Source organism: Gasterosteus aculeatus, chromosome 11 (genome assembly GCF_964276395.1).
Source record: "Gasterosteus aculeatus chromosome 11, fGasAcu3.hap1.1, whole genome shotgun sequence".
Classification (NCBI taxonomy): domain Eukaryota; kingdom Metazoa; phylum Chordata; class Actinopteri; order Perciformes; family Gasterosteidae; genus Gasterosteus; species Gasterosteus aculeatus.
This window is the reverse complement of record NC_135699.1, coordinates 11,862,501-12,129,556: the sequence shown is the minus strand read 5'-3', so window position 1 is coordinate 12,129,556 and position 267,056 is coordinate 11,862,501. Positions and strand designations below refer to the sequence as shown.

Genomic DNA, 267,056 nt, shown 5'->3' with positions numbered 1-267,056 from the left:
AATATTACACAAAAGGTGTGATAATCCAGATTCGGTTCATTGCGTGTACAAGGTGATGCAGCACCGGGGACCCAAACACTTGTTCTCACTTGGCTGTGAGAATAAGGCCACGTTTGTAGTGAGGATAAGAGAATAACAAAATAAAGTCATCCAGGATGTATCGAACTCACCTAGTTTAAGCAGCCAGCCCTCTCTGTCCGGGTTGAAGAACGTATGCGTCAGGTCATTCCCGTCATCCTCGGGGATCTTAAAGGGTTCGCTCTTGATGCTGTCGTATAGATTCTGGGTGGAGAAAGAAAACGAGAAAAAAAGAGGAACGTTTTAAAATCGAAAACACCTCCAGACACCTTTTCTCCCAAAGCATTCAACCCGGCTTTCACATTTCAGAACAGTGTGTTAAACAAGACATTGACAGACTTGGGAAAGTGAGAGACAGTGATTCAAACTTTGATTCTGAAGCTTGTATTTTTCTACCTAAAAGAAGCCAAGGGCGCTTTGGTAAAGCCGTCGGCCGAGGGTGAACTTGCTCTAATGCGTTTTTCTCTGAGAGAGCGTGAGCTGCAACATCTCAATTAGTGAGGCACGGCTCTGCTTTGCACGGCGGAGCGCTTCCGACGTGGGGTTTATTTTTCCGTCCACGCCACGCTGGATGCATCTGTCGTACCTAACGAGCTAATAAAGCCGAAGCTCTCACCCTGAGTAGGTCCTCCGGGAGGTCTCCTCCCTCATTGATCCCTCTGTTCATGGAGATGAAGCGCTCGACGGGGGCTTGTCTCTGACGTTGGGATTGTGCAGGCTTGTGTTCAGCATGATAATGGCGAATGATAGGACATAGCAGGTGTCTGTGGAGGGAATCATGCAGAGTTTGGTCACCGGGAGACACAAGATACAAGCCCACGACTGTGTGTGTGTGTGTGTGTGTGTGTGTTAGTGCACATTCTTCTGGCCTGGAGTTTATGGGTCAGTGTGATATTTAGCCACTCAGTCCATCTTAAATCATTGAGATCATATTATACAAACTGTATTGAGAAAATACAAAAAAACGTTCAATCGAATGTCTAGACATCAATCCATCAACAGGTTTCTTCTCGCCACAAAAATGTAGGTCTGTCTCATGAAAAGAAAAGTTTAATCAACAAAGAGCTCCATATTCCGGGGACAACAAACCCGTGGAGCCCTTTTTTTGAGGCCACATACGAATCCATTGGTCTTTGAGTCCACATCATAACTCCTGCAGACCTCCACCTCATCCATCTACACGCTAACGGCGCCTGTCAGCATGCGGTGCACTGTGATTTATGACCCCGAGCCCACCGGTCCTGAGAGATGACCAATAACCAAGTCTGGGTGTGTCCCCCACTGCACCACATCAATATTCATCACCTGAGCGGTCACCTGCGTCCTCAACACCCGCTCGGCCAACACGGGAGCAGCACACGCGTGTGGCTGGGGTGGGCGCTAATGGCCACTATCGACCCGTGATTGATTTTAATCATCGCCGCTGGAGACACAAATAGCGATGACTCGGTGGGGAAGTTGGAAACGGAGTAGTAAACAGACTGTTGCTCCTTTTATGATTCTCTAAAAGCAGATATATGTGTAGCCTGGTACTCATTTTTTCCAGTGCTTCAGAAAAAAACGTCTCCGGGGTTGTGGTCACATTTAAAAGATTTATAGAGCCCGAACAGGTCCAGATGTCCATTAGGGCAAGAAAGACAGTCTGAAGCATTGATCTGAGGCTGAGGTGGTCTGGCTGCCCCAAATGATCTATCCTGGACTGTCTAGCTGAGTCTGACTCATATGTCTGCTGCAGTGTGTGTGTGTGTGTGTGTGTGTGTGTGTGTGTGTGTGTGTGGTACCTGTGGACTGGAAGACGCCAGGGTTGCATTGACAGTACCTGGAGGCGAACGCCTCCATCATACGATCGATCTTCTGGGCTTCGCCAGGTAGTCTGAAGCTCCACAGAAACTGCCTACGACATCGGAACAGAGAGAGAAAATGTAATGACTCAGTGGCTTCATGTTAGAAAATATTTTGCAGACCGGTCTTGTAGTCGGATGATACGAAGTAGAAGTTGATTATTAACCAATTCAATAAAATACACACAGGCACATATTCCCACCTGTCAAATAACCATATTATTGAAAACCACAGTGCAATTTATCTTCAAACTAATGAATTCCTGGATACATTTTCCCCTGTAGGATCACTCCTACAAAACCTGCCACTGCAAAAACCTGTTTTCCTTTACCGCAGTGCCCCAACTCGGCCGTCTACTCACCTTAAGGCTTGTACGAGGTTGAGGTCTGCAAACTCATGAAGCTCCACAAACGCCTGAAGGACCTTGATGTTGAAGTCATCCCTGGAGGAGAGGAAGGTCACATGTCGCACATGCTGAACTGTTCAATTCCACTCAAACGGATGCCGGAAAAAGAAACAGGCAGACACCCGCTTTTAATGCGTTCTATCCGTATAATGCATTAGTCTTGTGGGGTCACGTCGAAAGGTGAATGCGTTCATGTCAAGCGTTTGGAAAGAGAGCGCAACCGTGTATGCGGGCAGCGTTAAAAAAAACCCTGTTTTGTTAGGACACTCCTGTCCCCATTGATTTGGGGATTTGGGCCGCTCTGCTCCGCCAGTCCAGACCGCTCATTTCCTGGGGCTTTATGCCGCGGCACATGCAGTGCAGACCTGACGGAGGCCCCCGGGAGATGAAAAAGAAAGGTGGAGGGGGAAACAGAGGGAAAAGTGGAGAGCTCACCGTTCCCCTAAGTAGTCCCCTATGGCTGTTTTGTTGAGCCCTTCGCCTTTGTAGAGGAACTGTGAGATGTCCTCTGGGGTGTGCTGGAGAAGATCGTTCTCCAGAAGAAACTGGATCCCCTGTTTTGGGGAGAAAAAAGAAAAACACGCTCACATGTCTGTTTGACCTGATGGATGGCTCCGAGAAATTTTAGGATTTAATCAACAGTGACAGTTTTATTGATTCTCACATACAATGATATATAAGTTAGGGCTGACCTTTTTAGGGTCCATGTTGAACTTCTTCCTGCCCATGGCGATCTGTTTGTTCCTTTGCGTGGTTTTGCTGAAAACACACAAGAAACATCCATCACGGGACGTTGAAGACAGGGATGTTGTCCCTGAAACCGCTTGGATTGGTTCGGCAAGTTTGTTTATTTACGTCTCTGTCAACTGAAGACCGGAGTGTTCAATTGATCAACCGTGAGGAACGGCTAATTGTGGCTGCGTGTGATTCGTCAGCAGTTCTGCACTTGTTGCGTGAACCGTTTCAACCGTCCGGCAGCCGTTTAGAAGTTTCTCTTCTCCAAAACACGTTCTGCACGCGCACCCCAGGGAACGCTCAACCTCTGGGTGTCCGTGCACGCTCCCTACACTCCCCGTGTGCCCGAAATACCCCGAGCTTTTCTTCCAGCCGCACCTGACACACACACACACACACACACACACACACACACACACACACACACACACACACACACACACACACACACACACACACACACACACACACACACACACACACACACACACACACACACACACACCCTCACTCCACCTCATCAACCAATCAAATGAAACCCTGCAACTAACTGGCTACTGTTTTGTCAGGGGACGGTTCCGCTTCACTCCTCAAACAAAAGGGGGATTAACATGCGCGCAAACACACACACGCACACAGACACAGACACACACACACACACACACACACACAACGACAGGTGTGAGGCTCACAGCGTAAGCCGCTGCATGGCTCAATGCTGCGGCAGATTTGCAAAAAGAAAGAATGAGTCACGTAACAGTTAGTCAATGAAGGAAGTCAACTGGGAAAAAAGAAAAAAAAAGACAGATCAGATGATTGATTAAACATTGAAGTGAAGCAAACATGCAAAACATGTTGTTTCCAGCTCATCAGATATGAGGAGGGGTTGTTTTTTTTCATTTTCTGTCCCGGTGTGGCAATCTGAGGACATCGCAGTTGACAACGCGAAGTGATGGTGGTTGTTCTTCACTCATTCTATTATTTCACAGACAAACAATTTAGGGCCGCGACAACTGGATGATTAGTCAAACCTGTCGAGAATGTTTGCGCGTTTTGCTTTATCTCAATTGTTACAGTTTTGACGTACTTGGGTGCTGCAGTAGGAGACAGGAGGAATGTGAACATTTTATCTCTGCGTTAAAACTGTGATCTTTCATTTTCCCACCTATCGTTCAATCGAGACACCAGTGGGCGGGTGTAATAATAAGCAAAACCTTCTTAGTGAGAAAATGCCTCACCTCTCCCCTACGCAGGTCAGCTGCTCAATCTCAGTCATCACCTCTGCGATCTCAAACTTCAGCCGCTGCAGAGAAGGAAACAAGGAAGCAACTCATATGTTTACTTATTGTTAGCAATGGGTTATCTAGTTAAAACCAATACTATGCAACCTTCACATGGTCATTTTGAGAGGGTATTTCTGCCTTTATTAGATAGTGGACAATAGCATGTAGTTGACAAAATCCCCGTAAAAATAATGTTCCATGTCCGTATTTGACTGGGTTTTTGAGCCTTCAGACGTGTAGAAAACTTCAATAACTCATTTTACAATAAGATCATATTGCACATCCCCACTAATACACACAATAAAGCACATCATTCTTCTTTCAATACTCACTTCAATATCATCCAGAAGCTCCTTTTTCCTGCGCCGTATATTCGACAGCTCATCTCTTTCCTCCACAGACAGGTCCTCAGGTACTGGAAAATACAGAGAGACGGGTAAATGAAAGCGCATGTGTGTGAGCGAGGGATGGAGGGAGGGACGGGGTTAAGGGAACGGATTAGATTAATTCACCTTCCCAGTCACACGGATTATTAAACCTGGCAGTGTTCAATGGATCCATCCCAAAGACATTATTTCAAGGATTTCAATTAATACACTGCACAACAGAGACGAGTCTAAACACTCAGACATTTGTTTATAAAAGGTTGAACATTCCTTCAACCCCCCCCCCACCCATTCTTTCTTGTAAGTCTTTGCTCAGTGTATATTTAGTGCCATGGAAAGTTGAATTACCTGCTCATCAAACCAGCAAATGTACCAGTAATTGACAAATATTATTTTTGGAGTTGCTACAAGTAGCTGAAATGCCCGGACGGGTATTTGTGACACGTCTATACAGTTTGTTAGTGTAGCCAACTGTCTGTATCTCATGTTTGTTCCCCGCCTTTAGACATTTTAGGAGCAGGTGTGAGAGGTAGAAGAACTTTCTCATGCGGACCATGTTAAAACCACAGAAACTCGCTGGAACCTGCTGGAAAGGAGATCACTCCCATAAAAAACATCCTGTGTGTTTGACACACACACACACACACACACACACACACACACACCCGTCCCTCCCACTGGGCATCTGGCGAGGCCGGACCACTCAAATATTGGCTTTGAGATACTCAACTGTCGTCGGGCCCTCATTTTGGGTAATAACACAGCAGAGAGAGAGAGAGAGAGAGAGAGACACACTTCATGCAACATGCATGCGTGACTGCACGAGCACACAAACACCGTGTGCACAGGTGTGAACACACAATACAAACGCCATGCATACGCATTTGTTCTATTCCCCCACTGTAGGTCCCCAGGTGCCACCGGCTTATCTTTCATTTAACTACGCCATGTAAACCAGCCCCCCACACGCCCGCCCACCCCCACCCTGCTCTCCTCCAACACATCAGAAAACAGGGATCCACTTGAGAGCGAGATGAAGTAGGTCACTTTCACATGGAGCTATGGCAGATTGTGCTTCTCCTATGCTGATTCCTTCACACATGCACACACTCCCCCTCTCACTCTCTCTGCCCCCCCACTCCCCGCACAGTGCTTGAAGTGGGGGTGTTAGCAGATTAAAATCCCCCAACTGAACCATACCGCTAAGCAGCTTTGCAATTCAGACGTTTTTTTCCCCCCAGTTGTTTCCCCACTGACTGTAAATAAGTAGTTATTTCCTCTCAACTTTATCTATCCGCGGCATCTCTATCCCTCGCTCATTAAATCCTCCCCTCAGTCTTGCTCGGTAAGACAAAGTGACGGAGGCAGCATGGGCTCTTAGCTTGGGCTTGGAGCTCCTGGTATCACAAAGCGGCAGCCAGTCAAGAGAGCAGGCATCCAGATGGCTGTGTGATCATTTCTCTTTCGCACGTGATGCTCACACAGTATTACGTTAACGTTTGCACTGTTGAAGCATTCCAGGAAGACAGATGAGAGAAAAACAGAGCTCATTTTAAAAAAGGATACTAATGGGATACGGATGCCATGTCTACCGGGCGCTGTGTAGTCGATTAAAGTGAAGGTTCTGCAGGGCTGACGAGGATTTAGAAAAGAAAAAAGTATGTGTGTGAAAAGGACCACAAACCGCAAAGAAAGGCGGAAAAACTCAATGAGATGGAAGATAAAACAGATAGAAGACATCTTCACACTCTGCGCTTCCTTTGCTCTCTCTCCTTCAGTTAAACAGCCTCATGTAGCAGTAATTGTGGAGCAAAGTGACCCTGAAGGCAACTCCTCCACCCCTCCAGGCCGAGAGGGCTCGTACGGACCGGAGAACAGATTGTACGGGACGGATTGCTGCATCTGTCGAATCTGTTTTCGTCCTGCCATCGCGGTAGCATGAGGAAAATGCAGAGTAATCTGATATCGCTGTGTGGACATCTACCGCTGTTCAGCTGAGAGTGGACGTCTAGTCAATTATGCATGAAAGTCTGCGACGGAGCGCATGTTTCCGTGAGTGGATTCCCGTGGAGAGCAGCGCCCCCCCCATTAAGAAAAAAGAAAATCCATATTAGGTCAAATACAAACCCTCCAACCTTAGCCTCATATATTATCGCTCATCGCTCATGAACATGCATTGTTCCAGCGATGATCAATACATAATCATAATCGTTGCACCTTGCACGCTTGGCCTTCAACGCCCCCCCCCCCCCCCCCCTCCCTCTTAAAGCATGCACCAATGAGTAGCTGCCACTGCGCTCTAGTTCTCTCTGACAGACAAGTGGTAAAGATGTCCTCAAAGGAAAGGTCAGCAGGTTTGAAACGTCCTCTTTTCGATGTAACATTGTCTTTTAGCTTTCTCCTCTCGGTCGGGCGTGAGACCAACGGGTCAACGCCTTCTCGGGGTGTTGGCAAATAAGGTCACCAAAAATAAGGGTCAACGCGCCGCCCCGGCAGCACGGACGCGGTGGCATTTAACGGCCGCACACTATCAACATTAAAATGTGCACAATATTCTTAATATTTCAAAATACTCCGTTCTTCAAGTATCGGGAAATTTCCATCTGTCCAGGTTTCAGTTGGTCCATCGTCAGGGGCGACGTCCCGTGACTGCATTAAAGCTGCAACCGCTGCTCTAGACGGTCACTGAGGTCGTAAAGAGGGAAAAACATACGATCACATGCAAATGATTCGATCCACTGATAACAGGAGCTTTGTTTCAGCTCAATGCAGTTCTTTGTTGGAGTCGGCGTTTGGTCAACTGTAAAACCACTCAGGGTCTTGAATGATGCGCCACTTCCCCGTTTAGGCCCCGGCACCGACAGGAAGACCTCAGTCCTGGTGGAGTCTAATCTCTCATGCTGCTGGAGAGACTTGGATCGGTTTCAAGCGTCCGAGGAGCCTTTTCCTTGGCAAGATCGCAGAGTCGGATGACCCGACGCGTATGGCGAGGGACGTCTCTCCGATACCCTTGGCTCCGAGGTCAGCGGAGAGCCGGGTTTGGCATGCTGATTATGTTCCCCCAGCGGTCAACTTGGTGAGATGTCTTTCAACCGTCACGCCAATCGAATTACAGTAAAACAAATGCAGCTCAACTTGGCTAAAAATACATTTTACAATCCGACCAAAAGTGAAACACTTCCGGATCTTCAGCACGCTCTAAATTGAACAATGGAGCAATGCGACGATGTCCACTGTGATTAGAGCCGCTCTTCCCGTAACGGCGTCCACGCGGGGAGGGCAGAGGTCGTCCCCGCCGCAGGCTAATTAGGGAGCAGGTATGTGTGCGTAGTGCACGTATGTAAGAAAAACAAACCTCAAAAAGGGCTCAGGTTCGTTTTATGAAATCTCTCCATGCAGGTAAAAAACAGTAACCCAACTCAATATGACCACTTTCGGCATTAAAAAGCTCACAATCCCTGAATAAAGTACGCACCACCTCGCCTTTTCCTCTCTCCAGTCCCCGTGACGACTGACATGCCATCGGCCGAAGCGCCTCGTGTCCTTGTGGAGGTCAGCGCTGCGGCTCAGCTTTTAGCAGCTTGTTTGCCGCTGATGTACCTGTGAGATGGCTCGTAGGTGCGGGGTAATTGTTTCCCCCCCTCGGCATTACTCCTACACAGCTCTCAAGCGTGCGGAGACACACACAGGGACACACACACACACACATGCACAGTTTGCCAGTCGTGGAATGAAAATAGGCCACATTCCTCCTACTGCAAACCTGCCAGTCTGCTCCATCCAGTTCGTCTACTCTCGTCCCTTCTTTTCCTCCAATTCATTCAGCATTTTAGTCAATTGTGCGGTTTAACCTTTGTGTTATCTGTCATCACACACACACACACACACACACACACACACACACACACACACACACACACACACACACACACACACACGGCTCCATTACCTGGAGAAGCCTCAGCTCTAATGTCAGCCCAAAGAAGGCAAGACAGGCTGTTTAGTCAGGTGACACGTACTGCTCCGTTGTAATAATTAATAGAGGAGATGACGGCTGGAGAGCATCAACAAACGAGTGGAGCTGCTCCGTGTTCACTGGTGGGATTGGGATCCTCAGTTATTTGGGTCAAAACTTTGGAGTGCCGGTGGCGTTAAATGGAACAGAGGGAGAACCAACACAGCCACTGCGCTTCGTCTTCTGCAATCAAAGGGTAACTCCACCGCATTTCAGAGCAATCTGGCCTGTAGTTAATGATATTTTTCAGTTTGGAGAATTTTGCATCGCTGGGGGTTGAAAAGCTCCGGCGTCATCTGCAGGAATAAAGACAACAACTTGTCTCTTAGAGGACTAAAGCTGCGGCTTACTTGCATCAAAGTGATTTTTATTTTTTGAAATACTGAATGATTCTTCCAGGTCTGCAGCAGTAGCTTGTTGTCGGGCCTCATCTTAGAAGAGACGTCACCAACGTTCCCTTTATGAATTTTTTTTTTTTTAAATCTGAGGTTACATCAAAAACGCAACACGGCCGTTTGAATTCTTCAAAGCCTCAAACGCGCTACGACACAATCCCTTGAAGTGAGACGGTCTCTTCACAGGACGCACTATTCCCAGTCACTCATTCATGAACGAGCACTGCGTTTGCCAAATTTCCTGCTGAAAGAAACGCCTCCTCGTCCCTTTGGATTTAAAAACCAGCTTTCCGATTGGTTTATTTGTGGGTCGTTATACATCAAGATGCTCAGACAAATTAGTTGAGTGCTTGGGACAGCGGGATATCTTGTTCTTTATCTTTGCTCAATTAAGAGCTCGACTGTGAGTCTCTCATTAGGATTGTTGATCTTTCCTCACATGCAATTTCCTCTACAGCAAAGCAGTGGATTATTTTTACTATGTTCATATTTGTTTCTTACACAGTTTGGCGTGTTTGTAGCGGATAAAAGTCTTTCAGCCATCCGTCGAATTCACGTTTCTCAATGACCATCTTTTACAAAATAATACACCTACACCGTCAAGCCAAAAAAAAAAAGAATATTCCATGAGATCTTTTGACTCTAATAGTAGCGACATTTTCTTTATAAGATCAAAACTCAACACAGAGTCATCTTTGCCTACCAGCATCCACAACAGATTGTTAACATTAGCAGCCGCTGCAAAACTAATCTGAAATGAGCCATTAAAAAAAAAGAAAAAGGGAACTTTTTTTGGTACTTTTACTCTCAAAGGAATGCAGGACTTTTAAAGGGAATTTCTACAGTGGTTTAGCAATTTTTACTGCAGTATCAGCAAAAAGACTGCAGTGCTTATTCCAACACTGCTCATTTTAGTTTTAGACTTTAGACTAGATTTTAAAAAAATGAAACGTGTGAGTGAACCACAATACTTAGTTGTGGGGTTGTATTCTCTGTGAGTACAGAGAATTCCTCAAGAAGCTCTCAGCAGGGCTTCAGTAAGCCCCCCCCCACACAGTCCTGTGACTCACTCAGGACGCGACTGTAGTGTGCAACCTGAAGACGGTCTGGTCCAGAGGCCCCAGGCAGACCGTCACGGCTCGCAGACACAGAGAGAGAAACTTGACGGAGGCTGTTTACGTTGCGTTCGGGCCTGTGGGAAACAGTACAGCGGAGATACGACACAGACGGAGAGAGAGAGAGAGAGAGAGGGGGGGGGAGACGGCGGAAAGTCGGAGAGACAATCCAGCTGCCAAATAGCATCCCCGTCTGCTTTTGTTATCCAAAGACAGCAGGAAGGAGAGGAGGCGGATGAGGAGGAGTGAGAGAGAGTTCATGATGGAGTGAAAACCTGAGCCAGGATTTCTCTACTACGCAAAAACATGTGGGCGATTCGGGTCAAGGCATCGCTCTTTGCCCGGTCTCTGGAAAGGGGTTTTCCAGATCAGGAGCCTCCGGAGTCAGTTCCCCCCCCCCCCCTTTAGCCTCTAAATCTCACGAGTTGAGCACAGCCCCGAAAATAAACATCATCTGTAATTCTTGCGTCACCTCACAGACATTAGATTTTTTCCCACAATAGCAAGAGGAAAGTTGGATGAAAACAGCAGGGATGAAGACTGTGTTGGCGAATGCTTTGTGGTATTAATAGTCAAATTGATTTAACCCTGTCATAACAAATACGTATTGCAGTTAGAAGGTGAATGGTGGGGATAAAAAAGCTCAAGGCTTTGACACCAAACATCAAGCTTTATGTTTTGCATCCCAAAATTGAGTTTGTGCATTGCATTAGAGAAATTGTTATATGTTATAATAATTAAGCGCACAGTGCAACAACGAACATAATCAAAAACAAAAAACAATATTTTCGAGCTCCCTTTGAATTCATTTTTTTTCAAAACCCATTAGCCTTTCTTATTATTTTATTTAATAATATGTTTTCTTTCTCGCTATCTTTCTCATGATCCCTCCTGTGGTTAGAACCTCTGGATTCATCTGATGAGAAAAGAGCAAATATCCACAAAATATGTAAAAAGTTTACTTCTTATCTCATCTGACCAAACAGTAGTAGAGTTGGTATTCCCCCGTCTTTTACGACTCAAGGCCGGGAAAGATGTGGGAAGCACAATGTTTCACCGTGAAACTAAGCACATGTGAGGCCTCCTGACCGCCTGCAGGCACGTATGACATCCAAGCAGCTTGCTGAGATCTGCTGATGTTTTCAACATCAGGATCCCGTCGCTCTGGCCACAAACCATTATCAAGTGAAAACAAAGCGGGTTTCATTGAGCTCTTGTGCACCTGCTTACTGCTGGACATCGGAGAGATTAAAAACACGTGCAAAGGAAGCGGCGTCCGAGAGCCACCGTAAATCTCTCGCCCTCTAAAACACACCCTCGGGCCGCTCTGTTACAGTGGTCCTGACCCACTCAAAGCCCCCCGTCGCAATCAATCGTACGCAATCTTCATCCGCGGGAGCGCTGACATTGATGCGTCGTGAGTTACGGGCCGAGGAGAGAAAGTGTGTGTGTGTGTGTGTGTGTGTTCATAGTAATCGGGGGCAGGACGACAACCCCTCAAGGAGCTGCCGCCGTCACTGGAGAAGGACCCGGTTAAAGATGCCCTGGGGGGGGGGCATCGAGGTCGCTCATTTTGTGCAACGCGGCCCTCGCTTACGGCAGCACGAGCTCTCCGTTACCTCGGAAATCAATTTCCCAAGTGAAGGGCCAGAGCAAAGGACAGGAGCCTAAAAACACTGGGGAAGTGACAGTGAGCGGCCTGAGCCCCTGACCTATAATCCACAAACTGCTATCCATATCCCTCCCCACTGGATCCCCTCCATCGCAGCCCACCCTAATCCTCTGTGTGCACACCGTATGAAGATATACACACTCACAATCATGCATGCCCATAAGCATACACACACACACACACACAGACGTGAAATAGTGGAAGCAGAGAAGCACGAGCGATGCACATCTGGGCTTGAGCCTCGCACCACTAACCTACTAACACTACTTTGAGAATCGGAAGGCAGCATCAGCCTCTCTTTGCATCCGTGCCACTGCTGCACGTCTTCATCCACACACCCACAGACATGCGCATGTGTAGATACACGCCGACAGGTTCCTCAAGTAGCCGCTGCCGTCGCTGCCACTCCGAGTGGCACGGAGGCGACGGCGGGGAAAGGGAAGGCCGCGACTGCAGCCACCTCGGCCCGTTTTGCAGCGGCGGCGGCGCAGTCACAGCTCATCCGCTCTCCCCACGAAAGAGCAATTAATTTTGCATGATGCAGCAGCATCTCGCAGCAGAGTGTGGGTAATGGGTGGAAACATGCCCATTTTGCACCAAAAAAAAAGCGAGACTGGCAAAGACTGTGTAGTAGTTCACTGACACGTTGACCCTCCAGAGTGTTAAAAATCCCCCCTCAAAAGCCGGCGTTGGAGCGGCAGTGCCACGAGCCCCAGGGGAGCCGACGGTGAGAGGCTGGACGTCGGCCAGAGGCGACCACACACACACACACTCACACACACACACACACATAAACAAGACTGGGACATGCAGAGCTTATTACGTGTTTTGTAGGATTAAATCAGTCTAAAAACAGTTTAAGTAAGACAAGTGAAAGCAATTTTCCAAAATTGATGCTTAAATTTGTCTTTATGACATGTAATGAAAGAAATGAAATCTGTATGTCTGTGTGCTGAGGCCACTAGATGGAGGGGAGGAACACACCTCTTTCCTGTATCATCAGCAGGTCAAACCAACTGACATTATTGTTCCAAACCTCCCGTTTCCTGTCCGCTCCGCTGTGCCTTCTCTTCCCCTTTCTGACACACACACACACACACACACACACTAATAGAAGCCATGAACTCTCACAAAAGGCCCAAGTGGAGCGGGAAGTTCTTTGCCTGAAATTCCTCTTGGCACATACTTGAACCTCCTGGGACCTTTCCGGACACTCCGATTCCTCGTTGCAAAGGGGAGCAAAAATGTCTTGATTTGCTTCAGGTCTCCACTTCAACGAGCCAAAGCCAACGTGACGAAGACGCGTCCCGGTCTGTGACTCTGTTGAGCAGCAGAGCTTTACTGCACAGCCCTGTGTGTTATAATGAAGAGGAAACTGGAAACTCGTGTACTTTTCCTTCTCTGTCCCAGACAAAAAAGAAGCCACACCAGCAGCGTCAAAGCCACTTATAAAAGTACTTGCAAAGAAAACAATCAAAGTCCAAGGGGATTTGCATACACGCCTCGTGTTCACTTTCAGCTTTACTTTTATTCATGGGAGTAAACCATGTCCCAATATGGGACGTTGACTTCCACGTGGGTCAGTCTGACTCAATGTCTGTCGAGTCCAACTCAAGCCCCCTGAAGGCGATGTCGTGGCTAAGTGAAACGGGCAATCGGATATCCGGGGAGGACAAACTCAACAAGGGCTCTCTGTGCTCGCTGACCTTTTTGTCACGCGCACTGACTTCAGTCCGTACAGTAACGTGGAGCCACGTACGGAGGCCACAGCTCCTTTTTTATCTCCCCATCAGCCTCTCAAAGCAGTTACTGAGCCGTGCGAGCCGGACCGCCGGTGCGTGACAGTCTGAGGGAGCAGCGAGAGTCAAAACATTAAAACACACACACTCTCTTTAAGAGGGACCAGCAAATCACCCAAACACACACGTTCACAAAAAAACAAATTAATATCGCTAAAAAAAGAAAAAAAAGTGTATCGACATAAGTTGTGTCTTAAAGGAATAGGTCAACATTTTGAATAAAAGGTTTCTTCGCTGTCTCGTCAAGAGTTCGATGAAAAGATTTATTATATATTTAGAATCGCTTAGCTTAGCACAAACTGGAAACAAAATCCCCTCATACCAGCACACGCTGCGTCTTGTTTGATTAATCTGTATGAAAAACCAAGAGTAAAAAAAATGACTCTTGTTCCGTGGATCTCCCACCACATGAGCTGCCACGCTTTTAGCGTGGAGGGAAACGGGACGGGGCCTCTGCTGCACCGGGCCCACTCGCGCTCCCCAACGTCCTGTGGGCCCCCTCGTGTCCTTGGCCGCCACACACGCAGAGGACACGTCCTCACCGCCTGCAAAAGTAAAACACCATTCTCTGGAGATATCCACGATACAGGTGACCCCTGTGAGAAGCCCACATATGGGGAGGGAAGATATTCAGTCCGGATCCGACTAAGAGGTGAAAGCATCATTTGTTTCTCATACTTTCCGGGCGTTTCTTTCTCGGGCAGCTGACGGCGTGCGGGGCTGTGGAGAAAAAGGGCGGCAGCTGCAAATCCAAGCCGAGAGGTAAATGGCTGGTTTTCTTTTCTCCGCATCCGAGTCATTCGTTTTCCCGGTCATCGATGAGAGTGATGGACAAACTAACGCTTGCACTCGATGTTGCAGCGGGACGACAGCCGCTGTTGAGATATTTCATCCTGGTACAAAGTGGTCGACCAACCCACCGACCGAACCCCCCCCCCCCCCCCCCCCCCAAAAAAAAAACAGGAGCAAAGTATTGGTACTCTCTCCGGGCAGGTGAAACTGGAAAAAGAAAAAAAACGCAGAGAAGATGGAAAAGGAACGTCGACAGAATCAGAAGTGTGACGTGGTCCTGATGCTGAGAGTGAGTTGATAGTGACGGACTTCCATTGAGAGAGAAACTACTGTAACTTCCAGGAGCCAATCGGGTTCACCACAGCTCTCCCTGTCCTTGTCTCTCACTGGCGGCGCTCTATACTTATTTGGCCATCTTCCAGCTGCTCAGGCCCACAAACCCCCACCCGCCGTCGCTGCCGCCGCCCGCCTTCTCCCATCCACACATGTCTCCTGTCTCGCTGCCTCGTTTCCTCCCAGACATCTCACCATCGCGGCTGCTGCGACTGGGTCTCACTCTCGGGCCTTCGCTGTCACGCCTCCGTTCCGTCCTTCGCGCCTTTTTCTCGCCGTCTGTTCTCCATCTGACACCTCGCTCTGTTCACCCCCCTGCGCTCCCGTCTCACTCGACCCGGGGCTTGTTAAAAGTGTGCGTGTCCCTTTAAAAACACAGATTTGAACTCAACCAACCTGCCAGCGCGCCTCGCCCCCCCCTCGCGCTAAGTACATCGATGTCAATGATCCTTTTTTTGGTTCGGCCACCACTCTGCCGAGGGCTCACGTGTGGCCGCTGAGTTGTTCTGATAAGAAGCAGCAATTTGTGGATGATGTTCCCAACTGTTCGACACAAAACTATCCACCGGAACCACAAAAAAAAGAAGGAGCCCCTGCAGTCTCTCGTCCTGCAGCATCCAGGACTTTATCGATTGCAGTTGAAAAAAATCACACGTTCACAATCTGCTCAGTTGTAGTAATTCTAGTAGATCTTCACTGCACACGAGGCCAAAAGGCAAAATGAATGATCTCTGCGAGTGTGCGAGTCTGTGTGCCTGTGTGTGTGTGTTTATGCTTCCGGCGGCTGTCAGCTATCCCGGGTCACCATCAGCCCGCACCATATGTCTGTCTGTGCGACCGCGCTGACGCGTCCCACCGCTGGAGGCCGGGGTGAGGGGGGGGGGGGGGGGGGGGGCCGCAAACAGCCCGGTGACAGCTTCATGCCTGCATGCCGTGCATAGCGGCGCTCCGGCAGTGAGCATGTGGGACCGACCGCAGCGGTGACTAACAGAGGTGAGACAACATGAGCAACGGTTTCTCACCTGCAAGATTGCAGTTTGGGATTATAGGTTTAGCAAGACCACCCCCCCCACACAAGAGTGACCACCAGCCCACAGCTGACTTAGAGAAACACCAGTCTAGTGGCCACAGCACCAATACCACGCTGATGATGCACTTGCTCATCATCTCTGTTGAAATTAGGTCAATCTTTCTACCTTCACACATACTCTTGAAAGCATCACAACACCAAATGAATGAGTGGGGGAGAGTGGGGGGGGGGGGGTTGCCCATTTTGGAGGCGACTGCATGTCAGATATCTTTGCAGGAAAATGCTGATGTGGGAAGGACGAGATTAACGTGGCTACTAATCGCAGAGAAATGACCGCCAACGTCCAAATCCATGTTATTAATATCGTCAATGTGTGACACACGTCTCCTCGCTGTTAGTACTGGAACAGCTACACTTTATCGGTCGGAATTGCATGGAATTAAATCCTACCTTGGTTGTCCTCGTCCATGTTTGCAGCCTAAAAATCAACGACCCCCCCAGCAAAAAAAAAACGGTCACAAAAACTTCCCTTGTGTGCGAGAAGAGGCTCCGATACAAGCGCTCCCTTAACGTCCAGGACGCTTTCTTCTTCTTCTTCTTGCTCGCTACACAGGTTGTCTCATTGGCAGCGTCTTCTCCTTTTTGCAAATGTTGTGGCCATTTACGCCGCTCGGTCGCGTAGCGGTGCCTCCGGTCCCCGTCGGTCCCCGTCGGTGGGCAGAGGCTGCGGCGGAGGCGTGTGTTCGTCACAGCGGCGGAGCGCGTTGCCCTCAGCGCCTCCACATACGCCTTCACTCCACTAGCGCCGGGAGAGTAGTCGACATTGCTGCGTCAAGCTGGCCGGGGCAACCGCCGGAACAATGCCGGAAGTGCTGCTGAGCACATTTTCAGAATAAGAGTCACAGTTTGGCGTGTCACGGAGTTTATTTTATTTTGAAGGTACTAACAGGAAGTCATTGCCCCGTCTCGGCGGCGCTACACTGCTCCTGCTGCGCGTCACCGTTCATCGCCGAGCGGAGCCCACGTGACTCCAGCCAATAATGACATTAGACCCATAGTGTTTTTTATTGATTATCCGACACGGTTCGAATATGCTGTCACATTCGGTACATCCCTTTACGAATTAAGTAATTTAACCTCACATGTAGCTGAATCGATTAGAAAATAGAATTAATTTAGTATTGATTATTTTGCATTACTTTCAGTTGTGGAGGAAGTATGTAGATCATTTAAATAATCTTGTATAGCTAAATAATACTCGATTAGAGTTCAGTGTCCTGCATAAAAATGCACATTAGGTCAATCAGATTATCAGATAAATGTACTTTCAACTACAACGTAGTAGCATAATGATGCAAATTGTTAACGTGCAGGAAATGTTATACCCATTTCTTTGACAAGCTTCATTTAGCTTTTGCGGATTGATGGCTTTATAAATTGCACGATTATAAAGTACATCAAAGAAGCAAATTCAGTTCATCTAAACACTGCAACAATGTGAGGGTTTGAATGTTCAGTTTGTCCTTTAGAGAGCAGGGAGAGTATTAAAAAGGCAACATATTCATAAAATTGAAAGGTTTGTGGTCTGTGTAAACAGCTGCTTACCTCTAACATATGTCAGAAAATAACATGGCTGATTGAAGAGCTCCACATAACTGCCCCAATTTCAATGAAATAACATCACCCTATTGTGCAGTAATACAAAGAGCTGTCAATGCAAAATACAAAAAAAGGGATTTCAGATCACTGTAAGGAATTATGGACGAGACTCTTACATAAGCCGGCTGAGCGACCAGGTTGAGGAAGAGTGGGATGAGGCACACACACACACACACAGACACACACACCGAAATGAAGAGAGAGAGAGCTTGTTTCTACAACACACGCGGTTTCAATTATAGCATTCCTGCCTCCGCAGAGAAGGAGGGGCTCTCACTTCCTGTATGCATTACTCCGATGGTCAAGCATGAACAGATGTTTTAACGTATTCATTCATTCATTTGTTTATTCGTAGGTGTCTCTTTTGGACAAATGTTTCGCTCTCCGAACCTAAACAAAGGGACATTCTCTAGACATAACACAAACAGTTATCTCCATCGCATATAGTCAGGCTAAGGCTACAACGTCACATATATTTGTTAAAGAAGAATAAAAAGCAAATTATTCTCTCTTTTCAGGTTCAATTCAATTTGTTTGTAAAACTGCATAAAATCTTTGCACTTTAAAAGTGCATGATCCCTTTTATGGGTAGACATACTCTCAGCACATTAGACAAAAATCCTAAGAATGCTTCACCATCTTCCAAAATGCTCCGAGTGATAGGGGACAAAGCGAGAGGATCAAATGAGTCATTTTCCAATTCACATTAGCAAGATTACACAATCCACTGAACCCCCGTCACTCTGGCAAAATCCAGCCTGTAGAACCTGAACTTACACCTAAACGCTCTGATCACACTAACGGTGACGGGTTGCTGTGAAGATCTCACACATTTGGGTACGTGCATCCACACAGTGTTTCTTCTCTTTGCACCTTGACACCAAACGTAGGTTTAGTTTTGAGGTTTTAAGCCGACAAAATTCCTTGAGATGCACACGACTTAGAGGAAAGGAAAACCTTAGCAAAGCGAAATCTGGGTGAAGCGACAGAAAACATCTTTCTTTCCTCTGGTTATGAGGTTTCACATGTTAGGTTGATGGATGCAAAGCAGTTATCACATAGATTTGAATGCCAGTTTGAATGTTTTCTTCGCTACAAGTGGAAAATAGGTCATATGCATAATTTTGGCACTAGCTTTGGGAATACGGTTGGACAAATAGGGTGTTACTGTCCGTTTGTGTCAGTGCAGAGTCCGGTCAAGCAGAGCATCCTCAGTGAAGTATCAAGTTCCATTAAGAGCAATTAGATTGCCGACTCCCAGTGCGCTCTATACCACATAAGCGTGTAATGCTAATGTGTTTATGAGTCACCGGAGAAACTTCTCGCTGTGGCCCAGATATTCTGTGATCATTTTAAAAATCAACAAAAATCGCAGTTAGGCTCAGGCCTTTTGGCCACGTCACGTCAACGCAAAGTCGTGTGATTAAGTCTGTGGAAGCCTGTGGCTGGAGGTGAACATGGGTGTGTGTGTGGTGGATGGGGGGGGGTTCGGCCTGTCTGTGTCTCGTGCCGCTGAGGTTGCGCACGTTCCCTCAGGGAGATCCTCGTCTGGCAGATTAGGCCGATCATCATGGGAAACGTCTGTGGTTCTCCTGACCGACTTCACGTGACCCTGATTGAGCAGTCGTACCGCTTCACATGCTCCAGTCGCCACGGCGATGCCCGCGGGGGGGGGGGGCTCGCCTCCTCCCTTTTTTCAACAACTGGCCCAACCCATAATTACAAACACACGCGGAGATGCACAAGCAACCCACGTTTCCCAACCTCCGAATCACTCCCATCACGATGTCAACATCTTCGCCGTAGAGACGGGGATCAGCGTAGCCTGTGTTTGGAGTGAGGGAGGAAACTGTGGTTCAGAATTCTGTTGATTGTAGGAGGTTATTTCGTTGAAGCATTGAAGATTTGACACAGGGGAGTTTGCCACAACGGGTACTTTCCTTAAGTCATTTTTAGTTTCCCTTTTGTGAGGTATATAATGCAAATGTCTAATTTCCCCGAAAATGGTCCTCCGGTCATCCTCCTGGGTGACTTCAACATCCAGACAGAGAAGTCATCTGACCTCGTACACCTACTTTCTTCCTTCGCTCTGTCACTCACTCCCTCTCCTCCTACTCACAAAGCCGGCAATCACCTTGACTACATCTTTACTAGAAACTGCTCTACCACTAACCTCTCTGTAACTCCACTTCATGTGTCTGATCACTTCTTCATCTCTTACTCCCTTCCACTCTCTATAACTAACAAACCTCCTTCATTGACTAACTCTATACCGGCTCGTCGCAATATTCGCTCCCTCTCTCCCTCCTCGCTGGCATCCTCTGTTCTATCAGCTCTCCCTTCAACTGACTCCTTCTCACTCTTGCATCCGAACGCTGCTGCAGAGACTCTCCTCTCATCTCTTTCCTCCTCTCTAGACTCTCTCTGCCCTCTTACGACACGACGGACTGGCAAATCCCCTCCGGCTCCGTGGCTGTCTCAACCGGTCCGTGCCATGAGAGCCACCATGCGAGCGTCGGAAAGGAGATGGCGTAAATATAAACGACCTGACGACCTGCTTGAATTTCAATCTCTCCTCTCCTCGTTCTCTGCCTCTATCTCTGCTGCCAAAAGCTCTTTCTACCAGTCCAAAATCGAATCCTCATTCTCTAACCCCAAAAAACTCTTCTCGATCTTCTCCAATCTCCTCGAACCCCCTACCCCTCCTCCCCCCTCCACCCTTCTTCCGGGAGACTTTGTCAACTACTTCACCAAGAAAATAGCTGACATACGCTCCTCCTTCTCAAACCCACCACCTACTTCTCGCGTCCCACCGACCTCACCTCTTTCGCCCTCACTTCCCTCTTTCACCGCCCTCTCTCCTAACCAAATTCTTACCCTAGTAACCTCTGCCCGTCCGACCACCTGCCCTCTTGACCCCATTCCATCACATCTTCTACAATCTATCGCACCTGACCTTCTTCCGTTCCTTACCTTTCTCATCAACAACGCTCTGTTATCTGGCTGTTTTCCCAATTCTCTGAAGGAGGCAAGAGTCAACCCTCTCCTGAAGAAACCCACCCTCAACCCTTCTGAAGAAAACAACTACAGACCGGTCTCTCTTCTTCCCTTCTTGTCCAAAACCCTTGAACGTGCTATCTTTAATCAACTCTCCTCTTATCTCCACTGTAACAACCTCCTTGACCCCCACCAGTCAGGTTTCAAGGCAGGCCACTCTACAGAGACTGCTCTCCTTGCTGTCTCTGAGCAACTCCACACTGCTAGAGCCGCCTCTCTCTCCTCTGTCCTCATCCTTCTGGACCTCTCTGCTGCATTTGACACGGTCAACCACCAGATCCTTATTTCCTCCCTTCAAGAACTTGGTGTCACAGGCTCTGCTCTCTCCCTTCTCTCGTCCTACCTCGATGGCCGCACCTACCGGGTAACCTGGCGAGGATCTGTGTCGGAACCGTGTCCTCTTACTACTGGAGTTCCTCAGGGTTCCGTGCTGGGTCCCCTCCTGTTTTCGCTTTACACCAACTCTCTTGGCGCTGTCATTCGCTCGCATGGCTTCTCCTACCACAGCTATGCCGATGACACCCAACTAATTCTCTCCTTCCCTCGCTCGGACACCCAGGTGGCGGCTCGGATCTCTGCCTGTCTAACTGACATCTCTCAGTGGATGTCCGCCCACCATCTGAAAATCAACCCCGACAAGACTGAACTACTTCTCTTTCCCGGAAATGATTCGCTTACCCAGGACCTGACAGTCAACTTTGGAAACTCTGTGCTAACGCCCACTTCGACTGCTAAGAACCTCGGCGTCACACTCGACAACCAACTCTCCCTGACTCCCAACATCACTGCGACAACGCGATCCTGTAGATACACGCTCTACAACATCAGGAGAATACGTCCCCTTCTCACTCAGAAGGCAGCGCAGGTACTGATTCAGGCTCTTGTCATCTCCCGCCTGGACTACTGCAACTCCCTCCTGGCAGGTCTCCCTGCCACCGCCATTCGACCTCTGCAGCTCATTCAGAATGCAGCAGCTCGACTGGTCTTCAACCTTCCGAAATTCTCCCACACTACTCCACTCCTCCGCTCTCTTCACTGGCTACCGGTGGCCGCCCGCATTTACATTACATTACATTACATTACATGTCATTTAGCTGACGCTTTTATCCAAAGCGACGTACAATAAGTGCATTCAACCATAGGGTACAAACTCAGGAGAACAAGAAACAAGAAAGTGCAATTTCCTCAAATAAGCGAATTTACAATTTGCTATAGATGAGTGACGTCACAAGTACAATTTAAGTGCTGCAATTTGTTAGTCTTTAGTCGAGGTAGAGTCTGAAGAGGTGTGTCTTTAGTTTGCGGCGGAAGATGTGAAGGCTCTCTGCGGTCCTGATGTCTTCAGAGAGCGCGTTCCACCATTTCGGCGCAAGGACAGCGAAGAGTCGAGACCTAGTCGAGTGTTTTGCTCTCAGTGAGGGAGGGACGAGTAGTTTTGCAGATGCAGAGCGGAGAGTGCGGGTTGGGATGTAGGGTTTGACCATGTCCTGGATGTAAGCTGGACCCGATCCATTCACAGCATGGTACGTGAGCACCAGTGTTTTGAACTGGATGCGGGCGGCCACCGGTAGCCAGTGAAGAGAGCGGAGGAGTGGAGTAGTGTGGGAGAATTTCGGAAGGTTGAAGACCAGTCGAGCTGCTGCATTCTGAATGAGCTGCAGAGGTCGAATGGCGGTGGCAGGGAGACCTGCCAGGAGGGAGTTGCAGTAGTCCAGGCGGGAGATGACAAGAGCCTGAATCAGTACCTGCGCTGCCTTCTGAGTGAGAAGGGGACGTATTCTCCTGATGTTGTAGAGCGTGTATCTACAGGATCGCGTTGTCGCAGTGATGTTGGGAGTCAGGGAGAGTTGGTTGTCGAGTGTGACGCCGAGGTTCTTAGCAGTCGAAGTGGGCGTTAGCACAGAGTTTCCAAAGTTGACTGTCAGGTCCTGGGTAAGCGAATCATTTCCGGGAAAGAGAAGTAGTTCAGTCTTGTCGGGGTTGATTTTCAGATGGTGGGCGGACATCCACTGAGAGATGTCAGTTAGACAGGCAGAGATCCGAGCCGCCACCTGGGTGTCCGAGCGAGGGAAGGAGAGAATTAGTTGGGTGTCATCGGCATAGCTGTGGTAGGAGAAGCCATGCGAGCGAATGACAGCGCCAAGAGAGTTGGTGTAAAGCGAAAACAGGAGGGGACCCAGCACGGAACCCTGAGGAACTCCAGTAGTAAGAGGACACGGTTCCGACACAGATCCTCGCCAGGTTACCCGGTAGGTGCGGCCATCGAGGTAGGACGAGAGAAGGGAGAGAGCAGAGCCTGTGACACCAAGTTCTTGAAGGGAGGAAATAAGGATCTGGTGGTTGACCGTGTCAAATGCAGCAGAGAGGTCCAGAAGGATGAGGACAGAGGAGAGAGAGGCGGCTCTAGCAGTGTGGAGTTGCTCAGAGACAGCAAGGAGAGCAGTCTCTGTAGAGTGGCCTGCCTTGAAACCTGACTGGTGGGGGTCAAGGAGGTTGTTACAGTGGAGATAAGAGGAGAGTTGATTAAAGATAGCACGTTCAAGGGTTTTGGACAAGAAGGGAAGAAGAGAGACCGGTCTGTAGTTGTTTTCTTCAGAAGGGTTGAGGGTGGGTTTCTTCAGGAGAGGGTTGACTCTTGCCTCCTTCAGAGAATTGGGAAAACAGCCAGATAACAGAGCGTTGTTGATGAGAAAGGTAAGGAACGGAAGAAGGTCAGGTGCGATAGATTGTAGAAGATGTGATGGAATGGGGTCAAGAGGGCAGGTGGTCGGACGGGCAGAGGTTACTAGGGTAAGAATTTGGTTAGGAGAGAGGGCGGTGAAAGAGGGAAGTGAGGGCGAAAGAGGTGAGGTCGGTGGGACGCGAGAAGTAGGTGGTGGGTTTGAGAAGGAGGAGCGTATGTCAGCTATTTTCTTGGTGAAGTAGTTGACAAAGTCTCCCGGAAGAAGGGTGGAGGGGGGAGGAGGGGTAGGGGGTTCGAGGAGATTGGAGAAGATCGAGAAGAGTTTTTTGGGGTTAGAGAATGAGGATTCGATTTTGGACTGGTAGAAAGAGCTTTTGGCAGCAGAGATAGAGGCAGAGAACGAGGAGAGGAGAGATTGAAATTCAAGCAGGTCGTCAGGTCGTTTATATTTACGCCATCTCCTTTCCGACGCTCGCATGGTGGCTCTCATGGCACGGACCGGTTGAGACAGCCACGGAGCCGGAGGGGATTTGCCAGTCCGTCGTGTCGTAAGAGGGCAGAGAGAGTCTAGAGAGGAGGAAAGAGATGAGAGGAGAGTCTCTGCAGCAGCGTTCGGATGCAAGAGTGAGAAGGAGTCAGTTGAAGGGAGAGCTGATAGAACAGAGGATGCCAGCGAGGAGGGAGAGAGGGAGCGAATATTGCGACGAGCCGGTATAGAGTTAGTCAATGAAGGAGGTTTGTTAGTTATAGAGAGTGGAAGGGAGTAAGAGATGAAGAAGTGATCAGACACATGAAGTGGAGTTACAGAGAGGTTAGTGGTAGAGCAGTTTCTAGTAAAGATGTAGTCAAGGTGATTGCCGGCTTTGTGAGTAGGAGGAGAGGGAGTGAGTGACAGAGCGAAGGAAGAAAGTAGGTGTACGAGGTCAGATGACTTCTCTGTCTGGATGTTGAAGTCACCCAGGAGGATGACCGGAGGACCATTTTCGGGGAAATTAGACAGGAGAATGTCCAATTCTTCCAAAAAATGACCTAAGGAGCCTGGCGGACGGTAGAGGACAATGATGGTTAATTGTACCGGGTGAGTGATTGTTACAGCATGGAATTCAAAGGACAATGGGGTGGATGGTGGTAGAGGGTAGAGAGAAAAGCTCCATTTGGGTGAAATGAGTAGACCTGTGCCACCACCCCTACCAGTGGGCCTGGGAGTGTGGCTGAAGGAGAAGGCGGAGGAGAGAGCGGCTGGGGTGGATGTGTTCTCGGGTGTGATCCAGGTCTCGGTCAGAGCGAGGAAGTCGAGTGACTGCTGGATAGCAAAGCCGGAGATGAAGTCAGCCTTGCGAGTCGCTGACTGGCAGTTCCAGAGACCTCCTGTGACGAGGTGCTGGACGTGTGAGGAGCGGGTGGGATAGGAGAGAGAGGAGAGGTTACGATAGAGAGCAGATCTAGCCCGAGGCCTGTAGTATCTGCGGGAAGAGATTCGAACAGGCACGGGTGAAGGGGTCAAACACATTATTAAAAATAGCAGAAGAAGGCGCCGCATTCAGCCGCCCCGAAGACTGCCACGAAAGACTCCTTTGTCTTTGTTCTGCTCGTCTTCGTCCTGCGAGGATAAGATAACGCTGAAGCTAACGCTTCCTACGATTTCTAGTTAAATACTCCCTCGTTAGTGGAAGTCGGCTGCGGCTGCGCTGGCCGCTCCCCCGTCGTTTAGGAGACAAAAGGTCGATTGGCCTCGACAGAAACTCCTCAAAATGCAAAGCACCAATAGCTTGACACCCTAATCAGTGAACAAACACCATGTGGTCTTTTGACAAAATGAGAGTTTAAGGATACAAGTCTTATTTGCTTCAGAAAACAAGGCAAAACAGACTTAGATCAGGTCAAAACCTAGCAGAGTTAGGAGGGCACACTGGCAGTTAACTTAATAGTAGAATCTAGAACACAAACTGGCACTAAAAGACTGAAAGAGCTTGAGCAAACTAGCAACCAAGATTACTTCAAACAAAGAGAACTGGTCGTGAGACGACAAAAAACTAAAGCAAATCAGCAATCACATTAACTTAAGACACTAGAATCAACAGCAAATTTAGCAGACTAGCTTGGTTTAAAGAAAGAGATACTTAGTCCGATTTCAGGTCGCCTGGATGTCTGGTGGCCTTGTAGAAGAGATGCACACTGGCTAGTTCAGGTCTGGGAAGGGGAATTTAACCTCTGAACGGCTGCGCTGGCCGCTCCCCCGTCGTTTAGGAGACAAAAGGTCGATTGGCCTCGACAGAAACTCCTCAAAATGCAAAGCACCAATAGCTTGACACCCTAATCAGTGAACAAACACCATGTGGTCTTTTGACAAAATGAGAGTTTAAGGATACAAGTCTTATTTGCTTCAGAAAACAAGGCAAAACAGACTTAGATCAGGTCAAAACCTAGCAGAGTTAGGAGGGCACACTGGCAGTTAACTTAATAGTAGAATCTAGAACACAAACTGGCACTAAAAGACTGAAAGAGCTTGAGCAAACTAGCAACCAAGATTACTTCAAACAAAGAGAACTGGTCGTGAGACGACAAAAAACTAAAGCAAATCAGCAATCACATTAACTTAAGACACTAGAATCAACAGCAAATTTAGCAGACTAGCTTGGTTTAAAGAAAGAGATACTTAGTCCGATTTCAGGTCGCCTGGATGTCTGGTGGCCTTGTAGAAGAGATGCACACTGGCTAGTTCAGGTCTGGGAAGGGGAATTTAACCTCTGAACGGCTGCGCTGGCCGCTCCCCCGTCGTTTAGGAGACAAAAGGTCGATTGGCCTCGACAGAAACTCCTCAAAATGCAAAGCACCAATAGCTTGACACCCTAATCAGTGAACAAACACCATGTGGTCTTTTGACAAAATGAGAGTTTAAGGATACAAGTCTTATTTGCTTCAGAAAACAAGGCAAAACAGACTTAGATCAGGTCAAAACCTAGCAGAGTTAGGAGGGCACACTGGCAGTTAACTTAATAGTAGAATCTAGAACACAAACTGGCACTAAAAGACTGAAAGAGCTTGAGCAAACTAGCAACCAAGATTACTTCAAACAAAGAGAACTGGTCGTGAGACGACAAAAAACTAAAGCAAATCAGCAATCACATTAACTTAAGACACTAGAATCAACAGCAAATTTAGCAGACTAGCTTGGTTTAAAGAAAGAGATACTTAGTCCGATTTCAGGTCGCCTGGATGTCTGGTGGCCTTGTAGAAGAGATGCCCGCATCCAGTTCAAAACACTGGTGCTCACGTACCATGCTGTGAATGGATCGGGTCCAGCTTACATCCAGGACATGGTCAAACCCTACATCCCAACCCGCACTCTCCGCTCTGCATCTGCAAAACTACTCGTCCCTCCCTCACTGAGAGCAAAACACTCGACTAGGTCTCGACTCTTCGCTGTCCTTGCGCCGAAATGGTGGAACGCGCTCTCTGAAGACATCAGGACCGCAGAGAGCCTTCACATCTTCCGCCGCAAACTAAAGACACACCTCTTCAGACTCTACCTCGACTAAAGACTAACAAATTGCAGCACTTAAATTGTACTTGTGACGTCACTCATCTATAGCAAATTGTAAATTCGCTTATTTGAGGAAATTGCACTTTCTTGTTTCTTGTTCTCCTGAGTTTGTACCCTATGGTTGAATGCACTTATTGTACGTCGCTTTGGATAAAAGCGTCAGCTAAATGACATGTAATGTAATGTAATGTAAAGAGAGAGTTGAATATGCATTTATCCCCCAAAACAAATGACTTTCACAACCCCGGTGGAAGTGACATGCTTTCACGGTGGAAGGGTTAATATTTGGGTGATGGCGCATGTGACGAAGGGTCACAGGAAGCAGAGTGCAGAAGGATTTCCTCTCCTCCTTCGCTTCCCTTTTACATCCAGCTCTGCATCTTGACCAGCGAAGCAGGGGTTTATTTTCTGTAGGACACATATGAGTAGAGTCTTTATTGGGATTCTGTCTAGTGGGCACAAAGAAAGCAGTATGTGCCCAAGAACTTGTAGCGGAAACTGTGTGTGTGCGTGTGTGTCTCTGTGTGCATGTTGGTGTGTGTGAGTTGCTCTATTTAAAGTACAATCCTCCTTGACCTGGTGTGGTTGGATTGGTTATTCCTCCATGGACTTTTATACATTTACATACTATTAGAGTGAGCGTGTGATCTGGATACAAGATAACAGCACAAAGGTGTGCAACATTCTGGATGGAATGATAGCATGAGATTGAATCATGGTCCACATTAAGCTGTCATGTCAAATGCAGCCGACCGTTTACACAAAAGCGTTTCACTTATCATCGTATTTAATATATTGATGCTGCTAGAAGAAAACGATGCGCTCGTGTCTTCAGTTTGTGTGACAGTCCAACGCAAAGCCGGTGGTTTCATTTACTAAGAGGCCTAAACTCAAATCAAATTAATCTTTTTGAGTGATGTTTGCTGCTATGCATATAACAAAAACTGCACTCCAACACGTAATGCAAGAAGGCAAGTCTTCAAAAATAAAAAATAAGTAGGGGAACAAAATAATTCTCCCAAACATCTCTAAAAATAGTTGGATATTTAAATGCTCTTTTGCCTGTATGACCTATTTTGTTCACATGATATGACTGCAGCAAATACACAAGTCTCCCTCCTGCACATTTCCCTCTCTGCTTCCTCTCCCTTTTCTCCTCCCCCACACACGCTCACTCCTTTGATTCAGTTTTGAGGTCAGCTTGCAGCTCATCTCAGCACCTGATCTCTTCCTTTTTAAACACTTTGCATTTACGCCTCTTGTCCCCCCTCCTCCCCCCTTTCACAGCCTTCAAATGAAAGGTCTATTGAAGGAAAGTGCAAAGAGGACGTTACACAAAGTAATGACAAAACCCCAAACTGAGGTTGAGGGGGTTGAGCATAAGTCCCTAAAAGCTTCAGAGATCAAATCATGTGGATTATTGTTTGATTACATTTAGCATTCGTAATCCATTCTTTATGCATGGACATAATGACTAAATGTTTATTATTTATAAACTGGCTGATGGACATCCAGATAGAAACGCTGTTTGTTTACCAAATTAAAAAAATCTAGATGTGACATTAAGCAGCAAATGTAACAGTCTGTCCTCATTTACACAGAGTTGTGATCTAAAGACTCAACTGTGTTCTGGAGTCTCTCTTGATTGGTTCGTACTTAAACTTCACTAACTAAAACTACACCTCTTCTAATTGATATCGGAGGTTTATGACGTTAGTGCAGGCTTTGTGACTATTGTGACCAAAAGGCCACTTCTGCCAGCTGTCACTCATTCTTTCCAAATACTGAATTACAAAAACTCACCCAAATGAATTGGTTAAAGTTCATGAATAATGTCTCTGGAATTAAATACGCTGCATTGCAGCTTTAATTGAATCCCTGCCTTTCGCTGCATCATCCCTCTTTCACACTCACTCAAATAAAACACGCGTGAGCTGCCGCAGACGCCAAAGGCTGAAACTCTTGTTTTTTCACCAAAAGACAAAAACAGAGTAGTGATGACCCGACTTATCTTTCATCTATAGATCTCTCCCCCCTCTTTTGCTGCCAGTCCTCTATGATAACCCCTAATGGAATATGTTTCCCCCTCGCAAATCCCACAGAAATAAATCCTCTTTTTTCAGAACAAGTGGGTGGGTAAGGGAGGGGGGGGGCAGTGGGGTTCGTCTGTCACACGGAGGAATACAGTTGCCTTGGCAACCCCCGATGGTTTTTCCTCCGCAGCCTGGCAGCAGAGTGACTGGTTGGGGTGAGTTTGCTGAGGATGTCTTACATGGAGCGAGGGTGTCAGCAATCTTCTCAAAAGTAGTGCACATTATAGTGAGGCGCCAAATGGGTCTGAGATGAATTTATTATCAGTGATGTTGCTTTAAATTCGGAGATGGGTCACATGTGAATTTTTAATTGATGTGCATCAGATGACGGAGATGGAAGGGGAGTTTACATTTTCTTTCCAGAAGTAGACTTATGGACGAACGACGTTGGGGAAGTGTTAAGGAAGAAAACAGATATTATAAATCATGACCAACGGTTGCACAGCAGTAGAACAAACCCTTTCACAGATGTCCTGACTGGATATATTTTTAACACATCAGTATAATTACTGCTTCATTATTCTCCCTTGTTCCTTTATGATGACATACAGGCAGGTGGATCCAGCAGTGGCAGGATGCTTCCCCCGTGTGAACAGATGTGGTACTGCAACCGCTCCTGCAGAAGGACGTCTCCAAATGCACGTCTCAGCTACGACCAAGAGGGGTCGGGGAGGTGACGCTAAACCCATACAGTCGAGGGTTCAATATTAGTAACTCTCAGGCAGCTATACAACTTAAAGAGACACCTTTTTTCTTTAATCTGGATGTAGGCTGAGAGACTTGAGAAGTTGAATTGTACAAGTTAATGTCTTTGTGAACTGTAGAGAATATCTGTGGGATGAAAATAGACCTTAGTGTTGACTGTAAGTATGGGATTAGGAGCAAGAAACACCGGATTTGAATACCCTCTCATAGATAACTGTAATGATTCATTGTTATATTTTATTCTCTTTGCTGGGTGTGCAGTGTGGATATTGATGACATTTTGTTCTACTTGAATTCCAACTACCCAAATAACAGGAGATAAGAAATTACAAGAGAAATTGAAGGTGAAGACATGTGATGCAAGAGGGGCTGGTTGTATAAACTGTAAGAAAAAGCTAAAAAAAGGTATTTCAAAATAGCCTTAACAAATGTGACAAAATATATTTTAATACATTATAAGGGCACTTTAGCAAACCTAGAAAACAAATGAAAGGTCATCAGAAGGACAGGAAAGGCTGAGAATTGTGATTTCATTCAATTATTACTACTCAGCCATCCTTACTCTCAGCTGTGACCCCCCCTACTCGCTCATCTCGCCACACACTCTTTTCAAGAAATAAAAACAGATAGATACATTTTTCACCCACGCTTTTTACCAGATATGCAGAACGACTAACAACGAGTGAAACAACACGTGTGTGTGTGTGTGTGTGTGTGTGTGTGTGTGACACACCGAAGAAATGCACTGATTCCCAATCAGACTGCACTTAATAACGGACTGTAAATGTTGCGTAGTGACAGCTGTACCGCTCGCCTGTAGACCTCCACACGCACCGCTTACACATCTCGCCCCTAATTAAGTGTCCGTGCCACAGACAAGAAAAAACATGCTTGCTCGTGCCACAGGGTAGATATTTACTTTTTTTAAATCAAAGAGAGATGTTGACACCGAGCACCTGATAAACGTGAAACAATGAACGGTGTCTACAAAGTACCACGGTAACATTTGTCCGTCTTCAAGTCGACGCCAAAAACCCTCGCCGTCCAGACAGAAGAGGCAGAGTGTAAAATCCACTGTCCACCCGGCAACGATCCCCTTCGGAACGGACGGGCGGCTCTTGGATCCCACGTGGCGAGTAAAGAGGGTTAACGCGAAGCATCGGTTCCCTCATCCGCCCTCATACATCACCGCTCCCGTTGGCTCATTTTGTCCGGTCTCCGCTGGCGGCATCGTCGTCGTCCTCCCACTGAGGAGGCACTGGGCGAGGGCCGATCGCGACAATCAGCGGTGTCACTTTGCGGCAACTCCTCCCTCGGCATCGTCGTGCAGCATCAGACGGTTACTTTTAGAGGGGGGGGGGACATCGATTCCAACTGCCGGCATTGAGGATTCAGTGGATTTCAATGTGGACCTGCGAAGTGATGAGGAAGCGGTCAGGCAACATCCGAAATGAATGGAACAGGTAGTTTCCAATTCAGACATTCATGGAAACGTTCAGGGTTCATGGAGCTCAAACTTTTCAATCAGCAAGGTTCATTTTGGAGGGGGGGGGGGGGGCACATCAATAACAGCAGATTCTCTGCTGCACAGCTGAAATTGGCCTATGTGTTAGATATTAGATTTTTATGGGATATTTAAACTTCAAATCAGTATAAAATATTAGTGTGAACGGATTTTAATTTAAACGGAACATTATTATGGTAGGACTGTATTACCTAAATGCATACGTTTAAATACAAAAATAGTTGCTGCTTGCTGCACAGGCAATCGCTTTTAAATGGAGGTCTAATCTCTACCTGAAGAGGACAAGTGGATTTAAAAAGAAAACAAACAAAAAACAAATGACACATTTTTGTATTGTGGGGACTTCAGACAGTTGGCAATTTATGGAGCGTTTGAATAATTACCTGTAACCTGACATTAAACATCATCGAAGCCACCAAGTAGATGTAAGGGAATCTGATTCGCAGTCGCCACGCGAGATCAAAAAATATCAACAAAGTCCTCGTCAAGCCTTTGGAAAACACTCCGTAAGTCCGACCAGCGGAGCTCGAGAACCGGAGCACTAAATAAGACAGACCCGCCATAAAGGCGAGGTTTGCCTCGGCCGGTTGCTAAGGTAACCGTGTGTCAGTTAGTGAAGCAAACGGACGATTACGATGTTGACTGATGAGTAAGAGTCCATATTTCTATCGTTGACTCACGCCGAGCTCCATTATTTTTGTTTTGCTTTTTTCGTGGCCGTGTCGCTAGAGCTGCTCCACCCCGACGGCTTCTCGGTCTGTTCCTGTTGTGGTCAACGGGGGACTGATAACGGTGTGACACAAGCGGAAGCTGTAGACGGGCATGGGTTTTATTTGCCCTGACTCAATTCTGAAGGCATGTTGTAATTATTGTCTACACAGTAACTACAGAGTAGACAAACAAACAAAGCAGGTCATGGCAGGGATATAACGTTTAAAGCATTAAAAGAATAGACGAATACAAATAATATGTTATGGGTTATAGGATTTAGTAGCATAATTGTTACACCCAATAGTTTTGCCATATTCAAATAAATGACAAACGGTGGTATACGTCTGGAGTCAGTCCATTTATTTTCATCGATGAGGGATTTCCTCATTAATAAATAATGGAACTTAAATGTTTTCAAGATAACAGGTTTAAAACGGGGTTTTGGTATCTATTTTCACTTATTAATTATCATTGTCTATTTTACTGCCTTGATCAGTCATCTATGCGCATAACCAGAGGCTTCTGTGCCAAATTATCCCCACAGTAGCAACTGTTTGTGTGCAATTTGACACGTATATAATATTATTTATATTTATATTTGAAAGGTGGTCATCCAAGGCAGCGACATGTAGGACATGTTGATACGCCAATGTGGGTGGGACTCAACTGTTACCTGCAACCATAAAGAAGGGGCATCTTTCTGAATTTCTCAACCTGCCACCCTTAGACTAAAATAAACACGAGTGCTGCTTTGTCTGAAGGATCTGGACCGGATCCGAATAAATCTAAAAGGTTTCTGATGCAACTGTTTCAACCTGATGTTCGAGACTTTATTGTGAAACGTGCCTGGAGAGCAGCGTTCAGGGAAAAAGTCCCTTCCTCACAACGTCACCTCCTACACCCGCGTCACACGCTAAGTAGTCCGTTTTATTCCTGCTCATTTGCTTTGATCTAATTTAACTTTCAAATAAAAAAAAGCCCGAGTGCATTATCTGATTAAGGCTCGCCCGCTGCTTGTTTTGAGGACGTTACGGCTCGTTAATCGGCCCGTGGGCGGATCTCCTCTGCGCACCGGATGCACCATCTGGTGGCGGTGTGTAACTTCATTTTTTGTCCTCCTCAGGGGTGGTGGCCGCCGCTGTGTTTTTTTTTTTTTTTTGCATCACAACCTTTTTCCAGATCGGCCCACCAAAGCGTGGGAATGTTGCGAGGGACTTTGTGACGAAAACTCGCGTTAAAGCGCCGTGACAAGTTACTCCCAAGTTCCCCACCCGTCCAGCTCGCCTCCACGTCACCGGAGCTCGCGCCCGCCACCGGAGACCCGCTCGCGAGACGCCGTCGGAAACGTTGCAAGCGGCGAGCGATTCCGGACAAAGGAAAGAAGAGACTCGCGAGCTAGCGTTAGCCGGCTCCCGGTGCTAGCGTAGCATTCCTCTAGCCGCGGCGCAATGCAGGCCATAAAGTGTGTCGTTGTTGGAGACGGGTGAGTTAAACGTGAGCGGTTCTGACCGCGAGTCGCTTTCCCGCTCGCATGTTGGATTTACATTCGGGAATAAACGAAGAGGGACGTTAGACCAAAAAGGTTGTTATCATCGGACCAGCTAACGTTAGTGTAAATATCGGTCTGATTCACATTCTCGTCTAACGGGTGAAGTTCGCTACCACGGCGAACTTTTAACTAACCTGTTTGCGCGTCACGGGTTTTTATTAAGTTAGCGGTTTCGGTACTTGTTTGTGGCGGTGGTTGTTGTTGTAAAAACAAACTTTTCATTAGTATTCAAGTGGGCTGCTAATCCTCGACTTAAATGAAGTTAACGTTACGTTGCTATCTGGTCAGACATCGCAACGACATTTAATCACAACACGTGAAGAGCTAAGCGTATATTATATTATATTATCATTTTGCTATAAGTACATTTTGTAGAACCTGTCTGCAACCGGCACGGATTTGTAAATGATTAAAGAACGAGCCGTGACTGATTTTCCTCTCTGTGTAACTATGAAGTCAACATGGTGATGAGGGTGTGGTGGAGACCTCCGAGTCATACACGTCCCTGTGACTGCGTTTCATTCACTGATTACGCGTTGGTAGTCTGCAGTAGAAAAAGGGTGCATCGCTTGAGTTTCACATCTGATGAGTTTCATTTACGGGGAATTCACAAGTCTCAAATAAAAGGGGAAATAATCCCAATCTTCTCTGGTCGCCCGTAGCAACAGTGTCTGTATTTGGAGTAGAGCTGAAACCATTTTTAAATGAATTAGGGAAAGACAAATAAAGATTCTTCTTAAATATATAGTTTAAAAACTGGTTTCTTTGGATTTTGGACCATTGTTTGGACACACAAACAATAATCTAAAAATCGGGAAAAGTCTCGACATAGGCATACTGCATACTTGAAAAACTAACAAACATTAACTAATAACTATTCCTCATTTCCCTCCCTTCTCCAGAGCTGTGGGTAAGACCTGCCTGCTCATCAGCTACACCACCAATGCCTTTCCAGGAGAGTACATCCCCACAGTGTGAGTATTGGAGGCCACCTTCTTTCATCAGCTGATCAGGCCTCACCTTTTATGTCCTACAGTCCATGTGCAATTAAGATCTAGCATCTTGCTCAAGTGTGGTTGCGTACAGAACGTTCCAATCCCTGCTCTGTACGGCAGCTCACTATTAAAGATTCAGAGTGATCTGAAAAAGCCGAAGGCAACCGTGCCGGTTTCCCCATTTCCTGTTATTGTTAATATATCAGTTTATATTCACGCTGATGTGTTTAACTCATTGATACTTATTTTCTGTCAGGTTCGACAACTATTCCGCCAATGTTATGGTGGACGGGAAGCCGGTGAACCTGGGTCTTTGGGATACAGCAGGACAAGAAGATTATGACCGACTCCGCCCACTTTCCTACCCACAAACGGTACAATGAAGCGCCAGGGGGTTCTGTATTATATTTGACTTATTGTGATTCTCATTGAAGTGGTGTGTTTGCCTTGAAGTTAATGGCACTGGTTCTCTTGCATAATACTTTTGGAAAGTACAAATAAGGAAGTAAGATGAGGAAAGAAAAGGCTCCAGACTGACCTTTTGTCCTGCATGCGCACAGGAGAAGTTATTGCTATTCTTTACAGGATATGGTCATTGATGGAATCTGATTGTACTCTTTCCTTTGTCTTGCCAGGATGTGTTTCTCATCTGCTTCTCGCTCGTGAGTCCGGCCTCCTTTGAAAACGTCCGTGCCAAGGTGAGTTGATACAGTGCTGGTCTGATAAAGGCGGTCGCGTCGTTGACGTGGATCGGTTTTATGACGAGATAAGAGGCATCCGGGGGCATTTTGATTGGCCCACGTTTTCATCTCCAGGGAGGACTCCTACATTTGTATAGATTTATTTTGACTCGTATACTGTGGAGAGCGGCACTGGGTTCATTTTAAAGTGGCCCATAATAAGACAGTTTACTAGTTTGTTTAATCTCGTTGCTCCTCCTGAGAACGATTTAATGCGACCTACGTATCTATTGCTACCCCATTTGATGAACTGGGTTGAATGGTCTTTTGAAGTAAACGCTGATTATATTCAACAAGGCATATAAAATAATACCCACACTTTGAGTTTGATTGAGAACAACCATCTATTGGGCAATACATATACATGCCTCTATGGGAATTGACTCAGCTCTAAGGTTCTTTGTTTTTGTCTCCCCATCACCGTCAAACTACTAATACTCCTTAGTCATTCTGGGCATTTTATGTTGAAGATAAAGTAGACCCGTTTACAAAGTTATCACTTGTCAACGTTGTGGTCTCTGTGCAGTGGTACCCTGAGGTGAGACACCATTGCCCCAACACTCCCATCATCCTGGTGGGTACCAAGCTGGATCTGAGAGATGACAAGGACACCACAGAGAAGCTGAAGGAGAAGAAACTCTCCCCCATTACATATCCACAAGGACTGGCGATGGCCAAAGAGATCGGTAACAGCAAACATCGCCTTTAGCGAGTTATCTCTGATTATGTGAATTGTTTTTTACCAAAGTACTAAAAGAAAACCTATTTGCCGTGTGGCTTCCTCAGGTTCAGTAAAGTACCTGGAGTGCTCAGCCTTGACTCAGCGTGGCCTTAAAACGGTGTTCGACGAGGCCATCCGGGCCGTCCTCTGCCCCCCACCCGTCAAGAAGAAGGGAAGGAAGTGCCATCTCTTCTAAGGCTTCCTCCGCTGGAACGGTTGCAGGGGAACATGGCCGCTAGTGGTGAGAGGTGGCCAAAGAAACACACCAGTATACACACACAAACATTGTACTTCAGATTCTTTCCTTCCATAAGTGTAGCTGCGGCAGATTTACCAACGGTTTCTATGAAAGATTTGACGTAGGGTCAGATAGAGGAGATGGAGTCGGCCGATGATTCCCACCAACACGTACTGTATAGACAACACTATGAAATTCTTGAGGCCTTCTGTGGATTGGATGTTTTGTAAAAGAAAATAAAAAATGGACCGTGGAATGTTTTTCGATTTGCTCCTCCACTGAGTGTCCACTTTTCTTTTTGGTTTTGTTTACAGTCTTAGTTGTTTTGTTTTTAGTGGAAGGAATATTGCCAAATGCATCTAGCAGACGTGCTGTATTTTTAATCAAAAATAAAATCCATGTTCTATTGTCTCAAACCTTTTTAAACCTACAAAATACTGTGGGACGTTTGCTGTTGTGTGCTACTGCTTGTTCAGCGCCTTGATCAATGGCGTTTTCTCTCTTCATCATCACTTAGTGGGGGCGGTCCCGCGTCATCGCACTGTCAACAGGGAACTTGAATCTAATCATATGTGAAGGTTTTTTTTTGCGTCAGATCGCTGTTTGTGCGCCGCAAGTCTCTCCACTAGTTCACTTCCAGTAATTCGTGGATTTAACGAAGCCTAAAACCTACTGACGGTTCTGACCGAGGGAAGTGGTCATCCGACCGTGCTGTTAAACCTAAATGATCCAGTATTCTACGCGTTTGGCTCCAGTGGGACCGGTCAGCTTCCTGGTATTTCTCAATATTTCCCTAGAAGTGTATCTCGACCGCATAGCTGCCCAGGAGTGCAACGCTGCAAACCATATTGGATTGGAACTGGTTTGGTGGAGGGGAAGAAGAGCAAGTTCTTTTTTTAATGCTCTGTGGGCATTTATAAAAAAAATAAAAACATTAGATTTTTAATAGCATCACTACTGGCTAAGCAATGTCACTGAGAAGAGCATTTACGGCCGCTAGCGACGGTAACAAAGCTGTTGTCGGTCAGCGTACTCATCTTTGTTTATAATCATATTATTTGACTGTTTTGTATCCTTTGCAGAAATTACACTTCACTCACTGTATTGTTATAAACTAACACTATGAATATCCTTTTGTTTGTTACCTCTTCAGTTAACGCTACCTTAATCTCCCTACAAGCCTAGCTTTTTGTAATTATTGCTGATCGCATGTACGTGCAACATATACTGAAAACGAAGATTTAGAATTGCAATGGTTATATTTTTTTGGCCTATTTACAAAATGTATTTGAACCACTAGATCAGGGGTTAAGTACATGTTGCTCATGTGTATTGTATTCAGACATCCAGCTGTGCTTTAATTGAGGCCAATGTTGTAACTCTTTAGACTGACTGATAAAAGCTATTGTCACTTTTTGAAAAAGCCAATAAATTCAAGTGAAACCAACTCTTCTGCCTATTTGTTGGACTGCGACGCCGCAGTTTTTCCCTTGATGCAACACTGGCTGCTCAAGCGTAAGAATTTCAAAGTGCTTAAACTGACCTGTCAACTTTTAGCAGTCTTCCAAAAGCTTGTATCTGTTCAGAAGTTTTATAATAAATGTAATGTTACATAATATTGCAACCATGGAGTTAAGGACACAAAACAGGCAGTTCTTCCATAAATATTTCAATGAGGGTGCCAGAGGAATTTAACAGCATTTAATGTTAGAGTCCACATGGAACAGTTACTGTTTACAAATTTACAAATGAAGATGGAAGAATATCAAAACATTAATATAAATGCAGTCGTGTGCAGCACTGCCTCAAAGAAAAAGTGCAAGTAATACCTGTTAAACATGGTAATCTTACTAAATGTAAAGTGGCCAGTTATTAAAAAAAATAAACTCCAACAATCTGCCTTCTCGTCAGTTGTGAGGCTTTGATCGGGCTGGTCGTTGAAAGTAAAGAGGCTCAAAGTTCAAACATCAAGGAGCAGTCGTATTAAAGTCGGGGGCAATAAAGTGGATTTGGATCAAAATGCTTGTATTGTGTGCAAATTAATTATATTGCATGAGATAAAGAAAGCATTTTTATTTTAAATCAAAACCTGACAAGGTCATGTGATCATAAGACTATTCATAAACCCACAAGGTTTCTTTTAATAAGGCATTTGTCCAACAATTGAACAGAAATCTCAATTAATTTACCATCAGTCATAATACTTAATAAAACCTTTTCCAAAAACTTTTTAAATCTCTCAGGCTTTGACCAAGCACTGATTTTCCGTCTTGCTGCAGAGATTCAGGAGTCAACAAATCGCAACAATGTCCCTGAAGTTGTAGGTATGCTGGGAAGAAAACAAAGTCATGATTTAGAAAACAAAGATGCAATAAACAGTTTCTCCAATAGTCTCCAACAGCTGCCTTCACTTTAGATTTGACGGAATCATTTCAGAACAACAGTGGCCCAGCTGGCTTGTTTTTTGAACGTTTTTGACAACCGCATACACCCGAGACCCAGCTTATGTCCCGAGGGTTGTTCAAGCAGGCAACAAATAAAACCCTCAATTACTGAGCAGCATAAATCATAAATGCAGGAGCAGCTTCATCAAGCACCCTTCCTTTCACCTACTGCAAAAAAGGCGAATAAAAACCAAAATCCAACCCTTTTCAGAACAATATCTTTTTTTTTTAACAAGCAAATGTCACCTTTCTACCAGCTCTGCGCCCACGATGTCATGGATGTGGTACTTCATGTGGAATTTCACATGCGAGGTTGTTCGCCGCTCCTCTAGCTCCGCCTTTAGGACCTCGCTGTATTTGGACTTCTTCACCATGCCCAGCACGGCTTTCCGACCTGACGAGAGGAGCGTTGGGGAAAGCAGTCCTCCAATTAGCCCTGACAGAAATGCCGTTTAGCCACAGTGTTACTGTGTTTCACCGCCTCGCCACACCTTGTATGAAGTACTTGGTGAATTTGCCAGAGTTGGGAATGGAGAGCCACCAGCTGCCTGCGTCCCTCACAGTCAGGACCCCCGACTTCACCAGCTGCCTGGAGTGAGAGAAAATACAGATGTGCGCTGATCTTTCAAAAAATGTATTTTCACAAACTAGAAGTAAACATGACACGAGATCGAGCGGAGTCTTTCATACGTGATCTCGGAGTCCGTGAAGAGAAACTCCTTGAGCATCTTGTCTTTGCTGAAGCTCAGTTCTGTGCAAGGAGACAGCAATTTCGCCAAGAACCTCTCCACGGTGGCCCGCGTAGCCCGGCCGTCCTCCCCCGCCAGCACTTTGGACTTGTAATCGGCGGCAAACACCAGCCCGAAAGCGTCCGCGTCGAAGCCGAGCTGAAACATCAGCAGCTCTCCTTGTTCTCGCAGTTTGTTCTGCGGGCCCAGAAGAAGAAGGGAAGTGGTTTTTTTTTTTCCACATTCAGAGGGAGGCGCACAGGACCTTCTGAACACTGAGAAGTTGTCTCACCAGCTCCTTGTCCACCAGCGTCTTGTCGTCGTGTATGCTGTAGAGTTGGTGCTTGAGGACAATTTGAGGCAAGCTGTCGTTGAAGAGCTTCCTGGGGAACAGCGTCGCAAGATACTCGAGGGTGGATCGGATGTCAGTCGGCCCTTTTAAAGTAAATCGATGAGTTTTAATCTGAAGTGAGAAATTGCGGAAACAAATATTAACTTTCAACGGCCACACCTACCGTCTCCATCGCTGACTGCTCCGAACTTCTGTGTCCCATTTCTTCTTTTCTTCACCTTGAAAGTGTCTGAAATCAAAGCCCGTTTCCTGTTCATACCTGAGGGGGGAAAGAACGTGTCAGAGAACCTGCAGAATAAACCGGTTTAGCCAGACAGCTGCTTTTCTGTCTCCACAGACCCGATGGAGGGAAGAGTCTTTAGTATTCAGGCCATCGGAAATACTGTAAATACAATAAATGACATCCCCCTCACGTTTGATGGAATAAACAGTTGCTTATAAACGCCAGTTGTCGATGGAATTAATACTTTGTTGAGATGCTTGCTTTTTCTCATCATCAGGTGTGTGTCCCATAGCTCAGTGAATTTAGTTAATGGTAACTAACGACTGTTAGACAGCGAGGTTAACCTTAGTTGTTGTTTTTTAAATCTAAACGATAATCTAGCTTTGTCAAATTCACACAGGAAGCAATTCAACTCGAGCCACCGATTAATTTATCTAGTCTTGCTTCTTTTGATAGCAAAGCTATTCCGACCGTTAGTTATATTTAACTTAACGTACCGTTACGTTAACCATCCACGTTTGCAGCTAACGTTAGCTGACTCGGCTAACACTACGTGTCGTGTACACATGGGTGTACACCGACGACGGGATTCGATGTTTGAACAAATAAACTAGCATTAGTTTAAAACGCTTACCTAATTGCTACTTATAGCAATCAATGTGTGTATTCACATCGCTTTGGACACATTTATTGCCACAGCTCCAGCGGAGAGTTTAAAAACTCTTTTTTGTGTTTTGCCCGGAAGTGTCGCGGCTTCCATCGCGCTGATTGGACGAAAGACAGGATGCGGAAGTAGCGTCGAGTTTGCTGTCGACAGGGAGCGTTGTAGTTAGCTTGTGATGCTATTAGCTATCCCGCCACCGAGACCGAAACACGTCTTGTTTTCTTTCTGTCCCTTTTGGGGTCTATTAGAAAAGAAGCTGCAACATGTGATGGTCGACAACAAAATCCCGTTTATTATTGTGTCTCACGGGGCATTGAAAGAAAAGGTAACATTATCTTAACGTAAGCTGATTTTGATGTGCATGCTGACCACGGTGCGTTAGGTTTTCAATTTAATAACAGCTGAGTTAACGTTAGTTGCAATAAAGTAGTTTTATTGAACATAAACGAGATATTTCTTTAACCCTTGATTTACCTAATATACAACAAGCATGCCCAGAAACACACGTCTTATTCGTCAATAAAGACACACTTCACACGCACACAACACTCGTTACAAGCATCTGCGTCTTTACGTTGTATGTCTGCATTAATATATAGTTATTTACACAGGTCACAGTGAGACGTGCAATTGAGGTGCAAACATCGATTACTCTTATAAACTTTGTTGATCCCGTAATAATACACACAATAAAAGTAACCGTGGGATCCAGTTAGCCATAAGCATCCATTATACTCAATATGAAGCATACATAATAAGTGATGCTCTATGAAACTCATAGTGGGTTGTCTTGTCATCTTTTATTCATACTTAGTTTATTTACATTTTGTGGATTTTCTGACAGTAGGGCAAGACAATCACTAGATTAAAAAAAAATCAGAATCTTCCATCTTTCATAAATCAATTCTCTTTTTTCCCCCACTCTGTAGCAATGGACCAGCACAGATCCCACAATCCCAACTCGAGCTACCAAAACCCCCAGTCAGCATACAGACGACACCGAGATGCCGGGGGAAGAAATCACTGTGAGAATAAACGCTCCAGACCGAACCAGCAGCAGCAGCATCATCATCATCATCAGTCTGGGCCAGCGCCAAATTTGAGCACCCGGAAGGAGCTGTATGAAAGAGACTTTCCCGTGTACAAACAGCCAGTCGAAATAGGATGTTTTTCCCTGGACTCTGAGCGTCGATTCTTCAATGACGGCAGGCAGATGAGATACTACGTGGAACCTGAAAGAAATCCTAATTTTGACCTGAGGGATGGATACAAGGACCGCTATATAAAGAGAGACGGAAACGTGAAGGAGAAGCTGGATCACATCCTACGATGGATCTTGGCTAATAAATCAAAGCTCTGCTCAAAGGGGGCTGCAGCCTCACCGTGGTAAGTGTCACTGTTAGTATTTACTCTGTCTTCTTCTTCTTCTTCTTCTTCTTCTTAATAATGGTAACAGCTGCAGGTCAGGTAAATAGTCCCCTGGGATCTGTAGTTGCTACTCCAACCACCTCTAACCAAAACTCTCCGGTTGGATCCTTATTCTGGGTTCTACCTCTGCTCTTCCTAGTGCTTTAGATTTCGACTTTGTGACGTGGCGCGGCCATCTGACCAAGCTGCTGACCACCCCCTACGAGACGCGCGAGGGCTGGTTGCTGGCGGTCACCAGGTTCAAGGGCACGCTGTACATCAGCGAAGTGGAAACGGAAGCGGCTCGACGGGAACAGGAGAACCGCACTGAGAGACACGAGGAGATGATGTACTGGGGATACAAGTTTGAGCAGTACACATGCGCAGGTAGGTGGGTGGGTTCTTGTGATATGGCTTCATATTAACTCGGTTTTCTTTTATAACCTTGATTGCGGTTTAATCAAATCAAATTGCATTACAAAAGATCACATCGGTGTTGTATTTTGACTGTGGGAACCCAATTCTGCCAGGAAAGGAAAAATCACTAAGACTAGTAATCCAAGTAATAAATTACATTTCTTTTTCACATTTAACCCTTGAAATGATGAAGGCACTTGCACAAGATAGTACTAAATGTTAACCCTATTTTTTGGTGATTGATCATTATATAGATTTTTTTTCATTGCACAAAATGAACTGAAGCCCTGGCAATTAAGAAGGTATTTGATATAATTAACATCTACCCTCTAAACCAAAAACATATTGGGTTTGAAATCACATCAAAGACTAACAAACATTCCAATCCCCCGTTTAATTTGATTCAACACACGAATCCTAATCAAATGAAAGCACTTGAGAGACACCGCTTCCCCTTTTGGCCGTCCCTGCAGACGACGTCCACAGTTTGCCTGACCCGGGCGGAGTGGTCAACACCAACGAGGCCTTCTGCACCGTGGTGCAGACCCGGCTGGCCGATCACAGACTCCTGTTCTCCGGTGAGGTGGACTGCCGGGACAAAGACCCCAAAGCTCCAGCTCCTCCTGCGTGCTACGTCGAGTTAAAGACCTCAGCGGAGATCTGCACCCCCAAACAGCGCAGCAACTTTCACAGGTAGATGACAAAGGCAGTGGAACATCACATAGTTCCTCCCCCCACCTTTTTAAAATATATATTTTTAACCGCACGCTGTCAGTTTGATTTTAGCCACTAAAAGCTGTTAAAATCTTCCCTTTGGTGGTCCTCAGGTTCAAACTGCTGAAGTGGTGGGCTCAGTCCTTTCTCCCGGGAGTTCCCCGCGTTGTGGCTGGTTTTAAGGATGACGAAGGCGTGGTCGTCAATGTGGACACTTTCCCCATCTCTAAGATTTCACAACTCATCAAGGTACAGCGATTATTTATAATCTGCCCGCGATAAACGAATAGTCATGAAAAGCTTGTTTAAACATTGAGAAACTAAAAAACCTTTTTCCGTCTTGTGTGTTCTTTCTGGACAGAACGAACACAACTGCTGGAAGCCAACGGTCTGTATGAATTTCTGCTGTGATTTCCTGTCATTTGTGAAGCAAATCGCCATCGAAGACCATCCGAGGTCAGTTGCAGTGAGAGACGATGCGGTTCAACCTTTTTTCTTCTGAAGCAAACGTCTTATCTTGAACCCCTATTGCCCTTCCAGCGTGGTGTACCTGTTCTCCTCGGAGCCCCGCAGAGATGTGACGTTCTCCGTCCACAGGGACTCCCAGTATTCCTTCCTGCCACACTGGTTTGTGGAGGAGATGAGCAGTAGGCCGGACGCACACCATCAGCCCTGACTCACAACCAAGAATGGTCCATTTTTAATGTCCCTTCACACCTCAGATGGAGGAATCTGATTTCATTATGAATTTTAAATGCCTGGAACAGTGGTTTATTGTTGGATTTTAATTGAGCAAAAGTTAGAGAACAATATATGTAATTAAAAAAAAATGTAAATAAATGATGACTTCAAGTTAGCATTGCATCCCCAGTTATAAGGTTTATTCATGTTATGTGTTGAGAGAAAACATTTTCATTAATCTGCATGGTGTATTTTGTAAGCGTTGCATCACTGGCGTTGTTTTAAAATGAATAGTGACACAAACACTAGCTTTGGCTTCTTTACTATTGAATAAATGAATGTCCTTCTGCCTTAGCGGAGATATTCTTTATTCAGAGCTGCCTCCTATTTAACAAACTTTCTATCCTCTGATTTAGCTATTTTCTGTCTAATGTTCTGCCCTGCCAGACTTGCAGACTTGCTGACTCACTAATTTACATATATATTTTTTTTTCATAAAGCCTTTGTTCTACGTCCCATTTTAAAATACAATTATTCAATATTAAACATAAAAAGGATCACCGTGTACTTATCATAATTCCTTATGCTGACGTTCACATACATGGTGCAACAACAACAGTAAATAACAACCTAATATCTGGCAACGTCCGTTCTGTTCTTTGGTAAATTGGACATTCTCTTCTTACTGTGTGCAACCAGGCTTCAGAACTGGACCTGATTAATACGAGGAACAGTCCCACACGTGACAAATGTTACCAATGTTACCAAGAAATATTGACAGAAACTCTCGCAATGATTAAAAACTCAGCTCAGCAAATTGAACCACCAATAGAAACAAACGCGTTAACCTTCTTTCCAAGTGGTCTCAAGGTGAAAGAACGCAGTGTCCAAGCAACTTAAGTAAATTACTGCCAACCTGTAAACACTGATAAAAGAACACAAACCAACAAAGGCAGACGAATACGGGACAAAATGGCCTAAGAGATCAATACAATCACCGACGGGTCAGTGCATCACGGACTTGTGTAAACCGTCAACAGTCATCACAGCATTTATACCAGTTAGTGTACATTTAGAGGCACTTAGCGCTAACTGGCACATTTCTACACATGTAAATGTTACTCAGTGTATTGTTAAGGACTCATTTCCATTCATGCTTAATTCATTTTGACGTAATATATTACAATTGTAGATTTTACACACAACTCTATAAAAATGAAAGGAAGCTATTCTCCGTCTCAACATTATTGTGACTACTGTTAATCTTTGTTTAATTTACAACATCATAACTCAACATGTTAAAAAAACAAACTTTCATTTGGCAAGAATTTCATGAAGATTCAAGTTAAAACATAAAAAGAGTGTTTGAAGAATGTTCCAGCAGCTTACATCAAGGCATTCCTCCATTTAACTGGCCCCTCTTTTTGGTCTCATCCTTTGCAGAAAGCATCTAATGTAGAAGGGAAAGGTTTTTTTTTTTCATTTTGGGAAAGAAGCTTTTAAGTGTCTGAAACACTGAAGCTGCAGCAGTTACTAAAGTTAGCGTAGCACAAACACCGGAAGCTGGTAAGCAGGTAGCCTGGCTTTGTCCAAAAGTAACGAAATGCATCTACCTTCACCCCCAAAGCTCGCATGTTACACGACATTTACTTGGTCCTGATCAGTAGTTTCCTGGAGTCCTTTCATATGAGCGGTATCCATTATCTCCTCCATCTCTCAGTAAGAAAGCCAATGGAGGTATTTCCCTTTACTGTATATTGTGATGAATATCTCAGTACGGTTGATTAAAACCATCTCAACAGAGATCAAATAAACACTATTTTATACAAATGCTACTAGTTAGAGGTTAAAAATGAGGGTAATAAAAGTATCTCGCCCAGTTCTGGAGCACCAATCTCCTCTCTGATGACATCATTTATGTGACTAAATCGGTTTTCTGGAATTAATCTACAATCACATTTTTAGGCGTCGATTAAATCTACTGGAGACGCAATGCACAAATGGTCCGCTGAATTCAAGCAGGCGTTGGTTCACTGCTTCACTTTCTTGTTCAGGCCCATGACTTTGAAGGTAGCAGTGGTGATCTTCTCGTACACCACAAACATGAGGGCAGCCGTCAGCACCGTCTGCAGCAGCTTGGCCTCCAGGCCTTTGTACAGGCCGAGAACGCCGTACCTCCTGTGGTCGAGGAAACAACCGATATCAACGGTGAGCCATTCAAAAAAACATCCCCGCCGACGGGCTCCTGTTCGTAGCTGCACTCACTTGATTCTGTCCATCAGCATGGAGAATATGTTTGTGAGGCTTCCGATCACACCGGCCTTCCCGTCACCCTTATACTGGCCAAACTGGAGAAAAATGCATTGAGCAGGTCCTCTTGGTTTTGATTTAATTAGATTGAGACATGAGATAGATGTCCTCAGCCATTATGCGCTAGTAAACCAACGGGTAACATTTTGCGTTACTTAATATTTACCCTGAGGATGGCCTGAATTGTCTGAAGAGGGAATGTTGCAGTGGTAGCAATGGCCTTGGCAATGGCTCCAATGAGAAAGATCTCCGCTGAGGAGATCTGTGGAAGGAGACAGAGAAGATTTAATCCACTCATATCCAGCGCTTTTTGCCTGAACACTTATGGACCCATTTGATCGATAGTAGAATGAGAACATAAAATGAACAGCGGCTCATTGCCACACAAATCGACAGACGAGCCATGAGGCTTTAGAGACAGCGACGTCAGTGATGGCACCTCTATGGTCCAACTGTTACTATTAAATGGATTTCCATTACATTCAAAGTGCCTAAATGAGGAATGGTACAAACACGGCTGATACCTTGACAAAAACTCTTTGTCTTGTTCGATTTCTGCCCTAAAGCATGACATAATATTGCAATTTCTACACAACGAAATGTGCAGCAACAGAACATTTTAATACGATTAAAGAAGAACATTTCTGTCATCAGAGGGCCGTTAAGCTGATTAGCTGCGGTAACGCAGTGTTCCACACAACAACGTCCATGCCCTCTCACCTTCTTCCCTCCTCTGCCCGCCTTCCTCTTCATGGCCTCATAAATCATGAACTGCACAGCCGGGTTGAGGACGAGGATAAGAGAGGGCAGGGTGCCGTTCCACAGAGTCGCCACACCCTCATTGGCTACGATCTGCGAGAAAGCATCTGAGGGGGGAAAAGCCCAAAACACAGCAGGGATTTACAACTGTGCAGCGAGAAGAAAACAAAACATGCCAGAACTTTACAACAGATGGATTTGTAAATGTCTCACACACCAAAGATGCCCTTGTACTGGGTCTGCTGGAGGTCTTCGTTCCTGAACTTGGCTCCCTGCAGCTTCAGCCGCGTGTTGACCACCCACATGGGAGTGGTCAGGATCACATTCACCATCCCTGTACAAACAACGGATCATTAGCTTTTTTGAATCTGCCCTGAAAAAACAAAAAAACGGTACTACATGGGAGTTTTTGACCTCCAGGAGCTCATACAATCACGCAATTTCATGGATCCACACGTCAGTCCATGAATCAATTAAAAGGGACTTATGGTTTAAGATATTTGAACTTGTTTGACCTAAGATATTTAACAAAAAGTGACTCTTATTGCATAACGGACATTTTATTTTGCAATTTTCACATTTCGACCTATTCAAAAAAATAAATCACCAGATGAAACAATGACAATGAGTGTTGGTTCCACCCCTGATGTTGAAGTTTCTACCTGATACGACCCCCATGAGCAGGTCTTTGCCTGGTCTGGACTTCCCCGGACCAGACGCCGCCAGCTTCTTCAGCGTGTTGAAGGTGTAGAAGTAGACAAAGTTGGAGCAGCAGAGGCTGGAGATGACTGGTAACCAGCCTCTGTACAGGGAGAGACTGGGAGAAGAGATGGAGGGTCAGAACTTGGTAAAACACCAACCAAGTGTTCTCCATGAGGAGGCTGGATCAAGAGAAAACTTTGGCGGTTCTCCATAAAAAAACCCTGACTGAATCAATCTATGAAGAAGACATTTAAGCCAGCACAGAAATTTCACTCACAGGCCTTCTTCCTTTGCTATCTCGGCCAGGATGACCGGTGTGGAGTTGGACTTCCTCATCTCATCCACTAAAAGACAAAACACAAATCAGCGGGTACCACTCCTCCTCTCTGCTCGTGTAACATTTTCTGTGGCTTTGGAGAAGCTTTCTCATTTTAAATAAGTAAATAACCCATCAGGGTTATCTTGACCTGAGTGTAAGACCTTAAATTCACAGCAGAAAACTACAATAAACAAACCAACCAGTTGTGGTGAATAACTCAGTTATGTAAATACGTGTATGTTGACAGCAGGCTCACCCTGCAGCCTGCTTTTAGCGGTGTCCAGGGGAAAGAAGACCGTCATCGCCGTCACACTCCCCTGAAAGACACCATCCGCTGTTATGAAACCAGCATTCACTCAAGTAACAAAACAACAACAGTGGTGGTTTTTCTTAAACGTCAATCAATCAATCATGCAAGTCACTCTCGTGTTCCGCTCACCATCGCTCCGGCCACGGCATGAACCAGCGTCTCGTAAGACAGAAGGCTGACGGCCGAGCCCCCGTTGTCGGACATCTCTGCGGTCAGACCGCCGCGCCGCGGACCCCGGAACACTTCAGCCGGGACGGAACCGCGGAGCCGGTGGTCGGTTGCTCTGTTTGTTTAAGAGCTGCGTTCAGGGGACGTTACGGAAACGTCCGCGGCGGCAACTCGGCGGTGTTTCAACAACAAGAAAGAAAGATGACAAAGAGAGGAAAGTTAGCGATCAGTGTTTTCTCGCAGTCGGTATTCATTGGCTGCGGGCGGACTGCTGAACCGGGTTGACAACTTCTCTTCTTCGTTGGTTCTTCTTCTTCTTCGTTCGTTTAGCTAGCCGTGGATATGCGTCACAGTCACGAAGTCGAAAGTGCAGTGGTGGATTACCAATCAATAACACAAAACATCCAGCAAATAAATTAAAAGCTGTGCTTTCGCTTCTTTTTTTAAATCGTTTTTAATAACCGCATATTTCAATAAAGCAACTGTTGGCTCAAGTAAAACTTCACATATCTAATTGTAATGCCATATTTAATAATTATTCAATAATAGAAAATTCGTTAAACAATAACTAATTAAAGATCGGTATTACCTGTGTCTTTAACATATTTACCAAATAATTTAATGGTGTTTTTTTTCACGAGCTATGGGACGGCGAATTAATATGTACTATTTAACTACTAAAACTATTTCATTTTACATTCACATTACTGCATATTTTTAGCGAAAGATCTGAACATCTTCACCATTGATATATTTTATATTTTATATATATATAACATTGTACTGATCCATCTTACTCTAAGCTTGTCGAGGTTACGATCATTTCAACCTTTACTTTATAGACTATATTATTAAATGAAGTGTTATAGCTTATAAAATTATTCTATTATTCTGAGAATCTTAATCTGTGAAGCAAGTGCACCTATATGGATGTGTATGTAGAGGTAAATGTGGTAGAATCAAAATAAATATTGTAAAGTAGAATTAAGTGTCACTCAAAAGTGTACTTTGAAAACCTGAAAATCTCACTTTGACCACACTTAATAATTAAGCTTTAAATAACTCCTGATGATGATCTCAAGTGTTAGAAGTTGAATTGTTCAGCTGACAGCAGGGACCTGGACTTTGCTTTTGTTTTATGGCTCTGAGCTGCTTATCCGTTGACGCCCATGACCACTCCTGTTTGCTCCTGTCTCCGCTTGAGTGATTCTGTGAATCTGTTCGGAGCGTGGGAGAAAAAAGTGAAAGAAAGTGGCAGATTTGTCTGGACCTTTTCTATTCTTGTGAAGAGATGTCTAGGTACCACAAAGCGGCAATTGATGGATACTTGGACCTCTTAAAAGAGGCCACGAGGAAGGACCTGAACACCGCGGATGAGGATGGCATGACTCCCACCTTACTGGCCGCTTTCCACGGACACGTCGACGCGCTTCAGCTCATATGCAGCAGAGAGTAAGCATGTTACACTCTTTACCTCCTCATTTCACATACAGAAAGCTTTATCGCCATGATTATCAACTCAGTTCTCTTTCATTTCTGGCTGTATTGTTATGGGAATATTTGTATAATACAGAGTCTACCATCATATTGTATCTATGATGCTCTAAAACTAAACTAAACTAACATTAAAAGACCATTGTGGCTGAAAAGAGATGTGCTTGATACCTTAACACGCAACAGTTATTTAGTACCTCATCTGGGTTTTTCACCATAATATAACGAGCCAAAGCTTGATTCTACTTTCCCCCTTGAGCTGAGCCAAATGTTTAATGAGCCAAAGAAAGGCTGCAACAAAAGAGCCCTTTATCCGTCCCCCCCACCCCAACGTCCTGCCTTCACTCACCACAACAAAGGACAGGCTGAAATCTAGAACAACATCCTCACTGAAAAATGACATTCAGAAAATATGTGTGTAGGATATTGAGTTGGGAGCAATGCACCTGTAAACTACGTGGCCATAAAATGATGGAAGCCTTTTCCGCTTTAGTCGGGTGAATTTATGACCGTGTGTTGCAGAAATACAGTTATGAGGACTTTTATGGTTGTGACAATGAGGCACGGCCAGGGAGGACTTTAAATCTTAATAAGTGACCAATTAGGCAGTTTGATATTATTTTGTGTAAAACTTCATGTCAAATGATTTCCTTACATTAATACTTTGTATTTCAGAAAATGTGTTTATTTGAACTTATATTTGTTGTATTGTGTATTCGTGTGACAAGTCTTGAGGAACATTTGATTGAAGATTATAGTTTATACCTGGGGATTTATGTCGGCATTCCTTGGGACCTTGTTTCGAATAAATATTCACACCTTTAAAGTGGATTTTCTTGATCCTCCGATGAATGAAATCATCATTAGAAACTTGTATTAACTTGAAGGAAGAAGAAAAATCATTATTATATCAATCAGGGATAACATGCAGCAAGAAATATACAAGTTCTGGATCAGTACTTGCAGTCAAATACAATCTTTTGTGTCATGCAGAGGTGACCCTGACCGGAGTGACATCTGGGGAAACACCCCATTGCACCACGCTGCGGCCAACGGCCACATGCACATCCTCAGTTTCCTGGTCAACTTCGGTGCCAACCTTTTCGCCCTGGACAATGAATCCCACACGGCCATGGACGTCGCTGCGTCCCGTGACCGCATGGACTGCGTGCGCTTCCTAGACGACGCCGCCTCGCAGCAGACCACCCAAAACCCCAAGAAGGTCGCCAATCTAAAGAAGGAGGCCGTCAAAGAAGCGGAGAAGCGTGTGAAGCTCTGTGAGAAGGTGAAGAAGAAACACCAGAGCAAGATGGATAAAATGCAGCGCGGCGCCGGCGGCGCCGGCTCCCTGTCGGAGGCCAGCATGGCGTCGGGTTTCTCAGATGGTGGCACCATGTCCGGTGTTAACGAGCAGTTCTCCAAAATTATTGCTGCGGATAAATCTGGCTCCCTTACAGCCAGGGTCAAAGGCACGCTGCAGAAGAGGCTCGGGAAGAAAGAGAAAGGCACACTGCAGAGGCCGGGAGGGGACGGGAACGTCATTTTCCTCAAACAGGACAGTGCAGCGTCTGAGGAGCCGGAGTTTATGGGTGTCTTCAATGAGCAGGACGAGAGCATGTTGGACGAGGTCGATCATGATCACGACAACGACGAGAACGGGCAAGTCAAGCAGTCCATCTTCAATCGGCCTGGGCTTGGAGGTCTGATCTTCATGAAGAAGATGGGGCTGGAGTCAGAGGACGCCCCGAGCGGGAACAACGAAAGTCTTGGCTACCTCGTCCAGAACGAGTTGTTTAATGTTGAGGAAGACAGCGCTGGTTTCGAGGGGAATGATGATGCTGATCAGGCCTGGGATCAGGAAGATCTTGGACTGGATGATGACGACGATGAGGAAACCTCGCCATTGGATGCGTTCTTGTCCACCATTTCCTTGCCAGAGTTTGCTCCCGCATTCAGGAGGGAACACCTAGACCTGGAGGCGCTGATGCTTTGCTCAGATGAAGACCTGAAAGGCATTCGCATCCAGCTGGGACCAAGGAAGAAGATCCTGGAAGCGGTTACTCGCAGAAAGAACACATTGAAGACTCCTGGCGTCATGAAGGACAGCAACTTGTGATCTAAAAGACATTTACAGGGATTTGCAATTGTGTTTGATGCCTAAAAAAGTCAGTACTTTTTGTAAATAGAGCCAAGACATTGATTTTCGCTATAAAACAAAGATGATTCAACAAAAATGTTTCTCAAAACAACAATTTCTAGCAGGAAAGTATCAAACTTGTATTGACATTTTCCAATCATCTGTTAATAGAGAATAATCTATGTTGAAGCCACAAAGACATCCAGCAACTTGATGTTGAATCCACAATAGCAAGAGATGTTTTGGTACAGAATGTATTATTCATTGATCTCGCTATATATGAAATAGTCAGTGGCGGATTTTCATTTCTAATTTTGGCAAATTTATTGTTGATTATTGCCAAATAAATTGAGCAAAAAAAGTTAATTTGATGTGTCTGTGTCTCCTATAGTTTTCATTACTTTTGTGGGGACATAAATCTGGTTAGATTACTACAAGCAAGTAAGACACAAGAAAATAAATAGAATTAAACAATTTAACAGCACATACACAGCATGAAGAATTCTGCCGATTTGTATATCTTACAGTTCAACACAGATGTTCACCAGAAACACCAGGCAGTTATTTTCAGACTATAAGCCTCATAAAACCATTGTATATTTTTGGTCCGACACCAAATTGCGGACAAAATTGGTGACCATAGTGGGGCTTTTAACATTTCAGAAGCTGATTAATATTCAGCCAAAGCCAAGACAATCCCTAATGGTAATGTAATGTAAAAAGAGATACTTCTGTTCGCCCTGTCAAACGCTCTTGGCCACAAACGTTAAATGATGTTTTAACAAAAACGAAGCATAACCAATAGGAAAAGTCAAGAAGCCACTATACATAAACACAACATTTATAAAACAAAATGCCATGTGTTTATCTAAATTGTATACAATTATTTTAAAACTATACCTTGGTTAACCTTAACAACAACTTCAACACGACCCATGAATTACGACCTGAGCGTTAATTAAGTGCACGCGCAGGACCTGAAGCGAAGCCGGAAGTACATCGAGGTGACCTCTCTTGGCCCGTGGGAGGGACTTCCGGTGAGAGGCTTTAAACCGTGCTGGTGTATCGTCTGTGGGTGGACGGAGTGGGCTCGCAGTCACGAGCGTGTCCAGCAGGTATGTCACAGCCGACGAGCCTTCAATTCGTAACCCCGGTGTTTGTTTTGGATCAAACGGAGGACCGCTAACGGCTAACTGCGCGTCGTACGTGAGCCCGTTTCTCCCCGCGACTTTTACAAATGGAACCTTGGAGCTCCCTCAGTGAGCAGCAGCGGTACCGAACCAACTAATTCCTCTCTCTCTCTCTCTCTCTCTCTCTCTCTCTCTCTCTCTCTCTCTCTCTCTCTCTCTCCTCCGCTTTAACCCTCCCAGGCTCGGCTAGCCAAGTGAGACATGGCCGAAACGGTGCGCGTCAGCGGCGGGTTGTCCTCGCCGTCCACAATGAACGTCACCTTCCTCTTCCAGGAAGATGCTGCCGCCGCTGCTTCTGCCGCCGCCGCCGCCTCCGCCGCTTCTTCTTCCGCCCCTCCGGCCTCCCTGAGCGGCGATGACTACCTGTTCGTGGAGGCCAGACACCCCAACACCGTCCTGCAGGGCCTGAACAGCCTGCGGCTCAACAACGCCTTCTGTGACGTGACCCTGTGCTGTGGAGGACAGGAGTTCCCGTGCCATCGCATCGTGCTGGCCTCCTTCAGCTCCTACTTCCAGGTAAAGGAAGGTTGTCTCTCTGTGTGTCTCCCCCCCCTCTCTTCCTCCCTCACACTCACACTCTCAGTCGTGTCTTTGCTCTCCCTTCCCCTCAGGCCATGTTTTCCACCGACCTGATCGAGTCCAAGCAGGAGCGCGTGGCCATCAATGGGGTCGAGCCTCAGATGATCGGCATGCTGGTGAGCTACGCTTACACGTCCCAGGTCTACATTTCCAAAGCAAATGTGCAGGTAAGGATTATTTATTTTCTTTTCTCCCCCCCCCCCCCCCCCACCCCTTCCCCGACGAGTAGCTCCTTTTGCTGAAGCTTGACCCATCCGGTCCAGGCGCTGCTGGCAGCGGCTAATCTGCTGGACGTGATGGACGTGCGAGAGGCCTGTTGTCAGTTTATGAAGCGTCAGATGGACGAGATGAACTGCGTGGGGATCCACTGCTTTGCCGAGGCCCATTCTTGTAAAGCTCTGGAGAAACACAGCATGGACTACATCCACGAGCACTTCGGCGGTGTTTCTCAGCAGGTGAGATGCTGATGGAGAGGACAGTTTTCTTCAAATATTGAATTAAGGGGTTAATTCATTGGTTCGTTAATCTACAAAGCATGATTCCTTCAGAGTCCTATCAGTAAAAACCATCAAACAAGGCGATCTTTCCGCCTGTCCCCTCATGGATGGTGCGTTGTTCTACAAAGCAGGATGTTTTTTCTTTCCTTTTCCTCTAGGAGGAGTTCCTGTCTCTGTGTGTGGACAAGCTGACCGAAATCATTGCCAGTGATTTTCTAAATGTGCCCAAAGAGGAGTTGGTGTTTGAGGCCGCCATGTCGTGGCTGAATAAATGCAGCTCTCGCAAGCAGAGCTTCGATAAGGTCAGTTCGCACGCGCTCTGTGCCCCAGCGTCTTCAGCGGGGGAAGTTCTGAGCCGTTAATTCGGTCAGCTGTTGGTCTCAAAGACGTTCAGAAATCGGGGATTACATTCCAACAACTTGTGTTCTTGTTTGAAACCATTTTTATCCACTCTGACTATCCAACAAGAATTGGATCATCAGCTCTCTTGTTCCTGTTTTTTTTTTTAAAGGTCCTTGAACACATCCGGCTGCCTCTCATCAGCCCCTACTACCTCCACGACGTGATCGAGTCTCTGGACGTGGTGCAGGAGAACCGGGGGTGCCAGAAGCTCATCTCTGAGGCGAAGGACTACATGCTGCTGAAGGACCGCCGAGGAGAGCTGTACTGCCAGAGAGCGAGGCCCCGCAGGTCCACAGGTGTTTTACCGACACGACCGGGCACATGACTGGTGGAGGCAGAGTCTTTGTCGTTGCTGTTAAATCTAGTGCGTTTGATACTTTCGCTACACTTGATAATAAAAAAATAATACTTTTCTAGCAATGCACCGAGGATGAAACCGTTGCGGTGGTGGTTTGGGAGGAATAGTGAACACATAGAATAGTGACCACGAGTGTAAATCTAATCGCTCCACATACAAAACTGCGTGGAAACAATCTGGATTTTGCTATAATGTGTAAAAGGGGTGGAGGTGACGGAGACATGTGTTTGACATATTTTATTGGCATATTTACCTCCCGTTCTATATAAAGAGGTACACATTCTAGTTTAATTTATGTTGATGCTAGAATTAGTGAGAATGCTCTTTCTGCATTTTATAGACTAAAACAAGAATCATTAGTTGCAGCCCTCCACGTGTGTCCTTTCTATCCCAGAGATACGGTTTATCTGTGCAACGCTTCAGCGTAGGGTCCGAAGGCGGCTCACTCCTCCGCCTGTTCCTCTGCTCCCGTTGCCGCGACAACAGGGACAGCTGAAGTGATCGTGACGGTCGGCGGGGAGGACGACAAGGTGGTGCTGCGCAGCGTCGAGAGCTTCGATCCCGTGACTCATCAGTGGAAGAACCTGGCCTGCCTCCCCTTCGCCGTGAGCAAACACGGGCTGGTGGTGTCCGGTGAGAAGATGCGACCTCCCCGATTCGCATTGAAACGCATTGGTGGCTTGAATGGATGGTGACCCCCCCCCCTGCCCTGTTTTTCCTAAACCCTCCCCAAATAAAGAGCAGCTCAGTGGACATGACAGTGACATGTTTCTTTCCACCTTCCTCTCCGGAGACTCCACCCTGTATTTGGCCGGGGGAGAGTTCCCCGACGGCTCGGCCAGCCGGGAGATGTGGCGCTACGACCCTTGCTTCGACTCCTGGATGGAGATGGCCCCCATGAATGTCGCTCGCTCAGAGTTGGGTAAGGCCGTCTCTGAGCTGCCTGCCTCCCCACGAAGTGCGAGTTCCTCATTGACGTCGACTCATTTGAAGTACCCCGTTAACCGATACACTGCTCTTGAATCTTTTCCAAGTGACTCATTTGATGCCCGTCGTCATGTTTAAGCGGTTTGTGTTTCCTCTCGCTCAGGCCTGGTGATGCTGGACGGCTTCGTGTACGCGGTGGGGGGCTGGGAGGGACGCTCGCGCCTGGACTCGGTGGAGTGCTACGACCCTCACACCAACTCCTGGCAGTTCAAAGAGTCCGTCAAGATGGCCGTCACGAGTCCTGCCGTGGTGGCCCTGGACGGACTGCTCTACGTCACTGGTAGCAAACACGGCTGTTGTTTTATTTTAGATTGGATTTCAATTTATTTTATATTTTTCTCAGCCGCTCCTCTGTCCCGCCAGGTGGAGCCGTCCTGGAGGACGGCGACGGCACAGACCTCGCTCAGGTGTACAACCCTCAGACCTCTGCTTGGGCCGAGGTCGCACCCATGCAGATCGCCCGCTCCGGTTCGGCCGCTTGCACGCTCAAGGGGAAGATCTATGTGATAGGTGTGATGCCGAAGCAGCAGCATCAACAACAAGCAGCCTGGGGGGAAAAAGCGTTCAACCTCTCGTTTGTGCTCCCAGGTGGATGGCACGCGTCGACTGAGAACACCGACAAGGTGGAGTGTTATAGTCCCAAGACCAATCAGTGGACCATGTGCGCCCCCATGAAAGAGCGGCGCTACCGGCCCGGTGCCGCCGTGGTAGACGGAAAGATCTACGTGTTGGGAGGAGAGGAAGGCTGGGACAGGTGAGGGCGAGGGGAGCAAATTACAGGAGCATCCGTTACTTTGTGGACCGGATGCTCGTCTGATCCCGGTGGGAAGTTGCGCCGGAGCCCAAGCACCGTTTGCTAACACTTTTTTTTTTTTTTCTACTCACAGATATCACGACACGATCGAGTGTTTCTGCGACGAAACAGACACGTGGGAGATGGTCGGGGAGATGCCCACCAGTCGCAGCTGGCTCAGCTGCGTGTCCCTGCAGCTGAGGAAGGACGTCCATACGAGCAGCTTCCCCGGGACGCCAAGCGACATCTGAGCGTTGGAGGGGGATTTTGAGGGGGGGTTCCAGGTGCGCTACGAAGCTCAGAGCCGAGATGATGCTGGGATTAGGCACGGCGCCGTTTGGGCGGTTACCGGCGGCCAGCGGTATTCCAGTTTAGCGTAACTAGAAAGGTCAAAAGGAAACTTTGCATCGTTCTCAAGTAGCCGGCTGACGACTCGGTGAGCAGTCTCCGCTCCCGCCGATGTGTGTTTATGGTGCTTTCTCAATGTCAGAGCTCCTCAAAGCTTTGAGGGTTTTCTCAGCCAACAAAGTGTATTTTTGTATTATTCCGTGGCGTATTTATTTGGGTGTCGCTACCTGTGAAATGTTTTGCGCTGTCAAAAGATGCTCTGTGAGCTAGAAAAAATGAATATTTTCATAGGTCACCTGTGAAAAGAGTCTCAATGTGTTTTTGTAATTAAACTTTATGTTCCGAATGATTTGTGTTAGCACCTCTAATATGTTGAGTATATTTTTGTAATGTCATACATTTGAGTGACTTTAAATGGTGTGGATTCTAATAAAGATTTGTAATTCAACGTGTTGCAGTCTATAACTACATACTAAAGAGTGACTTAAATACAAATAGCTTTTTGTGTTTTTAAATGATAGATCCATGCTTTGTTGAATTTTTCAACCTAGAAAAATTGTTTTCAACATTGAATATTAAAACCGCTAGTTAATCTCTGGAAAAAGCTTAACGTAAACAAATGTTTGCAAGAAAAGTAAATTTGTCATGGTTGTGACTTGGTCAAAGTTTTTATTCACAACGCAAAGACCATCAGTATGTACACTTCTGGCTTTGAAAAGTCTCGATTTAATTTGGTTTGGTATTCAGTTTTAGATCAAATTTGCTTAAGTCAACCTAAAAGTGATGCAGGAAAGCAATTTTAATGTTTGTTTTTTCAGCCGTCAAACTGTTTTCATTCGCTTGCCTCAACTATCTTGAGATCCTGCATCATCTTTGATAGGCTGCAGCGTTGGATTGTGGGTAACGCGTCAGCCATATCTGTCTTTCTGTGCCGGTTGAAGGATATCACTGGAGTCATGAGAGGAATCCGGTCTCTTAACAATCTCCCGGTGGGTCTCTTTGTTTTTCTCGCGTTAATCTGAACTCTGTAAACTACCGGAACTGAACCCCCCCCGCTGTAGATTCTCGGTCCCCTCATGTCGCGCGCCGTTAGCCCGCTGGCTAGCTTTAGCTCGCTAGGTGGCTAGTTGACAAGCTAACGTAAAGCTCTGCTTGTTCTGTTTTAGTAACACTTCCCCGAATCGTTCCCCGCTAACTACACGGAACCTCATGTGTACTGCGAGCTTCAAAGACCGCACAGCAGTCTACCGGCTCCGTTTAGCGTTGTCTCTCAGTGTGGTTCAGCGGGATGCTACCTGAAGGTCATCTCCGAAACTTGTCACATATTCTACGCTTACAGGCGATTTACACCTTTTACTTTTTGTCCTCGATTGGTGCCATCCAGATGTGTGAACCGATACACCGCCTCGAGCTTCGTTACGAGCTTGTTACTCAAGGTCTTGGTGTAGGTTGCGCGTGTTGTTGTGGGACACCCTTCTCTGACCCACACAACGCTTGTTTTAGTAGCGTGCAGATGTTACCCCTCTTTTCCATTTTGAAGATGTCTGTAGTGTATAGGCAGAGTCATTACTCATTGTGTCTTTAAACAAAACTAAAGGTAATCTGATCTAAAAGTCGCTGTTCAACATAATCGGTTTCATAGATCATTTTCTTTCTCAATTATTTTACTGACTAGACGCCTGAAAGTTTTTTTTTACTTTAGTCTCAAAACTCACAATGTCTACTCTGGACCCCTTTTGTTTGGTCAAAAACCTCCACCACAAGGGCTGGATTTATCAGGGATAAAAATAAGAAATAAACATAATGTACAATAAACCTTTTAAATGATTAAGTGTCCTGTTGGTCAATGCTGTGACCCCTCAGGGTTGTTCTGATTTCTTGGAGGAGGTGTTTGCAAAGGAAACACCGACAGGAATATTTCCAGCACTTGTGTACTTAAAACTCAGGTGTCAGGTGTGTGACAGCTGCTGTTATCGTGTTCCTCCACAGGCGTCCAACGTGGGCCTGCTTTAGGGGTGCGCTTGCAAAAAAGTGTATTTTTTTTTTCTCCACTCCGACCCCTCTCCAATTTAGTGTGACCTCTTCCCACAGAAACGTTGCTATGCCGCTGCCAGGAGGAGCCAAGCGTTGTCCGAACCCCTGGCGGGCCGCGCCTCATCCTCGCCCGCGCCTCTCCCCCCCCAGGATGTGCAGGTGGGCGCCGCCCTCGTCCATGCAGCCGTTGCAGGATACACAAAGAAACCGAACGCGTTCGTTTGCCTTACCGGTTTGATTTCAGGTGTCCAAGCTTCCGAGCGGTCTGGTGATCGCGTCGCTGGAGAACAACTCCCCGCTGTCCAGCGTCGGGGTGTTCGTGAAAGCCGCCAGTCGGTACGAGACTGTGGAAAACCAGGGCGTCTCCCACGTGCTGCGCCTGGCTGCAAACCTGGTAAAGTGTCTTCTCCCTCCACTGCGTTTTTTTTTTGCCGAGTGCATCGTAGAACACGGCATCCCACGATATGTTTCTAGTTCCTGCTGTGCACCAACTGTTTTAAAAAAATGTTATTAGACTACAAAGGGTGCGTCGGCCTTCAAGATATGTCGCGGTGTAGAAGCACTTGGGGGCAGCCTGAGGTCAGTGACACATGTGCACACGGCTATAAATACATACCAGCGTAACCCTAGCCCTCCGTGTTGAACCAACATGTCTGTTTACCTCCAGTGTGACGTCGTCAAGGGAGACCACGGTCTACACTGCAGACGTTTTGAGAGATCACCTGTAAGTGTCTGTAATGCTTTTTTAAATTCTTTGTCGATGCCTCAACAAAGCAGCCTCGGGTGTGCAATTTGTTGACGTCACTTTAATCTGTTTGTGTGTGCAGAGATTCGTTATTTGAGTTTTTGGTCAACGTGACCGCAGCTCAGGACTTCCGTCCATGGGAGGTGGACGATCTGACGTCCAGGGTGAAGATCGACAAGGCTCTGGCTGAGCAGAGTCCTCAGATAGGTCAGGAACAGTTGAGCTCCTAACAGCAGAGTGCCATCAGGTTTCATGAAGTCATGTCTCTGGTAGAAACAGCACAACGTCGGCCTCAATCTACTTAACAGTAACTTAGAATGTTGTGTTGGCATGTCTGCACAACTTTTTGTCCCGCTCTTTTAGTATTATTGGACCTGACAAACATGTGTCATACATTATTACTGGCAATTTCTTATTTTAGTCTCTTAATTACCGAGGACAAAATCATAGTGGGCTGTTGATATTATTGTTAATAATGCTTGTTTGGTAACAAATGTTCCAATATGAAACATTCCTAATTGTTCCTGCATCTGTTGCTTCATGTGTCAAAAATGAATTTAGTCATTTAGAGGTGAAGAGAAATGTTTGTCTCATTATAAAAAAACAGACCCTCCAATGGTTACTGTATGTAATTTGGGGCCTTTTTCTGTGTTCTTTCGCAGGTGTAATCGAGAAGCTGCATGAAGCGGCGTACAAAAACGCCCTGTCCAACTCTCTGTACTGCCCGGACTACATGGTCGGTCGCGTCTCCTCCACACAGGTATTGATCTCCGTTAGCAAGTGGTGTAAATAAACCTACGGCAGCCTTTTGAATTGTTGTCGGTGCGTACGCGGCTCACACACGCCTCTCCTCCTCTTCATCGCCTTCTTGTAGCTGCAGGCCTTCGTTGAGGATCATTTCACCACTGGCAGAATGGCTCTCGTAGGACTTGGTCAGTGTCTGTGTGTGTGTGTGTGTGTGTGTGTGTGTGTCTCGTCTGGTCTGTTTCGTCACCGCTGTTTGTGCGCAGCGGTCGGTTGATGCCACAATGTCCGCTTTCTTCGATCTCTGCTTTCAGGTGTGAAGCACTCCGTCCTGAGGCAGATGGGGGAGGGGCTCCTCAGTGTGCGCCGGGGGGCTGGAGCGCCTGTGGTGAAGGCCGTGTACCGCGGAGGTAAGACTTTGTTAGCACGCTCCGCCTCTTCTTGAAGTCCCGTCAACGCGTTTGTGGCATGACGCTGTTGTGTGTGTGTGTGTGTGTCCGTGTTTTTGCGGGTAGGTGAGCTGCGAGTGCAGAACAACGATGACCTGGTGCACTCACTGATTACCAGTGAGGGGGGTGTGGCGGGCAGCGCCGAGGCGAACGCCTTCAGCGTGCTGCAAAGGATCCTGGGAGCTGGGCCACATGTAAAGAGGGGCTCCAATGTCACCAGCAAACTGAGCCAGGGTATCGCCAAAGCTACCACACAGCCCTTTGACGTAAGTTGAAGTTAGGGTGATGTGTAAGGAATGCAGAGTTTGTCTCCTAATGTCCGGTGTCTTTTTTTAGGCCACAGCCTTCAACGCCTCGTACTCTGACTCCGGCTTGTTCGGCGTCTACACCATCGCACAAGCTGACTCTGCAGGAGAGGTGAATTCCTAAATTTGCTCGCCCTTTTTTTTGACGATAAATCAGAACAAATGAAAGCCGCGTCTACAACGTGTGCCTGGTTGCCGTCCTGTGTGTAGGTGATCAAAGCTGCCGTCGATCAGGTGAGAGGCGTGGCTGAGGGAAATGTGTCTGAGGCCGACATCGCCAGAGCAAAGTGAGTTCACCGAGTATTGCTGGACACCATCTTGGAGCATCTGTGTCGAATAGTAATGACCGCAAGTTGTTGACTCTGGAGTGTGTCTGTGTGTGTTTGTCCTCCCTGCTTAGGAACCACGTGAAATTTGACTACCTGATGTCAATAGAGAGCTCTGAAGGTCTGTTGGAAGAGATTGGAGCTCAGGCTCTGGCCACCGCGGCGTATCAGCTGCCGGATGCTGTTCTCCAGGCTATAGATGCTGTCACCCATGACGATGTAGTCAAGGTGAGTGCCTCTGCTACCGGCCGCACGCCCCTTACAACCTGTACACTTCCTGCCCGAGGCCGAATCACAGACGGGCGCATGGAGCGAATAGCAGGTGAACATAGTGGAGCATTAGGCGGCTGAAGGAACAGATATTTCCCTCAGTGGTTGGTAGAGACCAAAAGTGGCCTGAAAAAAAATAGGGAATGGACGTCCAATTATCAAATTGCCAAAATAATGAGTCACCAAGAGATTTAGCATGAGACTTATTATTGTGTTACACTTCTATGTGTTTTACAGTTTGTGTGTGTATAAAAGAAGAGCAATAATAATTACATGTAGCTACAGAAGTTTACTAATCTAAGAATGCAGGTATCAATCTTTTTGTTCAAAATGTTTTAAACACTCGCCTTCCCTTTTTAGGCTGCAAATTCATTTGTGAATGGCAAGAAGACCATGGCCGCTAGAGGACACCTGCTGAATACACCGTTTGTGGATGAAGTATGAAGATAAAATCAAAGAACGGTTGTCGTTAACTTGGGCACGCTGTGCCTGGCTGCTTCAAAAAGAAAGGACCTCAAATCCACGGCATCCAGCAGCAATTCATTTGATGTCACCAATCATCTGTAGTCTGTCCTGTAAGCGCCATCGGAGAGCCAGGGGATCATAATGCAATCTCACTTTTGTTTGTTTCTTTGGTCAATTTATTTGTGTATCTATGTAAATTAAAGACAGTAACAACCTGTGTGTTGCCCAGATTTGTAGTATGAATTCAGATTTACTGAAGCTCTCCATTGCTGTACAAGGAGGATGAGGGTCCTCTGTGGGTTTAAAAAGACCAGGCAGCAGCTATTTTTAGGAGATGTTGTTTCACGTGTTAACCAGTAGAGAGACCCAAAAACCCAAACATACAGGATTGAAAGTTGCCATTGTCGAGCATTCTGTTGTTGTGCAGAACAGTTGTATTGTTGTGTCACTTACTTACCAATACCAAAAACACGGATACAAATAATCTAAATAAAAAATGTCTATATATATATATATATATATATATATATATTTAAGAATGCTGCTGTAACTAATTGTGAAAAAGGTTTAAAACGTATAACATGTAATGAAAAGGTACTTCAGAATTGTACTTACACAGTACTTGGTTAATAATTTGCACTTGTACAAAACTTATTTAAGAACCTGGATCCAGTAATAGTTTGCTTGAGAAATGTATTGAAAGTGCAACTGATTATCAACATATTCTAGTTCACTAAAACATTAGAACATCATGTCAAATTAAGAAAAAAATCCTTACATTCAATTTTGACTAGTTGTTTATTTTCCTGTAGCGGTGGTTCTATTACCTCTTTCTAAATACAGTCCCAATAACGGGGTTCATGTTGTCCCAGTCAGGACCATAGATATATATATAAAGCCTAGATGTCTACAGCGGAGTCTAGAACGATGTTATTGGGTGAGCGGGCTCACTGTAGTAAGATGGCCGTCTTGTGCGGACGTTCGACTCCGTTGGCCGGCAACGTGGAGACATCTAGCCCTTAAATATATATATCTATGGTCAGGACAACATGAACCCCGTTATTTTGCGTAGTCTCGCGAGAGGAGAACATACCCCTCCCTCCCCTCAACGTTATGCTGCGCGTCGGGGTGTTCGCCTGATGTCATTTGGGCAGAAAGGGAGGCTGAGCTAACGGTGGTCACACGGTGGGAAGCACAACAATAACGTTACCACTTCACGGTCCACACCGGGACCCGTGACGTCTCTGTGGGATTTAAATACGTAGCCTCAAATACCCCCCCCCCCGCCGGGGTCCAAAGAAGAAGACGAGGGGGGACGAGGCGAAGCTAGCGGACCTAAAGTACCAGATGCTATTCCAGCGGAGAAGGAGAACGGGCTCCAGCAAGCAAGAGCGGGTGATGGGTTCTCGCTCCCCGGACGGCTAACGCGAGACGTCTCATCTAGAAACACGGACACCGCCGCAAGTGAAGAGGGAACCCGCTGCGGCTTCCTCTCCGACCTCCGTGTGCGTGACGTTGCCGTCGGAAATGCTAGCGCAGCCTCTGGGCCGCAGCTCGGCGCCGCGAACGCCCGAATCCGGGAGCTGAGCGCAGCTAGCTGCCCGCTAGCCGCGTCTGTCGCCCGATGCTGCTCCCGCTGCCGCTGCTGAACGGATCCGAAGGGCGACACCAGCGGGGTTCAGGGCCCGGGTGCTGATCGAGCCATCGATTCATCCTTCCTGGACCGCAGCGACGCGTTTGAGATGTGACGCTTGTGCGCGTCGTATTTGTCGTATTTTATTTTACGTTTATTTTTTTATTTTTTTTGTAGCCGGAGGCTCGCGCTGGCTTGACTGAAAAGGAGCTAACGTTGCTGCAGGATGCCCAGCAGAACCGCAACAGCGGGCTGTTGCTGTTGAAGGGGGCGAGGTTAGACTGATAGCAGCACCCCCCCCCCCCACACACACACACACACTCACACCCCTGCGTCTTTCCACGCTCGGGGGATCCCGTTTGGACACTACGACACTTCCCCACGTCGGTCAGCGCTTCCTCGGCCGGCGGCATGGATAAACTGACGATCATTTCAGGGTGCCTGTTTCTGGCTGCAGATATCTTTGCCATAGCCAGCATTGCAAACCCAGACTGGATCAACACTGGCGAATCAGCAGGTAAATGAAGCAGGCCACCACAGATCCGCCACACAGATCTACTGTTTGGTTTTGAGTGATCGGTCATATCTGATGAGTATATTTATTTCACACACACACACACACACACCCTGCAGGGGATATTGGAACATCAGATTATCTCCACTTCAAAGATGTTCTCTATTGTGTGGAGGGTTTCATCTGCAGCAGCAGCAGCAGCATCTTTTGTCCTCCCCAGCGGTTCTGTTAACATTGATGTGGCTTCTTGAAATGCAAGACCACTCATTTATATTTCGTCCCTGATCAATGATCATTATCGTCTGTTGCTCTGAGGGCAGCTGGTTATAGTTGGATGGACTCTTGATGAATGAATGCATCTTTTAGTTAGTAAAAAAATGTTAGAAAATGACCACCATGGATGTCCTAGATTGACGATTCTGATCACCGGCATAAAGAAAACTGAGATTCCATTTGCATCGGTTCTAAAATAAAAATCAGCTCAGTGTGAAGCTGAAACCAGGGAATTTCCCTGATGATAATAATAATAATAATCCAGTATCAGGGAATTGAGTTTCAACGCCTGATAGCTGCATGTTTTTATGTAGTATTCCTGGTTGGGAAACAAAATAGTCAATTTTGAGGATTCATCAATGCTCCAAAGAAATGTAGAAGAATAGTCGACGTATAGGGTTAATAAAATCAACCTACAGCTTACGCATAACATGCAGCTTTTTTTTTAGCATGGACTGACTAATCAATTATCTTATTAGCAACACCAGTGATCCCTGTGTTTCTCTGGTGACTCGACATTTGAAGCGACCTACATGTCATCGGTGTAATCAGCGCTCACTGGAGGAGCCGGGGCAGGTGCTCATTTGTGGCGTCCCCAGCCGATTCTGGACAAAAGCACGTGCTGCTTGGTCCTCGCTTCACTTGTGCCGGTGCTGAAAACACATTTGGGCTATTGATAGACAGCTGCTGCTCTTTGTTCCCTCGGCAGGATGACAGCTTAGTAACTGGGTCAGGGAGGGTCTGTCATCTACTAACACACACACATACACACACAATAAGCCATCTGTAACAACAACAACAGCAGCAACAACAATAATAGGATGCAAATGAGAGGAAGTCAACCGTCTAGATCTGATTGTATCGGAGAGTTCCCCGTTTGATTGTGGGTAATATCTCACTACCTGCATGCACAGAAAGTTGATGCTCTGCTACATTTAAACAGGTGTGTGTGTGTGTTATGGTTTCACGAGACGACGTACTGCTCTGTCACGGTTCCCGTTTTCTAATATTGAAAGTTAACAAATTTCATGTTTTTAATTCAGGCAGTATTATTTTGGGTTCTTTGTTCTCGAAAGACACTGCGTTTGCTTGTACGGGAGCTCGTATTGCTTATACAATAACTTTAGAATGGCACAACCTGTTTAGATGATCTAGTTAATGTGAGAATAAATGCATATTGTTATTATACAGCCACACACAAACTGGAAATTCAGCATCACATGTTCCTAAATTAGTAAATGCATATTTACTCATGACGGAGCTTTCGGTGTTTGAGATGATTATGTCTTCATTGGTTTCAACAACACACAGTTGTGGTTCTTTAACTTTATTTATTTAAATAAAACATCAAATGAATAGCAAATGAATAATTTATGATTCACTATCGCGTAGTTGTGTGAGGCAAGTACATTTCCATAGAACGTTTCAGCTAAGAGGTGATTCAAAGCCCTTTACGTAAAGCATCCTGACAAGGTGGTAAATACCAACACGTAGCCGACTTATTTCTCATTTCTTGTGTTGTCTTCTGCATATTACAAAATCATCTAGGTGTTTGTCGTTGGGGCTCTGTTGTGTGATTCCTCTGTTTCAGGGGGCACGGTGCTAAAGATTATTTATGAGTTGAACTATTCCTCAGGAGCTGTCTGCGCCGTTTAGTCCAGAATGTACATGAATACATGTATATTGTGTACAAGTAGGAGCCCCTGGGGACAGTGTGTCAGCTGACCTCTGCTTCCCCAGCTGTGTTGTTGTCTTGTCGGAGGGGCTCGGCGCTCAACAACGCGCCCTCGTCGGACCTCGTCGTGTTGTGTTTGTGTTCAGAGCGCGAAGAAACGCACACGCTCGTCGATAAAAGCTGACCTCCGGTTTGATCAAAGTAAACAAAACCGTAGTGGCGTTTGTGTTTGATCTCCCCACCTTACAGGGACAGTTAACATTGGTTGCATGGAAAATACTTGGAACATTAGTTAAGATTCCATTGGCAAAGACAAAAGGAGTTGGCTGATAATAAATTGTGGGATTTTTAGATCGAAGAAACACAACGTGCCGTCGCTGCAAAGCAGCGGAGGCCCGGCCCAGTCAATATTGTCTGGATGCACAGATGGCGAGTCAGCGGTTCAGAGCTGTAGCTCGGTCCACCAACGGGAAAGAAGAAACCCGCGCCGCCACTGGTTCACAACCGCAGATGTAAACATGACGACGTAACTTTGCCGTGTTGGTTGTGAGCTTAAAATAAGAGACATTATTGCCCGTTGCTGTGGAAGCATCCCAATCCCTACTTCATTTGTTTTGCATTCACAAAGGTGTTGGTGGTTGTAGACTCGATTCGCCGTGTTTTGTGTCCGAGTTGGGGGGGGGGTGCTCCAGTGGCCCTGCAATGCAAGTGGGCGCTGTGAAAGCCTCCGGCAGCAGCAGCCAGTACGCCACCCACCACAGTTCAGAGGCCTGTTTGACTCATCCCCCCCCCCACCCGACACAAACACACACATACTCCACTAATGACAGCATCGCCATGCTGAACAGACACAGATCTCATTTCCTCTCATTTGGTGAGGCGAGTATTTTGATCGTCATGAGAACAAAGCTGTGGTGAAAAAATAAGCCGGGGCCCCAAAATGGAGAATTGGCCCGTTTGTACTCGAACCAAAACACATTTGTTTGTGCACTAAAGAGAATCCTTTCTGCTGATCCCAATGGCGGCGTCCCATCCACTTCAATATAAATGACTGTAATCAGCCATAATGAATAGTGTGTTTTGGTGACTTTATTAAAGAAAAGCGACCAAAGTGCAACTCCACTCGCTTAGTAAGTCCTCTTCGCCGACACACATCTCACTGCTGCTGTTCGGCTCCCGGGGAGAAAGAGAGAGAGACGTCAGCGGGATCTCCCTCTATGTGCGCGCCTGCTTGTCGACCTGTTTACCTGTGGCCGTGCACCGCGGCGAGCCGGCCTCTTTATGGGGCGGGCATTCCACACACACCGCCTGTGAAGCAGCAGGAGGTCGTAGACCGCGCGCCATTAGCCGCAACCTTTCCTTAATGCTCCCCTTTTTCCCAGCGCCGGCCCCCGCCTTCTTTACCTCGCCGCCCCCCCTCACAGGACTGACTCTGCCGCTCCAGGTTGCTCTGCGCTGACTTCAAGGCTTCAGCCGTGAGCTCCCATCTCCCCCCCCTTTCACACTTTACTTCACTCTTTTTGTGCTGAGCTCTGCGGTAGTTGACTTGCCGTACGAGTGATTCAAGGCCGCGCGCTGAGTAACGTCCATTAGCGCGTGTGTTTACGATGAGGTGGATGTGAAGCCCTCTGTTCCGCTGCTGCGTGTCGCCTCCTTTAACGGCCTCAGAGCCCCACCGTGTTTCTTTTGAACTCTGAATTGTTCCTGTGTGCTGTGACTGTGGGAGCATAACTCTCACCGGGTGTTACAAAAGGGGGGCAGGATTTCCTCCGGACCGCCTGCTGATACCCCCTCCTGTCTCCCCGGGGCAAATAGAGCATTCTTGTCACACGCTCTGCTATCCCGCTTGTATTTAAATGTTGTAGACGCAACGTGGCTCTGAGTAGCATCGCGTGTTCAGTGTGTAAATGGAGAACGCGTTGCAGAAACATGCGTGACCTTCTTCCTCAGTTCCGGCCTGCATGCTTGTCTCACGCTCGCGTTCACCCCGTCCGCTGGGCCACTGTCCATCTTTACAAAGATAAAGTCCACATGTTACGCTGAGACGACATTGTGGCCTCCGTACTGAATTAGCTTAGCCTCATGGCGTCCATGTTTAGCAGCTTTGTCACGTTGTGCGTGTGCGTGTTGCTGTTCTCAGGCCGGGGTGCAGGGCGGCCCATCTGCCAGCCGAACAGCCCTGCAAACATCACCCAAGTGTACTAAAGCCCCTCTGAAGTTCCATGCCCACAGCCTGTCGCTTATGTCGCCGAGGCGGCCGGCGCTGCCTCCCCCGCACCCCCCACCCCCCCCTCCCGTACCTCCTGGCAAAGACGAGACCGACTCATGACTCATAATGGGGTGAAAATTATTACGGGGTTACCGAAAAAAGCAACAAGAGCTGCTGCGAATCTGTGTGATGATATCGGCTTCTTACAGGCGTCTTTTCTCCGCACCTGCGTGGGATGGATTCAGTAATTGGCAGGCTTGATTTAATCCTCACTTTCTCTTCCAGAGTGTGAGGGCGCAAAAAGAAATATTGGCGCCCCGCCGGCCTGATTGGGCCCACCAGCGTAGAAAGAGCGGCTCCTCGCCAGCAATCCATCGGCGACAAATTGGTGGAGCGTCTCCATCGTTTCTCCTCCTCCACTTATTCCTCGCTTTGACATCTGCGGATTTCTTTTTCTTTTTCATTTCTGTGTGCTAGTGTATCTTTTTCCTCTCGCCAGTTTTCTCCTTTTATTTTAAGACGTATTGCTGTCCTGAGACATGTAGGCCGGTCTTTGAAGCGGCCATTGGGTGCTCAGTGGTCGGCCCCCGCGTAAGAATGTCCTGACATCTGGACTTAGATAAGCGGATGCAGCGCAGACAAAGCTGCTTCCCTTGTGTTTACTGTTAATGAGGTGTTTATATGTTGTTGTTGTTGTGTGGCGGCTAACGACCAGCTCCTCAACGCTCCACTTCCCTCTGCAGGTGCCCTCACAGTCGGACTGGTTCGGCAGTGTCAGACCATCCACGGACGGGACCGGACCTGCATTCCACCTCGGCTGCCCCCAGAGTGGGTCACCACGCTCTTCTTCATCATCATGGGCATCATCTCCCTCACCGTCACCTGTGGACTACTCGTGGCGTCGCACTGGCGCCGAGAAGCCACCAAATACGCCCGCTGGATCGCCTTCACCGGCAGTAAGTGAACCAGACGGAGACGTTTTCGCTCTGAATGAGCTGTTTCAAAAAAAAATGTTACAGACCGGCCGTCAGCACATTTCCCTCCTTTCATGACATAACCTTGAGAAACATTCCTTTGCTCATGTACATCGAGTCTGTAGGGCAGGAAAGTCGTGAGGTTTAATGGATGTGACAGTTATGCACTGCTCATTTTTTTTTTTTTTTTTGGATAAGTGTGACGTCAGAGCCTTCCAGGACTTTCTGTTTTTCCGAGGGTGACGTGAGAATCTGCTTGTGGGTGTGTTTGGTTGGTTGCGTTTGCTCTTCCAGGAGTGTTTTTCTTGCATGCCTAGCAGCTCCTCTTTTAGTCATTAGTAGGTTGCTTGTGTGCCACGGCGTTTCTCAACTGTTTTTCTATACAAGATTCACTTCACTCAACAACAACAACAACAACAACCCGGATTTTGCCTGGTGCAGCGTTTCTGGGCTGCTTTCATAAGGCTGTGTGGGAGGGAGGAGCAGGTCGGTTACATCAGGGAGCAGACCCCCCTCAAGCACACTGGTACAGATGGAGCAGCAGTCACAATGCTCTGCATTATTTTTGAAAGCCGGGTGCATTTTTTAGGACAATGCCTTTTTTTTTTTGTTCTGCAGATTCTAACAAAACCCCTTTTTCTCAGTCTTTTATTTTTTTTAGTGCCTCTGGGCTAAATGCAGATTCCTAATTAGGTTTAAAAAAAACCTCCCATATCACACGATGAATCACTGCTTTCTCCACCGACTGGTCCGTCCGTACGGTCAGCACGAAACCGAATGCGATGGCGTTAAATCATTGTTTGTCCATCACGTTGAAGGGAGTGAGGCGGTTGCCATGGAAACAGTTAGCAATTGTCACAGTTGTCCCCTTGTTAAGCTTATGTTGGCCAATGTTTGACAATGGGTATATTGTTCTGGCTTCTAAGGGGATTGAAGCATGATCAGTGTTTCCCCTGGGTCTACAGTGGCGGTGGGTGTATGGGGGTGGGGGGGCGGGGTTAGTGGAGAGCAATGGAAAATTTAAAATGTAAAAAGAAAATGGTCGTTGGAAGACTGGAGTAAAGAAGGTGAGTTGAGTGAATAAACATGTTTGCGCAGGTCAAGAGCCAATGCTAAGACAGAAATGGACGCGGAGGAAAGTGAAGCTGGTTGTATGAAAGTGGAGGAGGGGGTCGGGGGGGGTCGGGGCGAGCGTTCGGGTCAACCAGGTGAAGGTGGAGAAGAGGTCAGTCTGTGGTGCAACTGCCTCCCGGCCTCCAGCACCTGAATGGGCAGCTTTGTACCAGCACAGAGCCACCTCTGTGCCACACACACACACACACACACACCGGCAGTACCCCCCCTCGGTGTACAAGTTCAGAGTGGGACTATAAATATCAGTCGTACAATCCATTAACGGTAACGTAGAGCAAGCAAATCTTCGTAATCAAGAAGATGCAACCGGTGGATGTTTTCAATCGATGGCCTAATGTTTCCCGGTCGTTTCTGTGCCACACATCAGTAACTATAAGTCACATCAGCTGAGAGGGAACCTTCTCCTGCGGAAGGCGAGCGGGGCGCCGCGTGTCATCAGCTCGGTCCACTTAAGACCACGAGCTGCACTTCAATTAACTCTCCGGTGAAGCGTGATGGAATAATGCTGAGCTGCACGTTTCTGGCTCCACGCATCCTCTTCAATCACACCGCACTCACGGGGAAAACACACCGGCGGGGCAATAAGCAGGCGAAGTGACTGCCGGAAACACACAAACATCGCACACACACATCGCTGTTGGCAGAAAGAGGTTTGACTGGTTGGTCAACACAACAGGAATTTGATCGGCTCAGGGGAAGATATTATATTCAGTATGTAATGGTTTGTAAGTCAGTTTTACCATAACGGACATCTGTTTAAAACCAGATTATTAGTCATGCAAGTTGCTTCATGAATGACACACTCAATTAATTGCATTTAGATAAAATAACAGTGGGCGATTTTATTATATAAATTCTGAGAAATTCCAGATTAATACCCAGCAGTCTCGCTTATGTTTCTGTTGTATTGTGAAATGTGTTGGAAATATTTTGTTAGGACTGATACTGACTTTTATTATTTGCAATTTAAAGCTTGAATAAAACATTGACATGCAATAGCCAAAAGATACCTTTCAGTTTATTCAAATCATATTGCCCACTCTAAATTAGATATTTTACATCTCTGGGGCAAATTCGAGATAACGATTTCCAGACTGAATGTCTTTTTAAATCCTCTAGCTGCTTTGCTTTACCGAAGTGCAACATGGGTGCGACCTCTGACCCCGTTCCGAACGCCTCTACTAGTTGAAAGGGGAGTGGAAGGGAAAAAACTGAAAATGGCTTCATGGTCCGTCAGGAAATGGATTCCACACCGACGAGGGAAAGAGATTCAACACTTGGGCCATAATTCTGCTGAACGTTAGAATAGTTTAACAAATGTCCCACTGTGCTCTGAGTGCAACATTACCGAGTTATTTAAAGCACATGGAGCTCTTCCACACATTCAGCACCACACATTGATGTGTGTTTCACAAGTGTCACACAGCTTGTGTTGCCGTTTTAACATTCAACGTTGCGCCTGCATGCACCAAAGATTTTGTAAAAAAACGTGACAACGTTCTTCCAGTAAACAACAGCTCTTATGTAACATCTAGTGACAGCCCATAGAAACTACTACAACAACAACAACAACAACATCAGCACGCGGTAGCGTCTCCTCGCTCGTTTTTGTCCAATATGCAGGAAAATCTCCGTTTCAGGACTTTACTGACTTGCAGGAATAAAAACTGGACTTGGCCGTTAAGAAAGCGTGAAATCCGTGTTAAACAGCCCGAGACGTTTTTTATTAAGAGCTTATTTATTGTTCATGGAGAAACATTTGCCGAAACTATTGCTGCATTCCTTTGGGGTTCGGAAAAAATCTCAATCTGGAATGAGCTCCGGGATATTTGGGATATTTGATTATGATGCAGTTTTAGCCACAAAAGGAAATTACGCAATTTCAAAGATTTACCAAAACATTTTCCTGTGGTGAAATGCTGCCTCTAGGTACTATCAGCAATATCGGACGTTAATGACAACAACTCAACAGGGCGCACACACGTTTGTTTACTTTTTCCTCTTTGAATTGTGTGTTTTGCATTATGTTGTTGTGTAATTAATACATGGGCTGTTGTTGTTGTTATCTCATGTAAGTGAACAGCAGTGCTGGCTGCATTTTAAATGCTTGTGCATCGACTCAGCGCGGCACATTGTCGAGGCTCGTCATTCTCACAGCCTCTGTGACTCAATGCATCTGCTCATTTCTGTTTCATTTATTGGTTTATGAGGAAATAAATATGTACTTTCTTTAATTCAAATCACCCAAGACAAAATGCATAAAGACCTACGGCCATAAATCGTAGGTCTTCATGTTGTTGTAATTTGGATTATTCCTTTTCATAAAGTTCACCGTCATAAACTCATTAAAAACCATCTGTAGAAAGTCCCAGCTTAAGCGCTGATAACGTGATCTCGGTGTGAAATATTTGGCTTTTCCCACGATCTCCCTGCGGTGATTAAGGACTCAATGTTATCCTCGATCCTTCTAATGGAGACGTCGTTGTGAAATGAGCAACGAGTCTGTCATTCCTGCAGTCTGGTAGGAGAAAAAAAAACAAAAAAACGTGCTGGCACTCAAACGTGTGTGTTGATTTTCTGTTGCAGCGAACCTGTCAGAATGATGTATAATCTATGACTTGGCAATCTTTGAAACATTAATTACGTAATTGACATTTAACAGAACACGGTTTATGTGACAGGGTGTTTGACTGAGTCTCACCTCCCCGAAGCACGTGCGGCAGCGTTGCTCTGACCGCGGTGCATTCTGGGAGTCGGCCTCTTGCGGAGGCCATCTGCAAGGTGCTGTTGGGACTTGAGCTTTTAATTGAATTTGAGCAGCCTGCGCTTCTCGCTCACGTCAGCCTTTTATCTTCTGCACCTTGTTGGTCGATTCAAGGTGACCGTGTCTCACACTTCAGAGACACGTTATAAAGTGGTCGTCTGTCCTCAATGCTGAGGTACTTCACACAAAAGTGTACGTTAAACTAACCGTTCCTCCTCCGCTCCTTCCCTTCCAGTGATCCTGTTCTGCATGGCGGCGCTCATCTTCCCCATAGGCTTCTATATCAACGAGGTGGGAGGGCAGCCGTACAAGCTGCCCAACAACACGGTGGTCGGCTCCTCGTACGTGCTCTTCGTGCTCTCCATCTTCTTCACCATAGTGGGACTTCTGTTCGCGGGCAAAGTCTGCCTCCCGGGCTGAAGGACTCGACCGCGCCCGCCTCCGGACTGACGCCAGAGGCCCTGGAAATGTTTGAGGATTTACAACAACAACAACAACAACAACAAAAACACTCGACAATGTCTGAAAATCCAACACAACAAACTTAACGGGAGGAAGTCTTTGATTTTGTGTCAGGGGACGATAAAAGTAAATAAACAAAACACTAAAAGAGAGACTGCGGGGAGGATGGAGGCGAGGCTGTCGCAGCATCCTTCCAGTGTCGCTGTCCATATATGGCCGCCTCCGTTGTTTCGGAAACGGGTGCTTTAACGTGCTGCTGCCATGGCAACTGCGGCCACAATGCCGGCGCACGTTGCTTGAGGACCTCTTTTAAAGCTGGCACCCGGCCGCGCCGCCCTCAGCACCCATCAGCGCCGTCACCACTGCTCTCGTTGCTATTTTTGGCTTCTATCAGCAATTTCAGTTGTGTGTGTGTGTGTGTGTTTTGTTCTACTTCTTTTTGTTGTTGTACATTTTGTGTTCTTTTTATTTTTGGTTTCGGCTCCTTCCTAGCGCCCGCTGCCTTTTTCGCTGAAGTAGACTGAGTGTGACGGCGGGTCACTGAACTGAACCGTCGAGGGTACCTGGGTGTCTTTAGAGAAGGATTTCCTCCGGCCGGTCACCCCTGTCTCCCCCAGCTGTGTGGCTTGGGTGAGCAGCTACGAGCACAGCTGTCTCGGGCCTGCTCGCGTGGCGCTGTGGACGAGAGGACGGTGCGGGTGTGACGCCTCTTGGTGTCCGTCCAGCTGCAGCTAAGCAACAGGCAGCAGAACCGGAGGCTGGGTACCAGAAAGGAGAATGCCACTCAATGCAAGACCTCGCATATGTCCTTTCTATGGATACCAGCCGACTTCTCGTGAGTATTATTTTGCTAAGCTAGACGCGTAACGCTGACGCACATCTTTTGCCAAGAAGCTAGAAGACTGAATTTATTAACAATGATCTGAACACAAACACACTTCATTTGTGGTATTAATCCTGCTACGTACAGCCACAAACCCAGTGGCTCTTCAGAGGTGTTACGTGTCCGAGGGGTCGAGATAAATCCGTAGCAGCGATTCTAGCTGACAGTATTGAGATTTTATAAATGGAAACTTAAGTTACATAAAGGTAATGCTCAAAATTGGCGGTATTCTCTTTTTAATGTTGAAGCAGGAGCTTTTTCTTTGTTTTAGTTTTAGTGCAACAGTGGCGGCGGAGGGACTGCGGGTCAGGTCCGTGCACGGGGCTGAGCCTCAGTGTGCTGCGCTTGAAGCCTGTTAATGAAGAACACACACACACACACACACACACACACTTAAAGCCACCACACCGTCCGTCTTCACCGTGTAGATATGTACCACGTATTGGGGTTGCAACCAGCAATTATTTTCCTTTTCAAGCTTTTAACTTAACTGCATTAAAGTGAAGATCAGGGTGACCCTCCAAAGTAAAGCGCGTCACGTTTCTCGTATGCCGCACTTCAGTCCGCGGCATCCAGATGGTGTCCAAGTTTACTGCTGGTTTGGGGCTCATGCTAAGCTTTTTAACTACTAGTCACATGATTTGAGGCTTTAAAGGGGTAAACAGCACGTATAACGTTGCCACGGAGACAGCGGGTTATGCTTTGTAACACAGTTTTTTCTTCTTTTTTTTTCCTAATTAACCGTGTGACAAATTGGCACCCATAGTCATGTCAAGTTAGTTATTATTTGATTTCTTTATAATGTACCCGTGCATACACAGAAAAACATTACTTAAAAAAATTATTTGAACATCTGTGGTGTCTTAAAAACCTAGACAAAGCGCAAAATTCTGTACGCGTTCACTTCACTTTTCAAATAATTATTCCAAATACTATCTGCAAATCTCTTCCATTGCTAAAACTAGTTTATTCTACAGTTGATCTTAACGGTCATCGCTGATCTCAATTATCACAAGACCAGTTGCTGCACAACCCGTTATCAGAACAGATGCACATTCTTTCCGTTTTGATGTGCAAAACCCCCTCCCACCTAAACCTGTTTTTTACACGTTTAAATTCATAGCAAAGTTAAGAGAAAAATACCTACTGGAACTCAGATCGATCGCCCCTGCGTGTGTGCGTCCGTGTGTGTGTGTGTGTGTGTGTGTGTGTGTGTCGGATCAATGGCGGAGCTCTGTTGCCAAATCTTAAAAGTAGTGTTGTTTTTTTGTTGTTTTTTTCTGTTTCCTTTCTTCCTCTTGGTCCGATGGATACCGCTGACTCAACGCTCTGCGGTGCACTCCCTCTGTTGGTTGGCTCAGTATTGTGCCATGACCTGTTTTTGTTTAATAATGTACAGACACACACACACACACACACAAGAGGCAGGCTGTATTAGGAAGCACTGTGCATTCAGCAGTAGAGGTAACACAAATGGAAGCACCACAAATGTATAAAAAAGAGAACTTCTTACCTCATCGTTTTTGTTTCTGCTATTATTTTCTAATGTTGGCAATGTGTGCCCTCTAATTTGTCTCTTGCCTCGATCGGATGTCTTCACATAAAGCCTATGATCATAGGAAATTATTTATCACTGAATAAAAATAGAAAAAAAATGTGTGTGTGAGTCTTTGATTTTTTTTTGGTGCTTATTTAAGAGATGGAAAGTGTGAATCTAATGAATAGATGAGATGATATGCAAACCATTGACCTTTAAATCAGAATGCTACTTCAGCAGCATGTGACTCCGTCTCTTGATTCATTAAATCCGAGAAAACGCAAATGTGCTTCAAGGGCAGCTACCCAGGATGCATCAGTGGAAGGGCTGTGATTGTTTCCTGAGTGCGTCTGTTTAAAGCGGTTTAGTGTCCTCAATCTATTTTTAGAATAATAGTGCTTGGGCCGAGTGGTCGTACTTAAGGCAATCGTGTTGAGTCCTTCGATTTGCACAATCAACGTTTTCTTTCACATCAGTTTCCTCAGACAGTTAAGAACACGCAAGATCGTCCTGAGGACATCAGAGGATTCGCATAAAAGCGTCTTTGACTTTGACTTTGAAGGCCGTCAACGTTTTCAGAGGACGTTTAAGTCGGCCTTGCCAGATTGCCTGAATTATTTGGTCCGTCTCTGAAGGAAATTGTTTCGTGGCTTCTGCCATCACTTTTGATTGCAAGTCAACCTTCAAAAGGACAGTTTTCCTACAGGAGGAGCGGGACATTTTGGAGATTGAGGTTATTTCCAAGAACGCCGCTCTACTCCTCAAATGAAACCTGCTCTAGACCCCTGGCTGCCATCGCAGCTCCGTTTCTCTCTCGTTCAGTCGGTTTGGTTCGTTGTCATTTCCCAGCTGTCAAAGCTGAAGATGCGACCAGGCGGCTCCTCTCACGACTCCGTCGGCCTCTCAGTGATGAGACGACCGCGAGCAGTGTTTCCATTTAGCGTTTCAGAAGGTCACAGGACTTCGGCTCGGCTGATCACATCAGTGCAAAGAGCGTGTCGCTCTCGGAGGAAACCTGCAGAACTACAGAAAAAAATGCCCCCCATGAATAATCAAAATTCACGCCAAGAAATGTTTCTTTTATTGTTTTTTTTTATTTAAATAATTTTTCATTTTTATCTGAATTTGTCTGCACGTTAAAATCTTCAATCCAAAACCGATGGAAAGAGATGCACAGTTAGTATTCTCTTTATTTTAATACTAAGAGGTACAGGCTACACACAGTCACTGTCAAATGACAAAAAGCTTCCCATCGCTGCCCAGTCATCCAAACGGAACATAAGCAACCTGCATGCTGCATGTATCATTAGTTCTACTTGATGCTCCTGCTGTATTTGCCTGGTTTGCTTTTATCCCGCATCCATTTTGTATTTCCTCCCCCATCGCTGTCTGTGCGTCCAGTATCACAACAAGTCACCGTGTAAAGGAGGCCTCAATGATGAGACCGCTACACTCGATTTGGTCGCCCCCCCCCCCCCCCCACCCCCCATCCCCACCTTCCTCCCTCCTCCCGGATGGGCGGCAGATGCTTAATAGGGAGTTATTGGAGAAATGATGAAATCTGACAGATCCCAGAACAGTTCTCTCCAGGACCAGATGGAGGTGAGATGGTCCAAAATAGTCCGTTATGGATCGGACTGTGTGCTCCCCAAACTTCAACGGCAATATGCTTTTTCTGATAATTCATTTAATTGAGTGTTGCAGCAATTTACTTGTAACTGGACAAATAAGTTGACCTCAATTGAGTTTAATTGGGGTCCTTCGAACTGCAGTGCATAATGAAGAATTATCACAACACGGTTCTAAGAGCTGTGCAAATGTTACACGTTACTGCCGGGAGGCCAATTTGTTTAATGAGACATCATCAAGCAATGCTCGCTTTCTAATCAAGTGGAAACGTCTGTCACTTAACACCAGTCTGCCATCTGCTGATCACCTAATGTGGAGCAAAGGATGAGCAGCACATTGTTTTCACATTCACAGAGACAAAACAAGAGAATCGTTGCCTCACTGAAGAGACAAATACTGGTTTTGTGCCTCCCCATTATCACTGTTATCAAGCATCTAAGACGGACAATATCAATCTGATCTAATAAATAACGTGACGTAGATTGAGAGGGCGGAAGGAGCGGTGAGGAAATTCTAAGCAGAAACGTTAAATCGGCACACATCCCTATATTTGGTAAAGAAAGTGGTGCACGCAGTGCTCCTTTCATGAAGGTTGTGTTCACGGTTTACAGTGTGAAATCCGGCCTGCTAGAATAGATTATTGTGTCAACGCGCTGCCAATCGCGCTTAGATGGAAATATGGCCGCCATCTGTTCTTGTGAGGAGCCGCTCCAGCCTTCTGCCGATGTAATCAGTCTATCCGTCTATCTGTCAATCAATCAATCAATCAATCAATCCAGCTATCCATCAATCTATCAATCTATCTATCCATGTATGTCGCGCAACAACTGTCAGCGTCCTAGACCATTTCACGAGGCACCAGACTCTTTTACTAAAAATGTCCCGAGAGTTCAAACCTCCCTGAAATGCGTTGATAAACAAAATGCACTTAAGTTGATGGAGGACTTTTAAAAGGTGATACAGGATACATACAATGACACGCAGTGATGAAAATATAAACTATAAAATATAGTGTTTTAATAGATGTTAGTCTAGATTTCCTGGTTGAAGTTGTCACTATGTTGTATCATTTTTAATACATCGATTTCAGACGCTCTCTTTTTAATCCCCCGGTTTTATCGGACAAAGCTTTTGCAGACACATATACTGCACATGTGCTGGGAAGAATATCTACGCAGCAGTGAAAATTGGGGTGTATTCAAAGACAGTGGGTGTGAAACATTCGTTGCTGCTGTTAACTTTAGCTGCTTTCGGCATCGACCGGTCAGCAGGTGGGAGAAAGATGCCCAGCAGAGCTCGCAAACCGCTGCTTCCTCCCAGACGGATGTCTGTCTGCAGCTCGTCAGCATCCGTCACACAGACGCAGTGTGTGTGTGCGTGTGTGTGCGTGGTCATCAGGGAAGAATACTAGTTATTTTAATCAAATTGAATTACAATTGAAACTAAACATCTTAATTTTAACAAAGTATGAGCTGGTTTTATTATTTCCTATGTAAAATGTTTTTAATTGTCTTCTAATGCTAAAATTAATATTCATGGTCATTTTCTGAAATGATGACAGAAATGAAGTCTCTACATATATAACACATATTTTAAACAAACAAATAAAATCTACTCCGGCTGCTTTGATTTCATTTTTTGAAGCATCTGGTGAGGAAATGATCAGTTATTTATGTTTCCTAGATGATGAATAAGTGCAATGTCAAAGTACACTAAGTCAGTTTATGAACATATCTCGCTGATTGCAAGTAACCCGTTGATCTTTAGGCTTTTAAGCATTTCAAATTACAGTTGTTCTTCCTCCATCTAGCATGCTGAACCTGTCAAACTGTTATGTACTTTTCTGAGTTCGTGGCTGTTCCAGGAAAACATGAAAAATAATCCTAGCGTATGATATTATATCAGCGACGGTAGCTTTAACTAACATATGATGCTGTACATGAGTCAGATTTTACAATTCATATACAATTTAATACTTTGACGTGGTTACGACATGTATTACATATTTAACATATTTTGTCTGCGACCTCTGCTGCCATGCTTAAACGTGTGTGCGCCAGAGAGTTTGCTCTCCAAACCTTCGATCTCCTGGAAGATGACCCATATAAATCCTCCTCATCCTACTTCCTGTAAAGCAGTTTACCCACTTGAGTGCAATCACAGAAATCGCCCCTGTCAGCCATCGTGCCCCAGATTATACTGCTGATATTAGATCACTTCAAATCGTTTTGCCCCGGTGAAAGTGTACATTATTCACAAGACGACCCCGTGGGAACCTTGACGAGCCGCCCGGTCACTTCAGCCCGGAGCTCCCCGAGGACGTGGACGCGTTCGGTATGTTGCTGCAACTGCAGCAGATGGAGGAGACGGAGGAGACGGAGGAGACGGCGGCGAGGCTGCAGGCTCCGCAGTCTCACGGCCCACAGGCCGAGCAGGCTGACCGCTGTTTGTTTGTGCTGGGCCCCGCCGCTTGTTTTCACAAGAGTGTCATGTCCATTTTGTCATGTCCATTTTTGTCCATTTTGAGCTGCCTCTTGTGTTCTTGCGGATCTGCCATTAGGGAACGAGTGGGTACATGTGAGTACAGCCTGTAACTGGCAAGGAATTGCATGTTCGATAATGTGGCCTTCTGTATCGCCTGAACGTTGCGCTGCATTTCAAGATGGTGAGCTTTGCAAACATTGCATGTCAGTTCAGTTCCAATGAAATAATATCCATGTATTATATAGACATCTTGTATTGTCTAGGTAGACATGAATAAACTGTACAGGAGGAGTCCTTGGGGGAGGAGTCTAACCTCTTTGAGGCCCGAGAGAGAAGCCTATAGGTGGCCTGCTGAGGCCCTGAAGACTCAAAAAGCTGGAAATAACTTTTATATTATCCTGCTTCCTGTGGTCGTGTCTTGGCAGCAAAGGACAAATAAACAAGGGACGTGCCATCGATTGTAGGTTACTGTAAGAAGCGCGTGCATCTTACCTGGTCTTTACTTTGGGATGTTGATTTTCTTTTTAAGGTCAGCCCTTTGCTGTCAGGCCCCTTGCTGGCCCTCCTGTCTGCTGCACAGACTATGGACGAATATCTTATACAACCCCACATAAGTACAAAGCTGCAGCCGGGCGGCGAATAGCTTAGCTTAGCATAAAACCTGAGTAGCAGCGAAAGCACTGAACGATCTTTTTCTTAATGTGGCACTGATATCAATGCATGTCAGAGTGACAAAGGCACCCAGCATCTCAAGCCCAACTCACAAGACCGTCGTTGTTTCCCCGTATGTGTGTGTGTTAGATGTCGGAGGGAGACCAGAGCCACACTGACGGCCTCCGCCGGGGGGGGGGGGGGGGGGGGCGACTGAAGGACGTTGCAGTCATTGCGATAATAAAAAGAGGGCACTGTTATCTTCCTGTCCTCTCCTTGTCTCTCGCTGCAATGATGATACATGGGCACATTCAGTCCTCATCACTTGTTAATTACACAATGCAGGGTTCACGTTTTGCCCCTCAAAGAACAAGTTCTTTGCTTTGAGCCTTCAGTTCCCGATGAGGCTGATTTGGCTCTGAAGCGGTGGAATAGTAACCGCCAAATATTGATTACTCGGATGTCTCTGAACCAAATAAGAGAGGGCTGAGGGTAAAGGCCGGTACTCCGATTCTGCTGCGATGATATCTGTGCTGCTGTTCAGCCTTCTCTATTCTTTTTTGCAAAACATTTATTCGGGTTTAAGAAAGCAAAGTACTACAGTAACACATCCCGCCGACAGCCACAAAGAAGCTGCGCTAAGGAATTGACAAAGGAGGAGATCTTTGTTGCCATCTTGCCCTTGAAGCAGCGGAGCCGCCGTCATCTTTGTCCCACGTTTCCAATCCGGTCCTCTGAGGAATTAGCTGGGGATTAGTAAAGGTAAACGGACAAAATAATAATATTTTATTCTTGATGTAAAATAACCACCTCATACGGGAACTGTAGCCAAATGTACTGTATTTATTGAGTTTTTTTTGAGTCAATCTCAGATCAAACTCAAATGAGATCAACTCTCATTTTAATGCAACTTCAGTTTTCTACTTTTACTAAGAATGCGATCAGAGTATTTTGAAAAAAGAGTGTCATTATTTCTGGCTGGCTCCCTGTCTCCCCCCCGGCCAGGACTTTGGCTGAAGAATGACGGTAATTTCCTCTGCTGTGTTTTAGGTTGACTGAAGGTCACCAAGGAACACTTTCTCTTCTGTCTCCTGCACATATGCTCTTTATATTTATTACGTTTCATCGGTCAGTAAGAAACCAGAACACTTTTAAAGTACATAATTAACCTTTATCAGTGAATCGGTGATATTGTATCAATGAATCACACCATAGCCCTCAATGACTTCCTCTTTTAGAAAAAAACAAGAGCTGCTGCCGACATTTGTACTGCAAATCAAAGCACCTTTTCATCTACCACCTTTTTAAACTTATCTCGTGTGCCTCTTTAGTGCTTTGCTTGATTTGTGTGTCTGTTTAAACAGTCAAAGAGCACAGTTTCTATCACTTCATATATCACATTCGTGTTTTTTTTAATTACCATTGGATGTGTTGCCTTTGTGCGCCCCTCATGATGAACTTTTGGTTTAACCAGTCATCAGTTCCAAATATTAATTTGGCCTATATTTTGGTTTGGATCAAATATCTGCTAAAATAATGTCATTCCCATCAGTGTCAGCCGTCATCAGTAAACGTTGCTAACATGCTAAATTGGGAAATGGTGAATAAGCTCCACATTGCACCTTCTTCACCTGAGTTCAGCTTCTTAACCATAAATATTCATCCAATGCCTTTCCTCTCATCCTCTTCTCGGCGTGCAGCTTCATTTCTCTCTGTGTCCCACTTTATCACACAAGGAGTTAGGGGGATGTTATGCACAAAGTTAAACTAATTGATTTAGCTTAAAAGCCTCGCAGTGCCTTTTTTTCAACAGTGTGACCTCAGAGCTTCCGTTTCTTAAAATTACCATGAAATGAGATGACTAATCCACCTACTAATTTCTACAAAAAAATAGACCTGCCAACGTCAAATCTATTTTGGAATAATGTTCACTGAAGGATATTAAAAGCAGGGATGTTGGGTAACAACTCCATTTGTAACATGACTAGTTTAACGGCACTTAACTTGATTATGTCGTATTTTTCATTTCCTGCGACAGCTAACTGAGGGTTAGATTATTTATTCGTTATGTGTAGTGGTATTTTGTAAAATTTAACAACATTTGTAAGATTCAGCATTTTACTGTTTTCCCAAAAGCACATTTTGTCTTTATTATCTTTTCTCTATTTATTTTGTTATTTCTTTTGTAAATTCACTTACATGCTTGAAAACTCTTTCAAGCATGTAATACGCTGTAGTACGGTTAAATACGTACTGTAGCTGTAGTACGGTTAAATAAGTCATCACCAGCCTTCGGTACATTGATTTATGAGAGAACATCATGACCTTCTGATCTATCTGTTTGGTTTGGATACTTCCAGAATCAGCGTATGAAAAACCTCTGTTCCACAAGAGGCCTGAAGGTGACCAGGAGCGTGACGCTGATCAAGCGTCACATTTCCAAACTCATCACGCTACGCTGATTCTAGACCAGCTCCCTGGGATTGAATGAGAGAGAAAAAACCCCTCTTTGACCTCCATGTTTTATATACGGTTGTCTGTTGCCCCCTGTTGTCCATTGCTCAGACCTGCTGGGTGTTTCTGTTGCTCTAGATTCCATAAATACCTAAATCCTGTTTCAGTCACAGAGCTGGCACAAGGCCTTTGGTAATATCCTTCCTTGTGTTTGCATGCAAAATAACAAGAACCACCGATTAGTTAAGAAAATTAAACATTCAAACTGTTTTTATGATGGTCGTTAGCTCTTTGCCAATTCATCTTCTCACATTCAGTAGAAGGACCCTCGGATTCTCTGTCTTACGCACCTCTCCTCTGATCACGGCAGCGGCAGCTCTCCACACACTCACGGGGAACTGGCGTCTAATCACAGCGATCCATCCTCCTCGCCGTCCTCAAGGCGATGTTCACATCGGGAGAGGCGGAGGTGAGGGTGGGGGTGTAGAGGGAGGGTCTTCCGTGCTACCGCGGCCCTCCATCCTCTTCCACGCTGCAGCAGGCCAGACGGGTGGGGTCAGACGAGGTGGTGGCTCCCCGCAGACGAGGATGCATGGGTGTCCTTTGCGGCATTTAATGAGAGAGTATCTGAATCCCTTCATCGCACCGAGTAGAGGAAATAACAAATAAGCAGCAGAGGGTGAGGACGGATTAGATTGGTGTTTTAAATCACTCGCAGGGAATAATAGCTAAGACTTGTTTATTTTAATGTACTATAGATTAACCAATTATTGTCATAAATAAATACAAAATATTCGAGAAGTCTGAGAAATATTTTTCAGATAGAATATTATGTTCTAGCCTTCTGCTTCCTGGTCGTGTTTGTTTTTAATTTCACAAACCCTGAGATTTATCTCTTGACCCCCTCGACTGAACCCCTGCTACAATATCAAAGTGATAATCTCACCATGTGTTATGGGGTTAGTTGGGGGGAGAGAGGCGTCTGTCTGGTGGCATATTCAAGATCAAATCAAGTTTAAATAGATAGAAGTCTATTACACAATGATCAAGTGTGCACATAAAGGTGCACTTATAGTTGAGACAAAAAACATTTAAACGGAAGATTCCTGTGGTGGAAATTTGTGGATTTATCCCTTGTGAGAAATCAAAAGTATCTTCAGCTTTCTTTGAGATTAAATATTTATTACTAACTAGAATATAGAAAAATGCTAAAGAATACAGAAATCATCCCCACAAGCCATAAGTACAGACAGAAGTCAAATGACTACAATTCAGCTGGAAAGGGGCAGATTGTTCCTTCCCCCCAAAGGAGCAGGAAGATCTGATCAAGTTGAAAAGGAGAACAGGAGGTTTTATACACTTCAGGGAGGTTTGTGCTGCCTTAGCACTCGAGAGCCCCCCCCTGAAAGAGGGGTGTTTGGAAAAGTACCAGACAACGTAGGGTTGACCTCCCTTAATGGGACCTAGTCAATCAACAACATTTGAAAGGTCAGTCAGGTTCCATCTGTGTCTTATCTCACCCTGGACGGCCGTAGGTCACAGGCTCACATACAAGGTCACATTCCGGAGAGCCTCACCCTACCAGGCTCATCAATTCCCCCCCAACAACTCCTACTTTGTTGGGGTTCTTTGTGCTTTGTTTTCATGGTGTGTGTGTGAGTGTGTTTCCACCGTTAGTGGAACAGGATCTGATAGTAAAATGCAGGTACATTATATTTATGGAGAGAGCAGTGCTAGAGCGGCCACTTAACCCAAATGGGCCTAAATGTAATATGAGCTTGGAACTAAATCAACACACTCATGTACCTTCTGTTTAGAAAAACCCTACAATTCAGCCTTTTATTATTGCATTTTCCCTCGAAATTGCTACAGTCATTTTACAGCTGCACAAGATTTTTTTTCCCCCTCTTTAATTTAATTCAGTGCTTTTATCTGTCAGCTGGGGTTTGGTAGTCTGTCTGCTAAATAAAACATGAAGAGTCTATTTCTGGCCTCACACTGTGATCAGGAAGAGACTGCTGATATCTCCCTGACTCGATACTGTACATTTGTTATAGACAGCTTTCATTAATGATCTTTTATTTTCTTCCACGATATACATGGAAGAAGAGACCTTCTCATCAGATGCGATGGTATTGTGAGGATAGAGGAGCTATGAATGATTTCTTTTCGGATATGGAGAGTCACACAGAAGGATGTCTGGCTGCGTTACTCCCACGCAGGAGGGGTGAGGGACCCGGGTCCAAGGGCCTGGTGTCTCATCTGTCCATGGAAGAGCAAATGGATCATTTGTCCATGTTGTTTTATATCAGACTATTTGAAGCTGTTTGTGTGGCATCAATTGATTTAGCGTAACAATCTAATTGTTAGAAAAGCGGGGTACAATTTGTCATTGCGACAATCCAGTTCTTTGAATTCATCTAACAAGTTTGGCACTAAAATCAATGGGCGTCTTGAGGCTCGTGGAAACGTGATCCTCCCTGCAGCCGGGCTGCCCGTTGCGTCCAGACATTACGGTAAGGAGAGTCCATATAGGCAAAGGGGCAGGTGGTTGAGAGGCGAGAAACAAAAGCAGGTACCCCGAGAGGGAAGGGAAGGTACAACCCGGGAGGTTTCATGAGTCCACCCCAACACGAATGGATGTGAGAGGTCGAAAGAAATATTAAGGTATGTTAATCCATGTTAGTAGTATTTGCAAAGTTTTAAAAGTACACGTTCTGGACATTTGATCCACGTGTGGTTTATTCATCACTTTGCATGCTGAATGTTACATCAGCTGACTGAATTTTTGCTTGATGTGACATTGACAGTTCAGAAGTTCCAGGATTTGTAGGGTTTCTCTTTTCTAAATGCACAATGGAGTGAAAAAAAACGACATTCTTGGCTTTCTTATTGAAAATGTCATGGCATCTCTGTTTAAATATTATTATGACATTAATTGAGTCAATTGTGGGTTTTAACAACTGTAAACTACTGATATTTATTTACATGGAATTCTGTTATTATTTCCACTTCAACGGTTTCTACAGTTTTCCTAATCTTACCATTCAGTCATCACCAACTGATGCCATTCGTTAAATCCACGGAAAACCCGACTAACAACCCCGAATGTGGCCCGGAGGCGTTACAGGTAAAACGTTCACGGAGTTAAAACGCTACTTTCCCTCCTCCACCCGGCAGGACACTCATGGAGCTGTGTGGCCCCAACATGAGGGAGCGCGGAGGGTCCCTCTGCCAGATGAAGCAGCTTCCCTGCCAAGGTGTCCCCCTTTGTCGCCTGCAGGCCAGTGGAGCCCACGTACGCAACCCCCCCCACCAGCCGTGGGTCAGCCAGCCCGCCCCGGCCGTCGCCTCCTGCCCGACGGTGGCCCCCAGCCACAGGGTAAGCAACCCGGAGTGTGCGGCGTCCAGACCGGGAGAGGAGGCGGCACTGACCCCGGGCGTCTCCACAGGCAAGGTGGTGGTGACGGGTGGAGGGGGATACTTTGGGTTCAGGCTGGGGAGAGAGCTGGCCAGCCAGGGGATGTCAGTGGTCCTCCTGGACATGAACAAGCTGCCCTGTGAGACGCCTGATGGAGCCGTCTTCTATCAGGTATGAGATGGGGAAGAAGGACCTGCTTATTTCTTCCATATTGCTCTGATTTTAACATTTTTGATTGCACAGCATTTCGTTCTTCAGCTTTGTTATTTGCTGTCTATTCCCAAAACAATATTGTTCACTGCTCTCTCTTTAAAATTTGAGACATTTAAGGCCTGTGCGTGGTCATTAATAAGACCTCACACGGTCTAAAAGATGCCAAAAGGTTTGATCGCTGAGTATGAGACTTGAAAACTTGGAACACATTATAAGACATTTAATGAAATAACCCGTGTAAATACACAGAACCAACTATAAATTCGTTCAAAGTCGGTGTGGCGTCTCGCAGTAAATAATGTGCTTTCCTGCTTAAACAATAAAAGATCCACAATGGGTTTTTTTCTTATAACGCTCCCACTTGACAAAATGGACTCAGTCAGTGTTAGTCAGCATTAGTCAGTGTCAGTTCGCCTCATGGGCCGGCCGGCAGGAAGCAAACACAGAGCAGCAGCTGCTGACCGGAGCAGAAAGGGAGACGTGACTCAGGTTTCACCTGCAGGCCTCACAGCACACTTCCCTTAATTACAACTGGCCTTTTTGTGGCAAGTGCTTTTTATACGATGCCCTTTTTTAAAATCAAAATCGAGTTAATTCACGCGCTGAATGGGCTTGTGCTGATAGCACAAAAAAGGGTTGACAAAACAGTAGATGTAATTAAGATAAGTGTCCACAAAGCGGGCATTGATCAATTGCTTTCTTGCAGAGGGACATCCGGGACTATGCCTCCCTCTACAAGGTGTGTGAAGGGGTCGACTGCGTATTCCACACAGCGTCTTATGGCATGTCCGGACCAGAACAGGTGACGTCTTCATCTCTTCTCAGGCTTCTCCTTTTGACTCAGTCAGAGATGCAAACACTGCACTTTATTCATTTTTCTTCAGGGGCAAAAAAATAAATAATAACAATTTGAATTCCTTGTACCTTTCGCTCAGAAATGAAAAGCCAGACACATTGGATGTAGCATCGGGCCGCATGCCTCAAGCAGAGATCCGAGTTCTCACTTGTTTCCTTGCTCCTCAACCCCAAATGTGCTACATCTTTGAGCTTAGATTCTTCCTCCCCAACTGACAAGTACATAAACATGTTACGTCACGAAAGCGGACCACACAGAATATAAATATATTGTTCTCTTTGTCTGCCAGCTGAGGAAGGAGCAGGTGGAGTCGATCAACGTCGGAGGGACAAATAACGTCATAAAAGGTGATGATAAGAATGATCCCATTCACCAACACACACTGCCATGGATACATCTAATGCACACAACTGGAAACATAACAACGACTTACACGTAATACAAGACTTTCATTGAAGTAAATGTTGGAGTAGGGAGAAATGTGTAATTGGTTTATGCCATTCATGTCTCCTTTAGCCAAATTTAATTTGACATTATCGGTGCAGACCAGACGTGTATAATTCACCTGGAAACGTCCACATAACATCCGCGTAGTCTTTGAAGCAGATACTCGTGTTTAAGGTTAAGGAATCTGCTTCCTTTCAGTGTGTAAGGAGAGAGGCATCCCCAGGCTGGTGTACACCAGTACAATCAATGTGGTGTTTGCCGGGAAACCAATTGTGGAGGGAGATGAGGCCTCAGTGCCGTTTGTGCCCCCCAACACAGTGAGTGAAAAAGGATTTAAAAAAACAACAGAAACTGTATCAAACTGACTGCTGCACAGATGTGACGCAATGTTCACGTACCGGCACACGTATTTTATGCTACCCAAAACATTGATGTGAATATTGATACAAAAGATAATAAAAAAAAAAATTATGGTATCATTCATTCATCATACACACCTTTTCCAGCTAGCACATTAATGGAATTATATTAAAGAATATGAATAGGAATGCATCATTATGTCATCCAATGATATAATGTGTACTATTCTGAATAATTTGAGATAATTACAGAGTACATTCTTATGCTGTACTTTCACAACTTTAACTTTTGAATGCATGAACCTGACTTTTTATATTGCACTATTGTGCCTGCTTTTTCCATATCAACCTTTAAATGTTTACCATAAATTCTCATAAATAAACTAGTGAATCACTTAAACTTAGAATAAAGAGTGCAACAAAAAAACACAGTGTTCATTGTCTAAAACTCTTTTTTTAACACATTCAACGTATTTCTGTTGCAGCACATCGACCACTACTCCAGAACTAAAGCGATTGCGGAGCAGATGGTCCTCTCTGCCAACGGATGCTTCCTGAAAGGTGCGAAATGACCAAGAACTTTTTGTCCCCGGTGGTTTGGAACATTAGCTTTTGGTTTTCTGTGTAAAAAGTTTGCTTTTTTAGATGTCTGTAAAGTTATCCATCACAAAATACCTGCAATTATTCAATACAGCAACAAGGAAAGCATTGCCAATGCATTTTAAAAAACCTTAACTTGGTGTTTGACATGCCTTCACTTCCACTCAAGTAGGGGTTTGTATGCAGGACATTGACTTGTATAAGAAAAACGTTGAGGTTTAACTCCTCTCACGTGAAGGTGGGGGTCTGCTTCGGACCTGCATCCTGCGGCCCTGTGGCATCTACGGACCAGAGGAGAGGAGACACCTCCACAGAGTGATGGTGAGAGGCCGACGACTTTTATGAAACACGTCGTCGCGTGTTAAAGATTCATTTCTTGCCGTGTTGGCGCTGGAGGTCCTGCAGCACGCGAAGCCTCGCCGGCAGAATGCGTGTTTCTGCCTGAAGAGTTTACATTATTAATGGAGCTCTCCGGGGCGTCCAGTTACAGAGGCGGCAGTATACGCTCCCCTGAAGGGCAGCGCGGAGTTCAGGTTCTGGGTTTGGTGACGGCCGAGTGGCTTCGACAGTCTGTGTCTAAGTCGTGCTCTTCATTCCTCACTCTCGCCTCAAATACCTCATTTCTCTCTCTGTCTCCGTCTCTCACCCAGGTGAACGTGGAGCGCCGGTTGTTCAGTTTCAGGTTCGGGGACCCCCAGGCCAGGATGAACTGGGTGCACGTAGACAACCTGGTGCAGGCCCACGCGCTGGCAGCCGAGGCGCTGGCTCTGCAGAGGAGCTGTGTCGCTGTGAGTCACGGCCAACTGACAACGGACAGACAGACAGACGTAACATGATTACTGGTTGTGTTTGAACATAATCAGTCCCCAGGGACAGAGAGCTGGTTTTGGCTCCAGCCCCCCCCCGACCCCGCAAAGGATAAGCTGTTACAAATAATGGATGAATAAATCCATTTACATAAAGATAATGACCCGTGATCTCATTGTCTTTGGTTCTTCTGCAGAGTGGACAGGCCTATTTCATCAATGACGGCGTTTCGGTCAATCTGTTTGAGTGGTTGACACCTTTGGTGAGTCAATTGATAACGTGGGTTGTACATATTCAATTGTTATTTAATTACTGAGCATCCACAAATCAGAATGAGTGGACTTGAGGCTGAGTGCAAAATACTGCGTAGGACAATTAGAAACGGTGTGGATGTGAACTGTGTGTGTTTCATGTGATCGTTGCAGTTTGAAACGCTCGGCCACAGCAGACCGTTGATGAACCTGCCTGTTTCGCTCGTCTACTCAGCAGGTAGCTCATTCTCTGAAAACCACTACAGCACAATTCGGCATGTTGTTGCACTAACTGTCTGCTGTTATTTTCAGCCATCCTGGTGGAGTATTTGCATGTAGTTCTGAGACCTGTGATAGGAGTGCCCCTGCTCTTTACCAGAAGTGAGGTAATGGCCTCCACCTCTTTTAAAGCATTTCTTTTCTCTCAGACTTCACTGAACTCTATTCTGAATGAAATAAGTGAGTAGTAGAGTGTTGAACACTTTGGAACTGTGGGTGAACGTTATGTTCTATTGGAGAAAACTTTAAATTAGTGAATGAAATCAAGTCATTTTCTCTTAGATGTTCAAGGCGCTTCCACTTTGGCGTCGTATTTCCGACCCGCAGCTGGCAGCCTCTTTTGAGATGCATTACTCGCCTCATCATTGTGTTATTCTTGTCTCGCCTGTAGCACTGACGACAGACTTCATTAGGGCGAGTATTTTCCTATCGGGGCCCCCTTGCACCTGCCCCTCCCTCCCCCGTCTGATGTTATCTCTGCTGCATAAATTATGAAAAAACACAGTGAATTTTGAATTCCAATATTGGCAAATAACAAAGTTCCGATCTTTACAGATTCACTAGAAAATATTTCCGTAGTATCCGCTGGTCTGTACTGCAGTGAAATACACAATAATTCGGATGTATCAGGATGAGGGATGTTTGCTGTAATCCTACCAGGGGACACCTTCACGATGCATCTTAAGGAGCCTCCTGCTCATGAATGTGTGATGAGACAGAAACCAAAGCCGAGCCCCGTGGGCCTGCACCTGGAGCTCGTTCGGCCAGACCGCTGCCGGCTCCGGTGAATCGATGATTGTCCTGTGAATAAAACATAAAGCCGCCGAGAGTCAGAAGAGGAAGTTTAAGATGCAGTCTGCAGGAAGTGACCTCCGGACAGTGGCGGTTGCTATGGTGCGCGGCGTCCGCCGGCCTCTCTCCTGGGCTCAAATGATCCTCCCAGCTCTCAGGTTGTGTGTGCGAGGTGTTTTTTCCACCATAAATGTCCCGGTTCAAATGTCAAATCAACTACAATTGAACCACGAAGGCCTGCGTCGAGGTTCAGCAGTCAACTGGCCTTTAGGTTTAATGGATGAATCAGGTGAATCTGGTCTGTCACCAACAAATCCAATGAAAAGAACAAAAACAACAAACAGTCAGCATCAATGAGCCACATTGTGGCACTAGGAGACGTGTAACATGACCACCATATCACGCATTGCCATCTTTATTCCCAAAATATGCCCCAGCAAATGCACCACTCAACCTGTTTAAGTCATGTGTGCTAAATGTTACAACGTGCAGCTGATTTAGGAAATGATTCAGCTTTGTTTCAAACTAAATCTTACCGTTTTTTAAAGATTTCTGTCGAATGACGGAGGTTGAATGTGTGTACCACCAACCGCTTTTACGACATGTGTGAAAAAAAAACTCCCTGGCAGGATGGAAAAAACGGGAAACATCTTCTTGGAAACTCCTATTGTCTCACTGACGTCTGCCTGAAGTCTTGTGTCACCTCACACGACGCAGACACCTTACCCCCCCGAGGGGTAAGAAGACGCAGTAACCAGAGGCCTCCATCAGTCCCATGCTATCAGAATGTAAAACCAAGTTGAGGCCAAATTGAGGTTAATGTGAACCATTAACTTGACTGTGCAAAATTCTACCAAGTATTTTCACCTGGACTTCTCCTCGGCAGCGTTGGACATTTTTGGTATTGATGACACATTAGTTCGTTTTACACAAACGTCTTCCCCTGCAGGTGAGGAGCATTGCTGTGAGCCACACCTTCAAGATTGACAAGGCCCGGCGAGAGCTGGGTTACTGCCCGAAGCCCTACAGCCTCCTGGACTCCGTTGAGCAATACCTGAAGTCCAGACGGCCCCGCTCCAGATCGGTTCTGTTCAGCATGTCCTGGACCTCCCAGCTGCCCCGGCACCTCCTCGCCGTGATGCTGCTAGGCCTCAGCCTGCTGATGCTGATGCTGTCCTGCATGGTCACTTCAAACTGAGGACATTTAATGGACAGCAAGGGCCATAAAATGTCTCAAGATAGTCAGGCAATTAAGTTTTCGCCACATGTTTAGAAATCCAAATGAAATGAAAATCCCCTACATAAACGTCATGTAATCATTTCTCCCATCTTTTTGATGTTGGTATATGTGTCTGATTCTAAATGATGAAACTACCTGTTGAGAAGCATAGTGTGAATATTATTGATTTATGTAGGTTACCATTCGGGTTAAATTGTTTGTGAACCAAATGTTGAAATGTAAATTGATTGTATTTATAGCATGTTTCCAGGTTATATAATATATATTTGTTTTGATTTACATATCTTGAGAGTTCATATTTAATAGTCATAGTCATTTTGTACAGTTTACGAAATAAAGCAGTAAGAATTAATTCCTACAATAAACCTCCTCTTTCCTCTGCTGAAGGCAAAAGTATTTTTTTCTTGAAAATCCAGTCCAGCTTGTCTTAGCTCATACATCGCCACAAGAGGGCACCATTGCACCTTCCAGCGACTTTCCCAGTGATGCGTAACGACCGAAAATCCATAACGCTATGCAGCAGCAACGTGACGTTTACGGTATTTATGTGACGTATCACGTCACAGAAAAACGTGTCGGTTGGCTAATTTTACGCATCCACTGTTTGTAACCAAGACAAAAAAAAAGGAAGACCTGGCAGCGGTGGGATTCGAACCCACGCCATCGAAATGACTGGAGCCTAAATCCAGCGCCTTAGACCACTCGGCCACGCTACCAATATGCATCGCTGATGTGCGTACACAAATATTAGACCTTAGTAAAGGCAAAGGAGGAAAAAAAGGGACATTTTGCCTAACAAACGAAAGCACTTCAATGTTATTTGATTATCTTTGTCTGTCAACATAATTAAAATAGTCTCATTGGCTAAATCCCAATGACCCCCCTGAAGGACTCAGATACTTTCAGGCCTGCTCCCCCTGAGGGTTTAACGTTAGTTCTGTCCAATTGTCAAATCGTTAAGTAATTGAAGGTTAACATTTGCTTATATGTACACAATAAACAGACTTGGGCTCAGTCTTAACTGCAGTCCTTCGTGAAGAGAAGTCTGCTTGAGGCTGCGAGGGCCACAAAGAGCCCTTTATGAACCCTTCAGGGTCACGGTTAGGAATATTGTGAATCCAAAATCGCTTGTAGCCTCACTTCTACAATAGATGTGTCCCTCTGGTGCCAGATCTTGTACTGATTGCTTTGCAGATTCCTTTGTAAGATGTCTGCTTGCGTGCACGGCCTTGCTGAGACCTGTCCCATTAAGGCATGCTGGTATGCAATCCCCTTGTTTGGAGGTTTATTGGATTTGAAAGCATGGTGGGGAAATCTCAGTAATGCAAAACCTAATTATGGACAGAGACAAAGGCCCATTAATCGTTTGCTGGACCATAGTGTGTGCTGGCGGATGGTGGATGTACTGATCCTGCCAGAGTTGTTTTAGAAATTGGACACAGTGAAAATTCAAATGTTTAGAAAAAAAGTTCCACAGCTACAAAACAGTGATTTGCCACATGCCATACTATATTTAGCTGTATTTTCATACATCAGCACTGTCAATTAAGCACAGACATTAAAAGAACATTACATCACATGGAAGGTGAGGGCAAGGTGTTTTCATCAGGAAATTGTTAATATACATACATATTAGTATTTTGCCACTGTATTGTTTTTCTATAACTTGCGGCAGACAGAATATTTACATCCACAAAATATGCAGCCCAGTGTATCACTCACCCAGCTGTTCTGCATATGTAACAATAAAGAAAATAAATATAATTTAATATCCTCTTCTCTAATAAATAAATAAAAATATCAAATTTGATTCAGTCATAAAAAGTGCTGTTGTATTCCAGTGTCCACTTACTGTAAGTCACTTGGGATAAAATCCTCAGCTAAATGAAATGTAAGGTAATGCAATACTTTTCTGGAGATTTATACAACCAATTCACGTTAGCTTCTAAGCTAATGATCGTAAAATCCTGAGTCTTTAGTTATTACAGTTTTTCATCCTATTAAAACATTCCTGATTATGTCATACATATCTTCATCTTACATCAACACACAAACAATGCACCGTGTGTACATTTCTTTCCCAAGAACCAAATAATAAACTGGTCACAGGGTTAACGTTACATGAACACAGAATACTGTACTTTTTATTAGCTTAGGATCTGATTGTATATCTTATTCTTCCTAAGAATGGCCCCCAAGACAATCATTATGTCGTAATTATCTTTTGCAAATTTGTTTATGAACCGTATAAAGTTATATTCCTTGAAATCACGGCAATAGCTAATATATTTTATAACAGTTTATCAATGTTTTTTTATAAGGACGGAAAGAAAAAAATACTCAGTGCTGACTAACAGAAGCAAACATATATCAAAGTGACAGGAGGTAAGCGGATTACAAATTGTCCAAGGTTTTGCATCTGCACCCTCTGGATATTTTCTTATTGCAAAGCAAACCTCCTCCCTCCCCTCCCCCAAAGTTCCCCCTTTATCAAAAAACACTGACAGACAAACTAGTGCAGTAATAATGCAACCATCAGGCAGAGCCACTGCCCTCGACTGGGCTTCTGTTGTCGCCGAGGTCGTCCCTGGTCTTTTGGATGCAGTTGAAAATCTCCTTGAAGAGCGCTTTGTACTCGGGCTGCTGGCCGTCAACGACCACCGTCAGGTCGGAGGGTGCAGCGGAGGACCGGCGCCGGCGGCTGCGGCTGCTTGCGGGGGAGCCGTTAGATGCCGGCGTGGCTCTATGGCTCGGCCCGTCCGTCTGCTGGCACCGCCGCAGCAGCTCATCATATTTCACCTAAACAACAGGCTTATTTTAGGGATGTGCATGCATGTTATTTAACCGCAACATCTACATTACCCTGTCAGAAACCGTTTTTAGTAACAAAAACTCACACAAACCCTCTAACTTTTCCTGAATATTTATCATGCAAAAAAAATGGAGTGGACATGCTATTAATACGCCACCTGCAGTGCGCTGTACTGTGCGTCCACCTCGTTTAGCAGAGAAATGCCCCTCTGTTTCACCGCCTCGGCTCGCCGCACACACAGCCGCTCGTGACCACGGCGAATCTCGTCCGCGCTCGCCCCTTTTAAAACGCCGTCACTGTTACACCTCTGCAGGATGAATTGTCTCGGCTCCTCCTCCTTTTCTACCGTCTCCTCGTTCTCCTCCTGCCTCGGTCCGTCTTCGGAGGCAAAGAATACTTCATCAGGCAACAGCCGCTCTGGTCTTCTGATACTGACGAGAGAAGAGAGGGAGGCACAAGTCTCAAGCATTATGACAATTTGACAATGTGAATGTAGTTCGTTAATAAGTCGGGGGCCTACCTGTTTGCACACTCGGCGCGCCACAGAAGCCGCAGCTGCTCCACTTCGGCCTCCAGCTCCTTCTTCCGAGCGCTGCAGCCGGCCAGCGAGACCAGCCGCTGCTCCAGGCCGCTGTTCTCCCTGGATGTCGCGTCTCTCTCCAGCTCTGCGGCCTCCCGGCGGCCCCGCTCCACAGCTATCTGGCTCTGGAGGGTCTGGACGGAGCGCTGGAGGGCCGCGTTCTCCTCCTCCGGGTCTTGCCGTTTGTCCTGGTCGTAGAAAGAGCCCTGCAGCGACCAGAGTCCCTCCACGCGCGGACCGCCGTGGCCTAGGCGCCTGAACGGGGACACGGAAGTGAGAACACTTCATGTCCTCCATGTGTGAAAAGTGCTGAGATTATTCATCATAAAGTGTCAGATCTCCATCAAGGAAATTGAATGTGACGTATGTGGCAATTTAAGCACAACTTTGGTAAATAATAAGAAAATATTTGGATTATGTCTGAAGGTGAAGTTCTGGCCTTGCTCTGAATGACCAGCCAGGAACACTTCTGCGAGTATAACACGCCAAAGCTGCTGAATATTTAGTTTGTCAAAACTATTAACTTTATATCACAATATTGTCTTGATCCACCTCACATTTTCCCTCTCTGAAAATAGTCCGTCTGTCTCATTCTGGCCGTTCTGCTATTAGCAGCGTCCTCCGGATTGTGTGCAATGACTCACACACACACACATGAAATACCTGTCATGGTGCAAGTCGTACAGCTCTTTGAGGCAGGACACACTCTGCGCTCCCAGGCTGCGTCGCTGCTCCGCCAGATCCCGTTTGTTTCGCTCTGCCTGGGCAGTCTTCAGCTCCTCCACCTGGGTCTGCAGGTCCTCCATGTAGGTCTGAAGCCCTTCAACAGTCTCTGTTAGACTGACAGGGGAAAGAAGAATGTGACTCTGAGGTTCCGCAATCAATCAAATCATCGCTGCATCTGATTACGTAGCATATCGTTTAAAAGACGCGATGGGGGACGGACCTGTGGATCTTCTGCTGGGCCAGGCGGCTGTCCTGCACCAGCCTCACGTTGCCTTGCTCCAGATCCCGGGCGGCCTCGTCGAGCTGCTCGTAGACTTTGGCGTGCTGGTCATTCATCTGACGCAGCAGGTCCACTTGCTTGTTCAGGTGCTGGAGAATAAAGGGACGGGAATGACAACTATTTGACTTGATTTCATTAAGAAATTAGGGATAAAACGAAATTGGACAGAATTGCAGAATGAGTATTTTTATGGCTTTGAGATTAAAAATATGTATTTGAAGATCGTGAAACTGAACTGAATTGGGCATTTATTCTATTTTATTTTAAAACCTCTGTAAAACTGGCACATCAATACACATCAATTGGTTTTATATTGCATGCAGATATAATTTATTACCAAACAAACAAAGGCTTCTTTCAAGAGCAAAGATTGGCCGTACGGGCCTTGAGAAGGATTCAAAATATTGTTGCGGGGAACTGTAGCATTAGTCTGCGAGCGATACAGATGGTAAACAGGAATGTACACATAAAGATATTTCTGCAATAGCTATGTGTTAAACTAAATTACTTTTTTGGGGTAGAGATCAGTGAAACCATCTATTCGGTGCAGCAGCACTGCATCCTTGAGGCGGCTATTGGTGCGGTCGGTAGGACCAGCGGCGGATCCTACGTGAGGAAGACGGTCAAACTAATGTACAGGGATTAGCATATCAACCTCAATACATCCTCAAGCGACAGGCCCTCTAACTGCCATAAACAAATTAAGGCTCTTATCTTTGTTAACCGGCTTATTGCCATGTGCTCAAACTCAAATAGATCATTCAGTATGTCTCAGCCCTGAGACAAAACACCCGATTGTGTTTATTGATGAGCTTTACCTGAAAACACGCAGATACATTTGAAATCCTTTGCTCTGCTGTATTAAGGTAGAATGACATAACGAAGTAAGTTGTACCGTGTATATATATTGTATTAAATATAAATAAAGAAAGGCTCTCTGTAGGTCAGGATTAGCTTTTACTCGAGCCTTTTTCAAAGGGAACAGAATGACAGCGAAGTCAAGTTTTTTCGGATCCCTCAACGTGGACTTCCCTAAATGAATCACCCATTGGAGTGTTTTTACCGCCGCCGGAGCCATAACAACATTAATCACCTCTATCTCCTGCAACTGCTCCTGGTTGGTGGAGTACATCTGCTGCAGGGCCTGCTCCAGCTCACGGTTCCTGTCCAGGAGGGTTTTCCCGAGCTCCGCTGCCAAGTGGAGATCTGTCAAAACAAAGCAAAACATGTAAACACGCGACACAACGCGGGTTCAATGCCCAAACACGGGCAACGAATAGAAAGAGAGGTGGAGATGGTTACACGCACACACGCACACACACACACACACACACACACACACACACACACACACACACACACACACCTACCTCTAGGTCTCATGCACAGAGAATGCTTCTTTGTCTCCCTTTAAATTCACTTAAACGTCTGGTTATTATCCAGCAGGTTTAGCTGAAGTGAAGCATGTCTAATGCTTGACTACTTTAATAACAACGCAATGAAACCAAACATTCTTCACGCAATAAGCAATGTATGTATGCCCCGGGGAATTTTTTTAATTTTTATTTAGACATGTCTCGTGGCAACCAAAGAACCACCTTGAGCACAACACCAAAGTTCTTAGTCTATAGCAGAAACCTTACGGTTAAACAGTTTTATGATGCTCTTCAGTAAAATGCTACAGGAAGTCGCTCCTTCCTGCTGCCATCCCGCTGTGGAACAAACTACTTCGGTTTCAGGACGGATACCCCCCCCCCACAACTTAGACGGACTGCTAAAGTGGTCATTTACTTATACACTCAATGTTTTATGATAGTGGTTAATAAGACATCCAACTAAAAATCTGACTATTCTTTTCTTGATGTCTCTCGTACTTTATAAAAAAAAAAAAGCAAAAAATAGAGAAAAAGTGATGAAATCAGCTAAGAAGCTATGCAATACACTCTTTTGCCGTTTTCAGATGTTCCAATAAAATTATGAAATATTTATTCCTCTGTTAACTCCTATTTTCTGAATGTCTTCATGAGCAGCATTGATACACACGAGATGCAAGTATTTCAGAAAACAATTCACACAGGAACAGCTGCAGGCCACCTCGGCCTCCGCCTGCAACCCATGACCAGTGTGATTAAGCGTGATTATGTATTACGAGTGTAGACACTCGACGTCAATCTCATTTCATCTCTGAGCCAATTAGAGCTTGTGTCACATCAATCAGTGCAGTGATGAATATATATATATATATATATATATATATATATATATATTCATCAACTTACAAGCCACCACAACAGCCCAATACCAGTTATTATCGATCACACGAGCAGCACAGCTGGTGTGATAACGCAGTGACTTAGTTACATTCATTTGTCGTGTGTATGCAGCGGTCTCTGGAGTAATAACGCACCACAACCACCCGGTCACACGGACTTCAGGGTGCCGATCAGCTCTTACCGTGTTCGAGATCCCGAGGATCGTACCACGCCTCTCCATTCTTGTCAAAATCTTCCTCCAAAATAACGTCGGTTAACATTTTACAGCCGCAGGGCGAGTCTCTGGACCCGGGCACACAGGTGCGTGTGTGTGTGTTTTAAGAGAAGCAGTCAGAAGTTGCGCGCCGTCCACCGCCGAGTGTGGAGGAGGAACGTGAACTCACATCCTCCCGGTGTGTGAGAGGCGTTGGGTTGAAGTCTCCACAGCAACGTGGCAAATACACTCCGGCATCCGGCAGGTGGCGGACATGACCGTGATAAAAGGGCTTTATTTTAAAACATCTTTTTTGTAACTGAATGTCAAAAAGTAGTATAATACGATACTAAGTTAACTTCTGAAGAAAAGCTTAAAAGTTTAATATATCCAACGTTAAATTGTGTTCCGTTGTCCTCATTTCCTGCTTCCGACAGACACTTTTGTCGACGAATCACGAGGCAGTAAATTGAACTGAAGAACTCTCCTGACCAATCAGATATTTGGTTGTCACGTGGGATCCCCCCAGCCTCTCCGCAGTTTGACAGTTGAAACCAGCAGTTTGTGTTGTATTCTAAACGCCTTCGTGCTCGGGAATATTGGCCGAATTCACTATTTTTACTATTAACATGCAAAACAACACCGTAACATAGTTTGGGGAAATGATAATATCTTGCTGCGACTCGACCGACCGAAAGGTAACTTCGTCGTTACCTGAGTTTACCTGAGCAGGCTTCCTCGCAGAGAAGACGCCTGGCTCCTGGAAAATGGACATCTTCAGACGCTCGATACATTTTGGCCTGAATCCTGCAGCTGTGGCTTACGCCATGACTACGCTGGGATCGGCCATGATAAACAACGTATTTAGCTTCTACTATGTCAAACTCTTTCTCAATAAGTACAAGATATCAGAGGGAGCATTCCATCAATCACAAGTGAGTATTTTATCTTGAACAAATGCCGTTCTTCTCATGCGAATGTATATCAAAATAGTAGAAAAATAGTGTGATAGAGGAAACTTTTCATTAAGCTGTTCCTGTACCTGTTTTCTATTGGTAACCAATCGTTTTAGTCACATGACCGCACACGTGTACACACCTGAGCGTAGATGGATGTCTTCATGTATTTTTGTTGTTGTTTTGTTGTTTTGTTTTGTTTTCGTTCTAGTAGAGGTTTAATTTCCTTAAGTCCACACTCCAGATTAGTGGGTGGCGGTAATGCACCCGAAAGTTGTTTGCCAACCGCCATAAAAAGCAAAAGAAGAAGAAGAAGGATGTCTTCATGTTGCGTATTTCATCTGTCCAAAACTCAAAGATTGTCAATTTACTATGATGTAAAAACAGAGTAAAGCAGCAAGAACAAGCTTTAATAACTTTCTGTTGATCAACTTTTCAGTTAATATTTTTGAGCACTACTTGAAACACTTGAATCAATATCCACAGGTGGTGTACATGGTTTGGAATGCAATCAATGACCCTCTTTTTGGATACCTGCAAGACAATTCCAGAGTGCCCTGCTGCTCTCAGAGACGTCTATCCATCCTTTATGGCGCTCCCCTCTACTCGCTGGCTTTTCTCCTGGCCTGGTTCCCGTGGAGGACCTACACCCCCGGCGACTGGTTGAGCGGGTTACACTTGACCGTGGCTCTGTGCGCTTTTGATGCCATGCTGACTTTTGTGCTGCTGGCACAATGTGCGTTGTTTGCAGAGATGTCTAGCCACCATCAGAGCAGGTTAAGACTTATAAACTACAACCAGGTAAGGACTTCGTTTCTCTGTAGGCTTCCAGAACCAACAAGGTAACTATTTATTTCTTTATTTATCTCATATTCCCCTGCCTTTTATTTCACAGGTGGCTTCTCTCCTCGGCTCTTCCAGTGTCCTCTTCTGTGGTATGCTGTCCAGGAACATGGAGGATTTTGCATCCTTCCAAGCCTTCGCAGTGCTGATTGCTGTCCTGAGCTGCGTCTGCATGCTTTACACGGGCCTGCACAGTGAGAGCCGCTTTGATAACAAAGCATCTGGATCCGATGCCCCAAGGTCTGCCGACGAGACTTCCCATCAATCAGGCTGTTCCGTCTCCATGTTGAAAACATTGACGTGGCAAATCCTGAGCAACAGGGACTTTCTGCATTTTGTGTGCATGAACTTCTTCCAGGTTTTCATGTTGGCATTCTTCAATAATTTTACCATGATATTTGCTGAGCACCTGATTCCTCCAGATGTGCTTCCATCCGTCGCCAAAAGCATCATGTACGGAGCGGGATTCATCTGTCCACAGGTATTGTTGCTCAGTGGCTTTTTTATGTGTCCTTTTGTCCTCTCACTAACTCAAAGGACCGTACTGACTCTGAAACACTGGTGTTTGTCATAATAGTTTATAAACTGCTACTTTATATTAACATGCTGATCCCGTAACCTTGTCTCCGTCCCAGCTGTTAGTATTGAGTTGTCGGAATGTGATCCAGGATCTTGGCTACTACCGGCTAATTCTCTTCACCTTCTACACGGAGGTGGGAATGGCAGCTCTCATGCTGGCACTCGGTCCTCAGCACTACTATTTTATGGCATTTTTCCTCACAGCTAACATGTGAGAGGCTCTTTGACTTTATCTTTTCCTTATGATTGCAGTTTATTTTGACTCTACTTTAATAAAGTTATGCATTCACTCTCTCTTATCATCTGCGCAGGGTCATAATCCAAGCCGCCTTCAGTCTTTTTGGCTTGCCTTTGGCTGACATCATCGACACAGACCTGCAGAAGTACAAGCGCAGGTGAAACAAATGATTACCACCATACTTCCATTCATTCCTCGCACCCAAATTTACAGCACGTTATCAGAACATACAAATGACCCAATAGCACCTTTTTGTTACTAGTGCCAGACGAGGTATCTAATGAAGCCAATCCGTCATGTTGTAATCTTTAGTGGTGATATACTGCATCATGTTGTGCTTCGTCTACAGTTCCCCTCTCTCCTCCATGGTGTTTGGAACAAATGCTTTGTTCACCAAGCCGTCTCAGTCTCTCGCCCCGATGATAGTCCTCACTGTCCTCAACCAGTTTGGATACGAACAGCTGAAGGACGCTGCAAGGGGTTCAAATGACAGGTACAGAGGGTTTGCTGCTTCTTCCCAGCGAACAAGGCATAAACATAATCTGAATTAATTAATATTATTAATGTTAATATTATAAAAGGGTGCTCTGTATACTTTATTACGGCCAACAGTTTCCCAAAGCATGCCTGAAGTTGTGTAATTGTGCCACCAATTAGGAAACTTGGGGGAATCTGGGGCTCACAGGTTCACTCTTTTTCAATTGGGTCTTAAGAAAAGCGTCAGCTGCCCACTTGTTTTGCTCGCTGTGATCCTTCCCCCTGTTCATACTGCATAGTAACAGATGCTTTCCTATTGCATTGTATTCTAATATATCCCCATAATAATATATATATATATATATATATATATATATACACACACACTTCAAATATACTTTGGAATCTATTTATTTAATTTCTTTACAGCCAGCATGAACCAAAGGATTTATTACTGCCAGTGAAAACAATTTCACTGTACATGTGCGCAGTTTGCGATTGTAATTTAAGACAATTGTATGAAAAAAAAATTATATGAACCCTTCAATTGAGTTTCAAAGGAATTAGGGAGCCAGTTTCTCCCTGAACGCGACAGTCAGAAGCCAATCTATTCTCTATTTTAAACGGGATCTGAATTTATGAAATTATATGAGGTAATATCCAATGACCTTTTGAAATTCACCTTTTATTATGCTTTGGAAATGAACATCCGTATTGTAAAGGTTACGTGTGGTCCTTATTAAAATCAGTGACCTTAATTGTTGGTGATCACAGCTGGTGGCTGTTATTCATAGAATGCATTTTTAACTTTTGGCTTGGAATAACTTCCACTAAAGCAAAGTTTAATGCGCTCACAGAAATCTTAAAACTTTCACACAGCTTTTGAAGCTCAGAAACTTTGAAGCACCAGCAGTTGTTTTTGTTGCCATCGAGTATTTGATAACCTGCGATTTTACAGGTTTTCCCACTTACAAAGCATGTAGGAGTCTGTAATTTGTATCATAAGTACTCTTCAACTGTGAGTGACGGCATCCAAAACAAAAATCCGAAACATCACATTGTATAATTTCAAAAAATATATTTAGCAGTTTATTGCATGACATAAGTATTCGATCATCTACCAACCAGTAAGAATTGCGGCTCTGATAGACCTGTTAGTTTGTCTTTAGGAAGCCCTCCTGTTGTCCACTCATTACCTGTATTAACTTCACCTGTTTGAACACGTTACCTGGATAAAAGACACCTGTCCACACATTCAATCAATCAATCAAACAGACTCCAACCTCACCACAATGGCCAAGACCAGAGAGCTGTGTAAGGACATCAGGAATAACAATGTAGACCTGCACAAGGCTGGGATGGACTACAGGACGACAGACAAGCAGCTTGGTGAGAAGGAAACAACTGTTGGCGCAATTATTAGAAAATGGGAGAAGTTCAAGATGATCACCTTGTGATCAACGATCATGAGGAAGGTGAGTAATCAGCCCAGAACTACACGCCAGGACCTGCTCATTGACCTGAAGAGAGCTGGGACCACAGTCTCAATTAAAACCATCAGTAACATACTACGCCGTCATGGATTAAAATCCTGCCAGCGCACGCAGGGTCCCTCCGCTAAAGCCAGCGCATGACCAAGCCTGTCTGAAGTTTGCCAATGAACATCCGGATGATCCAGAGGAGGTGTGGGAGAAGGTCATGTGGTCTGATGAGACAAAAATAGAGCTTTTTGGTCTAAACTCCACTCGCAGTGTTTGGAGGAAGAAGGATGAGTACAACCCCCAAGAACATCATCCCAACCTTGAAGCATGGAGGTGGAAACGTCATTCTTTGGGGATGCTTTTCTGCAAAGGGGACCGACTGCACCGTATTGAGGGGCGGATGGACGGGTCCATGTATCGCGAGATCTCTGCCAACAACCTCGTTCCCTCAGTAAGCGCATTGAAGATGGGTCGTGGCTCGGTCTTCCAACATGACAACGACCCGAAACACACAGCCAGGGCAACTAAGGAGTGGCTCCGTAAGAAGCCTCTCATGGTCCTGGAGTGGCCGAGCCCGTCTCCAGACCTGAACCCTGTAGAACATTTTTGGAGGGAGCTGTAGGTGACAGATCTGGAGATGGCCTGTATGGAGGACTGCCCCAAAATCCCTGCTGCAGTGTGTGAAAACCTAGACAAGAACTAAAGGAAACGTATGATGTCTGTAATTACAAACAAAGGTTTCAGTACCAAATATTAAGTTTGGCTTTTCTGATGTATCAAATACTTATGTCATGCAATAAACGGCAAACAGCATGTGATTTTCTGGATTTTTGTTTTCAGTATGAACTGAAAACAAAAGAAAAAAGATTAATCTGATAAAGAAACACAAGTCTATAAAAGGTTAAAGGATGCCTGGAATTAATTTTACTAACAACAATTAGATTCACATGATGATGATGATGATGTTGCGGTTGTTACATTTACATTTTTGCATTATTGTCATAACAGCGTGCAGCAAGTGAAATGGTGAGTTATTGATATTCACCGTTATAAAGAAATGTAAATAACTGAACAAATGTCTCCCTTGTTTGCAGAGCTGCAGAGAGTCTCCATAGTGTCATGTTCTACCTGGTGTGCCTGGTGCCCATGTGTGTCGCCGCTCTGCAAGCCCTCGCGTGGAGGCCGTTTTCCATACGCAACAGTCACACCGTCGACATAAAGTACCTTGACGGCTGACTTAAACATTTTAGTGTTCAAAGAAAGTTGTTGCTGTTTCCTCAGCTCCAATTTGAGGAAGTTCTTTGGTGCCAAATATGAGATTGTTCTCCTCCTTTCACTGTATATTCCAGGGTTGACTGCACTGATGTGTGTGGGTGTTTGTGCGTGAGTATTTTGTTTAGCTACAGTTAATTAACAGAAGCGTTCTGAATGGTTGCTATGCTCGGCAAATAAGGGCCGATACCTCACGACTGTTTTGACAGAGGAACTGCACTATATTATTAATGAATATAGAAATATTGAAACTTAAAGTAAATCAAGGCATTCTCAACAATTCCTTATTCATACTGTAATGAAAAATATCAATGGTAACAGCCAAATATAACTCAATGCTATGAATTATTTTTATTTATACAGACCTGTGTGGCACTGTATATTAAAACAGCTGAGGTGAGTGTAGATGTTTTAAGCCAAGAAGATGCTAACACCATTTACGCTTAATCACATAAGGCAGAAAGGGGAAAGACTGAAGAAATAATTTTGAGTCGAAAGTTGAAATATTGCCTCACTGTGAGTTTATTCTAAGTTGAAAAATCTTTTACACCAAAAGCCTCTCCAGCATCAGAAATACAATATTTTACTTTATAAAAATGAGTAATATGCCTCTAATGTCATTAATGTTGTTTGGTCAACTTATCAAATCAAAATACTTTTAAATTTAATGTTTTATTTCCAGTGCTTTTGCTTGAAAATGTTTTTTTTACACAAACCAGCGGTGGGTCAATAGTTTCGTATTCTTGATATTTTACTATCAAAATATTATGAATCCTCAGGGGAATTTGCATTGTCTTCTAACAGTCTTGTTTGCACTGTTGCACACATCTGATTTCCACTTCCAATACAAATATACAAAATTATCAGTTTACTTAAAATATATATTACACATGCTACTTTCTATTTCTAAAAATCTAAATGATTTTCTATCAAATGTGTAAAATTAAATCTTTTCTTCCCCATGTAAAACTCTGCCCCGGATTTTAAAAGGGTTGACGATGCGTTCACGTTAATTACAATCACCAAAATACATACATTTCCAATGCCTGAAGAGAGAGCTTTCTGTCCATTGTAACTGAAAAACTGGAGAGAAATGAAGTGTTTGTTGTGGTTGCAATGTGTCCCTTAATGAGAAAAGGTTAGCAGGTACGCATTCTACTTGCAGCATTTGATGATTTTCTAGCTTCCACTGTCACATAATGGCATTCTCTGCCAGGTGTTTCATGCCGTTATTTCCTCTCAGTCCGGATGACGGAGGTCTGAGACTGTCATTTGATATCCTTTTATGACTCTTAGACATTTTGATAGATGTCCTCATTTGGGTTGGCAAACTCGGTGTTTGCAGCCTGCAACCAGATCAAATGTCAAAAGGAGGTTAAGACTACACGCATGTTGTAACACAAGTTATGCAGAAGTGCCGAGCTTACTCCATCTCTCTTTTGACTAAATCGAACCACAACATACTGCAACAACATTTACCTCAGCCTGAGAACGGTTTCTGCTGCCGTCTTTTTTGCCTTTGTCCAAGTTCCTCCTGCTGTACATTTCTTGCAGCACGACACGAAACTGCGCCTTTTTAATTGAATTTTTCTGTTTGAAAAGTTTAGAACAAATGTTGTTTTATACCAGATCTATTCCAAGATTGTTTTCTACATGTGAAAAGCTGATGAACTGCTTTATCATCCAAGGTGTTGCAAGAGCCTCTTCTGGCCAGTGGTACAAACAGGGTTGGTTCCTGTTCCTCTTTCTGCTACTGTTTTCTTTTCCCCCCCATTTTGTAAACACATTAAACACTGATTACAGATAATTGGAAAGCTGTCACCAACCTTTTTTGTCTTGCTCACACTTCTGCTGACGTTTTTGCAGCCATACTGGAATCGAAAGGAATACACGTCACAAAAGTACGTCTTTAGGATTCAGTCTCGTTTTCCTAAACCATAAACCTAGATATTCACAACAACACAACATTTGAAGAGATTACATAAACGCCATTTACCTTCTTTATGATTAATGTCACCAGTATCAAGCTGTAGGTGGCCAGCAGCGCAAATGATGCCCACAGAAAGTACCTAATCATGGTAATTGGTTCTGTAAACAAAAGAAGATCGGTCTCCCAGTTCATCTTAAATCAACATCCACATATCTGGGCCCCGTGTGCCATTTTGGATTCTTACCCCGGACAACAAGAGTTGTACCCAGCGCTACGTGTTGGGCGCGGGGTGCCGGGTCTACACCCGACTCTACGGCACAGTGGTAGATCCCGCTGTCGTTCACTTGAACTGAGTTGATCTGTAAAGATGCTCCCTCCTGGGTGTACTTCTCTAGTCCAAAATCGCTCCTGAAGTCGAGATGAGCATGCATGTTTTCCTTGAAGACAAACCACCTATAGCGCAGATCTTTGAAACAATGTGATTCGATGGGACAGTTGAGAACGGCAATTCTTCCCGTTTGGCGCAGCAAAATCTTCTTTGGCGGTGGGAAGCAGCTTTCGTTTTTTGTCACGCTCTCTGGAATGAACAGGCGAGACATTTAGCGAATTAAAACGCCAATCTTCTAGCCCAAAATGTTTTTATGAGAAAAACTACAAAGCTACTGTAGAAAAGAAACCGTTACACTGAATTCTTATTGCTTATGTAGAGAAAAAAAGGATTTCCCTAGAAAAGATTTTTCCAACAGGACTAATGTAGATGATAATGAGAAAGACAACTTACCTGTGACTGTGACTGTTAATGGCAGGTAGCTGAGCAGGAGAGAGAACCAAACCAGCCGATCCATGTCTGAGGCTTGGCAGTTTGTGAATGATCTCATTGTTACTTGCTTGAGGCTGACAACATGGGAAGTGGGTATATTGCACTTCCTCTAGACTTTGTTCCTACTTATTTTTCCCTCTTTGGCAACCAAACGGCAATGGGGGAAACTGGGGATTTTCATAAACATCCTCTTATGGACAAATATTAACATTTCCTATAAGAAGTAGTAAAAAGTGAACCATCATTTTCCATCATCCTTTTTAGGCAATGGAGCACATATACACATATATATCTATATATAAATAAATTCCATTATAATATATGATTAAATAGAGGGCCGCCATAATCTAGGAGCCCACTTTTCCCAGTGGGAAAACAAAATATTTGATGGCTTGGCAGAAAAATTTTGGCTCTGATTTTTATAATATAAAGCTGTGGCACAAAAAATACAGGTCATTTAGAGTACTAAGAACTCCTGAAGCAGAAACTTTTACATTGTCAGTCCACCCATACATGTGTTTCCAGTTATTGCTTAGTAAGACCTCTTCTGAGGTTGTTGTTGCATGTCAAAGAACATTGATCATATGATGGAATGATAAAATGTACTTACTGTTTTGAAAAAAAAAAAGAACTTCTTGTCGACCCGCTTCAACATTAAATACCTGCCTACAAGTTAATACACTAGTAGTGACAACCCAATGATGTGTAATTGTATCATCTATTCTGTATTGTTCAAAATGAAGAAACGCCAGACTGACAAAGGACATCGCAGACCGAAAGGTTAAAATCAAATGCATTTAATAAAAGAAAGGGTGTTGTGGTAAAAATAACATCTCAGCTGAGGAGCTGCTGGTCTTTGCAACCAACAGGCCACAGGTCAGTCCTTTGACCCCCCCATAGTGACTGTCTGTTGCCTCCACCAGTGAACTAGAACAATGCTTGCCTACAGGTATTTATACCGATCAGTAGAGGTGTGAAACTAGTGTCCACACCTCTGGGAGTGGTCTTCTGGTGAGTTCAATGTAATTCGGATTTCGAATGACCCTAAATGACCCTGTCAGTATCAGTTGTGGCGTGGTCAAGTATTACATGCATGCATTCCAGTTTATTACATTACATTAAATACAATCATAACTGTACATTGATATTATTCTATTGATTACAGGTTCAATATTACAGTGGTTTTACAATATTGTCATTACAGTGATAACATTAACAATAAAGTGCTGCCTGTCCCACCCAACGTAGAGGATTCCTCCCCGTCTACACGGGCCTCGACGCTTCCGCTCCGCTTCCACTCAGCCTGTTGTAGGCGGATCTTCATGTGCTGTCAGTCAGATTTCTGTCCAATCAAAACGTCTCTTTTGGTTTTCTCACGCCCCCTTCCACGTCGACCTGTACACTCGCCATATTTCCACTCCTGTGAAGCCCGCCGGCCGGCTAGCTGCTGAGTTGAGGAGTAAAAACCTTCACACAAGACAGCAAATAGTTTCAAACGACCTCAAAGGATTAAAGGGACATCTGCGTTAAGTGACCAGCAAGTCGCTGTTATTTCACTCTGCAACAATGAACATCTTCAGGCTGACAGGAGACCTCTCTCATCTGGCTGCTATCATCATCCTGCTACTCAAAATATGGAAAAGCAGGTCATGTGCAGGTGACCCACAACTATAATTAACATTAAGCATGCTGCAGTATTATTTTCTCAACATTGTTTATTAACTTTTCCTTTCTTTGAATTGCTAAGATGCTCGTTTAAGCTTTCTCTCTTCTTAGCCAGCAGGCTCCATGCTAGCTAAAAATAGCTGCATGCTAACGCTTCCCCACTCATTCATTTCAGTCTAAGGCTAATAGCGTTAGCAGTCAAAGGGCTAACTGCTGATAACTACCAGAAATGTCTCTGTGCAGCTCAATCACCTCTAGCAGCGGTCTACTTGCAACTTTTGCTTGAAATATGCATATTTAATAGCAAATGTCAGCAAGTAATTCTAGCTTAGCATCAGCTAATCTTTTACGTTTGGGGATTGCTAGTATGAGTTAATTTACCATAAAGCTTAACTCTGACGTGGTCACCCAGCTTCATGCTGATGTGTAACGTCAGAGCAACGAGCACATTAATATAACGTTGTTTTTAGACGCGCATCTTCCATCCTTCCGTTTTCGCTGTTTGCTTCTGCTTTCTCTACACATCGACAGTCCGTCTACTGGGGATCGATTACTTTGGTCTGGGTTCTGACGTGGCGTTCTAGAAGGCGCTGTGGTTAGATATTTTCTCAAGCCTGCTCTCTATCCTTTTTGTAACATGTGTATTTATGATAAACTGCCCCTTGGAGCAAACCGGTTGGGATAGTTTGTGGTATGCGGTCAACAGGACACACTTTGGTTATTTAAAGTGCGTTGATTCGCCCGCAGAGCTGGTCAATTGACTGTGGGTTCAAAGATAACAGAGATTATATTGGGTCGTGTGTGTTTATCTATATTTTAGTCTAACCTGGATAGGTTTTACGTAGCTTTATTTTTCATCCAAGTTTGAACTTCATTTTAAACTGTTGAAAATCTATAGATCAATCACATTTTTGTGTCCTAAAATTTTAACTCACACATTTACCTTTAGTGGATTATAGGTGGGAAAACAACCAAAAGCTCCAAGACGTCATCTGTACCATAAAGACCTGAAAAGAAGCGCTGACTAAACTTCCACGAAACTTCCTTTTGCATAGGCAAAAGAGGGAGGGGGGGTTATAAGCAAAGATGCATAAAACCTTAGATCCATGGGGGGGGGGGGGCTCTGTTTTTCTTCCTACTCGGGGCTTTGAAGCCCTATTTCATGCAAGAAATAGGCTGCAAATGAGCAAGATACAAAAGGTGGGGTTTAAGCACAGTTACGGTCAGGAAAAAGATATTTGAGGGACGTCAATCTCTGCCTGTAAAACATAAATCAATGCACTTCAGCGGCTGTTCAGGTCGCAAATCTGTCAATTTGGTTTCTCGTAATATTTTTAGTTGGTAAAGTAAGTATCCACAGATTCTCCATATAACTGTTCATCATCTTTCCAGTAGATGTCAGCGTTCAACAAGGAAACTCTCTTATGATCCGAACTGCTCATGAAGCCGTTTTGAAGTTCATGGTTCAACAGCAACGTTAACTCTGCATCTCTGTTAAAGGTATCTCTGGAAAGAGCCAAATCCTGTTTGCTATCGTGTTCACCACACGCTACTTGGATCTGCTCACGTCCTTCATCTCCCTCTATAACACAAGCATGAAGGTAAAACCCGAGTCACGCCACAGCCTTTCATACAGATCCTTTACTTCTCGCCAGCACCCTTTTTTTTAATGATAAGCTGCTGTGCTTTGTTTACCAGGTGATCTACATCGGTTGTGCGTACGCCACAGTCTACCTGATCTACGCAAAGTTCAGGGCCACCTACGACGGCAACCACGACAGTTTCAGAGTGGAGTTCCTGGTTGTTCCCGTCGGTGGCCTTTCCGTTCTCATCAACCACGACTTCTCTCTCCTGGAGGTGGGTTTGTCTTCTCGTGTCACCAGCGACTCTGACCTAAGAGCTGACCGCACTGCAACGAGTTTTCCTTGAACCTCTGCGCAACACATCTGTCATCAGATCCTGTGGACGTTCTCCATCTATCTGGAGTCGGTGGCGATCCTGCCGCAGCTCTTCATGATCAGCAAGACGGGCGAGGCAGAGACCATCACTACCCACTACCTGTTCTGCCTGGGCATGTATCGGGCCCTCTACCTCTTCAACTGGATCTGGCGTTTCTACTTCGAAGGCTTCTTTGACATGATCGCCATTGTGGCCGGTTTGGTGCAGACCGTCCTCTACTGTGACTTCTTCTACCTTTATGTCACTAAAGGTGGGTTTCTTGCTTACATCATCCATTATGGCATTATGTAAATACAATTAAGGAAGTAAGAGAGAATTTATGTGACACTATACAGAGGGCAAAATGATGAATTCATATTTATGTTATTGTTTATGGACTTTTGTTAAACACATAAGATACCAATTATAAATTATAATGCTTCCTTATTTTGCAACATTAGAATATTTTAAAGGAGTTTTTGTTTGTTTTAACAAAACACAACTATTTGTTTGACAGCGTGATCTGATGATTTAATAATTTCTCCACTTTCCACCGGCCCTGGACCAATGTCTCCATAGAGTAGCTTCAATGAAGGATTTATACAGTACTTGTTCCCTGCAAAAGTTCAGCTGTGACAAATATGTGGCTTTAACCGTTTGAGTTGCTTCAGTCAAGTGGTCTTTTTAGTAAAAAGTTTCCCTTTTGTCCTACTATCCGTCTGCAGAAGCGAAAAAGGAAATACCATTCCAGGAAACCCACAATGGGGAATTTGTGCTCATGTACAGTTTGGAAGTACGCACTTGATTTGGCAAATTTAGATTACTAAAGCCGGAAATTAGCATTGGTTGAACTTAAAAATCAATGTTTATCGCAAAATATGACTGGATTTTCTACTCTATTGCTTTGAGTTGCATTACAAATAGGTTTGCGTGCGACTAAAGTCAAGACAGTCCAACACTGTTAGAGAAGTTGCCATGTGTTTAATGGGGAAAAGCTGAATGGATACGCATAATACACTTAGCATGATGACAGACCTTTTTCACATCAGTGTCAAGTTTATATTCACTCAAAACTGTCCATAAAAGACACAACCACATCTCTTTTATATCTTCTGCATGAGAAATGCGTCGCAAGCGTTTTTTACAATTCAAATTCATCATCGGCCCAAATCGCTGCGGCAGTTTTCAGAAAAACCAAAATGTGCAACATCCTTGAGAATGTTCCGTGACCTTCGCTGACCCTCTTATCTTTCCTTCCCTCTCCTCAGTGTTGAAAGGCAAGAAGCTGAGCCTGCCGGCGTAGAAGACGGAGACGCAGACTCCCAGCAGACTCAGGGGGGTGTGGAGATGACCGTGCGTAATCTCGTGACCTGCAGCAGAAGATGCCTGAGACAGAGAGCCAACTATTGGGGGGGGAAACACAAGTCTTCTTGATGATTGCTGATGGAGCTGGTAAAAGGCCAACAAACACCAGAGCTGAACTAAAATCATAGATGGTCAACCTTTGGATTTCTGCGTTCCCCATCTTGCCTTAAACTTGTTTTCATTGCTGTTCAAAATAGAAGAAAAGGCTTTTTTTTTCTACATCTGAGGTGTATACGCTTGTTTTTCTGTTTTTTTTTTTTTCCTCATCTTTTTTATAATGTCACAATAGGGGTTGCAGTACCTTGTTTGACTCGATAATGAAATGCACAAATGTACAGTCTTATTAAAGAGTGCGCTAAAGAGGTAACGCATCTGAGTGCCTGATGAGGATTGTGTCTACTTTCTCACATTATTTCCTTTTTGGATAATTGTTTTAGTCTGTTGTACATGTATGTTCTCATGGAATATTTTAAAGATGCCAACAATTACATGCCAACACACGCTTCCATTTTGTAAAAGCGTTGCTTTCTAAAATTGTTCAAAACAATATTTTAGCTCTAAATCTTAAACTTTTTATAAACAATACTCATTAGATAGTTTGTAGTTTTATCTCACGATTTGATGTCAACAATCAGATGGCCGTGTATATCAGTATTTTCAAATGGTTGATATCTCATTGGGAATTAAACGTTTCACGTCTTTATTCATCTTTTCCTACGCTTACTGTATTGAAGCAAATAAAATGCATCCACAGCTTTAAATGTAAATAATGTTACATCACATTTTTCATGTAAATGGTGCACAAACTTTGTTTCTGCCAGCATCCCAGTCCATGAACCGACGTATAAAATCATGAAGTCAAGTGAACAGGGTTCGTTTAATGATATTTTGCATTCAAATCCTTTCACTGGTTGTAACATTTCAAGTGTGAACTGTATGTCTAATTGAACTGGTTGGGTGTGTTGCTGGTCTATAATCAAGGGTGCATTTCTATTACATTTAAAGGCCTCTCTTCTTCTTCAAATTAGTCATTCCTAAAGGATTATTTCAAGTTTGTATGTATTTCTTTGCATGGTATCACCTCCATTAAAGATTTTATGAGGATCTCCTTCGGTTGACGTTTGATTATTGAAGTCATGCGAGAAAAGAAGCAAAACCTTTTTTTTTTACCACCAGCAGTACAATGGACCGATAGTGGAAGTATTTCCTTAACTAAAATAAAAAATACAACACCAAAGGATACTCTGTCCCAAATGTCACTTAGTAAAAGTTAGCAAATATCTTCAGGAAAATGTCCTCTGTAACTGTTCTATTAAATAAATACAGAACATAATGAGATGTAAATTGTGTTTATTCCAATAAATATCATTGCAACCAAAATGTATACTAAGGATGGATTTCTTGCCCAAACTCCACTCAAGTTCCTTGTGATTCGGGAGGATCTTCCTCCAATGCCGTTTAGAAGAAACACCGTCAAAGGTTGATCTCAGTTGTCATTTATTCAAAGCCACAATACAAACATACAACATTTAAACATGTAACATGTTATTTTTAAGGGCTTATATTAGTTGACTAATAAGTACTTTTGGTCGTACAGAGATTTCTTGGTCCACTCGCCAATATTTCTCATACTGGATGACAAATTTTCTAGAGAATTATAAGCACGTCTCCAGTGAGCGCATTATTTGAAGGGGTGTCCATGTGGAGTAGCTCAGTTTTACAGATCCGCCGATTAAATGATCGAATCAGTTAATTGCCAAAATCACGAGTGGCCGTTGACAAAGAATCTCTTTGGTTTAGGACGGAGCGGGTTCTTTTTGCCTGTAACGGGCATGCACATCAGATATCTGCACATCAGCATTAACAACATACAAAAGCATTTTAGACAACAAAAGCCCTGAGTCAACATATTCTGCCCTAAACTCAATTACTTGAAATGAGACGACATTTCAGGATTAATCAATAATGCATTTATAGAATAGATTACATGGATTAGATTTATATAAATCTTTCTGTTTAAGGCAGTTAAAGGTTAGTTAGTCCATGTTCTGTAGACATTGTATATGTCTACATGAACAGAGATGAGGACACTTTGGCATTTAAAAAACAAATGTATTGTTACAATGTTTAGGCTTCAGACATACAGTAACCATCAGACAGTATTTGTGCTTGTAAGTAGCTGCACACGGTACATTCAAGGGTCTGAATCCCACTCACAGGGCTTCAGCTGTACAGACTTAACGTCGAGGCTTTTCCGCATTGAAAGTTGACATTTGAGAGAGAAGAATAAAACTAAATTTACTTCAGTTTTTAATTGTCGAATTCACTCTCCTTCGATTCGTCCAGATCATCCAGGACGTCACCTTGCTGGAGGAATAAAGGACAACAGAGAACAAAAATAAATACAATGTGGAAACAATGTCACAGATTTAAATACTGTAATAGCACTGTATTGCTTCCCTTTTGCATGTCTATAAATTAGTTAATTTACTACTCTTTTTCTAATCGTACCTGTGTCTTTTTAAGACTTCTTCATCTCAGAAAAGTAAAATGAAAAAATCATGTGAGGTTACATTATAATTACCTTTGTTAGATGCGGGAAATATCGGCTGAGGATGTTGTAGGTGGTGACGTAGAGCGCGTTGAAGATGACTGAAGCGATGACGGAGAAGAGGGCGATGCCGGGCAGCACGGACAGCAGAGTCAACCCGCCTGCGAACAACAGGAACACTGACGGACACACACACACAAACAAACACAGTTTGGGTTCATCCGAAGCCCGGTGCTGCTGCCGAACAAAGTGCATTTCACATACGTAGAAAGGGTTAGAACATTGTTTTGGGCATGAGTACGCGTACCTTCAAAGCAAAGGAAACCTACTGCCGACATAACGAGGGTCACAAGAGCAAAAGAGAGGAAGAGTCCGACGGGCAGAGCGGCCGCGGCGCCAAACAGCAGCACGTTGAGAGCTAAGAAAGGGTGGCTGCTCAGGTACTGCCCGGCCCGCGTGTCCATCAGCTGTTCCACCTGTAGAAGAGATTCCCATACTATGATGGAAAGGAACACACACACACACGTACACAAAGAAGGGGAAGATTTTCTGATTGACAGATGAAGTTCCTCGTTACCCTGGAGTCACCATAGATAGGCTTGAACAGGCCGGCCCATCTTCCCCAAAGCCGCTGAAAGTCAGGCCCACTCTTCTGGCTGACTTGCTGCATCCTCGGCTGAACGTGAGCGGACTGCAATGAGGGGAAACTTGAGTCAGCCTCACAGATAGTCGGAGCATTTCTACATTGCAAAGTCAGCGACCCAAGAATTCAAGAGAGCAGCAGTGACTGTAAACAGAACACAAGGCTTTAGTTGGCTAACAGCTGTGGGCTTCTGTATCACACCATAAAGAACCGGAGAACACTGACAACACAGAGCAAAGTTAACAAGTACAAACCTGAACTCACTGCGGTGGATCTGGGTTCATTCACAGCTCTCCAGATATGAAACTGTGTCTTATAGCTGCCACAGTCACTCCCTTTTAAAATAACACACCTCTTCTTCTTCCCCCTCCTTCTTCTTCCTCTCTAGATTCCTGGTAGAGCGACTCTAAAAGGCGTGTAGCTATTGTTGCTGCCATCTGCTGTTCACCAGATATGTATCGTCACAAGACTGTGGGCTTTGCTTTTATGGGAATGGCTCCAGGGGTTATTATGTATCGTATTCATGTGACATATTTTCTGAAATACTGGAAACGTATGATCAACCGTACGTGAAATGCACAATTAGAATTGGTGATCTCAGTATTGCAGCTGAAAGTTATACTAAACATCATACCGCATGAGAAATAAATGAATAGTATAATTGCATTCATTTTTAGAATAGAACATAATTCAATATGTTAACATCATAATGAATCTACAGCTGTTGGGCTGTGCGGTCCAGACAACCTACCTAAGAGTAAAGTGTTTTTTTAAACTTGTATTTAACTTTACTTTACTGACACTTTTGTGGAACAACTCTTTCATGGCATTGGCTCCGCTTGGGACTCAAAGTGTTGAGTGCCAACTTGTCTGTAGGAGCGTTTTTTGAGAAAGCTGCAAGCAGCAAACACCACAGACACGAATCACTCGCCCCGCTATGCTTTAAACTGGCACTGCGCTAGTTGAGTTCATGGCAACCACAACGCTAACAACATTAATAGCGTTATTTATTTATACGTTTAACTCATTATACATTTATAATAAAGATTAACAGCACCATCAGTTATGAAAATATCAGCAACTAGAAAGAGCTGTTTTCTGATTTGCTACAGATCCAATTAGGGACATATAGAAAAACAATACATAAATAATTTAACGTATTGATACTTATTATTATTTTTGATATCATTACTATTATTGTTACTAAAACACTTGTGTAAGATTTCGTCTGTTCTTTGTACTAAAAGGCAGTTTCACTGTAATCACATTCCTTCTGTTCCTCCTCTGTCATATTACTCACTGTCATTAAAGGACCAATTGCAATAATTATGATGAATGTCATGTTCAGCCTTCTCTGCTTTCCCCTAATTGTGCCGCAAACCACCAATCATCTTTATTGGACAGGTGATGAATTATCTATTAATTTCGCTCCTTCTTAGCGTCTCTCAGGTGACCACAATCGCAGGCGACTTTAGCCGCACATTTAACGAATACATTGAGAAGTCTTTTCTCAATTTATGTACCAAAATAAGAAGCCATTGGTATTTCTCCAGGGACCCAATAGACGTGTTCCAAAGCCTGCTTCCCAGCTGTCGAACTGAAACTGCTCCTTCAAAATAATTACCACACTTTTCCCCGTTCTGCTCCGCGCCGCCATCAGACGACCACCGCCAGATTTCTCTGTGAGGCTGATCAGAATGTTAAATAGCTGAACCTCACTACCACTGGTGATTACTTCCTAAATCATATATATGAGTTCCCATGGACACCCATAAATGAAGTTCAGCCCCCAGATTTTTAGATAGCATTAAATATATGTGGGCACGCAATTGCGAAGGGAAACAGCAGTGTGCTCTGATTTGAACTACTACACCAAGAGGGACCGCGGGTGACAACTTACTTGTAGTTAGTTGCTTTATAGCTCCAGGCCGTAGTAATTAATCACTCTCTTATTGTATTGAGGGGAAAGCAATGATTTGGTGAGAGAGAGGCCGCCTCTACCTCTCTGGACTGCTAAACACAATGAACTCAGTGAACTCAGGCCTGCGACGTTGTGTGTGTGCAGCGTTCGCATTCATGCACACAGAGCAAGGACGGCCCCTATTTATCCCTCATCAGATTAGGTTGCTTTCTTGATTAACCACACATCGGCATCGCGTCACGTGACGCCATGGCCTCGGTGTTAAACCGTGTACATTTTTTTGCTGAAAGGTTTTGATCTTCTGTCACAGTTGTAAAATATCTGCTCGAGCAATCAGCCTGTGGCAAATCAATAGTTGTACAGATCTTCATCATTGGTTACACGAGGCCCTGATCAGACAGAGGGTGTTCCATCAGCTATTTGTAATTGTTTTTAACGAGTGTGAAGTGCTTTGAGCATGTTTTGGAGTTGCTGTGAACCTCGAAGTTTACCTCCCAATGTGCCTTGTGTTTATTGGCTTATTGGTAACTCATAGTGAAGAAGTGTCCGACGTCATGATAGTTTTTCCTCACTGTGGGGCCTTCTGTTGGATACTCTGAGCTCTATTTGTCATAGAAATCGTGGTATGAACAGTAAACCGCGGGGCTGGAGGCAAATTGGTGCCACCCTTTAAACTTCCAGTGTGTAGGATTATATTCACGTTTTCATATAATCACTTCATCAGCACATCACTTGAAACTAAGAATTGTTGTGTCTACCTTAGAATCGGACATTTCTATGTACAAAAGGAAGCAAGTCCTCTTCCTAGAATTGGTACTGACAAACCGAACTCTGGCTATAGAACGGGTCTTTTGTATTTTCAGCTAAAGGCCACAGTGGTGATCTGACTCGCTTGCAGAGAGAGGGGTGAGTGAGCATAGTTCAGTGGATGCAATCTGCAACCTCACCACTAGATGCCGCTAAATCATCCATTCAAATATCAGCTAGAATTCAGTTGTTGGTTTGTGTCAAGCTAATTGTAGTCTTGAAATATATATATATATATATATACTTCACAGTTGGTACCAACAAACAATTACATGTCATGTTTTCCCAGCTTCCTAGCTGTCTTTTGTCACAAACAAATAAAAGATTAATATATTACATATATTTCTTAAATATATGATGAACACGTTACTAGATCAAATCATAATCAAAGCAAGATGGAATTCATCCCAAAGAGATCATGACAATTCATGAGATTCAACAATTCATAAAAAACTGGGCTGAACTAGATATTATCAATCACTCTCTGAAATAATCAATGTCATGCCGTGTGTACTGTGAATCATGCCACCAAATCTATAAACATATTACTTGTTTTAACAGCACAAACCCACATGTAGCTCTTACTATAATTATTCTTTTTAAAATTACTTTTTGGCCTCACGAGTTCTGGGATTGCAGCTTACCAATCATGTTTCAAACATGCCACATTCCCTGCTGAGCAAAATAAGACAGGTGACAGTAACAGAGTAGTTGCTATTGCTCCTGAGATAAATTGCTCTTGTGACAAAGCAGCACACTCCTCTACTATATGAAAATGGAATGTTGTTAATGTGTCCCATAGACCAGTTGTGCAGAGATATATATGAGTGTATGAGAGCAGATCGACTCTGCGATATGTCCAGTGGCACGTGCCGAGAGTCGTGCAACATATTGCGGCGAGGATGAGATTGATGGGCTGTCAGTAAATTCCAATTTACATTCGCTGATTGTAAAAACTAATCACTGAGAGAGGAGGAGCATGAAGTAATCTCCTGCGGCTTCATGCTAACTGATGCATGTGTACCTATCGGTTTCTGTCCTCTGACAGAGGAGGAGACAGAGGCTCAAACAGAGCTCCCTGGTCGGTGGTAAAGGGAGCTGCAGAGGACGGAAGTCTCGTAAACCTGCAGCATCGCTGCAGAAATGAAAGTACCGTACACGTGCATTGTTGAAAGTAAAAGTGCTGAGAGATGCTGTGTTTTTTAGAGGGAAAATGAGATGATTACTACTGTGTGTCTAGGAAGTAAAGCATCAAGATATGCAAGAGGTGGTCCATGTCAAGATGTAGTCCAAATAATTGCATAAATAACAATATATGTTTGCCTTCAGATGTGCTCATAGACTTACAAACAATCATGATTCAGGAGCACATGTTTTTTTTTTTATCTCAAGCCAACTAACTTGTGTTCTGCATCATCCACTTCATTACAACTATGATATAATTTGTAATGTTTAACTACCGGTGTCGCCCCACATTCAATTGTAATGATTCAACATTCCTGCCGCAACGTATCAGAGAACAAACTTTTAATCACAACGTAGTATTGAGATTTTCAAAAGTTGGGTCAGTGGGTTCATGGTTTGAAAAAATCAGAAGCTGAAAGAAAAATGGACCTGATGAGAAAATGCTGTTGCACTGTGTTGTTTATACTGTAGTCCTCATCAGATATGCATGCAGCGCCAATGTTTTGATGGATTGCTTTTGCTGCCGTCCATTCTTCCATTTTGATACGACGTTTGATTAAAGAGGGAGATAGCGAAAAGATGAAGAAGGATTGGCGATAAAAAGAGAAAGAGTGGTGCATCATTAATACACCCTCATCCATTATTTGCTTCACCTTTGTGGGGGTCTGACCTGGAGGAGACCTTTTGACAAGAGAAAGAGGAGGAGAGCAAAGAGAGGATGAATGGCGCTGGCAACATGGGGCCGCGAGAGGAGTTCCTCCATTAAATCTGTGACCATCATTTTGTATTTTTCATCCGTTCACAATGCGTCCCCGAGGGCGACGGTGAGCGAGCCTCCTCTGTGCATGTGCCGCAGCTTCAATGTCAGCTGCGGGACTCGCTCATTAAACCTCGCTTGATTATTTTGGACCCGAGTGAGGAATTCCCCCGGTCGCGTGTGTTTCGCGCACAAATACACAGTGTTGGATCGATTCTTTTTCATGTGGTTTCGAGGGTTGCTGCTCTGCACCACATGGTAGAAAACCCTCTGATCCAACTGCTTCCCACCCTTTCTCCAAACAAATCTTTCACGATGCAAAATGTGCATAATTGCTCACTCGTACAATGCTGCCGGCGTCAACGTCACAGGTGACCTTTTGTATGTGGAGGTTGTTTGAGGCTCCGACCGCCCTGAATTAAGCACTACTCCATCAGTGGTCAGCTGGATGAAAGCAGAGGGGGCTGCACGGCGGGTCTTTCATTAAACAGGCAGGTATTCAGAGACACAGGAGAGGCAGCTGGGGGGAAGTACAAGGTGGGATGAAGGTGGGATTAGCACGGATTCATCATCTCGCTCTATCACAGAACAGTCGTGAGGGCTACATTGACTACAAGCGTCGGGAGAAAAGCTCAGCGGGGTTTGTTTGTAGCGATGAACTTTTTATAATTTACGCCCCAATAATACCATACAATATGTCCTATATTGAAGTCCTGTTTTGGGAGATCCAAAATGGAAAAATGGAGAGTGTGTAACTGTAAAAGGCGTCATCAGAATAAGGGGACCAGCTATAGGAGATGAAATACAGAGCATGTAGCACCTCGTGAAATGCGTCCTGCCACAGAAAGTCAAGCGAAGTGTGTTGAATTGTTTAAGGTGCTCCTGTATTTATATATATATATATATATATATATATATATATATATTTGGATTGATTGTCTGGGAAATCCGGCCCTGCTGTTAACTCTTACTTGAGTGATCATTTCGGATATCTGATGTTTAAAACGAGTCAAATATTGAAAATACACCAATATTTGGGAATTGTGTGTGACCCAAAAATGAAAATAGTGTTAGACTGTGTAGCAAAAGAGGTTTAATAATGACTTTTATATCTGGCACAACACTACGCCATGTCCCTGAATACAAATCCAGTTAAAGAACCGCTTTCATTCGCCAACACACCACAGTTTAATTCTCCGCCAGCTGCTGTGCCAGTTAGAAAGAGGCTCAGGTGTTAAACACTTGTAACCTTAATTCTGCCAATCCAAATCATTACTGATTTCTCTTAGCTTGCAGGGTTTATTTTCCCACCCTTTCCTGCATAAACGACTCATCAGTTGAGTCCCAAGTCAGATTGCTGCCGTCTCTTCACCCGGCTGTTTCTGTTTAACTTATTCTGTTTTATTTTTTTACAATCTCAAACACTCGGTCTGACCAGACAAAAGATGATACCGTTTATTGCTCAGTGAAGAAGATGAGTTGAGCATTTTAGAGAGAGCCTGAGGCGGTCAGAGACACGGAGCGGAAGCAATAGCAATATAATGCAATCCAATAAAACATCTCTGCAAGAATTAATTCAACTTTTGTGAGAAAAACATACCGGCAACACAAGGGCTGCCCTTTCTTAGAGGATAAGTAGACTAATCAGAAACATATGAGCACATGTGTAAGAAAAATACAATCTAAATGTGTGCTTTTATTTGACAGTGTGGAGAAAGATTTCTTTCTTCGAGGGACATCCCTTTTGCAAGGAAATATAATGCAGTCCAGTAAAAGTCCACAGATGTGAACATCATCATACCGCCAGTACTCTTTGTTGCAGGGGTAATTTTTATTGGATAGCTGTTTCTGGTCCACTTCACTAATACATTTTACATTAGCAGTTTATGATTTAAACCCTTAAAAAGCTCCTCAAAGTGCGTCTTCGGGGTTAAGTGGATGTGTATGCAACCTTAAAAGGGGAGCTCGAGTGCTAAAAGCACAAATTATGTCATCTTGAACTGAAGGGCCTTGTGACTGAAGAAAAGAAAAGAAAAAATAGTTTGTGTGCATAATAATGACGATTGTAATAATCCTATAACTTTATTTGAAGGCATAACTCGTATTAGAAACCCGCTGCATTGTGCTTAGACTGAGCTTTAAAAGTTCTGTGTTAAAGCTCCATAAAGCAAATTAATGGAATTACAGTATAGCATCAAATCTAATGACTCACTGCAGTATAAGAGGGTTGACTTTTTCTGTGATCAAACTAAGAACCAACACCCGACTCTCGAGGTATTTATGGGCTCGATTTGCAGCTTCATGAGGGCAAACTACAAACCACAGAGGTATCAAGCAGACAAAGGCTCTTTCTTAAAGCACGGTCCAGACATCTTTCAGATTTTACGTCTCTGCAGCTGTCTCGAAGCTACTGGGCATCACTCCAATCCGGTCCCCCCGGATCTCATTGCAGCTTGTGAAACCATCGACCGGCTCTCATTTAAAATCTGAAAGATTCACACACACAAGCATAATTTTTTGTCAACAATGAAAACTCTTACTTTAGAAATTGCTATGAGACCACATCATCATTTATTTTTGAAGAAAATGCTCTTATTCATAGGAGATATTTTGATTAATTATTACTTATAACATTAACCATGGGTATGGGACAGTATTGATCCAACATGAACAAAAGTATGTTTTTTTTGTTAAAGATTGTGATACATTTAATAAGCACCCCTATGTTTAATTGAACGGTATCAATATTTGCACAAATACGTGAGTCCAAAACCACGTAGTCTCTGCTTTGGATATTGAAAGACATGTAATAAAAAGCCTGGACATACTGTCGATTTCAAAATGTCCTTGTCTTGCAATGCACAGACGATGTCATGTTTTTTGGGGGGTTTTCTGTGGTTCTACCAGCCTGAGGTCCAAATAAATAAAGAAATATTTGCATGTGCACACATTCACTATCAGCAGCAGCACAATCACAGCAGCAGCAGATAGACTCATCCATCTTTATCACTGCAGCAACACACTCGCAAGGCTTGGCAGTCAGCATGCACACACACACACACACACACACACACACACACACACACACACACACACACACACACACACACACACGTCTTCATTCTCTAATTTACTCCCTTTCCTAAGTTTTTTTTTAAAGATGAAAAGTGCAGTCGTCTTATACAATGAGGAGATTTACTGAAAGAGGCCCGCTGCAGGTTGTCAAACTAATAACCAACGCAGCGACTCATTTTGTTGCAGCTGCTGGGGACTTTTGATTGCATCTGCAGGGAAATGTCAGTAAGCAGTGAGCTGTGTTTGGCAGGACTGTTCTTGGTGTTAATTGCCCTGTTGTGAGCCTGGTGGTTTGACGATTGCTGGACTGTGAATATGAGCGCTGATTGGCTGAGCGCGCCTGCGGTTGTCACCGGAGGGAGTTTAAAAAAGTGACACACTTGTGTTGCTTTAAGTTCAAGCAGAGGTGATTTTAGGCTGATAATATCTTTGTGTGTTTGATCTCATGTACACACCATGTTTCCCACTTATCTTGACGGGGACAAAGTGTCGACTGAGTCAGCGTTGCTGTCAAGACTTTAATTGGTCACAAACACACACACACACCGCTGAATCACCTTTCTCGTGAGCTTGTGATTATCACCTGTATTGTTACATTTGAGCTGGTGCTGTGGATCTGCACAGCCCTGTTTGTCACTGCATTGTACAGTGAATCATAACAAAACTGATATCGCAATAACAAATCACACTGTAAACAGGCAGCAGCGATGTGGATGTAGAACTAGTAAGTGCTCTGCTGTGAATTTAGGATACTTAGGAGTCCAGTCGCCGTGCACATGTTGCTCCTCACTGATCCTCTCACAGATGGAGGCAAACACCCTGGCGTGCCGCTCACATAAGTTTGATGCTGCACAAACAGTTGGATCAGTATTTAAAACGTAAATAAGCAAGACAGAATTTCTGTCCTAGAGACAGGAGACATGAATATTTAGTTCAGCTATGGTTGGAATGAGTCACTATTAAGCAATACAAAAGGACTAAGTTAAAGAAAATGGGTGATACTTCTTGTTTCTCTATATGATTTCTGAGGGAGTTTAATCTAAAGAAATAGTAAAATAGAAGATTTGAAATCCAAGTCAATATTAAAATATTAAAACTAATGATTTGAAACGTATGTTGGATTTACTCTTGTTCATAGCCAAAGTTTTTAAATTTCACTTGTTAGCTATTACAGTTTTTGTAATTGTTTTATTGTGAGAATAGAACTAGAACTAAAACAAAAGTGCCAAATTACATGATTGTTGACTGTAAAAAACGTAATTTGTGATTTAACATTAGTGTTTAATTTAACATATGAACTATCCAGAAAACAAACGTATTTTTAAAAATTCAACAGTAACTACTAGACACAGTTTTAGTTTAATCCCAGCAATTTGTGAGGGTGCAAAAAATCAACACAAATAAGCACTATGTCTCAATGTTGAGAGATAATGTTCTTTATTTCTTGAATCCAAACTGTAATACACACTCTTTATGTTGTCAATACATTCAATAGAGGGAAATAACTGAATTATGCAAGCCTATAGTTACTCCAGTACGATCAAAAAACACAGTTTTGAAACTTCACGAAAGTTAAAATACTCAAAAATGGTCATTGTGTAGAAAATCACTATCTGAAAAATACCAACAAAAATGGCAGAAGCGTCAGTTGTACATTCATGGTAATATTGTTATAACACTGTGCTGTATGTACGTATATTCATCATGATTGACCAAAAATACATATTCGATATCATACATTGCAGGTCCTATGGCACAAACACTTTTTAAAGCTTCTTTCTGTCTAAGACGGACATTATGTACACGCACTTGCACGCACGCACACACATTGTAGAGCTAAGCAGGTAGAGATAGACGGAGAGGTATGAGAGAGAAAACACAATTTCACATTCTGATTGATTTATGTTTTGTTATCTTTTTAATATCTGGCTGAAGAAAATATAGATCTTAACAGGGAATATTTCTTGGTATCACCCCCCCCCCCCCCCACACACACACACACACACAGACACAGACACACACACACACACACACACACACACACACACACACACACACTAATACTCACACTCCCGAGGGCCTCACGTGGGAGACAAAGACACACCTGCATGTGACACTCTCTCAACTCCCCCTACTCATCAGTTCCCTTTGGTTTCCTAAAGCTGCCTCGTTCCCAGGCGGCCGGTTATCCGTCACATTAACATCGCCTGGAACACTGTAAAGGGTTAACACGCAAAATGAATGTCACGGCGACATTGATCTGGCATGAGCTCCTCAGGCCGAAACCTTAATCATTTATCACAGAGTATTACTTTATTAACGATCATGGTTGGATCATTAGGCAGTATTGATTAAATCACATATTTTTGTGCCGTTATACTAAACTTGTTGATGAGGATGACTGATGGACTCGCCTGATCTCGACTGATGGAGGTCGCCGAGTAATTAGCAGTTATTGATGCTATATTGGTCTTAATTTACATCAAATAACTGTTGACATTCAGCAGCTTCTTCTCACTGGCCCTAACTGCTCGCATCCATTTTCTAAGGCGAAATTAGGCCCGGTATGATCAGTATGCACATGTAGCCGCAAGTCTTCAAGGCTTCAAGGCTTCAGTTAACGAGTAAAAAGGACACTTGTGAAATTAACTTTGAGCGAGTGCATTCAACGTGAAGTGGGAGGAAAGAGGGAGCCGTGGGGTGATTGCAGAGTGAAGTGAGGTAAGTAGCAAGCGGTGACAGGTATTCCTTCGTTAACAAGCAATTTGGAGGAAATCAATTTAATAGGAACAAAGAAATTGAGAGTAAAGGAGCCCAAAGTCCAAAGACAGAAGGCATTTTAGATATCTCCATTTTTATTACCGAATGAATCAATAATACTGTCAACAACCATACAATTCAGAATATAGATAGAAATAGTGTGGTTAATAGAGTAAACATACACTAATACTTCTCTACCAAACCTTCCCAATTAGTTACTTTGATTCAAACTATTACTTTTCTATTACAAGATTTCTGAAATTGCATGTTTAGATGTGCAAATTAAGCATTATAAATGCTTACAAAATGGCAACTTGGCAAAATGGCAACTTCACTGGTTTGACACCTACTAAGACACATTATGGGGGGAAATTGCCAACATTTAAAAATCCTTCAATGCATGAAGGTGAGGTTGATGGATGAAGAACGACACTTTTTAAAGGTCAAAAACACAGTTTTACAGTGTTATTTTATGAGCTCTTCAATAAAGTTTCAAAATCGTTAATGTGCTTTTTTCAAACGTTCATTGCTTGTTCTTTTCAGAGCGGCACAATTACTGCAGGTTGACTTTCTTGCTACAAATTACTTTGTGTTCATGTTTCATGGAACATTTTTTTGTTTCACATATACGTGCATCACAAGGCACCTTTTGCAATTTAGTTCATTTGATGACCACATTGTTATGTCCAAATCAAATGGAAGGTAGCGATTAGGCTGTGATCACAAGTCCAGCTGCGTGCAATGCAGGCAGCTCGAATTGCAGAAAAAGGCAAAAAAAAAATTGAACTAGGTGTCAGACGTTTGTAGTGGGGGCATGAGACCAGCTATGACAGAATAACCAAATCTGATTTAAGGACTCATCCATTAAAACGGGGCCTGACGTGCCTGATATCTCAATGCATTAGCAGACATACAGCCTTTGGCGCAGCTCCATTCTTGTTGGATAGATGAGGACTGCTAATGCCGCGAGGTGTCTGCAGAATGGATGTGCATTGATCTCAATGTGCTCCTCTATGGGAAATACAGGGGACATCCAATGCACAGTGTGTGTGTGTGTGTCAACGTCTGTTACTGGGCAGGACTCGGGCGGCACCGAGGCAGTGTCAATGTACGTGAGTGTGTGTCGTTTTAAAATTTAACTCCATTTCCATCAGCCAGCAGCAGAATGAACGGATCTGAAATGTGTCACTGCGGCCCTGAGACCAAATTCACTGCTGCATCATTGGACAGAAAACCTTGGACGGGGAAAACAATCCTCTCTGCCTCTCTGTTTTGCTCTCTGTCGCTAAGAAAGCTAAAGTGTTGAGGAGGTGCAACATTCAATATATTCATTCAGTTAATGGCTAACAGTAGTCACCAAGTACCATTAATAGCTAATAGAGGACTATCTACTAATAGCAGAAACTTCCTCTACCTAATATTGGAAATGGGATTGCTAGATTAACGAGACTTTTGGATTTTTGTGAAGCAACACTAACAGTCAAGTTTACCATAATAAATATTGAACCAACAATAAGCGGAATAGTCTACTCATCCTACAACAATCACTGATTTGACTTCCAGAGCGAGCGCCGGCTTGTAGACGAGCCTGCTGGGATGAACTTGGCCCAACTGCAAGAGGAAAGTCAGCCAGGGCTGTTTGTTGAAGTCGAAATGTCTTTCAAAGGTTTCTGCATATTAAACTGGAAAATGACAGCGCTGTTTTCGGATTTCTTGAGATACCGTCGATGCCTCTGCCTGAGTGATGTGCCTCTCAGATGTTCAGTGGCCACCAGAGGTATCCACCATTGCTTTCCTGGAAATGACTCCCAACAGGACAAGGACGCACAAATCCTTCCCGTCTACAGCATCGTGCAACAGAGAGCGTCAACGAAAAAGTCTATTTTGTGTTGCTCAAGTCACTGAAAGATGACGGTGATATCCCGGGAGTCAGGAGTCGGTCGCTCATTAGTAGCTGCATCATTTTGGGGTTTTTTTTTGCATGAGGGAAACAATAAACATCTTTTTTCGATGCTGGTCGCCGCTTTGTGAAAACTGTTTGCCTTTCCACGTAGCCAGCCAACCAACTTTGTTAGCGCTCAAAGCTAGCCAAGCGCTCCCCTGTGTGCTCTCCGGGCGTGTTGACATTTTCAAGCCTCAAAAGACTCACGCGCCCACGCGGGCAAAGCTGGTCACCAAGGAGACAATGTGCGCCCCAACAACTGAGGGGTGAGGGAAGGAGGTGCGGGGGAGAGGCGCCGGCTGCCGCTGCCGCTGGTGGCTGAGGACTCAAGAGGAAATACAGACGGGTTTCCCATTTTTGTCATACTGGTACACCAGCATCTTAATGCAGTGGGAGTTGGCCGGTGAGATCCACGGGCTGCTTGTGATGGAAAAGTTGTGGCTGGCGTAGAACGGCGGCGGCTGCTTCCGGCAGTTGACCAGGGCCCGCAGGACGTTGGCCGCCATGCCGCGGAAACGCTTGCTGATGAAGCAGTACAGGAAGAAGTTGACCCCGGTGTTGAGCAACGCGAGCATGTTCGCCAGGTCGGTGAGCACGTGGAGCAGTCGCCCGGCGCCCCGTGAAGCCGGCGGCGGGGAGTAGAAGTGGTAGAGGATCATGAGGGTGCGCGGCGCCCACAAAACGGCAAAAACGGAGGTGATGGCGAGGAGGATGGCGGTGGTCTTGCCAGTGGAGTAGCCGCGCAGACGGAAGCAGTTGCGGCGCCGGCGCAGCTTGCGCACGATGACGGCGTTCAGGGAGAAGAAGACGGTGCAGGGGAGGAGGTAGACGGTGGCGCAGTGGGCCCACACCAGGACGTGCTGGGCCACGGTTCTCTTGTTTCTCTCGTCTCCTCCTCCTGCTGCTACTTCTTCTCCTCCTCCTCCTCCTCCGCTGCCCACCCCGGGCAAGCTGTGCCACAGCTCAGGCCACCAGTAATAAGGAGCCGCGGAGATCAGGCAACCGACATACACGGCAAATATGACCTTCCGCGTGCGGGCCGGGAAGGAGACGGTGTGGTAGCGCAGCGGGTGGCACACGGCGATGTAGCGGTCAATGGTGAGAGGCACGGTGATCCAGATGGAGGTGTGGATGGAGGAGAACTCCAGGACCTGCACCGCGTTGTTTAGGGACGGAGGCAGCGCCGTGCCCAAAATAAAATCCTCCAATATGAAGTCGACAAACACGATGAGGAGCAGCACCAGGATGTCGGCGGCCGCGAGAGCCAGGAGATAGTTGTAGGAGGACTTCTGGCGACGCAGCACCAGCTGGGACAGGATGACCACAGTCAGGATGTTAGCTGAAAGGAGGAAAGAAGGGGATGGAGGAAGGTGATGGAATTCAAAAAGGTGGAGGAAATAGAGAAATGGCGGGAAAGGAAAACGTATGATGAGATTGGAAAACAACAGGTGCACAGATAGAGCGAGGGAAGGAAACAGAAAAGTTAAAAGAGTGTTAGTGAGCAGCCAATTGAGCGGACATACAAACGCAGCGCAGAGGATGTGAACTACAGGCGCAGTCGACACAGTATACACAAAGCAATACACAAAGATTAGAATAAAACCATTTTTGAATTATGTGTTAAGATTATCAGCACTATCAACAGCACCACGCACACATCATGGGATCTGTTATCGCAACCAGCCAGTAAGCACCCGGTCAAACCAGCCCTCCCTCCGTGTAATCCTTCCTCTGTTTGCTGCTACCGCCGTGTTCCCTCTTCACCCATACCTGCTGTGTGATTCCAGCAGCATCTGCCTCGGCCTTTGGCCAACTTTGTTATCTTTAATAAAGAGTAAAGCCACAACAAAAGCAGGAGGGCATCGTGCAGCATCACGGCTTTGGCAGTCTGCTGGGTCCACTACTGCCAGCCTCTCTGCCGCGGGCAATTCATTTCCTAAAACAAAGCACAAGGACGCCCCGTCTCTCCTTCGCTTTTTGATCTTCAATACAAATTTCCGACACATGCCGCCATACCTTCGCTCCCGTGCGGCGAAGATAGTGTTTCCATCGCTTCAACTTCTTGTTTATTTGTTCCAACTCTATCACTTTCTTTCACAGACAGGGTGGCTGACTATGGCCCAGGAGGGGGGAGCACTGCTCTCATCTTTCGCTAAAACGAACGTGGACACAAATGCCCGAATGTGATTTACTCCGCTGCCGCGTCTACCAAAACACGACCTCCGTTCGCCTGATAGGAGGAGCACCGCTCTTCGCCTCTCAGGGGAAACTGCAGTTTGGGGATTGTACTGAACAGCCTCATTCCACGTCATTTTTTCATTTTTCTCCTGTTCTGGTATATTACTTCATTCTCAGGTGATCCCCATCAATAGATTTCACAGGTTGTGAACTGTGCCTACAAAGTGCTAATGCATGCAGTATACATTTAATTGGGACATAATATTTTCTCAAAAAACTGCGCATTTACCTTTGCTTGCATATCTTAAGCGCAGAGGGTCTTGGGTCAAAATAGCTAGAAAAGATTGCTTGCTTGCATCCAGAAAAATATCCAGTAATCCAAAAAATGTTTTGCAAGATGCATTCTATGTGTATGATATTCTTAATGTACTAAATAATATGGAATACATGTGTGACTTGTAGTGTAAAATTCTGAGGCGAAAACCAATACCTTTCCAATGCATCCAAGGAGTCTTATTTCATGATGTATTACTTGAACTACCTAGGATCAAATGTTCATCAATTCAAATCAATTATTTACTGTTGCTAACCAAGCTTAGTGTAACTTGCTGGTTAAGCATGAAGACTTGTCCGATTGAGATGCCTCTGACATCGATTTACATCGCAGCATCACTAAGACATCAATGCACTTAGCAGCTGTCACTGCCCATGCAGTGTGAGTGTGTGTGTGTTCTGTGGTCCTTTGCTCCGCTGCAGTAGTAGATCTTGAATTGGATTAAGTATGGCAGCTGGGAGTCTGGTACATCACACTTCACAACCTCAACCGCTGTCAGCTGATTACGAATTTCAAAGCCGGCTCCAGGTAATGACTAAAGATGTCCTTGCCAGACTTCAGAAGAACACACACCAATACAGACACATGCACGCACACACACGCAGACATTAACACATTCACACAAACAACATTAGACTTGCGCTGAAGCATTAACATAAATGATCAATAACATAAATGAGATGTCAGAGAGGTTAATAACACTCAACAAGCCATTATATTTGTTCGTGTAGGGTGCTGGATTGCACCACACGCCCCATCGTTACAGACACCCTCGCTTGTACATCACACCAACCTCTGCACTGACAAGTTAAACAGCTTTCATGCTGAATCTTGTGTCGTGTGTGATATTGATTCTTTGTTTTCAGCCACAATTTCTGTCTGATTCTTATTCCGTTCTGGTTTTTTTGAAGGCAGAAGCAAATTGAGCCACAGTACATTTAATCTCAGGTTAACCTCAGACTGGTTTTGTATTTGTGTGTACGGCTAAGCTGACAAAGTAAGTTAGGACTATGTAGTCAAAATGTGTTGATTTACACAAACACATAAACGTCTTCATGTTCGGTGTACTCTACGTTCCAAGGTTAAACGGTGAGTACCAATGCATGCAGTATATTGGTTAACTCCACCGATTTTACACATTAAAGTCTGTTTTATGGGCCTTTGGCACTACAGAAGTGAGGTTCACCATTCTGACCATGTTATAACAACGCAGTGCTAAATTGTACATGAAAACTGTTGTACGTGTTGTTTTCCATCCGCCAGCCTCTCGCAGCTGTCATCATGCAGCTTACCTCACACACACACACCTGCAGACTCTCATCTGCTTCATCCAAATGATCTTATCAGTGTTTGTGTTCTTTGCACCAGGAGAGCTCTGCTGCTAAGCTCTGAGCTGCTCATAAACTTCCAGGTGGAGACACAATACTAATCCTGCACAATGTACATCACATTTAATCCATAGCCTCACTCTCTATTGTACCTCTATCCGTCAATTCTCTCCCTTTATCTCTTCTTTATGCGCTGACTGCTTAAAAGAGAGGGGTGGCATGAAATGGAAACAGTAAGGCGTCGACTGTCACTGCATGGGCATTATTGTGCTCGGTGCTCCCCGGTGAGACGGGACCTTCCGCAGACAAACAAAGGGGATCCGTAGCGGCCATGACATTTCTATTTAGCTTGAGCCAGCTTGAAGCCCATTCGTTTCAATTGACTTCTCTACTTTGTCTCGAGGGTAGAAAGCTGCACATCCGCGCAGACATGGTCCACAAGAAGACGCATCCGTGCACGCGCAGAGAGGGACGTGCAGCTCGCGCCCGGACACAGACAGACGCACGGGCAATGGGTCAGCAACCCTTTTTTTTTTCTTCTTTTTTTCTTGCTACAAAAAATAAGCATCTCCAGCCGAGTGGGGATTAGAACGACCTGTAGGACAGATAATGGGCTGCTGTGTGTTTGTCCGTCTGACTACGTTTGTGTGTGTGTGTGTGTGTTACATGGGTGACCCTCCCTGTCTGTTTGTGTCTGCACTCCCCCTGCTGCTCTCCTAATGTGACGAGAGACAGGGCCATTGACGTTGTTTAGTGGGAAAAGAGAAGGCACAGCGCGCTCCCCCGAGGTGTGTAACGAGGCTGACTCATCCCACCGCTAAAGGGACGTGTTCCGATAGGCTGTCGACAGACGACACCGTGCATCTTAACCCCTCAAAACCGCTGGCAGGACATGAGATGCTGAACATAGTCTTCCTCTCAGGCCTCGTATTACACTAACAAATGTGTAAGAATATAAAACTAGAAAAAAAACACATCGAAAAGGTACATTTGCTATTAAAGATTTCTTTTTTTTTGTTATTTGGAGAAAATTGAGGTTTGGCTTTGGCGGCTTATCGGGAAGCTAATAAGACGAGATGAGTGAAGAAGAGAGGGATGAGGAGATGGAAGGTGAGGTGTAGGTAAGGTCACCGGTGGTTGAAAAAGAGAGAGGGGACTGAGGGGAGGATTAGATGGAAACACGGAACGAGGCACATGAGATGTGAGGTGGGAGGAAAGGAAGAGAGGCGAGAGACAGAGAGGGGGTGAATATCAAAGCTCGCTTCAAAGGTCACAAGCACTTTGTTCCTGATGACAACCATTCCCCTTTTGTCTTCTCTAAGTGTCACGCCGGACATAAAGCAGGGCGATTCCTTAATTCCCCCAAACGAAAACCAGGACCACATCCCCACTGCAAAAGCCACTAAAGGAACACGCAGTGAAGATCGAATTATATTTTTAGGGACATGCTTTAAAGCTGTTTAAAATGGAGAAAAAAAACATAGAATCTTCCATGAATTGATCATTAATATCTCTATGAATTTGCAATGAGCTGGCTTGTAACGCTATGACAATGTGATCATATTACTGTGAGCATCACCTTGATGGTTTTCATCTGAGAGTTAACGAGGAAAGTAGAGGGAGCTCATAGAAAAATGAAAAGAGGTAATAAAGAATATGGGCATATTAAGAGAGAGAAGCCCGGCTTGCTGCTACTGACATTGATGCTACTGCAGTGCTCTGCCTCTGCTCACCTCTTACAGCCCCTCATTTGAAAGGTGTGAGGAGACGACTGTCTTTACCTCACAGCCGACCGTGCGGCCGGTAATGAGATGCTGCAGACTGACAACTCAGCTCATTCTGTTTAAAGGATTCATAAACAATGCTCACCATGATGAAGTGCTTTTGGAGCTTCTCCAAACGTTCTTTCATGAGCTTTCAGCCTTGAAAAAGGCTGAAAATACTCACATGGGGAGATTTTGTTGGAGAATGAAGGCGAGAAGCAGATGATTAACGGAGGTGCGTTAAGGGGGGCGAAGCGGATGGAAGATGAAACGTCCCGATCGCCGCACTGTAATCATCCTCGGATTGATTTGCTGCCGTCGTCGAAAGAACCCCCCCCCCCCCCCCCCCCAAGTCCGACGACACAGGAATCTGGGATTGCCGCAGTGGCGGCAGCTTTTTCGTCACACAGGTCAAACAAAGTCAACTCTCTCGCCGCACCGACACCATCTCTGATTTACTGCTTTAAACACACACCTTCCTCCCCTCTCGCCTCCTCTGTCCTCCCGAGGCCTCTCTGGCTCGTCTCCCCCCCACGACAAGCTGACACACTTTGTTCTGGAGACGAACCAGAGCTCCTACGTCTCATCTACTTTATAGTTTCTATCTTTTCCCCCCCCGATGTCTACGTTTGAACACATTATTTCTCTCTTCGTCCACTGGTCCTGAACTCCACTTTTGGAGTGATGGTGTCCGTTAACGAGCCCACATTCCACCACAGATGCCGTGTCGCTGTTGCAGATTAATTAATAGATCAATAGTGGGAACTGCAAATCACTCGGGCCCAGCTCTTCATTAAGCAGCTACTCTCTCCTGGTACGCGCCGCCAGGTGGAACAGAGTGTTGTTGCGCGGTCAACATCCCCAAACACTTCACCCCGTCTGGAGGGCGGATAAGTGGGAGCGGAGGGTGTTTTTTTTTCAACGCTCGTGTTTGCTGTGGAAGAGTCGCCGTGAGAGTCATCAAGGAAGAGGGAAGGAACGCACCGGCACAGCGTGGAGTGCGTGGCGTCCGGCGTGTTCGAGGTGGAGGAGTCGAGTCGCACACAATCTGTACACACACACACACGATGTTCACACGTCTCAACTCCGTACAACCTCTCGTTGTCGCTTCCTCGGGCCTCGAGCGTGTTACGAGACGAGGGGCCCCTGAGTGGAGACGCAGCTGAAGTGTGTCGTCCTATTTAGCTGAAACCTTGAAAAGTTGATTTCATATTATTCAATTTTTTACCTATTTCTTAACCTGTATACTGTATATAAATGCTGCTCTAGCAAGAAAACGGTATCTTTGTGGGATCAATAAAGGAACTATCTATCTATCTATCGTTATTGATTATTATTTTGGTCATTTTGTTTCTCTTTGTAGTAGTTTTTTTCTTTTTGGGGTTATTTTGTGTCTCTGTTTTCTGCTTTTCTTCTGAATCTTCAAACACAGGAACTGGGGACATCAAATACACTGTTCATTTGAAACCCATCAAATCTACATGAAAGCCTGAATATGGATTGTTGTCACACGACTTGAAAGCCATATTATAATCATGAATAAATAAAGAACAAATTGACATTCATACAGTAACATCAAATATGCATTTCATGGAAGTGTAAATTTAGTGTTATGTTTTTGTTATGAGGGTAAACTGTAAGTTTTGGTTAAAAAAAATGATTTAACAAGACCCTGATGACTAATTAAATAATAATAAAAAATTATTAATGAGAATACATTAGATTTTAATTAAATGTTCTTAATGTTCTGCCGTAATGACACGTGAACACGTTTCTAAATAGTTTAACCGCAAGCCTCTTTAGGTAAAATTCAGGTAAAGAGGGGAAAAAAACAACCTCCACCAGAAGAACTGCTCGTGTAGAAAAATGTTTAACTTACATAAATTCGCACGGAAGCGGCTGTCTGGGCCCGGATGTTCAGAGCGGCTTTACTTGCACATCCGCTTTGCGTCGCACCAGAACCCCTCATCATCCTCCACAAACTGTACACTATGCGTCACGGCTTTGAATGTTTGATGAGACATACTGTACCGGACGAAGAGCAGGCCTCACTTCTGCGCGTCAAAGAAGGAGGCAAAGCAGGCGAAAGCTTCATTGCGCTGTTTGTTATGCCAGCGCACGTCTGTCCTGTCTCAAGCACTGCGCTGCAGCGAGCAGAGAGAGAAATAAAGAGAGTTAGCGATTAATTAAAAATGTGGCTCCGCCGTCTGTGGCTGCCCCTACTCAGGGCTCGGGTGTGCTACTTCACTGGCTCCGCTGTTATCACTCTCCTTGTCATTCTGCTCCTCTTCTCCCGGGTGTCTTTGTATTCCTCATAGTCCATCCTGAGATGCGGGTTCATCATTCATCATCAGCGGTAATCATCCCCCGCTTCGCGAGGCTTATCCTCCCCTTTTCCTATCACCTTGCATCATCTTTTCATCCTTAAATCTGTGTTTTCGATGTGACCCCCCCCACTCACTGACTGCTGGGGCGGGAAACGCACGGACACGTGGACGTCTCCCCGAAAGCCTGGATGCAGGGCTGGCGATGGAGGTGCCAGACTCCATCCCGAGTGCAGAATCCGAGTGGGTCTGTAGGTCAGGCCCGTTACTACTCACGCGTGCCGCGCTCATGAAAGATGCATGGTTCAGCCCGAGTGGAACGTCACGAAGATTGAATAAGTTAATCTCGGCTGCTGCAAAGTACGAGTGCGCCCGCATTCACACATTAATTCAAACAGCCGCTGTAGGATTGCGTTACACGCCCCGTTTATTATTACTGTGCGATTAAACCAACGGCCTCAATCACATTTGTAAAGACGACCGAGGAACGGAATTTGTAAAACTCCTGAAGCAGGAGAAACTTGAAATGACACAAGGGAGAATTGCTTGTGCAAAACATGATTTGAATTAATTGGACGATTTCATCAGAAGGAAAGACTTTTACTTTTACAGGTCTGCAAATCTCGAGGAGCGACTTCATTCTTGGCGTACAAAGCTTTTTCACTTTGCACAGCGGGTTCGTTATGAAATAGAGACGCTTTGGTTGGTGATAGCATCTCGCTCACAATCTTGGGAGAGATCACGGAAAATATATTCCAATCTTATATGTTAAGAAAAATAAGGCAGAAAAAGCGATTGTGCTCGTCAGAATCAGGGTTGAATAGTGAAAAACCTGAACGCTAATTGACCCTGAGAGAAATAAACCTGCATTTTGGTGACAGAAACGGAGGAAATGTCTCTCCCACCATCGAGTGGGCAGTTTCGACATGTGAAACCCGACCTCTGATTAGGAACCCACACCTTTTCTCTTTCATTCGACCTTGCGTTTCCCGTCTGTGTCTGTCCCTCGCACAGACACACATTCCTGATCACACACACACACACACACACACATACATGCACACGTCACTTTGCTTCCACCTGTGAGGCCAGGTCAGCGCTCATAGATCACGCAGCGGGGGAGAGGCGGTAAATGGGTCCGACGGCGAGTGTGAGAGAACTAATCAGTCAATGGCGAGGACGCAACAAGGAAGTGTCATTAATTCGTGTCATCAGCAAGAGTCATGTAACCCACTTGTCCCCGAGGTCAAGTCTGAGTCATTACGCACACAATCTCTCATGCACAGATAAGCTAAAACTGTGCAGTTTCAAGGTTTAATAAACATATTTTAAACATCCTGGTTTCCCTTTATTGTTCAGTGCTTGAAGATGTCCAACTAAAGAGACACGTTTATCCCCAAAGACACAGGCACGAGCACGGACAAAAAGCATACAACGTACGTACGCATGAACAAGTGATTTGCCACAAGGTCAGAACGACAAAAAAAACCCAAACAACCAGTGTGTGTCTGCAGAGAGTGACACTGTAATCACTCCTTCAAACCTACAGACGGGTGCACAACAAATCAAGACACAAAGCGTGACCCCTGCCAGCGTGATCAACACAGAGCGAGGCATGCCGTGGATTAGACACGCAAACAAAACACACACAGTGGCGTGCGCGCGCATTCTCTTACCCGGGAGGCCGAGGCAGAGCAGGACACTGTAGTAGATGACGGGCAGCGGTCCGAGAGGACATGCCTGTGCAAACTCAGTGGGATGCTGTCCCGGGCTCCAGGTGCTCCCGTTTGGGGAGAAAACTGGGAAGATGTGGCTGTGCTCCATGGCCTCTTCCTCGTCCTCTTCCTCAGCCGCGCTCAGTTTTCAGAAGCCTGGCCCCGCGAGCGAAACCGCCTGGTCGCCGGCGCAGCGGAGAGGGTGCTCCGTCCTTGGGTGCCAATCAGCATGAGTGTGCGCGCGAGTTTGCGCGAGGCAACAAGGTTGGGTGCGTGAGAAAGAGGGGAGAAATGGAGGAGAGGGTGGAGGGAGACAAGAGACGGGGGGGGGGTTGCGAGAGATGATGGGTGTTAGTAGGTGATGGTGAGGGAAGGAGGCGACAGGAGCAAAGCGGAGAGGGAGGTGGGAGGAGGTGAGTATGAAGGTAGAAATGGAGAGGATGCTGCCCGAGTGTGTGAGCGAGGGGGAATGAGAGCGAGAGTCGAGAGCGCAGCGGGAGGAGGAGGAGGAGGAGGAGGAAGAGAGGGAGGAGAAGAAGGAAACAGGGAGGAAGGTAGATGGAGAGCAAAGGCACGCTAGAGACCAGAAAGTGAGGGAGAGTGACAGAGCCTGAGGCTGCAGAGGGGAGGGATGCTCCGAGAGAAAAAGAGAGGTTCCAGTTTGAGGGCAGTGAACACAAAGAGACTATTAAACTGATGAGGATTTGACAGATGGGAAAAGATAAAATAGAGGTGAAGTCGTGAAGAATGTAGTGTGTTTTTTTTCTCGTGTCATATTGTCAGTGTTTCTTTGACCATTTATCCACAAAAACAAGGATCCAAACATCAACCTACAATCCTGTTTGCATATTATAAACGTTACATACAGTATAAATACATGTGTGTGGGAGTGTGTGTGTGTGTGTGTGTGTGTGTGGGGGAGTGGGTGTGTGTGTGTGTGTGTGGGGGAGTGGGGGTTGGTAATGGCGGCTCAATCTAATTTGCCATGCAGTGTGAACTGCTAATGAGATGAAGGCTGACACTGAAAATCACAATATTCCTTCTTAAGAAATACTCCATTCTCTGCCTCGTCAGGCTCGCAGCAGATTCATTTATCCATTTTCACAATAGGTCCATAAGTTATTTAGTCTAAAAAGACTGTTGTGAACATAAGACTAGAACATAAGACATTTTTTTCTCATAATTTTTTTCAGAAACAGGACGCTGCTTTCACCAGGCGATGCATTTGGGGAATACAATGCTGGAGAGTTTATGAATTATGAATTGGCTCTTAATAGTCTTTTCTTTAAACAAGATGAAAGGTGGAAACTGTTTGTTTGACCAACGATAAACCAAGCCCCCCAAAACAACTAAAATGGTGAAATAAATGTGTAGAACATTTTCTTAGACACTGTTATTAAGAGATTTTTTGCTAAGGAAATGTAACTTTACTTAAGTAATAATTAAGTCTTTACTGTCTATTTTCTTCAACTAATGATTTAAAACAAACTCTCATTCTCCCAAAACACTGTTATTATTCTAAGATCTCACAATTGCGTGTTTTGACGTATGTCATCAGAATTGTGTATGTGTAGTGTTCCTTATTCCTGTCAATCATTTACAGACTCCTCTGAGCTCGAGCGCAGCTTAAGTGTGAGTATAAACCAGTGAAACATCACTTTCCTTTGGAGAGTTTACGAGCTGTGCTCCTGATCTCTGTCTCTCAGCACCATCGAGGCCGACACCACCTCTCCAGCAACAAGGACCTGAGGGCAGGCGGGGTTAAAGGGTTCTACACAAAGAAAGAGGAGAAGAAAGAGGTTTTTGTGGGTGAGTCAAAAGCAACAAAGCGGGGGATCAAAAAAGGGGATCTGGACCATCTGAAAAGCTGCTTCATATTGTGGCACCCTGACCATCCTCCACCCATCAGAGGGGGGGGGGGGGGGGCACCACGGCAAAGTGTGGAGCAGTGAGGGCAAGTGGGAAGATTGTAAAGAAGCAATCATGTGCTCCGCACCTACACGTGTTCAAATGAGCCGCGGGGGACTCGGGGGGGAGACGAGCGCAGCGATTGAGAGCGTTAAATAAAATATGGCCAGCCGACGTGAATTGATCACCGAGAAATGAGGGACAGGGGAAGGCGATTCTTCAAGAGTAGCTAACGCAGCTGTGAAATAAAAAAAAAAGAAAAGAAAAAGAACCACAGCGGTAAGTGTGCGCGCTCGCTCTCCAGTACTTAACACGACATCATCATTGGTCCTTGTCACACAAACTCGATTACGCCGCAATCTTCCGGCGCTTTGATATAGGCGTGATTGTGTTGCGCGCGGGTCGTTGTTTGCCGTGGGATTGGACGCAGGACCGAACAGATACTCTGCATGTGCGATGTGGTGAGACTCTGCAAAACGAAACCAGGCCAGGTGATGGGAGTTCATGCGTTGCTGGCTGTGTAGCGCGGCCATGTTTCCCCAAATGCGCACACGCTCAGACACGCAGAAAACGGGTGTTATTGCCTCAAGCGTCACAGAAAAGCGGCTTATTGTGACGCTCGCATAAGAGAGTCTCTGAATATCTGGAGCACAGTAGAAATGACAAAATACCAAAGGGTCTACAGCCATTGACATAGAGTGAGCACGATGGCAACATTGTTGTGCAAAGTCAACGGTTAACGCGGTCACCGGTTACACTGACGCACCTGTTGCTCGCGGTCGTGATCCGGTGAGAATTCTGCACCTTCAAGAACCAACCGGACATTTTGATGATGTCATCTTAGTTCAAAGGCCTGCTGACACGGCTTCAATTGCCCAAACGTTTTTTTTTTTAAAAAGTGATGAAAAGCAGAAGATGCAATGAGGAGAATAATTGAGATTACCACATACGGTGAGTCACAGAGGATTTCCTCTGCAGCCGGTTGTTCATCAGGAAGCTGTCATACAGCGGGTGACATTAATAATGAATGGGTCCTGGGATGGATGTTTGTTTAGCTCGCCTGTAAAATTGAACCCGGAATTTGAAGGTGAATGGGCAGCGAGGAATTGAGTTTGGGGCATACACGCCATTGCCCTCAACGGTCAACAAATCATTATCGGATGTATGAACATGTGCATCTACTCAACAACAACTGAGATTTCACCTCAGACCACAGTCACTAGGGAAATTACTACGATCTTAATCATTTACACGGAGTTGGAGCTCTGCATGTCAGGGCTGGCACTCCTTCCGCTGAGTGAGGACTCAGAGAAGAGTCTCCCTGGACTGGGCAGTCCAGCTCCTGTCCCTGTCCGCCACTGGGGACCAGCTGGTCCGAGCAGGCTTCTAATACCGCCATCATTAGACTTTTGAAACGGAGAGAGGTTTGACGCGGTTGGGGGCTGAGCCTGAAGGCCCACGGCCCTGTCCACAAATCACATTGCTCTCGCAGACAATCCCATCGAAACAAGGCGACTGAAGAGTAACTTTGTGTCCGGAAAGCAAGTCGCCAGTCGCAGAGTTTGATATTAAGGATGCAATAGCTCTAAGTAGGGGCTCATAACCTCGTCTCGAGTGAACTAGAGGTTTTTTAAAGCTTTTACAAGCTTTTAAACATATGAGATACAAACTGTTCTTCATTGTGCAGAAAACTAAGCAGCCTTATAGCCTTATCTAATCCACTTTGAATTTCCCATGTCGGCTTTAGCTGATTATGTTGAGCCCCAATCAGGTCTTTCGCTGTTTGCTGTAGACGTGTGTGTATGTGTGTGTGTGTGTGTGTGTGTGTGTGTGTGTGTGTGTGTGTGTGTGTTTGCAGTAACGCTTAAGCTATTGATCACAGCATCCTATTTTGTGTGCAGTTCCTGATTCCGATCACACTACTGAGGAAAATAGTGGTTAAATCGTATGTTTAATGCATGTGTATATCATTTAACTTTTTTGCAAATGTGCATATATTTTGTCACATGCATGAATACATACTAAACCCAGGTCAAAGATTAAGAAGCTTCCAAACTAATATTGCACTTGTTACCTTGTGACTGCCAAAGGTTTTTGGTCTTGTCTGAGTATGGGGTCAAGAGTGATTCAACCAGAATGATTTTTACCCTCTCCAATTCTTTCATTAGAAGGCAAGTAATTGAAAAAAGACAGAAAAAAAAATCTGACACCTTTGTATCACCCGGCAAGATAAAAAGTTCTGAGTGACCTTAAACGTGTCAATGACCCTCCAACAAGATCCCGTGGAAAAAAATCCTAAATTTAGATTTGGCTTTTTTCTCTATTCTTTCCATTTCATTCATTTGTGAAGCACATGAAACACATTTGAATGATAGTTGGCCGACCGACAACTCAAGACACATGACAGAGTCCCAACCACACTGATTCATTGTTGCTTGGAAGCAGGTTGGAAACCACCGGTTCAATCTTTAACATTTAAATTGTGCTGTACTGATCATATACACTATTTCATCTGAGTAGCAACTAGTTATTAAATCTCTAAAAAAAATGCCAAAAAACCCCACCTCTGACTCTGAGCTGCTATTTATTATTTATTCCATCATATTTCAGTGCCGCCTATTTTCTATTTATCTGTCATAGGTATATTCACGTCATGTTTTATGCATTGAACGAAGCCAGCTGCATTGATCATCTTGAGCACAGATATTCTTTCTTATAGGATGACCTTTTTTAATCTAATTTGATCACGTCCTCTGTGCCGGCGCGCTCTGTCCCGCAGCGCCCTCTGGCGGCCGTTCCTTTTCATTACACCAGAGCCACAAAACGCTGAGCAGAATCGGATGTGGTCATCTGTTGTTTTGGATCGATCGACCCAATCCTTGCTGGACGTTGTGTCGTAGGGACCCGCGGACAGAGAGAGGGACCAGACCGGGCCGGTACCTTGATTCAGTCCGTAACCGAAGGTACCGAGAATCAGCTGCTGCTGCTGTTGTTGTTGTTTCGTACCGTTACTCGGAACCATGTTGGACCCGCCCTGAAAACACAGGGTGGGTGTGTAAATATTTAACTGTATCTGTGGCTGTTACAATGAAGCAGTTTTGTAGAAAAGCAGAATCGGGATCGTTTCTGCAGCCCAGAAGATGCGTTGCAGTTCATCCGGGTCTTTCTCTGTGGATTTACCCCAAATTGAGCTAAATGCTACCAGACTTAATATCTACGCAGATAGGAAGCATAGGCTCCCCTAACGTAACAATACATGCATTGTGCTTTGTTGATCTGACTACTTGTGCTGAAGACGCCAATTAAATTAAAAGTGAGATGTTTGTTAACAATGTATAAATAGAAAGTCGCTGCGGCCCTTCAAGTCGGCTGCAGTACAACGATGACCTGCTGCAGAAAAACTGCACAATCACTCATGCTGAACAGCTTCATGTCATTTACTGGATGCTCGTTCATTATTGAATGAATCAACCCGTTATAAGGATTTCTGAGCATGTAACTACACTATGGCGTGTCCTTGTGGCCGGGAGGTTTGAATTTACTTGGATTATTTATTAATAATCATTTCATGGCTTTTTTCATCCTTCTAACTCTATGTGTCTGTCTGTTTTTTTATTTCTTTCTGAACAACTTTGTGATGTTCTGCACTTTCTATACAAATAAAGCCACCTACATTCCAGGAATAAGAGTTGTATTTTAGCTCTAAAGAGAGTTTGACACTTTGACACATGACCTCATGCTTTGGAGATTTTAAAACTCTTTATAACTTATTAATTGAAAAGGAGTTATATGATTTTTTTCCTTTAATAAATCATAACCTAAATACCCATCCCATTATTTCTGCTGTGTTGTTGTCTTATCATGAATGCAATCATGACGCAATCTTTGTCCAGTAAACCTTCAACGAACCTTGAACCAGGCCTCACACTATAATGTGCTTCTACATCTAATTTTCTCTTTCTCCATCGTCCCGTGCATCATGTCAACAACGTGCTCTTCCTGTTCGTAGGACACATTGATCCTCGCTGCACCGACAGCTCAACTCGGATAACGCTTCCCGTCAACATGCGCTCCTGCACCACATCTGCCGCTCTGCTGTGTCTGCTGGCGGGGGCCATGGCAGCTGTTCAGACCCCCCACGCAGGTGAGAGAGTCCACGAGGAGCCGGGTCTGCAGCACTCAACAATGGTCTAATCTGAAAGAGCAGCGAGGAATTAAAAAGAGGTCAAGATGGCAGCATGCTGAGTATATGATGTGGCACAGTCTCGATGACGAGTTGAGAGCTGCAGGGTGGTGGCTTTCGCCTCAGTGGACGTGATGTTGCATATTTGGGTTAGTTAAAGATTTATTTGGTGCAGATTAATGCAGGTTCATGACAAAAATCCTAAACTCAAAGATTCATGCGAATGAAATGATCTGCATTCTCACTTAAACAAATCAGGGTATTTGTGATCTGTAAAATAGCAAGAAATACACATTTATTGATTCAAAAATGTCAACGCCGCTGTATCAGAACTCCCAAAAACTGTATTTGCCTCTCACACAAGATCTGCACAAGCCACGAGTCTCCTCACAGGAACACGGCTGAGACATTAACTATTCCACCAGTGTTCCTGGACAAACAGCAGGCGAGCTCCGTGATCTCCCGTCAGAAGAGGAACGTCCAGCCTGGAGCAGGACAAACTTCCAGCCTGGAGCAGGTCTGCATGGAGAAAGTGTGCAGCTACGAGGAGGCCAGAAAGATCTTCCAGGACTCGTATCGCACGGTGAGCTCTGGGACTTCACTGTTGTCGCCCTAAGGGTGCATCCTTCACTTCAAAACCTCTCCGTGCCTTCTCTTCGCTTTGTCTCTGCCTCTATTTCAACGCACTCTGTGAATTACGATCAACTGTGCACTTATCATGCATATTTTCTCCGGCAGGATATCTTCTGGGCTGTCTACATTGGTGAGCGCTGCCTTTTAAAATGTTTTTTGGCTTCAGTCATTAGCAGTACATTACATCTTCTCAACGACCATCTGTCCGTGTTTAGACGGAGACCAGTGCGCAGAGAATCCCTGCAAGAATGGAGCCATGTGTTCAGATAGCGTGGGAGGCTACGACTGCGTCTGCAAGTCGGGTTTCACAGGGGTCCACTGTGAAAACGGTGAGGAGGTGACCTCAAGTTCAGCGTGACCGCCGTTGTTAATTTAGCCCACAACCGGTTTGTGAATGCCGCAAACGCCTGATTTTTTCTTTTCCTGTTTTTTTTTTGTTCTTTGCCATGCAGACCAGACTCTGTGCACCTGGAAGAACAAGACGGGGTGCTCCCAGTTCTGCAAACCTGGCTACACGTCCTATGAGTGCTCCTGCGCGCGCGGATGGAAGCTCAGCCGCACGACCAGGGATAAGTGTGAGCCGGCAGGTACGCCTGTTGCTCCCAGTGTTTGAGCCCAACTCAAACATAAATGGATTTGTCCGCCCTCCAACAAAAGACGGCTAATAACAATTTCCGTTTCAGAAATGACGTCGTTAGAAAAAGTCCTTTTAACCATCTGACGTTCTTCCTGCAGTTCCTTACCCTTGTGGTAAGGTATACAGCCTGAGGCAGTGGAATGAAAGAGTTTCCAGCAATGTTCGCAGCAACTTTGAAGGACTCAGCTGTTCATCTTCAGAGTGTCCCTGGCAGGTAGGAGAACACCAACTGACAATGTGGGGTCCAAACAAACTAAGGTCATTATTGCTGCGTGTCATGGTGTTCGTTTGCAGGCTCTTCTGAGGGCTCCAGAGTCTGCAGGTTTCTGTAGTGGCGTCATTCTGAAGGAGAACCTGGTCTTGACTTCGGCTCAGTGTACCAAGAAATACAAGTCTTTCCAGGTGGCGGTCGGTGAGTTGACAAAACACAGAATCATTCTTTTACTGATACTACTAAAAAGACAAAAAAACAACTCGCACTACAACAAGGATTAAATGAAACAAAACAAAAACATACCCATTATCCATCCATCCATTGTCAAACCGCTTATCCTGCACACAGGGTCACGGGGGGGCTGGAGTCCATCCCGGCCAACTTCGGGCGATAGACAGGGTACATCCTGGATTGGTCGCCAGCCAATCGCAGGGCTACACAGAGACACACAACCATTCACACAACTACGGGCAATTTAGAGTCCCCAATCAACCTGATCCCTAGAGCATGTCTTTGGACTGTGGGAGGAAGCCGGAGAACCCGGAGAGAACCCACGCAGACACGGGGAGAACATGCAGACTCCACACAGAAAGGCCACTGGGTGGAATCGAACCCACTGTGTAAGACTGTAAAGCTTTACCAAAATCCAATTAAAGAATTCCATTCCATGCCATCTATTTGGAGAATGAATTGACTCATCTCCTTATTATCATAAAATGGATTTTCACTAAAGAATGTCATTGACAAATGATCACAGTTCACAGAGGTCCACCAGGTTGCATCCAACAGTTATTTACATCACAAATGTGCTTCTTATTTTTTCAATTCATGGATTTATTGACATAATATGTCAGCAAATAATAATCCATCCCCCTGAATGTCACGTCTAACCTCCTCCTCAGGCAAGCGCAGCACCAACTCTGAGGACGGAGAGCAGCTGTATGTAAAAAGCGTTCACGTCCACCCGCGCTTTAAAGACGGCCACGAATACGACCTGGCTGTGATTGAGCTCCGCGACCGCATCACGTTTAAGAGGGAGGTGACTGCTGCCTGTCTGCCAGAAAAGGGCTTCGCAGAGCGCGTCTTGATGTCGGGAGAGTTACCGGCCTTTGTCACCGGCTGGAAGGAACCCAATCAGGGGTCCGTTTTCGAGGGGCCACTCGCCCTTAACCAACTTGCATACAGCCACCTGCCTGAGTGCCTGGAGGCCCACCCCAACCTGGTGACCAACAAAATGGGCTGCACCGCTCCCCAGACCAACGCTGACTGCACCATGAGCTCCGGCAGCCCCCTTCTCACGCTCTACAGGGAGGTGTTTTTCCTCACCGGGGTGGTGAGCAATCCGGTGGGGGCCGACTGCAGCAAAGGCTACGTCTTCCAGAAGGTGTCTCGCTACCTCGGCTGGCTGCACGCTCTCATGGGTTCCCGTTAGCTGGGGCAGTGACGGAGAACATTATAGTTTAGGGGGATGATTGTAATGCAAGTAAAACAGGCAATTAGATGAACATTTTACTTTAATAGTTGCAAGATATTGTCTTTTAAAATTAGTCTCCTTACAACCGTAAAGTTTTACTCTAGGTTATTTCTGTCCCTCCTTCATCCACAAGGTGGTGCTTTTGCATCAGAGCGTCAAAGCAGCAAGAAATGCATTGAATTATTCAGCATGTGTTTTGTGAAGTGGACATACCTTTTAATAACCTTCTATGTTTTGTTATTTTTAACAACTATTGTACTGGTTGACATGCACCTCGTAAAACACTCACACTTCTGTGAATGTAATAAACCTTAACAACACACCAGATGACAGTTCTGTCGTTATTTTCAGCCTGAAGTATACAGCAGTGTTTTTGGAAAATGTTGAGAAATATTTTTAAATCGTACATTTTGGGAAATACTGTCAGATGTTGCCTCGTAGGTCCTAAGATAACACATATAAGATAAAACAAGCAGTAGTTAAACAAAACCAAAGGGCCCTTCTACAAACCCAACCAACGGACCACTACAAAAAACATTATGATGCGACATCTAAGCTATGAAATAGCAAAAACAAGATTAAGTGTGTGTATGGTGTGTACACATGAGTCTGTAACATGCAGATGTTTAGTGGGTATAATGTCAACCATATTTTGCCTCTTAGATTAGCAAGTTAGTATGCTGACATAGTTGATCTTTAAACACTGGTAAGAACGTCATTAGTTTTGCAGTTAATATTTGCTAAACCATATCATTATAAAAGGCTTTGTGTGGATGTTGATCTATGAGGGGCCTAGTGAATGTGAAAAGGGATTACTCTAGATCCTGAGACTGACTGAAATGTTGGGCATTCAATAGCTTGAGCCGGGTTCGGCTACATTCGCCTGGGGACCATGTAGGTAGGTACGAAATATTTAGTCAATCCATCCCTCAGATGTGGAGACATTCTGGTCTGAACCAACTGATTGGCTTCCACTTTACCAGGGCTAATAGCATGCAGATAAGAACACACAAAGTACTTGAAACAGAAGGGTTAAAATGGTCAAGGACAAGTACATTTGAAAAAAAACCCTAATGATGACAGATGGGTATTTAAATTTAAAGGCTCTTCTATTTCCATTTATACCTGTCTTAAAACTAGTTACTATAAGTACGATAAGGAAAGCATTGAATCTGCAGCTCAACAGTAGTTACTGTAGCTCTTAAAAAATATATATGTAAATTAGGCGATGTTGGCTGGCCCTCTGTCACATACCCCTGTGTTGTCTGGCAACATTTTCCCACACAAACCCGCCCCTCTGCAGTCTCCTCACAGCCTCCCTGGTGAACAAGGCCGTGCAGGAAGAGAGAAGGGGAAGAATGGGCAAGAGAGAGAGTAAGAGACGCCACATAACAGAAAAACCTGGCCTGCCACTTCTCGATCGGTGCGGTTTAAAAAGGGCAGCTCTGAAAGCGGGGCCCCGTGTTGGCTGTTGCCATGGTACTCCCCTAGGAGATGGCTCCTTCCTCCCAAAAATGGTTATGCCTCCTTGCTGGGCCGTCCAGGGGAGATTCATGTGAGTGGAGCTCCTTCCTTCCTGAGTTCGGTCCTGCCTTCCTGTCCTGCCAGCACCATTTATATGCTCAAGCTTGCACGGAGACACCCATAAAACACACCCGTAACAAGGTAGCAGCGAAACTCACACATGCTCTGAGTTGGACTGCTGAGTTCAGGCCGTTTGCAAGTCCAGTTGAAAGTACCACTTAAGAGCTACTGCATCGGTTCTGCATTGATTCTATTCCTTGAATCAAACCACCTAAAAACTGAACAAATGGGGAGACGAGGACGCTGAGAGGAAAAATACAACGGGAAGTGGGAGGAAAAATGGATAGAGCGAGATGTGTTGGACAGGCCCAGAAAGCAAAGAGATGGAACTGGCTTGTAGACGAAGAGCAGGAATAGAGCAATAAATGTTTTACTATAGCTAGATTGTTGCAAATATTTTTAGTAATAATAATTGTACTGCAATGTGTCTGGAATGTGTGCACATCTGGCCAGTGCCCTACTAAATCAATAATCCTTCACTCTCCCCAAACCCCAAAAATGAATGCATGCTGTGATTGAAAATCCTCCTCACCCTGTGTGTGAGTGTGCGCCTGTACATAGTATAACTAGCACATACATGCTTAATTGTGTTGTGTGCTACTGGGGGTGGGGGGGGGGGGGGGACTTGACTGACAGACTGTGGGAAGGATAATCTGTCTGTGTGGTGTCTGATTCCACGCAGGGGGTTAACAGTATGTCTGAGCGTGTAGGTCAGATTGACAGCTTAAAAGTCTTGTGCGATGTGAGTTAATGAGCGCTCCGGTATCTGAAGGCACGCTTATGATCTTGCCCAATAAACCCCCCGTCCCCAGAAAGTCCATGTCCCCGATCTTTCTCTCCTTTCAGGACTCCGCAGACACATGGTTCTTTTAGTTCACCCCCCTCCCCCATCTCAAACTCTACCCCCTCACCAGATCAGCTTTCAGATGGTCGGGCAATTGTGCAGTAGGGTGGAGGTAACGCCGGACCTCGAGAGGTTAACGCCTGGGCTGGGATGAACTAGCTGAAGGAGAAAGAAAGGGACAAGCTGCGACTTTATATAACTTGGCTGTGGTCACATTCCCCCTCATGTTATTGTTTTTTATGACAAGACTGAAAATCGGCAGTAATTTCTGGCTCCTCTGGGCCCGGCGTTCCTTAGCTTGAGCTAAATGCTAACATACTGTAAGCATGCTCAAAATGAAGATCCTCACATGCCTCACGCTCTCAAGTAGTCAGGCATTTCAGCGGGCTAACATTTGCTAATTGGCACGAAAGCGTTTGCTTACCATAATTATGAGCAGTGAAGTAAGAACAGAAATACCATGGACCATGAATCTCTGTTCACGTCGACCCATGTGTTATTTGAAATACGTCGACATGAGCCTAAAGTTTTCTGACCGACCAACAGACCGACATTGCCAACAAGATCATCCTCTATCCTCCTCTGTCCTTGAGGAACGCTGTAAAGACAACACGTATCCTCCAGCGTGTGGACTCGATGAGTGGATGATAGAGGAGCAAGGTAAATCCTTGAGCTGCCTTTATTCCACTGACCCCCCCATGACCTTCCACTGGTTAAATCCTGTTTTGAGCCATGGAGAAACCTGAGGAGCTGACAGAAAGGTCTGTGTGTGTGCTACTGGCCATGTGGTGGTCTTTAAAGAGGTCAGATAAGACTGCTTTGTGTGAGGTCTTTTGCGTATGTGTCTTCATATAGGTTGTCTCAAAATGACATGGTCACGTTGACAATTAAATAATTGTTGAGGGGACATGTCTCCATTTGACAACCTCCACCTGTGTTCGATGTGCATCTGGAAACAAAATGCCATGTAAAATAAAAGTTTTCCTGCTAATTTTGGACACCTGCATCCTGTCATAGTTAATACATCCTGTGCGGTCATAGACTCTCATCCTGATGCTGGTCGCTGGAAACAGCTGCGACATGCGGCCTGAATGTCGGCCATCCTGCCATCATCATCATCATCATCATCATCATCATCTTCTGTAGTTCATTGTGTTTGAGCGAAGAAGACTTAATGAGGTGAGGTAACCTCCGGCCAGCATGGGGGGTGGGGGGGGTATGTAGCATATAATGAGGGAAGGACGAGGGTAAAGACAGAAAGAAAGATATAAACAGAAACCAAATGAATCAAGTTTATCTTCAAAGCTCAATATTCAGTAGTGAAGCCTACTTAATTATGCAACTCTTTAATATACTCAAACCCTAAACTGGCCAGTTGCTCCTTATGTACATAATATCTCACAGCTAATAAAACGTGGTGAGAATGAGCATGGTATTGATGATGGAGTGCTGAGAAAGTGAGAGCCATCAATCCCCTCAATCGACCTGTTTCCAATATAGACCCCATCCCTTCCTCCGCCTCCTCCACCCCCTCCTTCCCATGCTATCACTCTCAGACTGCACCTGTCAGATTAGCCTCAAATCTTCAGCTGCCACTCCATATGATACGCCGCCTTAATACCCAGAGCCTGCATGTCACCTCACTTTGCATCTATTTAGGTGTGTGAAAGAGATAATTATGGGGGAAATGGGGGGGGGGGGGGGGTTGTTGGTTCATAGCACATGAAGAAGAGTAGATCAACACCCCCAAATCCTTGGATTGTTTCCTATTCAATAAAATGAGAGAGTGGATGTTTGCATCTGCGTTCTCGGGTAATATGTGTTTTAGGAGCTGGTGTTTCAGGGTGTTTTGTTGCTGACTGGCCAGATCTGCAGAATTATTTTAGAACCCAGTGCAAATTGTGACAAGATTACCAGATTACTTCCACTCAGCTCATATGCACCATTATAAAGGCAGCATGGAAGGCCGTGTGGGGGTGGGGTAGTAAGGGTGTTGGGGGTTCAACCACTGAAAGCCTCAGTGGTAGATGGACTGAAGCAGCTGAGGCGACAAGCATGTGACTGGGGGGAGAATTAATAGGCACAACAGCAGTTTTAGGCTGCGTAAAGTAGTCAGAGGTAACCAGACTAACCCTGAACGAGGGGCTAGGGAACTTCCAAAATAATATTACTTTGTAATATGAAAACGTAATATGAGACCTTTTTTAATCAAATAGTAGACTGAGCATTGCGTATGATGCCACAACTCAGCAGGTGGGCCCTCCGGTAAGGGTTGTGTTTCCCTGGCTCCAGATTTCAGACTAAAAGCCCTGATTTGCAACTAATGGTGTAACCTGTTCCTTGAATGACAGCTGGCTTTTCCCGGTGCGTGTCAGTAGTCAGGTAAACGCCTGAACGTGAAAAACAGTAAAACGTTTTAGATAAAGTGATAGTGAAGAGATGCAGCCTTTTATTCATTAGGTAATGTGTTGATGTTGTTTTTTGTGGGGGTTATATACATATACATACATACATACATACATACATACATACATACATACATACATACATACATACATACATACATACATACTGTACATATAAGCACCATAAGCTGATATGATTTTGTATGAAATGACTTATCTAGCTCAATCACTTTATTCTGAAAGATGTGCCCGGAAATAGAATCGTGCCAGCACAACTTTACACCGTATTGGCATTTTTTCTATGATTTAGCGCAGTCAACCATAAAAACCTCCTATATTTGGAACTTTACAAGAGTAGCAGTTGTAAACAGCTCAAACTGTGCCTGCACCGGGTAACACCGAAATATTAAAATAAAAAATATTGAGAGTTGTGTGTATGCGTGCTCGTGTGCAAAAAAAAAGAAAGACCCGCTGTGCGTCCAGAAAGGAATTATCAAAGTGAGCCCATACTGAGGGGCCAGCTGGGTTAATTGATCGGAGAGTAAACCAGCTAAAGGAAGGGAGAGCAGAGAGGAGTCAGTGCTGTCACTTTCTGCGCGCGCGCGTATGTGCGCGCGCGTGTGTGTGTGTGCGGAGAGAGGGATTACCAGTACGCGCGTTATGCGGAGCGCAGTTTTGGTGATGCGCTCGGTCAAGAGAAGTGCGGAAGGCAGCCGTGAGCGTCAAATCGGACATTAAGCGGCGTATTCGGCGCAGCAGTCGGAGGAAAGGATCCGGTAGGTTCGGCGGCACCGACTCTGCGCATTACGGGATTTCCACTCACTGTGTGTTTTATTCATTTTTGATGAATGCTCCTTTATCGGTGCAGAATGAAAGTCAGAGATGCGCACCGCTGAACAAAGGATTTAGGGTGGAAAACGACCCAAGAATCCTTCCCGTGTATTAATCCTGACACGCCGGCAGGTTTTTTTTTTTTGTTTGGTCCAAGCCCCATTCTCCCTGTGAGGACATCCGACACGGGCTGATAATCGGGTTCCTCTCGTTCCAAAGCTGGAGCAACGGGAATCCTCTGGGTCTATCGTGTGCGAGTCCATGTGGATGGAGAGAGAATACGCAAACACAGCGAGAGGGGCTCATTCCGAAATGTGACATTTTGACTTCCCCAGTCTCCCATCGAACCTGACAACTGTGCATCTGCCTTCGCGATCGACCGGATCGGTTTACGTCGATTAAGGTACGTGCTGCTCACCACGTAGCCCGCGGGATATTGATTAATAAGAATAGGGGTCGGGGACTGTGATATATCCTCGTGGACATGGCGCGCGTGATGCACATTCATCGGACAGGACTATTTTAGATGAAGCCATGGGGTTTATTTGAATGCGTTTTGCTTGGCTGTAAACGAGGGCTCATTACCCAATGAGGTGGAGATTTCATCAATGACAACCCCGGAGGAAAGGCGATGTCGATGCACCAAATGCATCGGTGTGTGAATCAGAAAGGGCACGCAGTACTTCGGATATACATTTACGCATAGAGCGCGCTGCAGAAATGTACTTCCTTTTCAGGTGGAAAACCTCCATTTTCACCCCACGATACACTGCGATGCTTTAGGAGTGTCAATCACACAACGTTCTCCATATTTGGATCGCACGCCTCAGTAACAATGGTCTTACTGCTGCAAACCTCAAACAAACACACTCTTCTGGAAGCCCCCAGGGACCCTCCCATGTGGCCTGCATTGTTATGAGGAGGGAGGGAGGGGGCAGGGGGGGCAGCATTCTCTAACTGTGTGTTTGTGTTAAGCTGCTCCTTAAGTCAGCTAAAACCAAGAGTGTCCCATTAAGGACATGTGTCCCTCCCACGCCAGGCCTTATGAAGGGAGGGCTTGTTGTCCAACTCTGGAAATAAATTGTGCTTAAACAGCCACTTGTGTAGAAATGTGACTAAAAGAGTTTGTATGGAGTTTGTAAGCGTGGATTGACTTTTTGTTGGTCAATAGCTGGATAACCTCCGTCGGTGCAGCATTTGTGTACTCCGAAAGCTCCCGGGCCTATTTTAGAGTGTTCTGTTTTGAATCATTAATCAATATTCAGCGGCGTGGAGCTGTTTATTCTCAGGCTGACTTAGTTTGCTTCCTCATGGGGAAAGAGGCGTCTACAGTATCTCCTCGGGGCCGATGCCATATGCAGCTTGTTTAGACGGTTGTGTGTGCGTATGTGTGTGCGTGCGTCCGGCCTGTTCATGCACGCATGACACAGAATCTATTAGCTGGATTTTTGCATACACGATGACACACAGAAACACATGCTCTCGGCACGAGGCTCACTCCAATTTGCTCATCCGCCTCTTCCTCTGATCGCCATCACCTTATCTACAATAGAAGATGCGCAGTGACTTTCCACAGAAGAAGAACACGTGACACGAGGGGGGGTCGGTGGCTCTGTTTCAGGATTGGGGCTTTCTTAGGTTTGGGATGCCTTCACATCCGACCGGTCGCACCCCATCGGGTGTTGACGTAGGAGGAGGAAGTGAAGGAAGAAGAAGGAGCAGAGGGAGGGGTCCAAGTCCCTGGCGGTGTTAATTGTTAAGTCAATTAGCATATGGTCTAGCTGTGAGCCCAGTCACATGGTAATGAGGCCTAATTAGGATGGTTGGGATTGTCTGAAGAGGCCGTGGAAAATGCTCCTACTGTCAGTTTGTTCCTGCTGACACCCAGGAGGCAGTGAAGTGAATGGACTTTTTTTTCAGTCTCGCCGATCAATGAGCTTTTCCACAGTTCTCCTGTGGAACCTGACCTCACTCAGTCCTTCTTAATATTTCAGCATGGCGGTACGTCATGCCTTGACGTCTGCTGCATTGCTCTTTCTCTCTCTTCATCCCCTTTTTTATTCTAATTTTAATCTGCCACACAAGCCGTTCGGTGAAGTCATACGGGAAGGTTAGAGATGTAAAGAGATTGGAGACTAAAGCACCTTTCATACATGCAACCCCATTCACTACAACTCCGAAATTATTTTGGCATTACTCTAAGACGTTGTATGTGAGAAGTCAGACCAGTCTTGCAACGCAATTTATTTTGAGTGGGAGGCGGTCTGAGCTAAATGCATTCTTTTGCATTTGTTCAAGAACAAAAAACATCTGAGAATCAAAGTTACTGTTATACAGTATGTATATATTCACAGGAAACAATACAATAAAGTTTCAGCTGTGTTGACAGATTTATTTCAGCAAACTTGCACAAGAGATTTTTCTTTCTCAAAATGCCGCCTCGGAAATGTTTTTGCAATATTTTACTTTGGAAGTCTTGATCTGAATACACTTCAAAATTAAGGCAATAACAAGTCACGAGTTCGTTGACCACAACGACAGAGTGTCAAAGTCTCCTTGAGGTGGAAGGAGAAGGCTGTCTTTTGCAGATAAGCATACAGGCCGAGTATCAATCAATGAATAATTCAAGCATTATTTAAGGGTCCAGATGAGAAAAGACAACAAATAAGTATTAGATTACATGCAACAACCAAAGTGTACATAGAGGCCGAGCAACACCTTAGAAACCAAAGTCTCCACAGCTGGGACTATATCAAGTTTGGTGACGTCAGAAACATGCATGTAAAGCAAGCAGGAATAATATTTTTCCAACTCAAGACACTAGAAAAGGCGGAGGGAGCTTAAAACTGATAAAAGACCAAGAGATATTTTTCATATAGCGCAGATGTGTTTTTAATACAAAATAAGTCTCATATAATGAGACAGAACATCCAAAGAGCCCGTGTTAATGTAACATGACTGATTTCAGGTCTTATGTAACCCAAGCCACTGATGTAAGATGCATATTTATGCGTGTTGTCGGAAAAGGAAAGGTCTGATACGGTTAGACAGCAGGATGTATAAAGCCGAGTGTCCTCACAGAGATCGCAGGTCCTTCAAAATGACCCGCTCACCTCAACAGCTGGACCCCTGTGTTCCCAGCCATAAACATACACACTCATACACAAGTTCTCTGTCAGTAGTTTAAGTACAAAAAGAAAAAACCCTGCAATAATCATCTCATTATCACCATGGTAATTAGAAAGCATCTGCTTGTGTGCTCCGTCTGACAATTACAGGAGATGATAATTGTACAGGACGACGAGCTAGATGCCCCCATTTCCACCTATTCAGCCTGGAGCAGATTTGAAGGACTGCAATGCTGCACATTTGCTCTTTCTCGCCGGTATTCCTGTCATGTTGCACACTTGTCACATTGCCATCACATGTGTGTATGTGTGCGTGAGTGACACGTGCATCATGGATGCATGTAACCCCACTACATACAAAACTAAAATGGACCTCAGTGGCAGCAGGCTGCTTGGTACTGAGGAAGAGGATGCCTGAGAAACAGCAGCCATGCAGCAGAACTGGCAGAAGCTGGATTCTTACCCAGTTACATAAGATACACAGCAAGAATAAAGGCTATGGGGAGGGACGGGGGGAAGGAGGAAGGGGCACAGGGACAGGAGGGAAGAAGGAGAAGCCAAAATGGAAGGAAGAGGGGGGTGTGTGTGTGTGTGAGGGGGATGGAGGAGAGGGAGGGGGAGAGAAGAGGGGTCGGTGGGGGGGGTGAGGTGCATCTTTCACAGCACATCTTCAAATGTAGCAGAGAGATGAGACCGCTCTGGCTGCTCTGGAGGAGAGGCGGTATCGAAACCAACCGAATTGAGGATTTTAAATGGAGGGGCGGACAGAGATGGCTGCATGCAGCGGGAGTGACGGAGAGGGAAACAGGGGAAGGGAGGATGAGACGATGGATGAGAGGATGAGACGGCGGCAGCATCGTCTGTGCTGCCGCCAAAGTGGAAGGCCAGGGGCTGTTTTTCTCTTTGTACATGACTAATATTAGTGAGAAGCAAGGGGGGGCATTGTGTGCTGTGGGTGGGTGTTATGAAGTGTGTATCCTGCATGATCGCAGGAGAATGGGGGATTTTACATATAGGAGTGTGTGTGTGGTCCTCTGTAGCCTTCAGCTTCCCAGTTTGCCCAATTAAAAAGCAGCCAGAGCAACTACCTTTGCAAGAAGGAGTTTCTGGGTGGAGCAAATGAAAAAGTGGTCCCTCACTAGAGTGCACAAGCTCTTCTCTGTGTGTCCCTTGTCTGGACAGTGCAGGTTTGACAGGCTTCGCCATTAGGAAGTGTGACAGAGAGGACGAAAATATAAGTACAAAAAAGCAAAGAAAAGGAGCTTGTTGTGGATCCCGAGTGTTTCAGTGAACTCTTTCTCTCTTTGTCTGTTATTTGCAAATTGGGCGTAACCGTGGTTATTACTAGAAAAAGAACATAACAAAAACAATGCATCGTTTATCAGAGTTGGGGAGGCGAGGGAGGCCGGGTGGAGGGAGGGGGGGGGGGGGGGGGGTGACTCATCCTTCTTTAATTAAGCACTGATTGTATTGTTGTTAAATAACCTGCGGAATGGAGCTGCTGCGACAAGGCAGGAAGGAGACGACACAAAGCGGTAGGCTGGAATAATGGCAGGAAACAACGCAACAAAACATTTTTGTAATGAGGAAGAGGGTGTAAAACTCTGAAAGATACATAAAAGAGCTCTGATCAATTTAATAATAATAATCAACTGAAAAATAAATTATGGTTTTTCATGAGTGGTAAACTATCAATGCATTACAAATATACTTTTTATTTGGATATTAGCACAAACTCATCAAAAGATAAATAGGTAATGACATGTTTGTATGTGGACATGATTGTGTTTTGATGTAGAGATTTTGGGAACATATGTTTAGTTTACTCAAAAAAAAAGTTCTTAATAACATTTGTGAAATAGAAAATCAGCAGTGGTGGAAGTCCAGGTCCTTTACTTAAGCCAAAGTACTGATACAACACCATAGAAAATGTCACTGAAGTAATATATTTTGGAAAATAAACTTAAAGTCTTAAAGAAACTACTTTCTGTACGAGTAACTTAAAAAAAAGTGTTGACATGGCGACGGCCGAGCAGCAAACAGCAATCAATCAATGGCGACAACGCTGACAGAGCTAACGGTGTTAGCCTGGAAGTTGGGGGTGGGGGGCAGTGATGGCGACGCCGGCTGAGACAGTGTTATCAGGTGTAACAGTGGAACGTGCACAGCAGAAAGGGGGTCGTCGGCTAGCGAATGGGGCACTGAAAGACAAGCGCGGCTGGCCGGCTGTGTCAACAAAGCCCAGAGAAACTCAGATTACAACACAGAGCTCTCTCTCGCGCTCTCTGTGTGTTGTAATCTGAGGTGTGTTGACTTCATTCTCTGCTCAGGTAGATATATTACTCTGTTATATCTTTACGTAGCAAATAGTTGAGGGCTGCTATATTAATGCACTAAAAATTGAATATAACACCTTGTAGTACAACTACTTTGCATTGTGCTCACCAGTAAATGTTTTCCATGACATTCCACCACCACAGATAATGCAATGGATATCGGGTCTGCTCAGAGTACATCGTCTTCCTCCCTCTTCTGTCCTTAATTTTGATGAAATAAACCAGAGTATCTTCGGGCCTGCGTTGTTCTCGCTCTCTGCTCCAATTAATAAGCCACTCGCCGTGAGGGATTTGTGTGACCTGTAGCCCTGGCTGGTGGGTATTTAAATCTACAACTATCCCCTGACGCCTAGACCCTGTAGCCTACTCTCTTACTGACTTACTGGCATGGAGAAAGAACATGAAGCCAGGGGTACCCAGCGTCCTTTATGTGGTATGTAAACATTGCAGTGTGGTCTATATGTGGACGCGGGGCAATTTCTCTAAATCAAAAACTGAGTGAGTGGCAAGAAAAGCATGTGTGTGTGTGTGTGTGTGTCCTTTCTACGTGCAGATTGTTTGACACTCTATGAGCCAGCTTGGAAACAATTTTGGAAAGCTTAGTGATGGAGAGACAGTTGGCAGTAACCTGTAAGAACGACGCCCGGGTGTTTGTCTGTTTGTGTGCCGCGTCCTGGTGAAGCAGCACGTTCACTCATGGCTCGTCAGGTGAAACGACAGCGCTGATCATCTCGGAAAAAGACATTGATGAAACAAAGAAATGCAAGTTTGTGTGTACGTGGCCGCGTGGCTCACGGACAGTTGTGGGAGAATAAAGCAATGAGTTGACTGACAGCATTGATTTGCTGCTGTGCTTTTTCACCGTTTTTTTCTCCCCCCCGGGACACAAAAGTACTTCTGGTGTTTGTACTTGTGCTCGAGGCGCTGTGTATTTGTGTGCAGTGCATTATGCATTGTCTCACGCCTTGCTAGATGCCCTTTAACGCCTGAAAGCGAGGAGAACTGCTTGTATGCACTGATTTAGTTTGTATCTCGTTTTAGTTTTTTCATAAAAATATGCATGATGCTGCAGCTGTCCTGTCAGTGCTCTGGCAGCCGGTTTACTGGACGAGACTGGACAAATAATACAGTGTAGGTGCTCTGAGTCTTCCTTGTGAATAAACTAAAGACAGCTTATTTGGGCCTTTTCTCGTTTTGAAGGTACTTTCCTGGAATAATGTGATTGTTTTTTACAACAGAAATGAAACCGTAAAGCTCTTAAAAGAGGGAGGGCTTTAGGCGGCAGTGAAACAGGACGTGTGTGTTTTGTGTGTTTGGAAATTCTTCAGTCACACACACCGCATGACCTACTTTGTTTCCTCTCCGAAACACAGCAGTGGCTGATATTGTCTGTATTGTCACTGACAGGCGGATGATTACTGCGTGAATGACCACAACGGCTCATGCTCTTTCCGCCTCCGTTCCTTTAACTCTATCCATTCCCTGTCTTTGTGTCCTCGTCCGTCTCCGTCTTCTGATCTGTTGACCTCTCAGAGATGGCGCTCGTCCCGCTCTTGCTCCTGCTGCTGCTGACCGCCGCTCCCCGCGCCACCGGTCAAGACCCGGAGGACTCCGAGGCCCTCCCGAGGGGCTGCGGATGGGGCCTCGTGCGTCCCTACACACTCCTCTGCGACCTGGACTCCATATGGGGCGTGGCTGTCGAATCGGTTGCCGCCGGCGGGGTGTTGACCGCCCTCCTGCTCGCCCTAGTCCTGCTGTGCCGCTTACACCACATCAGTGAGGCCGAGAAGCGTAGCGGCGTGGGACCCATCCTCTTGCTGCTCCTCGGCGTCCTCGGCCTGTTCGGCCTGAGCTTCGCCTACCTGATCGAGCAGGACGAGTTCTTGTGTTTGCTCCGCAGGGCCCTGTGGGGTCTCCTGTTCGCCGTCTGCTTCTCCTGCTTGCTGGTGCAGGGGGTCCGCCTGCGGAGGATTGGCCGTGAGCGCCGGAGCCCTGGAGGCTGCGCCCTCACGGGCCTCGCGCTGGGCTTGAGTGCCGTGCAGGGCATCATCGCCGCCGAGTGGCTCCTTCTCACCGTGCTGAGGGAGGGACGAGCCGCCTGCCAGTACCTGCCACTGGACTTCTCACTGGCCTGCAGTTACGTGCTGGCCCTCCTGCTAGCCGCGCTGGCGGCCGCCTCCCTCGCCCTGTGTGGGAAGACGCATCACTGGCGCTGCAACGCCGTCTGGCTGCTGGTCACCTGCCTGCTATCGTTGCTGCTGTGGGTGGCCTGGGTGGGCTTCTATCTGTACGGCAACGCCTGGCTGGGGAGGTCCCCGGAATGGAACGACCCGGCACTGGCCATTGCTTTAGTGGCTCAGGGTTGGCTGCTGCTGATCTTCCACGCCATTCCTGAATCCCATCTATGCCTGAGACCCCCTCCGCAGCCAACTGCCCCCGACTACTTTGACACCTCCCAAAACTCGACGCGGATGAGGGAGACCAGCTTTGACGAAGACATCCCTCTCTCTCACAGGCAGTTTGTGGAGAACCAGGGCTACGGATACAGCGACGAGAACACTGCAGGTAACGTACAATCCCAAGAGTTGCCGGTGGAATGTAGGCAGGAGATGGAGTTACACAGCAACTCTGTCTTTCTTCAAGGCTTGAGGAGCGCTGCCGGCGCCGGGCAACACAACAGCAACACCGCCCCCAGGCCCAGCGCTCCTTTCCGCAGCAACGTCTACCAACCCACTGAGATGACCATGATCCTGAACGGGGGAGCGGTGAGTACATCCTCCCAGTCCCAGGTACACGCCGCTTACACGCCGCTCTCTCATTCGACCGCGCCGACAAAGACTGCATGCACATTCGTGCGTTCCAGACCGTACGCCATTGCACACGGATGAGGGAGAGGTGTGAGTATGTGTGTGTGTGCGCGCATTATCAGTTGGCTGGATGCATGGTCATGTGCCTGTGTGTGTGTCGTATTTTGTAGACATTTTGTCGCAAATGGTCACCCGTCTGACATTGAGTTTGTGTACGTGTGTGTGTGTGTGTGTGTGTGTGTGTGTGTGTGTGTAAGCGATTCCATGTTCCCCTTTCTGTGTAAATCAGCCGCGATGCTTTCTGTCCATTGAATAATGCAACTGTCTGCCGGCCTTTTGTTATGCAGGTTGAATGTGCACTCTGGCTGCCGCAGGTGAACTTATTTTCCGCCCAGTGTTACAGATTTAGCCCAACACAAAACTGGAGGCTAAAAAGCTGAAGCCGCACTCTCTATTGAATAGAAGATATAGTAGTCACTATTCCTAGCAGGCGTGCTGATTTAATGGGCAAAAGAGAACGCGGATCCTCCTTAACTGGCCTGCTTACAACAACATCAGTGTTTTGTGCATTTGTTTTAAAGGCAGATTTATATATTCCAAGGAGGCCTTGCCAAATGCATTACATTGGAAATGGATCTTAATATAGCAATTCAAGAGGATAAGATATTTATAAAATGAATGCACAGAATTAAATAGAAGAGAGTGTGCGATGTAAGTGCAAGATGGATAAAGGTCTACTTGTGTAAAATTTTTGGAATTTAACTTTATTCACTTGCAGTGGGTTAAATGAGAAAGTTGATACCGCTGTTGACACCTCCGTCTTGCCTGCAGATTCAATATCAAGCAACAGTTAGCTTAGCTTAGCATAAAGACTTGCGATGACAGCTAGCCGGGCTTCATCACCCGCAATTTCACACCTTGGATTTGCTTGGATTTTACAAGCGAGGTATGAAAAATAGCTTCAGCGGATGCTGTGTAGATTTTGACACAATCATGGAAGCTGCAAACGGTATCATCTTCTCATCTAACTCTTTAGGTTAAAGATGGGAAGCCTTGAGACGGGTCTAATACCGTAAGGAGGTTTGTATCCTCTTTGCAGTGTACAATAAGTGCATGCAGCTTGGTTTGCCTAAAGATCTGGTAGTTAGCCAGATGACACCGGAGGGTTTCTGTTAAGAGGGAAATGCAGACAAGCATGTGTAAAATGGGTAAATGTGCAGCAATCGTATGTGTGTAACGATGCCAATATTAATGGTATCAAAATTCATTTACAAGCTTAATTGTTCCTTCTACAGGTGCCCTCCGCCCCTCCAACCTACACAGGGAGGCAGCTGTGGTGAGTGGGAGGATTGAGAAGAAGAGGTGTGGTAGAAGATGAAGAAGAGGAGGGTGGGTGGGGTAAGGGAGGGGTCCAGAACGAGGGGGCCGCCAGGTTGAATGGGACTTAAATCACGGATGCCAACGGGGCTGCATCCCTCTGTGTACAGACTCAAACAATGACTGTGTGCCAATCAACTATTGTATGAGTGTGTGTGTGAGTCTGTGGAGGACAGAGCTAAACGCCCTTCTAGCACACAAATCTCTATAGAAGGGTTCAAGAACTTGAAATGTGACCAGCCAGTAGCAAAACAAAACACATGATGACTCAGATCGGAAAACATCAAATCGCAGTATACCTTTTCATTTTGTTCCATTTGCCCCCCTGAGACTATACAGCACTGTAAGCATCATTGGAAAAACTGTGAAATATATTGCCTTTTCCTGCTCGCTCTCTCTCTCTGTCCGTCAGTCGGGACGTCCTTTCTGCTGCTCTTCACAATGCTGACTCAAGTGAAAACATTTGGCTCTGTCCTCCATCCACCCACAGTGTAGGTGAAGACGCAGCACATGGGCAACTGTACAGCTCAAGCACCGCCCGTTTAAAATATTCAAGCCTCGGTGTATGTATAGAATATGAAAAAAAAAGACGTGTTTCCTACATCTCATCTCCACCACTCCAACAAACCTTCCCCTGCAGACTGTTACCCCTCCTCGACCACTTCTTCTTCCTCCCATCTTTCCGGTTTCACTGCACCGTCTGTGAAAAGCGTCACTCCTCCCCCATCCTCACGCCTGCATGGACACTTTGCAAAATTGTGAAACAATCTAAATCCTGAACTGCGGGTCGGAGAAGAAGTTCCCATCGGCTGCTCGCGGCCCGAAGCACCTGCGCAGAGGGATCGAAGCTGCCGTCACGGTGGAGCGCAGCGGATCCCGACTGGACGGGGAGGGCGTCATTCATCGGTGGGGAGGCGCCGCTTCGTGAATCTGGGTCAACTGCTCTCCCACATCTCCGGAGGCCGCTGGCGTTTTGAACCAGCCAGTAGAAACTGTCACTTTATGTCAGCGGGGAATCGGAGCGAAGGAATCGACACGTTGTCCTGCGCTAAGCTCCTATATTTGTGTTCATGCGTGTTGGTTTTATGAGTGACGGGGGGGGATTTACAAAAGTCAAGATTGCTTTCTGGTGCTAAATAACCCTCCACACAACTCGCCTGTGTGGCACAGAACTGCTGATGCACAAATCAAAGCTATGAGTGACAGGCTATAGGGTGAAAACTGTGGCTGGTGTGTGGAGATATAGAGCCTTAGGAAGACCTGGTCTACAGCGCACGCTAGAAAGAGGAGAGGAGGAAGACGGGAACGGAGGCGAGGAGGGAGGACGTAGCGAGTGACGGGCCGAGGGGAGTCTATGCGACAGGGTGAGATCTGTTGGAGAAACGTCCCCCCGGTCTGTGTGCCTCCGTGTGTGATCTACGTGGTTGTGTCCTTCATCTGGTGAAGCGCCTCCCTCGCTCCTCTTCCTCCTCTTCCTCCCTGTGGCCGGGTACAGCGCACGTGTAGCCCTGTGCCACGAAGGACTCGTTTCACGCCCTTTTCCTTCATCCCGACACCAGCTCTCTCTCTCTCTCTCTCTCTCTCTGAGACGCTGTGTACATAGTAGTGCTGTAAAGCTTTGCTTGCTCGTTTACTTTTTTTAATGGTAGCCAGTTTAGAAAGCAGTGAAATGACCCACTGGAGAACTGACCACTGCCAACTATTTTTATCGGGTTTTTTTTAATTTTTTTTTTAACTTGTTTGATCTGTCACACATTTGCTTATTGTTACATTTGCTTATAATACATTTATTTCTCTCTTGCTGGTGTCTTTTAGTTTTCAAACTAGCATTTTTTGAAATGTTTTGCCAACAATAGACATGCTTTCTTTGGGGGGGGGTTAATGTTCAAAGAAATATTTGTCATTCATAGGGATCTGCGCTGCTCTTCACTGTAACGGCTACAGGGACACAAACCAATTTATTTTCCCCCAAAATTATACTGACTGTGAATAATTGTTGGTACTTAATGCAGTGAACAAATCATCCTTCAATACTATTATTCAAAGTTAGAGGAGGCAGGGTGGAAAAAAACTGCAAGGAGCCACCAACAGTCACCAGGATGACGCCAACCCTCGACCAGGAAGAGCCGAAGGGTCGGTCCTTGACCGCCGCTGTACATTCACCTGGCTGTTCTTAAACCGGACTGGTTTCATCGGGGCACCTCGATGCCCAAAGAGAGCGCGCCCCACCAGAGAACAACGGTCCTCAGGGTTTTGGATGGTCAGCAGTAACACTTTGATCGGCGGAGGGAGGTTTCAGTTCTTGCGATGTTTTCACTCAGTGTGACTCTGTAGATCACTTGTCGACTACCTATCTGTGCATGTTTATCACCATTTCTACATGTAAGACCTTTCTCAGACGTACTTTTGAATACTAACTGTTTATGTAAAGGTCATGTGACAGCAATCATAATTTCGATGTATATCAGATGACACACTTACTGTCTGTGCTTTCTTAAAACACAAAAAAAGAGAGCTGGCTCTTGAGAAGCAAAGAGATTAAAGTCAGGGGAAAATGGTCCAAAATAGTATGATTCAACACGGCATCATCACTGGACCTAACAAGACTTCCTCTGTTAGTTTGAAGACTCGAGGGGGGAAAAAAAAAAGAGAATCTTCGGACTGATATTGTCTCTGTGTTCAAAATCAAATAGACTGTGGTGAAATTTGCACAAAACTTCTATATGTTCAATTTGTCATCCCTGGGCAGCCCACTGAACACCCATCCTCGCTGGGTTTGACGTGTCCTTTCTGTCCTCTCCTGATTTGTCTTGCCTTCAGACTGTTCCAGCGGGGCAGCTGAACAGGGTGGTGTTGGTTTTCACAGCTGTGACTGTGCAGTGACGCAGCATGCCTATGTATAGAACTTGATTGCCCTGATTACATGAAAAAAAACAACAAAAGAATAAACGGTGAACTCATGTTTCTGTAACTGAATCAGGAAAAAATAAGTACAATAAAGTGTCATGTTTGTAGTTAACTCCGATTTGGATGTGGTGTTTTTTCCCTGGTAGTGATGCAGACACACCGGATTATTCTGGAATAATACATCACTTTTTTTTTTTTGTACTTTTCTTTCCCCTAAAGGACACTGTTAATCTGGGTGAGATAAGGATATGTATTAAATGGGGAATGCTACAACAATACACTTCCAATATATATATAGTCATATAACTCACTGCATGTTTAAAGGGTTTTGAACAATGTTTGTGGCACACATATATATATACCCACACAGGATTACACTCCACGAGTAAACACAGTTATATTCTACACTTCCACTGCGGCTCTGCTCTCTCGGCCTGCTGCTGCTGCTGTGTGATTTGGTTTCAGTCGGGTCCGGCGCTGCCAGACTCCGTGGAGCTGTGGATCAGATTTCCCCAGAATGAAATGGGCTGTTTTATCACCTCACCCAGTGGCAGCTGTCTCCCCGGCACGCACATACCTGCGAGGAGAGAGATACACGAGCCTCCTCGTGCCTCACCGCGAGGCGGTGTGCATCGGGGACCAGTTCAGGAAACTGTCCATCACAAGAACGGCGGCGCCTCATCGCTCTGCAGAGACACGGAAGGGAGAAGCCAGAAGTATCCACTCAGGTAGTTGATGGAAACGAGCCAGGAATGCACTGCATTCACCCAGTTTAAGTGACACACAGTCAGTAGAATACAGGACAACCTGAGCAGTCTTTTGAGTTGGCATGACGGAGATTAAAGACCTGTTGTAGAGCAGCGTCCTGTCCTTTTGTCCTGAACATTTCTGCTAATAAAATGTTATTGTTAACCTTACATTACCGTTTTCTAACATTTAAGAAAACAAAAGCTCAAGTTGACAATGTTGGTTCAGTTGAAATCGATGCCATCAGGGGCAAAATGGTAAATGTGAAACCTTTAGTTGCATCTTACAAAAGACTCTCTGAATAAAAACAGTAACCAACACACAGACAGCACCATGTTAACATACTTGTCAGATTTGCAAGATTGGGATAATGTTTCTTTTCATTGTGATGTTGGTATTTTATGTCATGTGCTCGATGTTCTTCTAAAACAGAAAGTCTGTAGGAGAACGTCTGATGTCACATGTTCTTGCTGCTTTGTCACATGACAATAACCCACCAGTGAAGTTTTTTTTAGTTTTTTTTATTCCCCGTTTACCCGACGGGATCATTTCTTAGAAAGTTCTCCTCCGCACGCTGTCTCGTCTTTGGCCTCAATTTCTGGCTTGAATGAAAAGGCAACGACTTCTTTTGTCAAGTGATATGTATTGCTAAGAAGAAAGGAATTGACAAATTAGGGTAACATTTAAATATCAGCTAGAGTTGCTGCACTGAAGTATTAAGTCTGTTACCGGAAGCTTCGGCGGGACAAGTAATGATTTATGAACCGTATTTATATGGTGTTCATTTGTCGGGTGAAGGAATCCATCACAAAAGCAATGAACGCAATCAACTAATTAGACACGAATCATAGCACGTAAATCCCTACAGGGGACTTTAATGGCTTGTTTGTCTGATCGGTAGGTCAGTTTCACATCACCATCACACAGTTCAATAGCCTATACAACAACAACAACAACAAAAAAGGTTGTGCACGGGAACAAGGTAATCATTTATCTCAGGCTTTGAGTTCCAGGTGAAGAAGGACGGAAGCAGCCGTGCAATCAGTCGAGGATCGCGCTGGGGCCGTTTTCTCCACGCTGCAGAGGCAGGAGGGTCAGCCTCTCGACGCCGTCAGGGGTCATCTCAGGGGTGGGGGTGTGAGCCACGGTGCTCTGGGGGGTGGGGGAAACCACCTGGATGGACACATCCAAGTCGCCGGGCGGAGGAGATGTCATGGCAGAGCCCACTGGAGACAAACAAAGACCGCATCCTCAATAAGAACGAGTTCATGGTCGTTTCAGGCAGACCGGTGTCACTGTAGATTTAGGCGCTATAAAAACAGTGTTTGAAAGGGTTTAAAGATGTAGCAGGTCTAATTGTACATCCTGCTGTATATACATTATGCTGGTTTTCAACGATCGGTTTCAAAAAAAGAAAAAAGTCATCATAATATAACTTATAGAAAACTGCACTTAAGACATGGGTTGAACCAGTTTCACTTTCTCAGATGCCGTCCGTCGTACTTATAAGAATGTGCATTTTATAAACATTGGAAGGTCTTCTTAATAAATGATAACAGAAAAGAATCAGTACAATGCACTGCAATGACACAATCATTTCATTTCATGGCAAAACTAAAACAACAACAACAGGATGTACCATTTTAAGAAGAAGTGTTGTCACAAGCTGGGTAACTAATCTGTTTTAAAAAACGCTTGGACGGATGATACACAATTCAGGCTACAGTCAAGGACAGACGCTGTGATTCACGAGCTGCCGAGAGCTGCACCTGCCCAATGAGCCGTGACCTCGTGACCCTGAAGTATCATCGTGTGTCCCCTCTCTGGATTACCTTGCTCTTTCCCCTTTTGTTTCCCCTCCACGACTAATTCTGAATTCAGCCTTTGAAACGTGAAATGGCAGCAGAAGTATCGCATGCAGGTCTCCTGCGGGTCAAATGAGACGGGTGCAGCTGTTGCTGCATCGACTTGAAGCGCACACAGCGGGGCGGGGGGCTTCCTTAAATAAGTTCTCTTCGTCACTCAACCTCTCTCTCTCTCTCTCTCTACCCCGGCCCTCTGTCCCAGACTTCCTTACATCCTCCACAACAACAACAACAACAACAACTGGCCCAACAAGCAAACACAATGAAACTGCAGCTTCAATCTCGTCCCCCTCGGCGCCGGTCTCCGTCTCACACATTTCTGGTTTGCTCATCCATTTCAGATTCTGTAGTAGAGGTCGGAAAATGGCCTCCATTCACAGTCTGGGCCGACTCTAAACTCACACACTCTCTCACAAACGGACCCCCACACACACACACACACGTCCCCAGGCCCCCTGCTTAAATGTCAGGTCAGCAGTTGTGGTGGAGCAGCATGGCAGCATTTAGCAGCAGCATACCAGCCGGGCCGCGGCACCCCAGTGGAACAATGTCCGCCGAGCCGCCGCAGCTGCAGCGGGGCTCCTTTGTTGTGTGGAATGTGTCAGTGCGGAAGAAACCTGTGCTTGTGGAGCAAGCATTGTTTGTGGGCGACAAAAACAAGAGATGCCCCGGCGCTCAGCTTTAGTGTGCAAGTTGGGAGTTTGTGTGCGTTAGTCATCACATATACGCACATTGGTCTAAAGCGGTTGTAGACAATGTTCTTGGATGAATGGATCTCGGGACAATCTGAACGTGGACTGGTTTATAAGCCTGCACATTAAGCTAAATGCTAAGGCTTGAATGCACGATCCCAATAATAATATACTCATGTTTAATGTCGATCATGCTCATCCTTAGAAATACTTCCAATAGTTGTTAAGATATATCATCTGACAAACTGACATCTATATTATTTTATTTAATGACAACTCAACTAATGACTACGGATTTCTCCCACACTCTTTTCCTGCACTCTTTGGTATCACCTTGAATAATAGTTGCTGGTCAGGAATTGCAGTGTACTACGGAGTGTGTGTGTGTTCAAGGTCAAAGTTTTGCCCTTGTCGTGGAGCTTTACTGGCAGTCAGTGACACCGATCATGGGCTTACATTCTCAGCTGCTCGGCTCTGTCCCTCCTGTGTGCACACAAAAGTACACACATCTGCTAACACATTCAGGGATAGACACACTTTGTCACTTTACAGTCCCTCTGTCATCATCTCCCTCCCTCGTTGCTCTCGCCTCCATCCTCGCTCTCGCTCACTCGAACGCACCGTGAGCCCTGCTGACATTTTTTTCTCTCCTTCACTTTCAATCTTCTCTCTTCCTGCGGCTCCCTCTCGCCGTCCCCTTTGCTTTCTGCTTCTCCTTCTCTGGCCTCATTCTCTCTCTGTGTCACTACTCGTCTCCGTGCTTTAACTTCAAAGCCTCGTTGGGATGAATCCCGTATCCCTGCAGTGCGTGAGACTGCGCTGATGTGTGTGTGTATGTTGGTGTGCATAGGAGGATATACATATACAGTATATGCATGTCAGCTGGTTGTGATGGCAGCGAGCCCGAGGCCTGGCATCCGCTCTCACCTCGGCTCTCTAGCTGCGCCCAGAACTTCTCAACCGTTTTACCGATGTCGCTGTTCTCTCTCAGCTCTCTCTGCCACCGGCGCAGTTCCTGCACATCTGGCCGTGCTCTGATCTATAACACACAAACACACACACACTCAGCACACGAAGGCAGCACATGCATCAACTCAGCTAACATCATCGACAGCATCATTCAGTTGCAGGATAATTAGTGCCAGTATACGGCCAGTGATGTCCATTTAGAGGGTTTTTAGTTAACACGTCTATAATGTCTATGTATGTAACACACAGTGTGCTTACACCAACAGGGTGAAACCTCCTAATGAACATGACATTAAATGCTTCCTCCTCTTCTCAGTCAGGGCCATCAGCTTTGGACCTGAGGATCCAAGACTTATAAGCACCAATACAATATTTATGCGTATATTTCACTCTTTGCATTCTATTACATTTAATCTATTTTAAATTCATTGCTTTTATATAACTGTAGAATGAACATATTTTAATCTGGAACACTGTTTTCAAAGGTGCTTTATCTGTATAATTACGCTTTATTACAAGGACCACTCTTCTATTATTTTAACATGTATTAAAGTTGTAAATTACCCCTTTGATGCTGACACTTCTGAAAAACTAAAACATGTGCATGTGTCTCAGTGTCTGTTATATAGAAGCCTAAATGAATTACATTGCACTCTACATTATTGATCTGTATTGTTAGAATAGTGGCAGAAAGGTCCCTGCAGAGAAAACGCTTCTGTCAGTAATGAAGCGTGTAAAGATGCATCGCTGAGTGTCTTTGTGCATCTGTGTCCACATGTTGAAGTAAATAGATCAACTCGTGCTTCTCTCTCTCTCTCTCTCTCGTCTGTTATGGCGGTCATGCATTATGCTTTTCCTTTGCTGGAGGTAACCCCTGCATTAGTTTGCAGTATTTGCACTGCTGGCTTTCCTGAGGGATTACTAAGCAGACTTTCTATTTTAGATGAATTGAAAATGTTGCTGAAGAGCTTTTTCTCCTTTATTATCGCCCCCTCCTCTGCTTCTACTACTCCTCCACCCCTCTTTCTCTTCCCCGTCTTCTTATAGATCCAATGTGTGCCTCTTCCTCGGCCTCCCTCGACTTCTGGAAATACGCATCTATAATCCGGCAGAGCAATATTTCCCCTCTCTCGTCTCTCCTGTGTATTCTCTCCCACAGCTCCAATCTTTGCTCTTACTCCCCCCCCCCCCTACTCCCCCTTCGCCCTCCGACTGCTTGAAAGGCGACAATGGTGTTGCTATTAGCAGTGCGTATGAAAGTGGGTCTGTTATATAAGACTAGCGGGCTCCAATAGTTCATTCACCGGGTGTCACAGTTCTGCAACAGCCTCTCTGCTGATGGGAACAAACCATTGAAATGGAAATGAGGGGTGAGGGTCAGGAGGGATGGGGGGGGGGTTTGGAGCCTGTCGTGTCTGCTCACCATTGCTTGCGTGTTTGTTTGTGTCGGTGTGGCCGTTTCTAGTCTGTCACTTTCCATTGCTGTTCTTCTTCTGTACTGCTAAACAACGGAAATGTTTGCCGGCTGAGGGAGGGGGGGGGGGGGGGGGACGCCGCCGAGACGGAGCTCTGCAAACGTGCTGCACAAAGACAAAAATCAAATTCTCAGTTCTTGGAAAGCTAACTTTCTGAATATATACGTGGGTTCTACCGGCTGCTGTCAGTTTCTGTGTGGTAGCAGGAGACAAAGAGCCGAGTTGAGTGGGTGAGCGTTTTGAAGCCTGTCTGTGTGCATAAGCACAGCTGATTAGCAGAGGGGGGGTTGTTTTGACTGTGCATCAAGGACTCTGTTTCTATTTCCACATGTGTCATATATGCACATGCACTTAGGTATATATGTAAATACATGTGATTTACAACACTGACGTCGGTCCTTTTTTTCACTTGTTTGTATCATTGATGATAATACAGTATCACGTTGCTACAATCGTCCATGTCACAGCACAAAGCATTATTTGACATGCAAAATCACAGCCTCAATAAAACACTCATGTTGAAAATATGAAATGAAAATGAAAAAAAGAGATGACAGTCTCCCGATGACATAAGCAGAACCCCACGAGCTCACCACATCCCCCCAAAACAAGCGTACAAACGGTGCACACTGTGCCTTCTTTTGCACACACACGCCTCATTCTCGCTGCACAGCCTTTCAAGCCGCCTTCCCCTTTTTGTGCAAAGCTTGCGTGTGAGAGCGAGCTCCACTCTCAGTCTCACACTCTGCACAATGGCTTCCGTCATTCAAAAACCCGACTGCAGTCACATCCTCCAGCCGCACTGACAGGCTGCATAAAAGGCAGCCACCACAGCCGGGCCTCCGTCGACTCTCCGAACCCCCCAGCCGCCCAGCGATCCATCACGCCCTCGTCAGCCGATGCTTCCATCAAGCTTTAACCAGCTGAGCAACCTGTGATTCGATTCACGCCTTTGTGGGCAGAGAAATTGGTTGAACTGTGACCTCACTGTCCTTTGTCAGAGCACTTAAGACATAACCTTTTCTCATGCTGTGACCAGTCCGTCCCACTCTGGGCCCCCTGTGGCAATTTTTCAGGAAGGGGGAAAATGACAAAGCAGGGCCACTGGAATGGATGTCCTGATTGCTTGTGACATATATTCTGCACGAGCGTCACTGACTCTACACTGGAGCGGAATTCATATCACTTATCAATGAATGCCCTCGGACCGCTCGTCTGGAATCGCCTCGCTCGTTCTGCTGTTGACTCTGCTGAGCTCTCTGGGTGCGAGAGTCTTTTCAACAGCCCTATTCGTTTTATGTCACGCGGAATACACACTTAATACTCAAAGTGGCCTACTTTCAGACAACAACGTGGCCTGCTGGCAGCCCAACAAGGCCTTCCTTGGAAGAGTATGGGCCGTAACAAAAGTGAATTCACGTTAACTTACCAAATAATAATAGATTCTGTTTTGTTTGAATTGCATCCTCTTCAGGTGGTATTTAAGTCAGGGTTTTCTTACATTTGGGCTTATTCCATTTTCTGTTGAGAGTCGTGTGAAAATAGTGATAACACTATATGTCTTTATGTTTAAGCATATTATTTTTTATGGACTTTTTGTACAGAACTGCCAGTCACCTCTGTTTACAGTATTTATTCTTAGTTTAGGTAAGGAACAAAAGAGTGGAAGTGATTTTTTCATCTAACTCTTTGTCAAGTGGTGAATAATCGTGCCTCTGAAATACAAAACAAACAAAAACACCATAGAATCTTATCCGACAACGGATCCTGGACCGGAACAAGGAAACCAAACACAAACATTTGTTTGACCTGAAGGCTACGCCGCACAAGGCAGTGCTGTGGGCAGCAAAAGGCCAACTTCAGTAGACGCTCGATTAATAGTCAATAGAAATGATCGATATGATAAAAGCCTGCTTCTCTACCTGACTATAAACCATCGACACGGCCTAAATGCCTATTTATTACAGAGCAGCTCCATTACTGCAACTCAGCTGACGAGACCAGCGCCAGCCTGAGTAGTGTGCGTGTGTGTGTGTGTGTGTGTGTACATATGTATGCATTACAGTAGCAAGCAGATGAATGGATTAGTGTCGGCACAGGAAAGAAGATTACGTAATATGTTTAGACCCAGCGGTAGTTCATAGTTGTGCATGAGAGAAACAGGAGATAATCGCATTGTCTGGGTCATAGATGTGCGTTGTTGTGTGTACTGTCTCTACCGCTGCTCTTCTTCACTCCTCACTACATTTTGATGAAGGGGATTAATAATGCAGGGATAAAATCTAGAGCCACACTCTGGCACTTTGTCTGTCGGTCTCTCTTACAAACAAACATTCCCAGAAATACATGCGCACACACACGCGGACACACACACACACACACACACACACACACGCTTTGCAGTTAACGCTACGTCAGGCAAGTTGTATAACAGCAAATAGTGAGTGGGAAAGCAAAGGTCTGTGGACACTGTGTGAAGAGCAAACTGAATAGATTCAAGCAAACATCCGTCATTCAGATAAAGTTGTCTGCATCATAGCATTAGATATGTTGCATTAACCTTATTATACTCCTGTTGTGATTTACCTTCAGAAATATTCTCAAGATTTAAACTAGGACACATTTAGTTAGCCCGATATTCTCAATTTGATATTTAGTATGCAAACCCTGACATCCTGATAGGACAGTTTGGTCAGAATACATTATAAATGGGAGACATGAAATGATTGCATGATTCAAAAAAATGTTTTGCAGTGCAGCAGAGCTTCACAGATGACTCCTCATCCGCTGCCCACTGAGCTGGAACCGGCTGCTCTTGTGACAAACTATTACGCTTGTCGGGACTTTGCCTCCGCGCCTACCAAAAATATCTCCACCCTGTGCAGCTTGAATAAGTCATGATCTCGGGACGCAAACCCTCAGAAGCGGATTGCGCCGCGTCGAGAGGCTCCCGTGTTCTTCTTAGAGGTTTCATCTCCCTCCATGTTCTTAGTCACTACAGATGTTGCAGAATCTTCATTTCTCACCTTCCACCAGGACCCACTTACAATCCAAGGCCACACTACAACACCAGCTTGCTTCTGTCCTCCCTTCTATCCTCCGTCCATCTACCTATCTGAAAAATACTCCTAATGCAGCCTGAGCTTCATCCTTCCACATGTATAAACCACTGTTCCCTTCTGGATGTCGGCTGTCATCAGCGGCCTCTCGGACCATCTCTTGATTCCAGGTAAACAGAGTGATGAGCGACAGGCAGCCGGCTTGCTGCTGCCGCCACCTTCCGTGAGCAGAGTCTGGTTAGATTTTTTGTTGTTACAAAAATAGAAAAGAGGAAGTGTTGCCCCCTGCTGGTTAACTAACAGCCCAAACAGGGATGCATGCATTCACACACACACAAACACCTTTTCATGCACACACACGCACAAAGAATTCAGCAACTTGCAAACATGTCCAGATTATTCAAACAGAATGTAATTGCACAGCTGGCATCTTTCCCTCTCAGTTGTTTGTGCAGCAACACTGAAGCTGAATCCTCCCGCAAGCACGAAGGATTAAACAAGACAAAAAAATAAAAAATTGCTTCTGATGAGAGAAACAAAGACAAGACCCCTCCTTTCATCCCTACAGCACACAAGGCTAGGTTTATTTGTGTGGACAAATTGCAGTTGTTTGCCTCTGGTGGTGTCTGTTTATGTCTTACTCTAGTAGTGAGTAATTCAGACCACAACGCCCACGCAGGAAGGACTTAAATCCCAGCATCATTGATGACATAATCGAGCTGCTGAATGAAATTGCAGTCGCTGTGGAAGAGGAGCTTTTCCGTAAAATGAGATTATACAACGATATCGCACTGTGGGCCGATGCACATGCAGGACGGCGGCTGTCATTGGTTAGGAGAACAGATGACCCCATACACATAGGCAGGCTATAAATCCAGTGTACCTTGTATCCCCTCCAGAAAGCCTGGATGAGCAGAGCAGCTTGATCCTCACTCAGCAGCAGATACAGAGGGAGGGGAGACCTGGGGCTGAACACAGAAAGAGACAAAACGGGAGCGTCTCAGTTTATCTGTAAAAACAAAATGCAGCACGTATCTGTGGACGAGCACGTTTGTGTAATGGCATAATTGATTAATTAATTCAGTCATCTTTCATCATCCATCACGGCATCCTCGTGACAATGGAACTTTAAACGGCGACAGGCCGATTTGTGTCATTTGGGGACAAACAAGGAATTTGCTGGTAAAAGATGTAGTGTGTCTGACAGACTGGGGAGAAACTCACTGCACGCTGAGATAGTCTCTGACAAAAGGGATGTCATGGAAGTTCACCGGGCCCTGTTCTTGTCTGTGGGGGTTGTGGCTGAGGAAAACATTGTAGGTAATAAATGGAGCATTCACATTATACAGTGCAGAGACAGAGAGAGCGCTTTCTGTGTGTGTGTGTGGGGGGGGGGGCTCTATCTTACTTGTAGAGCCACTCCGTCATAAAGTCACATGGGTTAAAGGCTGTTTTTACCCTCTGCAACAGAAATGAATGTAATGCATCACACATCAGTGTACAGCATCACTTTTACAAGGAGTAGATTTTTGGACCCTGACAATGTTATATCAGGTTATTGGATTACTATTTTTGACTGTTTAACTGCTGACGTTGTTCAAGGTGAAGTAAATTTAAATGAGTTAATTTGCTTCTAATTGAATGAATACAAGTACTTACAAACTGTAACTACTCCCAGCACTTAACGATATACATTTTTACCACATCTATGAAAACACAATCCCATCAAACACACGAATGGCTTTGTTTCAGGTGAGGTCACACAAACAACATGGGGGACCTGTAACTTTATTCGTTATATATCAGAAGAAATTCAGACCTCGAAACAGCCATGTTTCTGGGCTTCTTTCAGCAAAGCCTCAAGTCCAGGCAACAACACCGGAAACACGCTCCTCTCTAGAAAGCGTGGAACAGGACCTGACACAAACACAAAAGACTTGACACGTTATTTTGGCCCCAGGAGGGCAGTTATACCCCTGCAGGGAAAAGTTCAACCATCCTCTTACGTTCTTGTAGTTGTGGAGGCGATGTGGTTTCAGCGGTTGATGGGCGCTTGTGGCTTGTGGAGCGAGGTTTTCCAAAAGCAGAGGAGCAGAGGAGAGCGTCTTCATCCACAAACACCTGCACCAACAAATAGCAATATCAAGACCCCGGGGACAAAGAACTTATCAGACACAGGGACGAGTGAGCTGACCGTGGCTGTGGGGAGTCTGTTGAACACAGCGGAGCGTGTGCTGGCGCTGTACTGGGGGAACTGGGTGCACATTGAGCTGCTTTCAGGCCACACAGCACTGCGCTGCTCAGCTTCATACTCTCCAAAAAAACAAACACGTTACCCATTAAATGATCGTCAACAGATTTTAAATGAAAAAAGTGGGTAGAATGAGATCACCTTACCTTCGCAGCTTTGTTGCCAAAGGGACTTTTTCCCAACGTTTATTTCCGTCATTATTCTAGCGAGTTGCTGCAGCGGTTGTCAGGGACTCGCTCGGTTGTCAAGGAAGTAGTCATACCATTAACTTCCGCTGTAAACACAAGACCGGAAATAGCCGCAGAAATTGCCTTTGGCGGCGGGAGGGAACGATGGAAAACAAAACAAGTGCTGAAATGTTGAAACAAAATACTTTCTAAATCCACTCAACGGTTTCTGCAATACAACAATGGCTCGCCGAAAATATGGCTTATATAAAGTATTTTTGGTTTTACAATGTGGTCTTTTAAGGTGGGATTAAACATGGTACCGTTAATCACAGCTTCAATACTTGCGGGATATTGACAGTTTGTATAATCACATGCAACACATCGTTATAATGATGCTAATTTAACGTTATACAACGGACAAAAACGTACCCTACCGGATCACGCAAAATAAACTGCAGTTCTCCTTCGATTCCGTAGTTCTTTATGTTCTCCGCTAGAGGGAGGCAGAGTACTTAAAATGAGTCAAATTCAGCCTTAATGAAGAAATATACATAATCCGATTTCACATTTGCACATTGCATTGGCCTCAGTTTAAACCGTTTTCCTAAAATTGAGGTGTTTTTACTTGGATTACACAAATGCTAATTCTAATATTACAGTTAACCAACTATTAACTATTAACATTAACTAATTAACCCTGTTGAATGCGTTATGGTTTGAAGGGGCTTTTTCCATGCATAACATTATAAATTGATAGTTTACAGATGAATTTGAAAAGCCCCAAATGTAATTTGCAGTTTCTAAACACATCTATCAGTGCACCTAGACGTTTGGTGGGTCTCGAGAAGACCAACGAATTTTAATATAAAAATATCTCATTCCAACTACTTAAGATGTTATTACATTCCTGATGTGGCAATTTTGCTATAATGCCAGGATATTCTTCCATCCTACATGTTGCCCTATTATTGTTGCACAAAATAAAGGATTACCCAAAAGTATTCGATTGAAATGATTTTAGTGTAGTAAAAGTATTTTCCTCTATGCTAATGCTTGAGTAAAACACAGCTTTTGATGAAGACAGCAGCCGTGATCACGTTATCCAGAGACGTTCTTCAAAATTAAAATCTTTATTGGAAAATATTCCAAAGCCGTTAAGTCATCTCATGACTGAACAAAAATAGCCATTTATCTTTTAAAAAAAAAAGCCCCAAGATGGTTCCAAAATGCACTGACAGCTTGAGACAAAATATACATTGCAGTAATTATTTCTTGCATTTACTATTTGACCTGTTAATAAATTAGATTGTGAACAAAACAATTTTATACATAGATTTTTCTCCATATATGCAAGCAAAAGTAATCACTACTCACCTGCCGTTTCTAAAAACTAATTGTGAAAGCTTGTGACAAACATTTCTCTGACCAGTTGTTGCAGTGCATCGTCCAACATCAACACCCTCCCCCCCAAAAAAAAACATACCAAAAAAAAGCAAAACACCATAATGAATAACAGTAGAAACAATGGTAGCAATACAATACTAATTATGATAATGACAGGGTAACTTTTTTTATAAAGCAACACTGATAAAAGTAGGTATTATAATGGACCAACTATCAACAAAATATACAAATTACATTCCTTCACGGTTTCAGAACAGAGGGCCCATGTAAGGAGGACGTTTATAACTGAGCAAGAGGACAGAGTCCCCTCATAAGAGAAACAGAAAAGAAAACTCTTGTCTACAGGAGTAGTTCTATTATTATTGTTCAACAGCAAGAAGTTGAAAGCTGGTAGTCATTATGTTGCCTTCAACATCATTCTTTAGTAATTTGAGATCCAGGAACAGGAGCCAAAACTAAAGGAGGACCCACTCATGTAAATCCATGATGCATGTAAAAGTTAGTATGGTTTGGGAAGTATCACATGCTAGAATAAATCCTGGAGTCCATCCACATATTATGTCTATTGTACATAGTGAAGAGCTCAGGTCAGTTGAGCAGAGTCACTGTGAAAAGGATTCACATCTAGCCTCCAAACCTTGAAGAAACATTGAGCGTGTCCATAGGCAGCATGTTCTCTTTCAAGAGTTATGGCTGTGTGGACACATGATGCCAAGCCTCGCACGCAGTGAACCTCGCCGCTCCACGATTCACCCACTGTGACTGTGGTCCGGTCCTGCAGCTTGTCCAAACAGCTCAAACAAATCCATTGCAGAGACTTGATAGCAACAAAGAGAGTGACACTCTGGGACGTCGCCAGAGCTCAACGTTGTAGTGGCTTTGATACTGAAAATAATCAACTTACAGGAAATCAAATGATTAAAACCATCATGATTAAAAACGGAACTCAAAAAGATGCAACGTGTAAAGAAATAGCGGAGATGAGTCTGTTTTCCCCCCCATGTCAAATGTCCACCTCCCTGTAGAAGTGGACGGTGCCAAGATGGGGATGGATTTGTCCGCTCAGTGGAGCACGGCGCCCCCAACAGGCTGATTCAGTAATAGAGGCCTTTTGATGAAGAGGGCATTGGGAGTTTTAGCTTCTTCTGTGGTTCTATTCCTCTTCTGAGATCATTTACACTCCCTGTGCAGACTTTCCCGCTTACAAAACAACACAATTCAGTCGAGGCAAATTCCTTTAACGATCCACAACATCACAGTCTTCCCGTCATTCAGACCTGTAGAGTCCGTTTTACAGATGTTGGTCAGAGCTATGTACAGATAGGGGGATATTTGTGAGCGAGTGGTGGTTGGTTCACTGAGGCCGAGGTTCTCCATGCACTCGGAAGCGGTACATGCAGGTGTATTCTGGATGACCCCAGTTAGACAGCACCCGCACCTCGATGATCTGGAAGGCCCGGTCATTCTGCTCCTGAAAGAGCACAGGGTGAATATTTGCAGACAACAAACAGATGTGTGAGAAGGAGCTTCTTCAGTTACCATAACAGGAAAGCTTTGCAGTGACTCCCCGTCTTCCTCGTACGTGTAGTGTCCCAGCAGCTTCCCTTCTTCCTGGTACTCGTCATCTAGACCCTGTACGAAAAAACAAACCGCTGAAATGCGCACGCATCAACCGGGTGCAGTTGTAAGCGCTCTCTTTTGCTGCGTGTCTTACTAGAACAGTGAAGTCGCGCGGGGCGCTGGTGATGTTTCCGGTCGGCGACATGGCCCTGGGGATGTGCTCCATGCAGAAGGATGTAGGCAGGATCCTCAGGGACAAGCGGATCACCAGATAACCCTGAGAGCCTTTGAATGCCCAGCAGTTACCAGGGTACACATCAGGCTGGGGAAAGGAAGCGAGAGGAGAAATGCCTGCATAAGTTCCATTATAGGAGCCAGCACGAGGTTTCCATCTCAAAAGTTTTATTTCACACCAAAGATTCAACAACGACAATAATTTAGTATTCCTATTGTTTATCAACCAAAGAAGAACCACACTTACATACCAAAAAGGCCACAAAAGGTTCCGTTTTATAACATTAGTGTCCAAATAAACATTTAAAAAGCTTTAACAGATTGTAATCATTCCACCTGTTAAGAAGGGCTATTAAAAGACCCAAGTAGTAAGAAAGGCAGTTTCAAAGTTGACTTGGGCTCCTGACTTTTGTTTTGAGACCGAAGTGGAGCATTGGGAACTAGTTCTTTAACTATGTTTACATAATCAGACATGCATCGTTTCTCTCTGGTGGGGCTCACCTGGATGACGACGCGGGGCGACTGGGAGAAGTACCAGAGCGGCAGGCCGAACAGACTCATGAGGGCCGTCTTGGTCTCATATGTCTCAGAGCAGCGAGTGCTGAGGATGCTGCCACCTTAGCAAACAATTTAACCAAATAACCATTAATATGCATAATGAGGATTCTAGAGTTTGAAATGTTGGAAGTTGAGGGTCAATCATCCTGTAAGGTTTCCGTAATCATTTGTTCCTGCCTCAGTGGCATAACAGTAACGCATACACTCCAGGGTGTTTAAACCATCATCTAGTAACGTTGGTAATTAGATATGTTAGAATGTCTCCAATTAATCTCATTGTTGTTGTGATTCATCCCATGTTATAATATATTTCAGGTCAGACTGCAGAAGTTAGTTTGATAATCAAATAATTTCCTGGGGAAACAACAGACATACAATTGGTTGTGCAGATGCTTATGGTGGTCTTAATTAATATGATGTAAAAGCTTAAACAAAAACAGAACCTAGCAATAAACCACATCCGTTAACAAATACCAGGTAAAATGTCTTCAAAGATTTTTGGAAGCCAAGCGCGTGTAGAGTTAGACGCAACGTGTTGGGAAACGGAAATAAGCTCCCCGGCTTAGAAGAAGCCAGGAGGGGCTGTGATTATATGGGTGTGTCTGAACCACTAGAACACCAGGACGCTGTAATGCCCGCGCACGCTGCGAAGCCACTCTCTCATGTAGGTCAACAGAGTGCTCAGTAACACGCCTCACAATGGAGCCTGAGCTTTTGCTGTTAATACCTTGTCGTCCTCTAGCCCGACTAATACCTGTGCAAACATTACATAAGAGAATCACATCAGAGCACAGTGCATCCAGCTGACACAGCCACCCATCACAGTACAGACCGCAGTGGACAGGCACTGATATCGATGAGAGGCTTCTCGCTTACCTCCAGACTCCAGGGCGTAGTCCACCAGGCCTGTTCGATCCTGGGAGTAGAGCCTCAAAGCGTTTTGGACGATCAACTTTACTTGCTTGAATAGAGAAAACATCACACGAGTTCAAAAATGAAATATGTGCCTCAAACACATTGCAAACACACATTTGAACAGAGCTCAGCACAGCGATGCTGCTGTAGTCGTGTATGCTCATTACCTCTTCCGTCAGTCCCTCAGCAGCAGCGGCGTGTTGGACGGTTCCGGTTACAGTCTTAACGATGGTCTGGGCTTGGGACTCGGCCTCACCCAGGGTTTGAGCCCGGTTAAGCTCCAGCTGCTGGGACACGTTTCTCAGGATGCTCAGCTCCATTGAGGACAGGGAAGCGTGCAGGTCAGGTGTGGTCACGTAGCGCTGGGACAGCCAGAGGATCAAAGACTCGGGCACCACTCCCGGCTCACCGCTGCCGAAGAACAGGGCCTGCAACTCCTTACGCACCTGGGAGGAGACCTGGGCGGAGACCTGGGCGGAGATCTTTGAAAAGGATACACAGGAATCTAATGAATACACAGGAATACACAAGTGAATCACAGCAAAACAGGAGTCAATATTTGTGTTACTTACCGTCTCCTGTAGTGTGTCCAGCTGCTCACACTTGCCCTTACATCCCACCACACCCTGCAGGTCCTGTCTGATCCCAGCCAGCTCTAACTCAAGTCTCTGCACCTCCACTAGCAGAGCATCATGGTCCTCCTGCTTCACACCCACACTGAGTGAACGACAGAATGCACATGTGAGCTTTTGTGATTTTGAATCTCAGAAAGCATGAATTGGGCACAATAAAAAAAGGTTTTGTCATTTTTGTACCTGACAGGAACTGTGGGTGCTGCTGAAGTGATCTCTCTTTCTCTTTCTTGCTTCTTGTGTTCATGTTGCTGCTGATGCTGCTGCTTCTGTTGCACCTCCTAAAGCAAATGTCACGTATATGGATTACTGAAAACGTCACAGGGACATTTCCCATAGCACACACTTTCACTTGATATTTGATGCAGCACAGTAGATACCCGGCAGACACAACCAGGTCTGCCTCCATATCCGTCCTTCCCTGTCCGAGCTCGTCATGACATTATTTTGGTCTTTTCAACATTGTCGTCTCTATGGTTGTGGCATGTTTCCCGTAACCTCAAGCTATTTATATAAATAAGAGTTATTTGTGGAGATGCAGCAATCAATTGCCTGCAGATAGGAAACCTGCTGGTTTTGTGTTGATCAGCTGAGACCGGTGACTGCCAGGTTCGTTTTCCATGCAAAAAGGTTGACATTGTTTTTTGGAATGATGGTAAAAAATAAAAATAATAGTGTACAGATTTGCAATCTACTAAAGTTAAAGCTCCTGGAAAGGAAATCAGAATCGGCCACAAAATCAGTGCATCTCTAGTTGGATTACTGCATGTATGTTCCCTGTTAATGTTTAACATTTGTCTACTATTACATTCTGTACTTTATCCTGGATTAGCATCTTGTGCTTTTAATGATTTATCTACTGAGTGCTGCTTCTATTTACAGACCCTATAATAAAACAATAATACCTTTACACAAGACTGGCAAGTGGCTGTTTAGTGTGTAGATGTGTTATTTTAGTTAGAAATGAGTAAATCTGCTGAAAGTACCTCAGTCATGGCAGCCAGAGCATTGAGCTGCAGCTCTAAATCTGCCAGCCGTGTTGCCTGACCTGCTTGCTGCTGTTTCTGCTGCTCTGCACTCTGCAATGAGCACGGATGAAGAGAGAAAGATTGAGTTACACTGACACTAAATAAAAATGCATGTCAACACTTATCTTCATCTCTTTACCTGTGCTCGGTCGGCGTTCTCCAGCTCCAGCTCTCCCCTCAACACCCCGAGTCTCTGCTCCAGCAGGGTCGACACCCACAGTCCCAGGCTTTCCCTGTCGGTCTGAGTGTGGAGCGTCTCCCTCAGGCTGCTGTAGAGACCCAAAACATCCCCGTGCCGCTGCTGCTGCCTCTGGTCGCCCTGCTGGACCTGCTCCCACAGCAGGGTCAGTTGGCGCTCCACACGCTCCAATCTCTCCAAGTCCACACTTGAGACCACCACAGGGGGAAGAGACGGCTGAGGAAGAGATAGTGGGCTTGGTTATAAGAAGAAAAAAAAACATGAATTGGTGACTGCTACGCAACAGCTTGGCATTTCACCGAACACACAATATTTGGATTGATCTCTAAAATACCCACTATCTGTGCACAATTAAGGTTAGGGCAAAATAACTGTGGTTATTGAAACTTATCTAAGGTTTAACATGCTTGAACTGTAATAGGGCCGGGCACTACACAGGTTCCTTACGGTAGGAATTTTTCACACTGTCATACCGGTGCAGAGCCGTAACAATTGTTGTTCCTCCTCGACAGGGAGCAAAATGTATCGTTAGCCACTCATCGCCAATGCACTTGGAGCTACTTGTGGTGTATTGAGATAAAGTCGTGTTTATAACTTCATAAGAACAATTAATAACCCACAACTAATGCTTTTTAACAAGGTGAAACACCACAACACCGGTGAACGGTGAACACTTGTTCAGGGGAAAATACCGCCAGAATCATACAAAATACCGTGATATGAATTATTGGCCGTACCGCCCAGCCCTAAACGGTAACACAAACAATGTATACACACACGCACAGACTCCATCAGTAACTAACAGTTATACAGAGTAATTTGTTGTTTCATCCTGGTATCTTACTGGTGCCTGTGAGACCGGGGAGGCTGGGGTGACCTCCACTGGAGTTTCTGCTGCAGGGACGGAGGCAGGATATGGAGCAGGAACCGGCACCAAGTTAGACAGGAGGGTGAAGGGAGATGCAGGACGCCACTCGGTTAGGTTTATGGCTGGGAGGTAGGCGAGCAGGACGGCGGTGGACGGACCCCACAACCAGAGAGCTGCAAAAAGACAAAGAATGGGAAGGTTAACCCACACTCATCTGCTGGTTGGTCACTCCTACTGCACAAGTGTTGGAACATGTACATACAGATGGTCTACTTAGGAATTAACATTAAAGGACTACAAATCAGGATTCAATTGTGGAGTAGCTCACCAGACAATCAAAAATGTGTTTTGCTGCTGTTCAAGTATTTGAGAGGAATGCTGAAGCCGTTTGGAGTAACTCCAAGCAGCCACTCCACCAGCAGAAAGGCTGACCTGAATTGGATTCTGGAGTTGCAGCACACTCTGGGGATGTGTGCTGGTAAGGACGTCTCCTGCCTCTCTACAGGCTGACCCTTTTCTGTATGCGCTCACCAAATGGTTCAAACCAGCTAATAATGATGAAAAACCGTCTTATAAACTCACCAAGGAGGAGGAAAAGGAGCAAAAGGAGCAGTAGGAGCCTCCAGAGTTTGGGAAGACATCTGAAACACAGCGGTTAGACACATGAGTGACCGGGGTGCGCGCTGTAAATAAAGAAAATGTAAAAAGACAACGACCCGTATGAATCAAAGCGGTCCAAATGCCTAAGAGTGATACAGACGCTGCTCCTTTGTCTCCTATCTCTTTTTAAAAATGGGTTATTGTGCAGATTGTCCATTTTAAACATTTTAGCCGTTGTTCGTCACGATGGGGCAGAGGACACAACATAATGTAAAAGTATAAAGATCATACGTTGAATTATACACACGGTTAATAAAGGGAGAAAGTGCGTTTACCGCGTCAGAAAGAAAACGTTGAGGAGCGACATCAGAGACACCAGCTGGTACCATCCTGTGGCAAGAAACCACACAAGTCCCCTGACTGCCTTCACTGGGCAGATTGAATAAATACAAAAAACACAAAGATCAGGAATTAGAACACAGCGGTCTATGTTAAGAACAAAAGAAGCAGAGAAGACGCATTTTTCTAAGGGGATGAGACCTGAGTAACACCAACCTGGAGCTGCCAAGAGCATCCAGCATAACGAAAGGAGCCTCTGCACCACTCTTCCAACTCCTGATCCCAACGCTTGGCCTGCTTTCGCCACACAGTGACCTGGCTGGAAGAGAAAGTGACCTGGAAGACAACAACACAGGTCAACGATTACTTGCAGCAGGAGTGGTTTAAGACTCCAGAGATGTTATTGACCCATCAGTAATGTAACAGTATATGTAGAGGCGGTCATCAACATGAATGAGGTGCTGGTTAACCTGTGTAAGCTACGGCGCTCCACAGTCCCGCCAACAGGCGTCGACACCTGGAGGAGTGTGTGAGGAGGACGGTGTGTGTCTCTGAATGCTGCTTCCCTTTACAGTCATCGCCTGTGTGCGCCGGGATGATGGATAGCAGACAAACAGAATACACAAAAAATAAAAGGATGTGTAAATGGATGGAATCAAGCAAAAAAAACAAAAACATTCTGCAAATAGTCCAAGCAACACAAATACAAAATAATTAAGCAACATTAAATCATGTTTATGAAGTAAAAAGGAAATGGGGCCACAAAAATACATGTTGCACAATATGCAATGTACTGCATATGATAATAACATAGAAAGCTAAACATACAAATATATATAAGCACAATTTTTCTGTGATCCCAAATTCTGAGCGAGGATGCATTGCTTTGGTAGGGTCTGTTATTTTTCTTCATTATCAATGTTTGATCAATGTTTTTTTTATACTTGTGAAGTGGAGGGAAAGGGTCACTACTTGTAATTTTCTGACGCAAGAAGGTAAGACAAACCCAGGGATAAGGTTTCATTAATGTCAAATTAATATCATTAATATTAAGGTAAAAATTGGTCCACCGAAACAAATTTGGATGATAAAGCTGATTGAAAGAGGAGCATCTGCGGGTCAACAGGCTGCTGAATGGTTAAAGCAGTTCACACGACCTTTGCTCACTGGTTCCATCACGGGTCACGCATATAATTAACTCTGTCAATCAGCGATTCCAAAAAGAAAATACCAAGTAGAGGAGGAAGGCAAAAAATGTGTGTTTGGTTTGCTTACACAGGGAACCATTGAGTTTGAGATGTGATGCATCTTCAGTCCTCAGATCCTTGACATTCATGCTTCCACAGAAACTGGAGTGAGCTGCAAAAATGAAAAACACATTTACTTAAGAACCACATTGCGTGAGAAATAGAGACGGAAAAGAAGAAGAGTCACATGTCACCAATGCTTGATGTCATCACGAAGAAGAGGAGAATGTGTGTGCATGCAAAATGGGGGTACATGTTTACAACTGTTAGAAACAAGAATAAAGAGTTTTTCTTGCAGCCAGGAAAGAAACAAATTAAATCTGCAGTATACTAGAAATAAACATTGGACAAATTGCAGTTGAGTCATCAAATAGTTAGTTGGGGGGTCTCTTTAGCTCAGTGTATTCATGAAAGTGTACATTTGACATACGATTGTTTTGTCCAATTTTTTTTTCTAGTCCAGTTTTTATTTACTTTTCTTTCAGAAACAGAAAGCAACAGTGCGACAGTAAAGGCTGGATTTACTGAGAAAGAAAGAGGTTATAAAGAGATCCCTCAAAGTCAAATTCCACTAAATATTTATCCTATGAGGCTTCTTACTCCTTAAAGAAGGAAGGGAAGAGCTGAGAAAGGAGAGAAATAGTGACAAAGTTTATAATAAAAGAGCAGCAGGAGAGGTCAGGGGCTCTGATCCTTAACCCCTGCCCTTCGTAGTTACGGCTGGTACCTTGTCCTTCATAGCCATTAGCCCTGTAGCCCACCATCCTGTGAAGAGTGGTCTGCTTAAATATCCACAGTTGGGACAGACTGGAGGACAGGGATTGTCTCATTGAGTCCGAAAACGATGCAAGGACACCTGGCGGCACACCGGACCCACACAACCACTGTTAGTCAAAACGCACAGTTGACGCATTGCTATAGTAACAAGGATGCACAAAGAAAGAAATGGTGATAAGAAGTCTGGGAGAAAAACGACATGACGCTATGGAAAGCCTGGTGAGAGGAAAGGCAATAAGGTTACATTAGGCCATACAACTGCAACTCAGGAAAAATCGCCACTGCAAGAGACAGAAGAAAAATATAGAAAACTATATATTATGGGTGAAGAGAAGAACAAACTCTCTTGATTGCGTACCTTTTCCTGGAGGGCTCTTGGCCCGTGAACCCAGCCAGAGCACATTGGTGAAGAGCAGGGTGACTAAGGACACTATGGGGGCCAGGGCTCGCTTGCTGTAGTGCACACACGTGTTAGACACAGACACCAGGACACCTGGAGAGAGACGCCACTACCGATTACATTCTCATCATCGCGACGCACCGACCATTTCACTTTCCAGCTCCAGTAAATTGTCAGAATATGAGGGAAGAACTCATTTTAAATACGACCGTTCACCCGACAACGGTTTCTTACCGGTCTTTTTCCTTTGACTCCTGTCTCTGGAGTATATGCTTGTGAAAGGGGACGAGGTGGAGGAAGAGAAGAGGCCTTCCGAGGAAGCTCCTGCTGCCTTAGATGATAACGATGATGATGAAGACTGTGTAATAGGGGAGTCGGTCTTCTGAGAGTGGAAAGAGCAGTCGTTGCAGATGTATCCATTGACTGAGTCGTGGGATTTTGATGCGCTGGCGCCGCCGTTGAGCTTTGACGACCGGTGGTCGTTGCTGGAGTTACTCCCTGCGAGACAGAGGGAATGTTTGGATCTATTGTTTCTTGCCCATGAAGATCAACGGCTTAATGTTATCTCATGATATACCACAAGCTTGAGTTATTACTTTGTAGATAGAATCAAGAATCACTAATGTTAGGTCACCGAAGGTAGACAGCCCAATGATAACCTGAATGTGTGATACCTGATGTGTGATTCTGGCTCAAGGAATCACTTAGAGAAACTCTCTTGAATAGCCGAGACCCTTTAAATAATGCTAATTAAAACCCAGCATAATTTGCACAATTTACTTGTGTAAAGTTAAATGGTATATCCTGCAAGATGCAATGAAATTAAAACATGCTCAAAAAACGTCTAGATTTTGCCGACGTGTGACAGCTAATTTGTGAGGAAATCCATATTTTCATCCACTGACCCCAGTGTCCATCCACAGTAGTAGAAGTGGTGGTTGTGGTGACGGTGCGTTGTCTCAGGTGGGACTGGTCCAGGGTGGAGGTGAGCAAAGAGCCATCAGACGCTGTGTTGCCTTCATGGATGATGCTGCTGCTGCTGCTGTTGTTGATCGGGGTATTTGCGGCTGAAAAGGAGAGGGTTTTCCTCGGCGTGGCGGCTTGGCTCAAGGGTAAAGACAGTGAGGTGGAACTGGACTGCTGTTTTTTACTGCGCAGCGACCTGGAACAGTAGGACATGAAGAAGAGGTGTGAGTTTCGCTGCATGGAAACCAGTATGGCGGAGGGGTCCGTCCCAAGAGACACACTCGTAGTCTTGAGCACTTAAAGATTACATCCATAATAATGCGTTTCTGTTTTGGGACAGGGTTTTAAAAGCGATCTGATGACTATTTTACACTGCATGCTGGTGCAAGCAGGAAGCAGGTTGCTTGGTTACAGTACAATACTTTGAAGCAATATAGAACTCTCTATTAATAAAACATTGGCTTGCACTGAAATCATTTGTGTGTATTCTCACCGTGTCTCTCTCCTTGTGCTGGTGTAGCTGCTGCTGTGGCTCTGGGAGAAATCAGCCAGGGTCTCATTGCCGTGGTGACCGGCACCCGCCTGCAGACGCAGGCTCCGCCGTGACATCCTCGGCGACTCGTACACGGCAGCGATCTGGTGCTCCTTCTCAAAATCTAACGCCGCTGTGGAGTAGCTGGAGCTGAGAGAGAGGGGAGGGGCGGGAGAGGTGGAGCGGGAAAGTTAGAAAGTCTCCTCGGAGGCAACAGACAGACCTTGAACAACTCCAACCTCAAAACAATACAGGGATATCCTGCCCTCTTCCCAACTTGTATGCCATCTTCAGAGAGGCTTTCATCTAAAAAAATAAAAATAAACAGAATGCAGGAACAGACCGTGCGGGTACAGAGCTGGGATGCGGTCTGTCCCTACAACTGGCAGTGCGCCGAGAAGGAAGTGACTCACTCAAGGAAGGGAGGGAGGGAGGGATAAAAAAAGACAAATAGGCACAGTGGGTTTCCGAAAGTAAAATTGAAGAAGAAGAAGAAAACGCCACAGAAACACCCACAAGTATGCGAGTAGGCTGAACAAGTTGTACTACACTCCCAACAATAGAACGCCAGCAGTTAGAGGAAACGGACCGTGAGCGTTGTAAGTTTTGCGTTTGCCATGCGCCGTGCGGCTGTGACTCACACGGCCACACCCACTTGGGGCGGGAGGCAAGCAGAGTCACGGCCAACGTTTAGACACAGGCACCAGGGAGAGAGTTGCAAAATTCAGCAGAACCATAATGCAAATCAATTCATGTAGTCGCTCTTAGCTGGTGCAAATAAACAAACAAAGCCAAAAACTACGACTAGTCCCTCGTCCTCCATTGTGGTAAAGCAGATACAATTTTAGAGGCAAAATAAACCCTATTTTTTTATATTGATTTGAGTACAGTGATAACTTACAATACTTGTGCGGTACACAAGCTGCCCTCTGTAGACTGTGTACACTCCTCAGCATGTGGCTCAACTAGGTCAGGCAGAAATACTCCACTGACATGCAGAGGAGGGTGGATGGAAAGGAGGGGCGAGCACTTGGCTGAATGACATAGAACAAACTTCCTGTTAGACGCTCAAAGAGGAGGGACCAAGAGGAGGGACCTTCTCTGAATAAACAACAGCTGTTTGGTTTAAGGGTACAAGCACAGAGGTGAGTACGTCAAAACATAGTCGTGCAACAGGATCAACTACGCTGAATATCAACAGTAAGTTACATGTATGTGAACAATACAGTGGAATCTTTCCCTCTGGCGTTTAAGGATTACACCCTTAGAGCCAATTATGAGCTTTCACCTTCACGCCTCCTGCTGCAACTGACTTTTCTCTGAATACCTCACCAGTTAGCCAGCTTCTGTACCTCGAGGAGGATATGTCTGTGTGCGAAACACCAGACCTCCTGACACAGTCTCACACCTACAGAAAGAACATCAAGCAGAGCGAGCATCCCTACATGTACCCAGTAGCCTGATGACGGATGGTTACACTCTGCCAATAATACAGGAACAATAAGCCATTAAGTAGAGACCCAAAGTCACTGTGGCTTCCTGCCGTAAAGAACACGGGACCCTGGAGGACACACTCTCGGTGTAGGTGGACACCAGGTGGGCCGGATCTCCAAAGAACCATCATCTTTCCATCACGTCATCACTGCTCGACCGATTCAAATTTGGCATTCAAATCATGGCAGATAGCAGATTTGCTTTGAGCGCAGGGTTTCAGAAGAAAACTAAATTCCATCCAGTGGGCCACATGACTTGGATGTGGCCCATCCAAGGCGATGTAGCCTACAGTCAAGAGCGGGTGTTAGTTCAACTTTTTCTACCCTGCCAATCGTGGTCACATAGATCTGTATCTACGCAACCACTACAAATCTATCGGCGTGCGTCTCCACGTGGTGCCGGCATTCACACGGTCCTTCAACATAATAAAACAACGAGTGGAAGATCCCAGCCCGTCTCATCAAAAGCTGGAAGCAATGTTCAATTAGTTAGCAAACTCTTTTCAAAACTTCTGGGTATCCGAATTGATCTGTGCTGCTCTCGTCTCTTCCGGGCGGCTCACGCGGCCCACATCACTGGTAAAAATAAAGACGGATGCTGTGCTCTCAGAAATGAGAGGAAAAAGACACAGATAAAGACACAGACTAACAGTGTCGAGAGAAAAAAAAAAACGCATCCTGGAGTCTCTCCTTACATAACACTAAAGCTTTGATACGCTTCCCACACTCGTGGGCACAGCCAGCTTTCTTACAACACAACTACACAGAGCATCAGATTACATGGCATTCTACATATTAGTAGCTTTAGTTGTATGTACTACTACCACATAACATTATGCACAGTGCATGAGCATGGAGACTCAAGGTTGGTGGGGATCAGCGGCCTGATACCAGGCACAATTGTTGACTCATTTACAATCTTCAGTCTGACATTGTCTCCACTCCAATCAGTTTCCATTGACAATGGAGGGTTTGACTTTAGCTGGCCGATCACTCGAGACCAGCGTATCTGCCTGAGTTCTACAGGTGCTGTGTGGCCATAACATCATACTGCAAACAAGCGGGGGAAAAACTCCTGAAACATGTATTAAATCCTATTTGTGCTTAATAATATGTTCTAGTTCCGTTGTCAGATTACTTCAAGATGCACAATAGATCAGATCTTTCAGTGGGCTCGGGACGGGATGATTTATCCAGGTTTAAACGCACCATGAGGAATGTGATTGCATCCTGAAGAGTGTATCTGCATAGGACGGAAGCACCACTACTTCACCGTCTGCCCTTTATCGGGTTTGTTATGGAACAGTCGGGCTCACAGCAGCAGCAAAAACAGGCTTGACAGAATTTATTTTGGATCAAACCACAAAGACACAAAGTTTCTCCTTGACAAAGAAGACATGGTGAGTCTACACCTCCTGTACCATGTTTGTTCACTTCCACCTACCCACCTTCTGTCAGATTTGCATAGTCGATGCTAATAAAAGAAGGATCACACATCACAGAGCACAAAGAATGGACACAATGAGACATCCGGTCCACATGCAAAGGACAATGCATATGATCTTTACCCTCTACGAAGCAGATGTGCTTTGCATTGGAACAGATGACATTCTGGACCTGAATATGTAATCATAACGACTCTGCATATTGTCTTAATATTTGTCAGGGACGATTCATTATTTGGTAAATAAAATGTCTTCCTAAGATCCTGACGTCTCCTTATCGCTTGTTTTGTCAAAAGAATAACTTGATATGAACAAACACTAACAAAATAATAATAAAAAAACATGAAATAGTGTCAACATAAGATCACCTTTCTGCTAACAACAAACCGAGAAACTGATCTTATAATAGGACCTGATCTGGCGCTCTGGGATTAAAGAGACTTACAGAGAGTTCAAATAGTAACACACATGCACCAAAATACCAAACTACAATCAAACAAATACAGACACATTTTTTGTTGTTTATCTCAATTTACAAAAGTCAGAAAGCCTGTAGACTCACACACAAGAAAAAGAAAAAAAAAAGTTTTCACAAGGGCCGTTTGTTTACGAATGACATTTTTGGAGCAAAAACCTCCTCCATTAGTTTGTTAGCCGTTAGTGTCAACTATATTTCTCTGGTGAGACCACTCAAGAGATTCGTGTCGGAGATCAATTAACAGACCAATACGACATTTTATGGCTGGAAATGTTAACAGCCTTTAGTAAAGGAGTCAGACATCAAATATGTGACACTCATAAAACAACACTTACCCAATCTTAGCTACATAAACAAATATCGACAAGTCTTCATGGGTTCGATTACTGCCAGCACCATTTTAGAGACTATGGATGCTGAAATTTGGCTGAAGTAAACAGTATGTTGTCAGCCTTTCCCAACAATTTATTTTAATCTCCTCCCGTCTATTGGGATTATGGTGTGTTTACCAAACTTATTCTGCACTCATTTTCCCCACTTAAATTCATCTGGGGTAAATACCAAATTAGACACAAACGCAGCCCACTTTCCCCCCGCGCTTCCTCAAAGGCTGAGAGAGAACCTTCTCCCCGGAGGCGGCGAGGCTTATATTTACCAGAGACCGGGAGTCTGTGTCTATCGAGCAAAGAGCCGTCACATTTCCATCCAACTGTCTCTGGGTGGGTAGAATTTGGCAGCGTGATTAGGATTGTTCCAGCCCACCCTCATGTTCCCTCCCACGGAAACCACTTTGCCTCCGCCCACTCCCTCCCTCCCTCTTCCCCCCCCCCCCCCATGGTGTCCTTCGCTCGCCATGTTTCAGCACTATAGTGTGCGGTTTCATGTTGCTGTGGTTGTCAAGGAGACCACTTCAAACAGCTGCCTGGCTCAAGAGAGGCCGATCAGTAGCAGAGGCTGGACACGTTAACACGTGTCAAACTTTCGCCTTTCAGAATTTGTCATGGAGCAGTTCATTAAACTAGTGACGGTTTGAAATGTTAAAGAAATGTCCGTGGAGTCCTGAGTTTGGCCAAAATTAGCGACAATGGCACAGTCCGGCTCCAGCTGCTGTTATTTACTTGCCGTTAGACGAGTGAATGCATGAACTGAAATGACACTCCGAACAGATGTCACAACAACTGTGCTCGTCCCACTGGCACCTCGGACCCTCGTGTTCTAGAGCCGGATACAGCAAAGAGAAAGCTCCAACAACGGGATTTCACCTGCTCTCTCAGGTGTATGCAAACTGCTTTGAAAAGTAACACTTTCATTAACAGTCTTAATAGAAAAGGCATTTTTAACCAGATTTTAAAGCAAACATATTCTGTTTGCACTTCAACTGTTTTCGGGGGAGGAGAACTTGAGACAGTTGGTTCTCTCTCATATAATGTTTTACAGTTTTACAGCACAGCGATAGACTGCGGCTCCTCCCAGACGACCACATGCACAATCAGACTATCAGTGCTCCTGCTAACCGATGTCAAGATTCAGCTGCCACTTGTGGGGGGAAAAGAACAGGCCGATCCCTCTGACCCACTTCCACCGTCATAAAATATGAATGATGTGTTTGAGTGCGCACGCACGCACACACACACACGCGCACACGCACACACACACACACACAGTGTGTCTGTCCGTCAACCTAGAGTTTAAACATCTAGATGCTGAATGACAGAATGTAACCAGAAACCATTGTACCACTTTCTATCTGGGATGCAAATTAGAAAGATCCATTGACGGAGTAACCTTCAGAATCGATATGTTCTCCCTGTGGTCCTCAGAGGCCAAACCATCTTCAAATCTTCTATAGGACGCAGATAATGATCAAACAACAGGATTGTAATTTCTGTAATTGAAAACACTAAAGCCCTCCAGTAAGGAGGAGAGTGAGAGCAATTGTGAGAAAGTGAGGAGAGAAGCCTCCCAATTTACTACTAAAATGCCCTTTGGGTTATAAGTCTATTCCTCACTGTATTTACAATGTCAGTTAAATGAACGTGTTTGTTGGTCCGAGTTGTAACAGTCCCTGGCATGAAAGCGGATACGTGACTGGGTGGTCGCCTCTCACTGACCCGGGCCATTCAATGGCACAAACCGTGTCACTGTCCTTTTGAGTTTTGGCAACAGATGGGCCAACGGGTTCGGTCACCTGACTCTGTCAGTTTCTGAGGGCCACAGAAGCACACAGACGCTAACGTCTAAACAGACTCTAAAGGGTTGATATTTCTGAATTTTGTAAGAAAAATAAGAAAAAAAAGGCAAATCTAGCATCTCCTGTCCAACTGTGCTGCTATTTACTTAGAGGTTGAGATAAAGACTTCTGTTGATTTACATTTCCTTGAGTTTGTTTCTCGATAGCAGAGAATTGTCAGGCGCTCGGCTGCAGCACACAGGCTGTTCAAAAGCACAGATCTATCAGCAGGTCAAGAAGCATAAACTATTAGTCTAATCCTGGGATCAGGGCCACGTTAGTACTGTGTGGTTCAGTAATAGCTTCTCGCGTTCAAAAGGAACATGATTAGCTTATTTCAGCTTTTCAGTCAACCTTGCCGGTTCCAGCCGGGCGGCCAACAAGCTTTTGAACATCCACATGGCTTCGCCTCTGTCCAGAGTCTGACTCACTACACTACTTTCACATAGCTGGTATGTGCTTAGTGTGCCAGAAAAGCTGACCTGAAATCACGAGGATGTCATTTAGGGTTTCTTTTGGCAATTATGTCATTGTATAACATACCAGCTATTAAACGTATTGACAGGCAAAGGCACGGAATGCTACTAAAACAAAAATACTATTGACAATATTATTATTACACCTTAAAAGAGACTGAGGTCTGAATTTCTTTTGCTGGGCAGGAAACTTTGCTGTGCAAAGCACACCTGGAAATCTGATGGGGTCGTACCCTCGTTTTAAATCACGTGAGACCTCCACTCCCAAAAGTCGTGCCATAACTCTTCAGAAAGAGAGTTAAGTATGGGGAAAGGTTATATTTTATTACTCGCCTTACACACCCTTTCTATGTTGTGGCAAGGCAACTGCATTCCTCCACGTGCACAGACCGAGCACACCCACGGTACGAGCTATGACAGGGAGCCCAAGAAACAATGCATGAACCGAGTGCACAAAACTTGACTTTCTCAAGAGCTGAAATTGGCACCTTAAATCTACATTAAAAGTAAAAAGAAACATAAGTGCATGCTATGTTTGCACCCAGTACAACATCCTCAAATTCCCACTAAGCAAAAACACACACCGACTGACTCATGAGACTGAGTCATCAAAACCACAGGATTTGTTTGAGAGAAAAAAATGAAAAAAAAGAAATCAAGGCGCTGACTTCCAAAACCAAGTTTTAAGGTGGACGGAGCTCAGTAGCAATACATTTAGAGACAAATGTATGGAATACAGCGGCTGGTTTAAATTCAGAGTTTGTTCTACCTGGATTCCCAAATGATATTCAGGGTGGAGTTGAAATGCCAACGGCCGGACGGTTTGAGGCGGCGCTGAAGTCTCACCTGAGGGAGTAGGTGTAGCCGGTGTTTTCGGGAGCACACTGTGGCGGCGTGTATGTGTGCAGTTGGGAAAAATCCATGGTCATTCTTCTTTGTTTAAGCTGCAAGAATCAGGATGCAAGGGACAGCACTCTTTAAGCCAAATCAGACACGGCCGAGGGGGATAACAACAAGCACAAACAAACCGACACAGACACACACACCACACACTCACTGGAACGAATGCACTGACTCGTTCAGCCGGTTTCTTGAATAAAATGCAGCTACGCTGAAGAGCTCCAAATCTGCCACTGTGTCTAAACACACGCACACGTTAAATACATTACAGCACTGGCAAATCCCCTGCCTCTTCCCAAATCAATTCTAGCGCTGTTCCCTGGGTTCCTCTCCCAACTATCGCAACCACTCCGCTACCGCTGCGCTGTGCAACCGCGTCAGAAAGCCCCTAATGAGGGCTGCTGGACATTCCTTTTCCTCAGGAGCACAACAACAACGCTACTGTGGGTCGAACAGTGGACGGGCATTGGCAGACCTCTTCCCGCATGTTGGCTCTGGCCGGCTGTCGATGACGAAGCCGCAATGAATGACTCGTCTCTTCTCCTCCGGACGGCACCCGACAGAAAAGGCTGAGGACTCCTCACCGGGACAGATACTTCCACGGCGACTGCTCGGCTGAGCTCCACGCGCAGAATGAGCGGTATTATGAAACCAAGTGAAACGGCACGGGGTGGGGCTGGGTTTTAGGCAACGGGCGGGAAACAACTGCTCTGAGGGCTTCTCATAGAGATACTGGCATTACGGAAAAAAGCCACGCAAATACCGTTTCCATAATGCTGCCAGTTTATTGGGGCCCCTTGTTAAAACTAATGCAGCACAATATAACAGGGCTGCAATAACGTTGTTACAAAGGTAGGATTTAATGAAGGACTGTTGTATTAGACTAGATTAGTAATTTAAGTTGTACCTAAACTGACAATAAACTGGATATCATCTGCCAAAACTATAGCATATCCAGGGAAAACTTAGATGACTTAACAATACAAGATGTTTTAACCCTTGCTCTATCCAACATACTTATTATGATAACGGTTTGGCCTTATTGATTCAGCATTTCTGATAATAACAAACTGGGTCGCTGCAAACAAGTGACCAAAATGTACAAATATCCTGAGCGAGCGGGTAACATCTGATAATGCAGAAACAAGGCTACAGATAAAACAGATGGCTTTTCCATAAAACCCTCCTCCAAATTCTCAACCCGTAATCTTAATCATGTTTCAAATCTGCATCCAAGTCGGATAAACAGAAACAAATACCCAAAAGCCAAAGGGACTGCTTTAATTCAGCGAGGATTAGTTTTATTTTGACTCTGGTGCAATGAATCACGTTGCCAGCGCTTAATGTGGGCCCTCCAAAATTAGCAGACAGCAGACAGCTCCTACAGAACCGAACACAAGGGACAAGGACGGTGCCAGACTGGTGTTATTAATGAAAAAGCAATATTCGTTTTTATTCTTAGCATGTGACTAAATCCTCACAGAAATGTGCAATTTACCAGTTGGGCTGATAACAACATCTGCAGACAGGTTCAGCAATAACAGTGCATGCATTCACCCAACACACACACACAAACAGTGCTACGCACGGACACCTGTCCCACAGCTCTGCACGTCCTCCTCCCGCGTCCGTTTTTGCGCCTTTACGTAAACTACGAGTGGCGTGAGAAGTCCAGCTTGTGTCAAAGAAAAAGTGTTTCAGACGGGCGACGTTTGAAAGCAGAACCGTGGGATTATTAATAAGGCCAAATGGCGTAGAAGCCCCGTTACATTACTCGCATTGCCCCGCTGCTAAATTTAGACGCCATGTATTTGGGCAACGCGACATCACCGCCCTCCAGACTACTGCCCCGAGGGATCTATTTACTGTTATTAGTCAAACGGCGAACTCTTAAGGACATCCTCGAGACATAAGTTACTTATTGTCTGCTAACGTCTCATGCGCGTACCGATCACACAACAACAACAACAAGGCCGGAGACCGCGTTAGTTGTGGGTAAAAGGAGCTCAGGACAACGTCAATGTGGCTGAGACGAAATGGGACTCATTCGCGGCACAGAATGGCAGCGGGATTAACGCATGGGATGATGTAGACGCACGTCAACTTGCCCGCGTGGTTAATCCATGTATGTTATCGTTCTTTTAGAAGAGCGCGATGCCAAAGAGGAGGAAAAGATCCGCGCATTTACAATCGCGGAAGATGCGCAAACTCCCGGCAGCATCCCGAGGGCCGCGACGCGGGAGACGCTCTGCTGCCGCCGATCCGAGAAATGGGTATTTCTCTGGGATAAAAACAAAAACACACACTAAAAAAAAAAACTTTGCTAGCGACGTGAGAGTGTTATGCTAGTGCACCACAAGCAGATTTCCAAAATGGCTTCCCGGCCGTAACAAAGCCGGACGGATCGCTGATCCTCCCACTCGCGGGCTCTCCGCTGCCGGCCAGCGCGCACACTGGGAATCTATTGGAGGAGGAGGAGAGCAGCGCGCTGCAGCTGGAGCCCCGAGAGGCATCGCACCCCTGGAGGAGTTTCCAGGCTTAAAGAGGAGGCCGTTGTATCGCTTCTGACACCCGAAACAAGCGCAGAAGATATTCTCCTTTGTTATGTACTGGCAGTAGTTCAATTAGCCTACCAGCCATTGTTGTATGACTGTTATTGTCATAATGTAGTATTTGACAGTGCCTACAACTATACAGTTCCACCTATGAAACTAGAACCTCAATTTGCCTTTAAGGCCACAGATGAGTTTCAATAAACTCCCCCCTAGTTCCCAAACCACTAAGAATATGGCATACAAGCATACTTAATGGTGGGATTTGATCAAGAGACAGTCAACTAATGCACAATACGTTATAACAATACTCTCTCTACAATGACAACTGTATTTAAATCTTAAAATTAGTATATATTGTGTTATATTGCTTAAATTACGAGACGAGAAAGTGTTGACCTGAAGATTTCTTTGGGTTGAGGCATGATTAGTAAAGGGTGCATTATTAAAAACAAATAATTCAATAAGAAGCTGAATTAGTTTAGCTGGTGAAAGCCTGAAACATTTGCAAAAGAGAATATTTTCCATGAAAATGTTAAGTGTGAATCAAAAGACAAAGCCTTACCAATAACCACACAGCGATTTCCGTTGTCCCTGATTAGAACTCAGGTAGGAGTTGTTGTTTTATATGCATTAAGTCATCAAGTAATCTTAATAAAAAGCTTAAAAAACACACAGTTCTTCAAATCTCCAAATGATCTTGCTGCAGGCAACAGTAACTATAATAAAAAATGTCAGGCCCTTGAATGCTCTGCAATTGAACAGTAGTGTTGATTTTTGGACTGAATATAATTTCAGTGAAATTTAGCTGGTAGGTGTACTTTTAATCTCTCCAGTCAAAGCAGACCATTTTCCGCGGAGCGCCATCTGCTGGACAGCAGTATGTACATCGTGATGGACTTTGACCAGCTCTTGTTAGTTATCTGCCAAAGGGTAAACAACAGGGTGGTTCTACTGCCTATGGTCACTTTTTGCAGTATACTTTTATGGCTATAAGGAGATGGATGAGCCAGAAGGGCAAAGTACAATCGGCATTGTTATGTCAAAGTAGTGTTGTACTGTTGCATACATGGGCAGCAATACAGATAAAAAGGATGAGATTTGAGGCCTAGTTAAATGAACGGCTTTGACACAGATCCAAGCTTCATGGGGAAATGTTTTCATGAACAATTTCACAAGACAACAAGGTTAACATAACTGTTCGGTCATAAGTTTTAAATAAAGCATTCGTCTGAATAATGGCCCGTAACTGCAGCTGTAACATGTAACATAACTAAGTTATGCCAAGACAAATTCCTTGTATGTTTGACATATTTTGGCTATTAAATGTTTCCTGATTCCTGATTCCTGATTATGTTGTTATGTAAGTATGAAGTTGCAAACAAAAGTAACGTTAAAGGCAAAACGTACCTAAAACTCAGTGAGTAAATGTAGGTACTTTCAAACTATGATAATATCCCCCTTTCTTCCAGCCATGACTTGACTGGAGAAGCCTCGGAGCGGGGAATCCTCTTTTCTTTAACAAACAAAAGCAGTTTAGTTCAAAAGGAGAGATAGACGTATAATATGCCAGAAGCTCATATTACTGCCGCGGAGGAGTACTTGAACGCAGCACATTGCCTCGTATGGAATCGCTGCAAACGTGATTAACCTCAAGACAATTCAGCAAGCCTTACCATTATTTCATAGTGAAAAACGTTTAAGGAGTCCGAGTCCGTACACAAACCGTCCAGTGACCAATACATTAGCCCAACTTAACCCCCTGCGACAGAATCGCTTCTAGGGTCACGCAAAACCAAAGGCGAGTCAGTTTCTGGCTTCTACGTGTGGCTCTTTTGTTTACAGTTAATAGGCTGCAGACACAAACAATACGAAGATATATCTTTATCGATTGTTTTTTTAGGGGGGGGGGGTTACAACACGGAGTCCCCCCCCCCCCCCCCCAAAAAAAAACAGAGCACGAGAGACAAAAAAGGTAGAGGGTACTATCTGCTAATCTGGGACTGAAGCTAACGTTAGGTTGTAACGTTAGCGTCCCCTGACAGTTCGGGATAGCACGTGGGGTGATAATTGACATAATTGTCAATAAAGAAGTTTGACTACTCACGTAGACCCTGGCGACTGTCAAATGTGTTTATGCTGAAGTTATTACAAAGGTGACATCCGGCGAGCCAGAGCTCCTCGAGTAGTTGCACACTTGCTCCCCTGAAATGAGGACCTCATTCCAACGTTCGCTTTTCCCGCACACGGTCATATTTTCCGTTGCGACGCAACGTCACACGAGAAAATCCTTACATGGTAGAAATGACCATATAAGGGATGTGACGTCAAACGACCTCCCAATGATGGACACTGACTTTCAAAATAAAACAGCACTGCTTAGTGTTGTTAGTTTTTAGTGGGGTTTTTTAATGAATTCATTTAAAAACTAAAGACGACTACAGCTACTATTGCCATAAAAAATTAAGATAGCCATCCACTACCCACTATCGTTTTTATAATGAATACGGAAGAAGAAGAAGAAGAAGAAGAAGAAGAAGAAGAAGAAGAAGAAGAAGAAGAAGAAGAAGAAGAAGAAGAAGAAGAAGAAGAAGAAGAAGAAGAAGAAGAAGAAGAAGAAGAATCTAAATATATTTTAACTTGTTTCTAATTGGAAGCTTAGCAGAGAACATGTTTTAGGAACATATTAACCAAGATATGAATAATATTTATTCACACTACTGAATAAACTAATATCTTGACTTCATTGAAATTCAGCTCATTAGGTGCACATAGTAGCGACATATCTCAATGCTGGAACACTCCAATCAATTATCAGTACTCTGTTTACTAATATTTTTGTAGTAAAATATCTAAAATAAAATCAGATGTTGCTATGAATATTTGCCTTTAACCCTTTTCCCTGATCCTATTTCTAAAGATATAATGTGTATTTTGAGTGCACAGTAAGACCCCAGTGCAGGAATGTCTATGAGCAGCCAGAGAAAACCTGAAAAACTGGTACCCAGTCATCTGTGGAATGATGGTGATTTGACATAACTTAGTCTAAAGCTAAAAGGACTTCAGTTGATTCTAAAGTCTGAAGTTGTTTTAGATCATTTAAGTTACTTTTTCAGTTTAGGCACATGGCATTTGGTTGAGAACAAACACTGGACTGTCAGACATTTCTTTACATTTCCTTGTTTATATGTCAGTGATGAACTGCTTAACACTCTTATTGTTTAGCGAATATCCTTCCATCAGATACTCATCCTTTATCTTTGCTTTTAATTATTACAATTATTTGATGTTTGGTAATCACAATTTATTGCCTTTAAACAGGCACAAAAAGTACCAAGTGAAGACACTGAAAAGCTGCCAGCTTCTAAATCCACGTCGGTCAGTGGCTACACCCTGATCACCGACTCTCCTGGACTTCCTAGAGACCCTGGACTTCAGACAAATCAACAGCCATGCTCTGAGATTCCCATCCTTAATGGCGGCGAAGGAAGTGATGACGGAGAGGGAAGAGAAAAGTGAGGAGGAAGAGTAGGAAGACGAGGAGGATATTAGTTTGGACAGTCTTCTTAAGAGATCAAGGGAGTATGTGAAGAGAGAGCAGAGAACATGTTTTAGGAACATATTAACCAATATATGAATAATATTGATTCACAGTACTGAAGAAAATAAACTAATATCATGACTTCATTGAAATTCAGCTCATTAGGTGCACATAGTAGCGACATATCTCAATGCTAGAACACTCCAATCAATTATCAGTACTCTGTTTACTAATATTTTTGTATTAAAATTTCTCAAAATAATTCAGATGTTGCTTTGAATATTTGCCTTTAACCCTTTTCCCTGATCCTATAGCTAAAGATATAATGTGTATTTTGAATGCACAGTACTGTCAGACCCCAGTGCAGGAATGTCTATGAGCAGCTGGAGAAAACCTGAAAAACTGGAACCCAGTCATCTGTGGAATGATGGTGATTTGACATGACTCCTTCAACATTGTGTTAAAGTGAACATGAGAGCGCAGATGTATGCTGTTCTTTCCTAGCTTGTTGGTTGTGTATTTGGTCTACAGTGACATATGATGAAAATCCTAATTAGTCTAATGCTTATATGATACCTTCTTCCTCTGTAGCCTGATAATGTGGACCGCAGTAAGTAAATAGAACACTTAAATTCTGCTGGTTTCCTCACTTTTTTGTCTTGGTTTCTTCAGGAATACGTAATCTTGAGACGCAATATCAGATAGTACAATGTGAAACTGCACTCTCAATTATCAGTATTTCGTCTTAAACTGTAAGCATTCCAAAATTGATTCCAAATATCATTACCAGACATAAAATTGCTAATTTAAATTGTCTTATTATTATACTGTACACCATTTATAGTGTAATATGGGTAGTCAACGGAATCTGTGGTTTTAAGCCTGAGATGAGCAATTAAACAATATGTGAAACGAAGTGATTTTAGATCTGAATAACGACGTAATTGTTCGACAAAGGCCTCGTTCCATATCTCTAACAGTCCTCTTGCTGCCCCTTACTTTCCTCTTTCTCGACATATGTGAACAAGACTAATTCATTAAACGTTTTTAACCATTCAATTGTTGTCGCGTGGGTAAAAGTGTTAACATTGGAAGGAAATTAGTGAAAACAGTACTATGAACAGGTCGCGTTGAGCGTGTTGGAACGCAGCCCACAGCGCTGTTGCTAGGAGGCGCTGTTGGAAGCCCGGAAGAGTTGGAATTGATGATGATGGTCAACCCGAGATTGAAGGAGAAACACAGGGTTCGTGTTGTAGCCGCTCTTTGATGTTTCCCTGCGGCATACATTTGTGTCCTACCCTCCAGCCTTCGGGAGAAAGAAAAGGAAACAACCCTCTCCCGCACTCTTTTTTGAAGGTAAGAATCGAGCAATAATCACGGGTTTATAACCTCATCAACCGTCACCCTGCCGGGGCACATCTGGACTAAAACATCTCTGTGGTTTCAAAACACGCCGTGAGTTCGAGCATCGCTTGGATGAAATATTAGAAGCATAGGGTAGCAAGCGTGCTCCGTGATAGCAGGACAGCGTTACCCAAAGGCACCCGTTCCCACCTCCACCGCCCGGTCACCAGGCTGTGATGAATCGGTAGCGACTGTAACCCGGCCAACGGAGACCACCAGGTTACCCACCAGCATCGCAAGGACTCCGGGTCGAATTCAAACCTCGCCGAGGGAGTGATCTTTTTTTAGAGATGGAGTGGAGTAAACGACACTGATCGCAAAGCAGCTTCCATTGAAATTGGGTGGTCATCCATACAGATGTGCGCCAACACCCAGTGTGCACCAACTTGCATGTGATGGTCCGTGCCATCCATTTGCTGACGTGCAGTAATGGACACTGTATTGATAAGACACATGATTCCAGATGCATTTCAGAAGGACACGGAAACGGAAACGGCTCTCTAACGAGGTCTGATAGGAAGGAATGACAGGAATGTGATGAGTGTGATAAAAACGTTTAGCACAGACAGAACCGCTTTTGTTGTGCAGCTATTTGCCCTGCTCTTCCATACATGACAGATTATTTGCTCACCCAGTGCATCGTGACCTCACTTGTCCACTGACTAACACTCTTTATTTAATCAGCTGGGTGACGAGGCTACATGGTGTCTGTCTCCTAGTGTGGATGCGTGGGTGTCCAGAGATGGAAGGCTATGAGGAGTTCTGTCTGCGGAGTTTGGCTGTACTGCAGGAGGAAGGGCTTTTCAAGAAGACAACAAGTGACCCGTTGTGGTCCCTGACGGCTCTCTCTACGATTTGCTTTCATGGGAAACCGGTGCTGTCGCCACTGGTGAGGAGGAAATAAACATAGATATGGGAAATTATATGGGAACAAAAACATAAATGTTATTGATCTTCTGCTTTCTAATGATGTGTTGTTTGGTTGGTTTCTTTCGAAAATCCGTATTTCCGTCACAATCCGGGTGTATTTTTTTCCTATACTGCACAGTAACATAAAACATAGAGTATTTAGAAGGACGTTATGATACATATTTCATCCATAAACCTCAGATGTATATGCACAGTGACATTTAGGGTGAAACCCATTCATTTCTTAGACCTACATAATGTATCTAAAGCATTGGGGGGCTGGGTCGTTTCTATTAGATCAGCAGTTAGCAGCGGAAAGAGAGTGGACATAATTTATTATCAGGAACATCAAGACTATTTGATAATCAGGAGAATCAATCCAATTGTTCTCAGGAATAGCCACATGATAACAAGTGTAATGTGACACAAACGAGACACAAACATTAGCTGCCAGTGGAAGAAAAGTAATCGTATTATAGGCAATAACTGAAAATAGATCAGAAATTAACCGAATGAAATATTTTTTGTGTATTGAAAATAATAACAAGTTCTTGAATCATCTTTCCTCATGATGTAATGTGTATTTTCTTTTCCCCAGTTGAGTGCAGAGCAGCGTAGTGAGATGCGTGACCACAGACAGAAGGCGGTCCAGCTGGAGGTGGACAGGCAGAACATGCAGAAGAAAATCCTTATGGCCCGAGTTCAGGGTATCCTGGATCAAGCTCAGGTCAGTAGCACGGTGTGGTCCTGGGTAACAACATGTGGTCACTGTCAGGATTTAATGGAAAAAGGACGATATAGCAAAATCCATATAGCACATCCAAATGCTCACAAGATTCATACAACATAGATTTGCCACTGTCTGCTCAGGAAATAAAACATCACGCCTCTTTATTTAGTTTCACAATATCCCTTTATCTAAATTTCTTAGATATGAATATAAGGACTGTGTGTCAGTCCCAGGATGTAGCACAAAAACTAAATTACAGTATGTCCCAGAATCTCTAGCGTCATTTGCAGACTTAGATACAGGTTGTCTGATTCAACACTGTCTCTGACAGGCTGTGCTATTTTTACTGTCTTTGTGATGTGTTTGTACCACGCCCAAAGGATGTGTATTTTCAACAATAACATTCCAGACTGGGCAATTTATTAAGATGTCTGGATTAATATCAAGCCTAACGTTAAAAGTACTTCAGTTGATTCTAAAGTCTGAAGTTGTTTTAGATCATTTAAGTTACTTTTTCAGTTTAGGCACATGGCATTTGGTTGAGAACAAACACTGGACTATCCGATATTTCTTAACATTTCATTGTCTATATGTCTGTAATAAACTGCTTTACGCTATTGTTGTTTGGCGAATATCCTTCCATCAGATACTCATCCTTTATCTTTGCTTTTAATTATTAAAATTATTTGATGTTTGGTAATCACAATTTATTGCCTCTAAACAGGCACAAAAAGTACCAAGTGAAGACGCTGAAAAGCTGCCAGCTTCTAAATCCACAGCGGTCAGTGGCTACACCTTGATCACAGACTCTCCTGGACTTCCTAGAGACCCTGGACTTCAGACAAATCAACAGCCATGCTCTGAGATTCCCATCCTTAATGGCTACATGGCGGTGAAGGAAGTGATGACGGAGAGGGTAGAGAAAAGTGAGGAGGAAGACGAGGAAGAAGAGGAGGATATTAGTTTGGACAGTCTTCTTAAGAGATCAAGGGAGTATGTGAAGAGAGAGCAGACTCAGCAGGAGTCAAATGTTGTCCACACAGTCAGCAGGACTCCCCTGCCAGAGACCATCTCTGACAAGGAGAAGAAGAGCTGCAGTCCAATGAGGGACGCAGGTTTTCAGTTTGGATTCAGTCTGCACCATAGCCCCATTGGCCAACCTCAGACCCAAATCCAGTATAAGACATTCTGTGACCCCAGTCCCCAACAGTCCTGCTGCCTCTCGCCTCCTCTACCCGGCAGGTATGCTCGTCTCCCCAGCCCACAGTCCAGCACTAGCCCCCGTGCACAAAAACGTAAACCACGGCCAGTTTCTACAGGAAACATCCATATTTCCTTCCCCATCGGCCCAGCAGACCTTATCCCTCCAAGTCCTGTAAGATCAGGGGTAGTTGCTGGCATGGCAGATTGGGGAGAAGTCCCAAGTCCCAGCGGCTCATTGGGGAGTGAACGTGATGCTGTTAGCAGTGGCAATCGCCGATCCAGCCATTGTGGTACCAGTCCATCGCAGGAGCCCTTTAGACCCATTAGTGCCGCAGTGTTCGGCACAAAGGGACAGCTTGACCATCTGGCGGCAGGATTTCGCCGGCGCTGCCACACTTTGGACGGCCAACTGCATAACCACCACTCTGGAGTTGAGCACGTAGACCGCAGCCAGGAAAGGGTTCCTCGTTTCATGGCAGGAGTTACGTGTATGGCTCCAAGTTGGCGCACATGTGGAGCCTCCTTCAACAAGTCGTGTAAAGTAGAGAACCCCTCCCCATCTCCGCCCTGCACGGCTTCTGACTTGGCTCAGGCCACACTCAGAATGGAGGCTGATGACCCTCAAGAGACAAACAATGGAAGGCTCACACCAACTGTCCTCAGAAATGCAGCTGAAGCACAAGCCAACAAGACGGGTGAGTCCCTCCCGAACAATTTACTGAACCCCACATAGTGGAAATGTGGAATGTGTACTCATCATAGTTTCTTTCACACCTTCAAGGTAAGAGTAAAAAAATTAAGTATTTTTTCGTGCAAATAAACAGAGGAGACCCAGAGGCGAGCACTGGCTCTGGAGGACATGCAAAGGTGTCTGGAGGAGGAGCATTCCTTGCAGATGTGTCTCCTCCTGGCTGAGCAGGAGAAAGAGCAACAGCACCTCTGTCTGGTCAGCGCATGGACACGCATTCTTTATAGTTGCAACGTTAAAATGTGAACTCTTTGGTTAAGGTAACAGCCCTGACGTGTTTGTCTCCTCCATACACATGTGTCCAGGAGCTCGAGGAGTCGGATAGAAGACTGAAGGAGCACGGGTGTATGCGGCCTTTGTGTAAGGGTGCTTGTGGGTCAAATTTGATGTCTGTGAGGGACAGCCCTTCCTGCCCAGGACTAAACCTTGCTCACACACCATCTGAGTCATCACTTGGACACAGTACAGGTACCACTTAACCATGCTCACCTAATACTGTGTTGTTGTCTGTGAAACCGTGTTCAGAAAAGACAATAATAGTATTGTGGTGTATTAACTCTGAGTATTACTTCTATTCGGACAACACTTCCGTCCCCATTTGTACAAGACCAACTGGAGAAAGAGCTTAATGTGAATTCAGCGTGTATATGGAGGCTCAAAAAATTACATTTAGATTATGTTTATATCTCCAGGTTTTCCCAGTCCCGTGAGTTCCAGTGTGTCCTCGCCTTCGTTCCAGCCTCCCGTTTATCTGTGGAGTCCAACATGGGCAGGTAGCAAACCTCGAGCGAGGCTCAGTCTGGTAGGTGTGCACAAGTAGACAAGAGGGTGTGTGTTATTGCATGTTACACATGTTGGGATCTGGCTTGGTTATCAGAAAGTATATTATAACTATTGACATTAATACAACTATTAATATCAATAGAATGTAGATTGAGATTTGAAGTCTCAAAGTTGGTGTTCACTCAAGATGTCAATATTTTATGTTCTATTCAATATTGACAGTGAACTATGAACGTTTGATTCAGTGCTCTCTCTCCTTTAACAAAGTCCCAACTCAGTCCCCTCAACTTGTGTCTTCTTGTTGTCCAGGTTCTGACAGCAGAGCAGCAGAGAGCCTTCTGTCGGATTGGAGCCGTCATTCGTGGCTTCCTCACTCGCAGACTGCTCAAAACGGAGAAGGTCAAACACCTGCGACAGACCATCATGGTGAGATTTCACAACCGACGTGCACTACCATTTGAATCATTCAGTAAATTAATGATCATGTTGGTGACGGTATGTTAAGGAGTGTGTACTGTATATATGTGTCCTTAGGATACACAGGAGTTCATCCGTTCATTCCAGACAGAAGCTCCACAGAAGAGAGGCCCCTGCTCAGCACAAGATCGCTCCCTGCAGGAGAGAGTCAGAGCCCAGGTATGCATGTGTACTTACTGTCGATAGACAGCAGAGGTCCATCTTACCTTGTGTTTATTTGTGCATCTTTTGACCCTCAGTTACGTGCGGCCTTATATGACATCCATGATATCTTCTTTGAAATGCCTCTCTGGGATCGATTAGCATTGCTGCATCAGGACAGGGAGCTACGAGCAGAGAGGAAGCTGCGAGACATGGTAACCTGCCAACCAACCAATCACATACTAATATTTGAACAGAAAGACGTTTTAGTACACATATCTTTTCACTATGAACTTTAAAATTAACTTTATTAAAGTATTCGTCTGGATCCTTTTAGTAATGTTTAGAGAGCTATAAATCCAGACAGTCATGTTCCTTGTCTCATCCTGTGAGTGGCAGTGATTCGTTCACAAACTATGATCCTTGCTGACGTTCTCAGAAGCAGAAAGCCAAGAGCCCCAAGGAGAGAGTGGTTCTGTCTGCTGCCACACAGAGGTCTCTGGACAGAAAAAAAAGGTAAGGTGTGAAAGAGGAACACAGCCTCACATTGTAGATGCAATCTGGTTTTCAATGGCAATGTTTTTGGTGATGAGATTCAGGGATCAGCAGTGTTTTTATATGTGTTTGATACTCCTCCAGGGTCAGTGAATCCCCGTCCACAGCCAGAAGGAAGCAGCAGAAGCCAAAGAGCACGTCTACTAACAGGTGCTCTATCTGTACTGAAATGTCCTGTGTTTCATGTCCCAGTTGATTAGTTCTCTAAATACATCCTATCTTCATGCCTAGAGTCCTGAAGCCTAGTCAAGGCCAAAACTCTGCTGTGCCGGGCCAGCTGAACCACCAGGGGTGAGACGAGTTCCACCATAACCACAAAGCGCCTGAACTGCTCTCAAAACTCACATAAACTGCCATATGTAATTTATGTGGAGATACGTGACTCCACCTCACCACACTACTCTGAAGATGTTTGCTTTCGTGATCTAATGTATGACAGTGTCCTTATCTACTCAGGAGCTCCTACAGGAAGAGCCCAGAGGAGAGAGTGAGGCGCTCAGACAGCCTGAAGAAGCAGCACTCTCTTGGTTAACGGATGACTCAACTTCCCTGTGAACTGGATTTTTTAGTCTTTCTATACAAACTTTGCCTCAATGCAGGTCCAGTCTGTGCTGCTAATATGATTGTACCGTGTGAAACTCAAATGGTTGTATTCACTACCATACTAATAGTAAATACATTGGTAAACATCATCATGATGTGGTTCTTTTATTTCTTTATTTAATGGTGCTGAGTTTACTCATTTTAGTGTGATTCAACATTGGTGATATATTCTTCTACACAGTGGAGCACTTTTAAATGAATGTAGGCTCCTACAACTGGAAATGGACATCAAAACACTGACTATTGAGACGATTGAGTGAAATGCATATCAAGTTTTCTCTCATTGTCCACTGTCATGTCAACTTTTAAGGTCAGATTCTAAATAAAAGAATATACGTTTTTGTTGAGGGATTGGTACACACACTAGTTCACTGTGATATCACACAGACTTTATTTCTGCGTCATTAGTATTCAGTGTCTTGATGTTTGATAACACTCTTTTTTTTAAATTGTTTTATTCAAAATCTTAAATCGTCCTGTTTTTGGTTGTTGTGTGTTACTAAACATGCTTGGGAACTTTAATGTAGATTTGTGTGAGGAAATTATATATCAGGTTGCAGTTTTTTCAGATGTTTCTTGATATCTTGGTATTTTTATATCTGCTCTGCTGAAAATCTGGACGGTGAATTGAATCCATTGTAACCATCATGGATTTAAGGCTCACAGCGTGACTAACCACTAGAGGTTTTTGAAACCACATTTCAGTGCGAGAGAGTTTCATCCGAAATGTTGCATCAGAATACCTACTGCAATGACATGAAGAACATAAACACGGTATGCACTCATAGCTGAGGACGGCCTCATCAGCACATCATGTATTTATTTTAAGTATATTTTTAAGTAAACTTCACCTTGTTTGACTAAAGCTGGGTTCATCAAGAGAGGCATATTTAGTTTGGACTTACCCAGAAAAACATGCTGTATCCGAGGAACAAATGCAAAAATAATGTAAAACAAGGAAGTATGCAAAGCAACGGCAAATTTTTATTCAAAATTTTGACTCCTCAATGTGCGCTGTATGTTGAATACAGAATAATCTTGTTTCTCTTCAACAATGCTGTTTGCGTGTTGAAATTAAAATTGTTATAACGTCATGGTTCATTGTACAAACAGCAGTGTACTCACCAATGTACAATGTTCAATGTACAAACACAAACCACATGTGTGTTTGTTCAGTGGTCGTACAGACTGCAGGCACTCTGTACAAGAAAGAAATAAGTAGAAAATAACAGTTGTGTTGTCTATTTAACATATACAGAAATAGGCGGTTTACACCCCTGCTTCACACTTCCCTTTCCAAGGTTGGCATGCAAAGATTGAAAAGTGAAATAGCAGAGGAAGAAACAAAGACACCCATTGAGTGGGAGTCAGAGTGGGGACTCTACGTTCTATTCCACCACCATGAGGCTAGGTGTGAACACGTCTACTAACAGGTATAAACTACTATGTTAGGATTGATCACACCTCTAATATATATATATATATATATATATATATATATATATATATATATATATATATTTATTTCGTATTTGAGAACTGTATGAATTGAACTGTGAATTGTAATCACGGGTCAGATCTTAGACAATAAAATTCAAGTATGAAATATTTGGCAAGGAAAGTGTTGGAAAATCATTTGTTGATCTCATAAGTGTGATGTTAGAGAGAACATACTGAATCTTTAAGATCCTTGTAAAACATGAATTACAAAGAAGCCCAGGTGACACGTTAATAGTGATCTTTATTTGAGAGTTTACCATGCAAAATACTATCAATGCACATAGAATGTAGTTTAAGACAAAACAAATATTCATTCAATTATGAGAAACCAGATAGGCAGGTTGGTTGATTAGAATCATCTAGTTTCATCCAATTTTGGATACAAGAATTAACCCATTTAGAAAACATTAGTTTGGAGTGAGTATTATCTTTGCAATGAAAAAAAAGACCTCTTTAAAAGGCCTAAAATCTGAGACCAATGTTGAGGATTTATGTTAAACACCCATAAAATCAATTAAAAATTGGACAGAAAACGTATGTATTATATATAGTCAAGAAGAAAAATGTAAATCATTAAACTGGTAATCATAGGTGGCTGAGAGCTGTACTCTTAAACCACAATCTTAGATCCTGCTCTCACCCCAACCCCCCACACACACACACAGCATTCAATCATTTAAAAACTAAAATGTCCCACAAAACATATAAAATCTCAAATCGCTATGAATGTTTATTACCACAAGCTAATTGAAAGTACACAAAGAAATTTGTAATGAGATGAGTTGATAAAAATGGTTGAGACCAAATCCAGAGGCCTTATGTCTCCAAGGGTTCGGGCTCATCAGCTGCTCATCAGCTGCTCATCAGCTGTTCAGCAGCTCGGCGGACGATCAACTAGTGATGAAAAGCAACGTCAGAGTTATACAGCTCAATACGGAGTCATTATGTAGATATTTTAACAGCTTTTACCAAACTACTAGTCTTCTTCTGCGCTTCCCTTCAGTCCTTTATAGTGGTTCTTCACCTTATCAAGCTCCTCTGAAACATCTAAAAAAAGCACAACCATCAAGTTCACAGTTAATCATACGATTGGAAATTCGCTGACAAACATTTTGTATTTTTAGAGATTATCATGTTTTCATTTTGTGGCCTTTACCTGGGATTGAGTAACCGTCTGTCTTGAGCGACAGCTCGATTGATTCCTGCATTGTGCTTTTCAGGTCCTTCAGGATGTCGTTCTAAATTATTATAAATATCTTCATCACTCACAGAAAATATGTATTTCAGACACTAACGACTAAATAATGTAAAGGGTGAAGTGTGGCGTGCACCGTTTTAGTGCAAAAGCATTATCAAAAAAGATGCATATTCCACTTTCTATGATGACCAAGAATTGTAGATTAAGATTAAGTATCAAAACAAGTTTAAAATTTGTATGTATCATGTTACAAACCATCAAGTCTCCCAGCTGGTTCAACATGATGTCTTTAGCATTCTTGAACATGTTTTTTGAATCATGAACGTGCTTCTTCATCGTTTCCCTGATGTTTCTCAGCAAGTTAGTTCCTCTAATTCCTTTTGCATCTACAATAAAACAGAAACCGTTTGTCAATGCAATAAATACGAATTACATTAGGCACAATCATAGTAAATAATGTGCGTACTGACTTTTATCGTACCGTCATAGCATTTCTGCATTGATTCCTCAACTGTTGTCATCAGACTGCTGTAGATCCTTTTCTTGCGGTCGCGGATGATTTCGATGAGCTTCTTCTTCATCTTAATTTCCTGAGAGAAAGAATATGAAAAGATCCACATATTTTGAATACAATCAAGATAATATAAAAATAAGGCTCCTTTTGTGTCTCCTCTCTTCTCACCCTTCTACTTTGGCCTTTCTGACCTGCACTTACAGCTACACAGTGGACTAATGGTACACTTCTCTTCCTTTACCTCTGCATTGAGAAACTCCAGTTGAAGTTCCACATCTTTGTACTCTGGATTCATTTTCATCCTCTTTGTGTCAAGTGAAAACGAATTGAGTTTTCCGTTGAATGGTCCACAATTGACTTCATTTCTGAAACATGTTAACAAGTTGAAATGTTTCATGAACAGCATTGAGAAGATTGTATTTCAATAAAGTAATACAAATGTATGTATTATATCACATAACTGTTATTACTGCATAACTGTTCATTCCAGGGATAGTTTGTACAACCAGCCTGCACAGGGTTTATGTCTTTATTAAGTTATTTCTTACGGGAAGGTCTCCTTGAATTTCTCATCGATGCTCTCAGTCAGGTATGAAGATAACGCCATGTTCAGGTTTTTTTGTTTCCTCTTTTTTTGATTTTTGTTTGTTTTTGCTTTGTAGATGCCGTTGTGCTTTACTAAAGACTTCAGTGTCATGTGGAAACCACTTCCTGACCTTCTCTGAAACAAAACAGAAAGAAAATAATATTTTAACAATGTAGTGTACATCAACCATTATAATGATGTATTAATAATGATGTAGTAATAATTATGTAGTTATAATTTATATACTTACAGGATATATCACCGACTCCAAGACTTTTACACAGGAACGTTCAGATTTCTCAACTCCGTCACTGAGGCACTTTTCAAAAGCCTGGTAAGTTTCTTCCATTTGTTTATGGACTTTCTCAAATTCATCTCTCATCTTTTTTTCAAGGATTGTGCACACATCTTCCTTCATATCAGCCTGGAATAAACAACAACATATTCAGCATTCAAAGCAATGAAACCATATTGTTACTTAATTTTGAGTAAAATTACTTTTGTTCCGAAGCAAAAGAATTTGATCTTACCCGTCCTCTGCGGCTGGCCCCTTGAATCAGAGAAAGGATCCCGAGGGCTCCGGACAAGTAGTTCAACGTCTCTTTGTGACAGTCATTGAGCTCCTGCAGGAACTCCTGAAGTTTGGGTATTTCTGTAAAAAAAAGTGTCAGTTTGCAAATTTAATTATTAATTCATTTGTTTTGTTACAGGAAAGTAAATCAAAATGTGCTCATACTTCATTTACCAGTTTGTTCTTTATTTAGATATTTCTGGTTTAGAAACTCTACAGAGCTCACTGTGAAGACTTTGAAAATTTCCTCACTGAAGTGTTCCTGAAAAGAAAACGTTTTTGTTTTAAGTTAAGCTTACAGCTGTAGACAAGTAGTGATACATTTTCTGTCATACAACAATACTCACCTTAACCTCCTTTAGTTGGTTAAATTCTTTCTTCACTTCTTTTTTTGCTTGAAGGTTTCTTTTCAAGATGAAATCACGAATACCAACTTCTGAACTAAATGAAAACGTTCCCATTAATTTCCACCTCAAACTGTTTTTGGAGAATTGAAACCTTAAATTCACCTTATTTTCCGCATCCAAAATAAAAGTCTAAAATATCTCTATTCAACCTGTAACTGTAACTATCGAATCAACCATTCAATCACTTTATTTTAAAGTTATGTGGTCTTTTTACATATATATATATATATATATATATATGTATGTGTGTACTCTTGACCTCTTAAACCACTTACGTATCGTCTGCATCTGAATGACGATCACACTGTGTGCAGATGAAGTGAATCTGATTACACTGGCCACCATTTCCCATGTAGCTGCAGGCATCTTTCAGGATATCCCAGGCTTCTTTGTCTGATGCTGCTCGATTAATGTCAGCCACGATCCAGATAGTGGAACAACTTCCAATGACCTGAACGGATATGACAACAAGTTTATCATGATGGTTATCAGCACTTTGTAATAATACAAAGTCACCGTTTGCAGACAACACAGTAACACACAATGAAAAGCATTTCATGTTATAAATTACCATTTTCCAGATCTTGTCTCTGCTCTTGTTAGTGTCCCCATTTCCAGGAAGATCCACGAGTGTGACATGCTTAAGAAGATGAGCGTTTGGCACCCTGATGGTCACACACTTCACTAGTGGCCAATACCACCTCCTTACGCCTTTATCTTCTGCGTCATCTGGGTTGGTTCTTGTGTATCTGATTAATTGTTCAGGTAGCTCTTTGGCCTGCAATAAACAGTAAAATCAAATCCATTCAGGCAAATTCACTTATAACCACAGACTCAAACTTCAAACTGCTTTACTAATTGTAAAAAAATAAATAAATGAAAAACCCTATCATTGAAACAATAGAAGCAAAAGCAAACTTTTGGTGACCACATAAATATTAAAGCAGAAGTGAATATAAAAGTTTCGGTAAAACAATTAAAATAAAATAATCAATGATTAGATTTTGATAGTGCCTTAGATTATTGGATATAATAAGTGTTTAGGGAGAGTTAATCTTATGCACACTATGAGTGTGCATAAGATTAAGGTCACTAACTTAGTGACCTCTCCCTGAACTGTGTATCCTTTCTCTCGCATAAACTTAGGGACCTACATTCTTGACCAAACTTATTTACAAATGTACTGTTTTATTGTATTTTATCTGTCCTTCAAACAATGATCGTCTATGGGCACACTAAGAAGTGGGGGGAGGGGGGAGTGAAAATGAAGTGTGTATTCCTTCACACCTGTTCCCCTTTTCTTCAGTTCTTCTCATTGGGCAACACAAACCTCTCTGATGTATATTAAAGTTTCTCTCAAACCAAGAAGCTTGGTCAGATCGTTCTGCTCCTCGAGGGAGAAGGATATATGTTTATCATTGTAGCATTTGGCAGCTTCGATGTTTTCCATGTTGACCTTTATTAGGATTTGAATTTTGACCATTGGCAGCCTCCAGTTTGATGAATAACTTTACATGAGAAAGAGATGAGAGCAATGATTCCATATCCTTCACCAAGGACACCAAAGCCAATCACCTCGGTTTTGTTTTGATTTAGCAAAATACTATATCAAAACCATTGATTTTTCAACGTAGTGAAAAAGTGAGGGATAAGTACTGATCAATGTGGTACTCTAAAAGGTCATACTTTCAGACCGGGAGCTGTTGGATTTAAACATGAAGTACCGGCTGGAAACAAAATGATTGATGATTTAATCCAAGACTTCAATTAATCTCAATGTAATATTTTGGGTGTTGTTAAAACAGTTATATACACTGTACATTTATTTAAATATTGGTACACAAACTTATTAATGATTATGAAAGGTACATTTTATGTGGATTTGCAGTAATGGAGGACAGGCGCATGAAGAACACTCTTTAAGAAGAAAGAATCACATTCTGATTTTATTTTTACATTTGTCAAACTACGGTCAGTCACAACAAAAGGCTTTTTATGAATTAATACAGAATGTTTAGTCTTACTTCATCAGCTGTAAAAATCTTCTTCTTGGAAAGGAGAAATTCTGGAATCTCTTTGAAATATTTTTCATCCATGAGGGCATCAGGAGATTTTTCTTTCCAGTCTTCTCCATACAAGGCTGACAGCTTTTCAACAATGTCCCTGTATTCTGAGTCATCTTCCTCATCTTCCCGCTGAAAGTTTTTTGAGAACCACAACTCATCTTCCCACTCCTAAATGAAATAGAAAAAAAAAACACATTTAAATTAAATGGCATGCTGTGTAATCAACACCTGTATTTATAAAGCCACATCATCCCTTTTAAAATAGGTAAAATAGCTTTAAGTAAACAAACATACTCAGCTCATTTTACCTCTTTTGTAATAAACTCAATGATCGCCTCGTAGTTTGAGTTCTGCATGTTAGCCTCCACTTTAATCGAGACTGATGTACAGGCACTGATGCTTCCAGAGGGCAAGAACTTCTTCAATCCAACGACGGCATTTATCAAAGAGCTCTTTCCAGCTCCGGTTTTGCCGAAGACACCAACCACCTCCCTCTTGTCGGTCTTCAAATCATGGATTTTTCTCCTGTTGTGCACAAGTGTGGGTTATTTTTTTATTCCAAAAATAGAAAAACACTGAAACAATGTGTCAAAATCAGAAATAGATCCATCTAGGAACAGGCCTCCACAGCATATTGTACCTTCTTCATGTCACGGTTTGGGTTTGTTTCCTGTTTTATTTTGTAGTTTTCTGCCTCTTGTGTCCCTGGGTAACTTCACTTCCTACCCTGTCCTGTGATTGTCTGCCGTGTCTGATTGGACACAGGTGGAAACAATCACCTGCACCTTCCCAGTGGATTTAAGCCCTGTGTGTCTTTTGTCATTTGTCGCGTCATACTGAATTTCTCGTGAGTTCCTTGTCCCTGCCCGTCTTTTTGCCCTTTGGATTTGACGATTAAAGTTTTTTTGTTCGAACTCTGCATTTGGGTCCCGCCTCCACCTACCACCCTCCTGACACTTCAGTAGAATTACAGTAATCTTGTCAATTTTTGGTAAATTTGTAAATACTTTTTTCCCCCCCATAGAAAACTAGGATTACCGCCTCATGACTGAATCCCTCAGAAAAACAGTCAAGTTATAGTTTACATTCAATATTTTCCAAAATCTCATTCCTTCATTTTATCCTGATAAATATTTGTCTGAAATTGTCAAAATATGACCAACTAGTCCTAATCAGTTCATCCTTGAGTCCAAGTGAATATTTGTGGAGCAGATTTCCTTCAAAACATTTGTGAAAATGGACATACTTACGGACAGCGGGTCTAACCAATGATGGCTGAAGATGAAGTCTTAAATCTCGAGCGTAACCAAGCCAATATGGAAATCTAGTACACTTATTTCTTACCTCAGGAAGTTGTTCAAATTGTTGCCTTGGTGAGGTATTTTCTTTAGGACACATCCCATTATCTCTTTCACATCAGCCAGTATGATTTCGTCTGTCAGAGTGAATATAAATAACTATTCAGCAGGAACCATAAACAAGTAAATTGAACAAACTGTAATCCACAATGAGGGGAGAAGCTAAGCGTAAAATGAACTTTCTCTGCCAGGTCCATTTAGGATGCTCCAGAGTGGATTATCAGGATCCTACCTTGGTATATTATCAAGGATAAACCCTGCTCTGGCTCTTAAGACATCATACAGTTAAAGGCCACATGTCCTTTACATTGAAGCATAGCATAGTTGCTATAGATACCTGCATGTGTGTGTTGACTGATTGGGGTTGTCTGGTAAGATTACATAGGGCAGCATAGTTTGTCACCAAGATGTAGAAACAGACATTTGCTGTGTGAGTAAACTATGTAAAAATGTTATTACATAGAAATATTAACCCCTTTGGTAAGTTGGAGGTTGTCCTTGTTTGGAAAGTATTATAAATACCTGAGTAGGATCTTGGTCCTTTGCCAAGGCATTGTTTCTTTGTAGGTGATTGCTGTTGATTGGACTCGCCCTGAAGATCAGACTTTCTCTTACCTTATTGGGGATTTTTGGTTATGTGGGTGAAAAAAAAAAGTTAACGTTACATCCACCTCTCACAATATTAAAACTGTCACAAACAGGGTGTAGGCAGAGGCAGGACCCAAACGCAGACTTAACAAAAATACTTATAATCATTTGACTAATCATCAAAATCAAAAAATGCCAAGGGGCAAAAAACGCAGACAGGGAACAGGTGAGGCATTCAGGGTTGAAAATTGATACATTTAGGGGTTGAACAATCAATATCGCGACAAAGGACACATGACACACAGGGCTTAAATACACTGGGAGGTGCAGGTGATTGGACACAGGCGGAAACAATCACAGGGGCTGACAGGACAAGGCAGGAAGTGAAGTTAACCCAGGGACACAAGGGGCAGGAAACTACAAAATAAAACATAAAAAAAGGTTACGGTGCCGGCTGCAGGTTACGGGATGCCGGGCACGACGGTGCCGGCTGCAGGTTACGGAATGCCGGGCACGACGGTGCCGGCTGCAGGTTACAGGAACCCGGGCACGACGGTGCCGACTGATGGTCACGGGGAGCCGGGCACGGGGAGCTGGGCACAGGCCCCACCAGAACCAGCCAGAACCCCTCCCTTCGAGGGCTAGATTCCAGACGGCCCTCAAAACACCAAATGGGGGGTGGTAGAGGACCATGGGACAGGAGGATGGGGGCCTTAGTCAGGGAGCCGGCACTGGAGGAGTAGGGGGAACGAGCCGCACTGGAGGAGTCGGGGGAACGAGTCGTGAAGCCGGCACCGGCCCAGGGTAGAGGGAGTAGCTGGCCTGGAGGTGGGCGGCCAGTTCAAGCCCCCGCTCACAGCGTGATCTGGCAACTGAAAACCAGGAGATGGCCTCCACCTCCGGAGGCAAAGTGGTGACTAGAGGGTGACCCGAACACCTTCCGGGGGCTCTGGGAGAGCCGCCTGCATCCGCCAGGAAGCCATCTGACGATCCAGGGCAAGCATTTTCCCCAAAACTGTCAGCCAACTGATTGCTGCGTGGCCCACCCAGAGCCAGACAGGTTCCTCAGAACTGGTTCCTGAGTCCTTGAGTGGTTGCGTCATTCTGTCACAAACAGGGTGTAGGCAGAGGAAGAACCCAAAAGCAGACTTGACAACAAAAATACTTTAATTGTCAAAATCTAAAAATTCCAAGGGGAAAAAAACACAGACAGGGCCCAGGAACAGGTAAGGCATTTAGCTTGATCGGTAAGGCATTTAGGGTTGAACAATCAATGACGCGACAAAGGACACATGACACAGAGGGCTTAAATACACTGGGAGGTGCAGGTGATTGGACACAGGTGCAAATCAGACAATCAGACAATCACAGGGGATGACAGGACAACGCAGGAAGCGAAGTAAACCCAGGGACACAAGGGGCAGGAAACTACAAAATAAAATAGGAAACAAACCCACACCGTGATAAAAACAAGGTCTCGATATAGTTTCTGAGTCAAAGCAAGAAGTTGAAAACTTCAATGAACACAACATATAATCAATAAGATAAAGTGCATCTCACCTTTATTACTTGTGCCACTAGTGGACGGAATGACCTTAACATGGACATTTGTGTTTTAATACCATACAATGAAAATATGATGTAAATATTCATAATAGATTCCTGAAACCTGAGTACTTTTTTCAACTTACTTGAGCAGATGCATCAGATGTATCTGGATTTACTGTGTTTTTCTCCTTGTAAATCCATAATAGCAAATAAATGTTAAAATTCAAGTACATGTTATTGTTAATGAAATATTATCAATTATGAGGTCATTAATTATGTGCTCCTAAATTATATAGAACGTATTTGTGTAAATTCTGTTTAGAGTACAGAACATTACCTTAAACAACTTCTCCTTGAATTTTGCCTGTGGTCCCACTTTCGGGATCAATTTGGCAATTTGTTGATCATCCAGACAGTAAAAACTTCCCATGTCAACTTCTTCTTCTGCAATCAAAATTTTTTGTTTAATCTCAGTCGAGCAAAAATAAATGATAAGATACAGACAAGCGGTTACTTGGCTTTTTGTAGAAATACATACATGTACTATAAACACTTGCACAAATGCATGAATAAATTCAAGCACTTCTAATGTAAATAAAAATCTTTAATATGATGTGTTTATTAAAAATCACACACTCATTATTAAAGAATGTCTATGCGTAAAGTATGATACTTAGAAGGATGTCAACAACAAGGAACAGCGAGCCTTAGGACAAAGTCAACACAGAAAGAGGCTCCAAGTTTTTATTACCCCACTATGAATGTAGGGAGTTTAGAAATGGGTACCGCAGTAAATCAAAATAGAGGCCATAACAGGTACCAAGTTGTACAAAGCAACACCTGCTTTTGTGAAAGCTACTAAATTTGTTATGGTCCGGCTCAAAGGCCATAACAAATAGAGCAAACCATGCTCCAGGGATTACCAGAAAAAGATGTTTATTCACCAAAGTAATTAACTAAACAAACAAAACACAGCAAAGGAAACCACCATTGTGCTGGGGACCAGGAGAAAACAAGCAGTCGTCACCCCCCCAGCGCAAACAATCAGAAAGGGGCAGGTTTTAATGCAATCTAGAGACAGTGGCCAGCTGCCTCTGATCTGCCTGATGGCCCCAGCTCCATCAGGAAGTTCACCCTGTAACAAAACATAGACAAAGACACACCCACAAATACCCTGGCAGCGGCCCTGGGGCGTCACAATTGAAACTACAAAATGGACAGTTATAATAAATCACCAGCATGTTTAACCAATAAGAGGTGACTACGCCTGTGTGATGAAAAAATGATAATGTGATGTTATCCTGTGTTTGTGGCACACAAGCTTATGCATCGTCAGCAAATGTTGGCAGACAGCTGTTAATATACTATGGACTGCTGAGGCTCATGTAGCCCTCGTTTCGGGAAATATACTGTATCACAACTATTTTTATTAAATATCTTTTATTCTAACTTTTTCATCTTGGATTCTTCTTCAAGGCTCCCCCTGGATGCCAGTGTTCTTATCCCTACCATAATAAATCCAAGGGGTCTTCCCTGTGTATGTAAAGTAAGACTGTGATGCTCTGATTTGTTGAAGTTAGAAATTGCCACTGAGCCTCTACTTGGATTCCCTTGCGAGAATAAACAGAAGAAGACAACTTATGGTTCAGAGACTATTTTTTCAAGTCTCAATTGAGAAAATCATCCAATAGTTGAATAATTCTGTAGATGTTTCAGTATTAGTAGGTCATATAAACAGTGTATAGAATGTGTTTCCTAAAAAAGAGGCACAGTAATACTTTACCTTTAAACTTTTCTATCCACTTGCAGAGACCCCATTCAGTTAATTTATCACGAACAAAATCATCCATGACCACCAACGGAAACTGCAAGTTAAGCAAAAAGTTTAAAATCAACCACTGCAACTTCAGAAAATCCCATTTCACTGAATGAAAATAATAAGTAATTTAACTGCTATTGGCAATCTCAAGGAATTATCCATAGAAAAGAGTTACAGGGGAAAGGAAGACTCTCTAGACATCTCAACGCTGATTGAACAAGAATTTTGCCAAAAAGCTACAAGTTTCTGGTAGGGTTGTGAGCGCAGCCTTCCAGCTGGCTCCTCCTCAACCATGGAGCCGATTAGTGTTATCACTCTTCAGTAATATTCCTTATAAATAATAAAGATCTGTCAATATGTTTCTCTGTCCTAAAGAGTTTATACTTTTTATCGAGTGGGAACAACTTCCATCCACAAATTATAGCGTGCGACGTTGCAGCCTTTAGTTTATTATTCACGATGAAGATCTTCCAGCTTTCAAACGGTCAATAAGAGTGTTTAACATTAAAGACACGATATACATTCTATGGTTTACCTGCAGCGAGAAGGTCAAAGATGTGGATCAATGCCGCTCCTCCAGCTTTGTCAAACTCCAGCGGGGATAAAACTCCCGTTGCTCTGCAAAATACTCCGACTCCACCCAAGAAATGAAACCTAAAGGGTTCTTGTTTGTGAAACTCCTCCCACGATGCATTTCCCGTTTGAATGATACATTTATTTTAAAAAAACGACTCCCTAAAAGGGAACGACGGTTTGATAAAGGGGCACAAGACAATAAATCTGGAAACCGGTTTCATTATAGAAAACCATTATGATATATTGAAATATGAAATCGCAGAAGAAATGTGCAAATGTAAGAAGTAAAGCATTCCCTCAAGAAGTGTAGTGGAGTTGGTAACTTAAAAAGGGAAAGAAATATCCCCCCAAATTGTACCAAACGTAATTTAAATACTTGATTTTTTTACTTTTATTTTGAAGTTGATTAAAAACTAGAAGATCATGATATTTGTATAGACATATACACAGAGCTAGTTTCATAAGAATATTGTTGGGAAAATAATTAAAATAATGGTTATGTATATATATTAGTGTGAAAAAATGTAACTTGATTAGTCGCATGATTTTCTGTGTGTGAAGTTTTGGGATTTTTTTTGCCTAAGCTATACAAAGGCATACATAAAAGAGAAATAGAGGGATATATATATATATATATATATATATATACATATATATATATATATATATATATATATATATATATATATATATATATATGTATATGCTCAGTGATGCCAGCTCATTTCCCTTTATCTGTGCTTAACCCAACTTAATTTAGTAGTTTCATATAACTCTTAGATAACTTCCTGTTCAAAACATACCAAGTATGTCAGGGAGAGTTTCTGTGAAATATAAATAAAAAGACGTACAAAATATAATGATGCTCAACGAAGTGCTGACATGTACTCATGTTTAGTTTCTCTCTCTGGTGCTGTGGGTACATCAGACTCCTTTTTCAGTCTGTCTCCTCGGTGCACTGACAAGAGATCACATGGTTTGTTGCTGCAACAGAAAGACAAGAACAATATGATGAAGGCATAAACCGGTTTGACAGGTTTCATATGAGGAAGTAAAGTTAATGTCGGTGCTTATTTAAATATTTGCACAGGTGCGTCTATTTTCCCAGTTTGTTTTTCTTTCATTGAAGCCGTTTGTGTGTTGACATTGTTGTTATTGTTTGCACTCTTCCTTTCTAACTTACTGAGCCTTGTGCTTCAGATAATCAAAGAAAGCTGAAAAATACAGATGAGTATATTGACAATTATTAGTAACCTTAAGATTATGTCTGAAAAACGTATTTTTGCATGACCTCTAGGGTGCCAAATGCGAAAAAAAATCAATTTACTAACTACATGGATGAACCCACAGTGGAGAAAAGCCACCAGATAACTGAACAATCCTACATACACATAAGAAACTTATTTACTATGGAAATGTAAATCGGTTTTGATATCCATATGAGGTTGCAGGAGTCATCACTTGGACACAGTACAGGTACCGCTTAACCATGCTCACTTAATACTGTGTTGTAGTCCGTGAAACCATGTTCATAAAAGACAAAAATAGTATTGTTGTGTATTACTTCTTCTATTCGGACAACACTTGTTTGATAACACTCTTTGAGGTATACTTTACCTTGTTTGACTAAGGCTGGGTTCATCAAGGGAGGCATATTTAGTTTGGACACACCCAGAAAAACATGCTGTACCCGAGGAACAAATGCAAAAATAATGTCAAACAAGGAAGTATGCAAAGCAACGGCAAATTTTTATTCAAAATTTTGACTCCTCAACCTGCGTTGTATTGTACACGAACATTTCGTTTGACCTAGTTGCTTGTTTCTCTTCAACAAAGCTGTTTGCGTGTTGAAATTAAAATTGTTATAACTTCATGGTTCATTGTACAAAAAGCAGCTTACTCACCAATGTAAAATGTTCAATGTACGAACACAAACCACACACTTGTAAACGGTGAATCCTCGAAAAAAATGTTGGTCACGGAGTCCCACAAGGTTCTGTACTTTGACTGATTTTATTTACCCTCTGTATGCTTCCTTTGGGCGATCTTATCAGAAAACACCGCATAAACTTCCATTGTTATGCAGACGATACTCAACTGTATGTGTCGATTAAACCAGAAGAGGCCGACCAACTTGTTAGACTTCAAGAATGTCTTGGAGACATCACAACTTGGATGACCGGCAACTTCCTGATGCTAAACTAAAAAAAAAACAGAAGTTATCTTGATAGGCAGAGGAGAACACTCGAAGTCAGCTATCACGTGATACACTTTTTATGGATGGAATTGCTCTGGTACCCAGTAGAACCGTCAAGAATCTTGAAGTTCTCTTCGACCAGGATATGTCCTTCAACTGTCATATAAAGAGGACTTTGAGGACTGCCTTTTTTCATCTACGTAATATATTGAAAATCAGGAACTTCCTGTCTCAAAGTGATGCATAAAAATAAGTTTATGTGTTACTTACATATGTTACATATGTTACTTCTAGACTGGATTACTGTACTTCTTTGTTATCAAGCTGCTCTTCTAAATCTCTTAAACCTCTCCAGTTGATTCAGAATGCTGCAGCACGTGTATTAACAACTACAAAAAGGAATCATATTACTTCTGTATTAACTTCTCTGCACTGGCTCCCTGTTAAATCAAGAATAGAATTTAAGGTACTTCTCCTCACCTACAAGGCACTTGCTGGTGAGGCACCGTCTTATCTAGCACCATATTGCCCTACAAGGCAGCTGCGCTCCATAGATGCTGGGTTACTTGTTGTTCCTAGTGTTTTACAAAGTAGGATGGGAGCCAGAGCCTTCAGTTATCAAGCTCCTCTTTTGTCGAACCAGCTTTCACTTTCTGTCCGGAGGGCAGATTCGGTCAGCTATTTTAAGATAAAGCTTAAAACTTTCCTCTTAGATTTTGCTTATAGTTAGGGCTGGTTCAGGTTAGCCCGGACCAGCCCTTAGTTAAGCTGCAATAGATTAGACTGCCGGGGGACTTCTTAGGACACACCGAGCTCCTCTCTTACGCTCTCTTTCTACAATAATCCACGTCTTATTAATGCACATGACTAATTCAGCTTCTTTTTTGGGATTTTTTTTTTGTGCTTTCTCCCCTAGCAGGTCTCCCTAGATTGTAGTTCCTTCTGGACCCTGGTCCTGACACCTGCTGCTGCCATCATCATCATTATTATTTTAAATATTAATCATATTACGGTAATCATAAACCAACATTACCCTCTCTTAAAGTCTTTGTGCTCTCCCAACAGGCTTCTGTGGATGATGGTTCTATCTGATGGTGGTTGTCCCTGCAGTGGTCCTGCCGTGCGCCCGGCTTGCTAGTCACAATTATTTGAATCATTTCTGTCATAGGAATTGAATGTATTATACATTGTTCATTCTGTACACATGGCATCTATTGTAGTCTGTCTGTCCCGGGAGTGGGATTCCTCCTCTGACGTTCTCCCTAAGGTTTCATCCCTTTTTTATTAATTTTTGGGGGAGTTTTTCCTGTGGCGATGTGAGGGTTTCGGGACAGAGGATGTCGTATGTGTACAGACTGTAAAGCCCTCTGGGGCAAATTTGTAATTTGCAATTTTGGGCTATACAAAATAAAATGAATTCCATTAAAAAATGAATTATTCTTTGCAAAGAATGTTCAGTGGTCGTACATACTACAGGCACTCTGCACAAGAAAGAAAAAAGTAGAAAATAACAGTTGTGTTGTCTGTTTAACATATACAGAAATATGCGGTTTACACCCCTCCTTCACAATTCACTTTTCCAGTTCGACATGCAAATAGCGGAGGAAGAAACAAAGACATCCATTGAAAGGAATCAAATGCAGACAGGAGGCCTATTGATATCTCATATAGGAATGAAAGTAAAAAAGGACTCAGGACGGTTTACTTGTCTGCACCCTCATTTAGTTTCTAGTTGAAGCAAAGCAGACATTCTTAATAATCTCACTTCCCATCCCACCATCAAAGAGAGATGCCACATTCTGCTGAATGGAAATTGAGTTCAGGCATACAGTAGGTAAAACTGTGACATAGACATAATCCTCAGATAATAAGCAATTTAGCCACAATCTCTACATTCTATTCGACCACCATGAGACTATTGTGTGAACACGTCTACTAGCAGGTATAAAGTACTATGTTGGAATTTATCAAACCTTTAAAATATAACACACACAGCTTCTGTCTGCGTCTAAACTTTAATCATTTAAAAACTAAAATGACTCATAATCATATAAAGTCTCAAATCGCTATGAATGTCTACATGCTAATTCAAAGTACACATCAAAGAGAATTGTAATAAGATGAGTTGACAAAAATGGTTGAGACCAAATCCAGAGGCCTCACGTCTCCAAGGGTTCCGGCTCTTCAGCTGCTCATCAGCTCTTCATCAGCTTGGCGGACTGGAACTAGTGATGAAAAGCAACGTCAGAGCAGCTCAATACGGAGTCATTTGTTTGTTTTAACAGCTTTTACCAAACTACTGGTCTTCTGCGGTTCCCTCAGTCCTTTATAGTGGTTCTTCACCATATCAAGCTCCACTGTAACATCTAAAAAAACACACAATGTTAACATTACGTTTACAGTTAATCACACGATTGGAAATTTGCTGACAAACATTTTGTATTTTTAGAGATTATCATGTTTTCATTTTGTTGCCTTTACCTGGGATCGAGTCACCGTATGTCTTGAGCGACAGCTCGATTGATTCCTGCATTGTCTCTTTCAGGTCCTTCATGATGTCCGTCTAAATTTGCATAAATATCTCACAGAAAATATGTATTTCAGACACTAACGACTAAATAATGTCGACTAAGAATTGTAGAATTAAGATTAAGTATCAAAACAAGTTTCAAATTTCGTCATCGTTTGATGTATCATAAAATGTTACAAACCATCAAGTCTTCCAGCTGGTTCAACATGATGTCTTTAGCATTCTTAAACATGTTTTTTGAATCATGAACGTGCTTCTTCATTGTTTCCCTCATGTTTCTCAGCGAGTTAGTTCCACTAATTACTTTTGCATCTACAATAAAACCAAAAAAGTTTGTCAATTAAATTAATTTAAAATGAAATTAGGCACATTTATGGTAAATAATGCGCATATTGGCAGTGTTTTACATGTCTTGATCTTTTATCGTACCGTCATAGCATTTCTGCATTGATTCCTCAACTGTTGTCATCAGACTGCTGTAGATCTTTTTCTTGCGGTCGCGAATGATTTTGATGAGTTTGTTCTTCTTCTTATCTTCCTGAGAGAAAAGATCCACATATTTTGAATACAATCAAGATAATATAAAAATAAGGCTCCTCTTGTGTCTCCTATCTCCTCACCCTTCTACTTTGGCCTTTCCGACATGCACTAACAGCTAAACAATGGTACACTTCTCTTCCTTTACCTCTGCATTGAGGAACTCCAGTTGAAGTTCCACATCTTTGTACTTTGGATTCATTTTCATCCTCTTTGTGTCAAGTGAAAATGAATTCAGTTTTCCGTTGAATGGTTCACAATTTACTTCATTTCTGAAACATGTTAACAAGTTGAAATGTTTCATGAACAGCATTGACATGTTTGTATTTCAATAAAGTAATATAAATGTATGTATTATATCACATAACTGTTATTACTGCATAACTGTTCATTCCAGGGATAGTTTGTAAAACCAGCCTTCACGGGTTTTATGTCTTTATTAAGTTATTTCTTACGGGAAGGTCTCCTTGAATTTCTCCTCGATGCTCTCAGTCAGGTATGAAGATAATTCCATGTTGAGGTTTTTTTGTTTCCTCTGATTTTGATTTTTGTTTGTTTTTGCGTTGTAGATGCCGTTGTGCTGTACTAAATACTTCAGTGTCATGTGGAAACTACTTCCTGACCTTTTCTGAAACAAAACAGAAAAAAAGATATATTTTAACAACGTAGTGTACATCAACCGTTATAATGATGTATTAATAATTATGTAGTTATAATTATGTAGTCATATTTTATATACTTTAGGATTTATCACCGACTCCAAGACTTTTTCACAGGAACGTTCAGATTTTTCAACTCCGTCACTGAGGCACTTTTCAAAAGCCAGGTAAGTTTCTTCCATTTGTTTCCAGACTTCAACAAGTTCACCTTTCATCTTTCTTTCAAGGATTGTGCACACAGCTTTCTTTATCTCAGCCTGGAATAAACAACATTCAGCATTCAAAGCAATGAAACCATAATGGTACTTAATTTTGAGAGAAGCAAAATAATTCAGGAAAACAACTGACTGGATTGGTAAAATGTAAACGTTTGGAACACTTTTAGGCAAGGCAAGGCAATTTTATTTGTATAGCACTTTTCATACACAGGGCAGGCTAAAAGTGCTTCACATTATAACATTTCATACAATAAAGTGAAATAAAATGCAGGAATTAAAAGACAATTAAAAACAGCAAATAAAATTATAAATTAAAATCTTATTTAAATTGTTTAATTAAAAGCAGAGGTTAAAAGTGCAATGTAGGTAAAATTTAGCAGAAGGCGAAGCTGAAGATAAAAGTTTTCAGTCTTGTTTTAAACGTGGTCAGAGTTGGGGCAAGTCTTAAATCTTCAGGAAGTTTATTCCAGCTGTTTGTTGCGTAGTAACTAAATGATGCTTTCCCATGATTTGTATTGTAGCGTGCCTTAAGTTCATGAATGTATATGGCTCTGATTAATGTTACTGTTACGTAGGCCATTGTTGGGGTACCGTCCCTTCCGGGGAATGTGGGTAGTTTTTCGGGGAGCACAGGAAGGAGAAGTTCTGTTCTGACTAAGTTGATGACCGGGTGTGTGAAAATGGCGTGGCTATGGCCGACAACAGACAACAATAAACCCGAGCGATAAGAACCTGGCTCTTTATTTACACGAAACGTTACAGTATTTACTCTGGGAATCACTAACAGATTGGTGTCAGAAGATCTTAATGGTCTTGAAGGCTTATGTAGTGGAAGCATATCAGTGATATACTTTGGCCCTAAACCATGTAGTGATTTATATGTGAGCAGTAGGATTTTGAAATTAATTCTCTGACATACTGGGAGCCAATGTAAGGATTTAAGAATTGGTGTAATGTGCTCACATTTTTTGGTCTTTGTTAGAACTCTAGCAGCAGCGTTCTGAACAAGCTGGAGCTGCCTGACAGTTTTTTTTGGAAGACCTGCAAGGAAACCATTACAATAGTCTAGCCTACTAGTTATAAAGGCATGTACCATTGTTTCTAAGTCTTGAGCTGACATGAGCCCTCTAAGTCGTGCGACATTTTTGAGGTGGTAGTAGGCCGATTTTGTTACTGATTTGATGTGACTCTCCAAGTGTAAATCTGAATCCATAATAACCCCCAGATTTCTGGCTTTATTTGATGTTTTCAGGGACAGAGAGTGAAGGTGTTGAGTTACTTTAAACCTTTCTTTTTTAGCACCAAATACAATGATCTCAGTTTTGTCTTCATTTAGTTGTAGGAAATTTTGACACATCCAGTCTTTGATTTGCTCAATGCACTGGCACAGAAGATCTATGGGGCGATAGTCGTTTGGTGATAGCGCTACATAGATTTGGGTGTCATCAGCGTAGCAATGGTGGTCAATTTTATTTCTTTGCATGATTTGTCCTAGTGGGAGCATGTAGATGTTGAATAAAGTCGGCCCTAAGATTGAACTTTGGGGGACTCCACACGTTACGTCGGTTGTTTCTGATACGAAGTCACCAATGGAAACAAAATAGTTCCTGTCTTGTAGATATGATCTGAACCAGCTTAAGACTGTGCCTGAGAGCCCCACCCAGTTTTCCAACCTGTCCAAAAGTATTGAGTGGTCGAGTATCAAATGCAGCACTGAGGTCTAATAGCATTAATATTGAAGTTTTGCCAGAGTCTGTGTTAAGACGGATGTCATTTACTACTTTAATAAGGGCCGTCTCGGTGCTATGAAGAGGTCGAAATCCTGACTGGAAGTTGTCGTGGCAGCCAGTTGAAGCCAGGAAGTGATTAAGTTGTTGTAGGACAACTTTCTCAATTATTTTCCTCATGAAAGGTAGATTTGAAATTGGTCTGTAGTTGTTGATAATAGAGGCATCTAGGCTCTGCTTTTTTAGGAGAGGTTTAATAACTGCAGTTTTGAAAGCTATTGGGAAATGGCCTGTCTGAATAGAGTTATTAACTATTTGCAATACGTCTGTTGCTAGGCAGTCAAAAACATTCTTAAAGAAGTTGGTAGGTAGAGCATCAAGACAGCAGGAGGATGGTTTTAAATTTGTCACCGTTTCCACTAGAGTTTGAGAGTCTATGGCATTAAAGCTTGTCATCATTGCTGTGTTACTTTTGCCTAAATAGGGTGGTGATGCAACATTTTTGTTTGAGATATTAATGGCGCGTCTGATGCCTTCAATTTTATCAGTATAAAAGAACGCAAACTCGTTGCATTTCTGTGTGGAATGGAGTTCAGGTGGTATTTGTGTCGGGGGGTTGGTCAGTCTGTTAACAGTTTCAAATAGGGTCTTTGCCTTATTATTGTTGTTGTTGATGATGTTGGAGAAGAATGTTTCCCTAGCACTTTTTAAGTCTAAATTGTAGGCCCGTCTGTCTTTTACTTAACAGTGTTTTTTCGTTATATTCTGTCAATATGAATGATGATTAAAGTAAAAAAAAGAGATGTGATCACTTCATCTTACCCCTCCTCTGCGGCTGGCCCCTTGAATCAGAGAAAGGATCCCGCGTGCTCCGGAAACGTAGTTCAACGTCTCTTTGTGACAGTCATTGAGCTCCTTCAGGAACTGCTTAAGTTTGGGTATTTCTGTAAAAAAAAGTGTCAGTTTTCAAATATAAATCCAAAATTCAATTATTCATTAATTTGTTTTGTTACAGGAAAGTAAATCAAAAAGTGGTCATATATGGAGACTTCACCTACCAGTTTGTTCTTTATTTAGATATTTCTGGTTTAGAAACTCTATAGAGCTGACTGTGAAGACTTTGAAACTTTCCTCACTGAAGTGTTTCTGAAAACAAAATGTTCTGGTTTTAAGTTGAGCTTGTAGCTGGAGACAATTTGTGGTAAATTTTCTGTCATACAACAATACTCACCTTAACCCCCTTTAGTTGGTGAAATTCTTTCATCACTTCTTTTTTCGCTTGTTGGTTTCTTTTCAAGATGAAATCACGAATACCATCTTTCGAACTAAATGAAATAATCTCCATTAATTTCCACCTCAAACAGTTTTTGGAGAACTTAAACCTTACATTCACCTTATTTCCTGTATCCTAAATAAAAGTCTAAATCTCTTTTTAATCTGTAGTTGTAACTATCGAATCCACCAATGCATCACATCACAATATTTTTAAGTTCTGCGATCTCAATGAAATGTTTTGGCAAATTAGGTGAGTTGTTAATAATAAAGACAAAATTACAGAATACTATTTCAGATTGATTAGTTGTGTTGACTGTAGAAGAAGTTATTGATATTGAAAGGAATTTCCCTGGAAGAACTGACTAAAAATGATGTGCAGCATTAATCAACATTTTCACGCTGATGGTCTAATAACACATTTATGTATATTTACTTTTGTTATCTTAAACCACTTACGTATCTTTTGCATCTGGATGAAGATCAGACTGTGTGCAGATGAAGTGAATCTGATTACACTGGCCACCATTTCCCATGTTGCTGCAGGCATCTTTGAGGATATCCCAGGCTTCTACCTCTGATGCAACTCGTTTAATGTCAGCCACGATCCAGATAGTGGAGCAACTTCCAACGACCTGAACGATAACGACAGCAAGTTTATTATGATGGTAATCAGCACTTTGCAATAATACTGTCACGGTGTGGTTCACTTCCTGTCTTATTTTGTAGTTTTCTGCCACTCGTGTCCCCGGGTAACTTCACTTCCTGCCTTGTCCTGTCGTCCCCTGTGATCGTCTGATTGTTTCCACCTGTGTCCAATCACCTGCACCTCCCTAGCGTATTTAAGCAGTGTGTGTCTCTTGTCACTTGTCGCGTCATTGTCTATTGTCCCGGATGTTCCTCGTCTATGGCCTGGATTGTCCCCGTTCCTGTCTGCCTTTTTTCCCCCGCTTCCTGCGTGTGTTTTTGCCCGTTGGACTGTTAAAGTCGTTTTTCGTTAAAAGTCTGCGTTTGAGTCCTGCCTTCCTACCCAACCCTGACAAATACAAAGTCACAGTTTGCAGACAACACAGTAACACACAATAAAAAGCATTTCATGAAATAAATTACCGTTTTCCACATCTTGTCTCTGCTCTTGTTACGGTCCCCACTTCCAGGAAGATCCACAAGTGTGACATGCTTAAGAAGATCAGCGTTTGGCACCTTGATGGTCACACACTTCACTAGCGGCCAATACCACCTCCTTGTGCTTTTATCCTCTGCATCATCTGGTTTGGTTCTTGTGTATCTAATTACATTTTCAGATAGCTCTTCGTCCTGCAATAAGTAGTAAAATAAGATCAAGGCAACGTCAGTCGATTTCACTCATAACCATAGATTAAAAAACTTTGCTAATTGCAATTTAAAAAAAATTCCGAACATGAAACAATAAAACATTAAAACAATAGAACCAAACTTTTAGTGAGTAAATATTTGATACTAAAGCAAAAAAATGATGATAATTTAATTTTTATAGTGCCTTAAATTATCACGTATAGTAAGTAAGTTTATCATTGTAGCATTAGGCAGCTGTGATGTGTTTCATTTTGACCTTTGTTGCGATTTGATGTTTGACCATCGGCAGCCTCCAGTTTGATGATTAACTTTCCGTGAGAAAGAGTTGAGAGCAATGATTCTATATCATTCATTAAGGGCACCAAAGACCATCACCTCAGTTTTGTCTTTATTTAGCAAGAGAATATTTATTTTTTCAATGTAGTGAAAAAGTGAGGGATAAGTACTGATCACTGTGGTACTAGAGTTAATTTAAAGTAATTTAAAGTAATTAATTAAACTTAATTAAATAATTATTTAGTCACTGGTACACAAAGGTCTTCATGATTATAAAAGGTACATTTGGACAGTCTTTCTTGAGTAGAAAGAATCAAATTCTGATTTTATTTTTACATTTGTTAAACTATTGTCAGTCACAACAAAAGGCTTTTTATGAAGTGATGCAGAATGTTTAGTCTTACTTCATCAGCTGTCAAAATCTTCTCCTTGGAAAGTAGAAATTCTGGAATCTTTCTGAAATATTTAGCATCCATGAGGTCATCAGGAGATTTTTCTTTCCAGTCTTCTCCATACAGCGCTGACAGCTTTTCATCAATGTCTCTATATTCTGTGTCATCTTCCTCATTATCCTGCCGAAAGTTTTTTGAGAACCACAACTCATCTCTCCACTCCTAAATGAAATAGAAAAAAAGAAATATTGTTAAATTAAATGGCATGCTGTGTAATCAACAACTCTATTTCTAAAGCCACATCATGCCTTTTAAAATAGGTAAAATAGCTTTAAATAAACAAACATTTTAGGTTCACTTTTACCTCTTTTGTAATAAACTCAATGATTGCCTCATACTTTGAGTTCTGCATGTTAGCCTCCACTTTAATCAAGACTGATGTACATGCCCTGACGCCTCCAGAGGGCAAGAACTTCTTCAATCCAATGACAGCATTTATCAAATAGCTCTTTCCAGCTCCGGTTTTGCCAAAAACACCAACCACCTCCCTCTTCTCCGTCTTCAAATCACTGATTTTTTTCCTGTTGTTCACAAGCTTGGGTTATTTTTTGTTTCAAAAACATAAAAACATTGAAACAATGTGTAATGATCAGAAGAAGGTCCATCTTCTTCTGGCCACTATAGCATAGGCATCCACAGCATATTGTACCTTCTTCAGTAGAATTCTAGTAGTTTTCTGTAAAAATTTTGGTAAATTAAGACTTTTTTTCCATAGAAAACTAGGATTACCGCCTCACGACTGAATCCCTCAGACAAAATGTGAAGTTATAGTTTACATTCATGATTTTCCAAAATCTTTTTACTTTTTTTGATAGATATTTGTCTGAAATTTGAACAAATTTATTATGGATATTTACATCATATTGTCAAAGATTTTCTTCAAGACATTTGTGAAAATGGACATACATGATGGCCTGCAAGTCTAAAATCTCTCAGTGAAATCAGCACCTGAATTGGAACCAAGCCCAGATAACATATTGATGTGAACATTTTAATGAAAACCGTGATTCTTACCTCAGAAAGTCATTCAGTTGGTTTTTTTCCGGAGGTATTTTCTGTAGGACACATCGCATAATTTTTTTCACATCAGCCTGTATGATTTCTTCTGTTGGAGTGAATATAAAGAACTATTCAGCAGGAAACATGAACCACTGAGTTGAGTAAGAGGTAATGCACAATGAAAAGCGTGAGATCAACTTTCTCTGCCAGGTCCATTTAGGATGCTCCAGAGTGGATCATCAGAATCCTACCTTGGTATATTATTATTATTATCAAAGGATAAACCCTGGTCAAATGTACAATTAAAGGCCACAGGTTTTTTACTTTGAAGCATAGCATAGCGTTGCTATGGATACCTGCATGTGTGTGTCGACTGATTGGGGTTGTTGGTAAGATTACATAGGGCAGCATTAAAAGCAAACAAATGTCTAGAAACAGACATTTTCTGTGTAAGTAAACTAAGTAAACATGTTATTACATAGATAAGTTGGAGGTTGTCATTGTTTGGAAAGTATTGTAAATACCTGAGTAGGATCTCAGTCCTTTGGCAAGGCGTTGTTTTTTAGTCGGTGATTGCTGTTGATTGGACTCGCCCTGGAGATCAGACTTTCTCTTTCCTTATTGGGGATTTTTGGTTAGGTAGGTGGAAAAAAGGAATAAGAAACGTTTGTTGCATCCGCCTCTCACAATATTAATATAACCTCTCGATATAGTTTTTGAGTCAAAACAAGAAGTTGAAAACTTCAATGAACACAACAGGTAAACAATAAGATAAAGTGCATCTCACCTTCATTACTTGTTCCACTGGTGTACGGAATGACCTGAACATGGACATTTGGGTTTTAATACCGTACTAAGTGGCCATGTAAAAGTTTGAGCAGACATTGAAAATATGATGTAAATATTCAGAATAAATTCCTTGTGATCCCTGAGTGCTGAAACTTGTTTCAACTTACTTGAGCAGACGCATCAGATTTATCTGGATTTGCTGTGTTTTGTTCCTTGTAAATCCATAATAGGTAATAAATGTTAAAATTCAAGTACATGTTATTATTGTTATGATATATTATTATCAAGTATGTGTCATGAATTCTGTGCTCCTAAATGATATATAAATTCTTTGTGTAAATTCTGTTTAGAGTATAGAACATTACCTTCAACAACTTCTTCTTGAATTTTGCCGGTGGTTCCACTTTTGGGATCAATTTGGCAATTTGTTGATCATCCAGACAGTAAAAGCTTTCCTTGGCAAAGCCTTGTTCTGCAAAAAAAAAAGTTTAATCTCAGGAAAGTTATTATATAGAAATGCTAACACCTTTGGTAGGTTTGAGGTTGTGATTGTTTGGATAGTATTATAAATACCTGAGTAGGATCTTGGTCCTTTGGCAAGGCATTGTTTTTTGGTCCGTGAATGCTGTTGAAAGGACTCGCCCTGGAGATCAGACTTTCTCTTTCCTTATTGGGGATTTTTGGTTAGGTGGGTGGAAAAAAAAGGAATAAGAAAGGTTTTTTGCATCCGCCTCTCACAATATTAATATAACGTCTCAATATAGTTGCTGAGTCAAAGCAAGAAGTTGAAAACTTCAATGAACACAACATGTAATCAATAAGATAAAGTGCTTCTCACTTTTATTACTTGTTCCAATACTGGGCGCAATGACCTGAGGGTGAACATGGACATTTGTGTTTCAATACGCTACTAAATGGCCATTTAAAAGTTTGAGCAGACATTGAAAATATGGTTTAAATATTCATAATAAATTCCTTGGGATACCTGAGTGCTTGAAACTTCTTTCAACTTACTTGAGCAGACGCATCAGATTTATCTGGATTTGCTGTGTTTTGTTCCTTGTAAATCCATAATAGTAAATATATGTTAGAATTCAAGTGCATGCTATTATTGTTAATTAGATATTATTATCAATTATGTGTCATGAATTCTGTGCTCCAAAATTATATATAAAGTATTTATGTAAATTCTGTTTAGAGTACAGAACATTACCTTCAACAACTTCTTCTTGAATTTTGCCTGTGGTCCGAGTTTTGGGATCAATTTGGCAATTTGTTGATCATCCAGACAGTAAAAACTTTCCGTGTCAACTTCTTCTTCTGCAATTAAAAATTTCAAAGTTTAATCTCAGTCGAGCAAAAATAATTGATTAGATACAGACAAGCGGTTACTTGCTTAATTAATGTGTCCCTTTTGTAGAAATACATACATGTACTATAAACACTTGGTATTAAAATGTTTATGTAGAAAGACATCTTTAATATCATGTGTTTTATAAAAAACACACACTTATTATTAAAGAATGTCTACGTGTAAATTATGATGCTTAGAAGGATGTCAACAACAAGGAGCAGCGAGCCTTAGGACAAAGTGTTATTTGTATTTTTATTACCCCACTAGGAATGTAAGTTTAAAAAAGGGCTCCTCAGTAAATCAAAATAGAGGCCATACCAGGTACCAAGTTGTACAAAGCAACACCTGCTTTGGTGGAAGCTACTACATTGAAAGTCCAAAATGGACGGTTATAATAAATCAAACACCAGCATGTTTAACCAATGAGAGGTGACTCCGCCTGTGTGATGAAAAAAGTATATGATGTGATGTTATCCTGTGTTTTTGGCTCACAAGCTTAAGCATTAACAGCTGTCTGCCAACATTTGCTGACGAAATGTTGGCAGACAGCTGTTAATAGCCTGTGGACTGCTGAGGCTCATGTAGCCCTCGTTTCGGGAAATATACGGTATCACAACTATTTTTATTAAATATCTTTTATTCTAACTTTTTCATCTCGGATTCTTCTTCAAGGCTACCCAGAATTTTTGAACACAACACTTTAAATTGTTCAGTCTTTTTGTCTTTGATGCCTTTGTCTTCTCTGAACAGAGAGATGAATTGCAAGGATTAGTCGACACTTATTAACATTGCAGCATGTTTCATGGTGTGATGGTGAAACATAATGATGCTAATGTTTTGTACAGTTAACTGTCGAAAGTTTTGTAGTGACCAATTTAGTTCCACGAAGAGAAATGTCTGAATAAAGAGACACGCAAAAATCTAATTTATCTAATCTATCTAATTTATTCATGAATGATTACAGCTGTGTGGAGGAAGGAGAGAGTGTATCTCCGGTCACCAACTAATAAATTAATCTGGTGAGTAATATGTTGTGACTATACATTCCAAGGCTCCCCCCTGGATGCCAGTGTCCTTATCCCTACCATAATAAATCCAAGGGGTCTTCCCTGTGTATGTAAAGTAAGACTGTAATGCTCTGATTTGTTGAAGTTAGAAATTGCCACTGAGCTGCAACTTGGATTCCCTCGCGAGAATAAACAGAAGAAGACAACTTTTGCTTCAGAGACTATTTTTTCCAGTCCCAATTGAGAAAATCATCCAATAGTTGAATAATTCTGTAGATGTTTCAGTATTAGTAGGTCATATAAACAGTGTATAGAATGTGTTTCCTAAAAAAGAGGCACAGTAATACTTTACCTTTAAACTTTTCTATCCACTTGCAGAGACCCCATTCAGTTAATTTATCACGAACAAAATCATCCATGACCACCAACGGAAACTGCAAGTTAAGCAAAAAGTTTAAAATCAACCACTGCAACTTCAGAAAATCCCATTTCACTGAATGAAAATAATAAGTAATGAAACTGCTATTGGCAATCTCAAGGAATTATCCATAGAAAAGAGTTACAGGGGAAAGGAAGACTCTCTAGACATCTCAACGCTGATTGAACAAGAATTTTGCCAAAAAGCTACAAGTTTCTGGTAGGGTTACTACCAGCTGGCTCCTCCCCAACCATGGAGCCGATTAGTGGCATCACTCTTCAGTAATATTCCTTATAAATAATAAAGATCTGTCAATATGTTTCTCTGTCCTAAAGAGTTTATACTTTTTATCGAGTGGGAACAACTTCCATCCTCAAATTCTAGCGTGCGACGTTGCAGCCTTCAGTTTATTATTCACGGTGAAGATCTTCCAGCTTTCAAACGGTCAATAAGAGTGATTAACATTAAAGACACGATATACATTCTATGGTTTACCTGCAGCGAGAAGGTCAAAGATGTGGATCAATGCCGCTCCTCTAGCTTTGTCAAACTGCAGCGGGGATGAAACTCCCGTTGCTCTGCAAAATACTCCAACTCCACCCAAGAAATGAAACCTAAAGGGTTCTTGTTTGTGAAACTCCTCCCACGATGCATTTCCCGTTTGAATGATTAATTTATTTATCGGTGCACTGACAAGAGATCACATGGTTTGTTGCTGCAACAGAAAGACAAGAACAATATGATGAAGGCATAAACCGGTTTGACAGGTTTCATATGAGGAAGTAAAGTTAATGTCGGTGCTTATTTAAATATTTGCACAGGTGCGTCTATTTTCCCAGTTTGTTTTTCTTTCATTGAAGCCGTTTGTGTGTTGACATTGTTGTTATTGTTTGCACTCTTCCTTTCTAACTTACTGAGCCTTGTGCTGCAGATAATCAAAGCAAGCTGAAAAATACAGACGCGTGTATTGACAATTATTAGTAACCTAAGATTATGTCTGAAAAACTTATTTTTGCATGACCTCTAGGGTGCCATGTGAAAAAACCTCAATTTACTAACTACATGGATGGTGTTGTCGGGAGCCTTGTGCTCCTGGTAGGGTTACCCTTGGCAAAGTGGTCTCAGGCGAGGGGCCAGACTAAGAATGGTTCAAGACCCCATGAAAAAACGGAAGAGGGAAGGAGTTACCCGGCCTGGAGGAAGCCCGGGGCCCCCATTTGGAGCCAGGCCCAGATGGAGGGCCCGACAGCGAGCGTCTGGTGGCCGGGTTTACCGTGGAGCCCGGCCGGGCACAGCCCGAAGGAGTGACGCGGCAGCCCAAGAATCTACTCCCCATGGGCTCACCACCGGTGGAGGAAACCGATGGGGTCGGGTGCGCTGCTACAAGGGTGGCAGTGACAGTGGGGGGTCTAGACGAAACAGACCTGGGTGGCAGATGCTGGCTCTGGGGACGTGGAACGTAACCTCTCTGGGGGGGAAGGAGCCGGAGCTTGTGCGGGAGGTGGAGCGTTATCAGTTGGATCTGGTGGGGCTTACCTCTACGCACAGGCTCGGCTCTGGAACCACACTCCTGGATAGGGGGTGGACTCTATTCTACTCCAGAGTGGCCCATGGTGTGAGGCGCCAGGCGGGTGTGGGGATACTCATAAGTCCCCGGCTGAGTGCTGCTACATTGGAGTTTACCCCGGTGGACAAAAGGGTCGCCTCCATACGCCTTCGGGTGATGGGGGGGAAAACTCTGACTGTTGTCTGTGCATATGCACCAAACAGCAGCTCAGAGTATTCAGCCTTTTTGGAGAACCTGAATGGAGTCCTGTATGGGGCTCCAGTAGGGGACTCCATAGTCCTACTGGGAGACTTCAATGCGCACATGGGTGACGATGGAGATAACTGGAGAGGCGTAATTGGGAGGAATGGCCTCCCTGATCTGAACCCGAGCGGGTGTTTATTACTGGACTTCTGTGCCAGTCACGGATTGTCCATAACAAACACCATGTTCGAACATAAGGATGTTCATAAGTGTACGTGGTACCAGAGCACCCTAGGCCAAAGATCAATGATCGATTTTGTAATCGTATCGTCTGATCTGAGGCCGCATGTTCTGGACACTCGGGTAAAGAGAGGGGCAGAGCTGTCAACTGATCACCATCTGGTTGTGAGCTGGGTCAGAGGATGGGGGAAGACTCGGGACAGACCCGGTAAATCCAAGCGTGTAGTGAGGGTGAACTGGGAACGTCTGGAGGAGGCCCCGGTCCAAAAGATTTTCAACTCACACCTCCGGCGGAGCTTCTCTCACATTCCTGTGGAGGTAGGGGACATTGAACCAGAGTGGTCTATGTTCAAAACCTCCATTGCTGAAGCCGCGGCAGTGAGTTGTGGCCTCAAGGTCTTAGGTGCATCAAGGGGCGGTAACCCTCGAACCCCGTGGTGGACACCGGTGGTCAGGGAAGCCGTCCGACTGAAGAAGGAGGCCTTCCGGGTTATGATATCCGGTGGGACTCCAGAGGCAGTTGCAGTGTACCGACAGGCTCGAAGGGCAGCAGCCTCTGCCGTGATGGAGGCAAAGCAGCGAGTATGGGAGGAGTTCGGGGTAACTATGGAGGAGGACTTTCGGTCGGCACCAAAGTGCTTTTGGAAGACCATCCGGCACCTCAGGAGGGGGAAACGGGGAACCATCCAAGCTGTGTACAGTAAGGATGGGACCCTGTTGGCATCTTCCGTCTGTGACCTCCAACTCTCACTGGAGCGTTTCGCAGTCGAGTGTGAAGTGGTCGGGATGAGGATTAGCACCTCTAAATCTGAGGCCATGGTTCTCAGCAGGAAACCGATGGATTGCCTACTCCAGGTAGGGAATGTGTCCTTACCCCAAGTGAAGGAGTTCAAGTACCTCTGTGTCTTGTTCACGAGTGAGGGGAAGATGGAGTGTGAGTTTGGCCGGAGAATCGGAGCAGTGGGGGCGGTATTGCACTCGCTTTACCGCACCGTTGTGACGAAAAGAGAGCTGAGCCGGAAGGCAAAGCTCTCGATCTACCGGTCAATCTTCGTTCCTACCCTCACCTATGGTCATGAAGGATGGGTCATGACCGAAAGAACTAGGTTACGGGTACGAGCGGCCGAAATGGGTTTCCTCATGAGAGTGGCTGGCGTCTCCCTTAGGGATAGGGTGAGAAGCTCAGCCATTCGTGAGGAGCTCGGAGTAGAGCCGCTGCTCCTTTGCGTCGAAAGGAGCCACTTGAGGTGGTTTGGGCATCTGGTGAGGATGCCCCCTGGGCGCCTCCCTAGGGAGGTGTTTCAGGCACGGCCAGCTGGGAAGAGGCCCCGGGGAAGACCCAGGACTAGGTGGAGAGATTATATCTCTGCACTGGCCTGGGAATGCCTTGGGATCCCCCAGTCAGAGCTGGTAGATGTGAACCGGGAAAGGGAAGTTTGGGGTCCCCTGCTGGAGCTGTTGCCCCCGCGACCCGACCCCGGATAAGCGGTTGAAAATGGATGGATGGATGGATGAACCCACAGTGGAGAAAAGCCACCAGATAACTGAACAATCCTGACCAATCAATCTAAACCACATAAGAAACTTATTTACTATGGAAATGTAAATCGGTTATGATGTTATGATGACCATATGAGGTTGCATGAGTCATCACTTGGACACAGTACAGGTACCACTTAACCATGCTCACTTAATACTGTGTTGCAGTCCGTGAAACCATGTTCATAAAAGACAAAAATAGTATTGTTGTGTATTAACTCTGAGTATTACTTCTTCTATTCGGACAACACTTCGGTCACTGTTCGAACAAGACCAACTGGAGAAAGAGCTCAATGTGAATTCAGCGTGTGTATGGAGGCTCAAAATAGAAACGGTCAAACAATTACATTTAGAGTATGTTTCTTTTTCCAGGTTTTCCCAGTGCTGTGAGTTCCAGTGTGTCCTCGCCTTTGATCCAGACTCCTGTTTATCTGTGGAGTCCAACATGGGCAGGTAGCAAACCTTGAGCGAGGCTCAGTCTGGTAGGTGTGCACAAGTAGACAAGAGGGTGTGTGTTGTTGCATGTTACACATGTTGGGATCTGGCTTAGTTATTAGAAAGTATATAATAACTATTGACATTAATACAACTATTAATATTGTTGTGTTCAAAAATGAAGAAACGCCGCACGGACAGAGGGCATCGCATAACGAAAGGTTAAAATCAAATGTATTTAATAAAAGAGATGGTGTTGTGGTAAAAAGAACATCTCAGCTGAGGAGCCGCTGGTCTCAGCAACCAACAGGCCAGGTCAGTCCTTTTGACCATCCCTAGAGCCCGTCTGTCATCTCCACCAGCGAACTCGAGAACAATGGTTGCCTACAAGTATTTATAACAATGCTTAAAGGTGTGAAAGTTAGTGTCAACACCCCTGGGAGTGGTCTTCTGGTGAGTTCAATGTAACTCAGATTTCGAATGACCCTCAGTCAATATCAGTTGTTGTGCAAGTATTACATGCATGCATTCCAGTTGATTACATTACATTAAATAAAATCATAACTGTACATTGGTATTATTCTATTACAGTTGCAGAATTACAGTGGTTTTACAATATTGTCATTACTTTATTGATTACACAGTTTCAGAATCATGGCTGTATTCTGTTGTTCACTATATGCATTTTTATTCATTTATGAACCAGGTCGTCAGTTTATTTCTAATATCCTACAATATTAATGGAATGTGGATTGAGATTTCACAACCAACGTGCACAACCAATTGAATCATTCAGTAAATGAATGATCATGTTAGTGACGGTATGTTACAGTGTGTACTGTATATATGTGCGCTTAGGATACACAGGAGTTCATCCGTCCATTCCAGACCGAAGCTCCACAGAAGAGAGGCCCCTGCTCAGCACAAGATCGCTCCCTGCAGGAGAGAGTCAGAGCCCAGGTATGCATGTGTACTTACTGTCTACAGACAGCAGAGGTCCATCTTACTTTGTGTAGCCCCACTACTAACAGGTGCTCTATCTGTACTGTACTGAAATGTCTTGTGTTTAATGTCCCAGTGGATTAGTTCTCTAAATACATCCTATCTTCATTCCTAGAGTCCTGAAGCCTAGTCAATGCCAAAACTCTGCTGTGCCAGGCCAGCTGAACCACCAGGGGTGAGACAAGTGCCCCGATAACCACAAAGCGCCTGAACTGCTCTCAAAACTCACATCAACTGCCATATGTAATTTATGTGGAGATACGTGAGTCAACCTCACCACACTACTCTGAAGATGTTGGAATGCTTTTTGGCAACACTGCACACTTACTTCTTCTCACTATTAAGACACACTTGGCTCTAAAACGTTAGTCTCCCAATAAAGTTTCTAGGCTTAAATCTGTTTGCTTAAGTTACACGTTGGACCTTTACTCTGAAGTCTCTCCTGATTGCACATTTCATATCTCATTTGTGACCTAATGTATTTTTTGTATAAGTGTAGCAGGATGACTTTCCCAGTAGCTCTGCCCATTCGCGGTATTGTCCCTTTTAATTGGCTTTCGTGTAAGGAGGGATTGGTCTGCCTTCTCTCTCTCTCTCTCTCTCTCTGGCTACGGGTGCGTACCTTCCTCTTCTGGGTTACCTGGCCGTAGGTTCTGCAGACGCTCTGCACAGTCTCTGGTGTTGCGCAAATTGTGTTACCGTGCAGGTATGTTGTAATTTATTGCGCGTCAATGTTTCCATCCGTGCACGGTAATAACGTGTGTTCATGTGCAGGCGCTGGCAGGTCGGACGGCGTGTGTCGGCTTGTTCCCCTTTCGGTGCCGGAGCGGTAACAAGGCATAATGGATCCATGTTCTCATTCTGTTTACGCCAAATTCTGACTCTACCATCTGAATGTCTCAACAGAAATCGAGACTCATCAGACCAGGCAACATTTTTCCAGTCTTCAACTGTCCAATTTTGGTGAGCTCTTGCAAATTGTAGCCTCTTTTTCCTATTTGTAGTGGAGATGAGTGGTACCCAGTGGGGTCTTCTGCTGTTGTAGCACATCCGCCTCAAGGTTGTGCGTGTTGTGGTTTCACAAATGCTTTGCTGCATACCTCGTCAAAGCTAGCTACCTAGTCAAAGTTGCTCAGCTTGAATCAGTCGGCCCAGTCTCCTTTGACCTCTAGCATTAACGAGGCATTTTCTCCCACAGGACTGATGAATCCTGTATGTTTTTCCCTTTTCACACCATTCTTTGTAAACCCTAGAAATGGTTGTGCGTGAAAATCCCAGTAACTGAACAGATTGTGAAATACTCAGACCGGCCCGTCTGGCACCAACAACCATGGCACGCTCAAAATTGCTTAAATCACCTTTCTTACCCATTCTGACATTCAGTTTGGAGTTCAGGAGATTGTCTTGACCAGGACCACACCCCTAAATGCATTGAAGTAACTGCAATGTGATTGGTTGATTAGATAATTGCATTAATGAGAAATTGAACAGCTGTTCCTAATAATCCTTTAGGTGAGTGTAATTCTGTGTGACTGGTAGTAATTTCATAATTTTAATAATAATGAGGTATTTTAACGTTTTTTTAAACCATGTGGATGTTATAGTTAATATTTTTAATATTCAACGTAACAATAAATTAGAATTAATCAATGATTTACATTTTTTTTTAAATAAAAAAGGGCTTGACTTCCAAGACAAAAGTGACAAAGCAATTCCTAGATCTTTTTTAAATACCTTGCCTAAATGTAACATTAAATATTGGATGAATAAACTTAGTTTTATCATGCCAAGGACAGTCTTTACTAATTGTACCTATATAATTTATTCCGTTTTTAAGTTAACGTGAAGGATTTCGGTGTCTGTAGTGAATGACAGCACTTTCAACTTATATATATATATATATATATATATATATATATATATATATATATATATATATATATATATATATATAACAGTATACAATATATCCATATCGTAACTATTATAAATATATTATATTAAAGGATAAATATATTACAATATAAATGTATGTATAAAATGTATTAGAGCATATATATATATATATATATATATATATATATATATTTATATACATATATATTGAGATGCCCCTATGAACCTAGTTTGTTGGGGAAACACCAACTCAAAAGCCTCTCAAAACTTGAAACAATGAATTATTTGGGATAAAATGTCCTTGTTTTCATCCTGGTTGTGTGTGTCCTGTGCGTCACAGCTGGGTAGCGATGCGACGTGACAAGGTCACTGCGGTCAACCAGCCTCCACTTCCAAGCAGTCAAGCCTGCACGTTATTTCGCCCTGCCGTGAGCGCAGCGTTTGGCTGGCCCAAAGCTTAATGTATTTTAGGACTCTGAAATTATATGTCACTCATTCACTCTTCACTTCACTCGTTTTTTCGGATGTTTCTTCGGGAATTTTTATATTTGCTCTGCTGAAAAACTGGAGGGTGAATGGAATCCATTGTAACCATCAGGGATTTAAGTCTCACAGCAAGTGCTCCCTGTGTGACTAACCACCCTAGCTAACCCCTCCCCTCCCCCTTGACACACACACACACACAGACACGCACACATTTTTGTCTGCATCGAAACTTTAGTCAATTAATAACTAAAATGACACATAAACAGAGAAAATCAAATCACTATGCATGTCTATTACCACAAGCTAATTCAAAGTACACATTGAAGAGAATTGTAAAAAGATGAGTTGACAAAAATGGTTAAGACCCAGAGGTGTCAAAAGTATTCACATTCATTACTCAAGTAGAAGTATAGATGCTAGGGTTTAAATAGACTTCTGTACAAGTTGAAGTATCAACTCAAGGTTTTTACTTAAGTAAAAGTATAAAAGTACCGGTTTAAAAACTACTTAAATTATAAAAGTAAAAGTTTTGGGGAAACAGGGGGAAACAAAATTCCATTAAGGACAAATTCTTAATGTGTAACCTCGCTCACAGAACATGTCAGTCTGTTACAATGTGATCGGAAGGCCTTCAGATCACGTGACCTGCCGTTTGGATGATGGAAACATGGCGATATTTAGAGAGGCGACGCTGAGACAGCAGAGGGACACATGTATCGATCGATCTATTTCACTAAACACCCAACTGAGATTGTCTTGTGCCACCACCGGAGGAATCGACCACCTGCCGTTCCGGCGTCACGCTGATGTGATTTCGGAGAAAACCAATAGGGTGTCGGATTGTTATATGTTTATACTTCTCATCCAACCACAATCACATTCACTCTATCCGGGTGGCGCGATTTATCTAAATAGTTTTTTTGTGTGTTTTTGAACGACGACAAGCCGGAAGTAATGAGGATTTTTTTTTAAATGGAAGGAGTAGAAAGCACAGATATTTACGTGAAAATCTAAGGAGTAGAAGTAAAAAGTAGTCTGAAAAATAAATACTCCAGTAAAGTATAGATACCCCAAATTTCTACTTATGTAAGGTTAGGAGGTATCTGTACTTTGTTTCTTGACACCTCTGTTGAGACCAAATCCAGAGGCCTCATGTTTCCAAGGGTTCGGGCTCTTCAGCTGCTCGTCAGCTTGGCGGACTGGAACTAGTGATGAAAAGCAACGTCAGAGTTAATCAGAACAGCTCAATACAGAGTCATTATGTAGATATTTTAACAGCTTTTACCAAACTACCGGTCTTCTTCTGCGCTTCCCTTCAGTCCTTTATAGTGGTTCTTCACCATATCAAGCTCCGCTGTAACATCTAAAAAAAACCATAATGTTAACATCAAGTTCACTGCTAGTTACACATTTGGGAATTTGATAAAATTATTTTGTATTTTTAGAGATTATCATGTTTTTATTTTGTTGCCTTTACCTGGCATTGAGTAACCGGATGTCTTGAGCGACAGCTCGATTGATTCCTTCATTGTCTCTTTCAGGTCCTTCAGGATGTTGTTCTAAATTATTATAAATATCTTCATCACTCACAGATTATATGTATTTCAGACACTAAAACCTAAATAATATGAAGGGCAAAGTGTGGCGTGCAGCGTTTTAGTCCAAAAGCACTATCAACAAAGATTCCTTAATTCTCTCTCTCTCTCTCTCTATCTCATATATATATATATACACACACACACACACACACACACACACACACACATTAATATACACACACATATTGATGAATACCAAGAAATGTAGATAAAGATATCAAAACAAGTTTAAAATATCCTCATCGTTTGACGTATTATAAAATGTTACAAACCCTTAACTCTCTCAGTTGGTTCAACATGACGTCTCGAGCAATCTTGAACATGTGGTTTTTTGAATCTTGAAAATGCTTCTTTATCGTTTCCTTCATTTTTTCCAGTGAGTTAGTTCCACACAATTTTTTTGCATCTATAATGAAACAGATACGATTGTCAACTCAATTAAATTATAGGCACAATTATGGTAAATGATGTGCGTATGTTTTACATGTCCTGATCTTTTATCGTACCGTCATAGCATTCCTGCATTGATTCCTCAACTGTTGTCATCAGACTGCTGTAGATCGTTTTTTTACGTTCGCGGATGATTTTGATGAGTTTCTTTTTCATCTTAACTTCCTGAGAGAGAGAATATTAAAGATCCACATGTCTTGAATACAACCAAGACAATATAAAAATCTGTCTCCTCTTGTGTCTCCTCTCTTCTCACCCTTCTACTTCGGCCTTTCTGACCTGCTACAGCTACACAAAGGACTAATGGTACACTTCTCTTCCTTTACCTCTGCATTGAGGAATTCCAGTTGAAGTTCGACATCTTTGTACTCTGGATTCATTTTCATCGTCTTTGTGTCAAGTGAAAATAAATTGAGTTTTCCGTTGAATGGTCCACAATTTACTTCATTTCTGAAACATGTTAACATATTGAAATATTTCATGATCACTTTGTATAATCACTTTGTATTTTAATGAAGTAATATAAATTGATTTTATCACATTACTGTTATTACTGCATAATGTATGAACTGTTAATTCCAGGGATAGTTTGTACAACCAGCCTGCACAGGGTTTTATGTCTTTATTAAGTTATTTATTACGGGAAGGTCTCCTTGAATTTCTCATCAATGCTCTCAGTCAGGTATGAAGATAACGCCATGTTCAGGTTTTTTTGTTCCTTCTTATTTGGATTTTTGTTTTTTTCTGCTTTGTGGATGCCACTGTGCTCGACTAAATATCTCAGTGTCTTGTGGAAACCTCTTCCTGGTTTTCTCTGAAACAAAACAGAAAAAAATTGTGCAACAACTGTTACAATGATGTATTAATAATGATGTAGTTAAAATTATGAAGTCTTAATTTATATACTTACCGGATTTATCACCGACTCCAAGACTTTTTCACAGGAATTTTCAGATTTCTCAACTCCCTCATTGAGGCACTTTTCAAAAGCCTGGTAAGTTTCTACCATTTGATTCCTGACTTTGTCAAGTTCACCTGTCATCTTTTTTTCAAGGATTGTGCACACATCTTTCTTTATCTCAGCCTGTAATAAACAACAACACATTCAGCATTCAAAGCAATGAAACCATACAGTTACTCAATTTTGAGCGAGACCTCTCTTAAATTACTTTGTTTATGCAGCCTCTCTGAAGCAAAACAATTCAGGAAAGCAACTGACTTGGTAAAATGTATGTGTTCTTGCTTCTATCTCTGCTGCCAAAAGTTCTTTCTACCAATCCAGAATTGAATCTTCATTTTCCATCCCCCAAAAACTCTTTTCGATCTACTCCAACCTCCTCAAACCCCCTAGTCCTCCTCCACCCTTCTTCCGGTAGACTTTGTCAACTACTTTACCAAGAAAATAGCTGACATACGCTCCTCTTTCTCAAACCAACCTCCTACTACTTGCGTCCCACTGACTTCACCTCTATCGCCCTCACTTTCCTCTTTCACCCCCCTGTCTCCTAACCAAATTCTTACCCTAGTAACCTCTGCCCGTCCGACCACCTGCCTTCTTGACCCCATTCCATCACATCTTCTACAATCTATCGCACCTGACCTTCTTCCGTTCCTCACCTGTCTCATTAACAATGCTCTGTTATCTGGCTGTTTTCCAAATTCTCTGAAGGAGGCAAGAGTTAACCCACTCCTGATGAAACCCACCCTCAACCCTTCTGGAGAAAACAACTACAGACCGGTCTCTCTTCTTCCCTTTTTGTCCAAAACTGTTGAACGTGCGATCTTTAACCAACTCTCCTCCAATCTCCACCGTAACAACCTCCTTGACCCCCACCAGTCAGGCTTCAAGGCAGGCCATTCCACAGAGACTGCTCTCCTTGCTGTCTCAGAGCAACTCTACACTGCTAGAGCCGCCTCTCTCTCCTCGGTCCTCATCCTTCTGGACCTCTTCGCTGCATTTGACACAATAACTTGCCTCCATTCAGGAACTTGGTGTCTCAGGCTCTGCTCTCTCCCTTCTCTCGTCCTACCTCGACGGTCGCACCTACCAGGTAACCTGGCAAGGATCTGTGTCGGAACCATGTCCTCTTACTACTGGGTTCTTTCCTGGGTCCCCTCCTCTTCTACACCAACTCTCTTGGCGCTGTCATTCGCTCGCATGGCTTCTCCTACCACAGCTATGCCGAAGACACCCAACTAATTCTCTCCTTCCCTCACTCAGACACCCAGGTGGCGGCACGGATCTCTGTCTGTCTCTTACTGACATCTTTCAGTGGATGTCCGCTCACCATCTGAAAATCAACCCCGACAAGAATGAACTACTTCTCTTTCCGGGAAAAGATTCTCCGACCCACGACTTGACGGTCAACTTTGGCAACTCCATGCTAACACCCTCTTTGACTGCTAGGAACCTCGGTGTCACACTCGACAGCCAACTTTCCCTGACTCCCAACATCACTGCGACAACACAATCCTGTAGATACACGCTCTATAACATCAGCAGAATACGTCCCCTTCTCACTCAGAAGGCAGCACAGGTACTGATTCAGGCTCTTGTCATCTCCCGCCTGGACTACTGCAACTCCCTCCTGGCAGGTCTCCCTGCTACCACCATTCAATCTCTGCAGCGCATCCAGAATACAGCAGCTCGACTGGTCTTTAACCTTTCAAAATTCTCCCACACTACTCCACTCCTCCGCGCTCTTCACTGGCTACCGGTGGCCGCCCGCATCCAGTTCAAACTAAAGACACACCTCTTCAGACTCTACCTCAACTAAAAGACTAACAAACTAGCACTTAAATTGTACTTATAATGGCACTTATCTATAGCAAATTGTAAATTGGCTTATTTGAGGAAATTGCACTTTCTTGTTTCTTACTTGAGTTTGTATCCCTATGGTTGAATGCACTTATTGTAAGCCGCTTTGAAGTGTCAGCTAAATGACATGTAAGGTATGTATGGAACACATTTAGGACGTCTGTCTTTTACTTAACAACGTTTCCTCTTTATATTCGGTCAATATGATGTGATCACTTGATCTTACCCCTCCTCTGAGGCTGGCCCCTTGAATCAGAGAGAGGATCCCGAGGGCTCCGGACACGTAGTTCAACATGTGACAGTCATTGAGCTCCTGCAGAAACTCCTGAAGTTTGGGTATTTCTGTAAAAAAATGTCAGTTTGCAAATATAATTCCAAAATTAAATTATTCTTTTTTTTTTGCTACAATGAAGTCAAAGTCAAAATCAGAAATAAAGTAAATGTGCTCATATATGGAGACTTCACTTACCAGTTTCTTCTATATTTAGATATTTCTGATTTAGAAACTCTACGGAGCTCACTGTGAAGACTTTGAAACTTTCCTCACTGAAGTGTTTCTGAAAACAAAACGTTCTGGTTTTAAGTTAAGCTTGCAGCTGTAGACAACGTGTGATAAACCTTCTGTCACACTACAATACTCACCTTAACCTTTAGTTGGTTAAATTCTTTCATCACTTTGGCATTGGCTTGCTGGTTTGTTTTCAAGATGAAATCACGAATACCAGCTTTTGAACTAAATGAAAACGTTTCCATTAATTTCCACCTCAAACAGGTTTTTGGAGAACTGAAACCTTATTTTCCGCATCCAAAATACAAGTCTAAAAGACCTCTTTTCAACCTGTAGCTGTAACTATCGAATCCACCATTCTATCGTGCATCACTTTATTTAAAAAAAAAAAAATGTATTTTGTGATCTCAATGAAATGTTGTCTGGAAAAAATGAGGTGAGTTGTTAATAACAAATACAACGTTACAGAATACTATTTCAGATTGGTTAGTTGTGTTGATTGTAGAACAAGTTCTTGATTTCCAAAGGAATTTCCTTGGAAGAACTGACTAAAACTGATGACCAGCATTAAAAATTAATATGTAGAAAATAGACAATATTCACGCTGATGGTCTCGATTTATAATATTGTATCATATAGAGGCATCAGAATTATTATTGAGACTATTTCATAACCACTTACAAATTCCTCCTACTACCTTTAACATGTATGTATATGTACTTTTGGCATCTTAAACCACTTACGTATCTTCTAGATTGTCATGACAATCAGATTTGGTGCAGATGAAGTGAATCTGATTACACTGGCCACCATTTACCATGTAGCTACAGGCATCTTTCAGGATATCCCAGGCTTCTTTGTCTGATGCTGCTCGATTAATGTCAGTCACGATCCAGATAGTGGAACAACTTCCAACCACCTGAACGGATACGACAGTTCATTATGATGGTTATCAGCACTTTGCAATAATACAAAGTCACCGTTTGCAGACAACACAGTAACACACAATGAAAAGCATTTCATGTTATAAATTACCGTTTTCCACATCTCGTCTCTGCTCTTGTTAGTGTCCCCACTTCCAGGAAGATCCACGAGTGTGACATGCTTAAGAAGATCAGCGTTTGGCACCTTAATGGTCACACACTTCACGAGCGGCCAATACCACCTCCCTGCACCTTTATCTCCTGCGTTATCTGGGTTGGTTCTTGTGTACCTGATTAACCTTTCAAATAGCTTTTTGGCCTGCAATAAACAGTAAAATGAGATCAAGGCGTCAACGTTAGCTGATTTCACTCAAAACCACAGACTCAAACATCAAACTGCTTTACTAATAGCAAGTTTTTTTTGGAAACCCTATAATTGAAATAATAGAAGCAAAATCAATTCTTTGGTGAATACATATTGAATACCAAAACGGAAGTGAATATAAAAGTAAAGTTTTGGGTGACAAAATTACTAATGATTAGATTTTGACAGAGCCTTAGATTTTTGGGTATAGTAAGTATGTTTATCATTGTAGCATTAGACCGCTTTCACGTGTTTCATGTTGACCTTTGTTAGGATTTTAAGTCTCCAGTTTGATGAGTAACTTTACATGAGAAAGAGTTAATTAGAGCAATGATTCTATATCTTTCATTAAGAGCACCAAAGACAATCACCACAGTTTTGTCTTTATTTAGCAACAGACTATGTCAAAACAATTGATGTAGTAAAAAAGTGAATCGATGGTTCCACAGCATACCACTGAAAGATAAATGTAGACTTTATTATAAGGGGCCGTTTAGGACTACTGAGACACTCTTACACGTACTAATGAAACATTGATGCGCATCTCACTAGTGAACGTAAGAGCATCTCACTAGTGAACGCAAGAGCATGTCACTAGTGAACCTAAGAGCATGCCACTAGTGAACCTAAGAGCATCTCACTAGCGAACGTAAGATTATGCCACTAGTGAACCTAAGAGCATCTCACGAGTGAACGTAAGAGCATCTCACCAGTGTGTGTAAGAGCGTCTCACTAGTGTGCGTAAGAGCATCTCATTAGTGAATATAAGAGCATCTCACTAGTGTGCGTAAGAAAATCTCACTAGTGAACGTAAGAGCATCTCACTAGTGTGTGTAAGAGCATCTCACTATGTGCATAAGAGCATCTCACTAGTGAACGTAAGAGCATTTCACTAGTGTTCGTAAGAGCATCTCACTAGTGTGCGTAAGAGCATCTCACTAGTATGCTTAAGAGCATCTCACTAGTGAACGTAAGAGCATCTCACTAGTGTGCGTAAGAATAGCTCACTAGTGAGCATAAGAGCATCCCACTATTGTGTGTAAGAGCATCTCACTATTACATCTCGTCTGTATCCATAATGTGCAGTCTTGTTGTGCTGTCTATAATTGTGCATTAAAACTAACAGTTTATAATTAAAGATAAACTTGTGGGTAGACCGTAGCATCTCACTAGTGAGCATAAGAGCATCTCACTAGTGAATGTAAGAGCATCTCACTAGTGTGTGTAAGAGCATCTCACTAGTGAACGTAAGAGCATCTCACTAGTGTGTGTAAGAGCATCTCACTAGTGTGCATAAGAGCATCTCACTAGTGTGGGTAAGAACATCTCACTACTGTGTGTAAGAGAATCTCACTATTACATCTTGTCTGTATCCATAATGTGCAGTCTTGTTATACTGTCTATAATTATGCATTAAAACTAACAGTGTTTTAATTAAAGGTAAACTTGTGGTCATTGAAACTGTCAGTAGGACATCAGCTTTAAAGCGACTACAAAGGATAATAAACATCTTTTTAAAATCAAAATATGAATTAATGAATATTTCTTTGTAAGATCTACATGTGTGGTAAAGTGAACACAACACAAAAGAGGACAGTGTTTCGTGAGGCTGTAAATCAGGTTGTCAAAGGGATTTCAATTTAGGGGAGGGGGGGTGGCGCGGACCTTGCTGTCAGAGAAGGGGGGCGCAACTCTAGTCCCAGCGCAACTCCAATAAGGACAAATACGCGTAAGGTCATTGAAAATCCGGACGGTCCGACAATAATCCAGACGTTCCGTCACCCTAATACAAGCGGAGAATTTCCTAGAAGTCTGGCCGAGAATAGGCTGCTTTCTGCGGCGTGAGATGAGGCTGACCGCCCGGTGCTGGTGGAGTCGCATGGTCCCATTAACTAGACCAGCATTAAAAAATCTTACCCACACTAGTGAGATGCTCTTAGTTCACTAGTAAGATGCTGTTACATGCACTAGTGAGATGCGCACGAGTACTTCATTACTACGTGTAAGAGTGTCTAGTGTGCATCAGAGTGTCTCAGTAGTTAAGTCCTAAACGGCCCCTCATACTTTTTTATTTAAATATCCCCTCATTAAAAGAGGTTAATAAATGAACCAAATATAAAGGGTTCAAGTACTGATCCCTGTGGTACTCAAAAGGTCATGCTTACCAACTGGGAAGTCAGTTTGTAACTAATTTGTGTGTATTAATGAATGTTTTGCCTTTATTACATGTTTTTGATTAATTTCTTGATTTCGTTGTGTATTTCCTGTTTTGAGTTAGATGCTTTTATTTTGAAGGCAGAGCTTGGGTTAAAAAACGAAAGTCAAATGGTGAAGACTGCAAAAGGAAAAAGAACGGAAAATACGGTGGTCAGTGAACAAACGGTTATGGTATTAGTACCCCCCCTCACAAAAGGCAAAAGTTTTTACGGTTGTTTGTGGGATTTAAATGAATAAATTGTACAACCATCAGTAAAGCGTCAGATCATCTGTTGGGAGCGACATGCTACACAGGTTGCTCATTTTAAAAGATATAGTATTATTACTATTTCTATTACCAGCTGGAAACCAAATCAATATTGAGATTTAATACAAGACGTAATTTAATCTTAATAATGAATGTTGGGTGTTGTTAAAACTGTTATATACTGTACATTTTTATTTTATTTAGTTACTGGGAGACAAACTTATTTATGATTATGAAAGGTACATTTTATGTGCGTTTGCAGTGATTGAGGACAAGCTACTCTTTCTTTAAGTAGAAAGAATCATATGGTGATTTTACTTTTACATTTGTCAAACTACTGTCAGTCACAACAGAAGGCTTTTCATTTTCAATGGATACAGAATGTTTAGTCTTACTTCTTTAGCTGTCAAAATCTTCTCCTTGGAAACGAGAAATTCAGGGATCTCTTTGAAATATTTGGTATCCATGAGGTCATCAGGAGGTTTTTCTTTCCCGTCTTTTCCATACACCGCAGACAGCTTTTCAACAATGTCCCTATATTCTGGGTCATCGTCATCCTTTTCCAGACCAAAATTTTTTGAGAACCACAACTCATCTCTCCACTCCTAAATGAAATACAAAAAAAAACTTTAACTTTGTTAAATTAAACGGCCTGCTGAGTAATCAACAACTGTATTCATGAAGCCACATCATGCCTTTTAAAATAAGGTAAAATAGCTTAAAGTAAACAAACATTTTTACCTCTTTCGTAATAAACTCAATAATTGCCTCGTACTTTGAGTTCTGCATGTTAGCCTCCACTTTAATCAAGGCTGATGTACATGCACTGATGCTTCCAGAGGGCAATCCAATGACAGCATTTATCAAAGAGCTCTTTCCAGCTCCGGTTTTGCCAAAGACACCAACCACCTCCCTCTCGTCCGTCTCCAAATCATGGATTTTTCTCCTGTTGTAGTGTGGGTTATTTTTTGTTTTAGAAATACACAAACACTTAAACAATGTGTAATGATCAGAAGTAGATCCATCTAGGAACAGGCCTCCACAGCATATTGTATCTTCTTCAGTAGAATTACTGTAATTTTCCGTCAATTTTTGGTAAATTACTACTGAATCCCAAAAACGTTTACATTCATGATTTTCCAAAATTTCCTCACTTCTTGATTTTATCTTGATAGATATTTGTCTGCAAATGTCATAGCATGACCAACTAATCCTAATCAGTTCATCCTTGAGTCTGAGTGAATTTTTGTGGAGAATTTGAAAAGATTTCGCTTAAGACATTTGTGAAAATGGACATACTTAGGAACAGCGGGTCTAACAGATGATGGCCTGCAATCTTAATTCTCTTAGTGAAATCAGCCCCTGGAGGGGAACCAAGGCCAGATAATATATTGATATGAAAATTGAGTAGACTTATTTCTTACCTCAGGAAGTCACTCAGGTTGTTTCGTCTGTGAGGTATTTTCTTTAGGACACATCGCATTATCTCTTTCACCTTAGTCAGTGTCTCTTCTTCTGTTAGAGTAAATATAAAGAACTATTCAGCAGGAACCCTGAACCAGTGAGTTGAATAAGCTGTAATGCACGATGAGGCAAGAAGCTAAAAAATTAGATGAACTTCTTCTGTCAGGTCCATTTAGAATGCTCCAGAGTGGATCATCAGGATCCTATCTTGGTGTATTATCAAAGGATAAACCCTGGTCTTGCTCTTAAAACATCATACAGTTAAAGGCCACAGTTAGGGTCTTTACTTTGATTGGTTGTCTGGTAAGATTAAATCGGGCAGCATAGTTAGTCACCAAGATGTAGAAACAGACATTTGCTGTCTGTTTCTAAAAATGTTATTACGTAGAAATGTTAACCCCTTTGGTAAGTTGGAGGTTATCATTATTTGGAAAGTATTATAAATACCTGAGTAGGATCCTGGTCCTTTGGCAAGACGTTGTTTTTTAGTCTGTGATTGCTGTTGATTGGACTCGCCCTGGAGATCAGACTTGCTCTTTCCTTATTGGGGATTTTTGGTGGGTGGAAAAAAAAATAAGAAAAAATGTGTTGCATCTGCCTCTCACAATATAAAGACACGGTCTCAATATATTTGTTGAGTCAAAGCAAGATGTTAAAAACTTTGAACACAACATGTAATCAATGAGATAAGGTGCATCTCACCTTCATTACTTGTTCCACTAGTGGACGGAATGACCTGAGGGTAAACGTGGACATTTGAGTTTTAAATTAATTTAAAAAAAATTCATAATAAAGGCCTTATGATACCTGAGTGCTTGAAACTTTATTCAACTTACTTGAGCAGACGCATCAGCTGTATCTGGATTTGCTGTATTTTGTTCCTTCTAAATCCAAAATAGTAAATAAATGTTAAAATTCAAGCACACGCTATTATTGTTAATGAGTTATTATTATCAATTATGCGTCATGAATTATGTGCTCCTATATAAATTACGTATAAAGTATTTGTGTAAATTGTGTTTACAGAACATTACCATTAACAACTTCAGTCTCTTCTTGAATATGAACCGTGGTCCCATTTTTGGGATCAATTTGGCAATTTCTTCCTCTTGATCATCCAGACACAAAAAACTTTCCTCTGTAAAGCCTTCTTCTGCAAGTAAAACATGAATGTGTCTCCTTAAAATGTCCACGTCTTTTTCTCTTTGCTGCTTTTGTCTTCTCTGAACAGAGAGACAAATTGCAAATATTAGTCAACACTTATAAACATTGCAGCATGTTTCATGGTGTAATGGTAAAATATTATTATGCCATAAGGTTTTGTACGGTTAACTGTCTGTAGCTGATCATGAGTTTAACAGTGACAAATTAAGTTCCATGGCACCAAGAGAAATGTCTGAACACAAGACACACAAACACCTCCCCTCTTTTATCTGATTCATGAATGATTACAGCTGTGTGGAGGAAAAAGAGAGTGTGTCTCCGGTCACTAACTAATAAGTTAATCTAGTGAGTAATATGTTGTGACTATACATTACCTTGATGTCAGTGTTCTTTTCCGTACCATAATAAATACAAGGCGTCTTCCCCGTGTATGTAAAGTAAGACTGTGATGCTCTGATTAGTTAAGGTTAGAACCTGAGATCCACGTCAAGCTGCTGCAACTTTGATTCCCTCGCGGGAAATAAACGGAGGATGAAAACTTTTAGTTCTGATTTTTTCAATTCCCAATTGGTTGAGAAAATCTTTCATCACAATAGTTTAATTCATTTTGTAGATAAGGGGCCTTCAATGTTTTTCAGGCTAAGGTCCCCCAAACTGATGGCGAGATGGAGCAGGGACCCCCTATTCCACGGAGCTTGGTCCGCCATCTTTTATTTTTGAGCTTCGCGCTCTTTAGACGAGAGCATGAACGCGATCTGATTGCCTGTGCTGTCGTATCTGCATGAAAGGTGATGTGAATTAACCGGTTCCCAGCTTGAGGGAGCTCCTGTGGGAAGCTGAATGTGTGCATTGCGGACTGAAAAATAACGTCTTCTCCAATTTATCCGTTCGCTACAATATGTTGGATTCGTGTTAATGTGTATTGAAAGACAATAAATGTAATTCTGATTCTGAAGACCAAAAAAATTGACTATTTTTTTGTATTTTCTTCTTTAATAATTGTCTTATCAACAGAAAATGTTGCAACCCCCCTGCAGTACCTCCGCGGACCCCCTGTTGAAGACCTCTGCTGTAGATATTTCAGTATTGGTAGGTCATATAAACAGTTTTTGTGCCCTAAAAAGAGGCATGGTAGTACTTTACCTGCAAAGTTTCCTATCCATTCCCGAAGACCCCATTCAGTTAATTTATCACAAACAAAATCATCCATGACCACGAATGGAAACTGTAAGTTAAGCAAATAGTCCCATTTAAATCAACCACTGCAACTTCAGAGAATCACATTTGAATGAATATAACAGTTTATATAAATACAACCATCAGTAAAGCGTATAAATACAATTGAAATAATCAATTACCAGAAAAATAACTATTTTGATAAAATCAATTTTCTCGTTAAACGATTTTATGGCTACAGCATACTTTAATGCTAATGTGTGCTTGACCATCAAGCTTTTATAACAATTTAAACTGATCTCATTTAGATCATAGATTGCGCCGAAACATGTACGGTAATATTAACAATAACATTAATCCAGTGTCGGCGGTAACTTCAATTTGGAGTGAAAGGGTGAAGAGCCGGAGGGGAAATGAAGACGCTGTAGACATGTCAAAGCTGATTGGCCAAGAATTTAGCCGAAAAGCGAAAGGTTTGCAGGTATGATTTGAGGTTTCAAACATTTAAAATATTATAATTTAAAAAATGCTTGAGTATTCTCACTATTGTCTGAATTTGTTTTAATAACCAAACAATAGATTGATTAAAAGAGAAAATGTTCAGCAGATTAATCAGTAATAAAATATATAATACATTCGCTTTCGACCAAATAATTACCTTTAACAGTAAAAGAAATAACAAACAACAATAGTAAAAGTTATAACAACCAATTATTATAATAACAGGCATAGGGGCTATTTCTCCAAGTTGCCAAGTTTTCTTCTTTCCTTTCAATACTTTAGTGTGGACAGATACAGAGAAAGTCGCCGTCACCGTACATTACTTAAGCAATAAGGAACGAGAGGCTGTACTTCAATATCTTCAATAACAGCTCGGGGCGTTGTTAGGCCCGATGCATAGCATTTTTTTTACTGTTTCTGCAGCATTACACAGGTATAATAATATACCACAATATACCTCACCAGACTGTCACGTAGCTCGACTTGACACCTACCTTTCATTGCAATAATTGATTAAATTAAACAATACTAGTGAACTTGTCTAATTTGTAGAACAGTAAAACTGCCTTTAAATGATCTGTCTGTCTAGATCTCTCTCTCTCTCTCTCTCTCTCTCTCTCTCTCTCTCTCTCTCTCTCTTCATTAAACATGACAAACGTCAGTAAACAGCTGGATGAGCCTTTTTGTTTGTTCATTTTTTAGAAAATGAACAAACAAGACCTGTTGGTCTGATGCTGCAGCTGTTAGGCGCTCAGCACTGCGCGAGCACTAAGCGGAAGAGGAGGAGGAGGAGAAGGGAGGGGCGGAAGGAATATCATTCACGTCTTACTAAACCTAGCCACGCGAAAGTGAACGAGGTAAACAAATCCTTTCTGTTTCCTCTTCTGAGCGCAGGTCACGTGAAAAATGATCCTAAGATCCGTATCCGAAGACTGAATCGAAGACGAATCATTGATCTACTCGCCGAGTAGATCAATGATTCGTTCATCGTTCATAACAATAGAGGTTTTCCTAAAGGCAAAACAGGTGTTACACCCCTACTGGTTTTTCCACCTACTGGTTTCGCTACGCGTGCGTGTTTGTGTTCACTCCACAGCTGCAGATGTGTCCGCCTCAGTTCCCTGATTCGTCACACATTCACAAACATATTGCTGAAAATCTTCAAAACGCATCACAAATCCATTGCAGCGTTTACGATTGTATAAGTGAGCACCACATCACGGCCACGTATGAAAACATTCACATAAAAAAATATATTAAAGGAAAGATCGGCACAACCTGGATTCGAACCCGGGGGATCAAAACATCAAAATAGTACCCTTGTGGCTGCTCTTAGCAGTGCGCCACGCAGACACACAGCAATTTGTGACCCTCAGTATTATTTTTTGATTTCGTTGACGTAGATCAGCATGGAGGAAACCTTTTGGTGTCGTGGATCTAAAACAACTGGTTACCTTGGGCGTGTCTTGGAACACTTCAGGACATGTGCAACGCTACTTCTTCATGAGGCTGCAGCCTTGCAGCGACATATTTTGATAAAGAAAGGATATTGTTTTCTTACGGCCATCGCGTGACGTAAACCACAGACACGAACAAAACAAAGTTTAGAAAATATATTAAAAGATCGAACCGACCAGGTTGCGAACCCATGCAGCAAAATACAAACACATCTCAAAGCTAGTCGTGCTGTGCACTGCGCCACAGGGTAGTACACAGGGTTTGGTCTTGATATATCAATGAAAGGAGATTGACATGGAGGAAACCTTCTGGTGTCGTGGATCTGAAACAACTGGTTACCTTGGGCGTGTCTTGGATCACATCCAAAGAAATGTATCCATTCTTAATTGTCACCCAATTAAAGTTAACAAGCAGCATCCCTATAAAAACGCCATGAGGTCGTACATACGATCTTTCCGAACAAGAGATGGACCCACAAAAAGTGAAGGAATTGAGTGAAACAGATTATACACTTGCAAAACTTCTATTAGGAATCAAAAACTTTATAAAGCTCCCAAAAGGAAATGTTATTAAATAATAGTGTTTTAACAGTCACAATAAATAAATAATTGAAAAAAAAATAAAGTAGCTCTAAATAAAGCATGCTGGACAGCAGAAGTCCTGCTCCAAAGGTGGTTTCCCAGTGCAAACCCAGTGGAACCACAGATGGATGTCACGGAAGACACGCCCAAGGTAACCAGTTGTTTTAAATCCACGACACCAAAAGGTTTCCTCCATGCTGATCTACGTCAACGAAATCAAAAAATGATACTGAGGGTCACAAATTGCTGTGTGTTTGCGTGGCGCACTGCTAAGAGCAGCCACAAGGGTACTATTTTGATGTTTTGATGCCCCGGGTTCGAATCCAGGTTGTGCCGATCTTTCCTTTAATATATTTTTTTATGTGAATGTTTTCGTACGTGGCCATGATGTGGTGCTCACTTATACAATCGTAAACGCTGCAATGGATTTGTGATGCGTTTTGAAGATTTTCAGAAATATGTTTGTGAATGTGTGACGAATCAGGGAACTGAGGCGGACACATCTGCAGCTGTGGAGTGAACACAAACACGCGCGCGTAGCGAAACCAGTAGGTGGAAAAACCAGTAGGGGTGTAACACCGGTAAATCTAGTCCTTGTAAGGATTCGTTCAAAATGAACGAATGTGAACGACACATCACTACGTGCCTGACGGTGAAGATCTTCCAGCTTTCAAACGTTCAATAAGAGTCACCCGCGGGGATTAACATCCTTAAAGACACGATATACATTCTATGGTTTACCTGCAGCGAGAAGGTCAAAGATGTGGGTCAATGCCGCTCCTCCAGCTTTGTCAAACTCCAGCGGGGGTGAAACTCCCTTTGCTCTGAAAAATGCTGCGACTCCACTCAAGAAACGAAACAAAGATTCTTGTTTGTGAAACTCCTCCCACGATGCATTTCCCGTCTGAATGATTCATTTATTTTCAACAACCGACCCTCTGGGGGAAAAAAAACGGACTTTGCTCCGAGCCGCGTTGGTTCCTCTTTAACCTCCCCGACGGTTGCGTAACGTCCCCCCCAACTCCTATGGTCACCCCCGCTTTTTGTACTCAGCCGACACTCGGATTTCCTTGGTCAAGTCAGCCGACGCTTGACTTTTAGTGCACGTATATGATGTGTCTGTACATGACTACTGGTGTACAATAAAATAAATATTTCTTTTTGTTCTCAAAGTTTGACCTGCAATAAAAACAGATTGATCAATAGTTCCAGACCAAGAGGTCCTTAACACAGGTGCATTGGTCTTGGTCTGGAACTATTGATCAATCTCGTTTTAGGGCAGTTCAAACTTTGAGAAATGATCTTTTTGAACGAGCAAAAATAGGGCTTTTACTTGTGAAATATCCAAATCTGTACAGTAAAAATACTTGATATTCAGCAAGGTAGTAGTCAGAGAGGTCCTTAACATGAGTCCTGGCCTGGAATTATTGAGAATTATGTTTTTATTGCATTTCAAATATGGAGATATTGTCTTTTTGAACATGCAATGTTCTTTGGTTCTATGGCTTTTACTTTAAAGAAATCTCCAAATCTGTACAGTAAAAATATTTCATTTTTCTTACAATAATATTCAGATATGTCCTTATCACATGTATGTTAGTCTTTGACTGGAATTATTGAGAAAAGTATTTTTATTGCAGTTCAAACTTTAGAAATTGTCCTTTTGAACTTGAAATATAGGATAATTATCTAACTTTGTACAGTGAAAGTATTCTTTTTTTTGTACAATAGTAGTCAGAATGGTCATGAACACACATACTTCAGTCATTGTCCAGAATATTGGATTAAACAGCTTTTATTCTGGTTACTTGTTCAATACCGTAAATATCAGCATACACGTGCACTACAATTCAAGCGTCGGCTGAGTTGACCACGGAAATCCGAGTGTCGGCTGAGTTGACCGCAGTCTTTTACTGCAGCTCTGTTAAACGTAATATTTACTTCCCAAGTGCATCGTGAAACAGGTGTGAACTACTGCCGTAATTCCCCTTTGTCTCGGCCAACATGGCCTGGAGGAGCAAACCCCTCATCTGTTGATTGAAAAACTATGACTTTAACTCAGGGGCGGGCAGACCCGGCCCGTTGGGCGTTTTGATCCGGCCCGCCGAGTATTATGAATTATAAATTATTGTTACGACCGCTGTAACACTTCTCCGTTCCCGACTTGAGTTTCCCAAAGCTCGATGACGGCAAAAGACCAGCATCGATGTTTCTTAACTCAAGTCGGGAACGGATAAAGGCTGGCGCATGCTTCTGCGTTTGCGTCTGCGTCGTTGCGTCGACGCACTCGTTTCAATTCACGGTTCTGCGTGTGTTGCAGAGTAATTCACCGCCAGAACAACAGGCGGAGTGACGTGTTTTTGTTGAAGACGACCTAGAGAGTCACGTCTATTTATGTATTTGTTTATTTATTTATCATAGACTTTATTGCCTCGTGCATCGCCACTGCTGCTTTTCATCGCGGACACATTTGTCCCGTATGTTCCTGCACAACTTTGTGCACCTCTCGACCGGCAAACCGGCGTTTGCGGCGATCTCCCACCGTGAATACAACCCGCTTATACAACCCGCCAATGACGGCTTGTATAAGCGGGCATATTTACGCATTTCTTCCGACAAAAGTTCTTAAATCTGATCCGTTGTCTCGTAAACATTCTTCGTTTTAATAATGGCGGTACCTGGTTATGGAAGCGGAAATGTGAGACTCCGTAAAGGACCCAGTTAGCGGACCAATCACAGCCTTGTGCGCTGCGGGAGGCGTCGCCTGCCTAGAAAAATGGCTCGACACACGCAAGGACGCAAGGAGGTGTGAAAAGGCACGCAAGGGACACGCAAGGGGCTCTTGCATCTGCGTCGCTCTGAAAACACAGAAGCATAAACTAGGCTTAAGCGTTACAGCGGTTACATCAGGCTGCGATACCAGCTGCTGCGGTCTGCGCTGCTCACCTCCACCCCTCCCCCACAGGCGAGCGTGCCACGGAGACGTGGTCCGTTTTATACGGCAAAAACGAACGCACGGACGCACGGGACTGCGCCGCCCTGCGCGCGCAGTATAACAATCGGGAAAGCTGAGCGACGCAGATTGGCTTTGTGATTTTGCTTTTGCTGTAGAGATACTGACACACATGAATGCGCTGAACATGAAGCTACAAGGGAAAGATCAGTTTGTGCATGAAAATGTACACAAATGAGAGAGTGAGAGTCTTCAAAGCCAAGTTGACTTGGAATTGGAACTCATTGATCTTCAATGTGACGCCGTCTTAAAGGAGAAGTTCAACTTGGCTGAATTATGCTTCACTAAGCGAAGCCAAGTTTGCAAACAGGATGCTGGTGTTGTTTGGCTATACTTAGGTGGTTGAGCAGACGTTCAGCGTGATGAAAACCAACAAATCACGCCACAGATCCCAGTTAACGGATGAAGACCTCAGATCTGTCCTGAGAATTGCCAGAACAAAGCTGACACCAAACTATCATGCACTGGCAAAAAAGGGGGACCAACAACACTGTTCCCACTGAAATGCAATGTAATGTAAAAATGAAAGTTCACTTTACTTTTTAGTTATTGGCTTTTACTTATAATTTTTATTGGTTGACATGAACACTCTCTATCCATCTGATACCGGCCGGCCCGTCTGTCAAATTTTAAAAGTCAATGTGGCCCCTGAGCCAAAAGGTTTGCCCACCCCTGCTTTAACTCCTTTGAAGCCACAAAGGTTAGATAAGTCTACGCTTACTACACAATTTACAAATGCATAATCTAATCTACTGTCACAATACTGAGAGCAAAACCCAAGTTAACTCTTAACACATTTTCTGCTTTGCACAATTATTTGCATCCAAGTTCACCACACGAGACACAAGATGAAGTCACCACTCCTTTGTTAGGAAACTTAGGGTCAGTTAGGGTTCACATGTTGACAGAGGAGTTTTATGACTATTCGGCATTCCTCTATTGCGGCTCTCAAAGTGAATGATTGATTGTTCTGCAAGAAACTTTTCCCCCAACTGAAGCTCCCAGACCAGCGTGTTGCGTGGCCCGCCCCCCTTCTCTTCTTTTTCAGGACACGGATTGGTTGTGAGATGTTGAGGAAGTTTATCCACTTATACAATGCATTTAGGTACACAGATGTTTATGGTGTAGTAAACCTCAAACTGAACAGCACAGTTCTGCATCTGACATCTGAGCCCAACCTCGCAAATAGGGGAATTAAATAGACTTTAAAAGAAGATTTAATGAGAGAAATATCTATTTCTTAATTGGTACCACTGCTAATGACTTAATAATAACCCCTTAAACACCAAAACCCCCTCTGTAGGGGGCTGGGAACGTCAACAACAGAAATCTCTTTACCGAACAATAGTCAAAAAGATTCCCTTTTCTGAACTGTTTAGCAAAGAAACATGTATATTTCCCGGTAATTGCACATTGAAATATATTTATCTACTTCCTGTGCTCCGCTCAGATCATCCTGGGTGGTTCTAGGTCAGGGGTTGTTACGCCTCCACCCCGGCTCGGGAGAGGAGGAGGGCGTAACTACCCAAGACCACACCCGCTGGATGCGGGAACCTGTATGCTAAGGGAGCTAGTAGGCACCAGCTACTGCGATAAGTAAAACACACGCTGCTACAATGGATGGATAAACAGTGGGTTTATTTTCCACACACTGATCAATTATGGAGACAATACATACATTTCAACACAAACAATTGCACACGAGTACAAAAACACGGGACTAACAGGTAACAAGGCCTGTGGAGTAGGGCGGTGCCAGCGGTCGGTTAAAGCAAAGAAACAAAACAAAGGACCCTGAGCTTCCCTAATCCTCTAAACCTACCTACCACAATCTAACCTATCACACCACTTACCTCACTGCTACAATACACTGGGCGACAGCCACTGGCGTCCAATCTAGGGTATCTAACAGAGGTTTTTCCTACGGGTGTATGTAGACCCCAGGGTATCTTACTTAGCCCTGCTCCAGAGCGCTCTTGGGGTAAGTACACAAAACACAGACCTGGGGGTACAATAGACCACAGTTGTAACAAACAACATAAACCATGTATACTTCAATGTCTCAATAAATGTCTCAATCAAACTCTCAAAAAATCAATCAATCTGTCTCGCCGGTCGGCGTCCTAGGACGCCATGGTAAATGGGGAAAATCTGTCCCACCTCACGCGAAAGCACGGCATCAAGATCAGCGGCGGCTTTCCGTGCAGCGTGGAGGACATCGGGTTGGCTGTGGGGGAAATAGTCGGGCACAGCAGCGTGAAATCGGCCGCTCGGACGAACGGGGCCGTAGTCATTTTCCTAGACCAGGTGGAGAAGGTGAACCGAGTCGTCGAGGCGGGCCTCACGGTGAACGACATGTTCGTACAGGTGTTGCCTGGCCGGGCTGCAGCGGGGGAGCCTCCTGCCGCGGAGGTGGCTGCGGTTCCGCGGGCCGCAGCGCTGCTGTGTCTGACCTACACGGGGTGAGTATGGAAGCTGTGCACGGTGTGAATGAGGGTGTTTTGTTGGGTGAGAGAGGAGCTTTGGGTGAAGTGGTACAGGGTGAGGATGGAGAGGAAGGAAAGGAAAAGGGTGAGGGGGGGTTAAGTGTGGAACAGGAGTCAGGTGCCATAGAGGCACAGTTGGGGG

The 267,056-nt window shown here is 43.8% G+C and overlaps 23 protein-coding genes and 1 non-coding gene across 61 annotated transcripts in view; 12 read left to right on the top strand and 12 right to left on the bottom strand.

The window, feature by feature from the left end:
• The window catches only part of cyth3b (cytohesin 3b), a 22,410-nt gene extending 5,710 nt beyond the window's left edge, over positions 1–16,700 (bottom strand). Inside the window, 10 exon segments of the mRNA XM_040191796.2 lie at positions 171–282; positions 695–765; positions 768–842; positions 1,860–1,972; positions 2,282–2,362; positions 2,762–2,880; positions 3,019–3,085; positions 4,300–4,364; positions 4,677–4,759; positions 16,332–16,700. Coding sequence (XP_040047730.2) covers positions 171–282; positions 695–765; positions 768–842; positions 1,860–1,972; positions 2,282–2,362; positions 2,762–2,880; positions 3,019–3,085; positions 4,300–4,364; positions 4,677–4,759; positions 16,332–16,350 — 805 coding nt within the window. The 5' untranslated portion in view covers positions 16,351–16,700.
• A 16,015-nt stretch (positions 16,701–32,715) lies between these two features.
• rac1b (Rac family small GTPase 1b) lies at positions 32,716–37,548 on the top strand. The gene is made up of 6 exons (XM_040191194.2): positions 32,716–33,341; positions 34,310–34,381; positions 34,659–34,776; positions 35,038–35,100; positions 35,669–35,828; positions 35,929–37,548. Exons 1-6 carry the CDS (start codon positions 33,307–33,309, stop codon positions 36,057–36,059), a joined length of 579 nt encoding a protein of 192 aa, XP_040047128.1. The 5' UTR covers positions 32,716–33,306; the 3' UTR covers positions 36,060–37,548.
• Positions 37,549–38,159: 611 nt separating this feature from the next.
• On the bottom strand, positions 38,160–40,692 carry whr1 (winged helix repair factor 1). The gene is made up of 7 exons (XM_040191191.2): positions 40,483–40,692; positions 39,789–39,884; positions 39,566–39,708; positions 39,236–39,471; positions 39,037–39,134; positions 38,792–38,939; positions 38,160–38,430 (listed from the first exon to the last, which is right to left on the bottom strand). Exons 2-7 carry the CDS (start codon positions 39,880–39,882, stop codon positions 38,385–38,387), a joined length of 765 nt encoding a protein of 254 aa, XP_040047125.1. The 5' UTR covers positions 39,883–39,884; positions 40,483–40,692; the 3' UTR covers positions 38,160–38,384.
• Positions 40,683–43,906, top strand: dxo (decapping exoribonuclease). The gene is made up of 7 exons (XM_040191189.2): positions 40,683–40,837; positions 41,442–41,898; positions 42,080–42,306; positions 42,810–43,029; positions 43,164–43,299; positions 43,412–43,506; positions 43,591–43,906. The coding sequence occupies exons 2-7, from the start codon at positions 41,444–41,446 to the stop codon at positions 43,724–43,726; spliced, it is 1,269 nt and encodes a 422-aa protein (XP_040047123.2). The 5' UTR covers positions 40,683–40,837; positions 41,442–41,443; the 3' UTR covers positions 43,727–43,906.
• Positions 43,907–49,016, bottom strand: slc25a17l (solute carrier family 25 member 17-like). Of its 2 annotated transcripts, XR_005713466.2 has the most exons (10): positions 48,261–49,016; positions 48,078–48,138; positions 47,780–47,846; positions 47,463–47,617; positions 47,018–47,134; positions 46,762–46,907; positions 46,208–46,303; positions 45,997–46,079; positions 45,345–45,909; positions 43,907–45,264 (listed from the first exon to the last, which is right to left on the bottom strand). XR_005713466.2 is itself a non-coding variant. In XM_040191190.2 (9 exons), exons 1-9 carry the CDS (start codon positions 48,333–48,335, stop codon positions 45,762–45,764), a joined length of 948 nt encoding a protein of 315 aa, XP_040047124.2. In that variant the 5' UTR covers positions 48,336–49,016; the 3' UTR covers positions 43,907–45,761. The 2 variants fall into 2 exon arrangements, 1 of the variants encoding a protein (XP_040047124.2); XM_040191190.2 differs by having other exon boundaries at positions 43,907–45,909.
• A 440-nt stretch (positions 49,017–49,456) lies between these two features.
• On the top strand, positions 49,457–52,296 carry anks4b (ankyrin repeat and sterile alpha motif domain containing 4B). Its single transcript, XM_040191188.2, has 2 exons — positions 49,457–49,751; positions 50,787–52,296. The coding sequence occupies exons 1-2, from the start codon at positions 49,591–49,593 to the stop codon at positions 51,907–51,909; spliced, it is 1,284 nt and encodes a 427-aa protein (XP_040047122.1). The 5' UTR covers positions 49,457–49,590; the 3' UTR covers positions 51,910–52,296.
• A 603-nt stretch (positions 52,297–52,899) lies between these two features.
• LOC120827947 (kelch-like protein 24) lies at positions 52,900–57,532 on the top strand. 4 transcript variants are annotated; one of them, XM_078083818.1, is made up of 12 exons: positions 52,900–53,045; positions 53,301–53,636; positions 53,732–53,866; positions 53,963–54,154; positions 54,355–54,498; positions 54,708–54,894; positions 55,443–55,589; positions 55,750–55,878; positions 56,047–56,223; positions 56,307–56,453; positions 56,532–56,697; positions 56,831–57,532. In XM_078083818.1, the coding sequence occupies exons 2-12, from the start codon at positions 53,322–53,324 to the stop codon at positions 56,985–56,987; spliced, it is 1,896 nt and encodes a 631-aa protein (XP_077939944.1). In that variant the 5' UTR covers positions 52,900–53,045; positions 53,301–53,321; the 3' UTR covers positions 56,988–57,532. The 4 variants fall into 4 exon arrangements, with proteins under 4 accessions (XP_077939944.1, XP_077939943.1, XP_077939942.1 ...); XM_078083817.1 differs by having other exon boundaries at positions 52,900–53,132; positions 55,696–55,878; XM_078083816.1 differs by having other exon boundaries at positions 52,910–53,045; positions 55,696–55,878.
• Positions 57,533–57,961: 429 nt separating this feature from the next.
• uqcrc2a (ubiquinol-cytochrome c reductase core protein 2a) lies at positions 57,962–62,639 on the top strand. Its single transcript, XM_040191187.2, has 14 exons — positions 57,962–58,073; positions 59,176–59,277; positions 59,363–59,512; positions 59,633–59,697; positions 59,786–59,842; positions 59,946–60,070; positions 60,526–60,623; positions 60,738–60,795; positions 60,922–61,017; positions 61,123–61,322; positions 61,393–61,473; positions 61,572–61,648; positions 61,762–61,915; positions 62,318–62,639. The coding sequence occupies exons 1-14, from the start codon at positions 58,041–58,043 to the stop codon at positions 62,399–62,401; spliced, it is 1,380 nt and encodes a 459-aa protein (XP_040047121.2). The 5' UTR covers positions 57,962–58,040; the 3' UTR covers positions 62,402–62,639.
• Positions 62,640–63,511: 872 nt separating this feature from the next.
• On the top strand, positions 63,512–75,769 carry mosmoa (modulator of smoothened a). Its single transcript, XM_040191195.2, has 3 exons — positions 63,512–64,572; positions 69,470–69,682; positions 73,834–75,769. Exons 1-3 carry the CDS (start codon positions 64,467–64,469, stop codon positions 74,016–74,018), a joined length of 504 nt encoding a protein of 167 aa, XP_040047129.1. The 5' UTR covers positions 63,512–64,466; the 3' UTR covers positions 74,019–75,769.
• Positions 75,770–81,871: 6,102 nt separating this feature from the next.
• On the top strand, positions 81,872–93,356 carry sdr42e2 (short chain dehydrogenase/reductase family 42E, member 2). 3 transcript variants are annotated; one of them, XM_040192071.2, is made up of 12 exons: positions 81,872–82,006; positions 86,879–87,290; positions 88,039–88,134; positions 88,478–88,535; positions 88,834–88,952; positions 89,480–89,555; positions 89,833–89,915; positions 90,245–90,382; positions 90,598–90,663; positions 90,827–90,890; positions 90,965–91,038; positions 92,673–93,356. In XM_040192071.2, exons 2-12 carry the CDS (start codon positions 86,886–86,888, stop codon positions 92,919–92,921), a joined length of 1,428 nt encoding a protein of 475 aa, XP_040048005.2. In that variant the 5' UTR covers positions 81,872–82,006; positions 86,879–86,885; the 3' UTR covers positions 92,922–93,356. The 3 variants fall into 3 exon arrangements, with proteins under 3 accessions (XP_040048005.2, XP_040048007.2, XP_040048006.2); XM_040192073.2 differs by lacking the exon at positions 81,872–82,006 and adding an exon at positions 84,254–84,377; XM_040192072.2 differs by lacking the exon at positions 81,872–82,006 and adding an exon at positions 86,251–86,365.
• A 241-nt stretch (positions 93,357–93,597) lies between these two features.
• Positions 93,598–93,679, bottom strand: trnal-uag (transfer RNA leucine (anticodon UAG)). Its single transcript has one exon. It is a non-coding gene; the product is annotated as a tRNA-Leu (tRNA).
• Positions 93,680–94,451: 772 nt separating this feature from the next.
• cdr2a (cerebellar degeneration-related protein 2a) lies at positions 94,452–100,268 on the bottom strand. Of its 2 annotated transcripts, none has more exons than XM_040190994.2 (7): positions 99,816–100,268; positions 98,455–98,567; positions 97,302–97,450; positions 97,019–97,195; positions 96,296–96,610; positions 95,933–96,206; positions 94,452–95,762 (listed from the first exon to the last, which is right to left on the bottom strand). In XM_040190994.2, the coding sequence occupies exons 1-7, from the start codon at positions 99,892–99,894 to the stop codon at positions 95,499–95,501; spliced, it is 1,371 nt and encodes a 456-aa protein (XP_040046928.2). In that variant the 5' UTR covers positions 99,895–100,268; the 3' UTR covers positions 94,452–95,498. The 2 variants fall into 2 exon arrangements, with proteins under 2 accessions (XP_040046928.2, XP_040046929.2); XM_040190995.2 differs by having other exon boundaries at positions 95,933–96,200; positions 99,816–100,261.
• A 64-nt stretch (positions 100,269–100,332) lies between these two features.
• Positions 100,333–107,480, top strand: mfsd13al (major facilitator superfamily domain containing 13a-like). Its single transcript, XM_040190993.2, has 7 exons — positions 100,333–100,762; positions 101,270–101,584; positions 101,679–102,107; positions 102,262–102,416; positions 102,517–102,600; positions 102,793–102,936; positions 105,496–107,480. Exons 1-7 carry the CDS (start codon positions 100,595–100,597, stop codon positions 105,635–105,637), a joined length of 1,437 nt encoding a protein of 478 aa, XP_040046927.2. The 5' UTR covers positions 100,333–100,594; the 3' UTR covers positions 105,638–107,480.
• On the bottom strand, positions 106,178–108,524 carry LOC120827857 (uncharacterized). Its single transcript, XM_040190996.2, has 6 exons — positions 108,385–108,524; positions 107,848–108,180; positions 107,670–107,761; positions 107,500–107,544; positions 107,153–107,263; positions 106,178–107,019 (listed from the first exon to the last, which is right to left on the bottom strand). Exons 1-6 carry the CDS (start codon positions 108,479–108,481, stop codon positions 106,966–106,968), a joined length of 732 nt encoding a protein of 243 aa, XP_040046930.1. The 5' UTR covers positions 108,482–108,524; the 3' UTR covers positions 106,178–106,965.
• Positions 108,525–109,747: 1,223 nt separating this feature from the next.
• LOC120827988 (ER lumen protein-retaining receptor 2) lies at positions 109,748–114,495 on the top strand. The gene is made up of 5 exons (XM_040191242.2): positions 109,748–110,080; positions 111,589–111,689; positions 111,787–111,945; positions 112,045–112,297; positions 113,295–114,495. The coding sequence occupies exons 1-5, from the start codon at positions 109,990–109,992 to the stop codon at positions 113,327–113,329; spliced, it is 639 nt and encodes a 212-aa protein (XP_040047176.1). The 5' UTR covers positions 109,748–109,989; the 3' UTR covers positions 113,330–114,495.
• Positions 114,496–114,871: 376 nt separating this feature from the next.
• On the bottom strand, positions 114,872–116,978 carry LOC120827989 (lipid droplet assembly factor 1). 2 transcript variants are annotated; one of them, XM_040191243.2, is made up of 5 exons: positions 116,840–116,978; positions 116,520–116,633; positions 116,250–116,418; positions 115,976–116,121; positions 114,872–115,758 (listed from the first exon to the last, which is right to left on the bottom strand). In XM_040191243.2, exons 2-5 carry the CDS (start codon positions 116,610–116,612, stop codon positions 115,702–115,704), a joined length of 465 nt encoding a protein of 154 aa, XP_040047177.2. In that variant the 5' UTR covers positions 116,613–116,633; positions 116,840–116,978; the 3' UTR covers positions 114,872–115,701. The 2 variants fall into 2 exon arrangements, with proteins under 2 accessions (XP_040047177.2, XP_077939941.1); XM_078083815.1 differs by having other exon boundaries at positions 116,850–116,964.
• A 12,242-nt stretch (positions 116,979–129,220) lies between these two features.
• On the bottom strand, positions 129,221–138,923 carry gpr139 (G protein-coupled receptor 139). Its single transcript, XM_040190013.2, has 2 exons — positions 138,636–138,923; positions 129,221–130,371 (listed from the first exon to the last, which is right to left on the bottom strand). The coding sequence occupies exons 1-2, from the start codon at positions 138,781–138,783 to the stop codon at positions 129,359–129,361; spliced, it is 1,161 nt and encodes a 386-aa protein (XP_040045947.1). The 5' UTR covers positions 138,784–138,923; the 3' UTR covers positions 129,221–129,358.
• Positions 138,924–140,635: 1,712 nt separating this feature from the next.
• Positions 140,636–148,048, top strand: proza (protein Z, vitamin K-dependent plasma glycoprotein a). Of its 4 annotated transcripts, none has more exons than XM_078083810.1 (10): positions 140,675–140,861; positions 143,362–143,545; positions 144,592–144,726; positions 145,191–145,348; positions 145,504–145,528; positions 145,614–145,727; positions 145,851–145,985; positions 146,134–146,249; positions 146,330–146,447; positions 147,152–148,048. In XM_078083810.1, exons 3-10 carry the CDS (start codon positions 144,648–144,650, stop codon positions 147,679–147,681), a joined length of 1,275 nt encoding a protein of 424 aa, XP_077939936.1. In that variant the 5' UTR covers positions 140,675–140,861; positions 143,362–143,545; positions 144,592–144,647; the 3' UTR covers positions 147,682–148,048. The 4 variants fall into 4 exon arrangements, with proteins under 4 accessions (XP_040045939.2, XP_077939936.1, XP_077939937.1 ...); XM_078083811.1 differs by having other exon boundaries at positions 140,704–140,861; positions 144,620–144,726; XM_040190005.2 differs by lacking the exon at positions 143,362–143,545 and having other exon boundaries at positions 140,636–140,861.
• A 4,960-nt stretch (positions 148,049–153,008) lies between these two features.
• On the top strand, positions 153,009–166,054 carry gprc5ba (G protein-coupled receptor, class C, group 5, member Ba). 4 transcript variants are annotated; one of them, XM_078083813.1, is made up of 5 exons: positions 153,027–153,332; positions 153,545–153,790; positions 160,385–161,416; positions 161,495–161,616; positions 162,954–166,054. In XM_078083813.1, the coding sequence occupies exons 3-5, from the start codon at positions 160,387–160,389 to the stop codon at positions 162,996–162,998; spliced, it is 1,197 nt and encodes a 398-aa protein (XP_077939939.1). In that variant the 5' UTR covers positions 153,027–153,332; positions 153,545–153,790; positions 160,385–160,386; the 3' UTR covers positions 162,999–166,054. The 4 variants fall into 4 exon arrangements, with proteins under 4 accessions (XP_040045943.1, XP_077939939.1, XP_077939940.1 ...); XM_040190007.2 differs by having other exon boundaries at positions 153,178–153,332; positions 161,495–161,640; positions 162,954–163,425; XM_040190009.2 differs by lacking the exon at positions 153,545–153,790 and having other exon boundaries at positions 153,009–153,332; positions 161,495–161,640; positions 162,954–163,425.
• Positions 166,055–167,312: 1,258 nt separating this feature from the next.
• Positions 167,313–177,309, bottom strand: iqck (IQ motif containing K). Its single transcript, XM_040190014.2, has 9 exons — positions 177,147–177,309; positions 176,944–177,062; positions 176,756–176,870; positions 176,569–176,666; positions 176,158–176,210; positions 175,974–176,051; positions 175,633–175,717; positions 170,174–170,285; positions 167,313–167,915 (listed from the first exon to the last, which is right to left on the bottom strand). The coding sequence occupies exons 1-9, from the start codon at positions 177,196–177,198 to the stop codon at positions 167,731–167,733; spliced, it is 897 nt and encodes a 298-aa protein (XP_040045948.2). The 5' UTR covers positions 177,199–177,309; the 3' UTR covers positions 167,313–167,730.
• Positions 177,310–178,284: 975 nt separating this feature from the next.
• On the bottom strand, positions 178,285–201,351 carry sun1b (Sad1 and UNC84 domain containing 1b). Of its 16 annotated transcripts, none has more exons than XM_078083803.1 (23): positions 201,111–201,296; positions 196,398–196,495; positions 189,391–189,579; positions 188,837–189,093; positions 188,166–188,429; positions 187,890–188,024; positions 187,482–187,610; positions 186,783–186,866; positions 185,978–186,088; positions 185,724–185,843; positions 185,504–185,597; positions 185,151–185,209; positions 184,545–184,741; positions 183,641–183,916; positions 183,460–183,552; positions 182,657–182,754; positions 182,414–182,558; positions 182,009–182,323; positions 181,803–181,887; positions 180,870–180,985; positions 180,289–180,456; positions 180,114–180,206; positions 178,285–180,045 (listed from the first exon to the last, which is right to left on the bottom strand). In XM_078083803.1, the coding sequence occupies exons 2-23, from the start codon at positions 196,478–196,480 to the stop codon at positions 179,929–179,931; spliced, it is 3,228 nt and encodes a 1,075-aa protein (XP_077939929.1). In that variant the 5' UTR covers positions 196,481–196,495; positions 201,111–201,296; the 3' UTR covers positions 178,285–179,928. The 16 variants fall into 16 exon arrangements, with proteins under 16 accessions (XP_077939929.1, XP_040045911.2, XP_040045915.2 ...); XM_040189977.2 differs by lacking the exon at positions 201,111–201,296 and adding an exon at positions 198,560–199,073; XM_040189981.2 differs by lacking the exon at positions 201,111–201,296 and adding an exon at positions 198,550–198,890.
• A 2,295-nt stretch (positions 201,352–203,646) lies between these two features.
• Positions 203,647–210,186, top strand: ccp110 (centriolar coiled-coil protein 110). Of its 6 annotated transcripts, none has more exons than XM_040189992.2 (14): positions 203,647–203,900; positions 204,668–204,837; positions 205,456–205,584; positions 206,312–207,485; positions 207,615–207,736; positions 207,844–208,006; positions 208,231–208,340; positions 208,631–208,747; positions 208,856–208,957; positions 209,038–209,154; positions 209,379–209,455; positions 209,579–209,644; positions 209,726–209,785; positions 209,963–210,186. In XM_040189992.2, exons 2-14 carry the CDS (start codon positions 204,673–204,675, stop codon positions 210,024–210,026), a joined length of 2,466 nt encoding a protein of 821 aa, XP_040045926.2. In that variant the 5' UTR covers positions 203,647–203,900; positions 204,668–204,672; the 3' UTR covers positions 210,027–210,186. The 6 variants fall into 6 exon arrangements, with proteins under 6 accessions (XP_040045926.2, XP_040045925.2, XP_077939925.1 ...); XM_040189991.2 differs by having other exon boundaries at positions 209,954–210,186; XM_078083799.1 differs by having other exon boundaries at positions 209,951–210,186.
• A 1,632-nt stretch (positions 210,187–211,818) lies between these two features.
• Positions 211,819–222,929, bottom strand: LOC144384533 (nuclear GTPase SLIP-GC-like). Its single transcript, XM_078083792.1, has 22 exons — positions 222,788–222,929; positions 222,217–222,298; positions 220,771–220,877; positions 220,577–220,621; positions 220,446–220,479; positions 218,820–218,912; positions 218,284–218,374; positions 217,248–217,464; positions 216,898–217,107; positions 215,445–215,651; positions 215,149–215,324; positions 214,814–214,907; positions 214,641–214,728; positions 214,426–214,547; positions 214,146–214,319; positions 213,858–214,030; positions 213,551–213,674; positions 213,277–213,385; positions 213,051–213,181; positions 212,754–212,835; positions 212,567–212,644; positions 211,819–212,491 (listed from the first exon to the last, which is right to left on the bottom strand). Exons 2-21 carry the CDS (start codon positions 222,281–222,283, stop codon positions 212,574–212,576), a joined length of 2,415 nt encoding a protein of 804 aa, XP_077939918.1. The 5' UTR covers positions 222,284–222,298; positions 222,788–222,929; the 3' UTR covers positions 211,819–212,491; positions 212,567–212,573.
• A 1,627-nt stretch (positions 222,930–224,556) lies between these two features.
• LOC120827247 (nuclear GTPase SLIP-GC) lies at positions 224,557–262,434 on the bottom strand. 4 transcript variants are annotated; one of them, XM_078083788.1, is made up of 27 exons: positions 242,475–242,599; positions 239,094–239,313; positions 238,533–238,614; positions 237,033–237,139; positions 236,834–236,878; positions 236,658–236,691; positions 236,393–236,485; positions 236,185–236,291; positions 235,987–236,031; positions 235,818–235,851; positions 235,555–235,647; positions 235,046–235,136; positions 234,336–234,552; positions 233,984–234,193; positions 233,079–233,285; positions 232,428–232,603; positions 231,928–232,021; positions 231,755–231,842; positions 231,519–231,640; positions 228,832–229,008; positions 228,548–228,720; positions 228,241–228,364; positions 227,985–228,093; positions 227,737–227,867; positions 227,507–227,588; positions 227,318–227,391; positions 224,557–227,250 (listed from the first exon to the last, which is right to left on the bottom strand). In XM_078083788.1, exons 3-27 carry the CDS (start codon positions 238,597–238,599, stop codon positions 227,221–227,223), a joined length of 2,730 nt encoding a protein of 909 aa, XP_077939914.1. In that variant the 5' UTR covers positions 238,600–238,614; positions 239,094–239,313; positions 242,475–242,599; the 3' UTR covers positions 224,557–227,220. The 4 variants fall into 4 exon arrangements, with proteins under 4 accessions (XP_077939914.1, XP_077939915.1, XP_040045929.2 ...); XM_078083789.1 differs by lacking the exons at positions 239,094–239,313; positions 242,475–242,599 and adding an exon at positions 262,157–262,273; XM_040189995.2 differs by lacking the exons at positions 224,557–227,250; positions 227,318–227,391; positions 227,507–227,588; ... (22 more) ...; positions 239,094–239,313; positions 242,475–242,599 and adding exons at positions 246,158–247,151; positions 247,232–247,309; positions 247,424–247,505; ... (17 more) ...; positions 258,843–258,924; positions 262,157–262,434.
• Between the last annotated feature and the right edge of the window lie 4,622 nt (positions 262,435–267,056).

Bases quoted from the DNA above. Each gene is read 5' to 3' on its own strand.
- rac1b (XM_040191194.2), top strand. From the start codon at position 33,307: ATGCAGGCCATAAAGTGTGTCGTTGTTGGAGACGG. The intron at 33,342-34,309 runs GTGAGTTAAACG...TCCCTTCTCCAG, and splicing joins TGTGTCGTTGTTGGAGACGG to AGCTGTGGGTAAGACCTGCC. The intron at 35,101-35,668 runs GTGAGTTGATAC...GTCTCTGTGCAG, and splicing joins TTGAAAACGTCCGTGCCAAG to TGGTACCCTGAGGTGAGACA.
- whr1 (XM_040191191.2), bottom strand. From the start codon at position 39,882: ATGAACAGGAAACGGGCTTTGATTTCAGACACTTTCAAGGTGAAGAAA. The intron at 39,709-39,788 runs GTAGGTGTGGCC...TTACTTTAAAAG, and splicing joins AGCAGTCAGCGATGGAGACG to GGCCGACTGACATCCGATCC. The intron at 38,940-39,036 runs GTGTGGCGAGGC...TCCTCTCGTCAG, and splicing joins CACCAAGTACTTCATACAAG to GTCGGAAAGCCGTGCTGGGC.
- dxo (XM_040191189.2), top strand. From the start codon at position 41,444: ATGGACCAGCACAGATCCCACAATCCCAACTCGAGCTACCAAAACCCC. The intron at 43,030-43,163 runs GTAGATGACAAA...GGTGGTCCTCAG, and splicing joins CAGCGCAGCAACTTTCACAG to GTTCAAACTGCTGAAGTGGT. The intron at 43,507-43,590 runs GTCAGTTGCAGT...TTGCCCTTCCAG, and splicing joins GCCATCGAAGACCATCCGAG to CGTGGTGTACCTGTTCTCCT.
- slc25a17l (XM_040191190.2), bottom strand. From the start codon at position 48,335: ATGTCCGACAACGGGGGCTCGGCCGTCAGCCTTCTGTCTTACGAGACG. The intron at 47,618-47,779 runs GTGAGTGAAATT...CTCTTCTCCCAG, and splicing joins ATAGCAAAGGAAGAAGGCCT to TCTCTCCCTGTACAGAGGCT. The intron at 47,135-47,462 runs GTAGAAACTTCA...TTGTTTGTACAG, and splicing joins GCTCATGGGGGTCGTATCAG to GGATGGTGAATGTGATCCTG.
- anks4b (XM_040191188.2), top strand. From the start codon at position 49,591: ATGTCTAGGTACCACAAAGCGGCAATTGATGGATACTTGGACCTCTTA. The intron at 49,752-50,786 runs GTAAGCATGTTA...TGTGTCATGCAG, and splicing joins CAGCTCATATGCAGCAGAGA to AGGTGACCCTGACCGGAGTG.
- LOC120827947 (XM_078083817.1), top strand. From the start codon at position 53,322: ATGGCCGAAACGGTGCGCGTCAGCGGCGGGTTGTCCTCGCCGTCCACA. The intron at 55,879-56,046 runs GTAAGGCCGTCT...CCTCTCGCTCAG, and splicing joins TGTCGCTCGCTCAGAGTTGG to GCCTGGTGATGCTGGACGGC. The intron at 56,224-56,306 runs GTAGCAAACACG...CTGTCCCGCCAG, and splicing joins CGGACTGCTCTACGTCACTG to GTGGAGCCGTCCTGGAGGAC.
- uqcrc2a (XM_040191187.2), top strand. From the start codon at position 58,041: ATGAGAGGAATCCGGTCTCTTAACAATCTCCCG. The intron at 59,843-59,945 runs GTAAGTGTCTGT...TTGTGTGTGCAG, and splicing joins GACGTTTTGAGAGATCACCT to AGATTCGTTATTTGAGTTTT. The intron at 61,916-62,317 runs GTGAGTGCCTCT...TTCCCTTTTTAG, and splicing joins CCCATGACGATGTAGTCAAG to GCTGCAAATTCATTTGTGAA.
- mosmoa (XM_040191195.2), top strand. From the start codon at position 64,467: ATGGATAAACTGACGATCATTTCAGGGTGCCTGTTTCTGGCTGCAGAT. The intron at 64,573-69,469 runs GTAAATGAAGCA...TTCCCTCTGCAG, and splicing joins CAACACTGGCGAATCAGCAG to GTGCCCTCACAGTCGGACTG. The intron at 69,683-73,833 runs GTAAGTGAACCA...CTTCCCTTCCAG, and splicing joins CTGGATCGCCTTCACCGGCA to TGATCCTGTTCTGCATGGCG.
- sdr42e2 (XM_040192071.2), top strand. From the start codon at position 86,886: ATGGAGCTGTGTGGCCCCAACATGAGGGAGCGCGGAGGGTCCCTCTGC. The intron at 88,135-88,477 runs GTGACGTCTTCA...TTTGTCTGCCAG, and splicing joins GCATGTCCGGACCAGAACAG to CTGAGGAAGGAGCAGGTGGA. The intron at 89,916-90,244 runs GTGAGAGGCCGA...TCTCTCACCCAG, and splicing joins GACACCTCCACAGAGTGATG to GTGAACGTGGAGCGCCGGTT.
- cdr2a (XM_040190994.2), bottom strand. From the start codon at position 99,894: ATGTTAACCGACGTTATTTTGGAGGAAGATTTTGACAAGAATGGAGAG. The intron at 97,451-98,454 runs GTGATTAATGTT...TTTATTCTCCAG, and splicing joins AGCAGTTGCAGGAGATAGAG to CACCTGAACAAGCAAGTGGA. The intron at 97,196-97,301 runs GTCCGTCCCCCA...TTCCCCTGTCAG, and splicing joins GCCCAGCAGAAGATCCACAG to TCTAACAGAGACTGTTGAAG.
- mfsd13al (XM_040190993.2), top strand. From the start codon at position 100,595: ATGGACATCTTCAGACGCTCGATACATTTTGGCCTGAATCCTGCAGCT. The intron at 101,585-101,678 runs GTAAGGACTTCG...TTTATTTCACAG, and splicing joins GACTTATAAACTACAACCAG to GTGGCTTCTCTCCTCGGCTC. The intron at 102,937-105,495 runs GTACAGAGGGTT...CCTTGTTTGCAG, and splicing joins GCAAGGGGTTCAAATGACAG to AGCTGCAGAGAGTCTCCATA.
- LOC120827857 (XM_040190996.2), bottom strand. From the start codon at position 108,481: ATGAGATCATTCACAAACTGCCAAGCCTCAGACATGGATCGGCTGGTT. The intron at 107,264-107,499 runs GTTGGTGACAGC...CTTTTCAAACAG, and splicing joins GTGTGAGCAAGACAAAAAAG to AAAAATTCAATTAAAAAGGC. The intron at 107,020-107,152 runs GTAAATGTTGTT...ATCTGGTTGCAG, and splicing joins GAAACCGTTCTCAGGCTGAG to GCTGCAAACACCGAGTTTGC.
- LOC120827988 (XM_040191242.2), top strand. From the start codon at position 109,990: ATGAACATCTTCAGGCTGACAGGAGACCTCTCTCATCTGGCTGCTATC. The intron at 111,946-112,044 runs GTGGGTTTGTCT...ATCTGTCATCAG, and splicing joins ACGACTTCTCTCTCCTGGAG to ATCCTGTGGACGTTCTCCAT. The intron at 112,298-113,294 runs GTGGGTTTCTTG...CCCTCTCCTCAG, and splicing joins CTACCTTTATGTCACTAAAG to TGTTGAAAGGCAAGAAGCTG.
- LOC120827989 (XM_040191243.2), bottom strand. From the start codon at position 116,612: ATGCAGCAAGTCAGCCAGAAGAGTGGGCCTGACTTTCAGCGGCTTTGG. The intron at 116,419-116,519 runs GTAACGAGGAAC...TCTCTTCTACAG, and splicing joins CTATCTATGGTGACTCCAGG to GTGGAACAGCTGATGGACAC. The intron at 116,122-116,249 runs GTACGCGTACTC...TGTGTCCGTCAG, and splicing joins AGGTTTCCTTTGCTTTGAAG to TGTTCCTGTTGTTCGCAGGC.
- gpr139 (XM_040190013.2), bottom strand. From the start codon at position 138,783: ATGGAGCACAGCCACATCTTCCCAGTTTTCTCCCCAAACGGGAGCACC. The intron at 130,372-138,635 runs GTAAGAGAATGC...TCCTCCTTTCAG, and splicing joins GCTCTGCCTCGGCCTCCCGG to CTAACATCCTGACTGTGGTC.
- proza (XM_040190005.2), top strand. From the start codon at position 144,648: ATGCGCTCCTGCACCACATCTGCCGCTCTGCTGTGTCTGCTGGCGGGG. The intron at 144,727-145,190 runs GTGAGAGAGTCC...CTATTCCACCAG, and splicing joins TGTTCAGACCCCCCACGCAG to TGTTCCTGGACAAACAGCAG. The intron at 146,448-147,151 runs GTGAGTTGACAA...CCTCCTCCTCAG, and splicing joins GTCTTTCCAGGTGGCGGTCG to GCAAGCGCAGCACCAACTCT.
- gprc5ba (XM_040190009.2), top strand. From the start codon at position 160,387: ATGGCGCTCGTCCCGCTCTTGCTCCTGCTGCTGCTGACCGCCGCTCCC. The intron at 161,417-161,494 runs GTAACGTACAAT...TCTTTCTTCAAG, and splicing joins CAGCGACGAGAACACTGCAG to GCTTGAGGAGCGCTGCCGGC. The intron at 161,641-162,953 runs GTACACGCCGCT...TTCCTTCTACAG, and splicing joins GTACATCCTCCCAGTCCCAG to GTGCCCTCCGCCCCTCCAAC.
- iqck (XM_040190014.2), bottom strand. From the start codon at position 177,198: ATGACGGAAATAAACGTTGGGAAAAAGTCCCTTTGGCAACAAAGCTGC. The intron at 176,667-176,755 runs GTAAGAGGATGG...TGTTTGTGTCAG, and splicing joins GCCTCCACAACTACAAGAAC to GTCCTGTTCCACGCTTTCTA. The intron at 170,286-175,632 runs GTACACTGGATT...TGTGTGTTATAG, and splicing joins CTTTCTGGAGGGGATACAAG to ATCAGAGCACGGCCAGATGT.
- sun1b (XM_040189975.2), bottom strand. The intron at 188,430-188,836 runs GTCAGTGGATGA...TCTGTCTCGCAG, and splicing joins TACTGTGGATGGACACTGGG to GGAGTAACTCCAGCAACGAC. The intron at 185,844-185,977 runs GTTAACCAGCAC...GTTGTCTTCCAG, and splicing joins GAGCGCCGTAGCTTACACAG to GTCACTTTCTCTTCCAGCCA.
- ccp110 (XM_078083799.1), top strand. From the start codon at position 204,673: ATGCGTGGGTGTCCAGAGATGGAAGGCTATGAGGAGTTCTGTCTGCGG. The intron at 208,958-209,037 runs GTATGCATGTGT...TTTGACCCTCAG, and splicing joins AGGAGAGAGTCAGAGCCCAG to TTACGTGCGGCCTTATATGA. The intron at 209,645-209,725 runs GTGCTCTATCTG...CTTCATGCCTAG, and splicing joins AAGAGCACGTCTACTAACAG to AGTCCTGAAGCCTAGTCAAG.
- LOC144384533 (XM_078083792.1), bottom strand. From the start codon at position 222,283: ATGGATGATTTTGTTCGTGATAAATTAACTGAATGGGGTCTCTGCAAG. The intron at 214,548-214,640 runs GTAAATGAAGTA...TTTTTTTTACAG, and splicing joins TCTAAATAAAGAACAAACTG to AAATACCCAAACTTCAGGAG. The intron at 213,182-213,276 runs GTACGATAAAAG...GTTTTATTGTAG, and splicing joins AATGCAGAAATGCTATGACG to ATGCAAAAGGAATTAGAGGA.
- LOC120827247 (XM_078083789.1), bottom strand. From the start codon at position 238,599: ATGGATGATTTTGTTCGTGATAAATTAACTGAATGGGGTCTCTGCAAG. The intron at 234,194-234,335 runs GTAAAAGTGAAC...TATTTCATTTAG, and splicing joins TTGAGTTTATTACAAAAGAG to GAGTGGAGAGATGAGTTGTG. The intron at 232,022-232,427 runs GTAAGTGGTTTA...TATTTCATTTAG, and splicing joins CATCCAGATGCAAAAGATAC to TTCGAAAGATGGTATTCGTG.